The sequence below is a fragment of the Desmodus rotundus genome, chromosome 3 (assembly GCF_022682495.2).
Source record: "Desmodus rotundus isolate HL8 chromosome 3, HLdesRot8A.1, whole genome shotgun sequence".
NCBI lineage: Eukaryota > Metazoa > Chordata > Mammalia > Chiroptera > Phyllostomidae > Desmodus > Desmodus rotundus.
Window position 1 is genome coordinate 67709056 of NC_071389.1, and position 225239 is coordinate 67934294.

General features: G+C 38.6%; 4 protein-coding genes and 1 pseudogene across 13 annotated transcripts in view; 3 read left to right on the forward strand and 2 right to left on the reverse strand.

Moving 5' to 3' along the window:
* Positions 1-10758: 10758 nt before the first annotated feature.
* Positions 10759-35364, forward strand: C3H1orf146 (chromosome 3 C1orf146 homolog). Its single transcript, XM_024565596.3, has 6 exons — positions 10759-10893; positions 24235-24341; positions 31643-31736; positions 33356-33524; positions 33944-34022; positions 34826-35364. The coding sequence occupies exons 2-6, from the start codon at positions 24273-24275 to the stop codon at positions 34955-34957; spliced, it is 543 nt and encodes a 180-aa protein (XP_024421364.2). The 5' UTR covers positions 10759-10893; positions 24235-24272; the 3' UTR covers positions 34958-35364.
* Positions 35365-35396: 32 nt separating this feature from the next.
* On the reverse strand, positions 35397-77425 carry GLMN (glomulin, FKBP associated protein). 2 transcript variants are annotated; one of them, XM_053921012.1, is made up of 19 exons: positions 77341-77425; positions 76469-76542; positions 75930-76055; positions 71360-71476; positions 66426-66534; positions 65120-65360; positions 63604-63706; positions 55485-55672; positions 53773-53826; positions 52398-52428; positions 52204-52293; positions 51253-51294; positions 51075-51148; positions 49837-49921; positions 49172-49281; positions 48324-48387; positions 36611-36734; positions 35743-35825; positions 35397-35630 (listed from the first exon to the last, which is right to left on the reverse strand). In XM_053921012.1, the coding sequence occupies exons 2-19, from the start codon at positions 76505-76507 to the stop codon at positions 35514-35516; spliced, it is 1797 nt and encodes a 598-aa protein (XP_053776987.1). In that variant the 5' UTR covers positions 76508-76542; positions 77341-77425; the 3' UTR covers positions 35397-35513. The 2 variants fall into 2 exon arrangements, with proteins under 2 accessions (XP_053776987.1, XP_053776989.1); XM_053921014.2 differs by having other exon boundaries at positions 76469-76557; positions 77341-77400.
* LOC112309072 (ribosome biogenesis protein NSA2 homolog pseudogene) lies at positions 66702-67504 on the forward strand (annotated as a pseudogene).
* A 39-nt stretch (positions 77426-77464) lies between the features above and the next one.
* Positions 77465-194215, forward strand: RPAP2 (RNA polymerase II associated protein 2). 3 transcript variants are annotated; one of them, XM_053920313.1, is made up of 13 exons: positions 77465-77593; positions 78345-78390; positions 81717-81831; positions 83523-83621; positions 83795-83860; positions 86525-86613; positions 102529-102564; positions 104947-105859; positions 111207-111289; positions 113982-114062; positions 126711-126779; positions 155044-155191; positions 194146-194215. In XM_053920313.1, the coding sequence occupies exons 1-12, from the start codon at positions 77521-77523 to the stop codon at positions 155183-155185; spliced, it is 1812 nt and encodes a 603-aa protein (XP_053776288.1). In that variant the 5' UTR covers positions 77465-77520; the 3' UTR covers positions 155186-155191; positions 194146-194215. The 3 variants fall into 3 exon arrangements, with proteins under 3 accessions (XP_053776288.1, XP_053776287.1, XP_024421141.2); XM_053920312.2 differs by lacking the exon at positions 194146-194215 and adding an exon at positions 180539-180804; XM_024565373.3 differs by lacking the exon at positions 194146-194215 and adding an exon at positions 162867-163153.
* A 24280-nt stretch (positions 194216-218495) lies between these two features.
* Positions 218496-225239, reverse strand: part of GFI1 (growth factor independent 1 transcriptional repressor) — a 10612-nt gene continuing 3868 nt past the window's right edge. For 6 of the 7 annotated variants that reach the window (XM_071220964.1, XM_071220962.1, XM_053921703.1 and 3 more), the window contains 4 exons: positions 223637-224112; positions 223378-223515; positions 222207-222372; positions 218496-219898 (listed from right to left, as the gene is read on the reverse strand). In XM_071220964.1, coding sequence (XP_071077065.1) covers positions 219720-219898; positions 222207-222372; positions 223378-223515; positions 223637-224112 — 959 coding nt within the window. In that variant the 3' untranslated portion in view covers positions 218496-219719. The remainder of the gene's footprint in view (positions 219899-222206; positions 222373-223377; positions 223516-223636; positions 224113-225239) is intronic. The other variant, XM_053921704.2, reaches the window with a different exon arrangement.

The following is a 225239-nucleotide window of genomic DNA, read 5'->3' on the forward strand; positions in this document are numbered from 1 at the left end:
CACAAAACACTTTATTTGATTCTTATTATAAAACATGAGAACAAATACATTTATGATATTTTATAGTATAAAGAATTAACATATGATAATGTCAGAGACAGCATAAATTCCCAAGACATTGTATTTTCTTTTTCTCCAAATGTGAAATTGTTTTGTGTTTTCTTTTTTTTTAAGTATGTTTTACTGATTATGCTATTACAGTTGTCCCATTTTTTTCTCCCCTTTAGCCCCTCTGCTTGGTACCCCAACTCCCTCCCCCTTAGTGAAAGTCCATGGATTGTACATATAGGTTCTTTGGCTTCTCCAGTTCCTATACTGTTCTTAACCTCTCCCTGTCTATTTTGTGCCTACCTATTATGTTTCTCATTCCCTGTACCTTCTTCCCCTCACCACTCCCTCCTGATAACCCTACATGTGATCTCCATTTCTACGGTTCTCTTCCTTTTCTACTTGTTTGCTTAGTTTGTTTTTTTAGGTAGTTGTGAGTTTGCTGTCATTTTTACTGTTCATATTTTTTATCTTCTTTTTCTTAGATAAGTCCCTTTAACATTTCATATAATAAAGGCTTCGTGATGATGAATTCCTTTAACTTGACCTCATCTGAGAAGCACTTTATCTGCCTTTCCATTCTAAATGATAGCTTTGCTGGATACAGTAATCTTGGATGTAGGTCCTTGCCTTTCGTGACTTGGAATACTTTTTTCCAGCCCCTTCTTGCCTGCAAGGTTTCTTCTTTTGAGAAATCAGCTGACAGTCTTATGGGAACTCCTTTGTAGGTAACTGCCTTCTTTTCTCTTGCTGCTTCTAAGATTCTCTCCTTATCTTTAATCTTGGCTAATGTAATTATGATGTGCCTTGGTGTGTTCCTCCTTGGGTCCAACTTCTTTGGGACTCTCTGAGCTTCCTGGACTTCCTGGAAGTCTATTTCCTTTGTCAGATTGAGGAAGTTCTCTTTCATTATTTGTTCAATTTTCAATTTGAGAGATTTTCAATTTCTTGCTCTTCCTCTTCTCCTTCTGGCACCCCTATAATTTGGATGTTGGAATGTTTAAAGATGTCTTGGAGGTTCCTAAGCCTCTCAATTTTTTGAATTCTTGTTTCTTCATTCTTTTCTGGTTGAATATTTCTTTCTTCCTTCTGGTCCACACTGTTGATTTGAGTTCCAGTTTCCTTCTCATCACTATTGGTTCCCTGTACATTTTCCTTTATTTCACTTAGCATAGCCTCCATTTTTTCATCTAATTTGCGACCAAATTCAACCAATTCTGTGAGCATCCTGATTACCAGTGTTTTGAACTGTGCATCTGATAAGTTGGCTATCTCTTTGTCGCTTAGTTATATATTTTCTGGAGCTTTGATCTGTTCTTTCATTTGGGCCTTTTTTTTTTTTTTTTGTCTCAGCATGCCTGTTATGTAGTAAGGGGCGGAGCTTTAGGTGTTCACCAGGGTGGGGTAACCCACGTTGCCGCATTGTGACTCTGTATGTCGGGAAGGGGTCTGAGAGGGAACAGTGGCACTTGCTCCACTCTCTGCCAGATTTCAGTCACTTCCCCCGCGACCCACAAGCAAAGTGGACCCTTCTAGTGCTGATTCCTGGGTGGGTGGGTTTGTGTACATTCTAGGACCCTGTTGGTCTCTCCAATGAACTCTCCTGTGAGGCTGGGAGTTTCTCCCGCTGCTGCCTCAACCCCTACAGGTGTTTTCAATCAGAGGTTTGAGACTTTATTTCCCCTCACTGGAGCTCTGGGTTGTGAGGTTTGTCTCATTCCCCAGTTGTTCCTCCCGGTGTAGCCGCACATGAATGCCCCACAGGTTTTATAGCCAGAGGTTTCGATGTTTTCTTTTCCTGGTGCTGGAATCCTGGGTTGCTCGTTCTGTCTTGCTCCTGAGTTGTTCCTCCCAGTTTACCTGCACATGAATGTGAGACCATCCAGTCTGCCAGCTGCTGCCTTGCAGTGTATCCTCTCCACCCCTTCTACCAGTCTGGATGAAATTTTCTTCTTTAACACCTTGGTTATCAGATTTCCATACAGTTCTATTTTCTGGCAGTTCTGGTTGGTTTTTGTTTTTAAATTGGTTGTTATCCTTCCTTTGGTTGTGCAAGGAACGAAGTGTAGCTACCTACACCTCCATGTTGGCCAGAAGATTAAGTGTTATTTTCAATAAGCTACCTCAGGAGTTCAGAAATTTATAATTGAAACTTTATCTCTTTCCCAGTGTCAATGTCTTTAAAACTTTTTAAAAACTACTATACATTAAAAAGCTATTCAATTTCATCTTGCATTTGCAAATAGACTATAGGGAAGGCATTTTGTTTAAGTAATGATCTCTTCAGTAACTTCAGAACATGGGTGTTTTCTTACCCTGCTCTTTTGTAAATGGCACATCTACCAGTTTGTTGTGGGATTCTTCGAGCTAGTTCTTCATCATTCAACAAACATATTGAAAAATAATTGCTAACATTTATTTAGCATTTATATGTTAGACACTGTGCCAAGTGCTTTAAATATGCATAACATTTAATGCTCACAGCAGTTCTATGAGAATGTCTTCTTGTTATCTTTATTTTACACATGAGAAAATTGATGTAGTATTCTCACCCTGGATGAGCTACCCTAGTGAAAGCAACTAAAAGAAAAATAACACATTATACTATTATTTGGTAAGATAACAGCTATATATGGTAAGAATTGTGGGAGCTCAGACAGAGGAGCTATGAACAGCTTGTCAGAAAGTGATTACAAAAAGCTTCTTAGAGCAAGTAATAGTGACCGCTTCAGAATTTCTATAAAGAGGCTGAGTGGCTGCAATCTATTTGGAAGCATAGGCTAGGAGACTTGTCTTGAAGATGCACTCGTATAGAAAGTACTTTGCTTTTTACTTAGATTGTATGTTACAAGTCAATAAAAGTAGAAATGTTTTTAAAAGATGGTTTTATACTAGTTTAGATGTGATTGCAAAAATTCTATACCAAATCCATACCAAAAAATAATCTTATTAAATTTATTTTGATTTGGGTTGCTTGGGGAGGATTGATGAACATTATGGAGAGAGCCTAACATTCCTTTATACTATCTCTTGGAGCAACCAGGTAATATCTGATGCTAGCTTTCAAGGATGAATAAGAATTTGCTTGGTGATGGGGCACTCTAGCTACAACTGCACATTAAAGGATGGTGACCAGGATGTGTGTTGGATATCGAGCTAAAGAACTGAGCTGGAGTTGGACTCTGAATGTTATTAAATGCTGTGTTTAAATAGACAAGCCCTGATTTGAATGCAGATGTGGATGCCAACTGGGTGTGAAGACTTGGAAGAAGGTATAAGGATGATTCCTTCCCCAAATCTCAGAATTCTAACAGGTAAAAAATGGAAGGCTGATGCTTCCTGGCTGGAAAAAGGTAATTTTAAACTTGGACACATCACATTTGGATGCAACTGAGACAGTCCAGGTACACAACATAATGTCTTTCAAAATGTAGAAACCCAACCAACTATGATCTTTTTCACTCCCCACTCTGTTAGGGTTTTTTAATTTTATTTTATTTTATTTTTTTTTTGGAGAGAGGCTTATGGGGGAAGGTGAGGACTATGTTTGGCTCAGTTTAATAATCTACTGCAAAAGCTGTTTTGGAGTTGATATTATCTACATACTCCAGTGATTTTTATATTATTTTCATATTGTAAATTTTTATACCAAGACTACTTTGAATCCATCTTAGCTAGATATTGGCAGTGTACATTTCTATCATGTTAATATTGCATGAGTTATATTTTGAAAAATCCATAAAAGGGATTTTCAAAAATATGAATGCTTTGCCAACATTATGAATATTGGAGTTAATCTGACTCAACTAACCAGTTGAAATATATTAAAGTAGAAAAACAATTCAAAGTATTATTATACTATACAAATTTTAAGTTATTGGTCAAATTAGATAACTTGCTTGGAATTCAATTTCACTTCCAATTCTTAAAATCAAGCTAAAATTCTGGGAAGATTACATTAAACCTCAATTCAAAAGCAGTTTGTGAGATGATTGTACTTTTCATAGTCAATGAGATAAGAAAATCTGAAAAATTACTAAGGAGGAAATGAAAATGTGTTCGGCTGTCATGTGTGGCACAAATGCCTGAGCCAATTTATATTGCCACAGATTTATTTGCAACATGTCATTGTCGTGTACTGCCATCACGGATTTAACACCCTTATTTACTGCTTTTTAATTTTTTAATTTCTTTTAAACAGGATAGAAATCATCTGATAAGATTTAGTTCTTTCTCTCATGATCTTTTTCTTAAGAATTACTGATAATCTTAAAATTTACTTGAACATATAACATTGACTTGACAACTTAGAAACAACCATTTAGCCGGTAGATGCTGAAGTTAGTAATATTATTAAATGAAGAAAAATATTACATAGGCAAGAATTCAGAAGGGAAAAAAATTTGAGTTTTCTCAAGTATTGTTTTTGGAAAGATGTGACTGGTTACCTGAGTCACCTGTGGGAGTGATGATTGCTTGTGTATGAAAATAATTCCATTTTCATATTTTATTTTCCTTTTTTTAGTCACCAATAATATGTTTATATCTTTATTAATTTAAAAAAATCTTTTTTATTTTTATGAGTTTTGATTGTTTACCCTAAGTGAAAGTTGAAGTGTATATAGTTTCTTATGTTAAGTAATTTATATCCTAAAATCTTTTTCTTCACTATTTCTCTTACTTATTTGAACATTTTCAGAACGGTTCTTCCATCTGTAGTGTTTATGTTGTCTTACGATTGTATCCATTTAGGACTGGAATATAGCAACATTCTCCATGCCCATCTTGGGCTACATTTACTTAGTTAGCAGCAGGGAAATTTGCTATCTTCCTGTAAACTTCCTTTGCTCATTTGATCTTTAGCTTTCATTACTACCAAGAATGCAAATTAAAATAGCTAAACTATAGCTTCCATTCTACATAAATTTAATAATTTACTTTTCATGAAAAATAAGAAGTGAGGTTCATTGGTCATTTTGCAGCAATTAAGAGAAACTGTCAAAAAAAAAAAAAAAAGAGAGAGAGAGAAACTTGCCATAAGTCTGCATAATTATTTTTTAAGAGTAAGAGTTTTTACTCTGGTGTAAAATTTCCCAGGATTCTGATTAAGAAAACTTTAGTAATGGTTATGTTTCTCCTTGAAAATGGAGGAAGTTTTTAAAATGGTCTAAAGTTAATTGAATCTATCCAGTTAAATTTCATTGACCTCGTTTCAATATTACTGTTTCTGTAAAGAATTGCTTAAGTGGCTAACAAAGCAATTAATCTTATCATTTCTAAAATTTTCCTAGTTTGTTGCTGCACACTTTAACATATCTGCCAACGATGGAATTCTATGCTGCAGTGCCTTGAGTTTCAGAAACTCATTTCCTCTATTTCTATAGGTTAGTATATTAGTAAAAATTTTTACATTATAGAAAAAAATTAGGAAAAAATTAGAAAATAGGAACAAGCAAAAATTTTTTAAAAACACTCATAATTTCTATTTTCCAGTTTTTTCTCTGTATATGTGTACCCAGACAACCTGGATTTAAATTCCAACTTACTAAATGACCTTGGGAAAATTATCTTTTTTGTGCATTAGTTTCTTTTTTTAATTTAATTTTTATTGTGTCTTTTTCCATTACCATTTTCCATTACCTTATGCCCTTCCCCCCAGCAATCACCACACTGTTGTCCATGTCCATGAGTCTTTTTTCCTTTTTGCTCAAACCCTCCACCCCCAACCTCCCCGCCGCCTCCACTAGCTGTCATCCTGCTCTCCTATGAGTCTCTCCTCATTTTCCTTGTTAGTTCAGTTTGTTATAATAAGAAAAATGTAGGGAAGCAAATTAGGATCATATTTTCAAGAAATCTGACAAACATTCTTAATATATAAATACCTCTTCTAAATGAATCAGAAGAATGCTAACAACCCAGTAAAAACTTAGGCAAAAATTAAAAACAAAATTAACAAAAGTAGAAATAGGAATGGTCAAATATACAGAGAACAATAAAATGTTTAATATACTCATTAGTAAAGAGGTAAAACAAAACATGTATCTATTTAATAGCTAAACAAAATTATGAATGAAAGTTTCCTAGAGTACAGTGAGATGGGCATTGGATTCATGTGTGTTAGTTTAAGCATAAATTAGTACCAACTTTCTGGAAAGCACTTTGGCAGTAGGAATAAGGGCCTTAAAAACCTTCATAATCATCAGCTTGATAATCTCACCTGTAGAAATTTAATGAATAATCAGAAATAGTTAAAAATATACACGTGTATATAATATTTTTAAAGTCCCGAAATATAGGAATAGATAAATACGTTATTTTGACATGTTGGACTAGTAAGCCACTTCAATAAATACATCATGTCTGCTAGAATATGATTTGGGGAATGCTCACAATAAAGTGAAGGAGTTAGGTATCAATGCATATATGCAGTATAATCTATTTATGATAAAGACTGCTGTAATAGCCTTATGTATCAAATTGGCTAGGCCATAGTTCCTAGTGATTTAATCAAACACTAATCTAGGGTTGCTGTGAAGGCATTTTTGTAGAGGTATTTAGCCTCTAAAATCACTTGACTTTAAGTAAAGGAGATTATCCTTGATAAATTGAGTAGGCCTCATTCAATCAGTTGAAGGCCTTAAGAGTACAAACTGAGGCTTCCCAGAGAAGAAAATATTCTGCCTCAAGACTGAAGCATCAATGCCTGCCCAAGTTTCCAGGCTGCCCTACAAATTTTAGACTTTCCAGTCTTCACAATCCAGTATATATCTCCTATTGGAATTGTTTCTCTGGAAAACCCTGACTGGTACAACTACTAATAGCCTAGCCTAGTCATTATCCTCCTTTCTCTTCCAAATAGAACCCTGAATTGTATAGCCGGGCCATTGGCTACTTGGAGTAAAGACTATATTACGCTACCCTTCTTGCAGATAGTTGTAAGCATGTGACTAGGTTCTGACCAATGAGACACAAATAAAAGTGCTGAGTGGTATAGTAATCCACAGGGGATATGTTCCAAGACCCCCACCCCAGTGGGTGCCTGAAACCATGGGTAATACTGAACCCTCTGTGTACTATGGTTTTTCCCATACATACATAACTATGATAAAGCTTAATTTATAAATTAGGTACAGTAAGTGTGTCGCTTGTGGAGGTGGTTAGGTGGTGGTGTTCCAACACGGTCTGCAGCTGTCCACTGGGTGTGCAGGCTCTGGGGCCTCCCAGGAGGTGCAGGCCAAGGTCGGCCACCCTGCGTTCTGTCCAGGGCCACCCAAATAAGCTGCAAAGCAATCTGTAGTTGGCTGCAACTTGTGCTGGGTTTAGAAGTGCCCAAGTGGATCCAACCTGTAAATCAAGGCCAGCTGCTTTGCTGCTAGTGCTGGGCCTGGGGCCACTTAGCAACAAGCACAGGGAACACTGAGGCCAGATGCTGTTTGGTTGAGAGAATTTAGGAAAATGTGAAGCATGGGCCAAGCTAAGCCATTTGTTGGAACAGTCTGGGTAGGCCCAAAAATTGGGAGGGGCAGAGCTTCAGGAAATCACCAGGGTGGGGCAAACTGAGCCAGACTGATGGATTCTCAGATTTGGTACCCACCTACCAGCTCTGTGGTTCTGTGGTTTCAGGAACAATAGCCTCTGCCAGTACTTTTGTCTGGGAGAATGCTGCCACAGACAGCTCTCACCCTGATGCAGGACGGTTCAGTTCCTCCCTGTATGTTTCTGATGCCTTTCAATCTGCTGCCCCTACACTGGGAGTCAGAGTGACAGAGCTCAGATGGAGTGAGTCCAAGTAGGTCTGTGTGCATACCCTTTAAGAGGAACTGCCTGAGACTCTTAGCAGTTTCTGTCTTCCACAGCCTCAATCCCCACTGGTTTTTACAACCACAAGTAATGGAGACTTATCTTCGTGGCACTGGACCCCTAGGCTGGCAGGCCTGGTGTGGGGATGGGGCCCCTCACTCTTAAGATGTCCCTCCCAAATTTTTATCCACCACATGTGGGTGTGGGACCAGCCCATTCCATGTCTGGATGTAGTTTTCCCCTTAATTCCCTAGTTTTAGGACTTCCATTCAGCTCACTTTCTGATGGTTCTGAATGACAGTTGTTCTATAGTTTAGTTGTAATTCTTATGTGGTGGTAGGAGGCAAGCTGTGTTTACCTATGCCACCATCTTCTGTATTTCCTTTTGACAGGTTACATCATCAAACAGATAACAAAAAGAACATGCTGCAGAGCCTGTAAAGAAAATGTTTGTTCAACATTTTAACTGACTGAAAAGGGAAAATACTGAAGTACATTCATTACTGTAGCTCTATGAAAGCATTTAATCCACTGAATATATTAAGAGGTTGGTTGCTGTTTAAGACACCAAAGCATCTCACAAAAAACATTATTCTTTGCACAATCTTGTAACAGCTAGTCATTCTGGAAAAAAAATTGGAAATATGACATCGTGAGGTTTATAAAATATATATTTTTGTTGATTCTATGCTTTCAAGTTGAGGTTTACATTTTCAATTCAGGAATCAATAATTTATGGAATTAATTTTTCACTATAACTTTATCAACAGTTGCTGGATTAGGAATGTTCTGACGCTAAACAGGAAAGTAAATTGAACATATTTCTGTGTGGAAATTGTAAGGGGTAGAGTGAATCAGGAAGTAGGGCTGTTACAGAGTTGCCAGATATATGTGTATTCAGTTTCAATATATGAAAACTATAAAGGAAACAAGCACAAAATCAAGGGGGAGGGTAGAGGTGGGGAGGGAGGTGGGACTGGCTGGGGTGGGGTGGAGGGATGGGGAGAAAATGCAGACAATTGTAACTGAATAAAGAATAAATTTTTAAAAATTATTTTAAAAAAGTCAAAAAAAAAGTAAACAAGATCTTCAGCTGAAAATGAGGATAAGGAAGAAGTGATGCTGAAGATTTGAAGAGAAGAGAAAGTATGAAACAGTAATCTAGGAGAGTGGAAGAATGAATGAACTGGCCAGATAATAGTACAATTGACAGGTAGCATTAAAGAAACATTTGAATAACAATAGCAGGTAAACATATTGAGTGCTTTTGTTTTAGGCATTGTTTTAAAAGACTTACATATATTGACCTATGAACTGGCACAATTATCCTCCTTATTTTAGGATAAGAAAACTGAGTTACTTACCTATAGTCATATACCTAACTGGATGGTGGAGATATCATATAAAGTCTTTTGGCATTTATCATGGCTTTTATATCAGGCTTTTTGACTCCAGATACTAGGCTCTTTCTTCTACATAATTTAATATTTGTTTATTGAATGAAGGATAAATTTTTTAAAACGAAGGAGGAAACAATCAATGTTATTTCCATGATTTGTGGATTTCTGTTAAGTCATTTTTGCTACTCATGTGACCCTAAGTGGTGTGTTCCAAATCTTGTAACTGGATCCATGTGTGAAGGAGCAGCTGTACAGGTAGGGATGTGGCCTAGACATCTGATAGACTTAGGTTTGAATCCCAGTTCTTTTCTCACTAGCTATGTTATCTTGGCCAAGTAACTTAATCTCTCTGAATCCCAGTTTTCTCATCTTTAAAATGAGAATAACATGTACTTACAGCATTTATGGAGAAGATTAATAAAATTGTGTATGTTAAGTACCTGGTACAAAGTAGGTTCTCAATAAGTTAGTTTTGTTCTCCCTCCCTATTCTGGTGAGTTGCCCAAAACTTCATTACCCTCCCCAGAATGGATCCTCCTTTGCACTTGCCCGTTTCATTACCAGAACTGTAATGTCTGCTGTCAACACAGCTAAGTCTTCTTATAGTCACAGGTGGAGAGGGAATGCTGTCTTACACCCTACTTGTTGAGAACCTCTGCTGCCTAATCTTGGTTGCCTCCCCTACCCCTCTGCTATCAGCCTGCTCTGAAACAGTGAAAACTTCCAAGAAGGGTCCTCTGGCAACACCAGACTTCTGCCCTCAACAGTCATTGATTCAATTCCTTGAGGTGTGGCTGGAGCCAGGTCTCCTCTGACTGGCCTTAACAAACTATCGATCAGGGGCAGCAAAAGAGTGCACTTAATTTTAATAGTATCAGTTATACCAAACTCCAAGTTTACAAAATTATTATCCCAGGGAATAATTAATTAATCCGTATTACAAGTGTGCTGGAAAGGGTTTTTCCTGGAGCACTGTTTCTTTTTTGCCCCCCACCCAGGAATACATGTTTTATAAAGTAAGACACATAAACAGTTTTGTACCCTAACCGTTAGGCTCCAGGCAAGTGGTGGTTTTTCTTTTTCTTTTTCTTGTTAAATGTTTACAATGGCGAGCACCAGCGCCTAATAACTTGCTGAGCTTCAGTTAGGTCTGAAAACAATGGAGTCCCAAACTGCAAATACACGGGCCTCTACATGTTATACTAATAAGCAGTAATGAATATGTTAGTCTTTATTTTCTCATTATTTGGATAAACCAAAGGACACTTTGGTTTTATGTTGTTTATAATAATAGGCCAAGAATTTAGAAAACTGAAAAATCAATTCCAGGCAATTAAGTCTTACACACACACATACAAAAACTGCTTTTCCTAACCACTTAACAGCTCATGCAAATTTGCGACGTGAAGTGCAAAACACGCGGGGCAGGGCCGCGCGGCAGGAGCAGGGCCACGCGGCAGGAGCAGGGCCACGGCGGCCGCGTGTGCGGCTGCGCAGAAGCCCAGGGCGTGGAGAAGGTGCCCGGCCGACTGGAGCTGCCGGAGGGAACATCTGGGCCTCTGCTCCGCCAGCGAGTTTCCTGCTCTGAGGGAAGGTTCTGGAAGCTTGGAAGCAGTGTAGCTGGCCCCAAGGACCTGCTGATCAGGTATATTTGTAGCCTTGGACCCGAGTGAGGCTTCTGAGGGCCAGGCACGCGGCGTTCTTTATTCTTGGTTCTTCTGGCAACGAGTTTCCCCGCAGACTCGCCAAGATCCAATCTTCGCCTCAGGGCTCGGGCGGAGTGGGAGAGGCCCCCCTCCTTTTTCTTTCTTCTCGAGACCCGATTCTAGGCTTGTAGACCTACTTCCTTTCCAGAAGCCTGGTCTACCCGGGTAACTTATATTTTATTTAATATAGGGGTGGTTTGTAATCTCTGGCCTCCTCCAACCTCCAGAAAAAGAAATAATCTTTAAAAAGTAAAGAATGGAAGGGGCCATGAAAATCTTTGTAGGCCCACCTCTCACATTTGAGAAGTGAGGAGATTGTGGGGGGGGAGGAGGATTTACGGAGATTATTGTGCAGTATCGCATGTATTTAATTTTGAATACTTGGGACAAACAAAACCGTAACTACAGAAGCGCAGAATACTAGGGCTTTGGAACTGGTGAAAGCCGTCGGGTCCAAGCATTCTGTTTCCTGTTTCCGGACGGGAGCCGCGGAATGGAGCCGGGCGCGCCCAGAGTCACGTGGCTCCGGGGAGCTCGAGCTCCTCGCCTCTGGCGGCAGGTCACGTGAGCGGTTCCCCAGACTTAACCAGGGAGCCTTGCTGTGTCACCCCGTTTTTTCTGATTCGTGCGACGTCGGTGACAGTATACTCTTGGGGATCTACTGATCCCAATTCCTTTCTCAATTATTAATGCACAGAATCACTTAACCTCTCTTAGTTTAGTTATGTTAAAATTATTTATAAAACCTAAAGGTAAGAGTCTAAATATTTAAATCAGTATATATTAAGAAAGTGTATTTCAGGTGGATTGTGATCAGCTAGACAGTATATTAAATTTATTGGGGGGAATGAAAGTTACAGCCCTTCCCCCAGCCAGCCCACAAAATATTAAGAAACAAATATTTTTGAATGTCGACTGTGTGCCAGGTGTTGGAGATACAGTATTAGGTAAAACGGGTGTCCCTCCTCTCATAGAGCTAGTTACATTGTCTTCATTCATTCATTCAGTAAATGAGGAAATTATAGAGCAGCTGATTTCAACCCAGCAGGAAGAACTTTCTAATTATCAGAGTTGTTCCAAAGGAGCATGAATCCGCCTTAGGAAATACTAACTCACTATCACTGAAAGTGACTTTCATTTGGATGAGTTTGTTTCTAAATATTGCTTCAACCTAATTTTTTACTGAGTAACATGGAGACTACAAATTTGGTTGATATTAGAAGCTTATGAATTAGGAGAAATGAAGTATGTTTTAAAATAATTTTGTTAGCTGAAGTATGGGAAGTGCTCAACAGAGGTGCTGTAAGGCGGATGCTGAGAAGGACAGGTCTCATTTAGTTTGAGGGGACCAGGGATAGTTTCTTGCAGGAGGCAGGATTTCTAATGGGTTTTGAAGGAGGGGTGGGATTTCTTTTTAATAGACTTTATTTTTTAGAACAGTTTAGATTTATAGAAAAAATGGGGTAATAGTACAGTGTATTCTCACATACTCTGTAACTAGTTTTCCCTATTAAATAACATCTTACATTAGTATGGTACCTTTGTTACGATTAATAACTAATTACTACATCATTACTAACTAAAGTCCATCGTTTATTCAGATTTCCTTTTTTGTGTTTTGTTTTGTTTTGTTCCCCTAGGGTTCTTTTTTCTCTGTTCAGAATTCCAACTAGTATAGCAGTAGTTGCAATGTTTTCCTAGGTTCCTCTTGGCTGTGACAGTTTCTCAGACCTTATTTGTTTTTAATGACTTTTGACAGTTTTGAGGAGGGTTGGTTAGATATTTTGTAGGATGCCCCACTATTGGAATTTGGTGTTTTTCTCAAGGCAGGACTGGGGTTATGGGTTATTGAAAGGAATTCATCATATTAAGGGTACATACTATAAACATTTATGAATGGGGATGTCAACTTGGACCACCTGGCTGAGCTAATGTTTGTCCGGCTTCTCCAGTGTTTCGTTGAGTATGTCAGATTTATCTCTTGCTCCCATTTATTAATTTACTGCTTTTCATCAGTATGGACTTACGGATATTTATTTTATGCTTTGAGTTATAAAGTAATAGTATTTTATTTTGTTGCTCAGATTGTTCCAGCTTTGGCCGTTGGTATCTCTTTCAGTTGATTCCTTCCCCCTTTTTTTTTTAATCCTCATCTGAGAACATTTTTTTCATTGCCTTCAGGGAGAGAGGAAGGGTGGAGGAGAGAGAAAGAAACATCAATATGAGAGAGATGCATCAATCGGTTGCCTCCCATACTCACCCTTTCCAGGGACTGAATCTTCAGTCCTTGGTTAAGGACATAACGCTCCAAGCAACTGAGTCACACTGGCCAGGGCTCCTCTACTCTTTTGACATTCCACTCAGTGCAGGTTTTTTTCTTTGTTTGTTTTTGTTTTTAATCACTTCCTTACTTTCTGGCACTACAAAATGCTCTAGGCTCATCTTGTATATTTCCTGTCCCCATTCTAGAATCAACTATTTCTCTAAGGAGCCATCATTACTTTTATTGGGTAAAGGTATTAGAAGCCAAAGTCCAGCTAGAGTATCATTTCTTCTAGGCCCCTCTCAACTGACAAAGCAAAGAAATAAATTCACGTATACTAGTGCATAGTAATCCCTGTTTATACACATATCTATAAGTAGTTCTGTATGTATTTATCTGGAGCTATATCAGGCTAACAATGAGTTCATACCAATCTTGCCAGCTCTATTTCATTACCACGTGGATCATTCTAGCCTTGAAAAGTAGGATTAAAAAGAAAATTTAAACAAAAGTATGAAGAATCAAGTAAAAAAAATGTTGTCATAGACATTCTTGTACAAGTCTCCTAGTACACATTGCATGCATTTTTTCTGAGTATCAAGTTAGGAGTAGAATTGCTTGGTTATAGTTTATGTGTATCTTCAATTTAGTAGATAATATCTGTCAGGAACTATGAAAAGTCTGAAATTTTATCCAACTTGCAAGTTAGCAAACTAGCCTGTTAATGTTTTATTGATATTGGCAGAAGATACTGGATTAGAAACAAAGGATTTTTGAAAATTCAGGCAAAAGCATTAGCTACAGTTTCAGGTTCCTGTTGGCTCCCCTGCCTGGTCCTCAGGGGGGTTAGATGTATGGGAATAACACAAGTGGACCTAGATGGATGCACATGCAGTTGGTTGTGTTAATAGAGAGGAACACTAAGTGGAAGGCTAAACATAGAAAAGATACAATAAAAAAACAGAATAAAAGATTTAAAATGGTACCACCCATTCATGGTATAGGGCACTTACCATGAATAGAGCTTGTGGGACTGAAGGTTGGTCTGGTGAGTCAGTGATTGAGTGGTGAGTGAACGTCTAGGCCTGCAACCTTATTGCACACTACTGTATGCTTAGGTTACCCTAATTTATTTAAATTTTTTTTCTTTTTTTAATCACCTTAGCATACTGTAACTTTTTACTTTACCATAAAAACTTTTTAATTTTTTAAAACTTTGACCCTTTTTTTTTTAACCTGGAAATTATTGTTAAGTGAAATAAGCCAGTCAGTGAAAGATAAATTCCATACAATCTCACTTATATGTGGAATCTGATGAACAAAATAGGAGCCATGGATACATGGAACAGACTGACGGCTGTTAGAGAGGAGGTGAGGAGTGGATAAAAGAAGGTGAAGAGAACAGCCAGAGAACACGTGTGCATAACCCATGGACACAGACAACAGTGTGGGGATAGTCTGAGGGAAGGCAGGTGGGGCAGGAGGAGGTATGTGTAATAGTGTAAACAATAAAAACAAAGTTATAAAAACTTTTTGACTCATAATAACTTGGCTTAAAATACAAATACATTTTTCAGCTATATAAAAATATTTTCTTTATATCCTTCTATGAGCTTTTTATGTTTTTTAATTAATTTTTTTTAACTTTTTAAAACTTTTTTGTTAAAAAACAGACGAAAACACTCTGGGAGGGGTGTTTGGAGATCCAGTTTCCAACGTGTGTGTGTATGGTGGGGGAAGTTTCCCACATACCAAGCAGTTCTCTGCCCCAAAACCATCAGGGTGTCTGAGAATTCAACTCAATTCAGACACTGTCTACCTGGGGAGAAGTCCTGTAAGATTGGCCCCACCCTGCAAAGATGCCAGTAACAAGCCCAGGCAGGCTATTACCTATACTTCTGACTTACTGGCTATAAATCAGAGGTTCAATTAATTTGCTAGGGCAGAGAAACTCAGAGAAACATTTTACTTGTGAGACTACTGGTTTATTATAAAAGGATATAACTCAGAAACAGCCAGATGAAAGAGATGCATAGGGCAAGTTATGTGGGAAAGGGCGCAGAGTTTCCATTCCCTCTCCAGGTATACCATTCTCCCAGCACCTCCAAGTGTTTACCAACCACAAAGCTCTTCGAACCCTCTTTTTTAGGTTTTTATAGAGACTTTATTACACAGTCATGGTTGGTTAAAACATTGGTCACTGGTACTTGATTCAACCTTCAACCTTCTCCCTGAAGGTGGAGGCAAGGAAGGACTAAAAGTTCCAACCCTCTAATGACATGGTTGGGTCTGGTCACCAGTCCCCATCTTCAGGTGCTTTGTAAAGGTTACTTTATTAACATAACAAAAGATACCTTTATCATTCTCAACATGTAAAAAAATTCCAAGGACTTTGGGAGCTCCATGTCAGAAATGGAACCAAGATCAAATCTATATTTCTTATTGTAAGTCACAGTTTCACGAACACACATTAGCATCGGCCTACACAGAGTCAGGGTCTCCAATGTCACCGTCTTCCATCTCCTTATCTGGTTCCACTGCAAGATCTTCTAGGGCAATAACATGCATGGAGCTATTATCTCCTATGTTAACAGTGCCTTCTTCTAGAACACCTCCTAAAGCACCTGCCCGAGGTTCTTCTTGAGGAAATGACAGTCTTTTCAGAAATACATCCCTGGTGGTTTGCTTAGTTTTTCTCTTTTTTCATCATAGATTTGCTTATAAAGTGCATAACTGCACCATAAACATTCTTCTCTATTATTCAAAACCCATTGGTGTTAGGGTCCCTGTTTTTAAACTTTTTAGGGGGCTTGTTGAGGTCTGTAAATATTCTACTAAACATTTCACTGTGAATTTTCTGGAGATTCGTCTTTTTCTTCTGCAGTTTCCTTTCTTCTTGCATCTTTTTTAGCGACGTGTTTCTGTTCCTGTTTGGACAACGTCTCATTAGTCCCTCAGGAACCACCTCTAGGAGCTTCTCAGTGTGTCATCTTCATCCACACCTAGGTTGAAGTTGTTTGCCATCTCAACCACAGTCTTGTTGATTTTTACAACCTTTGTGCTATGGTTGAAAAATCAAAGTATGGTTACTAGGTGCTAAGAATTTTTCAGGTTCATTATAATCTTATGGGACCACTGTCATACATACAGTCTGTTGTTGACTGAAACATTGTTTTGTGGTACATGACTGTATAATAAAGGCAATATATTGTTACTGAACAGCAATTGGGGTCCTGCTGCCCGCTGCCACCCTCTAGGCAAAATTCCAGAGGCAAATTTTGGAATAACAGCTTTCCACATGAATTAGTCACTTAAGCCTGAGTTTAAGCCTTAAAAACTCTTTAAAAACCTGAGTTCTCCTATCATTCCCCCTGTTAATTTTCATTATCTTATTTCTATAGGTTGGATAAACAACATAAAATAAAAAAGCCACGTAATTTTGGAAGAATGGCAGGCTTCTGCCTCAGCCTATTCCCTCTAGAACACTCAGAGAATAAACCTGCCACCCTCTGCCAGGTCAGCTTGATCCCAGGCTGTACTGGAGTTCCTTCCCATTCAGAATACCGTCCGTTGGGAAATGCAGACAGCTGAGGCACGATCATCCAGGCATCCTTGAGAAAGAGAGCCAAGAGCCCTTCTTTTCAAATCTAACCCATAATTCCTTGTGTGCTGGAGGCATTCAGCTTCTCAGCCTATCCTGTCCTGTTTACCATTGCCTCTTCCTATGGTCCCTCCCTACTCCTCCCCAGTGATCTGATCGAATCCCTGTATCAATATGACAAGCCCATAGCTAATAACACACTCAAAGGGGAAAGACTGATGATCAGGAACAAGGCAAATACACCCACTTTTGCCATTTCCTTTTAACAGAGTATTAGAATACCTCCTAGCCAGATCAGTTAGGCAAGAAAAAAAAATTTTTAAAGGCATCCAAATTGTTAAGGAAAAAGTAAAATTGTCCCAGTTTGTAGAGAACATGAGCTTGTTACTGGCATTTGGGTTCCCCAAGATAGACATTAAGAGGAACTGCTAGAGAAAATTCTGGACAAATTTTATTAAAGCTTATGTTGAACATGAGGGAGGCAGCACAGAGGAAGGTCCTCCATACTGATTCCAGGCTGGCTCTGCGTGGCTGCTTTTATAAGCTGGGGACAGAGCACCCTTGTGTGAAACGGTGGGCTTTTTGAAAAAGGCAGGCTTGCCCTGGCTGGTGTGGTTCAGGGGATTGAGTGCCTGCCTGAGAACCGAAGGGTTGCTGGTTTGATTCCCAGTCAGGGCACATGCCTGGGTTGTGGGGCCAAGTCCCCAGTAGGGGGAACATGAGAGGCAACCAGACATTGATGTTTCTCTCCCTCCCTCCCTTCCTTTCTCTAAAAAAATAAATAAAAGGAAAAAGGCAGTCTTGTGGAATTTCTTGTCAGAGTGGAGCTACTTCTTCCTGTTGGGTTGCTTAGCAGCTATATTCCCATCTGCCCTGTGAGGACCAAGATGGAAGACTGTTCCTCCTGTCACCCCAAGAAGGTCATATAGCCATCAAACCTTGATCAGCTGTACATGCGGAACTGTGGTTTTAACATCTGCAAAGTAAGGGGTCAGAAGGAAAATAAGGAAGGTAACTTTGCTTTCTTGGGCACGGAGGAGCTGAGGTGTGACTTTTTTTTTTTTTTGCAGTTAGCTTATCTGGTGTGCCTTTTGGTCATCTGGTATTCCTCCAGCCCTGGACCCAAGTCCCTATGCTCTTTCAATCTCATATATAGAAAATCCTAAAGACTCTGTAAAACAAACAAAAAATAGAACTAACAAGTAAAGTTGCAGGATACAAACAATGTACAAAAATTAGTTGCATTTCTGTATACTAACAGTGAATTATATGAAAAGGAAATTAGGAGAATATCCCATTTACAACAGCACCAAAAAAATAAAATACTTAGGAAGAAAAGTAGGTGAAAGACTTGTATACTGAAAACTATAAAACACTGATGAAAGAAATAGAAGACAAATAAATGGGAATACATCTTGTGTCCATGAATTGGAAGACTTGTCCATACTACCCAAAGTGAACCCATTCATTTTCACTCTGTAGGTGTATATGACCTTTGGCACCTCTCTCTGTCATCCTGAATTTCCTAAAGTGTTAAATTATATAAATATTTTATTTTTCATATTTGTTGAAAATCTACCCTAAACTGAAGTTGTATTTTATTTCTTTGAGTATTTCTCATATTAGAAAATATATTTAAATATATGTATACACACATAGTCATTTCACTTCTAACTGATCTTTTGTGATAGTTATGTCTCCATTTGGAGCAGCCTTTAATTTTATTACCAAGTTTGATTCATTTTGGCTCCCTGTCTCTCCTCTTGCCTCCCCGAAAACTGGATGTGGATGCCTCAGTTACCCATTTAATTAACAAAATGGTTATTAAATATCTACTGTGAGGCTAGTAAGGCAGAAGATTAAAAATTGAAATATTATTAGTGAAAGCTTCATGGAAATGTTGAGGTATAATCTAAACTACAAAATAACCATATGATTTGAACATTCTAAGAAGATGTGAAATTATGTTACTTATAAAACAAGGGACAGCTCTCTTTATTTTTTTATCCTCACCTGAGGACATGCTTATGGACTTTAAAGAGAGAGCAAGAAATGTCAGTGTGAGAAACATCCCAACTTTGGAGCAAACCCACAACCTAGGCGTGTGCCCTTGCTGAGAATCAAACTTATGACCCTCAGTTTATGGGACGATGCTCCAACCAACTGAGCCACACTAGCCAGGGCAGGCCAGCTCTCCTTTTACTACTTTGAACACGCGAGGATTCTCTTTAAAAAATATATAACTATATTTAGAATTAACAATCTTGTGTGCATAGTACCTTTTGTTTAATAGTGATATTTAACATTTATTGACACTATTTGCAAAACACATCTTTTAAAGTTGATTTTAGAGAGAGAAACATTGATTTCATGTTTCCACTTATTCATGCACTCACTAGTTGACTCCTGTATGTGCCCTGACCAGGGATGGAAGCCACAACCTTAATGTATCAGGATGATGCTCCAACCAACTGAGCTACCGGCCAGGGACACAGGTACATTTCAAGAGACTATTGCTTCACTTACTATGTGCTCCATTGTTTTTTCAGTGCTTTATGTATAGTAACATGTTAATTGTAATAGCCCTATGGGGCAGGAAATATTATTATTCTCCTTTAACAGGTGAGGAATCTGAGGCATAGAAGTTAAGTGATTTGCCCAAGATCAAGTCTTTGACAACTAGTAGGTAGCCTAGCCAAGCATTCAAATCAGGCAACTTGGCTCCCAAGCCACGTTTTTAGCCATGTGCTCTCCTGCTACTTTACTGCTTGCTTTAATCCTCACACAGTGTTCGTGAAAGAAGGACTGAGACAGCTGAAGTTTAGAGAGGTTAGGCGACTTGCCCAGGTGAACACCACTAGTAAGTGCCAGAACTAGGATTTTAATCTAGGTACTCCAACCCCAGAATTTGTGTTCGTAACCATCATGTTATACCGCTCTGAAGAGGACAAGCCTTAGAAAAAATAATCTTAAGTACTGCCCTTTTAGCCTTTTAAAAACCTAAATAGTCTTGATCTTGTCTATGTTAGGTTTTGGTTTAATGTTTGAGATATCCCATTATCTGTATCTCTCAAAGCCATACTGGGTAAACCTCCTAGCCAGATAAACATTGTGCTTTTCTGAGTTTGTTTCAATTTCCAATCTTGAAAGGCATGCTTATTTGGGGATTCTTTAGTGCCACCTCTCCTTTCCTCCATGGACTAGGAAGTTAATCATCATTATATCCTCATCTTTGTGATTTACATGCTTTAAGAAAGTGGAAAATACCTTCTGCTTACAGAAATGTTGGAGTCCCCCATTTTGATAGTTAGAACCCTTCCATTTAATACTATGTTAAAAGATCTTACCACTGAAAGAAGATACTGTAACAGCAAAGTTGTTGTTGTTTTTCCTAGCCTTATAACCAGAGCAGGTTATTTTATCTAAAAATACGTTTTTCTTTGGGGAAAAATTGGGATGTGGTAACTTCTGAGGCCTTTTTTGGTGATAATCTAGTTCTTTCAAAAAGGTTATTTTTCGAGTTCCCGCCAAGATGGAGGTGTAGGTAGAAACCCCTTGCTTCCTCGCACAACCAAAAGGAGAAAAACAACCAATCTAAAATCAATAAACAACCAGAATTTCCAGAAAATCAGACTGCATGGAACTCCAACAACCAAGGAATTAAACAGTCAAAGAGAACAACCAGACCAGAAAGGCAGTGAACGGAGAGAAACCACGTGTGAGGCAGCGGACTGTGGCGGGGGGCTGGCTGCTTCGTGGTGGCAGGCTGCGCAGGAGGGGCTGACAAGGGGAAACTGAGACTCAGAGGTGGTCGTGGACTATGGCGGTTGAAAGCAACAATTTAAAGCAAAAGGAAGAAATAAACATCCAACCAGATCAGAATGAAGGAACAAGAATCCAAAAAATGAAGAGAGACTGAGGAACCTCTGGGACAACTTGAAACCTTCCAATATCTGAATTATAGGGGTGCCAGAAGGAGAAGAACAGCAAGAAATTGAAAACTTATTTGAACAAATAATGAAGGAAAACTTTCCCAATCTGGCGAAGGCAATAGACTTCCAGGAAGTCCAGGAAGCCCAGAGAGTCCCAAAGAAGTTGGACCCAAGGAGGAACACACCAAGGCACATCATCATTAAGTTACCCAAGATTAAAGACAAAGAGACAATCTTAAAAGCAGCAAGAGGGAAGGAAAGAGTTACCTACAAAGGAGTTCCCATAAGACTGTCAGCTGATTTCTCAAAAGAGACCTTACAGGCAAGAAGAGGCTGGAAAGAAGTATTCCAAATCATGAAAGGCAAGGACCTACATCCAAGATTGCTCTATCCAGCAAAGCTATCATTTAGAATGGAAGGGCAGATAAAGTGCTTCTCAGATAAGGTCAAGTTAAAGGAGTTCATCATCACCAAGCCCTTATTACATGAAATGTTAAAGGGACTTATCTAAGAAAAAGAAGATGATAAAAAACATGAAGAGTAAAATGGCAATAAATCCACAACTATCAACAAATGAACCTAAAAAAGTAAAAGAAAAACAACAAAAACTAAGCAAACAACTAGAACAGGAACAGAATCACAGAAATGGAGATCACATGGAGGGTTTTCAGTGGGGAGGGGGAAGGGGGAGATGGGGGGAAAAGGTACAGGGAAAAGCAGCATAACTGGTAGGCATTACATAGATGGGGAGAGGGCAAAAATGGTATAGGAAACAGAGAACTCAAAGAACTTATATGTACAACCCATGGACATGAACTGAGGGGGGATGCTCGAAGTTTGGGGGGGAGGGCGGAGGGGGTATAAAGGGAGAAAAATTGGGAAAACTGTAATAACATAATAAAATAATGTTTTAAAAAGTTATTTTTCACTTTTATAACAAAAATTAGTTTTGCTTTATTTGCCTGATTTTAGCTTCTAGGAATTAATTTTGGTTTCTGTAGCAGCAAGGTAAGAGAATAGCTAGAATTGCTGCAGATTTTAGGAGCTCACCACAGGAAATTTTTAAAATAGTTCCTATGTTGAACACCTGTGCTAATGTTTTGATACATTTATGAGGGGGCACACCCTCCAAAGTGGAATTATTTTATGAAGGGTGGACCCTTTGTAGTACAGGCTTCTCCTGCTAGGTGAGTGTTCTAGGAACCCATCTGTATCAGTGTACCAGCTGGCATTGTTGTGAGAGGCTGTGTTCAGCTTCATGCATTTTTTTTGAAGATCTTTTTAACACCTTTGTCAATTTCATGATGAGTAATTTACAAGCTCACCTTTCCACACCGCTCTGGGTATTCAGCAGTTTTTGATGAAAAACGACATGACTCCCATGCCCCGCCCTCCCTATCCACCTGATCTTGTCCTGAGTGACTTTTTTGTTGTTTTCTCTGGATGAAAAAGGTCCTCAAAGGGAAATGTTTTGCCGACGTGGAAGAAGTGAAACAAAAAATGGCAGAAGCACTAAAAGCCATCAAAATCAAGTTCAAAAACTGTCTTGAGCAGTGGAAAAAATGTGTTGATAGGTGTAGTGCATTAAATGGAGAGTACTCTGAAGTTGACTGAAATTTAAACGTGTAAGAATAAATACACAATTTTTAATAAATGTATTCTGTTCTTTTTTAGTTCCGCTCATATTTTGGGTTGCTGTTAAATGAGTATGCATTTATAATTGTTATATATTCCTGATATATTGGCCCTTTTATCATTGTAAAGCATGTATCTTTGTCTGTAGTGATATTTCTTAGAGTTTATTTTGCTTTTTATTAACTATAGCCACTCTATCTCTTCTTATGGTTACTATTTGCATGGTGTATCTTTTTTGTTTTATTACTTTCAATATACTTACATCCTTGACTATAAAGGTAGCATATGGTTGGATTTTTCTTGGATTGGAACATTTTATCAATTCACACTTAATGTAATTATTTAATAGCAATAATTAAACTGACCAAAGGAATGGAATAGAGAACCCAGAAACAGACCTACACATATATGGAAGTAATATAGGACTAAGGTGGCATTGCAAATGACCAGTGGGAGGAAGGAGTACTGAATAACTCATGTTGGGACAACTAGACAGCCATATTTTAAAAAATGAAATTTATTTTCTACTTCAGACTTTATACAAAAAATTGGATGGCTTAAAGACTTAAATTAAAAAGACCAAACTAAAACATTAGAAGACAGTGGAGGAGAATGAGAATATGTGTGACTTTGGGGTAGGGAAGGATTTCTTGAATAAGAAACAAAAAGTAATAAATTAAAGATCGATAAATTTGACAATATTGAAAATTTTAACTTGTATTTGTTAACTATCACCATAAAGATGGCAAAAAGACAAGTCCAAATTGGAAGGAAAAAAAACGTAGCTGCTACAGATTAATACCTAGAATATATAAAGAAATCCTACAAATGAATGCGAAAAAGAAAATCTAGTAGAAAAGTACACAAAAGACACACGCTTTTCACAGAAGTGGAAACATGGCTTAAGGTTGTTCAGTTTCAGTAAAGCTCAGGAAAGTGCCTAGTTTAGAGCACAGTGAAATTCTATATTATGCTACTAATTTTGCAGTAACTTTTACCTTTCCCCCCACTCACCACAGACATGCATACCTTAAACTTTAGTATACCAAACTTTTTGAAGTTCTCTTATTACTCTATTTTCTCTTATGTGATTGCCAATGTTGTCATTCTTGTTGCCTAAAATGTTCTTCCTCCCCTCAGTGCGGTGATTTGTGAAGTGTGGTCTCCAGATCAGCATCAGTAATATCACCGGTGTACATGTTAGAAGTGCAAACATCCTAGCCCCACCCCAGAACTATCTTTTGAAGGATGTTTGTGTAGTGAAAACTTTGTAAGTTAGAGATAGGATTTCTCTCTAAAGCAGAGAGCAGCTTTTCTTGCAGGCCATTATAAAAGGTTGGGGGTTCCTGTGCTCAGGGTTTTTTTTTTCCTGCAATACAGCCATTGTTTGTGCTGCGAAGTGGCCTTGTCCCATCACCCAGTGGGAATTGGACTTGGGGAACTGCAGCAAGAAAATCATGGCAGTGCTATTGCTGTGAGTGAAAAACTGGCCTTTCTCTCTAATCCAAGAGCCTTATGTCTTGTGCTGTGTCCATGAAACTCTGACTGTTAGCTTTCAAGTAGGTGGGCTAGCTAGTTTGTAAGCAGAAGTTGCACAGTTTTTGACACAGGTCTGTCTTTATAGTTCTCTGAAGTAGGAGCCATTGCTTTTAATAATTGTTAATAGGAAGCAAAGTATTCATGAGTAAGCCTAATGTGTGATAAGACTCATCCTTTTTCAGTGTCAGATTTTGACTTTCAGTTATTTTTTTAGAGTGTCTCCGTTACCCTAGTTTTATTTGTATCCTTAATTTACTCATTCATCAGGCAAAAAATTTTATGTATTCTTTTTGGCTCTTATTTTTCTCAGATTGTGTCACATTAGAAGCGGGGTTGATCCAAAGACAGATGGCCGAAAGTGCTGAGAAAGAGAAAGTGAAATGGACAACCACCATCATTATTAGCTCCTCTCTTAAGGTAAAGAGGCATTTGGGCCTTCGATCTTGAATTAAAAGCGATAGGACAGTATTTTAAAAGATCCTTGGCTTGATTATCTAAAGTTGTGAGGATCCGCAATTATGTAAGTTAAATGTACTTTAAAGATTAAATTATAAATTTTATTGCATCTGTTTTCAACACCCTACTTCTCTAAATATTTGAGGGTTGGAAATGTTCTGAAATTATTTTTTTTCTCTCTAAGCCTGTTCCAATAGAGATGGTAAGAAATTCCAGAAACAGTAACACATGGGCACATAAATGTTATTTAAGATTTTTTGAGAAATAAACACAAGCTGATATGCCTAGTCTTTGTGGCATTGGGAGGAGCAGCCAGTTTAATTGTCACTTTCCTGTTGATTACCTATCTTCCCTCTCTGATCGCTTTTCAGATTTTGACACTCTATAAAGTATGATTTTTTTTTTCTTTTGAAGTTTCATGAATCTGTGAATTGGTGTCATCAAGTTTTTATTCATCATTTTCAATATTGCCGCTGTCCTATTCCCCCACTCCTACCCCTCTTAAGAACTGTAGGTGTGTTAAGATTGTCTCACACTATTCTCCATGCATTTTGAGCTCTCTTTTACCTTTGTGTTTAGGCTACACTCTAGGTAATCTCATCAGTTCTGTCTTCTATGTCAGTATTTATCTCTTTAATCCTTTCCTTTTGAGATGTTTTAGGTAGCTCTTATTCTTATCAACAATTTTTATATCTAAAGCTTAGATAAATGTTATACATATGTGCACATGCTCAAATACAAATAACCATTATGTATTGTATTGTCTTGAGTCTGATTCTGTTCTGTTAGTTTGATTGTGTAGTAAATATTGAATCATTGCCACATTTTTCAATTCATTTTAGTTTTGTGACATATTTTAAAATCTAGTAAGGTATGTTCTTTCCATACTACGTGTTTTTTAAAACATTTACTCTTCCAGACCAGAGAATCAGCAAACTATGGGCTGTGGCCTGGCCTACAGCAAATTTTTGCCCAGCCAGTGAGTTAAGAATGGTTTTTACATTTTTAAAGGCTTGTAAAAAAGAAAGAAAGAAAGAGCCAGAGAGAGAGGAAGGGAGGGAGAGAGAAAGGAAAGGTGGGAGGGAGGGTTAGGGTGAGGGTTAGGGTTAGGGTTAAGGGGAAGGGGAGGCAGGTAGAGGGAAAGGAAGAAAAAATGTGACAGGTCATATGCATCCTGAAAAGCCTAAAATACTTATAATCTGTCCTTCTGAAAAAATTTGTCAAACTTTGTTCATTCTTTTTCTTTTTTAAATACCTTCTGTTTATATCCTTTATGTAGTTTATGTAGTGTGGAAAGTTCATAAACGTTCCATTACACTTGCTTTGAATTGAACTAACTTACTAAATTAGGGAAAATTTTATTTTTCCCATTCTGTGACCACACACGCTTTATCAGGGGTGTCAAACTCATTGTCACTGGGGCCACATCAGCCTTGCGGTTGCCTTCAAAGGCCTGAAATAATTTTAGGACTGTATAAATGTAACTATTCCTTAACTGTTAAGGAGTTGAAATTACATTCGACACTTTGAAGGCAACTGCGAGGCTGATGTGGCCCCTGGTGAAAATGAGTTTGACACCCCTGCCTATATCATTGTATTTATTTTTCAGGTCTTTATTTTTTCTTCATATCATTCCCATTTTTTTAAACATATTTTATTGAATATGCTATTACAGTTGTCACATTTTTTTCTCCCCTTTATTCCTCTCCACCCTGTATACCCCTACACACCATCATTCCTCCACCTTAGTGAATGTCCATGGGTTCTGCATGTAAGTTCTTTGGCTTCTCCATTTCCCATACTATTCTTAACCTCTCCCTGTCTATTTTGTACCTACCATTTATGCTTCTTATTCCCTGTACCTCTTCACCCATTCCTCCTCTCCCCCCTCCCCACTGATAACCTTCCATGTGATCTCTATTTCTTTAAATCTATTCCTATTCTAGTTGTTTGCTTAATTCGTTTTTGTTTTTGTTTTTTTAGGTTTGGCCGTTGATAGTGAGTTTGTTGTCATTTTACTGTTCCTATTTTTATCTTATTCTTTTTCTTAGATAAGTCCCTTTAACATTTCATGTAATAAGGGCTTGGTGATGATGAACTCCTTTAACTTGACCTTATCTGAGAAGCACTTTATCTGCCCTTCCATTCTAAATGATAGCTTTGCTGGGTAGAGTAATCTTGGATGTAGGTCCTTGCCTTTCATGACTTGGAATACTTCTTGCCAGCCCTTTCTTGCCTGCAAGGTTTCTTTTGAGAAATCAGCTGATAGTCTTATAGGAACTCCTTTGTAGGTAACTGTGTCCTTTTCTCTTGCTGCTTTTAAGATTCTCTCCTTCTCTTTAATCTTGGGTAATAGAATTATGATGTGCCTTGGTGTGTGCTTCCTTGGGTCCAACTTCTTTGGAACTCAGCTTCCTGGACTTCTTGGAAGTCTATTGCCTTTGCTAGATTGGAGAAGTTCTCCTTCATTATGTTTTCAAGTAGGTTTTCAATTTATTGCTCTTTTACTTGTCCTTCTGGCACCCCTATGATTCAGATGTTGGAACATTTAAAGTTGTCCCAAAGGTTTCTAAGCATCTCCTCATTTTTTTTTGAATTCTTGTTTCTTCATTCTGTTCTGGTTGAATGTTTATTTCTTCCTTCTGGTCCAAATTATTGATGTGAGTCCCGGTTTCCTTACCTTCACTGTTGGTTCCCTGTACATTTTCCTTTATTTCACTTTTCATAGCTTTCACTTCTTCCTCTATTTTGTGACCATCCTTAACCATTTCTGAGAGCATCCTGATTACCAGTGTTTTGAACTATGCATCACATAGGTTGTGTATCTCTTTGTCACTTAGTTATGTTTTTCTGGAGCTTTGACCTGTTCTTTCATTTGATCTGTTCTTTTTTTTTTTTTTTTTTTTTTTTCTAACTTGGCGTGCCTGTAGTAAGTATGTAGTAAGGGGTGGAGCCTTAGGTCTTCACCGGGGTGGGGCAACTCTTGCATTGTGGAGCTGTCAGTGGGGCCGGGGTCTGAGAGGGAACAATGCTGCTTGCTCTGTTCTCTGCCATCTTTCAGTCACTTCCTCTGCTACCCACAAGCAAATTGGGCCCTTCTGCTGCTGATTAGGGGGTGGTGGTGGTGGTTTTTTGTATGTTCTAGGACCCTGTGGGTCTCTCCAATGAACCCTCCTGTGAGGCTGGGAGTTTCTCCTGCTGCCTCAACCCCCACAGGTTTTTTCAGTCAGAGACTTTGAGGCTTTATTTCCCTACGCTGGAACCCTGGGTTGTGTGGTCTGTCTTGCTCTCCAGATCCTCCTGGTTTATCCGCACTCAAATGTGGGACCACCAGCTCTTGCTGGCCTGGGTTCTCCAGCTGCCAACCTGTAAGGAGTCCTATCCATCTTGGCTGCCCATCTCCGCCACTCCTACCGGTCTCGATGAATGTTTCTTCTTTAACTGCTTGGTTGTTGGACTGCCATACAGTTTGATTTTCTGGCAGTTCTGGTTATTTTTTGTTTTTAAATTTGTTGTTGTCCCTCTTTTGGTTGTGCAAGGAGGCAAAGTGTATTTACCTATGCCTCCATCTTGGCTGGAAGTCCTGTTCATATATTATTGTTTTAAGTACTTAGATAGTTGATGTTTTGTTGCTATTATGAAATATTGTTTTCCCTATGTTTTCCAATTTATGCATATAAGGAAACTTTTCAGTTCGTGGTAAGTTATTTTATATTTTGTTACTTCACTGAATTTTCATAGTATATTATCCGTTGATTCTACTGAATTTTCAAGGTAGGTAATTATAATTTGTAATTGATGAGAATTTCTGACAGCTGTATTTATTTTCATTTCATTGCCTTTTGCTGTGCACAGAGCATACAAACTGTTTCTCACTTTAATGGGAATACCTTCAGTGTTTTATTATTCATGATGTTACACGTTGCTATAAAATAATATGTTAATATTCATCTAAGCCTAATTTATGGCATTTTTTCTCTTAATCAGAAATAAGTGTGTAGTTTTCCAAATGCATTGTGTTTTATCCGTTAAGAAGAACCCAAGTGACTAATCTTTGCATTTTTCATTCAACTTGTTGGTCGTTGTTGACTTTACTTTTATACTCTCTTAGAATTTAGTTTGCTAAGATTTTATTTTTGAGTAATTTATTAAAGATTGGGCTGTGGTTTTCTTTTTATGCTATTTTTGTAGGGGGTAGGGAGGCTTCTTTTTTTAAAAAATGTTTTGTTTATATCTAGGCAGCTTATGTGGTATGAAAATTACTTGTTTTTTAAAGTATTAAAGGAGTTTTCCTGTAAATTTTCTGTGCTGGTAATATTTTAAGAAATGTAGAAAATAGTGGTTTTTAGGGATTTTGCTCTATTAGGTTTTGTACTATTTTGTGAGTCTGTTTTTATAAATTATATTTTTCAAAAATTTACCCATTTCATATAGGTGATTAAATTTATTAAGTTGAAACTGTCATTTTTGTGATACCCTGCATGTCTTTTTCCAAACAACTATAAACCTACTTTTTGGCCCACCACTGTATTTTGGTAAATCTAGTCTGAGCTCCTGGTTATTCTGAAAAATTAACTCTTCAGTTTACATATTTTCTCTTCTTTCTAATTTTATCTTTTTTTTAAAAAGATTTTATGTATTTTTTAGAGAGAGGGGACAGGAAGGAGAGAGGGACATAAACATCAATGTGTGGTTGCCTCTCATGTGTACCCTACTGGGGACCTGGCCCGCAACCCAGGCATGTGCCCTGGATTGGGAATTCAACCAGCCACCCTTTGGTTTGCAGGCCCGTGCTCAATCCACTGAGCTACACCAGCCAGGGCTAATTTTATCTGCATTATTTTCTTTTATGTTCTTTTAGTTGGCTCTATAATTCTTTTAGTTGGCCCTCCCAATAGGGTAGTATTGAAATTCATTAATATGGCATGCATGAGTCCTCAGAGTCTGCAGGCAGTTACTCTAACACTGTTCCCAAATTAAATATACACCTCATGGACACTTCATTATATACACCTTACATACTTACCACATAAGAATCATAGTTTCAGCTCTGAATGCCTTTGCCTATGTTACTCTTTCTGTCCAGGCTGTTCTCATATTTGTCTTCTTCCTTCATCTGCTTAGTAAAGTGCTTTCCACTTTTTAAAAAACATTTTAAGATTTTAACTTATTTTTAGAGAGAGGAAGGGAGGGAGAGAGGGAGAAAAACATTGATGTTTGACAGAAACATTGATTGGTTGCCTCTCGCACGCCCAACCCATTGAGCCACCCCAGTCAGGGCACAGTTTTCCACTTTAAAGATCTGACTCAAATTTTATGAAGCTTTCCTGACCTTTTCACATCTGTCACAACACCTTTATATATAGTTTCTGGTTCTTTGTCAAATTCTCAACCTTGTCTTTTATCTTGTGAACACAGTAAACAGCTATTTTAAGTTATATATCTGATAACTTCACTGTATGTATTCCCTGTGTCTGTTTATACTTCCCGATGTTCCTGATGGTTCTCTTTCATGTAATCTTGTCTCTCGGTATGTCTGATTCCTTTTTATTGTATTGGAATTTATGTTTGCAAAATTGTTTCTAGAAATAATCTGAGGCCTAAAATAGTGTTCTATTCCTCTAGAGAAGTCTTGACCCTGCAACAGCAGTAACCCTCTAATACCCTAAGAAGGTTGCCAGGTAAAATACAGGACCCTCAGTTAAATTTGAGTTTCAGATAAACAATGAGTGTAGCCTAAGTACCTCCCAAATATTGCATGGCACATACTTATGCTAAAAATTGTTATCTGAAATTCAAATTTAACTGGGTGTTCTGTACTTTTGTTAGTCTAGCAACCCAAGCCTTAAGGTGTCTATTGTGTGTAAAAATGAACTTATTTCCGAGGCATCTAGAATGGTACTAGTACAGAATTGAGAATATAGTCACCCAAATCATTGTGTTCTGTAGTTCAGGTGAGGAGACCTGATGGAGACAGCTTGCTCTAGGGAGCGCTTCTGCAAGGTGCTTGGGAGCACTAGTAATACAGTGTCAACTTAATACAATTTCAGGGATTGAAATGATTTGAAGCTAGGCTGCAGTCCCTGTGAGAGCTGTTCTACTTTTGTCAAAGGCTCTGTTCAGCCTCTCATCTCCTTTCCTGAATTGGCAGATAGATGCCCTCAGGGAAAAAATGGCCTAAATGCCGGTCTCATATCTTTAAATTTCTGTGTAGATCTTGATCCTATAATTTTTGTCCTGCTAGCTCTCTAACGCATTCAAGCAGATTTTAAAAATGGTCTAGCATTCCAGTTGCCTTCAGCAGGAGGGTTGGCCTAAAGTACTTAGTCTGCCATCGCTGGAAGCAATGTATAATTTTAAAACAACAGAAGACACTCATGGAAGTGTCATAGTTGAACTCTAGGTCAGGATCTGTTTGAATGTCACAAAATACTCCCTTTAGGAAAGAAAGGAAGCATGCATATATTTTATTCCTCGTTCCAGCTGGTGTTCTTAACATATACATGATCTGAGGAAAAAATAATACTTAAGGGATTTTTTATGTACTTGGAAAAAAACAAGCTTGAGTTTTGACCAATCAGGAAACACTATTAACCACTTATATTTTAGTATCTTGGGTATTACGATCTAATTACTTGGTGGAATCAGAAATGAGTTTTGAAATGGTTAGTACTTAAATCGAAAGTTTGGTTGCTGTTTTCATACATGTTTTCTAACTCACCTAAGGCTTAAGACATTTTAAAAGTATACTAAAAGTAATACTCTGGTTTCTCTTCAGATTGTTTAAATCTTTTGCCTTTTACTAAAAGTAACTGTAAAGCAAACAGATGAATGTGAGAATTGGTTGTCTCTTTGTGGCATTCTATGTCTGGTACTTCAGAGTTCTGTCAACCATCTGAAAAACACACCATCACCTACATTCCTGTTATACATTAATGCATGGCAGAATCCATCTCTAAGTTGTTTAAAAAAAAAGTTTGCATTTGCTCTAGTTTTTATAGTTTTCTTCAATTATGTCCTTGATTTCTGTCCCTAAGTAACATAACTATAGTACACAGCTCATTTCCAAAACTGCAATGAATGTGTCTGGGAAGAACTAAATATTTTTTTCCCTCCATAGAGAGAATATTTAGTGTCTCTTGATGATCAAATCTTTAAGAGGTATAGTTATAAAATAAGCTATTAAACTTATTTTAATGTATAGTTTTAATAAAAACTATTCTAAGCATGTCTTAAGTTTATATTTCTGAATTTTTTTTAAGAGTTCTGAAGTTGCAACTGCCCTAGAAAATCGAAGCCACAAGGTTCGGTATTCAAATGCAGTGGAAAGTGGATCAATTATATTTTCTTGTACTGGTATAGTATATTTGCTAACTGCTTGATTTAAGTTTCATATAAAATATATGCGTATAAGTTCTAATAATTTGGTGGTTTATTAACCAAGTAATAAGCTTAAGGTACTATCTTTTTGGAGAAACAGTTACATGTGTAAAACTTGGTATTGCTTGGGAACTAAGATGAAAATAGAACAAAGCTACCTCCCTAATAATTAATACTTGTATTAAAGTATTACCTATATTAAAAAAGAAGCTGACATTACAATATTGGTCAAAATCCATACACAAAAGAATGTGGGAGAGTGTTTTTTACGATTTTGTACAAGAGTTTGCTGAATATAATATAAACAAATACTAACCAAAAGAACCAAATGGGGACATACAAACGTTCCTTAAATTATAATACCATACAACTAACTGTAAGTCATGGGCAAAGTATGGGAAGGAATTAGATTAGGATATGAGAAGGGGGCAGTTCCACTTGTGCCTGGGAAACTATACAAATGATAGGAGGTGGAGATGAAGGATTTTATTAGGGGGGCTGATGCTAGCAGAGGTTTTGTAAGACAGACGCTTTCAAAAGCTCCTAGAAACAAACCTACAGGCTGAAAGTAGTCACTCCAACCTCAAACTCATCATTCCTGGTTGAACAGAGCCCTCTACGGAGAAGTAAAATATTTTTGGTGAATACCCACCCACTATGTGCCTTTACCACTTCATATATACTATCTAATCTTTAATCCTTTCAGCAAACCTATTTAAGAAGTATTCCCATCTTACAGATGAGGCGACCTAGGTTCAGAGAGGTTATATAAATTGCCCAAGTTCCTTAATTAGCATATAATCACAGCCAATTTCCTTAGATTATCTTTTTTTTTCTTTTTAAGATTTTATTTATTTACTTTTGAGAGGGGAAGGGAGGGAGAAAGGAGAGAAACATCAATGTGTAGTTGCCTCTCGTGCGCACCCCCCACTGGGATCCTGGCCTGCAACCCAGGCATGTGCCCTGACTGGGAATAGAACCAGCGACCGTCTGCTTCGCAGGCCAGTGCTCAATGGACTGAGCTACACCAGCCAGGGCTAGATTATATCTTTTAAAGAACTAGCTTTATCATCTTTTAAAGAGCTAATTAGATCAGGTTTCCCTTCTGGACAATTCTTACAGGCCTGATACTATTTCAGAGATTCTAGGTATCTGTTTACTGAGTGTATTAATTTATATAATAGATTGTGTTCTAGTACAAAGGTTTTTTCAAGAAATAAAGGCTTGCTTAAGACTACCTTTGTTTAGTTGATTTCCAGCTTTTAAAAATCATAACATGGAAAGTTAGCTTTTACGTAAAATTAGGCATTTACCTTCATTGTGCCTTAGTCTGAAAAAGAAAATGGATACTGACCAACAAAGTTTTTTTTCCCCTTAAGTATTTAGAATAAATCATCCTTTTATACAGAGCACTTCAGAGAACTACCTAAATTATTGTTGTGTAAGAATTTGTTAATTTCTACTCCTTATAGGTTTAGGGCCTGGACACCTAAAGCTATGCTATACTTACATCTACTTTTATTGATTTTAGTTAGTTTATAAAAAAATTTGATTTTTATGATGAAGTGGTTTTATATTACATTCATCTTTCCTAGGAGTTGCATTTTTATTGATGGATGCTAAAGAATGCTTTATGTCAGCTGAAGAAATATTTCTAGCCAAAATTGAGAAGTTTATTAACATTCACCAAAATAGTTTTTTAATTCTATCTGCTGCCTTCCATGGGCTTGAGGAATGGAAACTGATGTTCAGGATTCAGCAGAGGTAGGGAAGAGCACTAGCATTTATTTTTCTTAAATTATATTGTGTTTCTTTCCGTTCTTAATTCTTTTTAGGCAGATGAGTTACATTTTCCCAAAAGATAACCTTTATAATGTTAACCTGTCATATTTAATAAAGTGCAGGCCAAAAGGCTATTCTGTGAATCAGAGTGACAGTTTCAAAGTTCATGCTGATTTCTGGGATTCTCCTGCAAGACCAAACCAAAAGTGAACACTTTTATTCGTTTAAGTTCTGACTACAAAACCATATCAATTCCCCTGTGAAATAAGGCAGGGCATGAATGAATTTAAAAAAAAAAAAAAAAAACAAGCAATAAGAGGTTTGTCTCTTTATTCACTTACTTAAGATAGCAGATGTTAGTAAGTCATATGATCTGTTTAACTTATGAATTGTTTTTTCAGATTCCTGGGTAGTAAATTACGGATACTTCCAGTACACAACACAGTAAACGCTGTTAATCTTATGTGCACTATAGCTAAGGTGAGTTACCTATGGAAAATACATACACACACACTCCAAAATGCATACCTTCTTGTGCAGGACTGACAGATACTCTGCTTTAATTCTCCTGGGAGAAGTTGCTATTTCAGCATGTAACTCTTTCCCAACCCTGAACTCACCCTCTCAAGTCTTCTCAATTTATTTCTGGTAGCCTCTATCAGAATGACTCATTTTGGCTAAAAGAGCATTTGGCCATATATATATATACTATGTTGGCCCTATTGGTTACTTAAATCTTACTTCAAATTCTAAAGTATAAATATTGGTCAGGTTGTAGTCATCAACTGTCTACAGTGCAAACATACTATTTACGGAAGGTTCTCCACCAGTTGTCCACTCTTTTTTCATGTTTATCTTCCTGTGCCCCCAACTTCCTTAGGCTATTACACGTTCCTTATTCAGATTTGGAATAGGTCTCCATTAAAGCAGTTCTTATAGAATTCTACTTTTTGGCTTTCATGTTTGAAATTCTTGTAATTGAAAGTTAGGTATTTTTTAAATCCTTGCCCAAGGATATGTTTTTATTGATTTTAGAGAGAGGAAGGGGGAAAGAGGGAGGGAAACATCAATTGGTTGCCTCCTGTATGTGTGCTGACTGGGGCTTGAACCTGAAAACATAGGTATGTGCCCTGACTGGGAATCAAACCCACAACCTTTTGGTATAATGGATGATGCTCCAACCAAAGGAGCCACCTGGCCAGGGCAAAAGTTAGAATTTTTTTATTTGACCCTGTAAAAACCTTATTTCTATAAATAATGTTGCATGTTTTTATCTTTTTCAGATCACTTCCAAACCATACATAGATAGCATCTGCTACAGAATGATAGCGACTAAAGCTTACATCATTGAGCACAGTCCTGTTTGGAAAACTCTTCAAAAGATAAATCTCAGTGATTCATTTAACCCAAATTAGAGTATCAATTACAAAAGTTCTTTTGGAAGAATATTAAAATAATTAGATTGGTTGAATTATAATGTCTAAATATATAGTTTAAAGCTTTTTAAAATTTAAAATAATAAAATACATACAATTAAAAGTGATTTTATTTTCAGAAGTTTTGTTGAATAATTCCTTTAACAACATTTAGGAAAAAAAGGTGTGATACCTGATTTAACACTAGGAGTTCTAACTATAACATAGCATCTAACTGGCACAAAAAATGTATCAGTATTTTAATAAACTTATTAAACTATATGAATGAGTAAAAGTAATTTAACTACATTTTATGAAATTATAAAATTATTTGTATTGAATTTTAATGGTAATATTTATTATATATGGGCTTTATTCATCAGATTATCTTTTTAAAACCAAATACTACTCATACATAATGTGTCATTACAGAAACAGATGAGAAAAAGCTACATTTATTTTTATATCAGTGTTTTACAGAAAATTTTTTGTAAAGGTATTAAATCATATTGGAAAATACAGTATTTTACTAACTTTTATTTAGGAAATGGAGCTTTCACTTTATCCCAGTATTTTCTCCAGAGGCAGACTTTGTTTTTATTTCGATGAGTTCTTCTACTCGAGCCAGAACACTTTCAATCAAATCAAATGTGTAAAGTGCCGAATGTAGGACCTGCAAAGCCAAGAAAACCAGTGTTGTTATTAAAGCCTGCATTTCAAAATAAAACAAAGCAAAAAAATAAAATACTTCACATGTGTGTAGCTTAGGAAAAGTTCAGATCTACCTTAAGCTGCATTTCAGGAGGCATATTAGGGATCTCTTCTCCACCTACAGTTACAGAACAAAAGTCTCTAGACTTCTGGACTTCTGAAAGAGAAGAAAACAAAAAAGTCACATGTCAAGCTTAATCATTAAAACAACTCTCAGATTTCAAAAATAAATTTAAAAGTGACTTTCATCATTCCCTAAAAAAATATGTCCACTATTAGTGTAAACTGTCTTAGTGTTTAATAGCTAAGGGCATGCTTAAATCAAGCTATTAGCAAATAAAAATATCGAAATTCTGTAACATGTGAATTAATGTTTAAGTAGCTGGCATCGTTTTGGCATGTACAGGATGAATAAAAATTTATAAATTTTTCTTCAGTATGTAATCAGAATTATACACATTACACTAAAAAAGAATTTCTAGTAATGCCTATAGAAATATTACCATAGCTATATGGAAAAGATCACAAAATTATTGTAGAACTGCTGACTTTAAAAAGTAATTCTGGACCTAAGATTCTTTTTCATAATTTGTACAGATTTACTTGAGGGTGCGGTGGGAGGGTGGACCAAACAATACCATAGGAACACAATGATATCCAAACAAATACCTGTAATAGTTAGATTCCTAATTAGGACTTGAGATTTTTAAACCAGAATATGTTACAATTGCTTTAAATCTTTGTTAATCCAATTTCAGTGTTAACTGGCTTATAGACCTGCTAAGAATAATTTATATTATAAATAAAATGACTACTGTCATAGTTCCTTGTTTGCTGTTAGACAAGTACAAGATAAAAAAGTTCTTTATTCTGAATATAAATAGTTTTAAAATTTGACTGATTTTTTAGACCTAAGCAAAACTGAAATTGCACATTACCAACCTTGGCTATTTTCTTGGCTATTTTTAATTTCTGCTTCATAATGTGCTTTTGACATATTAAGTCCCATATGGAGTGGCTTTAAGTAATTTTTCTCAATTTTTCCAAGTTCTGTCCATAATCCAGTCTGTTCAGAAGAATTAATGAAAAAATTAGTTATTTGGTACAATTGATTGCCTATTATTATACATGTGTTTAAGAGTTGGAGAAACAAGAATTAAGACAGGATCCTTGCCTTGTAAGGTAGAATTTACTCTTTAATAATACATTCACTACTACATCTAGTTATTTTATGTGAATACCAATCAAAACAAAAATTTACTTCGGTCACTACACTCACTGCTGTGCCATTTTGGCAGCTCCTAGTTTTGAGATCAGTAACTTACAAGTTTTGGCCAGGAGAAAAGTATTTGAGAATAATATACATGGTCTAAGACATTTCTCTTTCCCTATAAACATTCCCACAATGACTCTACCTTATATATCCCTTCAACTCTCGATCTTTCCATGATACCCTGCTCACAGATCTAGTTCTAGAGGATTCTTTTCCTTCCCTTTTGATGGAAACTTTTCTAACACAAAGCTGATAAATGGACTTTCTTGGTGATAAATGTAAATGGAGATTTTAACTGCCTGGGACAGCTTAGGTTTATTTGGTCATACATATTAGACATTTTTATTCCAAGAGTACAAGGAGGGGAGTCACACAGTCTTAATTAAAAATAAATAAATAAAGTTCATTGATATTACTAAGTTTCCAGGTACTCTTTACAAAGGAAAACATCTTAGGTAAAAAAGAGGAAACTTAGGAAGTTCTGGTCAAGATGGTGGCATAGGTAAATGTGGTACTCGCTTCCTTCCACAACCACATCAAAATTACAACTAAACTATACAACCACCATTCAGAACTGACTGTAATCTAGCTAAACAGAAGTCCTACAACTAAGGTTATAAAGAAACCACATCGAGACTGGTAGAATAGGAATGCACTGGTCCCACACCCACCTCTGGTGGTTTAAAAGGAGGGATACCTTGGCTGCAGAGCTACCCCCTGAGTAGTGAGGTGTCCCATCCCCAAAGCAGGCCCTCAGCCCAGGCTTCCAGTGCCAGGAAGAGAAGTCCCCATAACATCCCGCTACAAAAATCAGCAGGGATTGTGGCTGAGATGGGAGGGCTGCTGGAGCTCCAGGTGTTCCTCTTAAAGGAATGAATTTGGACTCACTCTGAGCTCCAGTGCTGTGGCAGGAGCTCGAAAGGCACCAGGGACTTATGGGGAGGAACTGAGTGTCTGGCAGCACAGTGAGAGCGAGGGGGCAGCCTTCTCTCAAAAGTGCAGGCAGAGGCCACTGTTTTCTGAGTCCTTCCCCTAGACAGTGGACAGATAGGCACCTTATGAACCTGATTATTACTTTGCCCTGCCCTGGTGATTCAGAAACCCCACTCCACCCAATTTGTCGACCCACACAGTTTCCAGTAGCTTTTCCATACAAACTGCCTGTCTTGGCTCATGCTTCAGATTTGCCTAACATCTCTCAAACAAGCAGCATCTGGCCTCCGCATGCCCCACACCTCTTGCTAAGTGGCCCCAGTGACAGCAACTTGGGTTAGTAGCTTGACATCTCCTGGGCACCTCCAAGCCCAGCGCAAGCAGCAGCTATCAGTAAATTGTTTTATAGCTCATGTTGGGTGGCCCTGGGCAGAACACAGGTGGCCACTGGCCTTGGTCTGCATCTCCTGTGACTCCCCAGAGCCACCTCCACAAGTGACACAAAGGGCAGACTCAGTGGGCACCTGAGTCCTGCTGAAGTCCTGCTCTGTGGGGTAAGCCCCTGCACAGCTGATCCTCCATGGTGGTCACAGCCAGTCCTTGTAGCTGATCTTCCTGGGGTAAACTGTCGCCACTGACATGCCAACAGCAATCAAGGCTCAACTACAATAGAAGGGTGTATACAGCCCACAAAGAGGGCACATCTGGAGTGCCCAACTTGGGAGACTAGGTAGGCTGTGCCACTGGACCCTACATGACATCCACTACATAAGGTCCTTCTACCAAGCCCAGGAGATGTAGCTGCTTTACCTAATACATAGAAACAAACACAGGGAGGCGGCCAAAGTGAGGAGACAGACAAACGTGTCCCAAATGAAATAACAAACTACAGAAAAAGAACTACACAGAACGGAGCCACATAATCTTTCAGATGCAGAGTTGAAAACACTGTTTATAAGGATGCTCAGTGAACTTAGGGGAAGAGTAGATGAACTTGGTGAGATCAACAGAGAGATAGGAAACCTAGAAACCGTAAGAAAGCTCTAGTCAGAAATAGATACACTAACTGAAATGAATACATTACAGGGAATCAACAGTGGCGTAGATGAAGCAGAGTATCATATCAGCAATTTGGAAGATAAGGAAGCAGAACACACCCCATCAGAGCAGCAAAACTAATCCCTCCCCGCCCCCAAAGAAGATACTAAAAGGATCCCCTGGGACAACTTCAGGCATACCACCATTCATATCATGGGGTTACCAAAAGCAGAAGAGAGCACAAGGGATTGAAAACCTGTGTGAAAAATAATCATAGAAAACTTCTCTAACCCAGTGAAGGAAATACACATACAAGTCCAGGAAGTAGAGAGTCCCAAACAAGATGAACCCAAAGAGGCCCACACCAAGACACATTATAAATAAAATACAAAAGGTTGAAGACAAAGAGAAAACTTAAAAGCAGCAAGAGAAAAGAAGTTACCTACAAGGGAGCTCCCATAAGACTGTCAGCTGATTTCTCAAACAGGAACTTTGCAGGCCAGAAGGGAGTGGCAAGAAATAGTCAAAGTGATGAAAAGCAAAGATCTACAACCAAGATTACCCAGCAAAGCTATCATTTAAAATCAAAGGACAGATAAAGAGCTTCCTAGATAACAAAAAGCTGAAAGAGTTCATCACCACCAAACCAGTATTACAAGAAAGGTTAAAGGGTCTTCTTTAAAATGGAAGGGAGGTTTAGGGGATTGGGTGAAAAAGGTGATGGGATTAAGAAATATAAATTGGTAGTTACAGAATAGGGAATATGCTCAATAATATTGTAGTAACTATGTACGGCAGCGGTGTCACACTCATGGTCACTGGGGGCCACATGAGCCTTGCAGTTGCCTTCAAAGGGCCAAATGTAATTTCAACTCCTTAACAGTTAAGAAGTAGTTACATTTATACAGTCCTAAAATTATTTCGGCCCTTTGAAGCAACTGCGAGGCTGATGTGGCCCCCCCAGTTAAAATGAGTTTGACACCCCTGATATCTGGTATCAGATGGATACCAGATTTATCGGGGTGATGACTTAGTAAGTTATATAATGTCTTATCACTGGGTTGTACACCCAAAACTAATATTGTATGTCAACTTTAATTGAAAAATAAAAAATTATTTAAGGGAAAATAAAAAAAGAAAGGAAACCACTGATCCTTAACTAGAACTAGACTACTTGAAAACCTATTTTGCAATGAACTTTTAATCCAAGTATTGACATTTTCCATATAGTCCTCCAGATAAAACCTATCCATATCTATGTTGAATAATCAATAACTTTAGGGACTGTCACACATATTCTTTTAAATCTGTCCTTTCTCATTACTCTTACAATGCTAGGAAAAGTGAAGTTCTTGAGAGGAACTCTCAAGAACCTGTAAATTCAAAAATATGCATACATTTTCACTCAGCATCTATGAACTTACCCTTGAGAAGTAGTTTAAATTGTATGTTGTGCCCTGGCTAGTGTGGCTCAGTGGACTGAGTGCTGGCCTGTGGACAGAAAGGTCGCTGGTTCATTTCCCAGTCAAGGCACATGCCTGGGTTGCAGGCCAGGTCCCCAGTTGGGGGTTTGAGAGTGGCAACTGATTACTGTTTCTCCCGCACATCATATTCCCTCTCTACTCTCTCCTTTCCCCTCTCTCTAAAAATAAATAAGATTTTTAAAAATATATATGTTATAATGATTCCACAGCAGAGATGTTTACAAAAATGTTTAGTGAAAAATTGGAAGTAATGAAAATATTTCACAATAGATTGGTTAAGTAAATCTTGTGATATATCTACACAATGGAAAACTACATAGCCATTAAAATATTGTTCTTCAGTACATATTGGTGAGTGAAAAAAAGATTACACAGAGGACTCAGGCACGGACAATAGGGTGGGGATTGGCTGTAGGTCGGGGGAGAGCAATGGTGGAAAAAAGTGGGACAACTGTAACTGAACAATACAAAAATAAATTTTAGAAAAAGATTACAAACAGTATGATTCTTACAGTGTGATCTCATTGTTAAAAAACAGAACAGTATATACAGATGTACTGGCATACAGCCTAGGACATACACTGCAATATCAACAATGGATGGTGGGATTTTGATTGTGACTTTTCTTTTTGCTTTATTTAACTTGATTTTTAAATAAGGAACCTGTTTTAACTGTATACTTTTCAAAACATTTTAAATTTTGTTTTTAAACTCCCATCTCCATAATAGAAAGTTTTCTTGTCTTCTCATGGAAAACATGGGGTATGTGGTAGTGGGGCAGCACTTCTTCAACCAGTGCTGTCACAGAGGATACTGAGCACGTTACTCTGCCACACGCGCCCACTGCTCTCAGTTCTCGTTCATCCCTATCTCTGGTCTTTCACCTTTCTCTACCGCCCCCGCCCCCTTTAATCTTCTTCCCCTTTACCTCTAAGCTTACAGGTAGAATACACTATTACTAACCAGTATCACTGAAGGCTTTCAAGGCTACAAAGGTTACTGATGACCATCTACAAATCAAAACACATTCAAACAAAATAGAGTACAGAGAAAACACCCTTTTACTCACACCTAGTTTTGTCAAATGTAAACATTTACTGCGTTCACTTAAAAAAGGTGAAGAATTGAGCCCTGGATGCTGTGGTTCAGTGGATTGGGTGCCTGCAAACCAAAGGGTTACTGACTCAATTCCTAGTCAGGAAACATGCCTGGGTTGCAGACTGGGTGTCCAGTAGGGGGGATGGGGGAGTCAACCACACATTGATACTTCTCTCCCTCTCTACCTCCCTTCCCATCTCTCTAAAAAATAAACAAACATATAAATAAAATCTTCTAAAAATAATATTGTAATAACTATGTATACTGGAAATATCGGGGGAACACTTCATAAAGTATGGGATTGTGTAATCACTATGCTGTATACCTGAAAATAATACAAAATAATAGTGAATGTAAACCGTAATTGAAAAATAAAACTTAAAACAAAAAAAGGAAATAAAACACTGTTAAAAAATTTTTGTGACCTTGGGTTAAGCAAAGATTTCACAGAGCCTAAATAGTATAAACCATATAAAACAATAAATTGATATACTGAATTTCATCAAATTAAAAGTCTCTTCTCTTTGGAAGAAAATATTTACAAAACCATACCTATTAAGGACAGGAAAAGGTTTCCTTTTTAAAAAATTGCTTTAAGTTGTAATTCATTCTTTCACCTATTCACTTTTACTTAGTAACAGAAATTCTTTGAAATCTTATTCCCAAAATGATGATAAACTTAATGTTTTACATTCAATCTTTGGTGTAAATGAAGAAATAAACTTCATCAATTCTCTTCAGCCAAGTTTAACCTATTTACTCACTGATACAGGATTTTAAAAAGCAAACATATCGGTTATCAGACATTTTCCTTAAATGTTTTAAATTTCTCCCTTAGAAAGTAATGATTAAAAGTTTATGAGAAATGAGATGTAACAATATATCTAATTTTATTATATTCAGACAATATTTATTATTAATATTCTATTCTTTAATGCCAGGAACATATATTACTTAAAGCAAATACATTTAAGCCTAACCTCTATAATAAAGTCTTTTGCAACCCATAGATAAGTTTAACATATGGAAATATCATGTTTCCCCATAGTTTCAAATTTCATTTCTTATGCATGCCAGAAAATCAGACATATATGTCAACTTTGCTACTCAGTTTTTGAAAACACTTACTAAATGATAACTGTTTTTCTGTTAGAAAAATATATTATTCCTGAGTTCACATGTCCTACCTAGAACTTTCCAAAGGAACAATAAATGAACTTTGATATGATACAGTGGTCATGCTTAGCTCTGATCACTGAAAAAGTTTTAAGAGTGGCTACTCAGTGAACTTTTAAAATTAACAATTTTCACCACCTTTACAATATATAAGATCTAGAGGGAATTCCTTAGATACCAATGCTTTCCAAAATAAACTACACTGATTTCAAACAACTTTGTAGTGTTTCTGGCAAAAAGATAACTGCTAGCCTTCTGCTGTCACTTGTACTCCTGTCAAAAATTTCCACTTAAGTTTTAAAGACCCACAGTTTATTTCCAATTCAGTAAATACTGGCAAAACTTACAACATGTTAGTCTATCATTTTCATTGGACATTTAGTTTTGATGAAATTGTATTTTACGTAATTCTAACTTTAAAGTCTTACACTTATTTTCTTTCTAGAATGTGCCTCAAAGTCAAAGTTTACTAATTAGAGAGTTGATATATTTCTGAATATTGTCACTATTTAAAGTTTCAGATCACCAGTTCAACGTGACCATGGTTTTGTATTTTTATACCTTTTTATTATTTTTCTTCTAATAAAAAAGATTTTGATCTGGGAGTACATCTAAAGAAATCGAAACACTAATTTAAAAGAATAGATGCACCCTATGTTCAATGCTCTGTTATTTACAATCACCAAGACTTGGAAGCAGCCCAAGTGCCCATCAGTAGATGAGTGAGTGGGTAAAAGGCTGTGGTGCATTTACACACTGAAACACTGCTCAAAAAAAAAATCTTATGCTTTGCAACAGTATGGATGGACCTAGAGAGCACTATGCTAAGTGAAACGAGCCAGTCAGAAAAAAATGAGTACTACATGATTTCACTCATACGTGGAATCTAACCAACAAAATAAGCTAAGAAACATAATAGAAACAGACTCATAGGTAGAGAACAGACTGACAGCTGTCAGAGGGGAAGCAAGTTGTAGGGCTTGGTGAAAAAACCTGAAAGGATTAACAAACAAAACAAAACAAAACAAAACAAAACAAAAAACCCTCATAGATGCAGACAACAGTATAATGATTACCAGAGGGGGAGGGGAGGTAGAAGAGGGTACAGGGGGGATAAATGGTGATGGAAGGAGACTGGACTTGGCGGGGGGGGGGGGGGGGGGGGTGAGCACACAATATAGTATACAGATGATGTGTTATAAAATTATAGACCTGAAACCTACATAATTTTGACCAATGTCACCCCAATAAATTCAATAAAAAAAGATTTTGAAGGCAATTTTATACATGCTGGATTAAAGTTTTATAATTGCCATGAATCTGAGGAAAAAATATCTTCCTCAATAAAATTCATTTTGAAAATACAAAGGTCATCAATATAATTTGATTACAAAACTTGACAATTTTATAGACAGTGTTATATTAAGCTTCACAACTAACATTAAGGTTATTAGAGCTTTTTAAAAAACTACAAAGAAAGTAATTTTAAGATTTATCTTAAATATCTACAAAAAGGAACCTAATCTTTTAAAAAAGTTATAAGGATAAAAATTTGAAATGTTCACAAATGCTTGCTTTCAATACAAGTAGTCTCACTGATGGAACAGGTCTGAAATTTTTTCAGTTCTAAAGCTTAACTATACATTCCAAAATTCACTGGCATCATACTCATAAAAGGAAGACTAGGTAGTTCCACGCCACAATGAAATTTATTACCAGAACAAACAGGGACCTTGCAAAGGACATAATCAACCATATAATGAAAAAATAAAGAGAAAATGTATAACACTTTTATCCCTTTCTGCTAACTTGTATGACTTTTATTTATGAATATTGTAGAACTTCTATCACTTGAGTATTAAGTGATATTTATCACTAAGTCATCTGGTTCTGCAAATGACACATACGGGGCATGTTGTAATCTTGGAGAAAGAAACAGAACCCAAAATGGATTATACAAAATTACATGTGTATATATGCCAGATATTTATAGATTTTCCTAAATAAAAAGCATATATTCATACATTACATAATTCAGTTTTTAAAAATTCCTGACACTTGTGGCCTTTACAATCTCAAATTGCTTCCCTTGACTTTGCTTTCATTCTACATATTACAATCACGATGTAAGAAAAAGAATGGGTGTAACAGGCGGATGGGAAAGGATATAAATAGGAAGTACAGTGGTAAGAGATACAATTAGTATTAGAATATTATTATAATTCAAAACAGCTAACCCACATTTAAAGATATCTGCAAATGATAGAGAACATTAGGTATAAAAACCTAAGTTGGTTTTACTAGTAGAGATGCAGGTTCGAAGTTCAAGAAAAGTTATATGAAAATGAAGTGTGAGCGAAGATGCCTGTAACTTATGCAGAGAAATAAAGAGGCATGAAATAGTAGGATGAGAAAGGGAATGACTTATGAAAAAATAAGTCATCTGACAGAAACCCAAAATAGCAGGAAAAGAAATGGATTATTATTCAATTATGAATCACTTTATTTTGAAAGTGATTCAAAATTGAAAGACTGGTTCTTATTTAATTTTCCTATACAACTTTCTGAATTGCTTTTCAGCTTTTTAAAAAAATAAGATTATTGAAACACCAATCCAACAGAACCTATGCAGCCCAATGTTCATAGCAGCACAATTTACAATAGCCAAGTACTGGAAGCAACCTAAGTGCTCATCAGCAAATGAGTGGATCAAAAAATTATGGTACATTTACACAATGGAATTCTACCCAGCAGAGAGAAAGAAGGAGCTTATACCCTTTGCAACAGCATGGATGGAACTGGAGAGCATTATGCTAAGTGAAATAAGCCAGGTGGTGAGCGACAAATACCATATGATCTCACCTTTAACTGGAACATAATCAACAAAAGAAAAAAGCAAACAAAATATAACCAGAGACATTGAAATTAAGAACAATGTAACAATAAATAGCCAGAGGGGAGTGGGAGGGGATAGTGGGGAGAGGGGTCTATAGGAGCTACTATGAAGGACACAAGGACAAAATCAACGGGGAGGGTAGAGGTGGGGGAGGGAGGTGGGATTGGCTGGGGTGGGGTGGAGGGATGGGGAGAAAATACAATTGTAACTGAATAAAAATAAATTAATTTAAAAAATAAAAAAATAAAAAAGAAAGTACATATGGACTGATTAAAAAAAATAAATCAGATTCTTTATTTATGTATATTTAGAGAGGGGGAAGGGAAGAAGAAAGGGAGAGAAACGTCATGTGGTTACCTCCTGCACACCCCCTACTGGGGACCTGGCCTGCAACCCAGGCATGTGCCCTGACTGGGAATCCAATTGGCAACCCTTTGGTTCTCAGGCTGGAGCTACACCAGCCAGGACTGCTTTCCAGCTTTTCATCTGACTAGTTATCCTCTTAGCACACAGCACACTTAACTGCTCAAAAATAGGTACTGGTAGTTCTTTGAATAGAACTGCCTACAATTCAGAATTACTAGAGTATCTTACTTCTCCTTTAATAAAAATTTCTAAAAATTCAGAAGCTGTCATTTTTTGATTAACCACAGCAAACAGATTTGCCTCTCATTTATACACATGACCTACTGCACTTGGGAGAAATGCTTCCACGAAGAACAGGCTCTTAAGCTGCCTGAAAAGATGCCAGGTTGCCATCTCGGACTGGTTTTTTTGCTAATTTCCTTGGTACACAATTCTTATGGTAACTTGTATGGCAATACTTTGGAATATTTGATTCCTATAAAAAAAATTTTAAAACCTTTAAATAAGAAAACAATCTTATAAGCTGGTTTTATCCTTTTCTTCACCACATAATGTTCAAGCCAAATAAAAGTGAAGCACTAGCTGTGAATATCATAGCTGACATTGCATAATGCTAAACTGCTCTGTTTTCCCTCCCTCGGCAGAGGCCTATTGCTGCCCCTGTAGTACCCAGTGCTCCGTACCTGATAAATCTGTTACTCTTAATCAAGAATATTCTTTGTCTTCCTGTCAGGCAAATCAGATCATCTATAGGCAAGGCCTTTCTAGATTACTGAAAAAGTAAAAACTTGAACCTCACCCTAAGGACACCTTCCTGAAAAAGGGCCTTCACTGTTGTTCAATTTTACTTGTTATCTTTTCTACTTTTATCAAAAACTCCTTCAGGCATTAGGATTTACTAATTTGTACTTCAAAGGTTCTGGACACTAGGTGTGTCCTTGTGCAAATTAAAGATCCTTTCTGTACCTATGTTACCTATGAAAAGTAAAAAATAAAGAGTACTTAGAGCACTGTGAAGAATAAATGATAAAGCACCTGACCAGAATAGTGGTTGCCACTGGCGGGGGGAGAGAGAGGTTTGGAGTGATGAGGTCAGAATTAACTGGGTTGGGAAACAGGGAACTTCATGTGATGATAGTAATATTCTATATTTGATATGGATTTGGAAAATACAGATCTACGCATTTGTTAAAACTGTGAATATACACTTAAATTCTGTGCATTCCACTTTCTGTAAATTTTTATTCAAAGATAAACTACACACAGATATTTAACTCAATGCTGAAATATTTAGGGGGAAGTATGCTAATGTTTACCCTGAAATGTGTCAAAAAATTTAAGAGACTGATGGGTGGATACACGTAAGAGTAAATAGGTAGGTAATCAGTGGTCACTGTAACAGCCTTTCAACTTGGCTGTATGTTTGAAAAATTTCACAATACAATGTTAGAAAAGAACAAGGCATCCAGGCAGAGTAAGCACTATCAATGATAGCAAATAACTGTTTTTGGCAGAAGAGGGACTATGAATAGGTGAAATCACTGAGTGGACTAGATTTAATCAAGAGGGAAGCAAACTGCTACTTTTTTCATAAACTTTTTATTTCAAATCATGATACACTTAAAACAAAAAAACAAAAAACCAAAGCTCTTAGGCATCTGTCAACTATAAAAGTCAACTATTTTCGTTTCTTTTATTACTTTCTAAAACAAGAAACAGATTAACAGCACATGTGATTCAGGTAGTTAAAGTTAATAGATATGACACACAGGGAAAGCAACTATTAGAATAGAGTAGGTGGAAAGAGAGATGATAAAAAGCAAATGTAATTTTACTGTATGACAAAACTCCTTCAAATAGTTTTCTATTTATTGAATACCTCTAATGATGCACTATCAAAAATAAATCCAACTTCCCACACATTATCCAAAAGGTGCTATGAACAGAGTTTAGCGCTGAAAACACTTCAATTTGTCATGTTTGATGAGGGACATCCAATATCAGATGGTTTTATTTTATACAGCTCAGACTGAAATCATGACTCATAGGTGTGAGGCAACGGAGGAAGACATGAGGCAACTGAACAAGACATCCAGACGTATGTTGAGCTCCAAAAGGTTAGATGACTTAGGACTTCCAACCTACCCACCCACACCAGGTCTAAGCAATGCTTTCAGCAAGAGAGCAGAGGTACAACAGGAAAAGGAAAGGGAAGCTGGATGTGGGGTGGTAAGGGCTTCTGGGAATTAACTTCAGGTTTCGGAATAATTGTTGGCACTTCTTCCTGCCTTTGTAGCTAGGTAAGATATGAAATACTGGCTTAAGTAGATATTGACAGGAAAATCTGAAACACTCCTTATGCATTATGAATATACTCACAAAAAAACTTACCTGATTGTCATTTTCATTATCTTTGATAACCAAATATCTCAATAAATTTAGTGAAGCCATTATCCTGTTAATTAAAAATATATAATTTGTTACTTACAGTTTTATAAAACCAACAGCAACTTCAAGAATAAAGTAAGCTAAAACTTAGGCTATATTTTTATAATTATGATTGCCATTAAACGTACAAGTGACCCCTGAACAACGCAGGGGTTAGGGGTGCTGAACTATGCAGCTGAAAATCTGTGTGTGACTGTGTATTCCCTTTAACGTATCTTTTGTAGTAGTAACTTATCATTCTTGTTCTTCAAGTTCACAAAATACAACTGTGAAAAACAGTTGTTTTCCTCCCAAGGAAGCCTTGTTATCCCTAATATTTGAGTATATCACCTGTTGTTTCCTGAATATTAAAGTTCCTTTTATAAATACTTATGACCATTTCTCAATAACCATTCTACAACAGCATAATGAAAGTGAAATGACATGTTATATATGAAAAAAACATGATGTCCTAGAAAACAAAACAATAAAACCTAAACACAAACACTTTGCATGAGTTATACACGAGACCCTTGGTTTTTAGTCACCAATGCTGTAGGTCTCTACGAGGTACACGGGAATGCTGGGTATGTTAAAGGTACAAAATCATACTGTTGGTCGTACTTCTGGAAAGAAGGGCTTTTGATTATGTTTTTACATAGTACCTAACTACTTACATATGAAAATCTTTATGTACTCCTATGAATTAACCACAGATCATGTAAAATCAGGAAAATACATTTTATTACTTCAGGTTTCTTTCCCATGTTATTCTCAATTTACTTTGTGAACATTAGGAATGATCACCTCACCTATCTGAGTTTTGCAGTAGATCTGTTTCAGCACCCTCTGGGAGAAGGAGTACCAAATCTAGAAGAGAAATTAGCTGTGGTCCTCTGAACCATTTGTTGTTATGTGTTCTCTGTAAAGCAAAAGAAAAAGTGAGAAAGGCTTTAAATAATAGCTTGATAAATGTGTTTTCTAATACCTTGATACCATCCACGTAAACTATTACACATTAAATATATATTTTTTTATTATATAAAGATATATATATATATATATATATGTATCTTTAATTTCCATTCTGTCAGTCACTATCCCAGACACCTGGAACAAACTCTGCCAGTTTGTGAACACTGGGGCATTCTTCTTCTCTCTCTCTTTTCTAAATGCAATTTCTGAGTATTCACAAACAGATTAGATTTCAGTTTCCACTAATATTTCAGAAGTATACAGCAAAACAAAAAGAAGTCATGTTATCAGCACAAATAATACAATTTAAATCTATAATTAAGAACGTTTCAAAATTCAGGTTTTTAAAAAAGAAAGAGAAATGAGAAAAAATATATACCCTGAAGAGAGAAATAGAAAAAATAATCCATAGGTTAAAAATCAATATTAACGTATTCTACAAATAAATAAATCCTACAAAAATAAAATAAACTGATAACTGATACCTTAGCTATGCTCTTACCTTTAATGATATGTCAATTTGATTTTTGATATTTTGAATAACAAAGGCCTCCACACCCGAGTGATTACTTGTATTCAATAAGCACCTTGAAAGCAAAATAAAAATATATTTGAAATTATCCTGGACTGCATTATAATGATACAGGTTTTACAAATTCAAATTGGTCACGTGCTATTTCTAGGAATACAAAAACCAGTGAAGACAATTAGCAAGATGTTAACCAACTATCAAGTCACCTATTATGGTTATTGCTCTAACTAGCAAATTCTGTTTTACTGGATCAAATCAAATTTGAGTCTTTTTATGCATATAGTTGCAGTGATTTAATATGGCAAGAATGGGTACTAGTATAATCACCTAAAACCTCCCCAAATTCTTCCCTGTGAAAGTAGACTAGCCTGGTTAGACTAACTTAATTGCAAAGAAAGGAAAATCAATCTGAGGAATACAGGTAGAGCAGAGCAGGTGTAAGACCTAAGCATAAAATTGAGATTTCCTGTATCTGCTCTGACTCTATTAATAGAAATGAAGAAAAGATAGGATTAAGAGTAGTTCTGGCCAATCCCAAAGATGACTTCTTAACACTTTAATGACGCCCAAATCTGTTTTTAACTAACTTTTATTACCTAAATGTCAACAAAGTACAGTAAGATCTGCAGGCCAAATCCAGTCTGCGGTTTGTTTTATTGGAACACACCTACCCTTACTACAAAGACAAAACTGAGCATTTGCAACAGAGACTAGCCCATAAAGCCTGTAGTTACTATTTGGCCTTTTATAGAAACCTGGCTCTTCTTTAACTCAGTTACTTTTTCCCTCAAATAGCATTATTAATAGGCTCAACTATTAACTTAAAGTGAATAGCCTCTCATGACTCCAGAGCCATTAATTTCAACTGTGAATAATGGAAATTATTGACATATGTAAAGTTCTAGCAGGACCCTTAACAATCTGCTTAATCTTTTAAGTCTTTTTTAGTTTTACAGTATCTACACTAACTGAAGAAAATATGTACTATTATTCATGTAGTATATATGTGCATATATATGTATCCATAACATTTGATTAACACTTCTCTATCCATCACAGAGGAGAGAATTTATTATAATATGGCTTCCAAGTAGACCTGAATTGCATTTAAAACATACTGAAATTCTATAACCTGGAATAATTAAATGGCATTAATTTGGTTTTTAAATCAACCACACACTTTGCAATTAACCATTCTTGATACATACCTAAATAACGTATATTTGCCTTGAGAATCCAACTTGTTAATATACAGCTGAAGCATAGCTAAACCCTTTTTCCTCTAAAATGGAAGAAATAATACTGTTACATAAACTGAATAAAGATTAAATTGTTTATTAAAATTTCTCACTGTAACTCATTAATTTAGTCCAAATATTTACATACCAATGTCTCCACAGGGCAGAGCGTCATTACTTTGACTAAGCTCTGGAAATAAAAAGATTTTTAATTCAGATGTGAATAGCTCATACTGACTTCAAAGAAACAAGTATATCATCAATGGTAGATACTAAAAATTCAGAGAAGTGAGGGTAGAAGATTTAAAAATGAAGTAAATTTTCCCCAAACCTTTCATTCCACTATAGGTCTACAGAAGCTAAGCGCAGGCCTTTCTGTGATACTGAGTGGGGTGCTGCAAAGTTGTAAACTTAGGAGTGACTGCTAATTTTCAATTATGGGAAGAGTGGCCAAAAATGGTATCAAACATGCAGAAATATAATCCATCATTAAAAATATTTAGGCTTAATACACTAACAAAAGCCATGTTTTTCTATTGAAATAAGTGGAAGAACAAGTCTCTACGGAGACATCTAAGGACCTACTTGGCTATGTTAACAGACAGTACTAGGCAAAATCTATCGTTGGAGGGAAAAACAAAATGTCTTTCTAGAAAGGACAATGTATGCCTTGATGAAGCCTTCAGGACTTGAATTATAATAAAAGTAAAGGAGCTTCATTTTCCAAGGTCCCAGAGAAACAAAATGTTAAAGAAATAAGTTTTATTTTCCATTAGAAGCTAATGTTGTCAACTATGGTAGCCACCAACCACATACAGCTAATATAAGTTTAACTAATATAAATTACATGAAATTTAAAATTCAGTTCCTTAGTCACACTAGCCACATTTCAAGTGTTCAGTGTACGGCTTCCACACTGTACCGTACAGGTAACAGGACACTTTCACCACCACAGAAAGTCCTATTGGTCAGCATGGACTGAAGTTTTCAAAGGATATGGAGAACAAAGTGGGAGAGGGGTCTCAAAAGGCCATTCCTTTACTTAAATTCAGAATAGGAAAGGGGTTATTTTTAAGATTAGAATCCATATTTTACTTACCTGAGGTACAGTCAGAAAACTCTTAATTTCTAAGTACTGGTGAAGTAGACTATTGTCTTCTATTCTCAGCAAACCATTCTCCAACAGATCCTATGGATTAAAATATATGCAGAAAAAATATATAGTAAGGGCAACAGCTGAATTTGCTGGCATAACTATGAAATTAAATTATGATGGGTGAAAACAAGTCTTACCAGTCCTTTGGACAAAACAGATTCTTCTGTTCTGGAAGAGAATATTAAAATTTACTGACATGACTTTCTAAATTTCTTTAGATTGATTTTTTGTTTTAGGAAATAGAAAACAAAAACTGAAATGTAAAGACTTGAAACATGTGTATCATTAAGGGGAAATTCTGTTAAAGAACTTAGTCAAAAATTCTTACATTGGTGATCTTTTGATTTGGCTAATGACATCCAAATACGACCAAAATCAGCTCACTCAGGGCTTGTTTCATGGTATCAAACCAACAGATCTTCAAACAGCAAGTGCTAAGAGGTGACTATACATATAGTACTGCGTATGCCAGTTAGTTAATCTGAAAAATCTTTTCAAATCTTTTTATATAAAAAGATTGAATGGTTTCCATTTGTAATAATACTTTTTAAAGGTTTATAATCATTGTTAACTAAATATTTAAGATCGGCAAGAAAATATAATGTTAGGCTCTAGGTTCTTATTCTAACCATGCAAGGAGTTACAAGTGTTGTTTTTGGCTCAATGACTAAACCGTTTGGAAATCTGAGGAATACAGAACTTCAGATTCAAGTCAATACACACTCTCATTGTATGAATATACAGAAACTAAATAAAAAGAATGTAAAATCATTAAGACATACAAATACAGTAAATTCAAGAGTTAATAACTACTTGTGCCAGGAGACCCTTGGAAACTCCTGCCTTGTAGGCTGGACATTAAGCCTTTGGACATTTGCCCTGTTAAAAATTTTCCGTCACCTAGGAAGAGATGGGTTTGATAAATTGTCACTAGTGTTCCTAGAGACAGTACTGAAAGGCCCTGACTGATCTCAAGAGATAATTTATACATGTTATAGGAAAAGAAAACACAGCATATAGGTTTGCAAAATTCTTAAAGTTACTTTGTAATTTTTTAAAAGAGAAAGTCTTGCTTTTGAAAAAAGTTGTTGAATGATATCACTGTCGACCTAAGTTTTAACAGGTAGACTCAAGACACCTCCTTCCTTTTGATGCAAAGGTTGTATCCATGAAGGAAAAACATGTATTAATCGCTTTTACTGACCATGCCTCCTTAGACAGAGGTGCTACAGGAGCTATGGGGGAATTGAGGTGTTTTAATTTACCAACTTCTGAAATAAGGGAAGAAACCTCAGAAGTTGAAGACTGGAAATCCCCTTATATAAAAGAGATTTTGATGTGAAAAACTTTTGACTCATTTCTGTCTCTCTTGTATATATGTGCTTCATTGTTTTATAAAATAATGAATTAATTAATTAAGGCCTAGAAAATAGAAGGTAGTTGCTCCTGATCTTGACAAGGACTATTTTAGTACTACTACTTAATTCTGAGATGCCATGTGAATGATCTTACCTTTGCAAAAAGACTTCAATATGCCCCATATTAAATCGCAAAAGGTACGATGGGCTAAAATAGAAGAAAAATACATGTATTTTTAGAAATTTGACATACATAAAGTTATGAGTTGAACTGTCTCCCTCAAAAAAAGATATAGTGGAATCCTAACCTCCACCACCTCTACCTCAGCATATGACCTTATTTAGAGATAAGGCCTTTTTTTTAAATTGGGGTAGAAATGGGCAGGGGCAGAGCAGGAACCCCCTACACTGGTGGTAATCAAGTTAAACTGAGATAATTAGTGAGAGTCCTAATCCAATATGAATGGTGTGCTTACGGAAAAAAAGACAGAGACATGCATACAGGGAGAGCAACCTATGAACGCAAAAGCAGAGAAGACTGTTGCATCTACAAGCCAAGGAACATCAAGGATTGCTAGAAGTAAGGCCAAGAGGCATGTAACAGATTCTCCTTCACAGACCTCGAAGGAACCAATCCTGTTCTTGACCTCAAACTTCTAGCCTCCAGAACTGTGAAACAATAAATTGTTATTTCAAGCTACCCAGTTTGTGGTGCTTTGTTATGGTGGCCCCAGCAAACTAATATACGTACTGAAGTCATTTTGGTGGGACAGTGTGCTGAAGAGTATAGGCTCTGGGTCACATGGAACTGTTGAAATTACACCTATCCCACTAATTAGTTGTATGGTCTTAGGTGGTATCTTAACTTGTTTAAGTCTGTTATTCTCCTCTATGAAATGATATAATGCTCTACTTCATAGGGTTACTAGGATTAGGTAGTGCACACAAAACCGTCAGCATAGTGTTTAATACATGGTGAGCACGCAAGTGCTAGCCATTACTGTAATATTTACGTACAAACATATCCCAGGTACTTCTTACATAAACATACAAATGTGCACAAAGGGATACACTCCAGGCCTGCAGGACATATACATAATCCTTATTAAGGACCTTAACAGCCAAAAGGTATTATATTATAAAAATTACATATTTATTTTAAAAAATTTTGATAGACTTTGTGGGAAAAGGAAAAGGTCAAGTTAATATTAACAGGAAGATCCAACCTAAATAGGGTGGTGAAAGGTGGCTTTTTCCTCAGAAAGTGGCATTTAAGGATAAAGATGGTTCTGAGCATATACAAAGGTCCTACAGCAAGGAAAGTTCATGACATATGAGAAACCAAAAGAAGGTCTGTTACTGGAGCATAATAAACAAGAAAAAAGGTGGTAGGGGTGAATCAGAACCACCAACCATGAGGTTATACATAAGCTTGTCTCATGTCAAGGCACTGAGACTTCATTCGCAGAGCAACAAGAAGCCACTGAAGGGTTTTCATTAAGGGACTGATAAATAGGCACTCGGGATTACATCAGGAATCCAGTGAAAAGATGATGGTGATTCAGACTACCCCGTGGGTAACTGGCCAGGCCCTCCCTTACAATATGGGGTGGTCCCAACAGCTTTAACACTACGCCCAATTTAACGCTTTCTCTCTCTTGTCTCTGTCAACACCACCCCAATCCCTTTTCAATACTTGACTACTGGCTTTTGAATTACAGGCAGTATTACTTAAAATACAGAGAGCTTTTGTTTATACTTCATTTAAAATATTTTAGTACAGTAATGAACATATATTGGATTAGATAAATGAGCTTGATGATATTCCCTTTACAATACATGAATAAACCAAACACTACCTCTTACCTTAAGACCATTGGCAGCTGATCAATGCTGATGCCCTGTACAAATACTAGATATGCCAGAGAAGCCAGAGCGTCTGCTAATTGTTTGTCTTCTTCTTCCTCAAGTTCAAGATAATCCCAAGTCCTCTTTTTCCTTCCATGATTAAAAATCATTTTGGGGAAAGGATATCCAATTGCTGATAAAAAACCCTGTGAAATGGATAAAAAAAGGAAGCTATAGCAGACAGACTCTGGTGTGCTGCCCCATATTCACATCCTGTATAATCCCCTCCCCTTGAATGTGGGTGGGACTTGTGAGAGTTGCTTTTAACCAAAAAAACATGCAAGATGCTTCCCATGATTAGATTATGTTACAGGAGAGAAGTGAAGGAATTTTTGCAGATGTAATTAAGGTCCCAAGTCAGCTGAGTTTGAGTTACTGAAAAGCGAGACAATTTTTGGTGGGCCTGCCTTAATTGGGTAGGCTTTAAAAAGAGGGTCCAGGCCCTCCTTGAGAGTCAGAAACCCTTCACTGCTGGCTTTAAAGAACTAAGCTGCTATGTCAGGAGAGAGCCTATGGAGAAGGCTGTATAGCAAGGAACTACAGGCAGCCTGAAGAAGCTGAAAGTGGTCCCTGGCCAACAGTCAGCAAGAAAATGGGGACCTCAACTCTATAGCTTCAAGCAAATAAATTGTGCCCACAACCTGAAAGAACTGAGCAGGAAGATGAAAAAGTTCTGGGGATGGATGGTGGTAATGGTTGCAGAGCAATTGTGAATGTACTTACTGTCACTGAACTGTGTACCTAAAAACAGTTAAAACAGTAAATTTTGTCATGTATATTTTATCACAATTTTTTAAATCAAGGTGCTTCAGAGATTTGGGGGAGCAATCTACATATGTGAGACATACAAATACCATGAAATGACAGTTAATGACTCAGGTGAAGAATACTCTATGGCAGTGCTCCAATGACCGCTGTCCACCTAGATACAGAGTGGGCAGGAGGAACACTGCTCAGTGGCAGCAAAGGTCAAGGAAACACTGCTGGTATCTCAGAGTCTATGGGCTCCTGAGACATAAAAGAGAGACACGCATTCCTGCATGAGTGGATAAGACTACAGTTTTATCTTTTTTTTATTAAGGAAAGAAAAAGAGAAAAAAAAGAGACTCAAAGTCTAAGGTCACTCCCATGCCTCTTACTCTACTTCTACTCTTGGTATACCAGAAAGCGCCTGACCCTCAGAATCCAGTGCAGTTTATTTGAATTTTGGCTCCACCGCTCATTAGCTGTGAGACACAGGATGAGTTACCTAACTTCACTCAGTATCCATATGTAGAAAATGACATAATGCCTATGTCAAATATTTATTAAGAAGCTTCACAAAAAAAGTACAAGAAAGTTAAGGTCACAACAAACTACCACACAGAAATCAAAAAGGGATGACATAGTGAACACACAATACAACATGCAAATGATGTTATTATAGAACTGTACACTTGAAACCTATATAATTTTATTAACCAATGTCACCCTAATAAATTCAAAGTTAAAAACAAAAATAATAAAAGGGAATAATCAAAACAGCTAAATCGGAATGAATACCTTCTGATTTATTCACTTATTTATTCAATAAATGCTTGAGTACTACACACTGGGCCAGACATAGTTGGGAATTATAAAACCAAGTAAAACTTTAAAACCTGCTGATTCCAGATGGCTTCATAAGTCATTTCAGAACACAAAAAGGAAGAATGGAAAATCACTCTCAGTCACAAGAGACTGCTATTCATCAGCCAGATGCTAAATATATATACTGCTATACTGATTTTTAAAGCCACGCATTCTTGTTATAGCTGTAACACCAGCTATAACAAGTTTAAGCTATAACCAGCTGTAAAAGTTTCCTATGCTTAGATTCCAAACATCCTCTTAATCATGAAGCTCCATTTCTCCATTCAGCCAATGCTACATTTTTTTTTTCCCTAGAATAAGGCTGGCCTGTTCAAAAATCATCCTATTTAACCGGATTCTACAGTGCTGCTCTAAATCAGGGCCTTCGCTATCCATGCACCATTCGGCAGTCTTGCTCAGGTTCAGGATATACCTGCCACTCTACAATTTTCCATGGCAGCCTCTGCCCCTTCGGAAATGTTTCTAGGCTGCAGCTTGTCGGATATTCCAACAGTTCTCTATCAGAATAACTTGTGCCAAAGGAGGGATGGCTGAGGCCATAACGCTAGCATGCCACAATTACCTGAGCATAAAACAGAAGGCACCTCCTCACTTCATCTCCTACCCTGATTTCACCTCTAATTCTTGATTGCTCCACGCTTCCTCACTGCTGGCTCTTTCTACTTGTAATGCTCCTTCCTTCTACTCTGATCTTAGAAACTCACTCCCACACCTTCAACCTCTGCACAAGATGCTTGCTCTATCTCACTGACAGACTTATTCACTAAATCACCTGACTGATTTCTTGTGGGAGCTCCTCATACTCTCATACCTCTTACATCGCACAGCCAGGAAGGCAGCAGTGGGGAAAGGTGGTATGGGTAGAGGCTTAGTATTATTTTGGCTCTTCCAGCACTCTCAAAAGAAAAGCACATTTTTCCTTTGAGGCAGGTATCATACTGCCCTTCACCTGTCCTTATCTCTGTCATATGCTGACTTCCTGGTCACTTCTCAACATTCACTAGAGACTTTGGTACCTGCTCACAATCGTTATCTCTATCCACTTCCTGCTATAACTCTGCAAAAGTTGAATGTTCATGTAGATAACTCTTCTAACAGGCCAGCCTCATGATTCTTAATTTCCAAATTCTAGTGACCTTAACTTCTAATCCATTTTGGCACCTAATTCCATCATCTCATTTTCTGACCACTACCTCTAATCTCCTCTCCTACCAACCTGCTTTACTACCTGACTTCCCAGTCCTGCAATCCCTTCATTTTAATCTATCCTTATGTCCCCTCCTAACTCCCCTTCCTTCCCTATCCAACCAATACACTATTGGTCATTTGAACTGTCTGTACCCTTTATTTCCTTTAGCTGCATCTATCCAATAAAATGCTAGCCTTGAAAAAATAGCTGTCCTCTACCTTCTCCACTTTCACACCCAGGCAGCTAAATGTAGAAAATCACACATTATAGACTATTATTAGCACAGCTGGGGTCTCCAACCAGACGAGTTTACATCGTCTACCATCATCTCTCTCTTTTCCCCTCAGTATTCCAAACCTTTACCAGTTTCCTGAAGCTCCTTATTCAATCCCCATTTCTACCTCTTCATTCTTAAGAAATCTTCTTTACCTAGAAATCTAAGGCTAGGGGGTCTGATTCCCCTCAATTATAATATTATATCCCTACTACAAATTTCTCTACATGCATGCCCATTCTGACCTTCTCTCCAGGCGTCCTTGATCCTATGCCCAGCTGTCCGCTCTCCTCAAGCTGCATTATTTCTGTTATCCCCGAACAGTCTCTTCTTCCTTCTAATGGTTCTCATCCTTTCAGGCTATAAACATGCTCAATCCTCCCTACCTCCCCCATTATCTTCCCACCCTAAGCCCATGTCTTATAGCTACTCTTCTTCCTTACACTTCCAAACTCTTTGAAAGAATAGCTTATACTATCTATCTCCTTTTTCTCATTTTTCATGTACTCCTTTACCCACTCCAATGATATTTTTGTTTCTAGTACTCCACTCAAACTGTTCTTGCTGAGATTACCAATGCAACCTTACTTCCTACATCCAATGAAGACTCTTCAACTCTTATTTTACAGGCTCTCTCTACTGCACTTAACAATATCAATCACTTCCTTCTTCCTGAAACTCTGCTACCGCAGTTTCTGTCATATTTCTACTACTCTTCTTCCCTGGTCTCTGGTGGGCTCTTCTTAAGTGCTGTAGAGTTCAGTCCTGAGCCCTTTTATCTTCTCACATTGATCTCTTTAGGTGATCTCATCCCCTCTTAATCAAAATTTATTCCTTAAAAACCTGCTCTCCCTGGGTATTATATATTGAGAAATTATTGTTAATCTTGTTAGGTGTCATAATGACATTGTGGATATTTTTTTTTAAAGTCCTTACCAATTAGAGAAGCATACTTAAAAAACTTACGGATGTAATGATAAATCTAGGCCTTGCTATAAAATACTACAGCAGGCCCTGACTGGTGTAGCTCAGTTGGTTGGGCAGTGAGTGACCTGCACGGCGGAAAGGTCACCAGTTTGATTCCAGGTCAGGGCAAAATCCTGGGTTGCAGGTTCAGTCCCAGGTTGGGGTGCATGCAAGACGCAACTGATCAATGTTTCTCTCTCACATCGATGTTTCTCTCCCTCTCTTTCTACCTCCCTTTCCCTTGTTCTAAAAATAAATAAATAAAATCTTTAAAATAATACTACAGCAACAAAAATCAGGGACAAAACAAGACTGGCAAAATGTCAATGATTGCTAAAGCTGAGTAAAGGGTACATGAGGGTACATTACACTGTTCTTTCTACTTTTCTGGATGTTTTACAATGTCCATAATACAAAACATGTTTTTAGAGCACAAAATACCCTTGCTCCTTGCTGTGTATTCTCTATTTCAATTATTGACATCTTCATCTGCCCAGCTTCCCAAGCAAAAAACTTATCCATGACCCAATCTTTTTACTATGCTTCTAAATCAAATCAACCAAATTTTTTAAATTTCACATACAATAAAGTTCTCAAATCGTCCTGCTCCTCTTCATCTCCACCACTTTTTCCATACTCAGGCTTTCATCATTCCTACTTAACTCCAAAGACACCTCACTGGTCTCCCCACTTCCAATGTTATCTCCATTAAGTTCATCCTCCACTAAAGCGATGAATCCAAAACACAATTTGATTATGTCACTGCCAGGCTTAAAATTCTTTAACTTTTTCCAATTTTCATTCCATCTCTCAAAATAGGGTACATATATATGATGGTGTTTATACTATATCTAGGAGATTATACTGGACTCTAGCATTAGTAACAATGGAGAGGCCTATACTCTTTTGTTGTTTAAATTATATTTTATTGATTATGATATTACAGTTGTCCTGATTTTCCCCCCTGTGCCTGCCTCTCCCCAGCATCCCCCACTCCCTCAGGCAATCCCCACACCATTGTTCATGTCTATGGGTCTTGTATAAGTTCTCTGGCTACTCCATTTCTTTTTTTTAAACTTTATTTTATTTTATTTATTGTTTTAGAGAGAGGGGAAGGAAAGGAGAAAGAGAAGGAAAGAAACATCCATGTGTGGCTGCCTCCCACATGCCCCCCTACTGGGGACTTGGCCCACAACCAAGGCATGTGCCCTGACTGGGAATCAAACTGGCAACCCTTTGGTTTGCAGCCCACGCTCAATCCACTGAGCTACACCAGCCAGGTGGCTACTCCATTTCTTATACTGTACTTTACATCCCTGTGGCTATTCTGTAACTACCTATTTGTACCTCTTAATCCTCTTACCTCTTTGCCATTCCCCCACATCTCCCTCCCATCTGGCAACCATCAAAAGGCTCTCCGTATCCATGATTCTGCCTCTGTTCTTCTTGTTTACTTAGTTTGTTTTTTTAGATTCAATTGTTGATAGATACATATTCACTGCCATTTCATTGTTTATAGTTCTGACCTTCTTTTCTTAAATAAGTCACTGTAACATTTCATATAATAGTCGTTTGGTGATGAACTCCTTTAGTTTTTTCCTTGTCTGGGAAGCTCATTATCTGCCCTTCCATTCTAAATAATACCTTTTGTAGGTAGAGCAATTTTGGCTGTAGGTCCCTGCTTTTGATGACTTTGAATTTTTCTCACCAATCCTTTCTAGCATGTAAAGTTTCTTTTGAGAAATCAGCTGACAGTCTTATCAGCACTCTCCTAGGCAACGACTTTTCTATTGCTGCTTTTAAGATTCTCTCTTTACCTTTAACCTTTGGCATTTAATTATGATGTGTCTTAGAGTGGGCCTCTTTGCATCTATCTTGTTTCAGAAGTCTCAGTGTTTCCTGGACTTTCATGTCTATTTCCTTCACCAAATTAGGGAAGTTTTCTTTCATTGCTTTTTCAAGTAGACCCATTTGTTGCTCCTTCTCTTCTCTTTCTGGAACGCCTATCATGTGAAAGTTATAATGCTTGAAGTTGTCACAGAGGCTGCTTCTACTCTCATTTTTTGGATTCTTTTTTCTTGTTGTTCTAATTGGTTGTTTTTTGCTTCCTTATGACCCAAATCATTGCTGAGATTCTCAGCTTCATCCACTCTACTATTGTTTCCTTGTAAATTGTTCTTTATTTTAGTTAGTGTATCCTTCATTTCTGACTGGATTCTTTTTATGCTGTTGAGGTCCTCACTAAATTCCTTAAGCATCCTTATAACCAGTGTTTTGAACTCTGCATCTGATAGATTGCTTATCTCCATTTTGTTTAGTTCTTTTTCTGGAGTTCTGATCTGTTCTTTCTTGGGGGCCATGTTTCTTTGTCTCCTCATTTTGGCAGCCTCCCTGTGTTTGTTTCTACATATTAGGTAGAGCTCCTTTGACTCTGTGTCTTGTTAGTGTGGCCTAATGTAGCAGGTGTCCTGTAAGGTCCAGTGGCACAGCCTCCCATATCACCCAAGCTGGATACTTGAGGTGCGCCCTCCATGTGGTCTGAGTACATCCTCCTCTTGTAGTTTAGCCTTGATTGCTGTTGGCAGATCAGTGAGAGGGATATACCCAGGCCTATTTCCGTGGTGTAAAGGATACCCCAGGTGACTAAGACAAAGTTCTTGTGCTTGTGGAGCCCACAGAATGGTTTTCCTGCCATTTATGCATATCTCGTTCTTCAGAGGCCCCTAAAGAAAACCTTAGGTATCCTGTTTTTTAAATGCTGATGTTTTCGGCTCACTCCTTTAAGTAACCTAACTCCAACACCCTGTGACTCACACCAGGACCTACAATCTAGTGATCCTATCATCTTTTCACCATGTCTCACATTTAGTACATCCTAACTTCCCACCTTACTGAGCTTAAACCCTACAGTCCGTCGTTAGGCATTCCCCTGCATGGCACGCTCAATGCTCTTGACTCTCCCTTGATTTGCACTGTAGAACTCACACAGTTCTCAAAACTCCGACCTAATGAAATCCAACTTCCCACCTACAATATATCTGCATTTGGGCAGATGAATGTGGTAATGAAAACCAACAGCCACAATTACAGCTCTAACTTCATGACTATCAATCTCAAGTACCAATTTTTCTATATTTCAGATTAGTTCTCTAATATAAAATCCCAGCACATTTAAAAATACTTTTGATGCATAAAGACAAGTTGTTTTTAAAATAAAATTTACTGCTCTGACCAGGAAGCTCAGTTGGTTAGAGTGTTGTCCCAACAGGCCAATGTTGTGGGTTCGATCCCCAGTTAGGGCACATACAAGAATCAGCCAATGAATGCACATATAAGTGGAAAAACAAATCGATGTTTCTCTTTCTCAATCAATCAGTAAAATTAAATGTACTGATTTCCTTAGGTTTTTTGAAAATATTTATCATGATCCTTAAAAATAAGGATATTCTTTGGCATAGAAATCTCACTTGCAGTAATTTAACAATTAAAGAAGTAGGCAAAGAAGCCATGTCAAGTAAAAAAAGAAAAGAAAATATGCAAAGATTTGGTTAACAGGATTCTTATCACAGATTTAGTTAAAAAGTTGGTGTATTTTACAATAATGAAAAATTTTAAAAATCAACATGTTGAACTTACACGGCCCAGGTTAAATACATTATGCTAAATCCATACAATGAAATACTGTTTCACCAATGGAGAAACATTCATAATATGCTAAGAGAAACAAAATAGATTACAAAAAAGTACAAATATGACAGAGTTTTTGAAAAAAATTATATATTATGTAGTGTTTATTTATGACTATAAAAGCAAAAAATGTCTGGAAGGTGTTATTATTTTTATTTGGGTAATGAAAATATTGCTATTTATTTTATTTTTGTTTATCTATGTTCTACAAAAAAAATACATACATAAATGTTATCAACTTAAATGCTCACGTGCAGTACATGAGAATACAGCAGGACAACATTTTACATTTTAGAAGATTTTATACAGATTAAATTAGCTGTACTTACTATTATTTCAGATGCAAAACACCTTAAAGGATCATTTTCAGCTTCTTCAGACTGTTCAGGGAATTGTGCTGTCAGCAAAGGGCACTTCAAGCTTTTGAAACAACTAAGGTGCAAGAAATGGGTAACTATGAATATAGCACTTCCTAACTATAAAGCACTTAGGCTACAAACATATCTAAGTTAATTGTACATGGAAAATTACATAGCACCAATACCTCAATGGTGTATCAAATTGGTGATGTAAGAATCCTTCTTACTAGTAATGGGAAGAGCATGAGAACACCTTGCTAGACCCAATATGGTAAGCTTCAGTTCTGTTTCTGGACTATTCCAACGGATACGGAATGTCTGTCTGAAGACCAGTGCTAGTCCATGATGTAATTTTTGTTAACTCAAGGAAAAATCGGGACAATGTACCAATTTTTTCATAAAGCTGTATTTGTTTTATTTAGAAAACCAAACTCTTCTTTGATTAAGCCTTTCTCATTGCTTTACTTAAAATATCTTTTCTTTCATGAAATAATGGATTTTATAAATGATAAAAACTACATCTTAATGTCCTACCCTGACAGAGTAGAAAGTTAACAGTTTTAGTTTCTAAAATTTTAAAAATAAAATTATTGGCCCTGGCTGGTGTGGCTCAGTGGTTGAATGCCGGCCTGCGAATCAAAGTGTCACCAGTTCAATTCCCAGTCTAGAGCACATGCCTGGGTTGCAGGCCAGGTCCTCAGTAGGGTGTACACGAGAGGCAACCACATTTTGATGTTTCTCTCTTTCTCCCTCCCTTCCCCTCTCTAAAAAATAAGTAAATAAATAAAATTATTGGTCCATGTAATTCAATACTCTAGTTCAAGACTGTTCAATAGAAATATAATGCAAGCTCCATACATAAGTTAAAAATTTTTAGCAGTTACATTTAAAAAGTAGTAAGAAACAAAAAAAATTAATTTAAATAATTTATCTTATTAACCCAATATATCTAAAATATTATCATTTCAATAATTTATCAGTATAAAAATTGAGTTTTTTTTATAACAAGTCTTCAAAATCCAAGTATATGTTTCACTTAGAGCACATCTTAATGAAAGCCATACTGAACAGTGGAGTGAATGCTATCAGGCACTCCACTACTGTTTTTCGCACTCAAGGTAGATGTTTAGCTGTCTGGTGCTGCTTCTGCTTTCATTGGAAGAGTTAAAACACAATCCCCCCACAGCAAGACCAGATACTTTGAGCTACATCTATCTATTTTCTCAGCTTCTATTATTCATTTACTAATATGAGTAAAGGTAATTATATAAAGTAAATTAAACAAATGGATTTGGGCATTTAATTTTCAAAATAGCAGTATCTCATTAAATGCCCGTGTTACATCAACTGAACCCTATATTCCTTGAAAATTCAAAATTTGAAACTAGATTTGTATTTCCATTGCAAGCAAATAAACAAAAAACATAAGATAACTGAACTATCAATACTTTTGTCCATTGTGAATTGTTCTTAAAAATATACTTACAATTTCAGTAATTCATCCTTTAACTTTTCATTCTCCAGTGAGTTTTCTTTGTCATCAATGATTTCTTCCACAAAAGGCTTAGTGAACTCTATTAAGGCCTTGCAACATTGACAAAGGCCATAGTCATCTGTTTGTATTTGTTCTTTTGAGTATGGAACAGGAAGAAGAGAGAGCTGACTCCAAATGGTAGACAATGCTAATCCAACTGAATATGCCTTGTTGCTGTGAAGTTTCTGTATCACTAAAACAGACACCAAGTTGTTACTTGAGGTAGCCTCATTAAGCACACTAAACATGAGACAAGAAGTTCAGTTATTGTAGAATTGTAAGACACTCTTTTTCATATTTTAACAACTCTGGAATCAGGATGACATATAATAGCTTAATTGGCAGTGCAGTTTCCCCCCCTTTCTTAGTGGTGCATGAAATGATAGAGTATCTTACAATTATGGCACTTTACAATAGACACCATGAAATCTTGTTCAGGTATGTTTACAAGGTTACATACTTAAAACAGAAACACTTTTTTCCATATATTTTGATTGTTTTAAGTATAAAATAAGAACAAGTGTCTTGTAAACTATCAGGCACTATAAAAATAGAGGAGGCTGAATATTTCTAGAAGACTGAATACTTCAAGGTGTATAAAGTTGCTGGGCATTCACATTTAAAACAAATTTTCTCTAATTTGATTCTGGGCTCTTATATCAGACTCTAAAGATACATGTAGGTCATAAAATTAAAAAACAGTCTCTTTCCATAGATAAATACTGTCTGCCTTGGTCGCTAAGGTCTATTACTTAACAATACTGTTACATCACCTAATCATGAAGGCTTTTCTTCCCATACCTATTGTTTCATTCTTCAGCAGTACTTTTGCTGTTCTCAGTTCTAACCTCCCAAAGCTGAAGATGAGCAATGCCCTGCCCAATACTGTCCTTAACAAGATACAAGACTACCACAATGCTATCAGACTGAGTATTGCAGACATCTTTTAAATACATTATAGAATAAATTCTAGAATGTAAGGTGCAGATAGGTCAGGCAAAAAGCTATTGTTTACAACACATCACATGAAAAACAGCATGACATTCAACAAAACATTTACTAGGTACCCACTCTGAGCCAGGTATTGTTATCTTTCTATGAGCAGCAGGACTCAAACTGGCACTGCTGTTACCAGTTTAAGCAGACTACTCCATAATTAGTCATAAACTTTACTTTGGTATATTGTTGACATTTGGGGGTAATATCAAGGCAGTTACACAGAAAATAGAAAACACTTAGGTATCAAAATAATCATTACCTGTTTGTAATGGCTGAAGTAAAAGAAGAATAATTTGGGATATCTGTTTTCCAGAGGGTTCTTCAATCAGTTCAAGCAAACCCAACAATAATTCTTTTGGATTACATAACTATAAAAATATTCACAATTGAACCTGTTTAATACAAGTTGTATTTAAAGCCACATGATTATTATTTTTTTTAAAGGCATATATACTGAGAAAATATAATTATTTTTGCTTAACAGTAAAGTACCTCATACAATTGTTAAAAAATATGTAATAGTCTTTCCTGTTGCAAGTTGCATGGAGTTGGTTTGTGGGTCTGAGACCTGAAAGTCGAAAGCTTCTTCGTGCACGGAGGACTGCACCCCAGCCGTAACCATGCCCCAAAATGAGTATATTAAGTTACACCGTAAGAGCTATGGATATCGTTTGGATTACCATGAGAAAAAGAGAAAGTAGGTCGAGAGGCTCATGAATGGTCAAAGGCAGCAAAAAAGATGATTGGTCTGAAGGCTAAGCTCTACCATAAGCAGCACCATGCAGAGAAAATACAAATAAAGAAGACTATCAAGAGGCATGAAAAGAGAAACACCAAAACAAAAGAATAACGGAAAGACTCCACACAGAGCAGTACCTGTCTCTCTACTGGACAGAGAAGGACAGTCCCTAAAGTTCCTCTGTGCAAAGTTTGTGCCCAGGGAGAAACAGAGATATGAAAAGTTATTTGAACAGGAAAGAGAAGAAAGAATCATGAAAGAGGATGGTTACCAAAGTCTGCTTTTAGCAGACGGCTTTACTCAAAACCATATAACACGAGGTTCGTTAGGCCAATGGGCTTGTTTCAAGGCGGCTCATGTAATACATCCTGAACTGAAAGCCACCTTTTGCCTGCCAATACTTGGTGTAAAGAGGAATCCCTCATCCCTACTTTATACAAGTTTGGGTGTTACTACCAAAGGTACTGTCACTGAGGTGAATGTAAGCAAGTTGGGCCTTGTGATATAAGGAGACAAGGTTATTTGGGGGAAAATATGCCCAGGTTTTTACCAATAATCCTGAAAATGATGGATATATAAATGCAGTCTTACTGGTTTGATAGCAGTTTCATACGAGTAACTCCTGCTAATTATTGAAGTCTATGCCCCAATCGGGAAAACTTGACGGTGACGTTTCTGCATACTACAATATTAGAACAGTTGACATGTCTGTAGCCATCAAGGGAACTATTTATTTTATTGTAAAGAACATTAAAACGGCCCAGTTTTACAAGAAATATACATATATTTGTATCAAATAACAAAACAGAATCCATGATTGTCAGATCACTGTAAATCTAAAAAGAAGCACGCTGGCCAGTGCGGCTCAGTTGGTTGGAGCGTCACCCCATAAACCAAAAGGTTGCAGATTTGATTCCCAGTCAAGGCACAGGCCTATGTTGTGGGTTCCGTCTGTGGTCGGTGTATTGGAGAGGCAACCGACTGGTTTCTCTCCCTCTCTCTCCTTCCGTTTCCCTCTCCTAAAATCAATAAGCATATCCTTGGGAGAGGATAAAAGATATAAAAAGTTACAGAAATGGGAAGGGAGAGTCTGATCGCCAGAGCTGAGGTTTCCTTTGAGCTCTGTCTGTCTCCTCTGAAGGCCGCTTTGGGTTCTCAGAGTTCCCAGCAAGCGGATCTTTTTATTTCACATTGTCATGCTATTTAGATAAATGCAGTCCCTTTTGTCCTTCCTGAGCAGATAAAACTTTGCACTGCTTTCTAAATGCCCATGTGATCACCTCATGCCTTGTTTTTTAAAAAGTCTTCATAGTTATTAACTACTATGTAGACAGTGTTCTCTCTTTCCAACTATGTTTATTTTCATTGATCTCAACATTTATCATTTTATATACTTTATTGATTATGCTATTACAATTGTCCTGATTTTCCCCCCATTGTCCCCCTTCTACCTAGCACCCCCCACTCCCTCAGGCAATCCCTACACCATTGTTCACATCCATGGATTATGTATATAGGTTCTGTGGCTACCCCATTTCCTATATTGTACTTTCCATTCCCATGGCTATTCTGTAACTACCTATTGTACTTCTTAATCCCCTCACCTCTCCACCAATTTTTCCAACACTCCCCTCCCACCTGGCAACTATCAAAACGCTCTCTGTATACATGATACTGCCTCTGTTCTTATGTGCAATTGTTGATTGGTATGTATTTATTGCCATTTTATTGTTCATTGTTTTTATCTTCTTTTCTTAAATACATTCCTTTAACATTTCATATAATAATAATGGTTTATAATAATGGTCAATAATAATGATTTAGTGACGATGAACTCTTAGTTTTTTCTTGTCTGGGAACCTTGCTATCTGCCCTTTGATTTTAAATATCTTTGCTGGGTGGAGCAATCTTGGTTGTAGGTCCCTGCTTTTCATGACTTTATTTCTTGCCAGTACCTTCTAGCCTGCAAAGTTATGGGAACTCCCCTGGAGGTAACTTCTTTTCTCTTGCTTTAAAAATCTCTCTTTAACCTTTGGCATTTTAATTATGATGTGTCTTAGTGTGGTCCTCTTTGGGTCCATCTTGTTTGGGACTCTGTGCTTCCTGGACTTTCATGTCTATCTCCGCCACCAAATTAAAGAAGTTTTCATTATTTTTTCAAATAGATTTCCAATTTCTTGCTCTTTCTCTTCTCCTTCTGGCACCCCTATAATGTGAATGTTTGAATGTGTAAAGTCACAGAGGTTGCTTCTACTATCCTCATTTTGAGGGTTCTTTCTTCTTGTTGTTGTTCTGTTTGGCTGGTTTTTTTTCTTCTTTATGTTCCAAATCATTGATTTGATTCTCAGCTTTATTCACACTACTGTCGTTTCCCTGTAAATTGTTCTTTATTTCGATTAGTGTATCCTTTGTTTCTGACTTGAATCTTTATGCTGTTGAGGTCCTCACTAAATTCCTTAAGCATCCTTATAACCAGTGTTTTGAACTCTGCATCTGATAGATTGCTTATCTCCATTTTGTTTAGTTCTTTTTCTGGAGTTCTGATCTGTTCTTTCTTGGGGGCCATGTTTCTTTGTCTCCTCATTTTGGCATCCTCCCTGTGTTTGTTCCTATGTATTAGGTAGAGCTGCTTTGACTCTGAATCTTGGTAGTGTGGTCTAATGTAGTAGGTGTCCTATAGGGTCCAGTGGCACAGCCCCCCTTATCACCCAAGCTGGGTACTTGAGGTGTACCCTTTTTGTGGTCTGAGCACATCCTCCTCTTGTAGTTGAGTCTTGGCATCACGAGGTTGCTTTTGGCAGGTCAGTGGGAGGGATTTACACAGGCCAGTCAATATCAAGGATTGGCTGTGACCACTTACCACCAACCTCTGCCCTCTGGGGAGGATCAGCTGTGCATCAGCAGAGTGGTGGTGCTCCAATGTGGTCTGTAGCTGTCCACTAGGTGCACTGGACCTGGGGTTTCCTGGGTGGAAAAGGTCAAGGTCAGCCCCCACCTGTGTTTTGCCTGGGGCCACCCTGCCTGAGCTGGCTGCTATTTATGCTGCGCTTGGAGATTCCTAGGCGCAGCCTATCTGTGAATCTAGGCTGGCTGCTGCTAGTGCTGGGCCTAGGGCCCCTTGGCAAATGGTGCAGGGGATGGAGGCTCACTGAGGCCAGCTGTTGCTTGTTTGAAAAGATCTAGGAAGTTGTGAAGCTTGACCCAAGAGCAGCCATTCATATAGAAAAGCTACTGTTAACAGCTGGTAGTTGGGTGCCTCAGAGCCTCAGAAGATCTCCAGAGCAGAACAGTGCTAGCCAGGTTGATGGACTCTCACATATGGCACCGCTTGCCAGCTCTGTGGCTCTGCCCACCTTCCTGTCTGGGAGAAAGCTGTCCCCTAACTCCTGTCTTGATGCCAGCCACTTCAGTTCCTCCCTGTATTCCACTGGTGCCTTTCAAGCTGCTACCCTGGTGCTGGAGCCCAGGGGGAGTGAGTCTGAGTAAGTTCATATCGGGTTCTCTAAGGGAACTGCTTGGGACTCCAGATGTTTCTTCCACTGACTCAATCACTGCTGGTTTTTGCAGCCAGAAGTTAAGGGGACTTATATTCCTGGCACTGGTACCCTAGGCTGAGGGGGTCTGGGACTCCTCACTCCCGAGATATCCCTCCCAAAGTTTTATCCACGAGTGGATGTGGAACCAGCCTGTTTTGCATCTCTGCCCCTCCAAGCGGTCTGGATGGATGTGGTTTCTTTAATCCGTTGTTGTCAGACTTTCATTCAACTCAGTTTCTGCCAGTTCTGCGTGGTGGTTGTTCTATAATTTAGTTGTAGTTTTGATGTGTTTGAGGAGGCGAGCCGTGTTTACCGATGCCATCATCTTGACTAGAAGTCCTAAATAAATTCTTATGTCATTTTTCTCAGATCTATCTTTTTTGATCATCAGTTTTGACTTATAATACTGTTAACCTTTCACCAAGAGATGCTTTCTAAAGTTGCCAGTCACAACTAATTTACTCACTATGCCTATTTTCACTGTGATCACCTGCATTTTAGGTTTTTCATATTCTTTTAGGGAACATATCACAGAGTAAAGTGTACTGAGATTTGATTTTAGTTCCTTCGTTGCCAAAAGATCAGTGTGGCCTTGAACTACATCTGTAAACTTTGAATTCCACACTGATACAATAAGCTATTGTAAAATATTAAAAATGAAGCTTATTAGGTCTCTCCTCAGAGATTCTGAATTAGTGGGTCTATGATGAGGTTAGACAATTCTTATATCCAGAAAATTTGGGGAAACTGACATGGACTTGCCCATCTAATCACTTTGCACCTTTCTTCAGAGTCCCCTCCTTTATTTTCATGAACAAACCGCTCTCTCACCAAAAACAAAACAAGCATTAAACAGAAAAGGAAATTATAAAATACTGATGTGTATTGTGACAGAAAACTTCAGTTGTGTTAACTTACCTTTATCAATAAATCAAGCATCAGAAAATATTTTCTTTTATCCTCTTCCTTATCATTCCATAAAAGACATCGAACAACAGGACCAACAAGATTCCAGCCCATATTCTTGATGATGACCTGCAATAACATTTTCAGAATAAAGCAAATCCTGCCACCTATAGGACTCTCACAGTGAGGCTTCTCGGAGGAGCTTAGAATTTCCTCTAAACACAACAGATGCAGCAACAAGTCCTACAGCGTGTCACCATTGACTTCCTATGCTAACAGATACTAATATTTTAAGATGGTTTTTAATACTTTCACTGAGAAAAGGCAAACGAGACTTCACTTTTAATCAGGTAAATTGGTTTTCCCCAAGATTTAAATAAATGCTCTATTCCAACGAGAGACTTAATTTGCTAACCATGAGCAAGTATTTAAATTTTCATGGAGAATTTTACTCCCCTGATTCATAAAGAAATCCAGGAATGATCATAAACCTTTTAAGGTTCCTTGGACAATCTCTAAACATATTATAATCATGTAACTTAGGTAAAAAGAGAGGGTACCATGTCGTTAATTTTCTCCCCCCTCATATAAGTTGCTTCTATTTTCCAAGACATTTCAGAATGCTTACCACATAAGTACAAGTTTATCTTTATAATTAGTGATTCACATTCATTATCAAAAGCACTGATTTTCAAAACTATCGATAATATATTGCACTTCTCTGTCCTGCATTCTACTTTAACTTATCAATATTTATCAAGCATGTACTATGCCAGGTCCCTGGAATATTCTAGGTACCAAAAATAAAACAAGGAACATACCAGTTAATAACTCTCTTTAAAGAATTTACATTCTAGTTCATTTGTTTTTTAAAAAAACCACATATACAAAGAAGACAAATAGGTACAATACCCTCTCCGTGAACCTAATTATAAGGAAATAACAGTAGAGTATAATATATAGCAGACGAGTCACTTCCATCTGGGAAGGCAAGAGAGGTTTTCCAGAAGAGGCAATGGCTAAGCTAAGACTTGTTACAGAAACAGAAGTTTGTCAGAGCTAGAGTTAAGTGGGAAATACATTAAAGGCTCTGCAACGGCAATGTGTAAAGGTATCGGACCTAACGTCCTAGAGAACAAACAAGATATGTTAGAATACATGAACACAAAGTTCACAGGAGAGGAAACACTGTTTACATCTTTCCTCATTTATTAACTGGACATTCTAGTAAAAAATTGTTTTATCAATCTGCTTGAGCTCCTTACATGTTAATATTCACTTAGGTGTATTTATGATAAATAATTATTTGGGTTTTTGGTTGTCCTTATTTTTACACAGCAAAATACATTGCTTTTTTTTAATTTTAATTTTTGTTATTCAATTACAGTTGTGTGCCTTTTCTCCCCATCCCTCCACCCCACCCCAGCTGAACCCCCCTCTCTCTCCCACCTCCACCCTCCCCCTTGATTTTGTCCATGTGTCCTTTATAGTAGTTCCTGTAATCCCCTCTCCTCACTTGGTGGTCCCTTTTCTGCTTTTGTGTCTAAAATAAATTTTCACCTTTAGATTTATAAACATTCACTTAAGTATTTTTCTAAAAAAGATGTTTCACCTTTCTTTTTATTCGGCAAGAATTATGTTGGAAATACAGTATAAAATGAAGACTTAAATTGACTTTAAAAACTAATAACAAAATAACCTTTTTATCTAATGGGGTAAACAGTTCAATTGATCTCTCTCTCTCTCCTACTAGTTATTTCTTCTGCCTGGCACACTCTTCTCCCAGATAGTCCCACAGTTTATGAGTATACCCGTTTCCTTCCAATCTCTGTGCAATTTCACCCACCACAGTCCAACCCCCAACTGCGCTTTATTTTCCTCTATCGTATTTATCAGCTTCTAACATACTATATAATATATTTATCATGTATATATCCTGGATTCCTTAGCATTTAAGATCCAGAGGGGCAGTGACTTTTGCTCCCAGCATCTGGAGTAGGGCCTGTCACAAAATAGGTATTTCATAAATACAGATTGAAAGATGTCTGTTACTTTTAAGTGTATTTGATATTCACTGATTTGATATTTGTTCCATTTTTGTGTGACTTGAATTTTAATATTTAGGTCTTCACTTATCAGGCATTTCTGTTATGTAGTTAGTTTTTTTCAAAATTATTAAATCTTTATTCCACTATTACTTACTAAATAAGCCTATACTCACTTTTGAAAACTTAGCTAGTTCCTGTGAGACTACTTTTCCAACTAAGCACTTCTTTCCCCTTCTACCCTATAGGTGAGTCTCTAAAAATAATTAACTATAAGAGAAATCACAGATTTGAATATGATTTTGTATATCTGAGCTAAAAAAATAATTTCGATAAAATACAAATATATTATCACAGCTACAAGGTATCCAGTCATTAGGTAAATAGTGAATAGTTATGAGGAAGGGAAATAAGTACTGACTATCCATAAGCTACAACTTGTTTAGTTTAATACTAACAACCTCACAGAGTAAGATTATTATACCTAATCAACAGATGAGAATGCCAAAGTTTAGAGATTACTGACGTGCCCAATGTCCAACAACTAACACGTGCTAGGCCAGGACTTTCACGTGTCTATCTAGCTCCACTGCCCATGTTTTTCCCGCTATACTCATGGTTTTCAACGGGGGCAATTTTGTTCCGTTCCTATCAGGGAGTATGTGGCAATGTCTAGAGACATGTTTGATCATCATTAAGGCGGTCAGAATTGCTATAAAACATCAATAGGGCCAATGTTGAGAAACCTTGCACTATAGTGTCTTAGGACAAACTATTCATATGGCTTTATTTAAAAAAACACATTTACATAAAGCAGATTAATAGTAAATCTTGATCAATCTTGACTGTGTCACCTGAAAGAAACTTAAGTTGCAGTCAAACAGTCTTATCAATATGAACCTTTGAATTTAACAGACCATACATATCAAAGGCGATTCTCATGCTAGAAAGACTAAGTAAGCCTCACTATGCTTATATCTACCACAATCACCTAATCTTCAATAGTCAAGCACAAATCTACATCTTAATCTATTTTTCTCCTGCTCCTAACTACTTCTCAATTGCCTGCTGTATCATAGACCAACATTTCTAAAATAAACTTAATTGTTTCCCTTCAGGAAACTTTCTCTTCTTTTTAGGTTGCTTTTTTCTGTTTGGGATGTATTGTCCTCTCAGGGGCTTCTTAGAAACCCAGCCATCTTTTTCACTTCACTCTCTCTCACCCTCACAGTCAATGAGTCCCCTCTAGTCTACTTTAAAGCTTCTTTCTAAGAGCTACACGGTGCTAACCAGAGACAGAGCAGAGTCATTAAGAGCTCTGAAACCAGGCTGCACAGTTCTGAATCCTAGATTTCACATAAAAGCTGAGTTACTTTTGGGCAAGTCACTTACCTTTCAGTGACTGTTTCCTTAACTACAAAATGAATTTAATAGTAGTACATTATGGGATTCTGGAGAGGCTAAATGAGTTAACAGAAGTAAAGCACTTAAGACAGAATGTGGCACATAGTAGATAATAAATATTAGCTACTATTAATTTTATTATTATTAGCTAAAAGTAAAGTACTTTCAAAGGTTATCCTCTGAGAGTGCAATTGGGGAAAATCAAGGAGTTAAGGAAAACATTAAATTTACTTTATTTTGGGCTACGATGGTACTGTATGCACATCAAAAAGAAATGTTTTAAGTAAAATGTCCTAATTTTTCAAAAACATTTTTTTTTATAAAAAAAGGGATAGGTAAGCCCTTTAAACTACTAAGAGGCTCTATAACACCATGATTACAAGTTTTAGTTCTCTCTCAAATACAATCAAGGTGCCCTAGATATAATCAGAGGTCAGCAGCATGACTAGACTGTGATAGCAACAAAGAAAACTATATAAATAAACACCATTATGAATGAAAAAGAGCATTCTAATGGAAAAAATATGGTATTCCTTGTGCAAGAAGTCCAAAGACACAAAACTTGGCAATGTTGCCAACAATGTGTCCGAGGAAAAGTTGTTTCTGATCCCAAAAAGATCCTTTCCTCTTGTAGAGAATGAGTTCTTAGATAATTGTGGCTATATGATATTGGTCAGCTCTCCTCATCAGAATATCATCTTACTTGATATTTGGTTTTCTATATAAATCTGACTGGAGGAACAGAATGTGCTGATCACCAAAGATGAATATCTAGTCTGCCTGATATTTATGTTTCTCAGTTCAATTAATGATCCAAATGCCACTTTTGGTGCTTAACCAGACGTAATCCCTGCTCTTCTAAAGCACTTTAATTATACTTCAATTATAGCACTTATTTCAGTTATTCTGCCTCTTTATTGCTAGTTGTTTACATGTTTATCTCTTCCACCAGACTGTAAGTACCTTAAAGTATATGAGTAGTCCTAATTCCTTTTTTGTTTTCCAGTTTCCTACCGTGAAAATTTAACTTAACTCTGAAATGTTTGATGAGTAAATGAAAAGGTGGATAACAGTATCATGTGGCTATTCTCTTCCTAGTAAAGACTGAAAAGTACACACAAGATCACACTTACCTTATTCTTTTCATTTTGAATAATTTCTAATAACTGGTCTATGTACCCTTCATCTATGCACCTTTGGCCTGCTAACTGAAAGAGGCCAAAATCTTCTTCTTTGAAGTCTTGCTCTTCTAGGATTTGCTGGCAAAACAAAATGAACAAAAACAAACATGTTTAGGCAAATAAAAATTCAAGAACTACTTGATTTATTACATCTGTTTAAATTCTAGGTGAGTTGCACATTAGCATATGCATGAAAATTAGGATTAGCCTAATAAATACTTTAATGAATGACCTTGAAATCCACTGTGTCAATGAAATCTGTTAGGATCAGTATTAAAAATTTTAAAGGCTATTTAGATGTGTATGTCACGTGGAAAATAATCCAATTTGCTTTCCTGCCCTCATGCTATTTATTCATAGGTCAAAAAGAGAGCAAGGACTAAAGAAGATAAACAATTTGAGTGACCACAAATGTAATTAAAAATAACCTGTGCCCTCCCCATATTTTTAAAGGTATTTAACATTAACAAAAAAAGGAAAAAATTACTTACACATCTCTTTATTATGGATTGAAGTTCTTCTACAGCCATTCTTCGTTATTTTTAAGTTTTGAAGCTGAAATGTACTAATATAATGCACACTGTTATATATCAGAAATATTACAATGAAGTAGTTATATTTCATTCTGAAAAAAGTTTTAAAGGTGCAGTGTTTTTATTTAAACTTGGTGTGTTAGCCTAAGAAAAGAAAAATGTTTAAAAAAAACTCTTGTTGTGTCTTTTCGGTTTTCTTAAGCATAGTTTTGCTCAGCGTAGTTCTGAAAGATGTAAGTGAAAAAGAAAAATCCTCTAGAGCACTCCTAAGAAGATTGCAAACATGGACTAAAAGCACATTAAAAAGGCAAAGTATTTCATTTCTGAGAACATTTCCAAAAGGTGGGCCTCAAATCAGTTATAATCAATAGGGAGTTCTTATATTTTAATGTCCCACTTGACAAAATTGAAGTCAACACTACTAACCAGGGGTGGTGAAAGTTCAAATGCCCTCCACCCCAAGTGTGACCTGGGCATTTCCCTTAAGAGATGCAGTCCCCAAAATAATCCCGGCAGTGAACTCTACCAGGGGCCATCACAGGAACTGCTTCGCGTTCCCGCAGCCCACCCTTTCCGCGAGTAAGCCCGGGCCCAGCCCGCAGTCCGGGCGCGGGTCCGCGGGTTCCTCACGGCAGCGCGCTTCAGGGCGGATAAAACACAGCGTGCGGGCGGACGGCATCCCAGGGAAGCCATTTCTCCCGATTTTGGCTCGCCTAGGCGTTCGGGCCCCACCGCCTCGCCGGGCCTAATCCGCCCGCGGCGCCGCGTCTCCGCGGCTCAAGGTCCGCTGCGAGCCCGGCAGCCCGAGACCTCCCTCGGCGACTACTTACTAGCCGGCCTGTGGCCTGTTCAGCGTAGTCCTCCGCCTCCCGGGGCCGCGCAGGCCGCTCTCCGCGTCCCGCCCCCGTCGGCCCCGCCCCCTGCCGGCCCCGCCTCGCGCTACGCTAGGGGAGGCGGAGCCTCGGAGGGAGACACCAGGTTCAGTCCTGACCCTCTGACGACGGTTTCCCATGGCTGAATCTGCCAGGCTGCCCTCGGCCCGCCAGAAGTCCCGGATGCCCCGTGCTTCCCGAAAGGCTGCAGGTAGGCAAAAGCGCCTCTTCCCACGTTTGGACCCTGAGAACGAGCCCTTACAGAGTTCCAGACTGAAGCACGCGAGTCGCTCCCGAAAGGCTGCCGCAAGGGAGGAGATCAGGGCAGAGAAGGCCGAGAGGGCCCCACCGCCATCCTCGCGGGGTCTGGGAAAGACCTCCGACGGGACCCCCGGCTCTTTACACTAGCGTTCTAGGATTGTCCCCGAATGGGCTGTGCACCTGCCTCTGCGGGAAAGGGCAGTAGAGGCCTTGGGATCCTAGAGCTGGGGTCGCCAGAGTGGGCCAGTGACCAGGGCAGCGTCGGCAGGTTGTGTGCTCCTGCCCTTGAACCTAGCTAGCACAGGTCCTCCTTCCATTCGTACAGCTGCTTTGGTGCCCCGGTTCCCCGACGTATGGAAGAACGTCCTTCCCTCTTACCCGGGAGTGAATATTTGGGGGAGGGAGAGAGTCCCCTTAAAAGTAACCACATCTCAGATTTTTAGGAGTGCTTAACTTTGCAACTATGTTTCAAGAGAAAATTAACCCAGAAAGAGGAACATGTTCACCAGCAACACTTCGAGAATCATTAATTTACAAAAACAAATTGGATTCCCATTCCATTTCACTTGATTTGCACACAGGTTTGGAATATGTGGGAAAGAAGAAAAGGTGGTATAGTTTGGACAGAAATAATGGCTTGTAACCTAGTGTATTTGGGTAAAACTTGACCTACTGTTTTTTGGTTTTGTTTTTAATTTTAGGTACTAAACAGACAAGTACCTTGAAACAAGAAGATGCTTCTAAAAGGTATGAGAACTATTTGGACAGCTGCATTCACTTGGCTGTTTGTCCCCTATTAATTGAACCATATTTAAAAACAATGTGGGTGCTACCTTAAAACTATTATCAGAAGGGGAAGATGTGGGAAGCACTATAAGTTCTCACATACACTGTTACATGCCCCTACCCCATGCTCTAAGAAAACCAGAATCAGACCCTTTTAGATTGCTGACGAAGGTATGAGTATATGTAGAAACGTGTCTACGGGAATAAACATTCCTGAAATAACCACATATCCCTTTTCCACCTTTTTGGACACTTTCTTTCTTTCTTTCTTTCTTTCTTTTTTTTTGCTTTATATGCCAGAGACTACAAGAAACCTTTTCTGTTCTTTGTTTATATTATGTCTATATTTTCAGAAGAAAGTTGTCTTGTACTGCCTCTTGGCTTTTTCTAAAAGGGCAAGATGTATCGCCTGTCACAAAGGGTTTCTAGAATAGGGGTAGTCCATGAGTATGAGTAAAATAATATGTGTCTATGATATTTTATGAAGTATTGACTTTAGCCTTAAATTAGTCATTTTTTCAAAAATTATTTACTTAGTGTAAGATATGCCAGACCTGTTAGGCCCTGAGGATATAATTTTGAATAGAAATAGACACAATTCCTATCTAGTGGAACAGAAATACCAATTATATTATCACAAATAAATTCATAATTGCAAATTGTGTTAAGTGTTATAAATGAGGAGGAACTTATAACAGTCTAATTTAGCTGGAGGTTGGCAGGAAGGGTGGCAGGTTTTCAGGGAGGGGCTTCTCAGAAAGTAATTAAGCTGAGACCTAAAGGCTAAAGTAGGCATTAACCAGACAGAGTAGTGAGGAGAGAGAGAACTCCAGCCAGAGATGGCAGTATGTGCGACAAGGTTCGGTCATTTAAGAAAAGGAGAGATGCCCAAGGTGGTGTGCAGCATTCTGAGCAAGGGAAGAAGGTGCACAGGGCAAGGTTAGAAAGGCAGGATTCCATTTATACAGTACCTGGCTGTGGTGAGAAATGTGGATTTTCTACATGTGAATGGAAAAACTTTAATAAAGTAATAGAATTTAAGTTTTAAAAGTTTTAAGATGTTAAGGGTGGTGGTCACCTGGGATGGAGAAATTGGATGGATTTGAGAGCTGCTTTGGAGAATACAGGTATATCTAAGAGATATCACAGGTTCTGTTTCTGACAACCACAGTAAAGCGAGCTGTAATCGTTTTACTGATGGAGGGTCTTGACTTCAGTTTGTAAAAAACACGCAATATCTGTCAATGCAATAACGTGAAGTGCATTAAAACAAGGAATGCCTGTATTTCCCTGTGGAGCAGCATGATTATAGTGACTTCTCTTTAAGTAATAGTGCGACTCTCTTCAACACTGATCTGACCACAAACCTAAGGAGATTATATTTTATTTTGAGCACTACAATTTGCGGAATGTAGATAAGCTGAAATGTATTTGAGCAGATCATACAAGATGATGAAGTAATTAAAAATCCATGTGGGTAACCAAATAGTTGTTGAGGGGAGTGATCCTTTATAAATTTATTCCAACTGCAAAATACTTCTACAGTCAATCCAGGTGAATACTTTTAAGCCAGAAATTAAAGAACTCTGCAAAAGTATAAAAAACTCCACTCTTAATACTAAATTTTTTATTTAAAAATGTTAACATGTAATGGGTATATTATTAATAAATGAGTGCTTTAAAACTTTCTAACTTTTAATCTTAATGCAGTAAATATTGGCAGATGTAATTTACATAAACAAAAGCTCTAATTTTAAGAGTGTAAAGGAATGCTGAGACCCAAAAGTTTGAGAACCACTGCTGTATACCACACCACCTGTCATTATTTCTGACAGGGCAACTGTGAGACCTGGCTATCCATGGGTAGCAGCTGCACGTATCATTAGCTAAGAGGAGTGTGGCTGTTAATGCAGGTTGAGATAGTTAACGATTAAATCAGCAATTCGTAATGCAGGTTGTGTACTGATCTTAGCACATGGCATAGATCTTACTGGCAGCAAAAAAAGAAAAATAAAATCATGTTTTTCATAAAGCTAAATATAGTCAGTATAAAGAACTGCCTTTTAATCTGTGTTCATGTCTTTTATACTTCGTTGATCTAAGTATGGCCTTTATGAAATGATGGGAAAACAGGTGTTAGCTGTAAATTTATTCTTGTTTTAATGTCCTTATTTGTTACTGGTTGGCAATCCTGTGTCAGTGCTACAGATTGTTTTGTAAAACTCTTGCTCCAGGGAAGGAATTGGAGTCTAAAGTTTTGAAGGTAGGGAGAAAAGTGGAGTGCATTCTAGGTTCAGATTTGAGAGCCGTGTCAAGGTCCTGGAGGCCAGCGAGGGTGGTTCTAGTAGGCAAGTGCAGGAAGGGAGCAAATACATCACCAGGATAGTTGGTATCTTTGATCATACGGCAGTGATTCTCAACTCTGTTGCACACTAGTATTTAGAGCACTTTTAAGAAAACACCAACAACCAGGCCCCATCCTCAGAGATTCTGATTTAACGAGTTTGTAGTGGGACCTGGGCATAGTATCTTTTTGAAAAAAAAATCTCATCAAATGATTCTAACGTGCAGCTAGGATTGAGAACCACTGCCCTAGGGCAATTGTTGGGTCCAACAGCCTGTGCTTTTCTGTTCCATGATGTGTGGGGCAAGCAAAGGCTGCCAGAGTCCCATTGGTGCCAGGACAAGGGCCAGCCTTCCTAGGAAGATTTCTAATCCATATGTTTTCCTAAACCATAGTCATGGCAATATAGTTATTTAATAAGACTTTACAACAAAAAGAAAGTAAACCCTTCTTTGCAATTATGATTCTATCCTGTTGGTCTGGGCCATTTGTTAACTTTTGAGATGATACAAATAAATTTTTGCTTGTAAGAAACAGCCAAAATTACATTTTTCCTCTCTGATCTCTTCCCATTTATAGGGATTTTGGAGGAAAACCTCCCTTCTTAGGTACACACAAAAATAATAAACTCTAACTGAAAAAAGATTTCACCTTGTTTTTGTTTTTTTTCTGTGGGAATCTCAAGTTATTTATTTTTTTGTGTTCTGGGTTCTGGAAATCAAATAATCTATTTACTGTGGCTGACTTCCTGTGTGCACAGTACAAGAAGTAGCTTGTTTCCTTTTTGAAAAATGGTGGATCTAAAGTAGCATCATGAAAATATAAATTTAAGTAGCAAAAGAGTAAGTTGTTAATGTTATATCTAAAAACAGAAAATTGGCTATGATAAAACTTATAAGTATAATACCATGCATATTTTAAATAATTCTTTTTTTAATTTTAGGAAAGCAGAACTAGAAGAGATTGTGAGAAGGAAGATTAAGTTTGAGAGAAAAGCTCTACATATTGTTGAACAGCTTTTAGAAGAGAATATTACAGAAGAATTCTTAAAGGAGTGTGTATGTATTGACAAATTATTACTTTTGTAGTAGAAAATCTTTAAATCTGTGTAATATGAAACTTACTTGCATTATTGAAATCTTTGAATCTGTTCTCAGTCACCACATACAGGTAACGTGGTATAATTCATGCACTTTAAAATGATCACTTATGCATTTCTTGTACAATGACTTAAAATGCACTAATGAAAAATTACACACCTTAGTAGTTGTTTTAACCAGTCTGCTAATCTCACTTGATTTTCATCATTTGCACTAATGATCCCATTGTTATTTTCTGTATTCTGTATGTTGTCCTATTTTAGTAACAGAAGATTATTTTTGTTTAATTCCATTAATTTGGGTATATTTTTAAAGATTTTATTTATTTTTAGACAGAGGGGAAAGGAGAAAGAGATGGAGGGAAACATCAATGTGTGGTTGTCTCTTGTGCTCCCCCTACAGGGGATCTGGCCTGCAACCCAGGCATGTGCCCTGACTGGGAATTGATCCAGCAACCCTTTGGTTCGCAGGCTGGTGCTCAATCTACTAAGTCACACCAGCCAAGGCAAAAAACAATTTTTTAATTTATTGATTTTAGAGAGAGAGGGAAGGGAGGGGGGACAGAGAGAGAAACATTAATATGTTGTTCAACTTACTTATGTATTCATTACCTGATTCTCATGTGTACCCTGACCAGATATCAAATCTACAACCTTGGCATATCAGGACGATGTTCTAAGCAACTGAGCTACCTGACCATGGCTGCATATTTTAAAAACCTCAAATATAAATCCTTTATGACTTAACAAATATAACAAGAAAATTATAATCTGCATTTTTTTTCTTAATGGCTCTATTGCAGTGAATTTTTAAATGGAAATTTCTATTATATATTCATAATTGTTTAGAGAAAAAAATTAAAACTCAGGGCTTCTATTGCAAAAGTAATTCTTAGTGTGGCTCAGAGATTTTTCTAAACAAGAGGAATATAAATTTAGTATTTAAATTGATGTAGTTAACTGCATCAGAATCTGCATAATGACTCTAAAGACAAACACAAACCAGAAACGCTTCATTGGAAAAAAAATACCTTGTAGCACTCTGAATAAAAAGTTTTCAGTCCCTTCAAAAACAGAAGAACTTGAAAAATAATATCAGGAAGTGGGATTATTTGAACAGGAATATGTTGATAGAAAAAATTTGGTGTTAGTTTATAACTATCACTTCACCTTTCTCCTGTATAGGTTTTTCAGAAGCTGGAAGATTTTGCACAAAAATTTGTATAGGAGTTAAAGTGACCTTTGTTACACTTTGTTTTTTAAGATTGTGCTTTAAAAAGAGGTGAAATTATATCTTATTATTTTATGTGGTTTATTTTTTGAATAATACTTTTTAAAAATAAAATAATACCATCAGTATTGCACCATAGCTCCCTTCTGCCTCAGAATTATGAACTGTATAATCTACAAAGGTGCATAGTCTACTGTGGCAGAAGTCTTTTGTTTTTGTCCTCTTTAAATAATTGCTAACATTTTTGAGTACTTACTGTGTATCAAGAGCACTTTCCTAAGTTCTTTTTCTATATTTTTCTCCTCTGATTCTAACAGCAAAACTATGAGATAGGTACTATTATTGCTGTGTTTTCAGATGAGAGCTAAATGAACTCTTTCCAATAATCTGGGCGGGGTGTCCCTTTTATTCCATTACAGGGGAAGTTCATCACACCTGCTCACTACAGCGATGTTGTGGATGAACGTTCCATTATCAAGCTCTGTGGTTATCCCTTATGTCACAACAAGCTAGGAATTGTAAGTGATTTTTTTATATAGAGATTTTTAATTTTTATATATAACAAAATACTTTGTAGAAAGAACAAGAAGTAAAAGGTCATGAACTAATGATATGATATGTAGATAACTTGTAACATAAATTCAAATTTATTACTTGAATTGTTTTGTAAGCTGTACTTTCTTTTCTTTAGGTACCAAAACAGAAATATAAAATTTCTACCAAAACCAACAAAGTCTATGATATTACCGAAAGAAAGGTAAGTTTAAAGTTTATTTTCAATTTGGCAGTTAATTTTTAATATAATAAATGAAATTCTAAAAATAACTTTAAAATCTTGCCTTTTAGAAAATAGTCACATTAAAAACTTCTTTATTTGTAGATATTTTATTCAAGGTGTTTTACAACATTCTTTGTTTATGCTTTAATTAATTCTTGAACTTTTAAAAATTAAGTGTTTATGGGCACAAATTCAGGTAAGTAAATCATGGAACAAAATAGAGAAGAAGAAACAGAAGAAATAGAGAAGAAGAAACACTACATACGTGGACACTTGATATATGACAACAGGGCTATTATAAATCAATGAAGAAAGGATGTATTACTCCACAAATAGTACTGACACAATTAGTTATCCATATGTAAAAAAATGAAAATTTGTATGTACATTTCAATGTACATGCAAAGATCAATTTTAGATTAAGGAAGGACCTAAGTATAAAAGACAAACCGTTTCAAAGACGATATGGGAGAATATTTTTATAAACTTGGGCTAGAGAGGATTTCTTAAATAAGAAATTACAGACTGTAGAGGAAAAGCTGATAAATTTTTCTACATTAAAATTAATGTTTGCTGCTTACAGGTTTCCAAAAAAGAGTGAAAAGATAAGTTCCAAATCAGAAGGAGTTATATTACTACCATATCTGACCACAGATTCATAACCAAAAAATATAGTCTATAAGAAAAAGATAAATAACCTAACAAATATTTTATAGAAGAAACTTGAATGACTAATGAATGTATGAAAAGGGACTCAATCTTAATCAGGAAAATAGCAAATAACATATTTGAGTCGTTTTCACAGTCCCAAAATTAACCAAATTATAAAAATCTGACAGTATTAGTAACTGCATATACTGTTGGTCAAATAAAAATTGGTACAACTTCTTTGAGAAACTGTTTGGCATTATCTAGTAAAGCCAGATTTTCTTATTCTTTATGACCAAGCCTTTCTTTTCTTTGGTATGTATCTGAAGGAAATTCTTGGCTTGTGTGCACAAGTGCATATGTACATAAATGTTCTTAGATAAACAAAATATTGTATATACATAAAATGGGATGTTCTTTACCCCTAAAAACTTAAAAAGGAAGGAAATTCTGATGCTTGCAACAACATGGATGAAATTTAAAGACATTCTAAGTGAAACAAGCCAGCACAAAAGGACAAATACATGATTCCACTTCTCTGAGGTAACTAGAGTAGTCAAATTCATAGAGAAAGAAAGTAGAATAACAGTTATCAGAGGAGGCAGAAATGGAGAGTTATCGTTTAATGGATGTAGAGTTTCAGTTTTGCGAGATGAATAGAGTTCTGGTGATTGGTGGCAACGGTTGCACAATAGTGAGAAGACACCTAATGCCATTGAACCATACACTTAGAAATGATTAAGATGGTAAATTTTGCATATTTTACCACATTTAAAAAATTTTTTAATAATTGTAAAAAAAAGAGTTCATAGTAACACTGTAGTGATAGCAAAAAAATTAGAAACAACTCAATTGTCCATAAACATTAAATAAAGGGTAGAGTACTTACACAGTGGAATATAATGCACAGTGTAAATGAATAAGCTATAGCTTTGTGAATTAATCTCAAAAAATGTAACGTGGAACAAGAAACAACAAGAATATATAACAATATGATTCCATTCAGGCAAAGTTTAAAAGACAAAAATGATAGATTTTATAAGACTATGTGAGGCCTGTCCGGAAAAAGTCCAGCCATTATTAATAACGAGAATGGTCTGCATGACATCAATGTAATCTGCCAGCCAAGGAGAGTAGACTGGAATGTGCATGAGTGAACAATGACGACTTCACTGTACTAGTCAGTGAGGGCACTAGGTGCAGTTGAGTGAGCATGTGTACTGTGTGGCTGTCACATTCAAAATGACTGAGCGAGGAGAGCAATGAATCTGCATGAGATTTTGAGTTAAGCTTGGACATTCCTCTGTGGAAACTATTTGGATGATTCAGAAGACCACAGCTATGGGGAACTGGTGGTTGGCAGCTTCATCACAACGTGCCTGCTCATGCATCATGTCTCATGTAGAGTTTTTTGGTGAAACATCAGATCACCCAGGTCACTCAATCCCACTCCAGCCCAGATTTGGTACCCTGCGACTTCTGGCTTTTCCCAAAACTAAGATCACCTTTGAAAGGGAAGAGATTTCAAACTATCAGTGAGATTCAGGAAAATATGACAGGGCAGCTGATGGTGATTAGGAGAACTATGTGAGGTCCCAAACTGCCTACTTTGAGGCATCATTGTGTTACGGTAGAATGTTTCCTGTATCTTGTATCTCCTTCAGTAAATGTCTCTTTTTTATATTACATGGCTGCATACCTTCTGGACAGACCTCATATATGTAGGTAGCAAATCTAAAATAAAGCAAGGGAATGAGTGACAAAATGTATGATAGTGGTTACCTCTTGGGAATGTGGAGCATGATGCCATCCGGGAGGGTCACGTAGTAGCCTTCAACAGTGCCTACACCTTATTCCTTACATTGGGTGGTAGATTCATGGGTTTCATTGTTTTCTTTGAACTACATATTTATGTTGTATACTCTCTTCTGTATATATGTTGTGTTTTACAATTTTAAAAAAAACTTAACTAGTTTTAAATTTTGTTTTTTTCAGTGTTTCTGCAGCAATTTTTGTTACAAAGCATCTAAGTTCTTTGAAGCACAAATTCCTAAATCTCCAGTGTGGGTTCGAGAAGAAGAAAGGTAATTTAAATCATTATGTATACATTTGTTCACATATTCTAAAAATTTCTTTCTGCTTTTTGAGGTATGCAGAGAATAGGTCTAGCCGCCTTTGGAATGTTACCACTAGTATACATTTTAATTGTGTGGAAATGGTTATATTTTAAGCATAGCAATTAAGGATTTTATATTTAAAGTCAGGAAATTCATACAGATGTTAGTTGTTTGTTGTTCTAGTTTAATCACAAAACCTGAACTTTGCTTCCTATTAGAGCAGTTCTTTCTTTTTTTTTTTTTTAAGATTTAATTGATTTTATTCAGTGATTCATGAATCAGGTATCATCATATTTAGTGAACAGAAAAGTGCTCTCAGCCAGTTATTTCTTTTAATATTTCTATTATTATAGTAGTTCTGGAGTAAGAATGTTAAATTTTTTCAGAAAATACTGGATCTTGGGATCCAACTTAACTCACTTTTTTGTTAGGAAACTATGTACTAAGATTAAAAAATTTAGATTACTGATTTGTTCAATCCTTATTAAAAATCAGTGCAATGTTATATAATGTAAAGAATCCCAATTGAGAGTCACTTTTAGCAAAAAAGAAAAAGTTTATGGACATTCCTGGGAATTTGCCTTGGCAAAATAATTTGAACATTTACAACATTTTAGTAGTTGTCAAATTTGAGAGAAAATTTATTATTGCAGGGCAAATAAATGACATAATCTTGTAAAAATAGTAACAAAAACTATTGTTACATAATTAAACTATATTGTCTAGAAATTCCAAACGAAGGCTTAAATTAATGAGGTAATATACCAAATAATTCATGTTTGGTAGAGAATATAACAGCACAAGGCAATATAATTTGTAGTAAAATAGGATCTGTACTAAATGAAGTCAATGACATAAATGTACTGAGATGCAAGTTCATGCAAGATCTTTGTCTATAAAAACAAAACAACTGTTAGTCTCAGGCACAGTGTAATATGACACTACTGTATATTCACCTAACATCAGTTGTACTGATGGCAGTATCTTTGTTGGCAGACACCTTTGCCTGATGATTTATTCCTGTGTGGTTTAGAATATGTAAAACCTATATGGCCTTTGTTATTTGAATTAAATGTAAGAAAGACTAAATTGTTCATTTCTTCTATTTAACTTTCTTGTTTAGAGGATAAAAGACTATAGCATTGTCCAAGTTGACAATGAAGCTGGGAGCACCTTTTAAACTATTACTCTATTTCTCCTTTCTTAATATTTCTTTCACTAGAGCTGCCCATTGCCTCCTTAGCCCTACATCAGCAACATATTCCATTTCGCACTGTTAATGCCAGTGTCTCCTGACGTTATCCTTAACTTTGCTTCCAAACATCTTCTCTACTTCTTAAACTTAGCCCTTTCATTTAGCCAGTCATCATACCTGCTTCAACTGCTGCAAAACCATTTACCAAACCACCTTTCTCGTCATCTCCGTGTTCTTCAAATAGTTATTGTTACTTCCTTTAGCTAATTTAAAATAGATCTTCTCTCCAACCTTTTTCTAAATCTTACCATCTTATGTTCAGAATGACTACTTTTTCATAAAATATGAAGCCCTGCCACTTTACATTTGTGGTTCTTAAAATTCTGCCTTACTTATGTATGCCATTCCCTACCTCACTAAAAAAGAAAGATAAAAATGGCCTTGGTTTCCCTAACGTAAGCTAATCAATTGAGTTTACATTCTAAATGTGTAGTATGTGCTTAGTTCCTGCAAGGTTACACACACGAATGAAGCCCAGTCTGAGCTTAAATTTGAATCTCATTGGGATGGCAAAACAAATACACATAAGTGAAACAAATTTGTACCTATTTTAATGGGGACCTGTTATGTAAGTAGTAGAATAAAACATTGCACAATGAGAAACTGTAAGCGTTTAACTCGGGCCTGTGACTAGTACAGTAGTTCCTCCCTATCTGTAGTTTCAGTTACCATAGTCAACCGTGCTGCAAAAATATTAAATGGAAAACTCCGGAAATAAACAATTTATGTTTTAAATTGAAAAAAAAAGAGAAACTGTAAGCAGATATGAGAAAATAAACTTGTAGGAGTGAGTTGGGGTATTGGAAGTAGGTAGTGAGGACATTAGGTCACTTGAAATAAAAGGTATGTTTGGGGGGGGAAAATAGAAGATAATGATATATAACAAGGGACGAAACTAAGTTTGGTCCACCCTCAAGTACTGGGGAGCCATCAGGTGTTTTTAAACGAATTTAATCTGGCATTGGCATACATGAATTGAAGAAAGGACCATGATTAAAGAGCTGAAAGGGTCCTTGGAAATAATTTAATCCAACTTCTATCAAACAAGCTCAGAAAGAGTAAGAGTGTTTCTTAAGCTATTGATAGATTCTGAACAAGGCTAATATTCTTTCATCATATTCTACTTGATTGAAGTAACCACGAGTAATGTATAATATACAATTGTCACATTGTGCACTAGTATACGAGGAGTGACCCCCAAAAACCTGGAATTTATTTATTAAAAATTGTGTATTTATTCTTACATATTTAAACTTAAGGCACCTTCAAAGTACTCTCCATTTGATACAATACACCTACTGAGATTTTTTCCCACTGCTCAAAACAGTTTTTGAACTCATCGATTTTGATGCCTTTTAGAACCTCTCCAGTTTTTTATTTCACCTCTTCTACATTTGCAAAACATTTTTCTATGAGGACTTTTTTCATCCAGGGAAACAAAAGTCACTTGGGGTGAGATGGGGTGAACAGGGAGGGTGGGTCATGGAGATCATGCCATTTTTTGGTCAAAAACTGTTGAATGCTCAGCACTGGTGTGGGCAGATGCACTTGTAAATCACCCATCATGACATGGCAAACGTGTTGAAAGAGTCTTCAAAAAAATTCATTGAAGCCAAACACAGCGTGTCACCGCAGTGCCACCTGGTCCACTGATACTGATGGGTTCCTAGAACATTCACCTAGTGGGGAAGTGTGTACTACAAGGGGCCCGCCCTCCAGAAGATAATTCCAGGTTTCTTTTGGGTCCCCCCTTGTAACTGTAGCTCTTATTTATGTGTAATACTTGCCAGTATATCACCATACCAGTATCAGTGTTACCTTAATTTCTAAATTCTATGGGCAAGAATTATGTCAGTTTATTTAATGAATCCACTAGATGTCACTGTGTTTTCACAGAGAATGCTGGATAATTTTATGTTTGCTAATGACCAGAGTTCTAGAATTCAGTATTTTAAAAAGTTTGTCTAGTTATTGCACATACAACAAACTCAACAGAAATGTGATATTTTAAAGAAAGTTTGTTCAAATATGATATGGGGTATATAACATCCAGAACCTGTTTTCTTTTAAAGTGGGGGGAAAAAGGTTTCTTTCAAATGGTGGCACTTAGTATTTAATACAGAGATATTTTTATTAAAGTAAGTCATCATAATAAGTAAATCATATCACAATAATTTTAATGTTAGTTATGTTATTACTAATATTATTATTGAGCACTTATTTAATAGTCATAATTTTAAAATAAGAATACATTTTAAAATGTACTTGAAGAATTAATATTTTATTGCAGTGACTTCCAAAATCTTTGACTATAATAAATGCATGTTACATTATTATTCATCACATACATATAACAAAGTTTTTATGAAACAATACTTATCCTCACTATATGAAAAGCCTCTGATATTTTGTACTTTATTGTTGCTTTTTTAAAATGCTGGTAGCAGCCCACGGATTGGTTGTCTTGATCAGATCTGGATTAGGTTTTTTTGTTTTACTATAGAAAAGACTGTAACCAGCACTAAGCCTCAGTTTCCTCATTTGTAAAGTAGAAAGTTGCATTTAAGGTCATAGTTCCCTTTAGTTTTAATGTTTTACAGTTCTTAGTCAATCTGCTGCTATAGTGAAAGTTTACTAGATAAGGAAATGTCTTATTTATAAAAATGATAAAAATTAAAATTATTAGCATAAGACTAGGGAACCTTATCCTACTTTGTGGGGAAGTCTGTCACATTTAAGAATTTAGACTAAAAGTTACTGACTTAAGTAATTTTAACCGTTCAGTCTGTAAAAATGAATGCTGATAAAGGATTGGATCAAAGTTGTTAAATTATGAAGAAAACCCAGGAATGCTTTATACTATATGTCCAGAACAACTTGAAGTTGACTTCTGCAGAAACACATGATCTTACACACCATCTGGAAATAGAATACTGAATTTGACACGATTTGGTCCTTCTTACATTACTATGAAAGCAAATATAAACTTTTTCACCAGATTCTAAAATACTAAAATCTATATTTTCTCTTCCAATGCCTAAGATTGTTTTATACCATAATAAGCTCACTATCTCATTGATAAAAGTGTGTAAATATATTTAAGAAACATTTAGACAGACTTATGAATTCTGGCTCAATATTTCTATTGAGGCTTTGGAGTCGTAAGGGTCTTAGAGGTTTTCTAGGCCCTCGTTTTTATTATTAAGGTATGAAAAAAATATCTGCAATGTACCCTTAATGTCACAGAGAGCAGTAGTGCTTCTCACAAAATGTCTCCTGATGCCCTGTCAGAGGCAAAACATTGACCTAGATGGCCTGGGTCATGATGCAGTATGATGCTTCTCGTGTTGTGAGTTAGAAATTTTTTACCACTTGGTGGCCAGAAACAGACCACATACAGTTTTGTTCCTCTGAGACAGTGTGCTCATTTAGATAGTCTGTAGCTGCATTTATAAATTCTCTTTGGTTGACTGTAGTCTGACAAGTCTTTGAAGGAGGAAAGTTTCTTGAATTGTAACCTAAAATATCAGGAGTTAAAACTAAGAAGGATGAAGGTTGAGAATCAAATTACGATTTAAAATATCATAAATAAGAGTGAATGGTTAATGCTGACAGAGCTAAAAGCGCCATCATGTGGCTCAGAATAGGGGATTTTCACACACACTTCTTGGCAATAAACATAGTGTAATCTCAGAGGTGCGGAAGCCAAAAACCTCTGCAGAACAACTTCTATAACCTCTTCCTGAACAGCCAACTCTGTTGCTTGGTATACAGAATAAAAACTTTTGTCTAAACCAGGTTTCAACATGCCTCAAATTACATTTGAAAAATACCTACTCCAAGGGGCAATTGTAGCCTGCTGCTTCTGTTGGTTTATATATAGTGTACTTGTTCTCCGTGATTGACAGATGTACATACGTATTTCCAAAGGTTTTTTGATATGTTATTTCTAGTTTTAGAATTACTTTGCTAAGGTTACAATTATCTAATTTATACTTTAGTGAAAGTAACATGAAAACTTTTATGAAGAACAAGCCTGAGGGTATTCTTTAACATGATTAATTATTTTGGTTTTTGACTTGAGTGTATCTCAATTAAGTAGAGAATTATTTCAAGGGCAACAAATTTTGAAAAGAATAGATGATACTTAGAATAGAAGTGACACTTTTAATGAACAAATAGCTTTTGAATTTCGTCTAAGAAATGATAGTAAAGAAGAGCAACTTAACTTGGTGCCTCATTTTTAAAATGGCTCATGGCAAAAACAGACAAGTTTTATACTGACCGTTTTATCTAAGACCTAATTAAATTTAAGTTTATTTTAGTGTTAGGTGCCATTTCCATTTTATAGATTGGGAATCAGGGAGTGTATTAAGGTCACTCATAAAATATCTAGAAACAATGTCTAGTGTAGGTTTTTTTGTTTGTTTACCTATAGTTGGAAAAATGAAACAAAGGTGAAGAAAATAGATTGTAAACCGTATCGAGTTCTTTGAGAGGGGTTCAGCAAAGGTGGTATCCTCACAACTTTTTTGGGTATTTTCTGACTTTGATTAGAGGTGGCATGTTGTAGAAAGAGCTTAGACTTTGAAACACCTAAATTCAAATTCTAGATTTACCACTCGTCAGCTGTATTGACCTTAGGAAGTCAGTTAACCTCTGAAAGCTTCAATTTTCTCCCTTATAAAAAGTTATGTAGCTTATGTAAGGATTAAATGAAATGATATGCAAAACCACCCAGCAGGAAATGTAGGAAGACAAAAAAGTTCTGGAGATGGATGGTGGGTATAGTTGCAGAACAATATGAATGTACTTAATGCCACTGAACTGTACACTTAAAATGGGTTAAAATGGTAAATTTTGTTATGTATTTTATCACAGTTAAAAAAAATCCACCTATCATGTAGCGGACACTTAACTAGATTCTAATTTTCTTCTTGCCTCCTTTAGAGATTGAATTTTCTTTTAACTCAGTGTTTTTCTCAAAAAAAACCAAACAAACAAATTTTATAACTGGAGATTTCTCAACCTATCTTAAATTGTATGCATGATTTAGAATAATGTCCACATTTTCATTACCCTTTGATTCAGCCATACTTGAACCTCATTCTTACTTGGAACTATTGGCCTCCAGGATCTCAAAATGAGAGCTCTCCGTCTCTGACCACAACCTCTATCTCATCTACAGATATCACTCTCGAGTGTGCTTTGTGACCTCATTTTGACCTCCTGTCTCTGCTTAGCTCTATTCTTCTAGGTTGGCAGACCCTCATTAAGTTTGTTTCCTTGTGCTCTACTGTCATCAGTTACAGTCTTGTCCTCTAAAATAATCCCAGATTCTTTCTCCCTTAACCTTCTACCATGTCCACCTTCCCACGTCATCCTTTTCTTCTGTGCCTAGATTGCTGAATATTATTGGGTAATAAGACCTTAGCACTTTAGACAAGCCATCTTATTTAATTCAGTCCTTATAACATCCTTGGGGAACTATTCCTGTCCATTTTATTGATGGTGGAACTGAGGCTCAGAAAAATTTAGTGAGTCACCCTGAAAGTTTAGTCACTCACATCTATGTATCACTTACCTCATGAATAACAATTTCAGATTTAAACCTAGATTTGTCTGTCCAAAGCCTGCTCTTTTTGCGTTCCTTTGGCCCTGTTTCCAGTTCATCCTGTCTCCTCTCAACAGTGTGCTCATGTGTTTTTTTCCTTTGTTTTTTTACTGACTCTGATACATTCAGACCTTTTTTCTTCTCCTTAAACTTTGAACCTAACCCCCAACTCATAGTACATAATTTAACCTACCACTGAAACTGAAATGATTTAAAACAGTCTCCTTCAACATTTTTTTTAGATGGTCTCTCATTTCTCTGCCTCCTCATTGCTAATAGAGTATCCTCTGTGTTACTGACTCTGTTCTCTCCCCAAGGTTTGCTTTATGATTTACTCTTATTTTCTTCCTCTTTCATGCTCTTTTTATATTGATTCTTTTTACTCTACTTTAAAAAGGAAAAAAGTCCTGAAAAATAACCATTAATTTAGGAGTCCTATAGTAACTGGTGATGTTATCAAGAGTTATTTCAGTAGAGTAATGCCTACAGATTCAGGAGGCAGAGAGTTGATGGCTGAATAGGAGATAAGGAATTGAAAATGATGAGTGCAGACTTCTTTAAAGAAGGTTTACAATGAAAAGGGGTAGAGCTCTATGATTGAAGGACAGAGTCTAAGAGATAGGATACATTTACTAAAAGGAAAACCTACAAAAGGAAAGAGAAAAAGGGAGAGCTTTGTGGAGTAAAACATCAAAGTGAAACCATACGATTAGCCTCAAATGTCTTTATATAAAGATAGCCAACCTATATCTATCTTTATAGACCCAGCTGAATCTGAGCTTTTCTGAATTCATTGGCTCAGCAAGAAGTGTTTCAGAATTCTCTAATTTCCTGTGGCAGCTCATACATCTCTGCTGGTACTTACCAAATACTCTCTTAAGTTATATGATGCAACAATTTAGTTCTATGAGCCATGCTGTCAGGATTTGATTGTTGGCTCTACCACTTGTAAGCTGTGTGACTTTCAGCAAATACTTATCCTTTCAGTACTCAGTCATTTTATCTGTGTCATGGGGATGATAGTAGGAGGTACGTGATTCTTACAAGCATTAATATTTGTAAAGCTCTTAGAGCATGCATATTCCTTCTACAGAATTGTAAGGTCCTTAGGAATAGGAACCTATTCTTTGTATTACTTACCACACCTAGCATAGTCCTTACATATAGTAGTTCATAATTTTATTAGTGAAGGAATTTGCTGAATGATAGAATATACAATATTTGCAGGTTAGCCGTTTAGTGTCAGAATCCAGTTGAGAATCTCTATGTCTACACATACTTTCTTCCCTACAGTGATACTCAAACCCTAGTACAGGACCAAATGCCAGACAGCTGCATGGTACTGAAGCTTCATAATTTTAGGCAGGAAAACTTGGGCTAGGAAATGGGATAGGAAAAGTGAGAGAACTATAAGTGGGAGCAAGTAGTCAGTAGGTAATAAAACATTCTAGTGTAAACATTAGCATATTTTTTAGGCCAAAAAAACTCTTAATGGTAGTTATAAGTGTCCCTGGAGCATTCAAGGCTAATTACCACCCAAGCAGTGTCATTTGTTTTCTTTGAGCAACAGCAAACCATCGTAGCTTCTGTGACTACAGTTATAGTGAGTGGGAAGAAGTAAACAGAACAATTTGGATGGTTGGGAAATGATACACCTCAATTGGCTGAGGGACTAAGGAAGAAGAAAAAATAGATTAAATTTTTACTCTCAGGCAACTCACTGCCATTGCCTTATTTTGCCTTTCCCTCTAATTTTTTTTATCATCTGTCTTGGGAAATTCCTGAACTGCAAGGGAATCTCTAGAGCAGGGATGGCAAATATTGGTTTCATATAGTAGGCCTCCTGGTATGTGGTACTGAAAAGGAGTGTAGTGGGAAAGAATGCCTTGGTCAGTTAGCAGTGTCTTCAATAACTAAGAGGATCACTGAGAGAACTTGTTCTCTGCAGGGCCTCCTATGCTGGAGACTGAACAAAAGATGAATGGCTTATCTAGGTAATAGTAATATGATTGATGCTGTGATATTTACTTACGTAGAAAAATATTTGTAACTGACATTTTTCACTGGCAGGCTTTAAATGTCATAACTCAAGTGACTTTTGCTTCTATCTATCCATTTAGCTTGACTTTTTTTTTAATTGAAGGTTTTTTGTAATATGGCCTTTGTTGCAGCCCTATTTTGCCCTTTAAATGGGATTTATGCTCAGTGCCTTCTCTTTAATACACACCCACTACCTTATATTTCCTTTTTTTCCTATTAATTGACTTTTTGGAACAATTTTTGATTCACAGCAAAAATGGAGAAGGTACACAGATTTCCTATGTGCCCCCTGCCCCCACATAAATCATAGTCTCCCCTATTAGCAACATCTCTTACAAAGTGGTACATTTATTACATTTGATGAGCCTACATCAGCATGTTATTATCACCCAAAGTCCATGGTTTACATTAGGGTTCACTCTTGGTATTGTACATTCTGTAGGATTGGACAAATGAGTAATGACTTGTATCTACCATTTGGAATATCATGGCCTAAGAATCCTGTGTGCTCAACCTATTCCTCTCTCTCCACCCTGCCCTCCTCCCCCACAACTCCTGATATTTACCTTTTTCAGCATGTTATATAGTTGGAATTATTAACAGTATATAGCCTTTCAGACTAGCGTCTTCTACTTGGTAATACACATTTAAGTTTCCTCTGTGTCTTTTCATAGCTTGATGACTCCTTTCAGTGCTGAATAATATTCCATTGTCTGGATATACCACAGTTTATCCATTCACGTGCTGAAAGGCATCTCAGTTGCTTCCAAGTTTTGGCAGCTATGAATAGAGCTGCTATAAATATCCATGTGTAGGTTTTCGTGTGGACATAGGTTTTCAACTCCTTCGAATAAATACCAAGGTACGTGATTTGTGGATTGTATGTTAAGGGTATGTTTAGTTTTGTAGAAATCACCACCATATGAAGGTGAACTTCTGGTGGAGGCGTATCTACCTACGCCTCCATCTTTGGTTGCCTCCTCGCACAACTAAAAGAAGGACAACAACAAATTTAAAAACAGAAAACAACCAGAACTGCCAGAAAATCAAACTGTATAATAAAGTCTGACAACCAAGGAGTTAAAGAAGAAACATTCATCCAGACTGGTATGAGGGGCGGAGATGGACAGCCGGGCAGAGAGGACTTGCCGCGGCAGCTGAAGGACCATGGTGGGCAAGGCAGCGGCTTGCAGACCGGGCAAGGTGGCAGCCAGTGGACCAGACAGTCTCACATTTAGGTGCAGATAAACTGGGAGGAACAAAGCAGACCATGTAACCCAGGGTTCCAGTGCGGGAAAGTAAAGCCTCAAAACCTCTAAATGAAAAAACCTGTGGGGATTGAGGCGACAAGAGAAACTTCCAACCTCACAGGAGAGTTCCTTTGGAGAGACCCACAGACTCCTAGAACTACACAAAACTACTCACCCAGGAATCAGTACCAGAAGGGCCCAATTTGCTTGTGAGTAGGAAGGGAAGTGACTGAAAGTCCAATGAGAGCCGAGCAAGTGACATTGTTCCCTCTTAGACCCCTCCCCCACATACAAAGCCACAACCTAGCAAAGTGGGTTGCCCCACCCTGGTGTATACCTAAGGCTCTGCCTTTTACAATGTAACAGGTGTGCCAAGACAAAAAAATATGGCTCAAGTGAAAGAACAGATCAAAACTCCAGGGAAAAATACAACTGACAAAGAGATAGCCAATCTATCAGATGCACGGTTCAAAAGGATAATCAGGATGCTCACAGAAATGCTTGAGTATGGTCCCAAAATAGAGGAAAAAGTAAAAGCTATTAAGGTGAAATAAAGGAAAATGTACAGGGAACCAACAGTGACAGGAAGGAAACTGGTACTCACATCAATGATTTGGAGCAGAAGGAAGAAATAGACATTCAACCAAAACAGAATGAAGAAAGAATTCAAAAAAAGGAGAAGAGGCTTAGGAAACTCCGGAACAACTCTTTAAACATGCCAACATCCGAATCATAGGGGTACCAGAAGGAGAAAAGGAAGAGCAAGAAATTGAAAACTTAATGTGAAAATATAATAAAGGAGAACTTCCCCAATCTGGCGAACGAAATAGACTTCCAAGAAGTCCAGGAAGCTCAGAGAGTCCCAAAGAAGGTGGACCCAAGGAAACACACACCAAAGCACATCATAATTCCATTACCCAAGATTAAAGATAAAGAGAGAATCTTAAAAGCAGCAAGAGAAAAGGAGACAGTTAGCTACAAAGGAGTTCCCATAAGACTGTCAGCTGATTTCTCAAAAGAGACCTTAAAGGCAAGAAGGGGCTGGAAAGAAGTATTCAGTCATGAAAAGCAAGGACCTGCATCCAAGATTACTCTCTCCAGCAAAGCTGTCATTTAGAATGGAAGGGCAGATAAAGTGCTTCCCAGATAAGGTCAAGTTAAAGGAGTTCATCATCACCAAGCCCTCATTATATGAAATGTTAAAGGGACTTATCTAAGAAAAAGAAGATCAAAACTAAGAACAGTAAAATGACAGCAAACTCACAACTCTCAACAGCTGAACCTAAAAAAACAAAAACAAACTAAGCAAACAACTAGAATAGGAACAGAATCACAGAAATGGAGATCATATTCAGGGGTATCAGTAGGGAGGGGTATGGGGGAGAATGGGGGAAAAGGTACAGGGAATAACAAGCATAATGGTAGGTAAAAAATAGACAGGAGAAGGTTAAGAATGGTATAGGAAATGTAGAAGCCAAAGAACTTATATGTATGACCCATGGATGTGAACTAAGGTGGGGGAATGATTGTGGGAGGGTGTTGCAGGGTGGAGGGGAATAAAGAGAAAAAATGGGTCAACTGTAATAACATAATAAAATATGTTAAAAAAATTAATATATGTGAACATTAAAAAAAAATCACCAAACTGTCTTCCAAAGTGTCTACCATTTTGCATTTCCACCAGCAGTTCATCCTCGTGTCCTCATCAGCATTTGATGTTCTGGAGTTTGGCTATTCTAATAGGTGTGTAATGGTATCTCATTTTTATTATAATTTGCATTTCTCTGATAGCATTTGAAGTGGAGCATCTTTTCATATGCTTATTTGCCATATGTATATCTTCTTTGGTGAGATGCCTGTTAAGGTCTTTGGTGCATGTCTTAATCTCTTCAGACTGCTGTAACAAAATATTGCAGACTGGGTGACTTAGAAACAATAGGAATTTCTTCTCATTGTTATGTATACTGGAAGTCTGAGATTAAGATGTCAGTATGGTTGGTTAAGGACCTTCTTCTGGGTTGTAGACTTCTGGTTATGTCCTCTCATTGTGGAATGGGAAGGGATCTTTCTACTGTTTCTTATAAAGGCACTTATCCCATTGATGGGCTTTGCCAACATGACCTAATCACCTCCCAAAGTGCCCATCTCTTCACGCCATCACTTCGGGCATTAGGATTTAACATACCTTTTTGGGGGGGGGGGGACAAAAACATACAGACCCTTGGGTCAAATTCAGTGTACTGAATTTGAGGTATTCTAATAGGTATATAGTGGTTTCTTACTGTTTTATTTTGCATTTTCCTGATAACATATGTAACATGATGTAGAGCATTTTTACATATGCTTATTTACCATCTGTATATCTTTTTTTTTCTTTCTTTTTCTGTGTATCTTTTTTGGTGAGGTGTTTGTTAAGGTCTTCAGTCCTTTTTTTTTTTTAAATCCTCACACTTGGATATGTTTATTGATTTTAGAGAGAGAGGAAGGTGGGGAGGGTGGGAGGGAAGAAGCAGAGGGGGAGAGAGAGACAGACAGACATCAATCAGTTGCCTCCTATACCAATCCCAAGTGGATTGAACCTGCAACCTAGCTATGTTCTTTTTCAGGTCTGTCTTGTGCAATTATTTTTCTCCTAGTCTGTCACTTGTCTTAATTCTCTTGACAGTATCTTTTGCAGAGCAGAAATTTTTAATTTCAGTGGTTGGTCTGGCTTATCAATTCTTTCTTTCATGGATCATGCCTTTGGTGTCATATCTTAAAAGTCACGGAGGTTTACTCCTATGTTGTCTTCTAGTAGCTTTATACTTTTGCATTTTACGTTTAGGTCAGTGATCTATTTTGAGGTTGTTCATTTATTTGTTATTTTTGTGTGTGTGAAGGGTGTAAGGTCTGTGTACAGATTCATTTTTTTCGCATGTGGGATGTTCAGTTGTTCCAGCACCACTTGTTGAAAAGGCTATCTTTTTTTCTGTGGTATTGCCCTTGCTCCTTTGTCAGAGATAAGTTTACTGTGTTCATGTAGGTCTATTTCTAGGACTTTGTATTCTATTCTAATTATCTATTTGTCTATTCTTTTCAGTACCACACTGTCATGAGTACTGTTGCTTTGTATTAATAGTAAGTCTTCAGTTAAGGTAATGTCAGTTCTTCTCCCTCAGTAGTATGTTAGCTAATGTGGGTATTTACCTCTCCATAAAAATTTTAGAATCAATTTGTCAACATCCACAAAATAATTTACTGAGATTATGGTTGGATTGCATTGACACAGTGTATCAACTTGAGATGAACTAACATCTTGACAATATTGTCTTCCTATTGATGAACACAGAATATCACTCCATTTAGTTCTCTGTATACTTACTTTCATTTCATCCATTTTATAGTCTCTAAAAGGCATTTTTTCTGAGTCACTTCAGAAGTATTGTACAGAGTTTTCATATCCTTGTGGATTCATTTGCTATTATATTTTCTCCTTTTTATACCTATCTTTCTAAGACCTTTTCCTACTCCTTTTTTAATATCATAATGCCCAGCCAAATGTGATTTCTGGTATTGCATAGCAGAATTATCCCTAGAATTAAATTAAACCACCTCTCTACACAGTTCACATCCATACTACAATACAACTTCTTTCTCAAAAATTAGAGCAAAAAGCCTTGCTAACCATATAAGTAAAGGAAATACAAAAGTTTGTATAATCTCTGCTCTCAAAGTGCTTGTGTTCTATTTAAGAAATCAGAATTAAACATGGAAAGTAAGACATTTAGATAATTTAGTACTATCTAAATTTATTATTTAATAAATTAGAATACATGATTAATATGTACTAATATACATACTTTGGAATTTAGAGAAGGGAATGATTTACATTAACAGGTTAGACAGGGAAAACTTTATTTGCCTCATGGAATATGAACTTAGTTCTGAAATATGAGTAAATTTTGGATAGAAATATTAGTCTAGATTTCTTAGAGATGAATTTCATAATATTTAGTCCCATAATTTTTTTCTTAAAAAATCTTTATATGAACTATATCCCTTCAATTATGTCTTCTTTTTTTTATTGTTATTCTACTATAGTTGTCCTATTTTTTTCCCTTTGCCCTCCTCCGCCGAACCCACCTCCATTCCCACAGTCAATTCCCACACTGTTGTCCATGTACATGGGTCATTCATACATGTTCTTTAACTAGTACCTTCCCCATCTTTCCACCCTTATCCCCCTCCCCGCTTCCCTCTGGCTGCTGTCAGTTTCTTCCATGTTAGTATGCCTCTGGTTCTATTTTGCTCATTAGTTTCTTTTGTTCATTAGATTCCTGTTATAAGTGAGATCACATGGTATATTTGTCTTTCACCGACTGTCAGCTTATTTCATTTAGCATAATATTCCCAGTTCCATCCATGCTGCCTTGAAGAGTAGGAGTTCCTTCTTTCTTTTTGCTACATAGTATTCCATTGTGTAAATGTACCACAGTTTTTTGGTCCACTCATCTACTGATTGGCACTTAGGCTGTTTGCAGCACTTGGTTATTGTAAATAGTGCTGCTGTGAACATAGGGGTGCATTAGTTCCTCTGAATTGGTGTTTTGGGATTTTTAGGGTGTAATCCTAGCAGTGGAATCGCTGGGTCAAAAGGCAGTTCCATTTTTTATTTTTTGAAGAAATTCCATACTGTTTTCCACAGTGGCTGCGCCAGTCCGAGTTCCCACCAACAATGCAGTAGGGTTCCCTTTTCTCCACATCCTTGTCAGCACTTGTTGTTTGTTGATTTGTTAATGATAACGACTTTGACAGGTGTAAGGTGATATCTCATTGTGGTTTTAATTTGCATCTCTCTGATAGCTAGTGATGTTGAACATCTTTTCATATGTCTATGGGCCCTCTGTATGTCCTCCTTGGAGAAGTGTCTATTTAGGTCCTTTGCCCGTTTTTTAATTGGATTATTTGTCTTCCTGGTGTTGAGTCATATGAGTTCTTTATATATTTTGGAGATTAAACTCTTGTCTGAGGTATCATTGGCAAATATGTTTTCCCATAGGGTTGGTTCCCTTTTCATTTTAATGATGGTTTCTTTAGCCGTACAGCAGCTTTTTAATTTGATGTAGCCCTATTTGTTTATTTTTTTCCTTTTATTTCCCTTGCCCTAGAAGACATATTGGCAAAAATATTGCTATGTGGGATATCTGAAATTTTACTGCCCATGTTTGCTGCTAGGACTTTTATGGCATCACAGCTTATATTTAAGTTTTTTATCTATTTTGAGTTTATTCTGGTATATGGTGTAAGATGGTCATTTAGTTTCACTTTTTTGCATGTATCATCCACTTCTCCCAACACCACTTACTGAAGAGACTATTTTTACTCCATTGTATGCTCATGCTCCCTTTGTCAAATATTAATTGACCTGGGCTCTCTGTTGTGTTCCACTGATCTATGTGTCTGTTCTTACGCCAGTACCAGCCTGTTTTGATTACAGTGGCCTTGTAGTTTAGTTATGTATCAGGTATTGTGATCCCTCCAACTTTGTTCTTCTTTCTCAAGATTGCTGAGGCTATTCAGGGTCTTTTTAGGTTCCATGTAAATTTTTAGAGTATTTGTTCTAGATCAGTGAAATATACCATTGGTTTTTAAGTTATATTTTCTATCTACTTGATCTGTAAACACTTCAAAGTATTTGACATATCAGTTACCTTCAGTTTTTTATTTCTGTCTTTTTGTCACAGGCATCCTGATTTTCAGCTGCTACAGGAAGGACAGAGGTATGGTCGAATCAGTGTCACTTACCTTCTTTATATTTATGTTAATAGAAACATTAAGAGTAAACCAGGTGGTATGAGCTCTTGGACTTCCTGTGCTGATACATTATGTAAGTGCCCATTCTAGCCCACACAAAGAAATATTTGCCTTGTACAGCTTTTTCCTTTGTGATGGTAAGATGATGTGTTTGCTCTGTATGATTTATTGTGCAGCTGTTTCTACCAAGAAAGTCTAATTGAACCTGTTGAAATATGACACAAACACAGCTTCCATCTGAGATACTATGCTGCTTTGTCAGCTACATTGTGCCAATTACACGTGTTGAAAAGATTTTATAGTTGTATTTTATAGGATTTCAAAACATTAATGTATCAGTTATTTAATTATTTGAAAGAGTGTCTAAAGCATTAATAAAAATTCCAAGTTGTGATTTTTTTTTTCCTAAACTCCCCTCGTGGTGTTGCTTGCCTAACCATAATCATCTTTCAAAACATGTCCTTTTATCTCCCAGAATAAATTGTCCTGGTTATTAGTTATTACCTTAGTTACATGGACTTGAGCACAAGTGAGAGATATTTATTTGTTTATGTATGTCTTTAATTTATAGCTCAAAGTAGTATAGAAAAATATACCTTCAGCCCTGGCTAGGTGGCTTAGTTGGTTGGAGCATCGTCCCATACATCAAAAGGTTGTGGGTTCAATTCCCAGTCAGGGCATATACCTAGGTTGCAGGTTCAGGCTCCAGTCAGGGTGCCTATGGGAGGTGGCTGAAAACACTGATGTCTCTTTCTCTCTCTCTCTCTCTCTCTCTCTCTCTCTCTTTCTCTCTGTCCCCCTCCTACCCTCCCTTTCTTTTCCACTCCTTCTGTCTCTCTAAAAATCAATGAACATATCCTCACGTGTGGATTTTTAAAAATTTAGAAAAATATAATAGCATAAAATTTCAAGGGAAATTATGAAATACATGAAAGCTTTTTTGAAATTAGACTTAACAACAGACAAATCCCATGACTATATAGGCTAGGTTCTAACAAAAAAATGGTATCTAATACTAAATAAACTTTCTCCATTCCCATCCACAATTTTACTTTCAACTCTTAGTGTTTTTCTTTTACACACCCTATCAACCTCCCCACCCAGCATTTTTTTTAATTGTTCCATTATTTATTTAATTTTATTTTTAAAAATCATTTCTAAAAATGTAATAGCCTTTTTGCAGGGAGCAAATTTAGGTTTACAGAAAAATTGCATGAAAAGTAGAGTTCCCATACCCACTACGTACTTCTTGACCCCGAATCCTCTTCATCTGGATCCTTCATAGTTCTGATACATGCATTTGCTTAAGAGTAACTGCTCACCCATCCTTCTTTACCTCGTTTGTATAGACAGAGTTACTCTTTGCCTTCACTCTTTCAGAATTCTTAATCTTTTTCAAACCTGAAAATTGAAGGAATATAGTCAAAGGGAAAACTGTTGTCTTTTATTTTAGCATTATATTGTAATTCTGGAGTTTCAAATATAAATATCTTTCATTGATAAATGTTGATTGCCAACTTTATTTTCTGCTGCGACTGGTTTTCTTATATTTTTCATTCTTTGGAATTTTCTGTATAACTATCAACCAGAATTGGTAAATGTTTAAACATCTCTCTTTATCTTTCAAAGCCTAAACATAGTTTCTATAATATGTGTGCATGTATGTATACATATATGTATATATTTATTTGAGAAACCATTAATGAAGTTTTCAAAAGAAAACCTTTTCTTCTAAAAGGGATGTATGAAACAGTCATAGAAATGGAGCAGGCCAAAATCAAAAATAACTCAGTAGGTTGACATTATCAAATGTTTCTTTTTTCTTTTTCTTGTTCTGTTTTAACACTTTTAAAATAATTGGGTAGGCCCGGCGGGTATGGCTCTGTTGGTTGGAGCATTGTCCCATGTACCTCAAGGTTGAGAGTTCAATTCCTGCTCAGGGCACATACCTGGGTTTGATCCCCAGTCAGGGAATCTATGAGAGGCAACCAGTGGATGTTTCTCTCTGTTACTGATGTTCCTCTCTGTCTCTCTCTCCCACCCTCCCACCCCTACCTCTCTTTCTAAAAAAGCAATGGAAATATGTCCTTGGGTGAGGATAAAAAATTAAAGTAATTGAGGGAAAAGGACAAGGTAAGAAGAGAATTATGTCAAATAAGGTGTACAGAAATTACAGAATTGGAGCATTCTTCTGAAGTGTGAGTGTATGTATACAGGCTTGTATAAATATAAGCCTATGAATAAGGCTTTGCATAGGGAATACAAATTTCTGCCTTGAAAACAAAGTATGAATACTGTGGGACATTCTGTTTTTCTGTTACAATTATTTTGTTTCTTTTCTTCTACAGTGGCCATTCTGGAGAAGAAGTACAGTTATGCAATAAGCCCATTAAAACATCAGATATTGACAATCCCGGCCATTTTGAGAAGCAGTATGAATCTAGTTCTTCTAGCACTCATAGTGATAGTAGCAGTGATAATGAACAAGACTTTGTTTCCTCCATTCTACCAGGAAACAGACCAAGTGCAACGGGTATAAGGCCACAGCTGCACAAAAAAAGCATCATGAAAAAGAAAGCTGGTCAAAACGCTAACTTCAAGCAAGAACACAAAGAACAGACAGTAGTAGATGTCACTGAGCAGTTAGGCAATTGCAGATTAGATAATCAAGAAAAAGCTGCTGCTTGTGAACTTCCTTTACAGAAAGTAAATAGTCAGATTTCTTCAAATAGTCCTTTGCGACAAAAATTAGAAGCTTCAGAAATTTCTGAAAATAAATACAATAGTTCAGAAATAACTCTAGTAGGCATAAGTAAGAAAAGTGCTGAGCATTTTAAGAGGAAATTTGCCAAATCAAACCAAGTTTCTAGGTCAGCTCCTAGTGCAGTGCAGGTGTGTCCTGAAGTTGCAAAGGCAAACTTACTTAGAGTTCTGAAGGAGACTTTGATTGAGTGGAGGACCGAAGAAACTTTGAGGTTTTTGAATGGCCAGAATTATGCTTCCGCCCCTCTGGTTAAAGAAGAACTTGATGAAGATGACGTGAACTCTGACCCAGATAGTCATTCTCCTGCCTTACGAGAATCTCAGGACAGCTTGGATGAGTCTTTGCCTTTTAGGGCCTCAGGTACAGCCATTAAACCACTGCCAAGTTATGAGAGCTTGAAAAAAGAAACCGAAACACTAAACCTAAGGATCAGAGAGTTTTATAGAGGGCGATATGTTTTAAATGAAGAAACCACCAAATCACAAGACTCAGAAGAGGTATGTCCTAATGATAATGAGTTTTCCATGTTGCTAACATAAGGAAATCTTGGAGCAGGAAATAAAATACTGAGGAAATAATTTTTAAATTTTCAGAAGACTTCTTTAGTTGGTCAGTCTTTTGGTTTAAAATGCCATCTCCAGTATTGGCATTACTATTTTACAAATAAGTTGAAGTTTGCCCCTGAAAATTTTTATCCATGTGGAACATTTTTCTCTAATGTAGAAAGAGCCTAGAATTGTGGGACAGAGTTTTCTTTAAACCTAGCTCTTTATATAATAAGTAGAATCTCTGAAGAGACTTGTATTTTCTTCATTGGTATTATTCTTTCAGATTTCTTCATGGGGTATGTATCTTTGTGTTTGATTTCCATTGGGACAGTACACAGTGGAGTAGATTTGCTAGTTGAATGTTGAAATATTCGCTTGTATAATATTTGACAAACATACCCACTCAAAATATTATAAAAGAAAATAATATATTAGAGGAGACTTTTGGGAAATAATAGAGAGGAAGTGGAAAGAGCATATTCAGGTAAGACGTAGATTTGAATATTCGCTGTCATTTACTAGTTCTATGAGAAGATAGTTTCTTGATTTTGAGTGCATATCCGTAAATGGGACTATAAATAGCTTTCCTTGCGCAATTGTTATGAGTTTTAAAGATAATGTATGTAAATAATTTATCGCAGTGCTTTACATATAATTGGTACTCAGTAAATACAGTTATATGTAGAGACTGAGTTTATGCCACTGAGATTTAGGGAGATTTTTCAGTATTTCTAATACCCAGTTTTGGTTGATGTATAGTTTGGGAAATTAAGTCATTTGACATGAAGAGGAATAGGAATATCCTGGTTTTTACCACAAAACTTTGTTACTAAAGATTTCTGAGTAAATGTGGCTTTAAATTTAATAACACATTTGGAGATTTACAAAGAAGGTAAAAGTGGAAATAGTAAAAATTTAGGAGTTTCTTATATTTCTACAGTATATTGCCTAAATCAGTACTATATTTGAAATCACTTCAATTGTATTATTAGACAAACTTTTTTTTATTGTTGTTCAAGTACAGTTTTCTGCCTTTTCCCTCCACCCCAGCTGAACCCCCCAGTCCTCCCCACCTCCCTCCTGTTTTCACCCACCCTCCCCGTTATTGTCCATGTGTGCTTTATTAGACAAACTTTTATATTAAGCTTGAAGGAACGTTGATTTCTGTCAGCTGAATAAGCCTACCTTAGTACATAAATTGTTTTTATCATTTTTATGCTCATAACCCTTAAGAAGGAAAAATTAACCCCTGAAATTTGACTGCTCTTCTGTTGCACAGTGTTATATAACTTTTTCATTGAAGTATAGTACAAATAAGTGTACAGCTCATTGAATTATCACAGATGAACCCTATCCAGACTGAGAAATTTGAGTCAACCAGAGCCCCACTATGTCTCTAACTAGTCATTACCTCATTCCAAAATGAATGACTCTTATAAGCGCAGATAAGTTTTGCCAATTTTGAACTATATATAAATGGATTCACACAGTATATATTCTTTGGTGTCCAGTTTAGTTCATGCAACATTATGTTCATGAAGCATTTGTTGTTGCCTGTAACTCTAGTTTTATTCTTTTATTGCTGCATAGTATTCCATTATAGAAATGTACCACAATTTATGTATATTAATGAGCATTTAGGCTGTTTCAGTTTGGGGCTATTATGAACTGCTGTTAAGAACTTTCTTGTATACAGGGTCTGGCAGAAGTAGTGCCTGGGCGAGTGTGGTTGGTAGGGTAATAACATGGGTGTAATAATTTATAGTCTTAATTTGAACATTTCACCTAAAATGTCACATGGTGTGCTTGAGTGTGATATTGTTATGTTACAGAATTACATGCTTGTGATTTTGTAATAAAATAGGGCATTATTTGTGCCAGACCCTGAATTTCTTTCCTAATGTGCATGCATTTGTTTCTGTTGGGTATGTGTCTAGGACGGGAATTTCTGGGTCATAGTGTATGGGTATATGCACCTATAATACAGAATGACAGATGGTTTTCCAACATGGTTGCGGCAGTTTATATTCTACCACCACAGTCTGGGAAGGCCCGTTACTCCGCACTCTTACAATGCTTGATAGTGTTAGGTTTTAACCTTCTGGTGGTGTTGCTTTTTGGTTACATTTCTCTGATGATTAATGAGTTGAGCACTGTTCCTTTGCTTATTGACCATTTGGATAGTGTCTTTTGTGAAGTGCCTGAATCTTTTTTCCATTTACCTGTTGAATATATCTAGGCATTTTTTTTACTGATCTGTAGGGATTTTTTATTTATTGAGGATTCAAGCTCATTCTTAGTTATGTGTATTGTGAATACCGTCTTTCACTCTGAGACTGGCCATTTCACTCTCATTACTGGGTCTTCAGTCTAGTGACTTTAAGAATATTTGCTTAGCCCAGGTTATTTAATCTTCTAGAAGCTTTGTTGTTTTCCTTTCACATCTTGAGACCTGCAGTTCATTTGGGATTGATTTTTGTTTATTGTGAGGAGTATAGGTCAGATCCCATTGTTTTCCTTTTGGGAAATGGGTATACATCAGAATTGAGAAGCATTATTGATTTTTGTTTGTTTGCTCACTCCATCAGAGGTGGAAGAGGCAGGTCAAAATTTCTTACCAAATTATGGATTTGTTATCTCTCCTTTTAGTTTTATCAATTTTACTTTTAATATGTTGAGACCATGTTATTGGGTACAAATCTAAGATTGTAAGTCTTCCTTGAAAATTGAATCTTCAGCGTTACGGAGTAACCTTTCTCTACATTGGTTTTTCCCTTTTAAGAGTCTACTTCACTGACACTACCATTCTTTATTAGTATTTTCAAGGACAACCTTTTTTTTAAAGCTAGGCTGATAATCTTTATCTTTTATGTGGAGGATTTAGTCCATTTACATTTAATGTCATAATTGATATAACTGGGTTTAAATTTACCATCTCACTTGTTGGTTGTTGCTTTCTGCATTCTATCTGTTCTGTGTTCCCCTTTTATTCCTTTTTAGCTTTCTTTGTATTAAATACAATTATTCCATTTTTTACCCTGTGTTAGCTTCTTGTACATTTTTTACTAATTGTCAAGTGGTTACGCTAAAGATTAAAACATAAATCTTCGTCTTATTAATGTCTAATGTAACTTAATACTTTTATTGCTTCCTGAATGTTTACCTTCATTTACCCTCTCTTTACTTATTTGCTCTTGTGTGTGCTTTTGTTCTGTCTACATTTTAAATCCTACAAGATTATTTATTGTCAGTATTCAGTTGTATTTGTCTAGTTAATTACTCTTTCATGTTTTTCATTTCTTACTGCATCTCTATTCTTCCATCTGGGATCATTCGCCTTGGGCCTAAAGAATATCCTTTGTTTCTGGACACATGGACAAAGCCAAAGGGGGATGGGATCAAGGGTGGGAAGACAATGGAGACAACTGTACTCAAACAACAACAAAAAAAAAAGAAAGAAAGAAAATAATATCCTTTGTTTCTGGTAGTGCCAGTTCACTACTGATAAATTTTCTCAGCTTTTTTTAAAAAAGATTTTATTTATTTCTTTTTAGAGAGAGAGGAAAGGAGGGAGAAAGACAGGGAGAAAAACATCAATGTGTGGTTGCCTCTTACACGTCCCCAGCCGGGGACCCAGCCGAAACCCAGGCATGTGCCCTGACCAAGAACCGAACTGGCGACCCCTTGGTTCGCAGGCTGACATTCAATCCACTGACCCACACCAGTCAGGGCTCAGTTTTTATCTGTAGCAAAAATTTTTATTTTACTTTTACTTTTGAAAGATATTTTTTTGGATATTGAATTCTAGATTAGCAATTATTTTCTTTCAGCCCATCGAAAGTGTTTCCTTGTCTTTGACTTCCATGTATTATTCTTGTTGCTGTTTTTTTTTTTTTTTTTACAAATACTGTGTTTTCTTTAGCTACTTTTAGACTTTTTTTTCTTTAGTTACCCTCAGTTTTAAAATGCTTTGCTCAGTGATTATATTTGTTCTTTTGCTGTAGTAATACTTGAGTCTGTGACTTAATGGAATACTCTCAAATATTATCAGGTGCTCCAGCTACAGATATGTTAGACTTTTTCATTGTAATCCTCTTTGTCTCAGATTTCTTGTGCTTGGCGTTATGTGGAGGGGGAAAGGGGGTGATGGGTGTGACTGTGCTTCATTCTGCATATTTGTCAGCATTCTCTCTTCAGTTAAATCTGTCCATTGAGTTCTTTTAAATACTTTATTTTTCAGTTTTAGGATTTTCATTTGATTCTCTTATATAGTTTTGAGTTCTCTGCTGAAATTTTCTTGTCATTTTTTTAAACATTTAACGCAGTTGTTTTAAAGAAGCTGATAACTTCATTATCTGGATTTCTTGAGGGTGTATTTCTATAGGCTCGTGTTTCAGATTTTGATTATATTGTCTCATTTTTTCATTATGTGGCAAACATTGTATATTATACATTACTGAGATAACTTGAGACCCAGGCTGATGTTATCATTCTGTAGAATGGATTTATGTTTGCTTCTGGCAGATAATTTGTGGCTGTCCCAAATCACCTTAATCCAGTCAGGAATTAAGATGATTTGAGGCCGGGCTTCAGTCTCTATAAGATCCAGTCTGTTTCCTGTTCATTCTTACTCCTAGAGTGTGATCCTTCTAAGTTCTGGTCTCAAACATGGGGAGGGTCGCCAGTGCCTCTTCCTTCTTGGCATGCCCCAAACTCTGCTGTTCATTAAAAAAGCAGTGCTCAGGTTCTCAGTATCTAAATCACCTCTTCTGAAATTAGTCAGTGGCCTCTCTGGAATTACCTTCTCCTGAATCTCAGGCCATAATTCTTTACTTCCTAGTTAGCAGTCTGATTCTTTCAAACAAATGTGGGGTTTTTTTCCCAGCTTTTTTCAGTTCTCAGCAGGAGGGGTGGTTTGAATTATCTTGTCTGCCATTTCTAGAAGCGGAATTCCCCACAACATATTTATAGTATTTGCTCATTTCAATCTTTTAATCTCCTACATTTATGTAGCATTTAGCAGTTTACAAAGTCTTTTTGTATACACTTAGTATTCCTTTTATACAGATGTGCAAACAGTCTTAAAGGAGGGCAGATGACTTGAGCAAGTTCACATCAGCCTAATGAGTGAACTGATACTCAGATTTAAATCTTATAATTTCCAAGTTGAGTTTTTATTCTACCATACCACAAGTATTAACTTGTGTTTTAATGTTAATTGTTCTCATCAAATAAAGAATGTTAAATTCATGGTTTTGTTTTGTTTTGTTTTGTTTTGTTTAAAAATGTGATTCAGCACGATCCCACCTTTCCACTGATAGATTCACGTTCTCAGAACCAGATTAGAAAACGCATCGTACTTGAAAAGTTGAGTAAAGTGTAAGTATGGAATTTTCATTCCACTTTCACAGTGTTTTTAAATTAACTTTGTTATTGTGGGTTTATAATTTATAGATGTTATCAGTGAATTTTGAACAGTGAAGTATAATGTGAAAAGTTTGCGTGGATTTCTTCCCCTGAGGAATTGAGATTTTTAACATATCCTACCAAGGAAATGCTGAATTTAAGTTTTGTGTACAGGAGGCACATAGTAAAGAGGAAGGTTGAGATTATGGGAGTGGAAAACCGAACTACCTCACTCAATTTAATAATCCAGTGAAGTCAGGGAAAAAATATCAAAGTTAGACCCATTTAAATACTGATTTGTGGTAAATGTGTCACATCAGTTTCACATTTGAACAAGACATAAAAGTTTTAACGGTCTGTTAACTCACTCTGCATACATATTCATAAAATAATTTCACACTCAGCAACTTGAGTTTTTGTTCAACTCAACTTTGCACTTTAGTTTTAAGCTTCCCGTGGTGGAAATTACTGTTCTTGTAATTAACCCAGTTATAAATGACATTTAAAAATTACACTCTTAGTTTCTCTTTTAAAAGAAGCTTAAAAATCTTTTTTCCAGAGGTGTGAGAGCTGTTTTGAACTTTTCAACCTGCATTTTCTTTCAGCCATTGCTTATGGTGTTGTGCACGTGGAGAATCTTAATTTTGTAGTTGTTCAAAAATAACAAAAACTCATTTTTTGGAAACTATAATATTTTGAGCAGCTTACTCCTCTAAGATTTACATTTTAAATAAATCTTTAAAGTAATATTTATCAAGTGTCTTTTGTATGTTAGGTTCTTCATACATGATAAATCTGTTATTTTGCCTTTTATGTATTCCTAATACTTATACATTTGTTTCTGTTAAATATTAAGTTAGAAACAGTATAAGTCATCATCTCTCTGATTCCTAGAAGACGAGTTGACTTTAATTACATCGTTTTTGAAAGTTGGGATGGATTATCTATATTAGTATATAATGAATAGATAGAGAGTTATCTGAAAATAGTTTTCTAGAATTTTTAGCTAATGAAAGTACCCAAATTTAAATTTAAGACCACACAGACATGTCATTGAAGGAGTTTTGTTCCTTCTGGATTTTGGCTGTAACAGAAGATATCAAAAAGGATCCTGCTAGAAGACAAGTCATTGATATTAACACAAGGACTAAATTTGAGAAGACGTGGAAAACTTAAAAGCACAAAGGAGACTGACAACACAGTAATTATGGTGATGTAGGGGTTTTTTGGTTGGTTGGTTGCTTGTTTATAAAAGCAGTTGAGTTTTTCTCATTATAAAATTAAGACATTTTTGGTTTCTGATTGGAACAGACAGTTGCAAAAAGGGCAGTTTTTTAGATAATCAAAGAAAATGAAATAGGTACTGGGTATTAGATGATATTAAGGAATTATTAATTTGGAATAATGAATTATTATTAATTATGATAGTTTTATTGTGGTTGTATAAGAAAATGCCTCTGTACTTAGAGATACCTAAGGAAATACTTAGGGGTCTAGTGACATGAGGTCAGGGATTCACTTTAAAATATTACAGCAAAAACAAGGAAGGAAGAAAAAATGAGGTAAGTATATGTAACAAAATACTGGGAAGTTGAATCTGAGAACAGATATATGGGGTTATTATTGCTCTTCTCTGTATTTTGGAACATGTTTAAAACTTTCATAATAAGTTTTAAAAAGAAAAGCAATACATACTTACTGCAGAAGATTTAAGCATTTCAAAATGATATAAAGAAGGAACTTAAAATCGCCTGTTATCCCACAACTCAACAATAACCACAGTTAATATTCTGATTTTATACTTGACATATATGTGAATATATGTGTATTCATTGCTTTTGGTTCCTTCTATTGTAGTATAAACCTGGAAGAAATGAAACATTTGACATATACTACGTATTATATACAATAGCATTGTATAATATTTATGTTTTTATAAAAATGGGACAATACTCTGTGCATTTTTCACTTAACATTTACCATAAGTATCTTTCCACATTAAAAAAAATAGATTCACATTATCATTTTAAAGGTTTTATTATATTCCATTACATGGGTATCATAATTTATTTGACCAGTCACATATGATAAACACTTGTTTCAGTTTTTTCACTACTAAAAATATTTCTGCAACAAGCATCTTTTTAATGTTTACGTGATGACTTCTGTAGGATAATATTTTTTTTTTTAAAGAGCTAGTGAGTCAAAGAATATACACATTTAAAATGTTACCGTATATTGTCAACTTGCTCTCTGGAAATGTACCTATTTTTACTCCCACTATAAGGATTTAGTAATGAGAAGTACACCACACTCCCACATTTGACCATTTGGACGGCAATTCTTCTGGCCGTATGTGCTTTCTGTTTGGTCTAATATTTGAACGTAAAGATGTAAGAAAACTACAGACAATATAGATAGCAGCCAAAATAATATTTTTAAATTTCAGTGCCTCACACCATAGCAGAGACTACAAAGTGGACTGTGGGGTTATTATGAACTGTTTCTCATGACTTCTCACCAGTCATAACCTTGCTTCACTGCCCCCACCTAAGTGTCATTATTACCTGTGGAAAAATCCAGACTTAGGCAAGACCCTCTCCCCGCAAAAAATAATCTATGTAATTAAAGTATATATTTTTTTAATGTAATTTTTTATTTTCAGATTGCCTGGACTTTTGGGGCCTCTTCAGATTACATTAGGAGATATTTACACACAACTTAAAAATCTTGTCCGAACTTTCAGGTTGGTGTTAATATTATGATTTTTCTTCTCGGTTATTTTAACTTTAATGCGGTTGCCGTGCAGAATCAATAGGTAGACTAAGGCATGAAGAAGTGACTTAGCTGCAGGACCTGAGTTCTAAATACAGTGTCTATTTTCTCCACCACTAAACAATATTACTTGTCTTTTATTAAATGTAATCCCTTATTTGTTCAAACCTTGATATATTTAGCTTAGGGTAGTTTATTTATAGAATAACCTAAAACTGTGAAGGAAAATGATATTAAGACAGAAAGATGGTTAGCCAGCAACATCTTGGATGTTAGTGAGCTAGTAAATACCTATCAAATGACCAGCACTGTGCTAGGCACCGTGAACAATACAAAAGAAGCATTGTGCAATATTAAATTACATACCCTCAAGGAAGGACTTTCCTGTGAGAAGGTAAGGTGAACACAGTGAACAGTACAAAACAGTGGATAATTTAATATTGAATTGTGTGGAACACATTTGAAGTGATAAGAAGTACAAAGAAAGGAAGAATAGAGCATATTGTTGAACAAAGAAAAAAGAATATTAATTGTGAAGTAGAGCAGTTGGGATTTTTCTAAAACTATCAAGGTAAAAATATTCAACCAGCTAAAACAAGATTCTCTACCAAGAAAAATAGGGATACACCTCTAAATCTCTATTAGTAGAGTTGTACCCAATATACAGTTTGGCCAAATGCCAATGACCAAATATTAAAATCAATATTTGCTTGTGACTAAAGCAAGATACCACTAACATAGAATGGACTTCTAGGGTAGATGAATCATTTCACACAAAAATTATTATTACAGTTTATTGTTATCAACAGTGGTAGAAAGATTTTAAAAGTTTAAGATTATAGTACATGAGCAATTTCTTCACACTTCAGTTGTTGGATTTCTCTTGCTGTTACTGTACATATATCAGAAATACCAAATATACATTAACTTTCAACTACAACACTTAATAATATCACTAAGGTATTTTTCAATAAGGTATTTACTAGAAGGAACCGGGATTCATAACTTAGGCAAATCTTGACATTTTTTCTTTCAGGTACAGAAAAGGATCATGTATAATATTTTGCATTTTAAATGTTTAGCCGTCATAGACTCCAGACTGTAGGAGTTGTCTTAACAGGTTCTTGCAGAGTCTTTATTGTGAGGTTTAACTGAAGAAAATATGTTTGGGGTACCTCAATTTTCTCCAACAGTTTTGTCTTAACATTTTTTATTATTTTGATTAGAGATTATATTTGCATCATTGCATATCTGTTGTTTACATAATCTGTATATTTTTCTAACTCTTGATATTTTGAGGGGACTTGTTTTTAATTCATTATCACAAGATGTGAAGAATTACCCAGTAGCACTTTTTCCTGAAAGACTTATGACTTAAATGGAAATAACTAATTAAAATTTAAATACAACTCTTAAATGTTGTTTTCTATAATATAAATATTAGTACATAATATAGTTCTGCAAAGAATGAATTATGATAAAATCTAATCATTATTGTTCTCTTACATTATTTGAATTTTTACAAACATTTTTCTCTAAGATACAATGTTCTTAAGTAGTATTAATCATCAATCTATTTTGCTAAGTAATTGACTATTTTTACTATTTTATACATAAAATTAACAATTTTCACAGACAGTAATTACTGCAGCATTTTATCCTGCTATTGATTGATAAGCATATAAGGACATTTTCACTTCACTTCACATAATGTTTATATCTGAAAGTGAATGTTCAGGTAATAGTAAATCTGAATGACATGATTGTTCTAATTACTGAGATTGTTACACTCATTAGATATGATGGAAGCTATGCAATTACAAGATCATTGATCACATACAGGTTTAGGAGTGCCACAAATGATGCTCAAATTAACCTAGGCCTTTCGAAGACTTAACTAAAACCTTTGTCAGAAGGAGGATTTAGGCCAAGTACCAAGACCAAAGTAGAACTTCTCTGTATCCCTCTTAGTGATAGAGAGATGTCTGTTTTTTAGGTGCATTCTCATGCCTATCACAAAACCATGCATCCAAAAGGGGGAAAAAATAAGTTTTTCAACTATCTACACTGGCGATGAAATTCGAATAGATATATACAATGTGGAGGCACTGAAGTTTAGGATTTGTTCAGAATTTTTCAGGAAGTGAGTATCATATTAACAGAAAGGTTATTGAGGGAAGATGAAGACTAGGTGCCCTGTTTCCTTGATTTTTAAAGGACCTCCCATGCAGTTTCTTGCAGACAATGTTTATTTAATCATCATTCTGAGCAAGTTGGTAAAGGCACTGAAGACATCTCAGAAGAAATATTAAAATAGGACCTTTGATCTTGGACTACAAATGCAAATTTTGTACTTCATTTTTATTTCACCCATTTAGAATAGATTAACAAGCAATTTAATTTACTTTGACTATTTTCTAGATCTACCTTTATATAGATCTACTGGATAGCTGGTTTTTTCTTTAAAGATTTTATTTATTTGTTTTTAGAGAGAGGGAAAGGGAGGGAGAAAGAAAGGGAGAGAAACATCAGTGTGTGATTGCCTCTCACGTGCCCTCTACTGGGGACCTGGCCCATAACCCAGGGAGCTGGCGACCCTTTGCTTTGTAGTCCAGCACTCAATCCACTGAGCCACACCAGCCAGGGCAAGGTTAGCTTGTATTTTTAAACTACTTTGAAATTCTCAGAACTTAGTAGAAACCCATTAGAAAAACATGTTAGGCTACAACTGCAAGATTGCCCATTATTACTTTTATATGCTATGGGAATTTAGGTATTTCAGGCTAGAAACTACTGTCCAGGATGTTATTTTTGGCCTTTTGTTAATAATGTTTGATCATGTCAATACATGTAGTCATTACCATACTTGGTGTGTGCCAGGTTATTCTTGGCACATTACATATCTTATCTCATTTAATATCCAAAAAATAGTGGTATTAACCCATTATACAGATGATGGATGAGGAATTTCAGGAATCTCTCTCACATCACACAACTAGTAGTTAGGTTTAAACCCTAAGTCTTAAGTCAAGAGGATAGATCTTGAGTATTCTCACCAAAAAAAAAAGATAACTATCTGAGGTAATAGATACGTTACTTAGCTGGACTATAAAAATAATCTCACTATATATATACATATATCAACATCAAGTTGTATACCTTAAATATATATAATTACTATGCATCAATTAAAAGGTTTTACTATACCTCAGAAAAACTGGAAAAAAATTTTTAAAAAAATCTACCATTTGTTGTCTCACTAGTCATTAGAATCAAAGATTTTTTTAAGAGTGATTTCATTTATCACCTCTCTACACCCTCAATAAGAACTCTACTTAAGAAGGTTTTGTTATCTATGAAACTAAGCCTTCTGTGACACCTCAGCTAGCCCAGACCAGAGGCACAGTGTTTGTCAGTCCTTAAGAGGTAGCTAACAGGCTAGAGATATGAAGAGACTTTCAAATGTCATTTTCTTTTTATATCCATAAACTATTACTTTTCCTGTCACTTCTGTTGTTTAAGTTCTTTTTAGTTACTTTATGCATTATTTGCATTAAAATAAAGTCTTGCTGAAATGATATGATGTCTGAGATTTGCTTTAAAATTATCCATATTAGGGGATGTTGAATACAGGGCTGTATAGATAAAACGTTATTGGCCTGCCCTGGTCGGGAGGCAACTGATCAATGTTTCTCACAATGATGTTTCTCTCCCCCCCGCCCTCCCTCTCTCCCCTGCATTCATTCCTGTCTAAAATCAATAAAACATATCTTTGGGTAAAGATTTTTTTTTTAAAAAAAAAAAACATGATTGGCCAGGAGTTAATAATTCTCAAAGTAATAAATTAGTGATGCATATGTGGGAGTGTTGGGAACCGCCCTGCCTGGTTTCAGAAGCTGTAAGCCCCCATGGCTAAGGAAGGCTGAGTGAGAGACCTTGGGACCACAAGCCACTAAGGAGACAAAGCTTATCTTCCTTGTAGAGGCACTGCCTCTGCCCCCTTTCACTTCACCCTGCTTGGCCCCGAGCAGATGACTGGTTAGCCAGTGACAGGTAAGATTCCTCAAAGGAGGGACGACATAAAACAGGAACAGTCACGAAGGGGCCCTCAGGGAAGGACTTGGGGGGGCTATAGAAAAAGGGGGTGATGGACCCTCGCTCCTCAGTTTCAAAACAGCCTGAGTCCTCATTCTGTCTGTGAGAAGTCTCCTAATCTCTTGGCTGTCTTACTTCCCCTGCCTGATTTAAGCCTGAAACAATGCTGGAGGGTGGTACAGCCCTGGGCAGGAACAGGCAGTTCCCCAGGGCTATCAGGCCTAAGAAAGAATGCATAAAATCCTGTGAAACCTGCTGTGCTAAGAATGCCCTCAGTTTTCTGATAAGGGTCCAAGCATTAAATGAGTTTGTTTCCCAAAGTTTTACAGCCCTTTAGCTAACTGACCCTGACTCAGAATAAGCCCTCTTAGTTCCTTGTATGTTTATTGTTTGATCCTTACTGCCTGATAATGATTGATGAGCTTTACCTGGCCCTTCTCCTTTGAGAGTTCAGCCACCTCTCCTCCCCAAGCAGATCATGTCTTGGGACTTATTCTCAAATGCAGTGGACAGGGGACTCTGCAGGCAAAGCTCCCCCACATGGGAGTTTATAGTCTCTCTACTTTTATATATGTTTGTATTTAATAAAAAGCTTGGGGGAAAATAAGCCACCAAAACATTATTTTGGTGTAGGGGATATTATAAAACCCTTGATGTTAATTTATTGTTCAAATCTTTACTTTTTAGTACCCGCAGGTCAAAATCTGTAGCTTTAATAAAAATTGCTTAAATTGATTTTGCTGCTTTTTAGAAAAATGTTGATTAGTTAAAAGTACAGAATGACCTCTGGTAAGATTAACTCATTTGAGGTCTAAAGGTATCTGGCAAGACAACTTCAAGCCAGTATGTGACTATTTGTCGGCTAGGGCTTATAAGTGAAGTCTGAAAAAATGCCATATTGATTACAGTGGCTAGAGTTGAGAGATCTTTTCAGTCAATACTGGCAGTGGAAAAGAGTTGACAAAAATAACCATATCCTTCTCTTTGAAATGATAATCAATAATAAGAACTTGTAGGACAGTGATTCTCAAGCCAGTTGTGCATCACAGTTACCTGGGGATCTTTTAACAACTACAGATACGTGGCTGCAATCCTGCAGATTGCGTTTCATTTGATTATGGTTGGGCTGAGACATTAGTATTTTTTAAAAGCCCCCAAGGTGATTCTTATGTGCAGCCAAAGTTGAAAGCCTGTGAGAACTCACAACATCAAGCAGCTTTTTCAGCTCTTTGAAGAATCTTCCCCTGTGACTAGAGCTGTCCTTCCCACTGAATTGAATCACAGTCATCTGTCCGGAATGGAACATTGCCTTACCCGGCACAGTGGTTCCATCAGAAGTTCCTGGGTAATAATTCACTGCCCTCAGTGTTGACTCAAGATACTTCTCTAAATCTGATTTGAATTGAAATTATGTTTTGACACAAAAGTTCTTTTTAAATTTCCTCAGTTGTAAATCAAACCTTTTTCCTATATCTGTATTGAATTTCAAATTATATTGTGAAACTGTGCTTTTTAAATGCTTTCTATCAAATATTTCTATTTTCATTTATGTACTATCACTCAGACAATAGTAATTCATTTATTATCTGCACTTGAAATTATTTTGACTCAGCAAAGGGAAAATGTGAGAGCAAGTACAGTTTTGCAGGTCTGTCACTAGAAGTGCTTGAAGTGAAAGCAGAGGCCCTGCCATGTTTTCCTCAGTGCCTGAAACAGAGGTATATAGATAGAGCAGGCACGCAGTGCATTTTTGCTGAATAAGAAATTAATTAAATCTTAAATTCGTCTTAACTTTGGAGGATTTGAATACAGTAAAAAAGGAGATTTCTACTTAACTGTATCTGTCATTTTTCCTCATACATGTTTATTATTTGACCTTTTAGGGTCATGTGCTAGATTCTGTTTTGCTGCCGACAAAGCAGTGAACAAAACACAAAAGTTCCTTCTCTCATCAAACTTGTCTAATAAAACAATGCATGTACTATTATGTGGGGCTATGCCCTTTCCCACTTCATTCTCCTTTTCTCCCCAGAAGCAGGGGAAGGGGATGGTACTGAGGAGGAAAGTTGTTGTCATTTTAAATAGGCTGGTCAGGGAGTACCTCATTGAGAAGATTCCATTTGTATAAAGATTTAAAAGTTGGTGAGAGAGAAAGCCATGTTGTTATCTGTGAAAATGTGTCAGACCAGAAACAGCAGGTAAAAAGGCTGTGGAGCAGGAGCAGGCCTGGTATATTCACAAAACATTAAGGTGGTTGGTGAGGGTGGAGAAATGAGCAGAGCTAAAGGTACAAAGAGATATGGTCAGACAGGTATAGGGTAGGGCGTGTGTATGGTATAGATTATATAGGCCTTGTAGCTGTGGTCATTCTTTGACTTTTACTCTGAGATGAGCAGTTGGTGGATTTTGAACAAATGAATGACAGGACCTAACATAGATTCTTAACAGCATCGCTCTGGCTGGTGATTTGAGAATTATAATAGATTGGCAGAGGGAGGAAGAACTTTTAGGATGCTGTTTTGGTAATCTAGGCAAGAAATGATGTGGACCAAGGTGAAAGCAGTGGAGCTAACAAGTAATCAGGGGCGTTTTTTGAAGAAAGAACCATCAGGGACTTGACTTGTTAGCCATGGGACATAAGGAGAGCCAAGTTAACCACAGGACTTTAGGCTTGAGCAGCCGGATTCTGGAAGGACTGGGTAACCATTTACTGAGATGTAGCTATCTGTAGGAGGACTGGTTTGTGGAGGAAGAAGAGGAGCTCAGCTTTTGTTGTACTATGTTTTGAGAAGCCTATTTCACATTCAAGTGGAAATGTCAAGTAGACCATTATAGAACTCTGGAATTCAAGGAAGAGGTCCAGGCTAGAGATAATAAATTTGAGAATTGTCAGCACATAGTATCTAATATTTAAAGCTGTGAGATTGGATGAAATCATCGAAGCAATGATCATATATAGAGGAGATGAGAGACCCAAGGGCAAAGATCTGGGACAATCCAAAATTAAAAGATTTGGGCAGGAATGCCGGTGAGAGGGAGGCAAATGAGGCAAGTGGAAACCGGGTAAAGAACGTGTTCCACAGAGAAGGGAGTGATCAGCTGTGTCAAATGTTGCTGACTAAGATGAGGACTGAGAGATGTAGATTGAATTGGGCATGGATGTCTTTTGTAAGTTTAATCCTCACAAGAACCCTGTGACATAGGGTTTTACTAAATTTAAAAAAAAAAAAAGCTTTACAGCTGTTGAATGTGCCCAAGATGAAACACATGCAAAGTATCAGATCTGAGTACTGAATCCAGGTCTGTCAAACTTTTTAACCACTATACATACTTCCTTTATATATCTAGAATTTTTAAAATTTTGTAAAACAGTTTAACTATGGAAAAAATTCAGATTAACAAAGATACACACATGTTCTTTACTCAGAATTAATAGATTTTAATATTTTATAATATTTAGATATACATTTTAAATAAAAGAAATAAAATATTTTAGGTTAATTCATTTGCATAGAAAAAATCAGTTGAATACCTACTGACTGTGAGGCACTTGTTCTGGGCATTTGGAATAAGTAGGTGAATAACACAAATTCCTGCCCTCAGGGAAAACAGATAATAAACAGTAGTTGTATGTTAGAAGGTGAGAAGTGGTACAAGGAAAAAAGAAAAATATATAGCAGGGTAAGGAAGTCAGAAATTTGGGGCTGGGAGGTGGAGAGAAGTTTTTACTTTTTAATAGGGTGGTCCAGGTGAGCCGTAAGGCCGAGGAAACTTATCTGGGGAAAGGTTTCTGGCAGATGAAATAGCCAGCGCAAAAGTCCCCCCTTTCTCCCCTTTTCCCATCCGTTGTCCTTTCCTCCCCAGAAGCAACTGATATGTGAATTTGATGTGTATCTTTTCAGTCTTTGTTTTTATACTTTTACTACATATATGTGTACATAAATAATAGAGTATTGTCTGTTCTTGATTTATATAAATAATGTGCTACCGTACTTGATGCCTTTCATTAAAATTATGAACAAAATATGTAAGTCTACTTTATTCATCTCGACATCTATTTAGCATTCCATAAAAGTGCCACAATTTATTATTTTTTTCTTATTACAAGCAGTGTCACACTATCTTTGTATATATTAACTTATGCATAAGTGAGATAATTTGTTTAGGGTTTATATCTATGAATAACTGAGCTATTTATGTGCATTTTTAGCTTTATTAGATATTTCCAAATTGTATGATTGGTCACATCAACAGTGTGTTAGAAGTACTAATTTCCTCTTGTCCTCACCACCTCTTGGTATTATCAACATTTTATTTTCGCCAATATGATGGAGTGAGTTATTGTTTTTATATTAATTTCCCAGATTACTACTGTGATTGAGTTCCTTTTCAAGTGTTTACTCCATTCAGTTTTCCTCCTCTGTAAATTGCCTGCTCATATCCTTTGCCCATGTATTTATTGGCTGTTTTTATTAGGACTTTATTTTTTAGAACAGTTTTGGTTCATAGCAAAATTGAGATAAAGGCACAGAGATTTCCCATATTCCTACTGCCCCCACACATACGTCGCCTGCCTCATTGTCAGCATTCCCCACCAGAGTAATACATTTGCTACAGTCGATGACTATACATTGACAACATCATTATCAATTAGAGTCTGTAGTTTACATTAGAGTTTACTCTTATTTTTTTAACTTTTTTTTTAATTGTTGTTCAAGTATAGTTTTCTACCTTTTCCCCCCACCCCTCCCCACCACCCCAGCCATCCCCAACTCCTTCCCCTGTTTCCACCCCCCCCCTTGTTATTGTTCATGTGTCCTTTATAATTGTTCCTGTAAACCCTTCACCCTTTTCCCCCATTACCCCCTCCCTTTTCCCCTTTGGTCTAGAGTTTACTCTTGGTTTTGTATATTCTATAGGTTTGGACAAATGTATAATGACATATATTCATCACTATAGTATCATAGAGTATTTTCCCTTTCCTAAAAATTCTGTTTGGTATCTTGTTTTAAATTGCACGTCTCAGATGGCTTATGGACCATCTTTTCATTTACCTCTATGTCATTTGTTTATCTTTAGTGAGATGTCTATTAAGAGGTTCGGCCCATTTTTTAGTTGTGCTATTTGTTTTCCTACTGTTAAATTTTTAAGAGTTCTTTGTTTATTTTTGATAACAGCCCTTTATCAGATATAATTGACTGTTCTTTTCTTATTGATACTATTTTTTTATTTAGAGCAATCTTTCTAAATGCTTTCTGGGAAACTAAGTTGATAACAACATATTTTCCCAGAATAAGTGGTAGAATTCACTACTAATTTTTTAAGTGGTAGAATTTTCTACTGATTTTTTAAATTATATTTTATTGATTATGCTGTTACAGTTGTCCCAATTTTTACCCCTTTGCTCCCTTCACACAGCACCCCCCACGCCTTCCAGCAATCCCCACACCATTGGTCATGTCCACGGGTAAAGTGTTTAAGTTTTTTGGCTACTCCATTTCCTATACTGTACATTACATCCACATAGCTATTCTGTGACTACCTACTGGTGCTCCTTAATCCCCTCACCTCTTCACCCATTCCCCCAAACCACCTCCCATCTGGCAGCCATTAAAATACTGCCTGTATCCATGATTCTGCCTCTGTTCTTCTTGTTTGCTCAGTTTGTTTTTAGATTTAATTGTTGATATGTATTTATTGCCATTTTATTATATATAGTTTTGATCTTTTTCTTATATGAGTCCCTTTAACATTTCATATAATAATGGCTTGATGATGGTGAACTCCTTTAATTTTTTCTTCTCTGGGAAGCTCTTTATTTGCCCTTCAATTCTAAATTATAGCTTTTCTGGGTAAAGCAATCTTGACTCTAGGTCCCTGCTTTTGATGACTTTGAATATTTCTTGCCAAGCCCTTCTAGCGTGTAAAGTTTCTTTTGAGAAATCAGCTGACAGTTTTATGGGAACTCAATTGTAGGTAACTAGCTCCTTGTGCTGCTTTTAAGATTCTCTCTGTATCTTTAACCTTTGGCATTTTAATTATAATGTGTCTTAGAGAGGGTCTCTACATCTATCTTGTTTGGGACTGTGCTTCCTGGACTTTCATGTCTATTTCCTTCACCAAATTGGGGAAGTTTTCTTGCATTATTTTTTATAGATGTCCAGTTTCTTGCTCTTTCTCTTCTCCTTCTGGCACCCCTATGATGCAAATGTTGAAATGCTTGAAGTTGTCCCAGAGGTTCCTTACACTATCCTCAGGTTGGGCTTTTGTTTTATCTTTTTTTTTTTTTTTTTTTTTGGAGATTCTTCTTTCTTGTTGTTCTGATTGGTTGTTTTTTTTTGCTTTCTTACGTTTCAAATCATTGATTTGATTCTTGGCTTCATCCACTGTACTGTTGTTTCCCTGTAAATTGTTCTTTATTCAGTTAGTGTATCCTTCATCTCTGACTGTATCTGTTTTATGTTGTTGAGGTCCTCACTTAAGTCCTAGAGCATCCTTATAACCAGTGTTTTGAACTCTGCATCTGATAGATAGCTTATATGTATTTTGTTTAGCTCTTTTTCTGGGGTTCTGATCTGTTCTTTCATTTGGGCCATATTTCTTTCTCTGCTCATTTTGGCAGCCTCCCTATGTTTGTTTCTATGTATTAGGTAGAGCTGCTATGACTGCCTGTCTTGGTAGTGTGGCCTAATGTAGTATGAGTCTTATAAGTACAGTGGCACAGCCTCCCCTATCACCCAAGCTGGGTACTTGAAGTGTGCCCTTCATGTGGGCTGAGTATACCTCCTCTTGTTGAGACTTGATTGATGTTGTCATGTCAGTGGGAGGGATGTACCCAGGCCAGTCAGCTTCAAGGACTGGTTTTGACTCCTGACCAGCCACCTCCACCCTCTATGGTGGATCAGCTGTGCAGGGGCAGGGTGGTGGTACTCCAGTGTCATCTGTAGCTGTCTACTGGGTGTACAAGCCCTGGGGTTTCCCAGGAGGTGCAGGCAAGGTCAGCTCTCTCCTGTGTTCTTCCTGGGGCCACCCTGCATGACCTCCAAAAGCAATCTGCAGATGGCTACTACTTTTGCTGGGCTTCGAGGTTCCCAAGTGAAGCTAAACTATGAATCTAGGTTCTCTGCTGCTAGTGCCAGGCCTGGGACCACTTAGCAAGAGGTATGGGGGAGGGGGGGGCTGGTGAATCACTGAGGCCTGCTGTTGCTTGTCTGAGAGAATTTAGGAAGTTGTGGAGTGTGAGCCAAGACCAGCCTTTCATATGGAAAAGCCACTGTTAACTGCTTGGGTGGGCCCAAAAATTGGGTGGGGCAGAGCCCAGGGGATCTCCAAGGTGGGGCAAACAGTGTCAGCCAGGTTGTTGGAATCTCAAATATGTCCTGACTGTCACCTCTGTGGCTCTGTGGGGGGAAGGTTCAGAAAAGTAACAATGGCCTCTGTCCACCTTTCTGTCTGAGAGAAAGCTGTCCCCCAGTTCTTGCCTTGATACCAGAGACTTCAGTTCCACCCCGTGCACCAGTGGTGCCTTTCAAGCTGCTACCCTGGTGCTGGAGTGCAGGAGGAGTAAATCTGAGTAAGTCTGTGTGTAAGTTCGTTCAGAGGAACTCCTTGGGACTTAAGCAGTGTCTTCCACCGACACAATCTCTGCTGGTTTTTGCAGCCAGAATTATGGGGACTTATCTTCCTGGCAGTGGAACCCTGGGCTGGAGGGCCTGGTGTGGGGCCAGGACTCCTCGCTCCTGAGATATCCCTCCTGAGTTTTTATCCACCACATGTGGATGTGGGACCAGCCCATTCAGCATCTCCACATCTCTACATCTCCTATCTGGATTAATACGGTTTCTTTAAGTTATTGGACTTTCATGCAACTCGATTTCTGACGGTTCTGAGTGATGGCTGTTCTATAGTTCCGTTGTAATTTTGATGTGGTTGTGCAAGGAGGCGCAAGCCATGTTTACCTACACCTCTGTCTTGACTGGAAGACTCTCAATTTATTACTGATTTTTTTTAATTTAAATTTTCTTGATGAAGACCTAGTCTTAAAATGTATTAAGTGAATGCTCATTTCTGTAAATTGTGGGTTATGACATCCCTCACTTGCCTATTGCCAACCTGGCCCAATGTGGAAAGGTGCAAAAGATGAATTAAAATTAAAATCAGAAATTGCTTACCTTGTTAGCTTTAATAAAATGTTTGATTGAGGAAAACATACAGCATATGATCATAGGGAGGTGTTTACATGTGTATATTTTAATAAAATATGCAATTTACATTCTCATGTTTTCCATTTTGTCTAATAGTAGCATTGTTATAAATATATAAAATTGGGGCTGGAGCACTTACTTTTGAGAAAGTCCTTATCAGACACTGAGTATCAAGCCACATTATTATGCTATTGACTCTCCTTTCAAATATAACAAGAATAGAAAAAATAGTGCTTGACACTTGATGTCAATATTCTGACTTTTCTATAAATAGAAGAATATAACAATCCCTTGGTAAATTTTACTGTACTGTCTTTCAGATTAACAAATAGAAATATTATACACAAACCTGCAGAATGGACCTTAATTGCTGTGGCGTTGCTGTCATTGTAAGTACTCTTCCGGACTTGAACTCTACTACATATGAAGAATTTTGATTAGGGAAAAACAGAGTTGTTCATTGATTTCATGGACATCCTTAGAAAATGTACCTCTGTTTTGTGCTTTATTTTTCTTTCCCTTATAATAAATAGCTTATATAAAGTGATGTACTATATTTTGATAAGCTTTAATCATTCTCTATATTTTTTTACTATCTTTTTTCTGGAGGGCCTTTTTTATCACAAGTAGTATCCTTTTAAAACACAAGAACATCATCTCCATGTGGGATATATACAGAATAGTCCTTTAGTTTTATTTTTAAGAGTGTTTTATTAACATTAAATGGGCCTCATTATTTTAAATCTGTGTTTTTATCAACATACATAATGCTATTTCATTTTTCTTCAACATATTTTATCACTGATAGTATCAGAAAAGTTTCATTTTCCAAATTAATGTATATCTTTAAAATAGATTTAACGGAACTAAATACCACATAAGCATATATAAAACATTTAATACTCATTCACCTTTTAAGAAATCACTAGTGGTTTCTAAGGATGTCTTTCAATAGGGTTAAAACCATCTAGTAAGTGTAGTGCTTTTCAGCTTGAATTGAAAAGTATTTTTTGAGGACCATTCATTATTGCATTATCATTGCTACTTTGGTGCTTGTTAGGTCATTGAAGCCCATAGGACATTGAACACATACCAGACACTCACAAGTCAAGAAGTGTTATGAGTCAGCCTCACAGCATCTCCAGCCCTGCTTTCTCTTCCTTTGATATTACTTTAGTCTGACATCTTGCTCTGGCTTTACTGTCCCATGGAATGCTGTGCTGAGAGACATTAGAGTAGGCTTCACTGAGCCGGCGTTTGAGTCACCCAGTCAGATACTGCTCACATGATTCATTAAATCAGAACACAGAAAATAACTTTACTTGAATGCCCTGATATAAATTTTTTATCAACTAAAAGAACAAATCTTTTATCATTTCTTCTATTCAGTGTTCCAGTTCAATTGGTTATTTGTGAAACAAATCTTATTAATTTTTCAGAAAGTTCTTTCCACTTTATGAAATTTGTAAATATTTTGGTCATGGCAAAAAAAAAGAAAAAAATCAGTATCTCTGCTCACCCACCATATCCTATGCCTTTTAATAAACCCTCACAGATAACTGTTTAACTGTACTTCTGCAATTCATTATACTAAAGAGGAAGTAACTTTTTTGGTTGACAAGTCAGAAGCCTAAATCCAGCAGTAATCTCAGAATCTTGCTTTCTAAGCCAGTAACTGGAAGTATTATCTTAATGAGCAGCTGCTTACTAAGAACGCATGTTAGGTCCTACTTGTTTTTTTGTATCAAATTCTTTCCACATCTCCAGAATATATAGCAAGGATCAAATAAAATGTGTAAAATGAAATAATAAAGGCTACCATAAAATTTCATGTGATTTTTCCATATAAAAATAAACCTCTAGTGTTTGATTTTAGTAGAGGCACCCCTGTGGCAAAAAATACTGAAAGCTTTCCTAGTCCTTTTATGCACTATTTGACTTTCCTAATTTTGAATGTAGTGTAGGGAACCTCTTATTTAAAGACTCAGTGACCCATAAAAATAGTAAGTTCATTCAATTCCAGAAAGGAGCTGCACACATCCTATATGCCTTGCGTGTTTCACGTTGTGCAATCAGTCTTGAGGTTTTCGCAGTAGACACTGACTCTCCTATTGTCATTTGCCTTGAATCCTTTCATTACTCACTAACCCCTACATCTAGATCTACCCATCTTCTCCTAGTCCTTGGTCCTTTTGATACCTAGACAACTAAAATTCTTTCCAGTTAAGACCCTTTTTGCTTCCCCGCCTCATTGACCTGCCTTTGGCTTAAAAAAAAAAAAAAAATCTTCAGCCCTGGCTGGTGTTACTCAGTGGGTTGAATGTCAGCCTCTGAACTAAAGGATTGCCGGTTCAATTCCCAGTCAGGGCACATGCCTGGGTTGCGGACCAGGTCCCCAGTAGGGGTCAAGCTAGAGGCAACCACACATTGATGTTTCTCTCCCTCTCTTTCTCCCTCCCTTTTCCTCTCTAAAAATAAATAAATAAAATCTTTAAAAAAAAATCTTCAGTCACTATAGACACCAGGTCAGATGGCACTTTCTTAGTTTTTGTCTTTCAACTCTTGTTTTCTTACGATTCTGACTTTTACCATTGGCCCTTCTTATAAGGTGTCACTGATCGTTTCCATTCTGCATTTGCATTCTGTATCTTCACTAGCTGAATCTCCTCATTCTTTGGTCATCAGCTCCTAAGACTACTGTGTCCTGCCCCCCATATTATTTTATTTCTTATTTCCTCTTTTCTCAGAAAGTCCCCTTTGGCTTTTCATATTTCTGCCACAACACCCACCCCCCAACCCCCCCGGAATCTGTGGCTCAAGTGAAACCCCTTTCAATCTCAGCCTTGTCCTTTTATTACCCTTTTAATATAAATATCACTATATGAAATGGGGATAAAATTAAAATACAAGTGCATCATGTTAAAATTAATCCCATTGATTTCTGTAAAGTAGAATTATACTTTATATTTGCACCTCTTTCTTCCCACTTACAGTTCACCATTACTTAAGAAGGCCCTTTGTCATTGGGGAAAGAAAATTTAGGCATGAGGGCTAGCATTGCATAAAGAACTTTAAACAGTGAAAATATGGAGATTTTTTCTTTAATTTTTGTTCATTGATTTTAGAGAGAAAGAAAAGGCGGGTGGAAAGAGAGAGAGAAAAAACATTGATTTGTTGTGCCACTTATTTATGCATTCATTGGTTGCTTCTTGTATGTGTCCTAACTGGGGATTGAACCTGCAACCTTGGTGATTTGGGGTGATGCTCTAGCCAACTGAGCTACCCGGCCAGGGCCAATATGGAGATTTTAGCCACCCAAAGAGACATGCATATATAGAGAAAGGAGGTAACACACTCACATATACTTGTGTATGGATTGTCCATGCTTGGTTGGGAGTAGTAACCCAACCATTCAGCCTTTTAACTTATTGCCACTACAATTGAACATAGGCATACATGGGAGTATCTTCTTTTAAAATAATTATAATTCAGAAAACCTTCACATCTACTCTCACATTTTCAAAGGAATTTTTTTAGTCATTATTTGTAGACATTTGTGGAATTTATGTTTAAAAAATGAATTTCTTAGAAGTCTTTATAGCTAGGAAAAAGATTCTGAATGGCTTAAAAGTCTACATAACACTTTTAAAGGTCAGTTGTAGTCATTGAAATGAGTATAATAAGATAATATGTTCAGTATTACTATAACAATGCTACTATTCTTTGTATATGAATATTGCAAAGTTTTTGTATTACTAGCATTTGTTTAATGCATGAAAGCTGTTTTCAAAATTCCTCATGAGAACTTAGAAAAGGGTACATACAGGGTAAGGTAAAAGTAGGTTTACAGTTGAGTATGCAAAACACAGTATTATTATTTATTAATTATTGTATTATTTTCCATACAGACAACCATAAACCTACTTTTGCCCCACATTGTATATACTTACATAATTTTATTAGTATGTTGCTATACTGGCTCATGTCTAACTCTTGTTAGAGGAAAAAAGTCAACATTTTGAGCAAAACATGATAGTTTAGTAAATGTAAACTGGGTCTTGAATTTTCACATCTGTATTCTTAAAAGTAAATAAGGTGTTTCTATAGCAAATTGTCTTTTCCTGGTAACTTCCCTTATACTTTCACAGATGTTTTAACCTTGAAATATTGGAACTACAATGTGTAATTTATAGTGTATACTGATAAGAATGTTATACCCATAAAATCTAAGAAGGAAATTGATCAAATCAGATTGCTGCATTTGAGCTTTTCACAGTCAGTGAAGCGCATCTGTATGTAAGAACACACCATGATCCATTCCCACTTCATTTCGATTTCTCACTACTTTCATAGGACTTGACTGGCCAGTGGGGCTGCAACATTTTTGACATTTATATTATGTATTCAGATCCTAAATAGTTACCAAAAGCATAGGGAAAGACCTTTATTAAAAAAAAATTAATCTTTATTGTATTTTTTTTACATTACTTTTTAGTCCCCTTATACCTCCCACCCCCAGCAATCACCACACTGTTGTCCATGTCCATGAGTTCTTTTTCCTTTTTGTTCAATCCCTCCACCCCCTAACCTCCCGCCACTAGCTGTCATCCTGCACTCCATCTATGATTCTGTCCCCATTTTCCTTGTTAATTCAATCTATTCATTAGTTTCTTCCACATATGAGTAAAATTATATGGTATTTGTCTTTCTCTGACTGGCTTATTTCACTTAGCATAATGTTCTCCAGGTCCATCTCCAATGTTGCAAAGGGTAAAATTTTCTTCTTTTTTATAGTTGAGTTGAAGTCCATTGTGTAAATGTCCCATCGTTGTTTTATCCACTCATCTATTGAGGGATACTTGGCCTGCTTCCATATTTGGTGATTGTAAATAACACTGCAATGAACATAGGGGTGCTTATGTTCTTTCAAATTAATGTGTTGGATTCCTGTGGACGTATTCCCAGAAGTGGGATCACTGGGTCAAAATGCAGATCTATTTTTAATTTTTTGAAGTATCTCCATACTGGGGAAAGACCTTTTAAAAGCAGAGCTTAAGTAGGATACATTTACTTAATAGTGAAGGAATTAATGTCCCTTTAGTTTTCTAATTTTTATTTAATGTTATAATTAACAAAGACTCTTAAGAACTTACCCATAGAACATCTATAATAATGATAATTGACCCAGTTTTTTTTTAAATAATTGATTACAAATGCAATAAACTAACCTGGTAATTGGTATTATTGCTCAAGCACGTGGTTATAGCAATTTTATATCATAATTGAACTTTATCAGACTTTATTTCTTAAACTATATGTTGAAATAATACAAAGCTGAATCTGATTTTCCCACATAAGTATGCTCTAGTAAGATATTAGTCTATTTTCACAGTCTTGATGCATGATTTTTCATGAAAATGTAAGTGTAGATAGTCTGCTATAAGTACTTTAGTACCTATATACTCTATTGTGTAAAGCTAGTTAATGTCTTTATATATTTTGACATGTTGTGTATTGAATTAGGAAGTTTATTAATTACACTAAAGTGAATTTTATGATGCCTCTTAATATTATATCATATATTTGGTTTTATATTCCTCATAATTTTCATCTTACCCTTAATATAGGAAAACAAAAATTGAAGAATCAGTTGTCATAATGGTCACTGTATTCAGAATAGTTTTTTCTCAAAAGATTTTGACTGGTATTTTGAGAAGATTTTATATATAGCCATAGGACACCTCCCTCAGCTCAATACCTTTTCTTCCTACTCTTCCCTTTGCTCTTAATGTTTTTAGTCGTCTTTGAACTTTGTCGTTATAGTTGAGCCTATAACACAAGAGGGGACTGTGCGGGTGGTGATCTAAAGCTGAGAATTCTAGGGAACAATCTAGACCAGGGGTGTCAAACTCATTTTCACCAGGGGCCACATCAGGCTTGTGGTTACCTTCAAAGGGCTGAATGTAATTTTAGGACTGTATAAATGTAACTACTCCTTAACTAGAGGCAAAGAGCTCTACAGTCAGCCTTTTGAAGGCAACTGCGAGGCTGATGTGGCCCCCAGTGAAAATGAGTTTGACACCCCTGATCTCTAGACCAAGGCTGGCAACCCAAGAGAGGCCACTAGAGGCAGCTGTGGAGAAACAAGTTGACCAGGCCTGTCTGTCTTCATGTGCAGCCCACATATCAGAAATGGGAATCTGTTTCCTCAAAGACTTCTTATATTTAAAATGTAACTTTTCCACCCACGTTTAATATGGAATCTTTGTAAATAGGCCACCACTTTGTATTATGATGATCCCTATGGTTAATTGTAGACAGGAGTCAAATGTCTCTTAGTGAGTAGCCAGGGAGAGAGGTATGTGTTGTGATCCATGGAAGTGATTTGGTTATCTGATGAAGGAGATGAATACTTTGTATTAGTTAGAATAGCGGGTAAGGAGTGACTTGTGATAGTCTAACATGGATACATGCTATTCCTAGTCTTATGCCCTTGATGTTTTTAAATGGAAAGCTTTTAAGATCATCTCCAAAAATGTCTGCTTTCATTTTATTTATCTGAACTGTCTGTCTGCAGTGAACTGTGGCCCACTTCCTAGGCAAAGACCATGCAATAGTTTATTCCCCCTAAAAGCTTTGAGTATTCCCGTCGTTCAGGGAGTAGCATGTAAGTCCTGGGAAATGGTATATAAACAAGCTCAACTTAAGCATGATCACTCAACAAAAGCCTTCACTGGACATGGGCAGCCACTTTAAGTAACCATCATAGAGAGATAGATGCTCGGGTGAGTCACTTCCCTCGGGTACCAGGCATGGATGGAAAGATGTGACTAAGGCTTTTTGCCTCAGCTTATTGTTTTTTATAGCCCACCCATTGCTAATTTCCTTAGAGAAATGCGTGAGCACGCAATGAAAAATGAAGAGCTGGTTCCTTTGAAATGTATTAGTTCTCAGAAGCATTCCAAAGCCTTTCTCTTAACATTCTTAATTTTGTCGAGTATTTGGGACAATAATAGATCATTGGGAAAAAATGTTCCCTTATAATTATGGAATTGTTGTAGATAAGTGAATTTTTATTGAGATATAATTCATATAAAAGTCACCATTTTAAAGTATACAATTTAGTGGTTTTTAGTGTATTCACTATATTATACAACTATGACCCTAATCTAATTTCAAAACATTTTGTCACTCCAAAAAGAAACCTCAGATCTGTTAGCTTATCCTCAATTTCCCCTTCCTGAATCCCCCGACAACCACTAATCTGTGTCTGTGGATTTACCTCTTCTGAACAGCTCATACAGATGGAATCATATAATTTGTGGTGTTTTGTGTTTGGCTTCTTTCACTTGACGTATTTTCAAGGTTCATTCGTATTGTTGCATGCAACAGTACTTTATTCCTTTTTATGGTTGAGTAATATTCCATTTTGTGGGTAATACAGAATATGATTTATTGATTGCTCAGTTGTTTCTACTTTGGCTATTATGAATATTAGGTATAAGTTTTCGTATGAACATATGTTTTCAGTTCTCTGGGATATGTACCTAGGAACGGAATTACTGGGTCATACGGTAACTATGTTTAACCTTTTGAGGAAATGCTACACTGTTTTCTACAGTGGCTACACTGTTTGTAATTTCCACTGGCAATATATAGGGCTCCATAGATTGAACTTTAAAGGTCATCTCTTTTTGCCTCACACCCAGTAGTCATTTTAGAGGCTTATATTTGCAACTTTTTAAAACTTAAATATGCCTATTCTGATTAATTTTAGACTTTCATGGACTTGTAATATCAAATTCTTATGTTCTTGGAATTTCTACTACATATGCCAAATGAGTACCCCCACACACTGAAAAAAAAGATAATAGTGTTGAATATGAGACCATATAAATTAAATGTCTGAACCACAACTGGTGGTATTTATTTTGGATTCTTCCACATCCATAACATTCCTTTTGTTTGTTTTTCTTGCTTGTGTAAATCTTGGATTTATCTTACAGTGTTTACTATCACAGCACCTTGTCATTGTGAAGTTTATGTATTTACCTATTTACTGAGGATTAAACAGTACTGAAATTATTTTCAACCTCCCCATATTCATTGCTGAGAGCTTATATTTTAAAAAATACAATATTTTTAAATTTAAGTAACTTTACCCCCACCCAGCAGGACTATGTGAGAATCCAGAGATTTTCTAAAGAAAACATAATAGTTGTTCAAAATGTTCCCCTCAGTGCCCTGATTGGTATGGCCCAGTTGGTTGCGCCTTGTCCCACAAAATTAAAACTTGCTGGTTCAATTCTTGGTTAGGGCACAAACCTGGGTTGCAGGTTCCGTCCCCAGTGAGGGGTGTATGAGAGGCAACAAATCGATGTTTCTTTCCCTTTCTCCCTCCCACCCCTCTCTCTAAAAATAAATGAGTAAAATCTTTTTTAAAAAGTTTCCCTCAGAAATCCCCATATTTTTGGCAATTTTATAAGGTTAGTTTTGTTTTTTGTTGTTTTATTTTTTAATCCATAAGTCGCTGAGAGTCCTCAACCTCTGGCCACAATAAATACTAAAGTTACCAAGGCTTCTCAGCAAAAAAAAAAAAAAAGAGAGAGAGAGAGAGAAGTACATCCCAAGCGGCAGCAGTGGCAATGATGACACTAAGTACAATAGCAAGTAGCACTTGCTCTTGCAAGTCACAGCCTTGATTTAAGGAGTCAGTCTCCATATCTACCTATGACATCTTCACATCCTGACTGAGCTCACTGAGGGGACAGAGCTGGGGAGGTTGGAAGCATGAGGCTTAAGGGCATCATTCTCTCCAGCCTCAGGGTTCTGCACTGTAAGAGTATGAGCATTTTTTCAATCTTAAAGCATTGAAAAAAGCTGGAGCCCCTATTCTGAGAGAATTGTTACATAGCAACAGTTATGACAAAAAGCTTTCCAACACTCATCTACAAAGCTCCTCTATAGATCTGTCACAAACAGGATTTAGATATAAAGTTTTAAAGTCACTACAGCCCAGCCCTTTAAACAAACCTTTGTGTAATATATCACTACAAAGTGAATTACAAAGAACTCATTTCTTTTGAATTAGAAATATCAATGGAAAGCATCCCTGCTTCCTTATTAATAGGTAATCCTAAAGTATCAAATGCAAATATTATCAGGGTATAAACCATCTGTTATAAGAAAAACTTTTTATTTTACTTGGCTATCATAGTCTTTTATAATCAAAGTTTTTATCTGAAGTTTCTAGATAGTAGTTCTGAAGTAGAAAGCCCATGACATATTCCTTCATGGTATGATGTTCTTGTCTGCTTTCTTTATTTTTCTTAGAATTTCTTAACAGTAATATCCTCACATGCCTCCTGGTTTTCAAATTTGGGACTATTGAAAGAGACGATGGAGATGAGTATATTTAGCGTCGGAACCAACTGAAGTGTGCTGAGAGAGCTGTGGTGACACTGCCGAGTATTACTACTTTGTTAGATATCTCAGGCATTAAGCTTAACAGAGACCCGCATGGAATGATGTGGCCAGTCACTCTGTGGAAGGGTTACAGAGTACGCACGCAGGCAAATGGGAGGAATGCCCCCAAGGCTCCTTTACTCTCTTTCTACTACAGACTTAGCTGACATTTTATTGCTTTACACATCAAAGATGCGGAATCTTCTTTGGATGCAGAAGGAGACAGTGGTGTGGTTTAGTACCCCAGCATTATACTAAAGGTGGTGAAGAACAAAATGAAATGTTTAAGTTTGTTTTTTAATGTAAAAATATACTTTAAAATATTTTGCTTACAGAATTCTCATCAGAATTGTGAGCCTCTTTTTTCTCCCTTCCACATCATTTTTTACGTTTGATTCTGGGAATAAGTCTTATCAATGAATAGGGATGTCTAAAAAGTTGTTACTTTATGTGAGAGTTTCTGATTCTGTGTTCAGATCACGTTTAATGAAATTTTGAAAATAGTTCTAGAATAACATTTTCCCTTTTTTGCTTCCTCCTTTTTTTTTTTTTCTCATTGATGAAAAGATTCATTAGTACATCTTCTTTGAACTAAGTATGGAAGAGTAACTTGAGTTTCTTCTCTGGGATAGTACTGTCTAATTGTTAATTAACAGATTAGTAAGTACCTTACTTGCAGCCCTGATTTTTTTTTTCTGAAGAGTTTGTTTGGATGTTTGGGGGGGGGGGGGTTTGTCTTCAATATCATGCCTGAAAACCATCGTAAGTAGTGCCCACATATACCAGAAAAGCTGAGACTCCTAGTTTACTGTAACATCATAACTAGAAATCAGTATAGGAGCTGTTGTCTACACAATAATTTCAAATACTTAGAAATCTGACTCAAAATACACCCACAAATATTTATTGAGCAACTGCTGTGGGTAAGACTGTGTCTTAGACCCGGTGGGGGATGCAGAAGTTAAACAAAGCCCCTGCCCTCGAACACTTCACAGCCTGCTGGAGCTTGAGAAAAGAGAGACCCACATGTGCACATGTAACTACAATAAAAAGTTTAATGTATTAAATGGCAACAAAAAGTACAAACTGTTGTGGAGGTTCAAAGAAGCAAAGATCTCAACTAGGAATATCAAAAAAAGGTTGCATAGAAGTAGGATTTGTGATGGGCCCAAAAGATAGAAGGGGATTTAAAAAATAGAAATGAAAGGATGGGGCAATTCTAGGAATTATAGTATGAAAAAAGAAGAGCTGTAGTTAAAAGTACAAGATAACTGAAAAGAGTGATTGGGAAGTTGGGTTTGTTGTAGAGATTGATCCTTTGATGGCAAGTAAACTTATTTCAGTGGACAGTGAAAGTCATTTAAGTTTTGAACACACAGTACCATCCTGAAGCCTGTGCTTTAGGAGGCTCAGTCTTTTGCAAAGTCAGATCTGATCCTGCCTTCCGCCTTGTACCAGTTCCTTCAAAGGCTTCATGGCTCTTTAAGAAACAACTCTATGGTAGCCTACGGACATGGCCCTGCGTGGTGCAGCCACTTCTCCTGCCTCCTCATCTCACATCACCCTGTCTTGTTCTCCCCGTTCCTGCCACTCTTACTTCTTTCAGCCCTTCTCAGTCATGCTCTCTCTAACCATGACACAGGTTGTTCCCTCTGTCCAGAATGTTCTTCCCTCCTCATTTTCTTTGGTTAATTTACCTTCATCTTTCCCTGACTAGATTGAATATCCTTATAAATAGAACTTCATAACACCAGGCACTTGCCTTTTCTAGCACTTGTCCTGTTTTCAGTTTCATATTTAATTGTATGATTACTTGATTAATACCTGTCTCATTGAACTTGATGATTTTAGGGGTTCTATATCTGATTTTATTCAACATTATATACTCAGCACTTAGCATTGTGCCTAGAATATCATGGATTTACAATAAATACCTGGCAGAGAATGAATAAATGAATGAAATTAAGTAGGAAGCAACCATTTCTTGCTCTTTGTTGACACATTTTCTACTGCCTGCAAGTGCTTATTCGTCTTTAAAGTAAAAAAAAAAAAAAAAAAAAAAAAAAAAAAACTACCCTTTATTCTTAACCTCACTGACTCAAACTACCATCCATTCACTTAACCAAACTTCTTGAAGAGCTAGTCTATTGTCCATGGTTGTAGTGCTTTTCATTAAATCCCTTACATTCTGGCTGTTGTCCACACAATTTATGACATGAATTTTCTCAAAGCCTCTTCCAGTAACAGCCTAGTTAACCAAAGAGCACTGAGGCAGTGAATTAAAATGATTGCAATGGAAGTGAAATGTTAGAGACCCATGTTGAGAGATATTACAGCTCCGGAATCTACACAGTTTAGCAGTGTGGTAGGCGGAGAGTCAAACAGGATTTCACACTATTAAGACAGATTATCCAGTTGGGTGGTTCCCTAGTAGGTAGTTAAGAATGTAGAATTGGAGCTGAAGTATGGTAAGGAAAATCAGAGGCCTAGATTTGGGGGTCAGCATCGTGTTAGGTGAGATGGCCTAGGTAAAGGGTGTCCAGTGCAGAGTCATCCACACCCATGCCAAGGATGCCTGAGGATACAGAGAAAGGGGGAAAATGGTCATTTTCTGAACATCAACTGTGGGCAAATACTGTGTTAGACTCTTTGTATTTGCTGTTTCATTTGACCCTCATATCAGTGAGGTCAGCGGTCATGTCCCACTTGCAGAGGAAGGAAACAGACTGGGAAGATAAGCACCTTCTCCAAGGTCAAAATTCATGCACTTACCGCTGCACAGTGTACCTCAGGAAGGTGTGTATGCAACCAGAACACTATCGAGGAATCTGAAGTCCAAGAAAGGTGGCAACTGCCTTTCTGAGCAGCAGTAGTTATTCTCTGCTGAGCAAGGACTGAAAACAGGCTGTGGTTTTGGCAATTAGGTGGTTGTAGGTGACCTTTGTGAAAGCAGTTCCCTATAGAAGGACAGGAGTAGAGACCATCTGGTCTCCTGTAGTAAACAGTTGTAAAGATACTACATGTAGCAAATGTTGACCACTCTTTATGTTCATTGGTTGGCAGAAAAGAGGAGAAAGATCTAACATGGCAGATCTTCAGAAGACTCGTCAGGATAGCGGAGGCTCGAGCGTCTTGGACGCAGAGGGAAAGGCGATGTTAGGTAGGGCTGGGGTTGCTAACAAGACCGAGGGTGACTGACGGACTGTGGCCCATGAAGAAACTTTGTCACAGGCACATTTGGGTTTCCTTTTTCTTCCCTAATTCCCATCACCCACCGCCTTTCCCACTGTTTTCCTCCTAGAAAGTGGGTGTTATTTCATAACATTTTGCCTCCTGTTAATTTCAGAAGTGAATGAGCCAAATCTTTTATGTTTCTCCTTCTTAAAGTCCATATTAGTATTACCGTTTCATTACTTGCTGATTGTCTCTTCACCCCTCCACCACAGGTCAGCGGTCTGCTCTAGGACAGTTACTTCAGGGCAGCATTTGACTTATGCAGCCACTATGTTTCATTCTGGTGACTAACTTTTTTTCTTGGTATGTATGGGTTTTACCTTCTCTGCCCTCTCATCTTTTATAACCTACACATCAGCATTAGGGACGACTACATGTACTTCACAAAATACACACACATTTTTATGGGAGGATAAGAGACTTCCATTCATGAAAAAGTTTTGTTTGGACACCGTGAGAACAGTACTAAACCGGGAAAGATGTCTTTAGTAAGTGAAGTGAATTTGAAACTGACTTCTTACCAAAACATCATCCCCACACAGCCAAGGACATTGTCTAGATTACTTTTGCCTCCCTAGTGCCCAGCACTCAATCTGACATTTCATGAGTACCCAGTTAATACTTGTAGAATAAATCAAATGAATGAACTGACAGGAAAATGTAGATAAATTTTTGTTGATATTATGGACCTAAATACAAAATTGGTAGCACTGGTAAAATTTCATTGTACAACGGCCCTCACTGGTGTGGCTCAGTTGGTTGGACGTTGTCCACAAACCAAAAGGTTCAGTTCCCATTCAAGGCACATGCCTAGGTTGTGGGTTCAGTCCCCGATCGGGGCACCTACGAGAGTCAATTGATGTTTCTCCCTCTCTCTTTCTCCCTCCCTTTCCCTCTCTCTAAAAAATAAATAAAATCTTTTCTAAAAAAATTCATTATGCAGGGAAAAACAAAACTAGTTGCTTACTATTATGAATGAAAGGAGGGATGGTGACCCTGTGTCTCTCTAATGATTCATGTTTTCCAGGGTGTGGGTATAGTCTACAGAATAGGACTGGGCTAAAAAGAATTGCCACCTTTAACCAAATGTAGCATTGGTTTTCTGCAAATATATTTTGTAAAATCTCTAATAAAAGTAACAAAAAACAAAGCTAGATGTAAATGTGAAATTGTTTTAACTCATAAATTTAGTGAACAATTAATTTTTAAAACATTTCTTTGATTTAAAAACTTTATTCCAAATACTACTTTTCTCTTGTCTTCCATGGACTTACTCTTCTATCTTCTGTAAATTGATAAACAGTTAATCACTAAGTATGTAGATACGGTACCAAATCTTTTATCTGATGCATCACAGATACAGTTCTGGAGAATTCTTTAAATGTTTTACTTGTTGGTATTTGTTCATTGAATTGGAAGCATTTATCAAATATTAATGGATCCTAATGGAAAATTTCACTCTAGAGGCCAGTTCTTCTTTTAACTAGTTTTTACTGATTGTATTATATTAACTAGTCTTGCAAACTTGAAAGTTATAAAGAGAAAAAAGTGATTATTTCCAGATGTATTGACTACTTATTAAATTCAAGCTCCTAGTGTGTCTTTTCCCTGTTGTCTTTAAATACTTCCATTTAAATTGTGTATTGTAGACACTTAACACCTTTTTTAATACTCTTCCTGCATGTGACTCTTCTCATTCTGGTAGTCCTGGTTAACAATAAAGTCATACGATTCTTACAAGCAAAATTCAAATGCTTCCGTGTTACTCAATGTTTCAGTATTTCTACAGAGGTTTAGAACAAATGATGAAGGCCAGAGGGTAAAATGAGGCTTGGTGTTACCTAGTTCTCACTGCTGGTGGTTGTGTTGTCCCGCTCTTCACTTTGAATGAGGAGTTTGAGAGTTGGCTGTTTATGTCAGTGCAGCTCAGGTACACTCTGCCTTAAAAGACAGGACTTGTCATAACACACCAGACTAATGTCAGTACTCCAGCGGAACAGAAGGACTCGGCAAACTACTGCAGACTGCTTGGTGAATACCTGCAGCGTCTGTGGAGGTGAAATCCCATTACAGTAACCCAATTGCCTGTGCTGTTTCACAGTTTTGTTATTTACTGATTTTTTTTTTCTGTTGAGTTTTTCAGCCCCCACATTATGATGATGTTCGTTACATAGAAGTTTTTAAGTGCAGTGAGTGACAAATGAGCTGCACTGCAAAAAATGTTTTGAAAGAATAAAGCGACTGCCAGGTTGTAACTAGTATTCCGATGATTTCAGTGTACAGAAAAACATTGCTTACCAGAAACACTAAGACTTACGCATTCTCTGAAATTCCCCAAACTATAAAATTAAATGCCAGTAACAAGATCTCTTCAGCTAAGGTCATACATTGAGATATATAGTTACATATTGAAGATAGGAATAAAGATATGTATTCTTTCCTCAAGGGGGAAAAAGTACACATTTGGGGAAAATATTTATGTAATTTGAAGGTATACGTGAACCCTAATATCCCAGATTAGGATGAGGAAGTAGAGTCAGTGAATATAGATTTCTCTTTTTAGAAACTTGAGAAGGGTAGGGGAGAGATTGAACAGTAACATTTCGTTTCGGATGAGAGAGGATTAATAAGCATGCTGATAGGGTATGGAGAGGGAGCCAGTAAAGAAATAATGTGAAGCTGGGGCGAGGGCCGGGGGGTGCAGCACTATGGTATACATAGTAAAACAGAGTCCCAGAGGAGGCACAAAGAAATGGAATCCTGGTCACAGGCAGATGGAATAGCTTGAACAGGAGAAAAATACTACATCTTCCGAGACAGGAAGAAAAAAAATGAATAATATGTGGTATTAGGTAAATATGTAAGTTAAAGGAAGAGATTTTAAAATGCCTGACCTCACGCTTCAAGGAAGTAGCTAGGGTATGAGGTTGTGCTCTAAGAATGAAGAGATGGTGGTTGGGTAGAGAGTGTAGTAGTGGTAACAGAGTAGTCAGTGAGAGGATCTGGACAAGTAGCTAACCAAAGGCCAGAGAAAATTAACAGGTGACACCAAGTGCCCAGATGAGGCCCAAGATCGTGGATTTGTAGTGGTACCAATCTTCAGAGTTCCATTTTTCGTCCCACTCCCCGCCCCTCAGGAGTTTTCCTCTGTCCTGTTGTAGGTGTGAAGAAAGCAGGTCCTAGCATTGATCTCTGGTTGTCGTTTTGATGAATAGGAAAGCTAAGAGAAGGATGCAAGAGATTCAGAAGAGTGGTGGTGAAAGAAATTAGTTCAAAAAATCAGTGCAGACACACTTGGTGACAGAATGATGGAGTTGTCTTAGAGAAAAAAATTGGTCTTCCTAGTCAAATATATCTTGTGTCCTCCCCCCAGAGTTGTACAATATATTCAGCTCTGACATCTCTCCTAAGTTTGAAGGCCTTTTTCCCCCGCCCTGGGCATCTCCATTTGGATGTCTTTTAGTCAATTCAAACACAAATTGGAAAGTGACCTCATCTTCTCTTTCAAATGTCCCTTCTTCTCTGGTGACATTTCCACCTTCCCAATTATCCAGAATTAAAATCTGGATAAAAGCACCAAAAGCACCAAAATTTTGTCTTTGGTGCTTTTGTTGCCCTTATCTTCCATATCTGTTCAGTTGCTGAGTCCTGCCTTTTTAACTTCTCTTACCCAGTTGTTTTTCACCTTTCCAATGCTACTAAGCTCCCATGAGGCTTTCCTTACTTGCTTAGACTGCTGCAGTACAGCCGTTTAAAACAAGGCTCCTTTCTGCCCTCAACTAGTCCATCCTTCCTCCAGCCATAAGAATAAGCTCACTGAAGCTTCATTCTAATCAGAATTGGCCTTTGTTCAGAAACCTAGTGATAGCCCAGTTCCTATCACATCATTTTGCTTGCAATTCAAGACCCTCCTAAAGTGGCCTCATCCTGCCTATCCAAATTATTTTGCTACTGTGTCCACTGTTTCCCCTACGAGTGTCTTTGTCAGCATTGTGTACTGTGCTTAAAATTCCTTTCTTCTTTGTATCTGCCTCTCCTAGTCTTCAAATGTCAAATGTTCAAATATTACCATCTGCTTAGAAGCCTTTCTTAACCCCCTAGCACCTGAAATATTATGTTCCTTGTATAAATTCCTATAGAGGAGACCTTTCTTTTGGACTGTATTACCTTCTGCTTTGTTACATAGGCATTTATGTAAAGATCTCATTTCCTTTGCTATTCATTTTCTTCCAACAGTGTAATTAACAAGTATAATAAATGATCAGAACTGCACATATTTATCCACTTCAAAAAATTTTAATATATTTTATTGATTATGCCTTTAGAGTTGTCCCAATTTTTTCCCTCTTTCCCCCCTCTACCCAGTCCCCTCCTTTCCCTCCAGCAGTCCCCCTCCTAGTTCATGTCCATGGGTCATGCATATAAGTTCTTTGGTTTCTCCATTTCCTGTACTGGTCATAATATCCCCCTGTCTATTCTGTACCTACTAATTTGTACTTCTTAATCCCTGAAGCTTTTCCGCCCAACTGATAACCCTCCAAATGATCTCCATATCTATGATTCTGTTTCTGTTCTGCCTGTTTGCTTAGATTGTTTTTTTAGATTCAACTAAATCTAAATTCACAATTTAGATTTCACAATTGATTATTGTGAATTTATTGTCATTTTAATGTTCATAGTTTTGATCTTCTTTTTCTTAAATAAGTCCCTTTAACATTTCATATAATAAGGACTTGGTGATGATGAACTCCTTTAGTGTTACCTTGTCTGAAAGCATTTATCTGCCCTTCCATTCTAAATGATAGCTTTTCTGGATAGAGTAATCTAGGTTGTAGGTCCTTGCTTTTCATCACTTTGAATACTTCTTGCCAGTCCCCTTCTAACCTACAAAGTTTCTTTTGAGAAATCACCTGACAGTCTTATGGGAACTCCTTTGTAGGTAAGTATCTGCTTCTGTCTTGCTATTTTTAAGATTCTCTCTTTATTTTTAACTGTTGGCGTTTTAATTATGATGTGTCTTGGTGTGATCCTCTTTGTGTCCATTTAGTTTGGGACTGTCTTTGCTTCTTGTACATGTATGTCTGTTTCCTTCACCAAATTTGGGAAGTTTTCTTTCATTACTTTTTCAAATAAGTCTTCAATTTTTTGCTCTTTCTCTTCTCCTTCTGGCACCCCAGTGATTCAAATGTTAGTACATTTCAGTTTCTCCCAGATGCTCCGTAGCCTATCCTTTTTTGGATTCTTTTTTTTCTTGCTGTTTTGATTGAATATTTTTTTTCTTCCTAATGTTCCAAATCATTGATCTGATTTTTGGCTTCACCCACTCCACTGTTGGTTCCCTGTAGATTTTTCTTTATTTCACTTAATGTAACCTTCATTTCTGAGTTGTTCTTTTTTATGCTGTTGAAGTATCCAGTGAGTTCCTTGAGCATCCTAATAACCAATGTTTTGAACTCTGCATCTGATAAGTTGCTTTTCTTCATTTTGATCTTTTTCTGGAGTTTTGTTGTGTTCTTTCATTTGAGCCATACTGCTTTGTCTCCTCATTTTGTCAGCCTCCCTATGTTTGTTTCTACATATTAAATAGAGCCGTTTTGACTCCGTCTTAGTAATATGGCCTGTTGTAGAAAACTGCACCCCTAATTTGGATAGGGCCAAGCTTTAGGTAAGTGCTGGGGCGATGCAACCCGTGTAAACCAGGTTGATAGAGTCTCCAATATGGTGTCACCACTCTGTGGCTTTGCATGGGGGAGGGCTCAGAAAGGAGACAGTGCCACTGCCTGGCCTCTGGAGTTTTGTCCGGGAGGAAGCTGTCCCCTGGCACTTGTATGCCACTTGTGCCCTTCTAACTGCTGCCCTGGTGCTGAAGCCCAAAGGGAGTGAGTCTGCATAAGTCCTAAGTCTGTTATGGGCCCTTTAAGAGGAGACTCCTGAGAACCCCCCCCGTTTCTTCTGCCATCCTAACTCCCACAGGTTTTTACAGACAGAAGTTATGGGGACTTATCTTCCTGTCACTGGAACCCTGGGCTGGGTGGTCTGGTGTGGGGCTGGGATCCCTCACTCCTGAGGTATTCTCCCTGATTTTTATCTACCACACATGGGTATGGGCCTGCCCATTCCACATCTCCACATCTCCACCCCTGCTACCCATCTGGAAAAATGTGACTTCTTTAATTCCTTGGTTATCGGACTTCCATATAGCTCAATCAATATTCTGATGATTCTGGGTGATAATTTGTTTTGTAGTCTAGTTGCAGTTTTTGCTGTGGTTGTGTGAGGAGGCAAGCCATTTTTACCTACTCTTCCATCTGGACTAGAAGTCCACTTCAAAAATTTAATAGTGGTTATACATTAGAACACATAAGGAGCTTTTTTTTTTTAGATTTTATTTATTTATTTATTTTAAAGAGGGGAAGGGAGAGAGAAAGAGGGAGAGAATGTGTGGTTGCCTCTCACTAGCACCCTACTGAGGACCTGGCCTGCAACCCAGGCATGTGCCCTGACCGGGAATCGAACCAGTGACCCTTTGGTTCACAGGCCGGCACTCAATCCACTGAGCAACACCAGCTAGGGCCACATAGGGAGCTTTTAAAAAAGACTGATACCTGATCCAAAGATTTTGATGTGTTGGTCTGAGGTAGAGCCTGGACTAGGTATTTTTAAGTTCCCCAGGTGATTGTAATTTGTGCAGACACGGTTGAGAACCACCATCCTTAATTGTAATGCAAGTATTAGTGTGCCAGGTAGAGGTGTGCTAAATCAGTTCATTTAGCTATGTCTGCCAGAACTTGCTTGCTTAGAGGCAATTCTTGCAGGGGTGTCCAACCTACAGCCTGTGGGCCTCATGTGGCTTATGATGGCTATGCATACAGCCCAACACAAAATTGTAAATTTACTTAAAACATTATGAGATTTTTTTGTTTGTTTTCATTAGTGTTTGTGTATTTAATATGTGGCCCAAAACAACTCTTCTTCCAGTGTGGCCCAGAGATACCAAAAGATTGGACACCCCTAAGTCTTCATTTAGTTAATGGTATTGGAAGGTGCTTGCTTCTTGGATGTCAGGAGAAAGGATGAATTAGAAACAATAGAATTGTCAGTTTTCATCAGCACATTTTATTTTGTAGTGCTAGATTTCAAAAATTATTTGAAGAGCATATACAAGTTAGCATTTGAAATCATAAAGTATACTCATTTCTCGAAATGAATCAGACGTGAGCTTGTGTGGTATAGTGGTTAGAAGTGTAGACTGGTGAAGAGTACTTCTGGGCTTATTTGCTCATCTCTTGCTGACTACGTGACCTTAAGAACGTCACTTGAACCTCACTTTAGAGTTAACACTTGCTGCAACTTCACATAAAGGTTGAAGACCAACAAGTTAGTTTCATAAAGAAAAAAATCTTTGTGCAAACTTGGAAATCACTGATGTTTCTTACACTTGACTTAGTGGTTGAGATCTTGCCACAAAGGGACCTAGGAAAAAGAATAGCATTCTTCAAAGGAAACAAAGTCATTTCCTTTAATTTGGAAATCCACCCACCATGCATTTTGAAGTATCTGACTTTTAAACTCAGATCTAGCCACTTGGCATTTGTTTCCTTGTCAATTGTAAAGCCATGTTTACTGTTTACTTAAAAACAACATTCATGGCAGCTTAGGAAAGTGTCATGAAGTAGTTAACCAGTGCACATGGCCCAGTCCATGTTATTTTATGGAAAAGAAAAGCTCTTCCACCGTGGAAGGTAACTTTTTTTGTATCTTTCCCTGTGCCTCTCTGTTACCTCAGAGAGGAAGCCAGGGGCCACAGATTAGACAAATGTTTTCACAGGGTCACTGACAGAGTTGAATCTTCTGCCTTCTCCCTAGTAAGAACAAAAAGATAGAGAAAAAAGTTATGTTCAATATGAAATCCTAACTACTTATGTGATGAAAAGCCCTGAATATGCAGATAAAATTTCTTTTGAAAGTTTGTACTAGAATTTGTTTAATATATGAGAGAGGTATTTTGCAAAATGTCTTAGATTTGTGTGGGCCCTCAAATTTCTGAAAATAGATGACATTTTGACCCACTGTGTTACTTACTGGTCACAGCTCTTTGTTTCAGTTTTGAGTGTATGTTTGTGCAGAGGTGTTCTGGTTTGATCCTGTAACATTTAGCGCTTGTCCCTGTAGAGAAGGAAGGAAAGTCTCATTTTTAACAAGAAGACAAAATATGGCTAAAGTAACCATTGTTACTGCCATGCAGGAAGAAATGAATGGTGAGACTTGATAGGTAAGCAGGATGACTTGTGATACACATGTCCATTTTAGCACTGCTCTTAACCATTGTGACCCTGGATAAATCCCGTACACTGTCCAAAGCCTCCGTTACTTCAGCTGTCAAAGGGAAACTAGCTAGGTTGAAACTGAGTCACCCTTGAGGAAATTAAGTGGTAGTATAGCCTCGTGAAAAAAAGGTTATACAGTTAAACCTCATCTTTTAGATTCTTCATTTACCCAGGTTATTTTTAACAAAGGTACCTCATCTGTCCCAGAAGACATGTTTGATTCTAAGCCCCCAAAGGGTCAGGTATTGTATTATCTGTTTTGTTTTAATTGGTAAGTGACAAGCACAGTGCCTGTGCATGTAAACATTGAAAGCATTTTTATTTAACAGAAATACTCCTCTTACCTTCTTCCCAGCCCTAACTTCTAAGGGACGAGAGTGTTAACAATGTTTTAAGCCCAGCATTGTCTTTTAGCAGCCTCTGCATGTTCATCACCTTTATGCATGGTAATCAGCAGAACAGGTTTTCCTACTGCAACAGAACTCTGTGTGAACCCAGTAATTTCTCAAATCTGATAGGTACAGAAAGTGTGTGGCTTTTCGCTTCCTGTCCCTTCCTCCAACCCCAAACCATAGAGAAGCATGCTTTCTGGTGACATTTATTCCCCTAAACATTCTCACAGCTTTTTCTTCCCTTAAGACTGAGTATGAGGAGTGTTGTTCGTTATCATTTTACAACAGCCTACCAGTTTGATTCTGCAAGCTTGAAAATTAATAATAACTTTCAAGAAACTCAAGAGTTTTTGCTTCTCTTAGTTTTGAGAGTCAGGGGAGAGGATGTCTGTGCTCTATCATTTCAGGGAAGTGTGATCACCACACACTTCACACAGATTATTCAGGAAAGGCTAATTCATACTGTGCTGTGATTTCCAGTGTTCCTGGAGCCGCCTTGTGTATTCCCCAGTGGGAATGAGGGCAGTGTGCAAAGCAATAAGGACAATTATTGGGACGGCCATTTAAAAATCCAAGTTCATTACCGACTTGCATTTGGGAGATGGCTAACAGAATTCCACCAGTTGTTCAGCTCTACTTGCTCAATACACCACAACTTTAACTCTTTATAGTGCTTTCTGTGTTGATAAGACTCAAACCAGTGACTCACAAAATTACAGGTAACTTACTCTGAGGCTTAATCAGAGTTTGAATAGCTCTAAATCCTTGGATGTAAAGATTTTTTTTTTAAACGCCACTTGTAAATTAAAAACCTCTCGTTTCAGTTGTCAAACTTTGAAACTCTTACTGTGTGTAATAGTTCCTGTTAACCAGATGTTGTTTGATAGCTCAGTAATAACAAGTGGAGGGTACTGGTCCTGACCTGACTTGCATTCTCTCTTTTTGATGTGCAGCATATGTGGAGCAGTCAGCTAAATAAAGGTCTTATCATTGAGATACAGTTGGACACTTGGCTTTTTGCTTTTGTTGTCGTGCCATTTACCATATGGTAAAGAACTGGTTATAGAAGGCTGCCTGTCTTGTCAGATTGGAGATGTGAATCAGTGGGGGTTTTGTGAGAAGTTGCCTCTCTCGTTTGTGATTTATACATTGCAAGTTATGTCATTTTGTTTTTCAAATTCTGTTCTCCAGCACACAGACTGTTGGTGGTGAGCCATCTTTTCAGTGTCACCCTTAGAGACTTTGTTCATTCTTAAAAGAACTTGAAATAAATTGAAACATAAAAATCTTTTGTTTTTACTCCCTGCCAATCACATTTTCTGCTGTTTTAAAGGTATTTCCTACATAAAACACACTGCTAAATACCAACTGTGGTATGTTATTTTTAAGTAGAAGTAGTTATTTGGCCCAGTTTATACTGGTTTCTTTGATACACACTATTAGAAGATGCAGGACTGGAATAGAAGGTAGAGTCATTTTCAGTATATAATAGGGTGGGAGTTGTTGTTTAATGAAAAGGTTAAACAGTTAAGTGATTAACATATCATAATTAATAGTGTACAGATAGACATTTAAGGGGAAAGGAGGAGCCTGTAGAGTCAATTTAACAAAAGGCAGGGGCATGTTGGATAAGGTCCTGAGATTCTACTTCAAAAATCACTTAGACATGCCAGGTTTTATTTCATATTTCTCTGTGGGATGGGAGGTACGTTTTATGTTTTCAAATAATGATTTTGGATATTTATATTCTGGGGTACTACATTTTAGGAAAATTCTACAATTTCCTGCAATTCAGGAAATTGTAGAAGGAGGTATAAGGAAGAATACCAATCAAAATAAGGAGTAGTCAGATGGCATCTATGAGGAAAGATTAAAAGGACTTAGAATTAATTCAGAACCATTTTCAAGACTATGAAGGGGTAACTATCACGAACTTGACCCTGAAAAAAATTCTCTGAAGGAGAAAATAAAATTCTGCAAAAGATATTTAGATTATATATAAGGAACAATGTCTAGAATTTAAAGTTTATTAATCATTGCAACATGCTACACCTAAGGGGAAGTAGTGTATTTGCATTCTGTGTAAAGGAACCAAATCACTATATTAAGAAAGGATCTAGAATCTCTTTTCTTAGATCATTTAACTGTTAATGGGAGGAAACTGAAAGGAAGTATAGATTCCAAAAACATCTGAGTTCTTGTTTTGTGGCTACATTCTGCTACTTTCATTGACCTAAAAAAGAGTAAGAATACACCCCACTCAGGAACAGTAGAAACAGCCAGAAATACACAGAAATAAAGACCTATATCAGTTGGGTTATAGATATCCTAAATTGCTCTTTCTTTTAGCCAAGTAAATATCTCATTTAGAGAGAAAAGAATTTCCTTTCCTTTTATGTTTCACGTGTGAGGCTACAGTACTTTTGTTCGCGAGGAACATACCGAGCACCCACTCCGGGGCCAACCCCTTGCTCCACAGTTCCTCTGCGGGACTGGAAGTGAATTAAAGCTGTCAACCAAGTCAGTGCAGAGACACGTAGCACAGCATTACTCACTCCTGACCAATCTCAGCACTTCCCTGACAACACTGAGTTCCAGGACAAGTGGAAGTGAGGAGGGGAAATGCGGGAACAAGTGGTAGGTTTTGATTTAATGCTTGGTCTACCTGGTGAATTTGAGGTTCATCTCACCTCACTGACAGATGTTCTGAAACATTTTGGCAGGAAGGTGCCACTGTGTGCAAGCAGGAGGAGGAGTCAAGAAAATGTCTTCCCTTCCTATCTCTAAAAAGGAAAGGAGGAAAATTTTGTGAAGGAGAAACATTTTAGCAAGTACAATAAATAAGTGGCCTCTTAAGTTTTTTTAAATCCTCACTCAAGGATATGTTTATTGATTTAAGAGAGAGAGAGACATCAATGTAAGAAACATCCATCAGTTTTCTTCCTTATGTACCCCCAACAAAGATCGAACCCACAACCTCTTGGTGTACAGAATGATGCTCCAGCCACCTGAGCCACCTGGCCAGGGCTTAAGCTGTTTCTTTGTTCAACAAGTAAATATTGATCATCTGCAGTGTTCCAGGCATGAGTGATACAGTGAACAAGTCACGGCCCTCATGAAAATTCACCTTTTAGATCAGAGATAGACAGTAAACCAGCCAACTAGTAACAGAATTAGACAAGAGTAAGGACTATGTAGACAAAGAAAGCAAAATAAGTAGAGGGTAAGAGTGAGGATCAATTTCAGGTGGTGACATTTAAACAAAACTGAGTCCCATGAAGGAGCCCACCATACAGAGGTCTGGGGGAAGAGCATCCTCGGGAAAGAAAACAGCCCGTCCCCAAAGTGGCATAACGGAGGCAAGGCTGGGCAGTTTGACTAGAGTGGAGTGAGCCAGGGAGAGTTCTCTTTCCAGCTGGAAGATTTCATGAAATGTTTTTGGTTTCTTTAAGCATCTTCCATACTTTCTCAGACCAGACCCAGAATATTCTAGAGCCAGAGGGTTCCTTTGGATTTCTCATCCGTTTTATTTGCTCTCATCATCCAAATAATAATATATAAAGCATTATAGTAGTGTTTGTTTTAAATTAAAATTGGGGCATAATAGTCTTCTAGTACAAGGATTGGCAAACTCATACAGGCCCAGATTGTCAGTATTTTCAGCTTTGCTGACCCTATAGTCCCAACTACTCAACTGTGCTATAGTAGTGCAAAAGCAGCCAGGGAATATATACGTACGTGAGTATGGCTTCTTTTCCACAAAACTTCATTTACAAAAATAAGCGGCAAGCTTGATTTGGCCCACAAACCTGGAAGAGCTTTGTGCATCTTTGAAATCTGGCTCCAGATGCCTCAGGCGTGCTGTTTATCCACTTGCTGACTTGCTGCAGAAGTCTCCCTCCCCCAGGCGGACATTCCTCTCTGCCAACAGACACCAAACCTGTGGGGTTTCTCTGTTAGTACTTCCTACCACTTACTTGTCATTTTCATATTTGTTGTCCTTAGTTCTTTAAAGCAGATTGAAAACATTCTGTTCCTTCTGCATATTCATTGAGAGCTCAGCCTGGTAAAGTAAAGATTTAACTTAGAGAGTGCTCTGCAGCCTACAAAGAATGAAAGCTGGCATATTAGCCAGGAGCTTGGGCTTTTTGAGGAAAACTGCCTAGATGCAAAGCCAACATTCCACTTACTTACTATCTTTGTGACCTGGAGGAAGGTACTTCAACTTTTTGTGCCTTCATTTCCTCATCCAAAAAATGGGAGCAAAAACTACATTCCCTCAGTATCACTGCACAGTTAAAGGTGATAATTCATGCTTAGAACATGTACATAATAATTATTTATAGGTAGCATATGGTAAATGTTAGTTGATGTTTATTACCATAACTGATTTTTTTTACTCCAAAATGTGTTTATCGGGATGGTTCCCCACTCATCTGGGGTTCAGGGTGCTTTTAGTGCTGCTTCTGTCAGCCTTGCTTGTCCTGCTATAGGCTGACAGAGGACAGTGGAGCGGCCAGCAAAACTACCGTCTGTGCACAGCTAAAGACAGTGGTGATTTTATAGCGTCCTGGGCGCTTCACACCCATGGAGTAGGAATTGGGGCTCTGCACCAGGCATTTCTTCTTGTGTCTCCTCTTCTCTTCTGGAGAGGGATGAAGGAGATCCTTAACGAGAGGTGTGTTGTCATGGGGAGGTTATCAGCACCGGAAAGGCTATCATACTAATTTTTTGAATCTACAGTATCCTACATCAATTTTGCAGTAATAACTGTTTTTTTTATTCTCACCCAAGGACATGCTCACCGATTCTAGAGAGGGGGGAAGGGAGGGAGAGAAAGAGGGGGAGAAACAACAACTTGATGGAGAAACAATAATAGGTTGCCTCCTGGACACTCCCAACTGGGGACCAAACCCACAACCTAGGGATGTGCCTGACCAGAATCGACCTGTGACCTTCTGGTTTACGGGATACACTCCAACTAACTGAGCCACTGGCCAGGGCTACAATAATAACTTTTATAGTGCCGTGTTATATATAGACCCTAAGGCTTTGATGTTCAGCTTACCCAAAATCGTAACAAGTGTTTGTGCAAATCATGGATCAGAACTGTGTAGAGACAGTTCTCCTGGTGCTTGCAGTTAGACTGACAAGTGAACAGGTTTCATCTCAGGAGTCAGCTCTGAAATAGTCGAAGTGGTTGCTCAGAGGATTCTCAAAGCAGGTCTGAGCTCATCAAGAAAAGAACGCCTGATTGATTCACGTTATTTGCCGTGGGCTCAGGAGCATGGAGAAGGATTGCATTGTTGCTTTTTTTTTTTTTTTAACTCCTAGCTAAAGTTTCCTATTTGCCCTAGTTTTACTTTATAAGCAAAAGTGTGAGGTAAATTTGAGCACATCTTACAATGAACTCACTAATCTATAGAGTAAATATATCCTTGTAAGTTTGCTAGAGAAGTATTACTATTTCTGAGAGTCTCCCACCAGGGCAGTGGATGGAACAGCTCTCTCATAAGCTGTTTCTCTGTAACTCTTCTCAGTCTTCCACTCTTGTGAGCACGCAGGTTGAAAAGTCTAGTAGTCGCCATTTCTAATTTGAGGGTTTTAAAACATCGTAATGGCATTTTGAGAATTAATTGAGAAAACTTTGTTTTCATATGTGAACCAAATATTAATATCCATGAAACTGAGATTGCCTCAGATGTGTTCCATAAATTCATTTTAAGTGCACACAAAAGTTAGGTTCTGTGGAGTTGATATATCTGATCTGCCTCTTCTGACTTTTTGGTTTTATTTTAGCCAATGTTATCCCATCCCCAGTATCTCTGGTCTTATTGTGGGGAAGCAGCAACTTGGTGTTTTAAATGTCAACACTGCCTAAGTGTGGGAAAAGCCAGAGCTGACTTCTGGATTCCACCTTCTCTGCAGGAAGATGCCTCAGGAGAAAGCTGGCCACAGCTGCCTACATTCAGCCAAGAGCCCAGGTTGAGCTTGGCTTTGGAAGGCTTGGGTAGCCCCCTATTTCCCAGTATGAACTACCTTTGAGAAGTAACCACAGGCAAAGCTCATGAAGTGTGAGCACCTGGTATTCCATCCTCTAGCTCTAAAGAAATGCAGATGTGGGAAAAGAATACATTACAGTGGTTTTTCATTTAGAACTCTTTGGATTTCACTATACTATAATGGGAGGATTTACTGCCTCCTCAAAGTCCTGGCCATTTCTAGACAATTCTGACAAATTTTTACTTTTGCTTTCTGTGTGAAATGGCTAAGCCTAGATGAAACCTGTCTCTCTCAGAGAACATTTCCCATTCCATACACACTACTGCAGAATCGCTGTGCTCTGATTTCTTGACCTTTATTGATTTAAATCAGAGAGTTATTTTGTTTATATTTGATGTATCCAGTGGCAATGACCAAGTTTAAATAAGCATCTGGAAGAGCTTTGTGTAAGGTTTAAGACTATTTGGGGAAAAAAGAATTTCCTCCCCAAAAATTTCCAGAAATGTAACATGCAGAGATTCTATAAAGCATGATCTCTGGAGATAAAAATATTTATGAAAAGTAATGGTCTTTAATCTTAGTGATTGGATTAGTCACTTGCTAAAAAGTCATGCCTACTAATCACATCTCAATGTAAATTACTTTTAAGAATCTGTTACATGCCATCAGTCTTTAAATATGTACTGGAAATGGTTACAGAGAAAAAAGCAAGAGTGTTCCTTATAAGGTTTATTTATATTAAGTATCTTATAAGGTGTAATTTACCTCTTTAGTGTTTTAATAATAAAAATGTTAAGGTTTCATCTAAAAAGTAATCTTGGGGGAGGGGGGTTATTGTTTTTTTCTGGGTGATATAATCCAAACATTCAATATAAATTGTGTTTTTAAAGCAATTCTCAGCTCTAAGCTTCTTTCCACAACCTCCTTCCCCCAAGTGAAAGACTTCATTAATTTTCTGAGCGAAATTTTGGTAATTTTTGCTGGCATGGTAAGATCATGTTACAGATTCAGGGTTTTAGGCTTCTCTCTGCACTTAACAATATGTTTGATCTTTCCATTTTTTTCCTGAGGTTTCTCTTCTGCTTTTAGTAAAGCCTCTCTCTGGGAATGTTGTTAAATCAGAGAGACTTCATCTCTCTGCCATGACAAAAACCCCTGTGCCTGTTGAAGACAGAAGCCCCTTAGTCCTTCCCATTTCGTGGATATGCATTTAATATTTTTGGTTGTTTCAGACTGACCCCGATGCTTGGCATTCAGAAACATTCTCAGGAAAATATGGTGTTTACACAGTTTATAGCCACCCTGCTTGAAGAATTGCATTTAAAGAATGAAGACCTTGAAAATCTAACCATCATATTTAAAACCAGCTGTTAACCAGAGGTGAGTTGGATTGTGTTTTTCTTTGTTTCTCATTTGCTGCCTGTTTTAATTTTTTTTTTTTTATTTTGGAAATTTAAAAAAACAAGTACAGACCTCAAAATGCCCTCAACTAGCTGAGAGAGAACATGGCATCCCTTAGTTCTCAGCTGCGCCACTCACCTCCTGTCCACTCTTGTTACGCCGTGCCCCATACTTGTTGTTATTCCTCCTGTGTAGGTTTACCACAGTTAGTTAATTCTGTTTCTTGCAATCCAGGAAACTGCCACTATTACCTTCATAATTCAAAGTTAGACCGTCCCCCATGTCCCATCTGGTAAGTTTCTTCCCAGGAAGTAGCAACTAACTTCTACCCAACTACTGCAGTGATCTATTGAGAACATCTTCATCCTTCTTCCCTCCTCAAGGAAATCACCCCCAACCCAGCCAACACCCTGGTAATCTCAGTACAGATAAGCAGGTTGAACTTACAAGTCTGGCCCTGTTGAATCCTGCCCCTGCTCCCAGATGCACAGCTATCCCCTACCATCCCAAGTTCTTAACTCTTTCAGAACTGCCCCTCGGAATGTAACCCCCCATCCTGTTTTAATCCTAACTCTTCATCTCTTCCTCTGTTTGCTTCTTATTTCACATACTCTGAAGTGCTCAGATAATTTTTAAAATTTTTTAATCAAAGTGGAGTTGATATACAATAGTGTATTAGTTTCAGGTGTACAATTGAACATCTATACCCCTTCAGATGTGATCACTGCACTATGTCTAGTAGCCATCTGTCCCCATGCCAAGTGCCAATATCATGACTATATTCCCTGTGCTGTATACTACATCTCCGTAGCTTGCTTATTTTAATAATTTTTTTAAGATTTTATGTATTTATTTTTAGAGAGAGGGAGAAATGGAGAGAAACATCCATCAGTTGCCTCTCACATGCCCCCAGCCTGCAACCTAGACGTGTGCCCTGACGGGGAATCAAACTGGCGACCTTTCAGTTTGCAGGACAGTGCTCAACCCACCGAGCCACGCCAGCCAGGGCTGAAGCTTATTTATTTTATGACTGGAAGTCTGTATCTCTTACTTCCCTTCCCAGTTTTTACAAATCCCCCTATCTTCTCCCCTCTGGCACCATCAGTTTATTCTCCATTTCTATGAGTCTGTTTTTTGTTTTGTTCCTTTATTTTGCTTTTTAGATTTCACATATAAGGGAAATCATATAGTATTTGTCTTGTTCTATGACTTATTTCACTTAGTGTAATATTCTGTAAGTCCATCCATGTTGTTGCAAATGGCAAGATTTCATTCTTTTTAATGGCTGAGTAATACTACATTGTGTATCTGTGCCACACCGCCTTTATCCATATCCATTCATCTATCGATTGACGCCTAGGTTGCTTCCTCGGTGATTGTAAAAACTGCTGTAATGATCATAAGGGTAATTCTATCTTTTCAAATTAGTTTTTTTTGGTTTTTTGGATAAATACCTAAAAGTGAAATTGTTGGCTTATATGGCAGTTCTATTTCTAATTTTTTGAGGAATTTCCATACCGTGTTTCACAGTGCCTGCACCAGTTTACAATCCCACTGATAGTGCATGAGGGTTCCCTTTTCTCCTCATCCTCTACAACACTTGCTGTTTGTTGACGTTTTGATGACAGTCATTCTGATGGGTGCGAGGTGGAATCTCATTGTGGTTTTGATTTGTATTTCCCTGATAATTCTTGATGTCGAGCACGTTTTATATTTCTGCTGGTAATTAGTATGTCCTCTTTGGAGAAATATCTGTTCAGGTATTTTGTTCATTTTTTAAATCAACTTGGTTGTTTTTGGGGGTTTTTTGCTGTTGAGTTATATGAGTTCCTTATATATTTTGGATATTAATTTTATTGTACATATCATTTGTGAATATCTTCTCCCATTCAGTGAGTTATCTTTTCATTTTGTTGGTTTCCTTCACTGCTCAGAAGTTTTTAGTTTGATGAGGTAGTATTTGTTTATTTTTGTTTTGTTTCCCTTGACTGAGGAGACATAGCCAAAAAGATACTACTAAGACTATTGTCAAACAGCTTACTACCTATGTTTTCTTCTGGGAGCTTTCTGGATTTGCACCTTACAGTTAAGTCTATATTTTAAGTTTATTTTTGTATATGGTGTAGGGGAGTGGTCCAGTTTTATTTTTGCATGTATCTGTCAAGTTTTCACAACAGCATTTATTAAAGAAACTGTCATTTCTCCATTTTATATTTTTGCCTTCTTTGTCATAAATTAATTAATCATATAAGTGAGGGTTTATTTCTGGGCTCTCTATTCTGTTCCATTGATCTATGTGTCTGTTTTTGTGCCAGTGTTATAATGTTTTGGTAACCATAGCTTTGTAATATAGTCTGAAATCAGGGAGTAGGTAGGATATTTCACCTTTGTTGTTCTTTCTCAAAATTGCTGTGGATATTCGGGGTCTTTTATGGTTCCATTTAAATTTTAGAATTATTGTTCTAGTCCTGAAAAAATGCCATTGGTATTTTGATAGAGACTGCATTGAGTCTGTAGATTCCTTTGGGCAGTATGGACATTTTAATGATGTTAATCCTTCCAATCCCTGAGCATGGTATATCCTTCCATTTTGTGTGTGTGTCCTCTTCAATTTCTTCGGTATTTTATAGTTTTCAGTGTACAGGTCTTTCACCTCCTTGGTTAATTTATTCTTTGGTATCTTAGTATTTCTGATGCAGTTGTAAATGAGATTGTTTTCTTAATTTCTCCTGATTGTTATTAGTCTATGAAATGTAATAGATTTATGTGTATTAATTTTGTACCCTGCTACTTTACTCAATTTATTAGTTCCAATAGATTTTTGGTGGAATCTTTAGGGTATTGTGTCATCTGTAAATAATGACAGTTTACTTCTTCCTTTTCAAATGGATGCCTTTTCTTTCTTTTTCTTGCCTGGTTGCTGTGGCTAGGACTTCCAATACTATATTGAATAAAGGTGGTGAGAGTGGGCATCCTTGTCTTGTTCCTGATCTTAGAGAAAAAGTTTTCAGCTTTTTACCATTGAATATGATGTTAGCTATGGGTTTGTCACATGTAACTTTTATTATGTTGAGGTATGTTCCCTCTATACCCACTTTGTTGAGAGTTTTTATCATAAATGGATGTCGAGGTTTGTCAAGTGCTTTTTTTGCATCTTTGAAATGATCATATGATTTTTGGCTTTGGTTTTGTTGATGTGGTGTATCGTGTTGATTGACTTGGAGATGTTGAACCAGCCTTGCACCCCTAGAATAAATCCCACTTTGTGGTGTATGATGTGTTTAATGTATTGCTGAGTTCAGTTTGCTAACATTTTGTTGAGACTTTTTGCGTCTATGTTCATCAGGTATGTTTTGGCCTGTACTTTTTTTTGCGATAGTGTCTTTTCCTGATTTTGGTATTAGGGTAATGCCGGCTTCATACAATGAGTTTGGAAGTATTCCTTCCTCTTTGATTTTTTTAGAATGGTTGGAGAAGGATAGGTATTAATTCTTCTTGAAATTTTTTATAGAATTCACCTGTGACACCATCTGGCCTGGACTTGGTTCATTGGAAGTTAGTAATCAGTCTAGTCAGATTTTGTTTCTTCCTGGTTCAGAAGACTATATGTTTCTAAAAATTTATCCATTTCTCCTAGGTTTTCCAATATGTTAGCATATATTGTTCATAGTATTCTTTAATGATCGCCTTTGTATTTCTGTAATATCAGTTGTCACTTCTCCATTTATTTATTTGGACCCTCTTTTTGTTTTTTTCTCGAGTCTGGATAAAGGTTTGCCAATTTTGTTTATCCTTTCAAATAACAACCACTTAGCTTTTTTGGTCTTTTCTATTCATTCTTATTTTTCTGGTTCTTTCAGGTGTAGTGTTAGGTTGTTTATTTGGGATTCTTAATGTTTCTTGAGATAGGTCTGTGTAGCTGTGAGCTTCCCTCTTAGAAGTTCTTTTGCTACATCTCATTGATTTGGGAAAGTTGTGTTTTCATTTTCATCTGGCTCAAGTTATTTTTTGATTTCCTGGTTGATTTTTATTTTGATCACTGGTTATTTAATAGCATGTTGTTTAGTCTCCCCATGTTTGTGTTTTTTCCAGTTTTACTTTTGTAGTTGATTTCTACTTTCATACTGTTGTGGTAGGATAACGGGCTTACATTGGTCTGTCTGCTTGAATTTCTCAAGACTTGCTTTGTGGCCTAGTATGTGATCAGTCTTGGAGATGTTCTGTGCTCATTTGAAAAGCATGTATATTGTGCGTTTTGGGGGTGAAATGTTCTAGAAATATCTATTACATAACTCTGGTGTAATGTGGTGTTTAAGGCCACTGTTTCCTTATCTAATTTCTGACTGAATGACATACCATTGATATAAGTGGGATGTTCAAGTCCCCGCCTACTATTGTATCACTGTCCATTTCTCCCTTTATATCTGTTATATTTGCTTTATATATTTAGGTGCTCCTATGTTGGGTGCATAGATGTCTACAGTTTTTACTATCCTGTTGTCAGAATGGCCCTTCATATAATGCCCTTGTTTGTCTCTTTTTACAGTCTTTGTTTTAAACTGTATTTTGTCTGATATGAGTATTGCTACCCCAGCTTGCTTTTCATTTCTATTTGCATGGAATGTCTTTTTCCATCCATTCACTTTCAATCTCTACATGTCTTTCAATTTGAAGTAAGTCTCTTATAGCAGGATATAGTTAGGTTTTGGTTTTTTGTCCTTTTAGCCACCCTAGTTATACTGATAACATTCTTCTCAAAACTAATCCAGTCTTTTGAGTGGAGCATTTAGTCCACTTATATGTTTAAAGTAATTATAGATTGGTATATACTTGTTGCTGTTTTATTGTTTGTGATTGTTTCTGTAGTTCTCCTGTTTCTTCTTTTCTTGATCTCTTCTCTTGTAGCTTGCTGTCTTTTTAGCATTTTGTTTGTACACAAAAAAAAATGAAGAATAAGAAACCTACTCTTTCTAGTTTTTTGGTTTGTGGTTACTATGAGGTTCATATATGTCCACTTATATAACTCTATTTTAAACTGATAAGCATTTATGTTCAAATGCATTCTAAAAACATTATTTTTTAAAATTTATTTTTGTTGTTGTTTTTCAGTTACAGTTGTCCCCATTTTTCCCCCCATTGCTCTCTCATGCCCCGTCTAACCCCTGCTCCTGAAGACAATCTCCACCCCACTGTCTTTGTCCCTGGGTCCTTTGTACATGTTCCCCTGTTATCCCCCTCTCACCTCCCCTCTGGTCCCTGCCAGTTTGTTCTTTAGTTCCATGTCTCTGGTTCTTTTTGCTTATTTGTTTGTGTTGTTGATTATGTTCCACTTACAGGTGAGATTATATGGTATTTGTCTTTCACCGTCTGGCTTATTTCACTTAGCATAATACTCTTCAGTTCCATCCATGCTGCTGTGAAGGGTAGGAGTTCTCTCTTTCTACTGCATAGTATTCCATTGTGTAAATGTACCACAGTTTTTTAATCCACTCATTTACTAATGGACACTTAGGCTGCTTCTAGCACTTAGCTATTATAAATAATGCTGCTATGAACATAGAGGTATATAGAGGTTCTTTTGAATTGGTGATTCAGGATTCTTAGGGTATAATCCCAACAGTGGAATTGCTAGATCAAAAGGCAGTTCTATCTTTAGTTTTTTGAGGGAATTCCATACTGTTTTCCACAGTGGTTGCACCAGTCTGCATTCCCACCAACAATGCACTAGGGTTCCCTTCTCTCTACAACCTTGCCAGCATTTGTTGTTTGTTGATTTGTTAATGATGGCCATTCTGACTGGTGTGAAGTGGTATCTCATTGTGGTTTTAATTTGCATCTCTCTGATGGCTAGTGATGCTGAGCATCCTTTCATATGTCTCTGGGCCTTCTGTATGTCCTCCTTGGAGAAGTGTCTGTTCAAGTCCTATGCCCATTTTTTTAATTAGATTGTTTGTCTTCCTGATATGGAGTTGTATGAAAGCACAACATTTTTATTCTCCCCTCCATGCTCTATATTTTTGATGCCATATTTCAGATCTTTCTGTTTTGTGTATTCTCTATTTATCACAGTTAATTTTGCTATTTTTGTCTTCCTACTAGCTTTTTAAATGGCTGATTTGGTGTGTCTATTATATTTTTATTTTTGCCTGTGAAATTTTTTTTCATGAATTTTTTCTTGTCATTGCCTTTGTTTTTTGCTTAAAGAAGATCCTTTAACATTTCTTACAAAGCTGGGTTAGTAGTGATGAATTCCATTCATTTTTTCTTGTCTGGGAAACTATCCTTCAATTCTAAATGAGCACCTTCCTGGGAATAGTGTTCTAGGTTATAGGTCACTTTCTTTCAACACTTTAAATACATCATGCCACTCTCTTTTGGCCTGTAAAATTTCTGCTGAGACGGGAATTCTGAGTGAATTAGGTCTTATTACCTTATTTTTCATATGAGATATAGAGATGGTTGTGAGTAGGTGGATGGATTTTTTCTGTTTGCATGACCTTTTTAAGCTGTAAGTTCATTTGAATATAAAGATTTTAATGTTTAATAACCTTTTCAAGATTAAATTACTACTAGCTAGTATATGAATATGCTTTCAGTTGCTAATAGCAGGGAAAAATCCAGTTCAAACAATTTTTTCTTGTGGTGATATGTTATCATCTTTTGTTACTTAGCAAGTTACTCTAAAACTTAGTGGCTCTAAAACAATGGGCGTTTTTTTATCTCATTTTTTTCTGAGTCAAGAATCTGGACATGGTTACCTTAGGTCCTCTGCTCAGGGTCCCTCTTGAGGTTGCAGTTAAGCTATCTGCCAGGGGTATGATGTCATCTAAAGGCCCAACTGGCAGAAGATCCCATTCTCCAAGCTCCTTCATGTGGTTGTTGATGGATTTAGTTTCTACAGGTTGTTGAACTCAGGGCTTCAGTTTCTCACTGACCATTTTCTAAAGACCTCTTACAGCTCCTTGCTGTGGGTCTCTCCATAGTGCACCTCACAACTTGGCATGTGGCTTCCCTCAGAATGAGCAAGTGAGACAGTACCCAAGATGGAAACACACTCCTTTTGTAACTAATCTCAGAAGTGACATCCATCACTTTTACTGTGTTCCATGACTAGTTACAAATCAATCACTAGGTCTAGCCCACTTACAGTGAGAGGACTGTATAAGGGCATGAATACTGAGAGCCAAAGATCATTAGGTACCATCTTAGAGCTGTCTACTATAGGTGGCAAATTGCTCAGTAGTTCCCAGCTTTATACGGGATGGGGCAAAAGTAGGTTTACAGTTCATATGGAAAATAATGCAGTAATTAATAAGTAATAATACAAGAATAAACTGTTTTGTATAATCACAACTATAAACCTACTTTTGCCCCACTCTGTATAATATAGCATATGACACTGTCCAAGTGAGAGTCTTGAACTTCACACTAATTCAAGGCACCCCTCAACCCATCCACATGGCTACAGGAATGCTGTGAGCTGACGCATCAAAGCCTACCCCTCAAGCTGTATATGAACTTGGGTCTATTCCATCCAAACCATTATTGCTACATAGTGAGGAAAAATGGACTGTACATTGGGAAAAATCAGTATTTTCAAAAGCTGGTAAAATACTTTAGGTGTTCATTCAGACTGTCCTTTTTCACTTCACAGGTGTAATCCATGAAGAATGAATAGAAAATGAATTTCTATACACCATTTCTGGAACTCTAGCCACAATAGTGGTCTGTTGGTGACTGACAACTAGCTTTATTCTGAGAAAAACCTCTACCTTCTCAGATGTCAACCACCTGCCTCCCATTCCCTAACTGTACAGAGTGACTTCCCAGGTAGAGGAGAATCATTATTCCAACAAGGATAACCAAGTCCTTGTATCCCTGGCTGTTAGACATAGTATTTTTATTTGAAAATAAAAATTGAAGTCTTAAAACTTAAATGAATATTCAAGAAAATATGACCTTTTGTTTTTTTCTACATGATTCCAGCTTGACAAAAAATTTTAAAAAGTCATATTTTGACCTCATAGTCTGAGCTCTAGATTCTAAAGAATAGTAAAGAGGTCAGTAAAGGCAACCAAAGATGAAGCCCTTCGGAAGTCTAGTCATTCTTTTAAAGAAGCTGACTGTGGTGTGTTGTGTTTAACCTCGCAAGTCCAAAACAGGAGTTTCCCAGAACTTTCTGGACTCAAGGAAATTTTTTTTTAAAAGAAGAATCTCTAGAATTTACACTGCTTTTTCAACATGTATGTTGAAGCGTGCAAGTTAGCAGGGCCTCCAGGATGGCTAAGGGGGCCTCAGACAATTTGGGCAGCCTTATTGCAGGGACAAAAACAAAACATTCAGATCTATACTCTTGGACACTGGAAGAAATGACAGCTACTAAAAGCCCAGCCACAGAAAGAGGCCAGAAAGCAGCCTGGTACAATGAGAAGCTCAACAAACAGGAATCCAAAAGCTCTGTAAGGTCACAGGCTACAACATCAATATAAAAAATCAGTTGTGGTTTTGTATATTAGCAAGGAAAAATCCAAAAATGAAATGAAGAAAACAGTTTCACCCACAGTACCACCAAAAGAATTAAATACTTAAGAATAAATTTAACAAAGGAAGTACAAAACTTATACAATGAAAACTGTAAAACATTTAGAGAAATTAAAGGCATAAGTAGAGATATTCCATGTTCATGAATTAGAAGGTCAATATTGTTAAGATGGCAGTTGTCCCCAAGTTGATCTATAGATCGATGCAAACCCTGTCCTAACCCCAGCAAACTTTGAAAAAATGGCAAGCTGATTCTAAAATTTCTAGGGAATTGCAAAGGATCCAGAATAGCTATAACAGTTCTAAAAATTAACAGTTCCTGATTTCAAAGCGTACTACACAGCTACAGTAATCAAGACAATGTCATATCGATATAAATACAGACATAAAGGTCAGTGGAACAAAATCTGGGAGTCTAGAAGTAAGCCTTCATATTTATGGTCAACCAATTTTTTCACTGAGGTGCTGGGACTTTGGATATCAGATGCAAAAAAAATGAATGTAGACCCTTACCACCTACTATGTGCAAAAATAAATTCAAAGTGGATCAGAGACTTAAGTATAAGAGCTGAAACTGTAAGACTTTTAGAACAGAAGAAAACCTACATGCCCTTAGTTTAGGAAAAGAGTTCTAGATAAGATCCCAAAAGCACAATCCATAAAGTATTAATAAGTTGGACTTTATCAAAATTTAAAACTTGTACACTTAAATCATTAAGAAAATAAATTGATAAACCACAGACTGAGAAAATATTTTCAAATCATATTTTATGAAGGACAAATCCAGAATGTGCATATATTAAGAATTCTTAAGAGACAACTCGATTTTAAAATGTGCCAAAATTTGAATACACATTTCAGCAAAGAATATGTACGAATGTCTTAGCATATATAAAGATCCTCACCATCACTAGTCATTAGGGAATGCAAGTTAAAACCAAAATTAGATACCTCTTCACACCCACTAGGATGAATATAATAAAGGACAAATAGTGTTGGTGAGATGTGGAGAAACTGGAGCCCTAGTGCATTGCTGGTGGGAATGTAAAATGGTGCAGCCACTTTGGAAAATAGTGGAGGTTTCCTAAGTTAAATGTAAGTTTACCACATGATCTAGAGTTTCCACTTGACTCAACCTAATAAGTGAATTCAGCAAAGTAGTGGGATGTAATGTCAACATTCAGAGATTGATGGCATTCTTGTACACCAACAATGAATTATCAGAAACTTAAAAAAAATCCCATTTACTATAGCAACAAGAAAATGAAGTACCTAGGAATAAAAGTAAGGAGGTAAATGACCTGTACTTGGAAAACTATAGAACACTGAAAAGAGAAATTGAGGAAGATACAAATAAATGGGAGCATATACCTTGTTCATGGATTGGAAGAATTAACATCATTAAAATGCCCATACTACCCAAAGCAATCTATAGATTTAATGTGGTTCCTATTAAAATACCAATGGCAGATTTCATAGATCTAGAACAAATACTCCAAAAGTTTATATGGAACCAAAAATGACCCCAAATAGCCTCAGCAATCCTGAGAAAGAAGAATGAAGTTGGAGGGATCACAATGCCTGATATTAAACTGCACTACAAGGCCACTGTAATCGAAACAGTGTGATAGTGGCATAGGAACAGACACATCAGTGGAACAGAGAGCCCAGAAATAAAGCCGTGTCTCTATGGTCAATTAATATTCAACAAAGGGCATGAGCATGCAGTGGAGTAAAACCAGTCTCTGATAAATGATACTGGGAGACCTGAACTGGTACATGCAAAAAAATGAAACTAGACCACCAACTTTCATCATACACCAGAATAAACAAAATGGATAAAAGACATAAATATGTCGTGATACCATAAAAGTCCTAGCAGAAAACATAGGCAGTAAAATTTCAGATATCCCATGTAGCAATACTTTTGCCAATATATATCCTAGCAAGGGTATGCAATCTTTTGGTGTCTCTGGGCCACACATTAAATACATTGCGACATGTAATCTCAAAAAAATCTCAGTGTTTGAAGTAAATTTGCAATTTTGTGTTGGGCTGCATTCATACTCATCCTGAGCCACATGTGGCGGGTGGGCCACAGGTTGGACACCCCTGTCTAGGGCAAGGGAAATAAAGGAAAAAAATTAACAAATGGAACTATATCAAATTAAGAAGTTCCTGCACACATAAAGAAACCATCATCAAAATGAAAAGGGAGCCAACTATACGGAAGGGCATTTGCCAGTGATACATGGGACATGGGTTGAATCTCCAAAGTATACAAATAACTCATATGACTCAACACCAGGAAGACAAATAACCCAATTAAAAAATGGGCAAAGGACCTGGATACATACTTCTCCAAGGGGGACATACAGAGGGCCCATAGGCATATGAAAGGATGCTCAACATCACTAACCATCAGAGAGATGCAAATTAAAACCATAATGAGATGTCACCTCACCTGTCAGAATGGCTATTATTGATAAAAACAAACAGCAAGCACTAGGAAGGCTATGGAGAAAAGGGAACCCTAGTGCACTGTTGGTCAGAATGCAGATTGATGCAGCCACTGTGAAAAACTGGAATTTCCTCAAAAAACTAAAAATGGAAATGAACTGCCTTTTGATCCAGCAATTCCACTGCTGGGAATATACTCTAAGAATCCTGAAATACCAATTCAAAAGAACCTGTGCACCCCAATGTTCACAGCAGTGCTATTTACGATAGCTAAGAGCTGTAAACAGCCCAAGTGCCCACCAGTAAATGAGTGGGTAAAAAACTGTGGTACATTTACACAATGGATTACTATGCAGCAGAAAGAAGGAACTACCTTTTGTGACACCAAGGGTAGAACTGGAGACTATTATCCTAAGTGAAATAAGCCAGGCAGTGAAATACAAATACCACATGACCTCACTTGTAACTGAAATCTAAGGAACATAAATTTCACGAGAAAAATAGGACCGGAGACAGAGTGACATGGAACAGACTGACAGCTGTAGGTGGGGGTGGGGGGGAATTAGGGGAAGGGACTAGTCAAAGAATGTGTATGAATGACTCATGGACAAGGGAGAGGCTCTTGAGTGTGAGTGAGAGGAGTAGGCTGGGTAGAGAGGGGGCAAAAGGAAAAAATTGGGACAACTGTAATAGAATAAACAAACAAAAAATTCCACTTGGTGTTCCATCTCAAAAGAAATGAAAACATGTTCACAAATACAGGCAAATGTTCACAGCATCGTCATCCATATTAGGGAAACAACCCAAATGACCATCGACTGGTAGATGGACAAACAAAAATCCATACCGTGGAGTATTGATACAGGCTACCATGAGCAAATACCATATGCTCACGCTTATATGTGGATTCTAGAAATAAGTTAATTAACAAAAAGTCCTAAGTTCGTAGATACAGAGAACAGATTGGTGGTTGCCCAGGTGGGGAGTGGGCAGATTGGGTGAAGGGGGTCAAAAGGTACAAACTTCCAGTTATAAAATAAATACTCATGGAGATGTAACGTATAACATGGTGACTGTAGTTAATACCGTATTGCATATGTGAAAGGTGCTAAGAGAGTAAATCTTAAACGTTCCCATCAAAACATTTTGAGGCTATGTATAGTGACATGTTAACTAGACTTACTGATGACCATTTCACAATAGACACAAATATTAAACCATTATATTGTACACCTGAAACATGTTAGATGTCAATTACACCTGAATGAAAAACAAAATTTTAAAAATCATAAATGATGACAAGGCCCCTCCCTCTGACCTACTAGTCACAATTCTCCCGGGTAAAGAACAGAAGAAGCTGCTGTATCCCATTCTCCCCTCGGTGCCCAGAGACACCTCTTTAGGAATTTCCCACACCCTGCAGATCTGGGGCCCTCAGGTGAGCAGCTAGTAGCTCATTATAGAAACATTAGGAAGCCACACAGACCACTACCACCTCTGCCACCAGGTCACTGCTGGGCCAGCAGCTTTTTGGAGGGGCTGCATCTGCCTCCCACACACTCCTGCCAGGTTTATGTTAGCTTGTGAGGCCTAGAGCAGAATTCAGTCCAGCTCAAAGAGCTGTGCTAGATCTTGGTTTCTAAATGTCATTTTCCAATAAAAGGAACCAAGGTTCCTTGGGAAAACAGCTAGTTCTAAGGCTGGGGCATCTTGTAGTACCAGAAAGGAAGCAAGTGCTTGCTGCTGAAGACTCGTCTGCAGCTCCCACCGCTCAGACCACTGAATGAATAGGAACAACTACGGGGCGGTCTTAAGTTTCCATAGGCTCTTAAACAGAAAATGGAAATAAAGTTGTCAAAAAATAAATATCAGTTTTGACGTAAGTAAATGTATAACTACTATATATAGATGCTATCCCTTCCAGGAGGTGGAGAGCTTAGTCCAGGAGGGTTAAATTTGGTGACTTGCTCCCAAAGAATGGGGAAGGGAAAAACCCCACCTTCAAGTGACAAAGGTTCACAGGCCCAGTGGTGTCATGTGCCTGTCATGCGCCCCCTGATGTGTGATGAGAAGGGCACTTCACCTCTGTGGTGTTCTTCCGCGAACCATAACCTCAGTCTAATCATGAGAAAACAGACGAATCCAGTTGGCATATTTCTGCTGGAAACCCAGCCAGCACCTCTCAAGACTGTCAAAGCTATGAAAAACAGACAGGCTGAAAAACTGTCACAGGCCAGGGGAGACATGTACCTAATGCAGTATGGTGTCCTGGTCTGGATCATACAGGAAAGAGGACGTTAATGGAGAAGCTGGGGCAACGCAGTGAAGTCTGGAGTTTAGTCAGTCGTCATAAGCTAGTGCAGTGTCCTAGTTTTAAAAAGTGTACTGTGGAAATACAAAATTAAACAATGGGGGAAATTGGGTGAGGGGTGTACGGGAACTATGGACTATCTTTGCAACTTTCTGTAAATCTAAAGGTTTCTTTTTTCAAAATAAAAAGTTTATTTTAAAAAATTACTGACTGGACACGGGCAGGGGCGCAAAGACAGACAGTCGCCAGTCTCACGCTTCAGCCCGCCCATGGGGAGGAGGCACAGCTGAGGACAGACACCCTGAAAAGTCACATCCATCCTGGTTTGCCCGGTACAGTCCCTAGTTTACACCTGCTAGCAAAGCATTGTTACTAACTGCAAGCTTTTACTTTCAAAAGTATTCTGATTTGAACATTAAATTATGTGGTCACATCACCTAAAAGGCATAGGGTATGTGCTGTGCTGGTCAGAGATGGGAGGTGCCAACCTGGAAAGAGTCGGGGGGTAGGAGAGGGAGGTTTGGGCCCGGCCAGGGCAGCCGCATGAGGAAAGGCCCAGAGGCAGGTAAGACCCAGGGTGTGTTCTTTTCAGACAAGCCTGAAGTTGCAGAAAACTCTGAGAAAAGTGACAAACATGAGTACGAAGATGGAGTCAACTAGGGTTTGTGACAGGCTAAAAGGTCTAGAACTCTACTGCAGCAGTAATGTATTTTCAAGCAGAAAATAGAGAAAGTGCGTACACTACCATACAGATGAAAAACCTATGAATTCAATTATTTTGTTAATTTTTTATTTTGATTTTAGAGAAGGAGAGAGAAAAACATCAATTTGTTGTTCCACTTATTTATGCATTCATTGGTTGCTTCTTCTATGTGCCCTGACTGGGGGTCGAACCTGGAATCTTGGCATATCGGGAGGACACTCTAACCAGTGGAGCTACCCAGCCAGGGCTGAATTCAATTTTCTTGAGAAAGATCCTTGCTTCCCTAGGTCTTGGGTGTCTGATCCAATCTGTGGTTCAGTCATGCGCTCTGCTGACTCAGCCTACACTGTCTCCTCTCCAGAACCCACTCCCTGACCCCCGTGTGGCACTCTTCATTATTAAAGTAAATGTCACCTTCAATAAGGCATAGCCCCCAGGTTTTCTTGTGAACTCCAAATTTCAAAGAATGGGAGGCAATGTTGAACGAAAACCCTGTTGCTCTTTCAGGGAAGAAGACTTGAATTCTAAGTAGCTTTTACTATGAAAAGTAAACAGTGTGATTCAGTTTCACTTTCTATTTAAATACTTCAGAAACAACTAGTTTATATGCTGTTATATTCAGAGAATGACTTAAAAAAAAAAAAAAAAAAACCTTGCCCTTTAAATAATTCCACAGAAGATTTTCAAACACTTAAAAACCCAACCTGACTTAATACACTCATACTTAGTGGAGTCTCTCTAAGGTGTTATTTAGCAACTTCTGCAAATACAGTCATATCCAAAAACCAGGTGATCCTACTCATTACAGAACATGATCAATTCTCTAAAGATTTACTTCCACCCAAGGAAAGTGATGCCATTCTGAAATTTGAAAATGTCTAATAGCCTCACATCATAAGCCCTGGTAGAAAAAGAAGAGCAAAGGGCTTTAGAAGCCCGCCTCTGCCTGGCTGAGGGAGGCCTGAGCGGGGTTGGGGCTGGCCGTCCAGACCCTCCGCCCCAGCAGCGCAGCCTGGAGGCTAAGAGGTACGAGGCAGTGACTGTGCCCAGATGCCCTATGTGGTTGCTGACGAAATACCCTGATGAAAGTTTTTCTTTCTCAACAAAACTTCTTTTCTGTGGGAATTCCTGTGTCCTTTGCCAAATTAAACTAGCAAAATAGGAACTTCTATAAAACTTGGTCCATCCTGCCACCTACTCTATCAATTTCCAGGCCTTTCACGTGTCCTTTCCTCAGCAAAAGCACCCATTTTTGAAAATGGGTTCCCAGTGAACGAGTGGAGGTGGCCTTGGATCAAAGTCCCTTTAGGTGCACATGCCTCAGCACCTGGCCCACTTCTGGCCCACTTCTGGCCCACTTCTGGGGCCGACCGAGAAGCCCACTCCAAGGTGCTAGTTTTCAGTTTGCTTCCTCGCACCTCTGCAGTCATAACCAAACCGAAGGAGAGTATTCTATGACTTCAGAAGAAGGCCAGCCACCTTGCAACATCTTCAGGAAATTCTGCACTCCCCTGGGGCTGACAAAACTCCCTATGTCTTGCAGGCTAAAGGCAAGATCTCAGTCACCTAGCTCTAGTTTGCATAATTAAAGAAAGTGGAAGCTGGTTATTTTCTGGGTAACCCTTGACCCAGCCGAGCTCACCGGGCCTGTGACAGAAATAAAAGTAATAAGATGAAGTTACAGAATGAAAGCTTTTATTATTCAGATGAGTAGGGAAAGCCAGAGCCCTCAGTGCCCAGCTGACCCCTTACCTGCGAGGGCCATACAGCCAAGACGGTGTCCATTTAAGGTACTAAAATGTTATTCTTTTGAAGTTAGTGCACATACAACTTAATATAATTTCATGTCATAGTTTCTAAGACAGTTCAGAGAAAATTTACTCCTAATATCTTACATGTCTACATTTTTGATATGGGGAAGCATAGCCTATGATCTGTGAACTTGCTCCTTCGCACATCCTTTTTCTTGTCGTTTTCCCACTGTCCTAGTACCATATTATCCATCTTGGGAAGGGGCACTAAACCAGAATTTTAGAGCCACATTCAGTCTGGCCACACATGAGGAGCCCCCTTTGAAGTCCAGCAGAGCAGAGTGGCTCCACCTCTTTTCCCTGCTGGCCATCCTGACAGTCCCTTTGTACAGAGTCTTGCTACTTGGGGAAAAGAGTTGGAAGATCACCGAGCTGCTCTAAATCTCTCACTTTGAAACATCATTGAGACCCAGAGAGGCTTACCTGACACAAGGTCCACCACTTCTTAGCAGAGCCATTGCTCGAGACCAAGTAGAAAACTCTTTAACCTATGGCAACAAAAAAGCCCAATGAGCTTTGATGAGAGAGAAGGAGCTTAAAACGGGACTCTTTCAATCAAAACCCACCTGGGATTGGGGCAGCCACCCTGTCTGGGTGAGCGAAACTGAGATTCCCCACCTCCACCCCCACTTCCGTTGCAGGACAGGCTCATTGCCACAGGGAGAGCTGCACTTGTGGATGGGGTTCTGGTTTCAGTCAGAGTAAAATTTGGTTTTAAGGTGCACAAACTTTTTGTATGGAGCCTCCAGGTTTGGTCAGAGATAGAGGAACTATGGAGCCACTGAGCAGCCCTGGCTTTTCAGTTTGGGAAAACAACTCAGTCTCATTAGGAGTTTCTCAGGAAAAGCCTCTGGGAATATTTACTAAGGGTGAGGAAGCAATTGCTGAAGACCTTTCTCACCCACTTCCGTGAGGTTCAGTTCCATAACACCAGCAAACACACGTATCACAACTTTGTTCTCTCTGTGAGGAAAGCCTTGAGCTTGAAGAACATGACACGCACACCGAGAAAGCTGGCTTGCTCATGAGAGAGTAATGTGTCGATAGAAGTAGGGTTCTGAGGCAGCGGGAGTGACAAAATTAGCATTAATATGAGGGTCTATGAAGGTTTCTAGATTGCTTTTTCAGGAATATATGGAATTTACTGGCTGTATAAAGGCAGTCACACTCAGTCTTCATCTTGGTCACCTCCAAGTCCTGGGACATGGGCTGCACTGGGGACAGCTGGGGGTTGGCAGGCCTGACAGGGCAGCCTGAGTTTTTATAGAGTCTAAGCAGCATGCATGGAGGTTGTAGCATCGTCCCTCCCCCGTACACAGCCTGCGTTCCTGAGGAGCATCCTACATCTGCCCAGAGCTTCGGAACCAAGCACCCGCATTCGTTCATTCATTCGACAAATACTTATTGAGCACTTACCATGGGCCAGGCTTTCCCATCCAGGACAATTCCCTGAGTGCCTTCCATGGTGCCCCGTGCAGTCTCTCTATGAGGCACGCAGGGAGAAGGAGAGACACCCTGCACACTCCCTCACTCCCCACAGGAGCTTATGGTTTAGCTTGGGCTTATAAAACATTCAGTAAGACATTGCACAGGAGGCAAAATGGGAAACAACTGGGATTTGTGACCAGATTCACCCCATTGAAATGCTAGCATTGGGGCAATTGGCAGAAACTAGCTGCTTGATCGTGCCCAGGTGGCTAACTCCTCTGAGGCTCAGCTGCTTTATTTGAAAATGGAGAATGATAAAGTATACTCTTTACCAGATTATTTATTTAATGGGCTATAAAGACATAGAGACCACCAATAGTAGGTTAAAATTTTTTCAAGATTCAGCACAATTTTATTTTTATTTTAATATGTTTCAAAGTAATGCTTGTGTGTATAATTATAACAGTAACACATATCGCTTGCTTTGTATGAGGCACTATTCCAAGTATTTTACATAGATGAAATTACCTCACCCTACCAACATCCCTCTTAGGAAAGTAAATTATTACACCAATTTTCACGAATGATGTAACTGAGGCACAGAGAGGCTGTGACTTCCCAGAGATCACACTGTAGTCAGCTCAATGAGGATTAGCTTGAGCTGTAAATCAGATTCCACATCTAGTTGCTTCCTTTACTTGCTTTCAGCAGGAGCATTTGATTAAAAAATTGTAACACAACTTCCAGCCAAGATGGAGGCGTAAGTAGATACACTTTGCCTCCTCGCACAACCAAAAGAAGAACAACAACAAATTTAAAAGCAAAAAATGACCAGAACTGCCAGAAAATTGAACTGTATGGAAGCCCAACAACCAAGGAGTTAAAGAAGAAACATTTATCCAGACTGGTAGGAGGGGCAGAGACGGGCAGCTGGGATGGAGAGGACTTGTGGCAAGGCGGCAGCTGGCTGACCAGGGCAGGAGAGGCAGTGGCTGGCAGAGCAGGTAGTCCCACATTTGCATACGGATAACCCAGGAGGAACAAATGGGGAGTAAGACACACTGCACAACCCAGGGCTCCAGTGCGGGGAAATAAAGCCTCAAAACCTCTGACTGAAAAAACCTATGGGGTTGCAGCAGTGGGAGAAACTCCCAGCCTCACAGGAGAGCTTGTTGGAGAGACCCGCAGGGTCCTAGAATGTACACAAACCCACTCACCCAGGAATCAGCACCAGAAGGGCCCAATTTGCTTGTGGGTAGCAGGGGAAGTGACTGAAAGCTGACTGAGGGCTGATTAACTGGCATTGTTCCCTCTCTGACCCCTCCCCCACATACAGTACCACAAGGCAGGAGCAAAGTGTGTGGCCCTGCCCTGGCCAAAACCTAAGGCTCCGCCCCTTACTACGTAACAAGTGTGGAAACAAAAAAATATGACCCAAATGAAAGAACAGATCAAAGCTTCAGAGAAAATACAATTAAATGATGAAGCAATAGCCAACCTATCAGATACAGAGTTCAAAACACTGGTAATCAGGATGCTCACAGAAATGGTTGAGTACAGTCCCAAAATAGAGGAAAAAGTGAAGGCTATTCAAAGTGAAATAAACAAAAATATACAGGAAACCAGCAGTGAAGGGAAGGAAACAAGGACTCAAATCAACAATCTGGAGCAGGCGGAAGAAATAAACATTCAACCAGAACAGAATGAAGAAACAAGAATTCAAAAAAATGAGGAGAGGCTTAAGGAACTTCCAGGACAACTTTAAGCATTCCAACATCCAAATCATAGGGGTGCCAGAAGGAGGAGAAGAAGAGCGAGAAACTGAAAACTTATTTGAAAACATAATGAAGGAGAACTTCCCTAATGTGGCAAAGGAAATAGACTTCCAGGAAGTCCAGGAAGCTCAGAGAGTCCCAAAGAAGGTGGACCCAAGGAAACACACACTAAGGCACATCATAATTCCATTACCCAAGATAAAGAGAAGGAGAGAATCCTAAAAGCAGCATGAGGAAAGGAGGCAGTTACCTACAAGGGAGTTCCCATTAGACTATCAGCTGATTTCTCAAAAAAAACCTTACAGGCAAGAAAGGGCTGGAAAGAAGTATTCCAAAGCATAAAAGGGAAGAACCTACCTCCAAGATTACTCTATCCAGCAAAGCTATCATTTAGAATGGAAGGGCGGACAAAGTGCTTCCCAGATAAGGTCAAGTTGAAGGAGTTCATCATCACCAAGCCCTTATTACATGAAATTATAAAGGGACTTATCTTAGAAAAAGGAGATCAAAAATACAAATAGTAAAATGACAACAAACTCGTAACTGTCAACAACCATACCTAAAAATACAAAAACAAAAACAAACTAAGCAAACAACTAGAACAGGAACAGAATCACATAATGGAGATCACATGGAGGGTTATCAATGGGGAGAGGGACGGGGGAGAGTAGGGGTAAAGGTACAGGGAATAAGAAGCCTAAATGGTAGGTACAAAATAGACAGAGGGAGGTTAAGAATAGTATGGGAAATGGAGAAGTCAAAGAACTTACATCTATGAACCATGGACATGAACTAATGTGGGGAATGCTGGTGGGGGTGTGTGCATACAGGGCAGAGGGGAATAAAAGGGAGAAAAACATGGGACAACTGTAATAGCATAATCAATAAAATATATTTTTAAAAATTGTGACAAAAGCTTATTCTGCTTTCTCTCCAAGCCCTATACTTATGATTAACTTTGCTTAAGCTGATAATTGAAGCATCTTCACAGTAACGTGACTTGCATGTGACTTTGCTCTAAGAGATACGACTTTGAACAATACCTCTGTTGTGTTGGTCTCTTTTCTACTTTTACTGACAAAATTAACCAGTTTCCTACACTTACTCTGGAAATTATCACTTGATTTACCAGAGAGGTAACCATACTTTGATAATTGTGTCAAAATGTCATGGCTTCGTGCCACTATAGGACAAGAAACCAGGTCCTTGTGGATGATTACGACCCAATAAACTCCAATTTTCAAACGTCCAGCACGGTATTTCCCACTTAAACTGCAGCTGCTCTTTTTCAGCTACCGTGTTAAATCAGCACTTGTATAGACTTTTTGTCCTAGCTCATACAGACTCTGGTATGTGTCGTATTGTAACCCTATTCAATATTTATACTTACAGAATTACTCTGAATTGCATGATTGAAAATATTAATTTTACTCATCAGTAAACCACTTTTGAGTCATGAGAGATTTAATGCAACATAACAGTAATGACAAAAATGTATATTTTTATAATTAAGAATTTTAGCACTATCATGATGTGAATCCCGTCATCCAAAATAATCCATAGTTGATCACCGAAATTAGCTATGAAGAACTGACCAATATGTCCTTGAGTGAATTTTATAAAATAATTATTAAGAAGGTAACAGAATTTCTACAGAAATCTTCATTAATCTTATATTTTAAATTAGTTAAAAACCATTTCATCAATTTTTCCCCCCGGAACCATCAAACCACTTGCAAAGCCTTTGCTGGGCCACCAGAGCTTCAGGGGCCACCTCTGAGAAAGCCTATCCCAAAGAAGAGCACTTGTATCTCTAATCGATGGTAGTAATTACTGATTTTTGATGCTTCATACATAGAAGATATTTAATACCCACCTAATAAATTATTCAGCAATATTTTTTGGTTTCATATATGTTAAGCGCTATTCTAAACTCTAAGGGTAATAGCAGTGAACAAGACAGTTACTGTTTCTACTCTGGAGGCAGTTCTCTAACGGAAAGCAGCAGCCAATACAAAGAAAACATCCAGAAAATGTTAACGATATAAAGGAACTAGTGTAATGATGTAACATGTGACTTTTGATCAGGCGCTCAGGAAAGATACCACTGAGAAGGCTGCAGTTGAACAGAACGCTGAATGATGAGGAGGAGGTAAGCACTGAGGCCATTCGAGGCAGAAGGCCCAACAAGGGCAAAGGACTAGAGACACAGGTAATGGTTTGGCCTTTTGGATGAATAGAAAGAAGGTTGAGGTGCCTGAAGTAAAATGGGCAAGAGGAATGATTGGATGAAAAGAGACTGAGAAGGCACCCAAGTGCCAGATTAGCAGAGCCGCAGTGAGTTTTGGACGCTACTAGAAGATTGTAAGCAGGGAAGTGACCGGAGCCAATTTACCTCTATCAGAGATCACTGGATGCTCCGAAGGTAATGGAGGGGCTGGAGAGTTAGAGCAAGACCAGTTACAAGGATACTTAATCATCCAAGCAAGAGGTAACTAGGGTGGAAGCAGTAGAAATGGAGAGAGATGGATGGACTTGCAAATTAGTTTTCATACAGAATGGGTATGACCTGCCAGAGCATTGAATGAATTAATGAATGAGATAATTAATGCATAATCACTGAAATAGGGAGATGTGAGAGGAGAAAGCTCAGCATGTGCTACAGAAGTTAAGAAAATCTTTCTGAAGGAGGCAGAATGAGGGCTGGGCTTGAGAGATGAGCTATTAGGGCTAAAAAGTGAAATATACTGCAACCAACTGCAAACAAAATCAGTAATGGGAAGGAGCTTCCATGTGTTTGGAGCCTGATGAAGAATTGCCTGTGGGCTTGGTGTAGGTGTCGGTCGTTGAGAAACAAGGAGGACAATGGGGTAGAGTGGGGCGGGAATGGGCTGGATCATGGGAGATCTGGAAAATCCAGAAGGGCGAACTCTGTGCCTACCCACTACCCAATCATCAGGACACCTATACCTTGGGCTTCCTACCAAGAAGACCGCAGTGAGCCTTTCCTCCAGATTCCATGCCTGGATGCAAGCACCCATCCACTGCCTCCCAGGAGGGCTCACTGGTGTGTCCGACATCAAGGCGACCTGTGAGTCAGTGGGCTGGAGTAAGAACAGGTCCCTGAAATATTAACCACCCATGGTAGACATGGCAACACCTACGACTCCATAAATGCCTCAGATAACAAGTAAATTGTCTCATAAACTCTGAGCTAGAGGCATCTGTCTCTGGCAAAGGTGGTGGGTTTATGTCAGCACCAGATGGGAAGCACCCCCAGGACTGCCCCGAAGACCACACACCCCCAGAGCTCCACCTCCTCCTTTTCTCAGCAGTCTGTCAGCCCAGCCTTTCCCGTCTCCACTAAGGAAGGGATGTGCCCAACAGCTGCATAGGAAGACCCCCGTTAACACGTAAAGAGGAGGCCGGGATTTGAAAATGCCAGACTATCTAACAGACCGCATCGGGTGGTCAGGCTTAGCTCCCCAGCCCCTGCTCCCTTTGACTGTGCCAGGTACCCCCACCTCCTGCTTCCAGCTCAGCTGTGAGCTCCACAAGGGCAAGGACACCTCCGGCCTCATAGCTGATTTTTCCCAGAAGCTGACACACTGAGCGCTTTGAACACATTTTCTGAACAAATGGCTACGATCAACTCTGATGCGGGTTTAGAGGATGGGACACAAAAACTACCCACTGCCTAAAACGCTGCCCTGGAGGTGCCTCCATGGAAACAACGGCTGCCTTTTCCTTGGTTGTGTATAATGTATGCATGACACAGGATGCTAGGGACATTTCCCACATGATCTCATTTAATATTTACAACAACTCAGGTGAGCATTCTTCTCTATATTTTACTGAAGACAAGTGGAAGTCACGTGCTAGCGAGAGGCAGACCCAGGACGCCCACCCAGGGCTGACAGACCACAAAGGCCTCATCCTTTCAGATCATATAGTCCTACCACGATCCCATGGGTGAAGGCACTGGAGTCTCCCACCTGCCACTCTGAAGCGCAATTCAACAGCTCTTTAGCTTGCCCTCCCACCTTAGCAGGAAGCCGTTTATCAGATTAACAACCCACCTGCTCCCACAGCAGAGAGCAAGGCTCTGAGGAAATAGAACTGGGCTTGGCTGGACTTTCTGTGGGGACCAAGGACACAGAGACACCTCAGGCCTTGGAGCAGGGGAACCACCCTGTGCTTTTCCCCTCCTGAGGGGGAGACTGGAATGTGTCTGTTGACCTCCTATCAGCCTGAAGTAATGGGACACACATAGGACTTGGAGCCAGACAGACGTGGGTTTGAGTCCTGATAAGTTTTGTGACCTTGGACAAGCCATTTAGCCTCTCCATGTCTCAGTTCCTTTGGCTGAAGAATGGTTTGATGCCACTTCCCTCCTGGGGTGTCTTGGGCATTAAATGGCATTTTAAGCTCACCCCACAGCTGGCACACAAGAGTGCTCTCAAGCTGGATCTCCGCTTTCCTCTTTCAGCTGTGTGAGGCAGCCGTTTCCGGTCCTACTGCTCGGATGGGCAAACTGAGGTGCCAAGAGACTCAGGGCCTACAGCAAGTAGTAGAGGCCTTCTGCTAAGTCACAAAATGAGGATCTTCCCTTTTTTTTTTTTTTTTTTTGCGCTGACTTCTCAAAAGCAAAAACAGGTCATTCTCTCTAAAACTGGTGGGTTTGCCTTGAATACATAGCTGCCTGGGTCTTTCTCCTCTTCTTGCTTCCCTTCCCCAAATTCTGACCTCATCAGTCTCTTTACATACAAATCAGACTGATCATCATAAAGCAATAGAGAGGGTCACAGGCACCATGGGAAGTAAACATAATTCTCTGCACAAGCAAGACAAACCCTCTCTGTCGGTGCAAAATCATGACTCACCCACGGTCTTTTATGAGGGCCAGATGCTGAGCACGTCTAAATTGCTTCCAATTGCTTCCACTGTGTATGTTGGTGGTGGGGAGGGCAACAACCAACATCCATATATATCTATACATTTCCCAGGAAATGTGTTTATATCGTTTTCCAATCAGGATTTACCACAAGTCGGGAGCACCACACCTAATGAACAGGCCAAACCCAGTCCATTGTCAACAGAGAAAAGTCCATCTCAAACATAAAAGATTTGAAATCAAAATGGGTGTTAGGACAGCATGATTCCTGCCACTGCTGGGCAGCCGGGATTGTCTCCAGCAGCTGACAGGGCAGGCGATGGTTGATTTCGGTTCAGGCTTTATCCTGGGAGCCAGAGCAGCTAGGCAAGGAGGCCTCCAAGGGAGGAAAGGATCTCTGTTTTTGGCCTGTGCTGTTCTACATTTAAGTCTTTGGGAATTCATGGTGGGGGCCCACAACCAGCAGCCCTGCACCAGCCCCACTCTCTCTGGAGTCACAGCTTGGGTCCCCCAAGACAACCTTACCTCAGTGACCCGTGTGGCCCCTCCATGCCCAGATGCTACATATTGTAGACTCAAGTCGCTGTCCAAAATGTAAGCCTTCCCATTCACTCTCTGTCATTGTCCACCCCATAGAGACTGTTCCATGTCTCTCCTCCCAAGTCTCAGCTGCTCCTCTTCCTTCTAAGCCTTTCCTCATTCCACGGAAAGGCAATCCCCTTCATCCCTCACCTCCCCCCGGAAGGCTCTCCTCTTCTTGGGTCCCGCGGAGATGTGGTCATTCCTGATCACAGCCAACTCCTGTAGCCGTCCTCAGTGATGACTCTGTTCTCTCACTCCTGTGTCTACTTGGGTCAGCAGATGAAGCCGGAAGATGGCATCAGTGCCCTCACACTCCCACGTGCCTCAAGGCCATGACTTTCCTCCTGCCGTGTAACGCCCTTGGCGTTCACACTATGTGGCTCACTGGCTTCCCAGTCTTCTCTGCCCTTACGCTGGCCTCCGCGGCTCCGCTGGAGCAGTTCGGTGTGCAGGGGGAGAGCCCTCCCACGCCTGCCTTGCCTTCCTTACACTGAGCGACCCTGACCTCCCCTCCACACCCACCAGCCACTGCCACAGCCACACTCCCCAAGCCCCCACTGCCTAATAGGCCATTCTTTAACACAGCCTCCCCGCCCTCTAGCTGTGTACCTGTTTTCTTGGTCTCTCTGAGCCCACTAATCCCTTGATCCCCCCTCTTTCTCTTGGTCCTTCATTCCCCAACCTTCAACCCTTCAACCTTCTCTCCCTTCCAATCAAGCTTGCCCTGCTCACCTACCCTCACCCTCCAAGCCTGGCACCCTATTTTTCCGCCTCCCTCAACTTCTGCACACATGCTGTTCACCTTCTCCCTCTCCTTTCAGGCCTGGTAGCTGAGAGCTACAGAAGACAATCACATACCCCCAGCGGCCCGCAAGTGCGCCTGCACCAGAGACGGCTCATTGCTAATCCCCCCGTGTCCATTATCACCATCTCGGACTCTTGATTTGGAATAAAAATTTTTATACTCGAGAATTTTGATCTTGAATAAAAATATTTCCCAGCATCTCCTGGAGCTAGACATGGCGACATAACTCAGTCTTGGCGGAGGGGAAAAGGAGTATTATTGCGTGGCAGACTCTGGGAAATTTCTGCAAGCTACACCAGGCCCGTGCCCTTTGTCTCACCTTCACCTCCTTCCAGCCTCCGGCTTGGAACATGGATGTGATGCCTGGAGTTGACCTTGGGCCATAATGATGAGGGGCACGTCTGAAGGGTAACAGAAATTAAGCTAAAAGCGGCCTGCATTCCTGACTAGAGCATCTACATTGCCTGCAATAGGCTTCCTTTAGGTAAAGAGAAATGTCGTTCTGTTTGACCCTCTGGTTTTTCTGTCTCTGTGGCAGCTGCTCACAGTGAGACTGACCCCTGTTAACACAGTGCCCCGAACACATAATTCCAAGTGGATACACTTCCAAATGAATAAAAAATACACAAAAGTAAAAGAGTAAAACAGTGAAAAAAATATTGCAGGAAAACTTTGGAGGCTATAATGCAAACTGAGACTGGGGGAGACCTTCCTAACAAAGACTGGAAACTTGGAGGCTCTAGAAAAGATGAAAGATGCAATATTCGACTATATAAAAATGTTTACAACTTTTGTTTTATAAGCATATTTTATTTCCCTATAGCCTAGAAGCTCTAGGCTATAGGGAAATAAAATATGTGGGAAAATGTTTGTAATAGAGATTTTAAGAGGTAATTTTTATTTAAAAGGTAAGTGAGTATGATCCAGTGTATATTATATTATATTATATTATATTAAATGTCCCAAGACCATGTGTGTGTGTGTCTGCAAAGATTATTTTGGGTTTCCAAGGGGTCTCCATGAATAGCACCCCTCTTCTTCTCCAAGGTTCTGAAAATTGAAAGTAACAAAGAATAAATATGGGGGACAAAACAGTTTGTTTTGCACGATAGAGGCTGAGTGCCCACAGTCCTGCCAGACCGCCCGCCCTAACCCTCTCCTCTCTAAAGTTCTAGGCTGCTCATGGCCAGGCTGTGTACCGCACCCTTCCCGCACTCATCCAATGTCATAAAGAAGGAGGTGACTCTTCTGGTAACTCTTAAAATCTCTAGATTCTCCTTGGTTTATTGTTTCTGAGTATACCCCCATCCCTGAACTGATCACAGTGACAAGCAGAATGAGACATGCTGATTGGCTTAACCAACCAGACCCATGCCTGGAGCTCAGGGGCGGGAAGTGTCAGTCACATCAACTAGGAGGCTAACTATGGGGGAGTTAATTTCCCAAACTGGGGAGTCCAAGAACTTCCTGCAAGAGGAGAAGGGAAATGGAGGTGCAGAGCTAGCCAGCAAATGCCCCTTATGGAAGGGAAGCGCGAGGCCCCCAGCCTTGGAGGGCCAGGTGACAAGCAAACTGAGAAGAGATGAATCAAAAGAGCAGAGGAAAGGAGGGGTAGAGGGTGTTCTGGGCAGAGCAAACGTGTAAAGCTCTGGAGATAAGAGATAATGTGATGCGTGCTTGAGCTGCCAGTGTTTCAGCGCGCCTGGAGCACATTGGATGGACAGTGACAAGAGACCAAGTTGAATGGCTGGGGAGAGAGCAGACAAGGACTGTGAGCTCTTTAAGGGTGGGAATGGAATTTGTGTTGCCTGGGCAGTTTAGCAGGCTTGTGATAAACAGATCTGGGATTGGATTCAAATCACAGCTCCCTTAGTGGTTATGGGCAATCTCTCTGAATTCATGGTTTTTGGTTTGTTTGTTTGTTTGTTTGTTTGTTTTTTACTGTCTAACCTATAAAATGCAGCTATTTAATAGCTCTTTCAGAGTTATTGGAGGATTAAGTGACAGTGTGTTCGTACGGGTTCTGACATAAAGATGACCTGGTTAAAAAGTAGCTGTTATTATTGTCATTGCCTCTCTCTAAAATTCTAGGTTGCTCATAGTCAGGATGTGTACCTACATCCATCCTCGTTCAATGCCACAAAGGAGGAGGTGACTCTTCTGGTAACTTTTAAAATCTCTAGATTCTCCTTGGTTTATTGTTTCTGAGTATACCCCCATCCCTGAACTGATCACAAAGACCAAGGACCAAATAATACCTAGGTAGCATCAGTAGACATCTGTGCACTGAAGGACAAGCAACCCCTGTGAGTCGGTCTCACCCTGGACATCGCTCCTTATTCTAACAGTCCCTGAGCCCCCAGCCCTGTTCCATGGTGCCGTCCCCCATTTCAAGGTAATCAAAACTGCCAAGAAGTGCCCAAAGCTCAGCAGAGGGCTGGTGCCCCAGACTGCTGGGCCTCCAGAGATGATTCTGCCCCATAGCTGTGCACGGGCCAGCAGGTCCTGAAATGACGCAGCAACCAGGGCTGATCTGGGCTGGGGACGGGCCAGGAGGAGACTCAAGAGAGTCACGGCTCCCTAAGGGAGATTTGGGGAAGGCTGGGCTGGTCGAGACTTCCCAAAGCCTTTGATGGCTGCTGCCAGAAGCCTGGGAGACACTCCCTTCAGCATAAACCCGAGCCTTAGCTCTCTTTTCAGGGCTCACCGTGTCTGAAGATCCAGATGTCGTGTCTATCACAGTGTCCCCAGAGGCTGAAGGCCTTTAGGTGTCTCTGTACAGAAGCTGCTGGGTACAAACTTTTTCCAGGTACCCCTGAAGGGTCGAGTGAAATAGCAGGTGTCAACCACACCATCCCTATCTGATCACCAATGTGCACGGTGAGGAAGAGCTTGGACACAGAACTGGGTTTGACCTCAGCTCTGCTGCTCACTGTGTGATCTTGAGCAAAGTATCCTGATCCTCAGTATTCTCACCTGTCAAATGGAGCTGATACTGTTGAGAGGATTAAATGAGATGATGCATGCATGGTGGTAAATGTGGAAATCCTTTATAAATACTAGTTCCTTTCCTTCCTTTGATGCCACCAGGCGCTTTTCCCCACTCCTGGATCCTCCCTTTTGTTCTTTAGCCCCTTTCTTGTTGTGTCTCCTATTCTTGCTGTGAACTGCAGGAAGCTTCACAGTCCCGTCCGCTTGGAACATCTCCCTCCCCAAACCATGCACTTGCACTTCAGGGCACTCAGGCACTAATAAGAGTTACAGTCACTCAGTCATGTGAATTAAACACTGTGCCAGGTCTTATGCTAATTGTGGGGGATGCCATGGAAGATAAGGGACAGTTTCTTCCTCGAGAAGTTCAGAGAACAGCACAGAATGATGCAGCATGAAAATGCAGTGCCCGTGGTGAAGGGGGACCCAGCCCCCCCACTAAGTCCAGGGCTGGCAGGGAGGCGATGACGCATGAGAACCGTCTTAAAGGATGGCTGGAGGAAGGATGGTGAGGGAGGAGCAGAGGAAAAAGAGCAAAATCAAGGAGTGAAACTAGATCCTGGCATGTGCAAAGAAAGGGCAGTTCTGGATTGTTAGAAAATGCAGTGGCAATAGGCTATAGGGGACGCCTGGTAAGTACCTGCCTGGCAAGCACAGGGAAGAGTCTGACAGAAAATACACCAAACCGTTCACTTACAGTGAGGCTGGAAATATGGGGTAGAGGAGACTTTCAATTTTTACTTTATATTCTACTATATTGCTTGAAACTTTTTACCAGTGCATAATAATTTTGCAATTAAAAAAATACACTTTTTTGAAAGTGTGTTTAAAAGTTAATTTTGGTTACATTGAGTAGAACAAGGTGGTACACGGCGAGTCTAAAGCAAGGAGGCCAGTTACAAGGCTACTGCAGGTGACAGAGTCCTGAGCCAGGTACGTGGCTATGGGGACGCGGAGAAGGAAAAGTCGAGTGTCAGGACTGCAGAGCTGAAAGAGAAGGAAATCTTACCTTCGGCGACAGCATGTATGAACCTGGAGAGCATTGTGCTAAGTGACATTAGCCAGTCAGAGAAAGACAAATACCATATGATTTCACTTATATGTGGAATCTGATGAACAAAATAAACAAACGAAATAGAAACAGACTCACAGATACAGAGAACAGGCTGACAGCTGTCAGAGCAGAGGGGGTTTGGAAGGCTGAGTGTAAAAGATGAAGGGATTAAGCAAAAAAAAAAAGAAAGAAAGAAAGAAAGAAAAACCCCAAACTCACAGACACAGACAACAGTATGGTAATTCCATACTGTTTACTGTTTACATAAACATACCGTAGTACAGGGGGAGAGGGAGTAGAAGAGGGTAAAGGGGGATAAATGGTGACGGAAGGAGACTTGACTTGGGGGGTTGTGCACACAATACAACATACGGATGATGTGTTATAGATTGTACACTGGAAACCTATATAATTTTGTTAACTAATGTCATCGCAATAAGTTCAATACGAATGAAAAAAACAAAAAAAGGAAGACCGTAGAGCTGTGTGGGTGGTGGCAACTTTACTGAGACAGAGACCATGAGGGCAGAAGAGGGAGAGAGACGATGGGAGCTGTGTTGTCTGTGTGGGTGCTGAGGCGCCCAGGGGACACCCAGGTGGAGCTGCCCAGCTGGTCACGTGCGTATGTGGTATGGACATTTGGGGGAACAGTTAGGAGATAGGAATTTGAGAAGTACCAGCATGTAAGTCATTAAAACCACGTGGACAGGTGACATCTTCCTGTCCTCAGGAAGAATACAGCAAGGGAGAAGGCGAGAGGGTCTGGAATGGACCTAAGCCGGCGGGTGGAGAACAGAGAATGCACAAAGGTGTCAGAGAGGGAGTGGCCAGAGGAACGGGAAGAAAACTGGGAGATCACGGTGCCAAGGAGGAAAGCAGTTTGGAAGAGGATGAATAACAGTGTCAAGTTTGGGTTGGCCAAAAAGTCTGCTTAGCTTTTTCCATAAAATAAGACACGTTTTTCATTTTCACCCATAGCTTTATTGATTTGGATATTTTAAGTATATCGTCTATCTCCCACAAGGTATAATGTTGATTGTTCTCAAATAATGTCTGGATTTGATGATTATCAACTGCAACTGGTCTACCCGACCATGGAGCATCATCAGGGAGAAATCTCCAGCACGAAACTTCCCAAACCACTTTTGACACGTTCAATCAGTCATAGCTCCTTCTCCATACACTGAACAAATCATTTTTGTGTTTAGTTGCATTTCCACCTTTCTTGAAATGATAAAGCATAATATGCCAAAAATGTTGCATATTTTCTTCCATCTTCAATATTAAAATGGCTACACAAAAATTCACCAATTTTGATAACTTTTTTTAAATGCACACTGATATGCCAGCTGTCACAATACAATCTAACAAAATTGTTTCGAATGAAGTTAAAGACAGCTAAGCTCTACTAGAGCCATCTTATGGGGACACCGAATGAACTTTTCGGCCAACCAGATATTTCTGTGATGTCAAGGAAGATGAAGAGTGAAATGTGACCATAATACCCTCATCAAGCTCTCTGAGTTTCCTGGGAGGTGTCACTGAGGATGACGCTAGGTAGGAGGGTCAGACAATGGAGGCTGCGCCCTGCTGATGGCTACCTCTGAGCTGAGCTGCGCCCCTTCCTGGGCCCAGTGGTGCGGGACCGAAACTTTGTCACTATATTCTCTCAGCCTGGCCTGGGACGTGCTGAGTTTTAGAAAGTCTCCTCAAAGGGAAAGGGCTACAAACCACCAGTCCAGCAAAAACGCACTACACCAAGGCATCCTGGGAAAGGCGCCAGTCCTGGCACACCTCTCATTCTCTCTTTGACCCCGAGCAAACCACAGTTCCTCAGTGGGCCTCAGTTTTCCCATCAGTAACTTACAGGGTCAGAGGGGGTCATCCCTAAGGGCCTCCTTCAACCCTCATCATGCCCCATGACCCCATAAACCACAGGAGAGGCAGACTCCTGCCTAGCTAGGTTTTTCTAACGGTGTGTGGGGGGGGTGATTTATAAATCTGGCTTTCAGGTGTGAAAGAAACACAAAGCTCTCTCAGAGATCACAGGCTTGCGTTAATTAGCCATGGGCTAGAAAGCTTAAGGCCTGCCCGTGACTCCCACACCCCGCATCCAGGCACAGGACCTGTGGTCACCCAGATCCCGAACACAGTGGGAGAGGGTAGCACCCTGAGTCGATGTGTGGCTTCAGAGAAAGCCCTGCTCTTTAAGCCCTTTTTATGCCACGGTACAATGACAGACAGCATAAGATCGGTGACTAAGCCCAGCTTCAAATCCCCACACGTGAGCGGTGTGACCTCGAGTAAGTTATTTAGCCTTTTCTGTGGATTGCTTTTCTCTGCCATAAAATAGGGACGATAATAGTATCTACTTCGTAGCACTGATATAATGATTAAATGAGTTAATGTTTATAAAGCACACAACAGCACCTGGCACATGAGAAACATAACACACGTGATTGTTAATCACATAATAATACACGCACACAGGCATACGCTGATTCGCTCGGTGTCTCTGCTCTGTCTTCCAGGACACTAACTGCGTCTTCCACACAGCTCCCAGGCAGTTCCAGGCAGGCACCCCTTCATGCCAGCAAAATGGATAAACAATTCTACCTTAAATCTCTATGTTGCATCATGTAGGGAAAGAGAAACATGTCTCCTCTTATAGCTATCACAGAACAGCAAGAATGCTTTTCTTAAAAAAAAAAAAAAAAAAGTTTTCCTGTCATTTTTTGTAGTTGGGTAACATGGCCACTAAGGACGTACCCCTGCAGGATTAGGGTGGGTTTAAGTCAGTCTCACTGAAACCTATGACTCAAGAGTAAGGCAGAGGACAAGTCAGAATATGATTTGACCAAGAGATGAAAGACATGCACTACAAGTTTCTACTAGATGACAAGTACCACGCAAACTCTGGGGACGTAACCCTCAAAGTCACAATTACTGCCCTCCAGGAGCTCACAGCCTGGAGAAGGAGACAAATGCAGCACAAGACGAGAAACGTGAACGTGGGAGCACGGAGGAGGGTCGCCCTACTCAGCCAGGCCAAGGGGCAAGGAGGCATAGAAGTGGGAGTGGAGGATTGTCACGGAGCTTCCCAGAAGAGGTGAATCTTGAAGGCTAAGTAAATCTTTATCAAGGGAAGAAGGGGAGAAGGGATTTCCCAGCACAGAGCACTGCATAATCAAAGGCATAGGAAACGAGTAGTTCAGAATGACTGAAGCACGAAGTACAGAGATGGGGAGAAGGGCGGCTGTCAGAGCCGAGAGGTGAGATGTGAGGCTGGAGAGGCCAGCAGACCCCAAACCAGGTCAGATTTATGCTGAGATCTATGTGGCACTGGCATTAATTCAATAGCTGAAAATCTGGAGTCAGAGTAGAAAATAAGGGAGAGATCAGGCAGAAGACAAGAAACCAGCAAGAGCCTGAAAGTGTGTTACCAGAGAGGTAGCAGGAAGCAGGTAAACAGAAGGAAAAGGTATTTTTAAAGCAAGAAGACAAAGTGGCTTTAGATGCAAAGAGACTGTACAGGATAAGGCCTCAGAGACATGTGATTAGTCATTGATGTTGACCTTGACCTCTTGACAGAGTGGCTTCAGATGGTGGAAGGGCCAGGGTTGCCTGGAATTTAGTGAATGAGAGTTAAAGTTGAAGTGATGACAGTAGGCTACTCTTCCAAAATGATTATATTTTGCAATAAAACATGTATCCAAATACTTAAAATATGCACTCAGGAAGTTCTTTATGTTCAGTAATTTGTACTAAAGAAATAATGAGGAATATGTACAAAGATTTATTGACAAAGATTGTGCTGTAATGTGAATTATAGCAAATAATTAGAACTAACCTTATGATTATGGCTTAAAATGGCTAAAAAAAATTACAATGCATCCATACACTGAAAACTTTAATGCAATGATTAAAAACCATGTTGTAAAAGAATACTCACCACTGACACAGAAAGTGTCAGGTTACAAACTGGAATGTTCTCCACGTCGAATTAATCTTGTATGTGGTTAGAAATAAGATCGAAGGAGATAGACCAAAATGTTAACATTGCTGGTTACCTCTAGAAGTGTGATTATGGGTGTTTGAAACATGTTGGATTATTTGTACTTCCCAGTTTTTCTACCACAATATTACAAAGTTATAAGGAAAAAAGTTAAAAATTTGCCAGTCATGAAAGAAGAAAGGAATTAACTTCAAGGGAAATATGGTCGGGCTTCTATAGGTTGAGGGAGATTTGAGCTCTTTCCTGGGTGAAGGGAAAAGAAGACAAGAGATTGAGAGAAAGGGAGTAAATGACAGAAAGGCCCTGAGGGGTTCCTGAGGATGGAGGCCCCAGAGAGACAGGGGGAGGGTGGCAGGGGACCGAGGGGCAGTGGGAAGAGAGCCGGGCAAGGACTCACGATCGCCTGCCACTCAGTGTGTGGAGAGCAGGGAGGAGATTAAGGGGGTGGAGGAAAATGGAGAGGGCTGACAGCAGCTGCCCTGGGGACTTAGGAAGTCAATTAGCAATAAATGAAGGGATTGTAGAGAGGCTCCAAGGGAGGGCCCAGCTGCCACCGCAGATGAGGACTTGATCCCACTGCCAGTTAATTTATTAGCTGTGGCCAAAGAGGAAATGTGTGACCTGAATGCATGCAATGAGCGTTTAAATAATACCCAGAAAATGTGCCCCAGAATGACTACAATCACTAAGAACTGTACTAATGTATTAACCAGTTTAAACCCTGCTTGCCTTTTCTAGTTTCCTCTCGGGCAGTTGTACATCCTCACTGTATCACTACTTTTTTAAAAAATCAGTGAAGGAGATGAGCAAAGGTAGTAAAATGAAAAGGGGATTAGGGAAATGACATTTTATCAGCCAAAATGATGGAGTGTTAAAATATCCCTAACATATTGGACCAAAATACATAGCCAGCTGTTTCCTGAGCTTCTGGTACTGTTTTTTCCTAAATGAGTGACTATAGAAGTCTCCTAGTGTCTGATAATAAACAATCTCTGCTTTGGCCTTGCAAGTACATGATTACAACGTATTCCTGTCTCATAAACAAATAGTATTAGACTTTCCTATGTGACTAGTATGATCATTATAATTCACCTTGAAGGGTTAGTTAAAAAGAATTAACATTGACTGGGATGATCATTTCATAAGTTACATAAATGCTTAATCACTATGTTATACACCTGAAACTAATACAATATTGTATGTCAACTGAAACTGAAGAAATTAGTTTAAAAAAAGAATTAACATTTTAAAAATATCCATACTATCCAAAGCAATCTACAAATTCAATGCAATCCCTATCAAAATTCCAATGGCATTCTCCACAGAAATAGAACAAACAATTCTAAAATATGTATAGGACCACAAAAGACCCCAAATTGCCAAAGCAATCCTGAGAAAGAAAAGCAAAGGTATAACACTCCCTGATTTCAAACTCTATTAAAGCTCTAGTAATCAAAATAGTATGACATTCACATAGAAAGAAACATAGGTAGTGGAAAAGAATAGAGAGCCCAGAAATAAATCCACACACATGTATGGTCACTTAATTTATGACAAAGGAGCCAAGAATATATATAAATGAGGGGGAAAAGTCTCTTCAATAAATGGTGTCGGAAGGAGACTTGACTAAGGGTGGTGAACACACAATACAATATACAGATGATGTGTTATGGAATTATACACCTTCAACCTATATAATTTTATTAACCAATGTCACATCAATAAATTCAATAAAAATTAAAATAAGTGAATGGTGTTGGGAAAACTGGACAGCCACATGCAAAAGAATAAAACTAGATCACTATCTTATACCATACACATACACAAAAATTAACACGAAATGACTTTAAGGCTTTAATGTAAGACCTAAAACTATAAAACTCCTAGAAGAAAACATAGGCAGTAAGTTCTTTAATATCAGTCTTGGTGTTGAATTTTTAAAAGTGACTCCAAAGCAAAGGTAACAAAAGCAAACATAAACAAGAGGAACTACATCAAACTAAAAGGCTTTGCACAGCAAAAGAAACTATTGACAAAATGAAAAGGCAACATACTGAATGGGAGACAGTACTTGCAAATCATATATCTAATAAGAAGTTAATATCCAAAATCTATGAAGAACTCAAACAACCCAATAGCAAAAAAAAAAAAAAAAAAATCTGATTAAAAATAGGAAGAATATCTAAATAGACATTTTCCCAAAGAAGACATATGAATGGCCAACAGGTACATGAAACAACTTTCAACATCACTAATTATCAGGGAAATACAAATCAAAACCACAATGAGATGCCACTTCACACATGTTAGAAGGGCTATTATCAAAAAGACAAAAAATAACAAGTGTGGGAGAGGATGTGGAAAAAGGGAACCCTCGTGCACTGTTGGTGGGAATGGAAGTTGGTGCAGCCACTACGGAAAACAGTATGGAGGTTCCTCAAAAAACTAAAGCTAGAACTACCATATGATCCAACTATTCAACTTGTGGGTACTTATCTGAATAAAACAAAAACACTAATTTGAAAAGATATATATGCACATCTATGGTACTGCAGCATAATTTACCATAGCCAAGACCTAAAAACAACCTAAATGTCCATCAGTGGATGGAGAGAGAAGATTATATGTACTCGCACTGAGGTCTGTCCAGAAATTATCCATCCATGTAGTATGAAAAATAGAGGCATTTATTGAAGAAGATACAAGAAGCATTGTACATAGGACAATAACACCAGTTCCCTTCAAAGTAGGCAACTTGGGACCTCACAAAGTTCTCCCGGCATCTCTTCCACTGTTCAAAACATGGTCTTGATCTTGCCACACCTTCTTTGGTCATGGAGAACCAGGAGACTTCCATTGGGATGACTGGGACTTCATTTCCAGATCACAGCCGTAGGCTCACAATTCATCTCCAGTTATGACCTTCTTGAGGAAATCTGGTTCATTGGTAGAGGTTTGAATCAAGTCATTAGCAACTATAGCACAATGTTCCTTCTGCTCTGGTAGCAGAAGCCATAGAACAAATTTTGGTGTGAAACGTGCCATGACGCATTTCACACCAAGATCCTGCGTCAAAATCTCAGACACAGTAGTTTCTGGAATCCCCAGATTAGCTTCTAGTTCTCGCACTGTCAGTGGCCGATCTTTGTTTATTGCAGCCTGTACACGTTCAACATTCTCAGGTGTTCTGCTTGTTTCAGCCCTTCCAGTACGTGGACAACTTTCAACAGATTCTCAACCATCTTTGAAGCATTTGTGCTACACTTTTATTTGCATTGCATTCTTTGCATTGTCCCCGAAAGCCCTCTGAATCATCTGAATAGTTTCCATAGAGGAACGTTCAAGCTTAACACAAAATTTGATGCTGATTCATTGTTCTACTCAGGCAATGGCCACTCAGTACACATGCTCACTCGATGGTGTCTACCACCCTCACTGACTAGTTCAGTGAAGTTGCCATTGTTCACACATGCACATTCCAGTCCACTCTCCTTGAATGCCAGGTTACCGTGATGCTACACAAACTGTTCTTGTTATATTAACAATGGCTGGACACTTTCCGGACAGACTTTGTACACACATATACACACAGAATGGAATACTACTCAGCCACAAAAAAGGAAATCTTGCCATTTGCAACAACATGGATGAACTGTAAGAGTATTATGCTAAGTGAAATAAGTCAGAGAAAGACAAATTTTATATAATTTTATTTATATGTGGAATCTAAAAAACAAAAGAATAAACAAAACAAAACTCATAGATACAGAGAACAGATCGGTGGTTATTGGACTGTAAGGGGGCCGGGGGTGAACGACGTGAGTGAAGGGGCCAACTGCATGGTACCAGATGGTAACCAGGCATGTCGCGATGCCTTTGTAGTGCGTGCAAGGATTGAACTGTGGTGCCGTACCCCTGAAGCTAATACAATGTTACATACATTTTACCTCACTTTTTAAAAGTTAAAAATGGTTAAAAGGGTAAATTTTATGTTGTGTATATTCATCACAATTTAAAATCTACTAAAAAAAGTGCTGCACATAGAAAGAAAAGATGGGAGAAAAGACACATAAAGATTCTTTACAGTGTGAAATTACAGGGTTTTTTGTTTTCTTCTTTACACTTTTATTTTCCACATTTTCTTCAATGAAGTTTTAAAAATTTTTTTAAAGTGTTTTTTTAGATTGTTCTATCTCCAGTTGGAATGACAATGGAAGTGACATAATAATAGGTCATTGAACACCAATTTTTAAAATGTTAATAATGATTTTCTCCAGAGTAAGTATGGACTTTATGTTAATACTATGCATTGAAAATAGTTAAAAGTAGTCTAAATAGCAGAGAAGCAACATTGACACTTTTTAGGGGGAGCTGGTTTGGAAGAGTTTTTTTAAACATGACTCTTTACGGTACCAGTAATAAACTTTAAGTTACCAATGCATGCTGAAGATACGACCCAGCTTCCCAATCAATTCAACAAACACTAGTTGAACATTCAGGAGGTGTAGGAGCTGAGCCGTGGTGCTCGGGAAATCCATGCATTTGAGCCTAAAATATAATGGGGTGACCTTGACTTCCTAGAAGTTCTCTGACCCTTTTCTATCATCACTTCCACCCCGGGGATAGCCATTGTTAGTAATGTGGAGTATATGCTTCCAAACCTTTTTCAATGCACACCATATAGAAGTATTCTTTTTACAAATATAGTTACAAAAATTACTTTTTAAATTCTACTGTGTTATTGACATCTTTTCCATGTTACTGCATTAAAAGCTACCTTTTGTTTTAACACTTATAGAGTATTTCAAAGTAAAGTTTCTCTATTATTTATTTAGCCATTTCCTTATTGATGTACGTTTAAGTTGTCTACAATTGTTTGTACAATTACAAAAATACAATAAAAACCTTTAAACATTTATCCTCATAAGCTCATGTAACTACCATATTTTGCCATGTATAATTTTTTTGCCCAAATTTTTGCAGGAAAAATAAGGATGCACATTACATGGGTAGTAGTAATTCTGTATCTATATGAATGTTTTTTTAACTCTTTTATTTAGGCTTATGCATTAGAAGTGCAACTGTAGGAAGCAATAGCTATATCCATATGCAAAATAATACCCTGGAATATGATCATTGGTTTTGTTTCTAAATATAAATAAATAAATAAATAAATTGATTAAAAAATTAAAATGAAAGAATTTTTTACCTGAAAGTTTGGGCCAAAAACAGGGGTGCACATTGTACACAGCAAAATGAGTTATTTCAGAAGGACAAATACCTAAAGTAAAATTGCTGGATCATGGCCACATACTTTCAATTTACGCTACTTCATCAATTTTATAATCCATTTGGGCCACCTTAAATCTCTCCCGGAACAAGAAATAAACACATAGGGTGGTGATTTTACTTTCAAAAGACACAACTGGAAGAGGGAACTTTGTGTCTTTTCAGGAACCCACAGAACTGGAAGTTGGTCAGGAATGTTTGATGGGGGCAGGGTAGGCAGAGGGATTTTATTTTTGTGTTTTTCACTCTCCTTTTCTTTTTATTTAAATAATAGGAAACCATTTTTGGACAACTGTCTGTGACTCGTACCAACAAATGAAAGGAAAGCATTCTAACTGATAAAGCTGCCCACCGACCGAAGAAGGATCTCCTGAGACAGCCTCCCACCACTGGAATTGTTGGAGCTGAGGCAAACGGCCAGCAGAGGCTAAAACCTCGGATCCTGGGGTCAGAATGCCTGCATTTGAATCCTAGTTCTGATACTTAGCTGAGAGACCTGGGGCAAGTTACTACTTAGCCTTTTTGTTCCTCAGTTTCTTCATCAGTAAAATAATAATGATAACAGTACCTACCTCAGAGAGTTGTTATGCATCACTTGTTCTCTCCATGTTTAAAAATATCTTTCAAAAGAAACGAGGGGGAAATGAGCTTTCTAAGATTATACACCTTGTCGCTGTTGCAGACAAGAGTTCACTGCCACTCATCTAATGTCAACAAAAGCCCCAAATCAGAGGTGCGGAAAGAGGAGAAACTTTATTCAAGAGGACAGTTTGCAAACTAGGGAAACTCAGGCCTTGGTGGAAGCCAAAAGTATACTCCGCCACGACACAGGGAAGGCCGCTTTTTACACAGATATCCTAGCCCTGGTTCCAGGCTGGTCCATTTTTGTGCAAATAAGGGGCCCTGGTTCCAGGCTGGTCCATTTTTGTGCAAATAATGGATCCAAATTTGCACATCTGATTGATTAGTCAAAATATCACTGTCCTAATTGGTTCACCTGCTCTGATTGTGTGTTATGGAGTCACTCTGATTGGTCCATATGGCTGCAAAGGAGGATATAGCTACCCACATTGGATGGGGCAGGTGTTACCTATTGGTCAATAGGTGGTATCAGGACCTCACTCATAAGGGTTGACTCGGACACAGGAACACAGCGCAGGAGTCTGGCAGCTCTGTGGTTTTTCCCTGAAATGCAGAGTGTGGGAGAGGCTTCTGTTGGCAATGGTTGCTTGATTCCAGTTACAAATTTGTGCCCAGTTAACCATGAGAAATTCTTCTTGGCAGAGATATCCTTCTCAAAGTCCACACAATTTAAAAATAAATCCCCATAGAAATGTAATAATCCAAGATGAGGTTGGGAGAGAGAAGGTTTTGAAGATAAGACTGATCAAGAATACTGGCTCCCAATCCCTCAGAACTAGGTAAACTCCGGAGCTGTTCACAGGAAGCATCATAATGAGGAAACTAGCAAAACACAGGAGCTGGGGAGACCATTAAGAGAGAGAATGCAAAGCACTTTTGGGAAATTCTCTGGAAGGAAGTGGGAAGGCAAGCATCATCCCGCCTCGTGGTGAGGTGGAAAGAGAACTGGATGGCGGTCAGAGACTGGGGTTTCAGTTCTTACGCTGACACTGTGCCGCTTTGGCCAACTCTCATCACCTGTCTGAGCCTCATTGTCCTTACAGCAAAGTTGTCTCTATGCATTTGACTCTTATCACCTATCGAAATCTTTGATTCGAGCAGTCAGTACTCAAGTTCAGGAGATACTTGATGGTCAGGACCCTCACTCTAAGACAAAAGAAAGGCAGTTATGCAAAGCCTCCCCATCAAGGAAGCAATTCCAGGAAATCTTTAGACAGCTGGGGTGTGGACCTGGGTGCTCACTGAGGGCTCTGTTCTGTGAGGGACAATTTGGCCTAGTTGCATCTTTCAAAGTCACAGAACCATAGATTGGCGGCACTGGAAAGTACGCAGGGAAGAAGAGGCTCAGAAAAGTTCAATAACCTAGCAGAGGTCATCCAGCAGGACTTGACAGAGTCTAGACTTCCATGCTCCGTACCAGCCAGAGTTTTTCCCACTACCCTTGCTGTCTTGAAACAGGGGTGAGGGGCTGCTTAGGGCCTAGCACACAGAAGTGATCACTTCCATTTGGTTTTTAGTTGACCAGAATCCTGGACACAAGCTTGGGTGAGGGTAAGGCAAAGAGGGTATTAGTGTCCATTGCAAAATTAAGGGTGGGGCGGGGCACAAAAAAATCAGTATTCAAAACATAATATCTTAATGCACTATTTTACAAATTTTAAAAAATCATGATAAAACATCTACATTTTAAATAAAGACAGAATCTGACCCTGCACTTGAGCAACCCTCCCTCACCCATGTCGTCCTCATCCTGACCCTGGTTAGAATGAAGTTTTGTTTACAACAAGAGGTGACAAACCACAGCAGCAGTTTCCAGGTCTGATTGATTAGAATGGTGCATCGGCACATTACCTATCTTGACTTCGGAACTTTTGGATGCCCCCTACAGTTTGTGCCCAGGGCAACCGTGCACTTGCTCACATTAGTCCTGCCCTGACTGAGACCAGGAACGAGGAACGTGGTCACCCTGCACCAGAGCGTCCTGTGCCTAAATTCCTAAGCTGGGGGCCGTGGCTCCCCCAAGGGAGTCTGAATATGGGTTCCCGGGATCGATGAATCTCCTCAGATTATGGGCAAAATACCGTGCTCATAAATCTTTCCCCAGGGAAATAAACGATCCTTAGTTTTCGCAGGATCTCAAAAGGACACCAAAAAAGTGAAGAAACCCTGCCACAGAACGAGACTGGACGTTTGCTTCCAATACATGCTCACCTAACCCCCGATTTTCCTAGTCCTCATCCCCCTTTATTATTCTTCCTACATAAAACGTGCCCTCTCGAAGAGAAAGGCTCATACATTCTTTCTCACTGAAGTGCAAATGACTTAGGACACAAAGCCCAAGGCCCTGTTGATTCATTGTAGCTCAAAACCTTGGGCCAATGTCAAGAGATTCTTAAGGCGGCAATTTATGTGATTGGACAGGCTTTAGGGGGCATCTCCCTGGTCCCTCCACCTCAAAACACGCCTGCCACCTCCAGTCCTCCTGGGGGACTTCCTAACCCCCGGCTAGCCGCAACCCTTAGGCAAGTGGCAGAGCCTAAGGAAAGGCGACACCTGTTGAAACGATCTCCTGAAAGGGAGCAACTCGGCAAACCAGCGCGCGGCCTTTCTTCCCCCGGGCTTTGCCTTGATGGGCTCAGATACGCTCAGACCCCAAACCCTGGGAAACCGGGACCAAAGCGCAGCGGCGGTCGGCGCGGGCGCTGGGCGGGGGTCTCACGGGACGTGGGCGGGGCCGAGACACCAAAGGAGGGGGCGTGCCCGCCCGGAATGAAATGTGATAAATGGGTCCTTGATTCACGCTACCTATGTTACTGCCATCAAATTGGCAAATATTTACTCTGGGATCCGAGTGACTGAAAATATTTGGTTGGAGCCAGATGCGTCGCGTGTCTGTCGCTGAAATATTAGCTAAAGGAGTGATTTAGGAAAATAAAACGGTGGGTGGGGTGCCTGGCTGGTCGAGCTGTTTACTTTCCTCTGGCTGCTGCGCAGCGAGTGGAGCTTCTAACAACCCCTGAGGGCAAGTGAACAGCTGGGAGGCAGGCCAGACTGGGAGAGAGAGAGGGTCTGTTTTGGTTTCGGGCGGATGGTTTTACATAAATCAGAAATGTGGAAATACACGTCTTCCTTAAAGGCTCTTAGTACTCTCTCAAAACAATTGACTCTTGAGAAATACACTGTGAAGTGGCTTTGTTACATCTTTAGTTCTATAACTCATCTAAAATAAGGGCGCTCATTTCTTAGGAACCGACAACTCTCAAAAATGCTGCCGTTCTCTGAGCTGTCAGTCAGTCCTGAGCTATGGGTTAGCCAAGTCATAAATTAGCATTGAACAAGGTTCTTTCTGTAGATTTGATTTTGTGTTAACAGAAGCCATGTAATATGAAATTAGGGTTACCAAAATATAGCTTCCAGTTCCCAAGCCACTTAGCCTAGAAACCTTCAAATTACCTTAGTCCCGCCTCACCTTTGCTACTCACGTCCTGCTCAAAAATTTCAGGGGCTCCCCTGTGCTTTGAGGTGACCATCTGGCTCTAGCCTAGCCTTCTAGGCCCTCCTTGCTCTGTCCCAGCCTAACTGGAAGCTCAAGAGTGGCAGCCTGGAGGGCTTGAGCTCTAATTATATCCCCGCCTCTGTAGGCCCTAGTGCCTTCATCCATAAAATGATAAATGATTCACTGGCCCTTATAACTGGAACACTCTTGCCTTTTTTCATGTCTTCCCTCCATGTACCACATGCTCCAGCCCCAGTACCTCCAGGATTTTGCACATGCCCTGCACATTCCTATCTGTGCCTTAATCAGAAATGCCCCTCCTCCTTCTCCAGATGATCAAAATCTTTGCCTAAATGCTCAAATATAATACCAACCCCCTCATGAAGCTTCCTCAGTTTCCTTGGTGGGAAGTCATTTATTTAGTCTAGGAACTACATAACCTATTATCTCAGCCTCCTTTTGAGCACAGAGCCATATTTGGGTTATTTTTATACCTTCCAGGCCCAAGTCATCTTTGCATCCTTCTCAATGCCAGCCCCCCCCCCAAAAAAAGACAAAGTATTCAATTAAAGAGCAACAAGCAGGACATAAGTGGAAATAAAATGTTAGATGATATTAACTATCAGCAAGTAGTAAATGCCTATTAAATGTGAGTTACTTTTAATACTAATGATAATAATAGAGGTTTGTTAAATGAGTGGATTAATGAAATAAATTAAAACCCAAACAACCTATTAAAATATGCCAAGTTTTATAAGGCTGGGTTTCTAGATATAAAATAAAAGGAAAGCCCTGGCCATGTGGCTCAGTTGGTTGGAGCACTGCCTCTAACACCAAAAAGTGTGTGGGTTACCTTCCCTGTCAGGGCACATACCTGGGTTGTGGGTTTGATCCCCGTTTGGGGCACATATTGGAGGCAACTGATTGATGTTTCTCTCTCTCTCCCCCTTTCTCCCCTCCTCTATCTCTAGAATCAATAAACATATACCCTGGTGAGGATTAAAAATAATAATAATAAATAAAATTAAAAACATACCCTCTCTGGAAACATCCAGAAAACTGAGGCAATATTTGATGTCAAAATGTGGTGTCAAAATTTCCAGTTGTATGTGTGTAGACATGTTTAAAATTTAAAGAGCCATAGGGATCTTTAATTTTTAGATAAGTAGTCTACAGCAGATTTTAATCTCAGCACCTTAAAGTTCTCCATTCTTTCTGTTGCAATAGATACCTTCACACATTGAGTACTTAAAAAAATTGAACTTGAAAATATAAAAATAGGACCTTTTATTAATTTAACTAAAATGATAAATACATTTCAAATTCAATGGCCAAATACCACAGTGAGCTATCTCAAATATTTTAACATATACATGCCTCCAGGCACCACATGGCCCGATGAGAACAGAGCCATCACAAATAAAAGGCAGCAATCAACTGCTGTGGCGTGTTGTGGGGTATGGTCTGCAGCTCTGGAAAGTGTCTCTGTCTTGAGAAAAAAGGATTTGACCGTGAATGCAACTCAGCACCAAATCCCCATCTTGGCCAATGAGAAGTTACAACATCAAGACCAGGGGGCCAAAGAATGAAGAAATGCTTCTAACACTGCCTTTCTCTTCTTCCTCCCCTCTTCCTTTCCTTCTCATCCAAAAGCAACACAAAGTCCTATGAGGGGAGACCGAAAAATGGAATTTATTTATTAAAAGATTGTGTATTTATTTCTGACATGTGTGAACTTCAGTCACCTTTGAAGTACTTTCCATTTGATGCAATACACCTATCGAGACTTTTTCCCACTGCTCAAATAGTTTTTGAGCTCATCGATTTTGGTGTCTTCTAGTGCTTCTATTGTTTTTTGTTTCACCTTTTTCACATTGGCAAAACGTTTCCCTTTGAAGACTTTTTTCATCTGGGGAAACAACAAAAAAAGATCAGGTGAATAGGGAGGGTGGGGCACGGGGGTCATGCTGTTTTTTGGTCAAAAACTGCTGAACACTCAGCACTGTGTGGGCAGGTGCACTCATAAGTCACCCATCACGAAATGGGCAAAAGCAAAGCCAAAAGCAGCCTCTCGCAGCACCAGCCGGTACACTGATACAGGTAGACTCCTGGAACATCCTCCAAGGGGGGGGGAACCCTGTGCTACAAGGGGCCCACCCTCCAGAAGATAATTCTGGGGTTTTTTTGGGGGGGTCCTCCCTCATACAAAATTTAAACATTGTGGATACAACCCATACAAGTGAAGTCTCCCAAATTCCACCCCACTTCACCCCATCCCCAGGTAATCATTGTTAACACTTTGGTGCATGTTCCTCCAATTTTTCTCCCTCCACATACCAATATTATTATTATTACCACCGATCTTTACCAGAATGGGATCATACTCTATATACCACTCAGTGACTTGCTTTGCTACATGTCAAGGTCCTTGTATCGTGATATATGGATGTGCCCATGACTTTTCTGCTGAAAACCTTTCTGCTGAAGGGTCTTTACTGATATTCCAGCTTCAGACAAGGCTCTGGTGAACACCCTTGTCCATGCAGCCTCTAGCTTACCACACTGCTTCCAGACCCCGCAGACTCCATCTTCAAAAGCTGCAGAGGAGGAACTTTAGCTCAGCAGATTTTTTTTTTAGTGATAAAACAGTCAGTCAACAGAGCAGTTTCGAGGCAGATTAGATAAAACCACACTTGGGAACAGAAGGAAATCACATCACCCCCAAATTCAAGGGAACTTCCCAAGGGGCTCTCTGCCCTGCTCCTCAGCAGCCATCGCAGACCAGGTTTCTCTCTGGAGGCTGAGCCAGTCCCCTTCCCTACCCGACCTCCTTCTGCAACACCTGGATCCGGAAGACATTATCATGTCGCCCTGGGACGACAGGTAGGGAGGGGGGTTCAAGAAATTCAACATTTAAAACGTTCAGCGGAGGGAGGTGCATTTAAAAAGTCTTTGTGTAAGTAGAGGAAAGGAGAGCGGGATCGACTGCGATCTTCCCATTGCCGGGCCGCCCAGCTCCAGTGCTGCTGAGCCTGCCAGCTCCCCCACGAGCCTCTGAGACTCCTCCCATCCTGCGTAGAGAGGTGCCTCCGACAAGTCTCTTCGGAGTGGGGGCTTTGCTTCGTCCCTGCTCAGTGGCCTCCAAGCTTCTCAGGCTCCCATCCGAGCGCGCAGAGCCGCGGCTTCCTGCTGGGCGGGAAGAGAACTTGCGAGTGCTGCGCGGAGAGGGCCGTGCACCCAGACAAAAGGTTTCTGACCTGGGTTTTTTGTGGCCTGAGTCAGCACATTTCCTCTTTTATTTGGTTAATGAGGATCTAGAAATACAGAACCTTCCAGTTTGAACTTCTCCTACAAACCCCTTCAACTCCCTCATTTTACAGACGAGGAAACAAAGGCCAGATTGTTTCCTCCAGATTACCGCCTGCCTTTTAATTAGCATTATCAACTTGTTCTTGTCAAGGAACTATCAGCACTAGTAGAACTGACTGATAAGGGTCCTTGTCATGAATGCTACAGAGAGATTTCAAAAGAGAAGCGACAGTTGTAATAATACATTCTTATATTATAAATACGTTTATAACATAATGATAATATATCAGGCACTGTTTTAAATGCTCCAGATCCTGTTCCTGTTACTTTTTCTTTCCAGTTTTGCCTTCTCTTGAATTGATTTTTTCTTCTTTTTCTAATTTCATGTCCCTCTAATTGTATAGAAAGTATACGAACTTCAGGGATTAAACTAAGTAGTTTAGCATACTGACTTAACATAAAGTCAGGAGTTCATATCTTTACCTTGTTCCTAAATAATCAAGAGCCTTGGACAATTATAATTCCAGGATAAGCACAGTATTCATTCCAGTCTGCTTCCCTCCGGAGTCGGAGAGCTGTGGTATGCGGCTCCCTGTCAGTGTTCGCTGAGATACACCCTCATGCTGCCCAGCGTGTTTGCTCAGCATTCCTTCTTGCATCACAGGCTTTTCATTTTTTATTCTGCTGAAGGACATCCTTTCGGACTTCCTTTAGTGAACGTCCTTGGGTGATACATTCTCTGGGGTTATTGATGGGGAGGGGTTGTTTTTATTGATTTTCTCTGTTTTGTTTGCCTGGAAATAGTCCTCATACAATCCCTTTTCTTTGACATGCAGCCTCATTGGGTGGGGGATTTTAGATTTAGATAGCTGTATTCTCTTTGTTAGTTGCTCTTACAAATTGTCAGTGTAATTGCCCAGTTTTTAGTTACTGTTTTCTTTTCTCTCTGGCTAATTTAAATTCCTCTCCCTCTCCTTCTCTCTCATATTTGTATTCTGCTGTTTCACTATAATATGTGTAGGGGAAAATTTCTTTTCATGTATAATGTTTGAGATTCACTGGGTTTCCTGGATCCAAGAAATATTGGCTCTTTTAGTTTTCATTATATCCTTCGGAATATGTTTGTTGGATTGTCACACTCTAGTCTCTTCATAACATGCTCCTCTTTTTATCTCATTCTAATATATATGAATAATATCTTCAAATCCAGTTTTCTAATTCTTTCTTCAGCTATGTCTAGTTTCTTCTAATGCACTGAGGTTTTGTATACAGCTTTATGGAGGCATAGTCAACAACATACAGTAAATTGCACATATTCAAAGTGTACACTTTGATAAATTTTGACATATGCACACACCCATGAAACCATCACCACAACCAAGATAATAAACAAATCCTTCATCCCCAAAAGTTTCCTTATGCCCCTTCGTAATGCTTTCCCTACTGCTACCTCTCATCAAGCAATCGTTGATTTGTTTCTGTTATTATAGATTAATTTGCATTTTCTAGAATTTTATACATAAGGAATTATACGGTATGATTTTTGATCTGATTTCTTTCACTGAATAAAATTATTCTGAAGTTCATCCATGTTGTTAGATCTATCAATTGTCCACTCATTTTATTGCTGAGTAGTACTCCATTGTGTGGATATACCATAGCTTGTTTATGTTCTCATTTGTTGCACATTTCCAGTTCTTAGCTATTACAAATAAATTGCTATACACGTTCATGTACATCCTGTTACAGACATATGCTTTATTTTTCTTGGGTAAATATTTAGGAATGGAATAGCTGAATTATATGGTAGGTATATGTTTAACTTTTTTAATATGGAATATTTAACTATTTTAAAGATACTGCCAAAAAGTTTTCCGAAGTAGTTGTACCATTTTACATTCCTGCCAGCAGTGACTGAGAGTACCAGTTGCTCTGTATCCTTCTCAGCATGTAGCAGCATAAGGCTTTTTACTTGTAGCCATTCTAGTGGATATGTAGTTGTATTACATTGTGGATTTAATTTGCATTTCTCTAATGACTAATGACACTGAGAGTCTCTTCATGTGTTGCCCATTTTCCCTGGAATTCAACCTGTATGGATTCTTTGAAATCTGAATTAAAGTTAAATTCCTCCAGTGAAATTTGCATTTCTTTCTTTCAATTGCCTGGAGTGCTAGACAATAGGTTACAATTTTAGCTTAGACTTCCATCCAAGATGGAGACGTCAGTACATACACTTTGCCTCTTTGTACAACCAAAAGAAGGACAACAACAAATTTAAAAACAAAAGTCAACCAGAACTGACAGAAAATCGAACTGTATGAAAGTCCAACAACCATGGAGTTAAAGAAGAAACATTCATCCAGACTGGTAGGAGGGGCGGAGATGGGCAGCCAGGGTGGAGCGGACATACAGCAAGGCGGTGGCTAGAGGTCCCACATTTCCCTGTGGATAAACAAGGAGGAAAAACTGGGGATCGAGACACACCGCACAACCCAGGGTTCCAGTGCAGGGAAGTACAGCTCAGAACCTCTGGCTGTAATAATCTGTGGGGGTTGAGGCAGCAGCAGAAGAAACTCCCAGCCTCATAGGAGAGTCCATTGGAGAGACCCACAGCGTGCTAGAATGTACACAAACCCATCCACCTGGGAATCAGCATCAGAAGGGCCCATTTTGTTTGTGGGTACTGGGGGAAGTGAATGAAAGCTGGCTGAGAGCTGAACAAGTGGTATTGTTACCTCTCTGATCCCTCCCGCACATATAGCGCCACAACCCAGCAAAGTGCGTTGTCCCACCCTGACAAATACCTAAGGCTCCACCCCTTACAACATGACAGGTGCGGTGAAACACAGAAATATGGCCCAAATGAAAGAAGAGATCATGTTCCAGAAAAACAACTAAGCAATGAGGAGATAGCCAACCTATCAGAGGCAAAACACTGGTAATCAGGATGCTCACAGAAATGGTTGAGTATGGTCACAAAATAGAGGAAAGAGTGAAGGCTATGAAAAGTGAAATAAAGGAAAATGTACAGGGAACCAGCAGTGAAGGGAAGGAAAGTGGGATGCAAATCAACAATTTGGAACTGAAGGAAGAAATAAACATTTAACCAGAACAGACTGAGGAAACAAGAATTCAAAAATATGAGAAGAGGCTTAGGAGCCTTTGGGACAACTTCAAATGTTCCAACATCCAAATCATAAGGGTGCCAGCAGGAGAACAGGAAGAGCAAGAAATTTAAAACTTATTTGAACATATATGAAGGAGAACTTCCCGAATCTGGTGAAGAAAATAGACTTCCAGGAAGTCCAGGAAGCCCAGAGAGTACCAAAGAAATTGGACCCAAAGAGGAACACACCAAGGCACATCATAATCACATTACCCAAGATTAAAGAGAAGGAGAGAATCTTAAAAGCAACGAGAGGAAAGGAGACAGTTACCTACAAAGGAGTTTCCATAAGACTATCAGCTGATTTCTCCAAAGAGACCTTACAGGCAAGAAGGGGCTGGAAAGAAGTATTCCAAGTCATGAAAGGCAAGGACCTACATCCAAGATGACTCTATCCAGCAAAGCTAGCATTTAGAATGGAAGGACAAATAAAGTACTTCCCAGATAAATTCAATTTAAAGGAGTTCTTCATCACCAAGCCCTTATTATATGAAATGTTAAAGGGATTTATCTAAGAATAGAAGAAGATCAAAAACTATGAACACTAAAATGACAATAAACTCACAACTATCAACAACTGAGCCTAAAAAAATGAAAACAAAAACTAAGCAAACAACTAGCAACAACAGGAACAGAATCCCAGAAATGGAGATCACATGGAGGGTTTTCAGTGGGGAGGGGGAGAGGAAGAATGGGAGGGAAAGGTACAGGGAATAAGAAGCATAATTGGTAGGCATAAAATAGACAGGGGGAGGTTAAGAATGGTACAGGAAACAGAAGTCAAAGAACTTATATTACAATCCATGAACATGAACAAAGGGGAGGAATGCTGGAGGGTTGGGGAGGTGCAGGGCAGAGAGTGGATAAGGGGGAGGGGGATTGGGAAAACTGTAACAGCATAATCAACAAAATATACTTAAAAAAAAGAAATATAAGTTTCAGCCCTGTTAAGTTTCAAATTGGGTGCTGGTTGATAAATTTCAGAGCCACCGATTATTAGTAATGTAACTATTCTATATCAAATTCCTCCTCTGTTTCAGGCATTTTGCATATACAATCTCTGATCCTCACAATAACCCTACAAGTAGGTGTTACTCTTTTCATTAAACAGATAAAGCAACTAGGATTAAATTGTTCAAAGTCATACAAGTAGTCAGCAAAGGAATATGAGCTCTGCTCTTTGCAAACAATCCTGATCTTTCTTTTCAAACTGAAGAGTCTTTTTTCTTAATATTGAGAGTACACAACGGCTTTTATATTTACCAGCAGGCACTGGAAGTGGCAAAGGGGTAAGGTTTTCCACCTTAGTGTCCCAACATATAGGCTCCCATCACCTCAACCCACATCCCTGACATGGTTCTTGATCAGATTTAAAATGCTCTGCAGTGAGGCAGTCAGGCAGAAACTGACTTCATAACATCAGTAGTCAGAACTCCAGGATCTCCCTATTTCCCTACTGTGTCCAAAGCTGCAGATGATCTTTATGTGCATGAGACACAAAACCAATGAATTCCTTCACCTGAATTCTCTTTTAGACTCTGATGTACCTAATGACACTTTCTTGCAACTGCAGCCTTGCGATGTCGTTTTTTCTTCATTTTGGGGGTTGGTGGCTTTTGTCCTTAGCAGCTGAGGCCTCTGACTTTATCTGGGTTTGCAATCAGGAAGCTGTGATACTTCCTGAGACAGTTCGGGGGTGCAATTTACACAATACAAATTGAGTTCACTTTCTTGACTCTGGAGCTGCTCTGGGCTCCTGAAAGGGCTGGCTGTGCTTTGTTCAGCTTTCTACAGGTTGAATCCAGCGGTTGGTAAGAACAAACCTCTGTGGTTTACAACTACTTGTGCTTCCTGAGCAACATACATGGAGAATTTGGAAAGAAGGCGATGATTAGGATTGACATCTAGAAAACCGTTAAGAAGGAGGAAGTTCATCAACTCCGTGGGAGTAAATCTCCAAACCACCTTCAGAATGCTAACACGCACACACTGTTTCTCCTTGCCATGACCAATCAGCAGGTTGTTGAAGAAAACCAACTAATAACAGAGGCAGAGAGAAGGTGAAGAATCATTTTTAGATAGTCAGATCCTTTGACCAAAAAAAGAAAAAAAAAAAAGAGTCAGGAATGGTATTGAGTGTGTGTGAGGCTCAGGGTCCTGTCTTTGTATCATTTTGGTGGAGGACTTCGGCGGGTAAGAGAGGGACAAACGCACAAGTCACAGTCTGTGTGGGCAGATTTGGTCAATGGAAATGGGCTAGCATGGGGGTGGCCTGAGCCTTGGGATCAAGTCTGAATTAGTTCAGCTTTGCTGGTCTCCATACAAAAGAATGATCCGGAATAAAATGTTCACTCACTGCCTGCCTGACCACCAGAGAATAACATAAACAATGCTCTTGATGGCTATAGCATGTCCTCTGCCAGTACTACCAAGCCCCACAAAGGCCCTGTGAAGTGCATGAAGAGGATTGGCAGTACCATTTCCACAGAAAAGGGGGTGGGGTCAGATATCTAGGAATGAGACCGCCTGACTCATTCGGCTGAACTGTCTCCCCACCCATCATACCTACAGAAGATCCAAATTCAAATCTTGGCTCCAACACTTAGTACCTGTGTGACCCTGGGCAATTCCTAATAGGAATTGTGAATTGGGAAAATACGGGCAAAAAAACTTGACACATTATAGGAGTTAAAGAGATGAATGTTCCCTTTCCTTCTCCTGCAGTTCACAGAGCCTAGATTATCATTATGTTTTCTATACTTGGAAAGGAACAAAAGTGTCTGAATATCCCTGAGGCTGGCAGACATGCAGTCAAACCACACGCCATTGAGGATGTGCTAGACAAGGTATTTAAGAAAGTGACCACATGGGGGAATAAAAGAGACATTTATAATGGCAGCCAAAACAGAAAAACCCACAAGGACACAATGAAGACTGAAACCACAATAATCTCTAAATAGAGAAGTAATAATTGTAGCCTGTATTTAAGGGTACGGGAAGCAAGGGTTTGGGGAGGGGAGTGCCTGCCATGGAGATCATGCTTATTATTTCCAAGTTTGTGGAGAGAACTACAACTGATTTTTTTCTTATTCTTAGTCAACAACTATTTTAGGCCTTTGTAGTCTTATCAAAAAAGTATGCAAATAAAAGAAGTAATTAAGAATGATGCTGAGGGAAATGGGCTAGGGTGGTATATGGTAATATCAATGATATTAATAAAATTCTAGTTTTTAAGTTTGGGCTGAGGTCATGGTTATTCATTATTATCAATAACCTACAGTTTTCATTACATATATTCTTCTTTATATGACAAATGGTACATAGTACAAATGTTTTAAGTGAAGTGGAAATTGCTCCATGAGTTCCACAGCAATAAAAATGAGACTACTGGAGATCTGCAGTGAGATTCTGTCTACAAAAACGGCATACATGATCTCACTTCCCAGTGCTGCCGGAAAACATATTTGCACTTCCGATTTTCAGATCAGTAAGTTGGTGAACAGAGAGTATAGCTTTGCCTCTGGACATCAGTGAATTCCTAGATCAGGTACAACTGCACTTAATTGGGGACCCAGAGAAGCCTGGTCTCCGCCAGGCAGACACGACAACTCGGCGTCCCAGGGCACCGACAATGGAACAGTTTTGGTCTCCAGAGAGGTGGACTGTAAGCTGTAGCCCTCAGCAATGAATGGCTAGTTTCTTAAATATGCTTGTGACTGTTTTAGAAAAGAAATGAACTTCTCTTAATTCAATGAATGTGATTTAATAGTAAGATTATCTCGTTTCCAGAATAAAAATTTGTCATAATCTAATTGAGAAATAAAATCAACCAATGTCATGAGCTGCCCCCAAAGAAGGGTGCAACTAATCTGAGATCAGACTTGAGAGCCAGCCTGCCTGGTTCTTCCTCTGGAAAGAGAAATTCAACACTTCACAGGAATACTGTTAGGAGTAGATGAGAAAACGTACGCAGAGCACTTAGCACAGTTCTTAGCACAAGGTAAAATCTTAATAAGTAGCAGTTGCTAATATAAGAGAGAACAATAATAAAAATATTAACAATGGTAGCGCTATTGAGTGCCTACTCTGCACCAGGCTTTTGACATATGTGGTATGTGTTTGCTTCCTTTTTTTTGCTGCAGATTTATGCAGCAAAAAAATTGTTTTTTTGTAAGAAATTATGTTTAAACAAATTATGTTTAATTTGTAAGATGGGGTGGTGAGTAAAGGAAATCAGACTTTTTAAAGAGACAAGATCACAGTGAAACTGAAAGCAGAAACTAAAGAGAGATCAATCACACCTTTTTTCAGGGAAAAGAAGTGCTTCAGGGCATTCAGATTTTATCTGATATACAAACAAGGAGGAAAGCCAATTCCAATACTCCAAAGAGACAGCTACTCTAGTCTAGAAATGCCTGGTCGCACTCTGAAACTGACCATTGTCCATGTAAGTACAGTTTGGCACATACTCTACTGTGATAATGTGGAGAAAGTACAGCTCAACTGAACATTGATGGCAGATGCTTCCTGGCCTGGACAAACAATACTTGCATTCTCAGTTTTAACCTTCCTGGGCCCCAGCTTAGGTTAAACCATGAGGTCTGTCAATGGCTTCTGGCTTGTTATTCTGAAATTCCTAGTGTCAACAGTAGACTGAATGAAAACATTACCAAATAGGTAAATATATGGATGCATTTATTAACATACTTCCCCCAGGAAACCCTAATGCCCTGAACTTAGGCTGAATTAAACAATTTTAAGTCATATTCATTAGAAAAATAATTACTTTATGCCAGACACTGTTATAGACACTGAAGATGCAGCAGTGAATAAAGCAGACATGATTGCTCACCATAGAGTCTAATAACCAATGGGGAGTCCTATAATAACCAAGAAAGTAAGTAAGTAAATTACAAATTATCAGAAAATACTAAAAAGAAGGTAACTTGTGAACACAACCACTCTGACACAGCCCAGCCTTTTGGGAAGTCCTCTTCGAGGCTACCTGGGTCTGAGGTGTACATAGCCTTGCCCCCTCTCTGTTGGTAGCCTAGAATCTTAGTGAAGGAGCCCAAGGGACGTCACTTTTCACAGCATGAGAATTGGAAGAGGAGATAGGAGGAAGTTTCATGGCCACGTGAGCATTCGCACCCCCCCGTAAGTGGTTTGGGTTGCTGGCACCGTGACCTAGGGTAAGACTACACCCTGGGAGAGGCGGTCATCTTGATTCTTGGTAACTTCAGGAAATAAATAAACTTCCCAGAGGGATAAACCTCATCTTGCAGGTGTAAACAAGTGTGGGCTACAAAATCCTTGAGGGAACCCTGATTACATGTCCAAGCTGGGTGTTTTCGGGGCCCAGCCAGGGTTTTGACAATTATAGACTTTAGATAGTCAGAGCTGGAAAATCCCTTAGAGACAATTTAGTCCATCCTCCCCTCTTTATAAAGAAAGAAACAAGCTCAGAGAAGGAATAAGCCCAATTTTAAAAGCTAGTTAGGGTTCTGAAAAGACTGGCTAAATGCTCACCAGTCCCATTTTTTTCTTGCTTGACACAAAGGAAAATTACATTTCCCAGCCTCCTTTACAGTTAGATTGGGACCATCTGTTGGTGTTCTGTCCAATGAAATGTAAAGAAAAGTCATCTGTCCATTGCCCAGTCTCTCTTTATAAATGTCCCATATGATTCTCTAACCACCAACTATCGTCCTTCAGTAGCCAGCTTAGTTCAGATCATCCAGCAGGGGACTCCAAGAAATCTCTGGAAGATGGCAACACCACAACCGACCAACCACAAGATGGAAGGTGCTGAGATCTCTCAATCACCTATGAAAGCAGCAACCTGACCACACTCAAACCAATTGTGACATGTATAACAAATAAACTGTATTTTGTAAGCCACTGAAACTTTGGAGTTATTTGTTACAGCAACTAGTGCTTTTTATTTACTCGGACACATACACTGACAGTTTAGAGACTGCGATGATTAATTTTATATGTGTCAACTTAACTAGGTCATGAAGTAGTCAGACATTTGGTCAAACATAATTCTAGGTTGTCTGTGAGGCTCTTTATGGATGAGACTAACATTTGAATCCGTACACTGAGTAAATCAGGTTTTCCTTCCTAATGTACGTGGGTCTCACCTAACCAATTAAAGACCAAACCAATGGAATAGAAGCAAAAGGCTATAAGAAAACTTTGTCTGCCTGACTAATGAGGTGGGTCACTTATTTTTTGGGCTCTTAGACTAGGACTTCTACAATTAGCTTTCCTGGTTCTCAGGCCTTTGGAATCAGACTGGAACTACATACACCGCAGGCTCTCCTTCCTGGGCTTCCAGCTTACTGACTGCTGGTCTTAGAACTTCTCAGCCTCCATGAATCACATGAGTCAAGTTCTTATAAACAAACAAACAAATAGATGTCATAGTGGTTGTTTCTCTGGAGAACCCTAACATGAAGACTATGTGTCAGAACTCCTGACTCCCAATTCAATGATCTTTTTCACTAAAGTATTCTATTTCTCCAAGCTAATAGAAGATTATTTAGGAAACTTCATACCTACTTTCCATACCCGGAACTTCCCAGTCGTGGACCAACAGTGGGCACTGAAGGAGAAATCTCCATGTGGACACCAGGGGATCCTTCCTGATGCACGAAGTGTACGTTTGAGGGTGCTTGGGGAATCGGCTAACCCTCTGGCTCTGCTGCTAGGACTGCAATGTGTCTCCCAGTCTGACTACCCATAGTCCTCATGCCTGGTAACAGCATATATGTGTCCCACTGTCTGTCAGCCAGAGCACTCTATCTCGCTCAGTGCTTCTACATACCTACTAATGACCTCAGGCTTGAGTTGTAAATCATTAAATAAAAGTTAAGTTTTAGTGTTCTGTGACTTTGCTACGATCTGATTTTTTAAAATGTTGTAGTCTATATGTGATATAAACAGAAAACCACAGTCCACTGACACAAACTTATAAGCATCTATTGACTACAGTTGATTATTCCTGTCCTCTGAATCATCAGATAGAGATAGAGATTTCTAGATGGAAGAGCTAGTCACAAAGCTTCCGCCTTGGGCAGTAGGTGAAATGGAATAATCTGGATTTCCCCCCATAACTTCCTAATGTTAATTCTCTTCTGAGTGAGGACATACTTGCAACATGTCTCTAGAGCTGTCAGTTCAGATTGTAAACGCTTCGAAAAAAAAAGGAAGGACTTAAAATGAGAGAACATTTAGATTGAAAAAAATTAGAGTTCATCTGATTTTATTTTCATTTAAAATTTTTTATTTTACATGTTTTTTATACGGTGCCTAAGCACATGATGTAACCAATAACTATGCACAGATAAGTCAGAGACAGGACATGCCCAAATATGATACCGTGGTGGGACTCCCTCAGTTCAGTTAAGAACTTGTTACTCTTGATTGTTAGAGACCCTTGAACTGTAGCTGCAGCACAAGGAAAGAGGACGTTGAGTTTGTGTGAAATCTCTGGGTAGGTATGTTCAAGAGGTGATGTATGGACAAGTCTATGAACAAGTAATGAAAGGATGGTTCCTGGCTCTTCCAAAGAGGCCTAGGTGATACCCAGTCGGCCTTCCTTACCCTAAGAACAAGTAATGAACTGCCAGTGCAGCAGAGTCTTACAGAGGCATGCCAATCAGTTCTACTTCTCAGAAAGGGTGACCTAGGAAACCATCTAATTCATGTTAAAAGGCAGAATTGAAACTATGCTTCCTAATTTACCCAAAATAAAAAATCCTCAATTAAGTTTATAAAACTAACATCAAGAAGCCAATCTAACTTCCTGCTTTTGGTTCTCCTCCACAGTTACAACAAATTCAAGCCTAACCAACCTTGGAAATTAGGGTCCTTCCTCGAATACCAGAAAATGAGAGTAAAGCAGTATCTTACTCTTTTGGCCAGAGTAATTGAATACTTTTCTCTCCCGTGTGTGTGATCAAAAGGCCAGGGGCTTTAATACACACACACACACACACTCACACTCAAATGGTTATCAGAAATTAAAGTTTCAATTGGAAATTATATTTTACTTATGTCTGAAAGACTTCAACAAGGTAAACAGTATTCAGGTGATGCTGTTTACAAAGACACCTGAAACATAAGGATACAGAAAGATTTGAGATGAAAGGATAGGAAAAAATACTATGTAAAAAACAACCAAAGAAAAGCGGGAATTGCTGTTATCATCAGCAATTAGAACACATACATTCTTTTCAAGCACACATTTTCCATGAAAATTGACCATGGACAAAGCTACGAAATAAATCTCAACAAATATCACAGAATTAATCTCATGAAGTTCATATTCTCCAATCAAAATTTAATTAAATTATTTCATTAATAAAAATGACTGGAAAACGATTAAAAATGTTAAATGCACTCTTAAATAATACATCTGAAAAGTAAGACATCTTATTAAATAAGACACAGAAATAAATGTAATATAAACATACTGCAAAAACTAATAAATAGAGACCTCTGGAAAAATTAATCAATAAGAAAGATAAAAGTATAAATAAACAATATTACAATATTGAACATAATTTTAGAAACATATTTTTAAATCAGCAAATACTATGATTTTTCATTCTACTTCATACTATTTTCACTAATTTTTAAATACTATAGCAATTGATTTGAAAACTTAGAAGAAACAGAACATTTCCTAAAATATATAATCTATTATAGCTGGTTTTATAAAGAAAGTGAAAACCTATATAGATCTATAGTCACTAAAGTTTAAGATGTACCCTGCCCCTTGTCTTCTTTTTACCAAAAAAAGAGGCCCAGATGAGCTCTACCAAACACTCAAAGAACACATAATCCCAAGAGTTCACAAACTGTTCCAGAAAACGGAAAAAAAGAAAGTGCTGCCCTATTCATTTTGAAATGAGTTCAACCTCGACATCAAAGCACTTGTGGACAGTATACGAAAGATTCTAAGGCAAGTTCACTAATAAGCATGAACACAAAAACCTCAAGTAAAGTTCAGCAGACCAAATCAGCAATGTAGTTTTTTGAAATGACCAAGTTGGGGCTTGTTCCCCCCAGAATGCAAGGATAATCTAATATTAGAAAATCTATCAATGTCATTTGCCATATTCATAAGTTAAAGAATTGAAGCGATAAGATTTAGAAACTAAATAACACACTTCCTCAACAGATGCTCAAAAATCATACAATAAAAATAAAAACCCATGCACACAAATTCATACCAAATAGAAACAAAAATTCTTAACCTTTATTTTTAAAGGTCATCTACCAAAATGTACCCAAAAAAATCACACTAAACTGTGAACAATTAAAAGCATTTCCCTAGAAGTTAGGAATAAGACAAGGATGCCTGCTTTTACCTCCTATTCACTATAGTCATGGCTACTGCAGTAGGTCCAGAAGAGTACATTGGAAACAGCAAAACAAAGTTGTAGTTTTTTGCATATTAGATGATTATCTTACATAGAAGATCTAAAATAATTTGCAACCAATTAAAAAGAAGTTTTGATAAAGTTGCAGGATATAAAATCAACATACAAAAAAATGATAATTTTGTTTCCACACTACAGCAGCAGATAGAACTATGAGAGCAGTAAACAAAAAAAAAGAAAAAAGAAAAGCAAAAAATTATGCCAAAGTTATAAAATGTCATTGAAAGAGAAGACCTAAAAAATTTAACAATATACCATATTTATAGATGAGAAGAATCAATATCAAAATGATTTCAATTCTCCCTAATTAAATAGTAAATGTAGCACAAATGAAAATTCCAATAGAGTTTTTCTCCAGCCAGAGCAAAGGGCCTGAAGTAGCCAAGATATTGCTGAAGAGGTTGGAACAAGTCAGAAGGAAGCCTTCCCTACTCTCAAGTAAGATTTTATTATAATTTTAATTAAGACACTACAACATTTGCACAGAGATGGACAAAAGGACTTGTGGACTAGATCAGGAAGCTCAGAGACAGGATGGTACAGAAACAGAAACTTGACCTATGACAGAGGTACCATTACAAACCGAGGGGGAAAAAACATAATTTGCAATAGACAATGTTGGAGTAATTGTTACCTATGTGGGAAATTAAAAAAAATTAGATCCTATTTCAAACCATATAGACAAAAGTAGATTAAAAAGCTAATATTGTAAGCAAGTATTTTAACTCTTTTAGAAGAAAATACAGGGAGTGAGCTTATGACCACCAATAAAGGAAGGTTTTCTTCAGATACAAAAAGCATAGAACATAAAGGAAAAGACTGATACATTTGACTACAATAACACAAAAACAAAACAAACAAATTCTCTCTTCAACCAAAGTGAAAAGGCAAGTAACAGACTAGGAGATATGTCAACACATTTAACCAACAAAACAGTAAGTACTTAAAATACATTTTAAAAAATAAATTAATAAAAAGCAAGCAACCCAACCAAAAAGTGGACAAAGTACATAAACAGGTGTCTCACAGAAAAGAAAACCTATTAGACCAATAAACTTATAAAAAATCAACCTCACTAGCAATGAGAAAATGCAAATTGCACTAACATTTCACATCCATCCGATTGGCAAACATTTTAAAATCTGACAATACCAAGTGTTGGTAAGATGTGGAGCAACAGAAATATTCCTATTCTATTGGTAGAAATGTGAACTGATAGAATCACTTTGGAGAACACTTGGGCAATAACCAGCATTTCCAGGAATACACCCTAAAAGAAGCTCTTCACAAGGAGATATGCAAAAGGTCGCTCACTTTGGAACTGTTTGTGACAGGGAAAATTGGAAATAATCGCACTCTTCCAAGAAAATACATAAATAATCACCAAGTATTCATGCGATGGAATTCTATATACAGCAGTTAAAATAAATGTACATATACCAACACGGATACATCTCAGAAGCAAAGTGTTCAGCAAAGAAAAATCAAAATGCAAGGTGTATAAAGATATATACACTGTGATAACACTTGCATTAAGTTAAACTATGCTGAACAGTATTATATGTTGTTTATACGGGTATGTATAAAGTAAAGGTATAAAAATATTCATGGCGATGATATGTACCAGTTCTGGTAGAGAGAATGCCTCTATGGAGACAGGAAGGGAATGGGGTTAGGGAAAAACATTTTCCAGAAAATATTGAACTATGCCTATAATATTTTGTTTCAAAAATAAAATCAGAAGTAAATATGGCATACTAATTTTAGTGTATTATGCTCTATAACTTTCCATACAATTGACATGTTTTATTTCAAAAGTGAATAACTTCAAGGTAAAACTTCAGAAAAGACTATTTTAATGATGGATAAAATTCCTAAGAAATACTCAGATTCCATTAAAATTAAACCATAAAAATTGTCAAAACTCTCACTGTGAAATACAAATACAAAGGTTGGCAAAAGTAAGTTTACAGTTCTGAGTACACAAAACATTTATCCTTATATTATTACTTATTAATTACTGTATTATTTTCCATACGAACAACTGTAAAGCTACTTTTGCCCACCGTGGATTTCAATTTGAGGTGTGTGTCCATAATATAAATAAGAAAGCTATCTAGAAATAAACTGTAAATACCTTGACGACAGGGGAAAAATATAAAATGTGCCTGTACACGTGTGGGTAAAAATCGGAAAGGAACACACACACACACACACAAACTACTTTATTTTTAAAATTTGACTCAATGAATGAAATACTATTAAAATAAATGTATGGTGTATTTCCTGAAAAGTGCTTACTGTAGAAATAATATAGCAGCAGAGATTTAAACAAATAGAGCTCTAGAAATGCAGAGCAAAGAGTAGACAAGTCCTTTTGGGCCTCCACTGAATTTGTCTTTCTGTTAAACGATCCAGTTAAACCAACAGGCACACAACAAAATGACTTGGGTCAAATCACTATTGCCACCCAATTTTCAAGGGTAATTGCAGTCAAGAACTCGTCCAGGAGAGATACTTTGCTGTGCCTTTAATTAAGGCGGGGCTTTTAAGACTCAATTGTTCCATTCCAGTCTCAAATCAATCAGATGAAATTCACCTTTTACGTGGCCTGAATCCTGATAGCTCAGCACACTCGATAGGTAATTTAATCATCTCTGGTATAGATGAACGCAAACTCAAATTAGCTACTGAAAGAGTTGGTCTTCTCTGAGATAGCTGTGCTTTTCCACTTTTATGCAAGAGCTGAGCTTCACCAACTGGCTAGCTGGAGGTGTTATTAAAAATTTAGTGAAAGAAACAAAGGTGTGCTCCGGTGTCTCCTGTTACCCTTTCTACTGTTACTCCAGCAGACAAAAGGCATAGGGCCTGCCTCATGAATAATGTGACATGGAATATTCACAATCTATTTTTAATGGAGTCGAGTAATAAGAGAGATATTTGCAATCTTCAAATTTCACACGGTAACAGGCACAGTAATTTGTTTTGATTCTGCACTGGGGATATCAAGAGTTTTTGTTTGTTCGTTTGTCTTCCAAAAAAGGCATACTGTGGACTTAAAAATTAAAATTCTGCATGCACAGCATAAACAGGGATTATGAAAATGGACCAAAAGTTCTCAATGTCGTAAGGGGAGAACAGGACAGGACCGACAAGCAGATTTCAATCAGTTCTACTTACCCCTCCGTGCAACTTCACTTTTCAAACCAGGGAGGAAATAATCAACCAGTGTAGGTGGTGAATGCTGGGGGAAGGAACTTTGCTCCCCGGAACACTAGAAAGAGGTTCCTGGATCCTGTAACTGTTCGCCCACCAGTTCTGGAAAATTATCTTAAAATTGCATTACAGAGCATATACGTTTAAATTTCGGGTGAGAATAAATTGAACCAGAAAGACATGGTGTTGAGAACCAAGTGCGGGCAGCCAAGGACTGCGATTTTTGGAGAACCTGGAAAGAAGCGGTGCCAAAGCCCCCGTGACCCCCAGCTCAGTGTCCTCTATGTTCTGTTTGTTTCCTGGGCCTTCAAGCAATTTCCCTCCCCTTTGTGCTGTGGAGAGCAGAGCCAGCGAAGATCAAGCAGGAGTTTGTTTTGTCTGTTTAGTCACTTAAGACCTCACCAAATATTTATTGATCTCCTACTGTGTGCCAGGCACTGTTCTAGAAGGTTCAGCAGTTACCAAATAAATCGAACTCCACAGGTCATTGTGGTCACTGCTGTATCCCAGAACTGAGAACAGTGCCAGGCACACACTAGGTGTTCAATCAATATGTGTGAGGTTGACTTGAATAGAAATAGACAGTCTGCTGGTGGTCGTCATGGGCCATTCATTCCCTGTCTGGGAAATGTTAGAAAAGGCACAGGTAGTTGGGATTTAGGCCAGGACCTTACTCTAGTTTAAGAGATTGATTTGTGCAATAAATTCCTACAGGTGGGATACAGCCAGAAATAACCCAGATCCCAATTTTACTGCCCCTCATGTATCCTCAGATCTCTGACTTACCTCAGGTGAGGCAGCTAACCAATCTCAGACACTATCTTTCCTCGCTACTCTCTACAGAATCAAAATAATCAGGGTTGTAGTGGGATGATACAACAGTGTCTAAAGCTTAAAGTCAAGGAAACCAGTATCAGGGAGGTCAAAGGATTTGACCAAATCACATGATGTACCGTTGATAGAGCTGTGACTAAGATTCAATCTCTGGACCTAAGGCTTGTGATTTCTTTACTCATCTCAGAGCCTTCTGGCCTATTAAAAAAACAGCCCTGAAACACTCAGAAGAGCCTGTGCACCTGTGGGACCATCAGGGAGTCTACTAGGCTGGAGCTTAGTGTGGAGCACCTACATTTCCTATTAAGAAATAAGGATCTCTGAGGAGTAGAAGAGAAAAGCATAGGGAAACCAGAGCAATTGGATTTTACTCTCTTCTGGATGTTGGCTCCTCTGCACTACTTCTGTAGCTTCCTTCAGTGCCAACTCCCCCTGCAGACTAAAACAAGGGTCTTTCACAAATTCCCTGCATAAATGAAAAAGCAATATGTAAGAGACTTAATACTTTATTAACTTAAAACATCACTCTAATAAATATGTATTAACAAACATAATGCATTCCAGAAGACCTAAAAAACATTTATAAACCTCATCAAAGGAAATGACCACTTTTCTTCTCCGTGGTACACATGGAAGGCAAAAGAGTTGAAGACAGAGCCTTCACTCCCACATGCCTGCTAGCTTAGACATCTTTTAAAAATCAGCCTAACAATAAAAAACCTGAATATACACACAAATCTTTGAAGTATCTCTTCAGCTATTTTTTCTTATGCTTGACAAAAGCCAAATGGGTCAGAAGGGAAGGTTCAAGACTCTCTTTTGTCTTCTCAGAATTCCTTTGGAGGGAAAGAACAGATCCAGCCACTTGGAGGTACGAATGTTAGGTTTTGAAGTGTGGAGGCAGAGGCTGTGACCTTAATCTCTGGCTCCACAGTACCTAGCATAGGGCCGGGTACCATGGCAACCAGTGGTCAACAAATATTTGCTGTGAATGGATGATACTGTGTCCAAAGGCGCTGCTCTGCACTTCCACCTCCTCTGATGAAGCCTTCAGAGGCCTCTAATCTCTTCTCAACACCAAGCCCACTTTTCTTCAACTCCTTCTTGGGACAGGCCGTACAGTGTATCTTATAATTTCAGAATTATGAAACTACTTCCCCAAGTCAGTTTCTGAGCCAGTCTTCCAGTGGCAGAAATGATTCCTCCAAGAGTTATAGGCAGCACCCAACAGAAAGGGGTCAACTGACTCCCCAGAAGGAAAAAAGAAAAATAACACTCATTCTTCATTCTATATTTTTAAAAATTAGCGTCTGTCTACCTTGTAAAGGTAATTCTTCCTCTTCCACACCAGTATCTGGGGTGGATCAGGAGGAGGAGGGAAGAAACCAGAATGACCCTCCTGGATTTTGGAGTAAAGCTGGGAATAGGAAGGACTGAGGGGCCCAAGATTTTATCTGAGCCCCTCTTGACTTCGAGTCTTCATGTGTTGAGAAGCCCATTCCTTGTGTCCAAAGTACAGTGAGTCATTTGGTTCCGACTCCAGGACGAACTTTGAAAAGGTAATGTATTCCCTCCGGCAGCTCCAGGAAGTAAGGTGAATGAGGATCACCCTGCAGGGATCTGCAGCCTGGACTGGGGGGCCTGAGAAATCAGAAGTGGGAGGTTGCAAGTGGGGAGGCTGCGCTCCCTAGTGTTGGGTTACAGCTGCTTGTGGCCAGCCAGGGCACTCATTTGAGCCCATGCTGCGTCTCCCGGTGCCGCCTGAGGTCCACCTTCCTCTGGAAGCCCTTCCCACACAAGTCGCAGCCAAAGGGCTTGAAGCCTGTGTGCTTGCGGCTGTGGGTGATGAGGTTGGAGCTCTGGCTGAATGCCTTGCCACACACCTGGCACTTGTGGGGCTTCTCACCTGCAGGAACGGAGGGGGTGAGGGGAGGAAGTATGAGTCTGTGATGAAGCTACAGGGGACTCACTGTGACCCACATGCTCTTGGCGGCAGCTGGCTGCACCACAGTCTAAGTCCTTCAAGTAACTTGGAGGGTGATGCGTTGCAACACAAGTCCTGAGAAGCCATGGGTGCACCAGGTGAAAGGGAGACTTTCTGAGTGGGGGTTCCCAGCCAAAGGCCTCAAACCGTTTCCTGTTAACAGGAAACACAGCAAAGACCACGTGCCCTCCCCAGGCTCGCAGCTGAATCCACCCTGGGAGGACTCCCCTGACTTTAGAAGCAGAGAGCTCCCACAGCAGATGTTCAACAGGAGGGGTGGGGGTGCGGGTGGGGGTTGTCCTTCAAACCATGTGACTGTTCTAATTCAGAGGAAGTTTTCAAATATGACTTTCCAAGCTGGGGGGGGTGGTGGTATGTATGGAACAGTGACCCTGTCTTCTTCCTTGCTCTCAAAGGACAACAGAATGCATCTGAAGTATGGACATTTCTCAAAGTCTTATTTTTAAAAATCCACATTGGAGCCATGAATTATTTCTTAAGTTAGCTGATCCCTTTCTATCTTGATTTTACTTTCTTTTTATGAGGTTAATCAGAAGTTAACTCTTCACCATAGATGAATAAATAACAGATTGAACAATGTTTTGTCTTTTCCACCAGTTCATGAGCTGTTTTAACATTTGGGGAAAAGGCATGGATTTCCAAATAGCCTCAGCACGGCATTATAGTGAGAGCCTGACCTTGGAAAAAATGCAAAATAGATGAAGTTTTTTTTTTGAGGAATCCTCCGCCCCTCATACTGCACCCTTTTCTGTCTTCAGGCTTCAGATTTCCTTGATAAGGAACCACCCATCAAAACTTATCCTATCTCTTTAGGGTCAAACAAATCTGAGAAACAAATTCTAGCTATAATGTAAATGTTTGATAAGGGCTTAATGTTTCATTCAGTCAAGATCCTAGTTGCATTTTGATAAGCGTCTTGAATACCTCTACTAAAAGGAGTGAGTTACGTGGAAATTTCAGGCACCAGGGCATGATTAAAGTAGGATATTCTTCTGGGTTTTCTGATGGGGGCATCTACACAATCAAGGCATATTTATGAACATTAAGGGTATGTTTGCAGTGTTAATTGGAACACTGCAATTTATTTCAAATCAGTATTCACATTCTGAAAGAAAACAGTCAGATTTCTGGTTCTAATGTCTTGTTGACTATTAAAGACAGTGCTCCTAGCATTAAAACTGCCTCCTACACACAATCAAAACATTAGGGAACGAGTGCAGAATTGGAAGCCGGAGCAGTCCACGGCCCCGTGACCGTTGGTAAATCATTCCATCTCTCTGAGTTTCAGGATGGTAATGTCAGCTCCTTCTCCTGGGATGGGAGGGCAGTAAGAAGCAAATAAGTGATGGGCTTGAAAGCACTTTATAAATTATAAAGCATTATGATAAGTAAAGAATTACCATTATTATGAACTTGTTGATATTTTTAAGAGGGCAGTAAGTGAATAGAAGGTTTTTATATCTACCAGCCCCCATGACTCTGAGAATAGAATACAATAAACAGTGGTCAAGGGCATAAACACTTGAGGTCAGACAGACCTGAAGTGAAGTCCTGGCAAGGTGACCCTGGGCAGGTTACCTAACCCCTCTGGGCCTCGCTTTCTCATCTCTAAAATGGGAATTAGGAATAGTCTATCTCCCAGAACTGTTGTGAGCATTAAGTGAGATAATGCATTTACAAAGTACTTAGCAGAGAACTTAGCAACGTTTACCAGTGTTTCACCCCTCCCTCTGAATAACCTCTCAGATTCCTAAAACTGCAGCCAAGAGACCACACATAAGTCACTCCCCCAAAAGGCTGGGTGGGAGCCCAAGAGAAAGTCCTCAACCTCTAGGTAAACATTTACAGCAAAAGCTCTGAGAGGACCCTGGGGCCTCATATTTCACCCAGAGCAGGCAGCATTTGGAGCAGCTGCTAAAATAGAATGAAATATTCTTGCTAGGATAGGGAACCTGCAGCTGACCTGTTCTTCATATAAAACAATCCCAAATCAAGTCCCCTCTGTGGAGAACCATGTATGTAAACGAACCTAAGAGACTCGACCTCACTTTCTTTTACACACTGCAGTGATTAGGCCTCATTTGCCACTCATTTCGGGGCCGGAATATCACAGATAAGGTGGATTATATTGGCATCAGAGGAAAGAGCATGCCCCCTGCCCCCCATCCCTCACTGGCTGTTTCCTACAAGCCAAGGGCCTTCTGCTCACCAGTGTGAATAAAGGTGTGTTTTTTCATGTCTGACTTCTGATGGAACCTCTTGCCACAGTACTGACAGGGGTAGGGCCGGGTGTCTGAGTGAATGAGGAGGTGTGTGGACAACGTCGATGACCTCTTGAAACTCTTGCCACAGATCTTACAGTCAAAGCTCCGTTCCTGTGGAGAGAAAAATGTGGCATTCCTATTGCAGTCATGCAGGCTCCCATTCTCCTTGCCACGAACCCGGCAAAGCCAGGGCTTTCCTTTCTTTCAGACTCCCTTTCCAGACAGACTGCCCCATTATCTTCTCCCCACCCTTATCCTCTTCCCCTTTAACATTTTTTCTACCCAAACACTTTTCACCCACAACCCTCCACACCCCATGGCAAAAACTGCATCCCCACCCTGCTTTTTTGACACCCATTTACAATAACTTCTCCACCCTCCTCAACAGCAGGCTTAGACCTCAGTCACTTGAGACGCCCCCTCCCTCCAGCCAGTGTGGGTGTTGAGAGAGATGAGAGAATGCTCTTTTTAGTAAATAAGTATCTGTAAGCAATTATTGTCCTGTCATAATTACTTGTGTACTAATTTGTTTATCTACCTTCTGTCAGCTAAACTGTAATCTCGGTGGGGGCACCCTGGCAGGGACCTGGTGTTACATTATTCGCACGGGTCGACCGCCTGGAAGCTGGGCAACACATACTTTAAACGAATGAACGAAAGCATAGCAGGACAGCTATGCTACTGGATGCTCAAAGGACCTAGGATCTCTCCTTTACAGTCGGGAGTGGTCAGTGCAAATTAAATGGCAGCCATTTGGTAAAAAAAAGAAGCTGAGGGAAGGAAACAAAACTAGAAAATATGATATATCAGCAGCAAGAGTGCATACAAACTTTCCTCAAACCCCAAGTAATGACCAGAATCACACTCTGAAGGCTCACAGTGACGCGACGCCCAACTCAAGCACTGAGCCGGCCACCACCCACCTTTTCCTACACACGTGCATCTAGGCAAGGGGACACGGCGGAGGACAGTGGGGGGCAGTCCGGGCAAGTGCAAGGGGAAAGCCACCAGGCGGAGAGCGGCTGGCCCTGCTCAGAGAAGCAGGCCACCCGGGAGGGCGAAAGCCTGAGCCGTGCGGCGCGGGCCGTGCGCACCCCTCCCCGCAGCCCCGCTTACCTGCGAGTGCACGGCTTTGTGCTGCTCCAGGCTCACCGCGTGCCCGAAGGTCTTGCCGCATATCTCACACGCAAAGGGTCTCGTGCCGCTGTGAGACCTGCGCACGTGCACCTCGAGCCCGTGCGGCGTGGAGAACACCTGAGGCGGGTGGGGCCGGGGAGAAGGCCGCTGAGAGGGGCCAAGGGGCGCGGACGCGGGCTGGGCGCGGACTGGGGGCGCGGGCGCTGGGTAGGCCAAGCCGGGCGCGCGGGAGCCTCACCTTGCTGCATTTGATGCACTTGTAGGAGCCGCCGCCCAGCAGCAGGCGGGTGCACAGCAGCTCCGACTCCACCTTGACGCCGGCGCCCTTGTCCGCGTGCAGCCCGTGGCCGCGCTCCGGGTACAGCCGGCCCGCCGCCGCCACTGGCCGCTCGTACAGCCCTGCCGCCGCCGGCCCGAAATCGCCGTACAGCCCCAGGCCCGCGCCGCCTCCTGCGCTGCCTCCCCCGGGCGCCCCGGCCCCCGCGCCGCCCGCCGTCCGCTCTGGGCCGTACAGCGCCGCGGGGTGGCCCGGCTCCGGGGTGCGCTCGCAGAAGAGGCCCAGGCCAGCACCGCGCTCCAGGGCCGTGCAGGGCCGGTAGCTCTGCACCAAATTCCGCAGGTCAGAACCCGCCAGGCCGCTCCACGAGTATGGCTTGAAGGGCAGGGGAAAGGGCTGAGTTTCGTCCAGTGATGGGCACACAGACTTCTCTGAGGCTGCGGAGACACAAGAGGGCATCGGGTCAGGCTTCGAACGGACTGCCACGCACCCAGCACTTGTGGAGCGCTCCGTGCGCCCGAGGCCGCGCTCGGTGCCAGGAACGCCCCCAGGATAACACGCAAGCCGGGTCCCTGGGGCCTCGAGGACCGCTGGAGGCAGCAAGAGAGCGAATAGATAATTTAAATGACATCGGGTGAGGAGGTAGGTAAATCCTACAACAGGACAGCGGAAGCTCACGACGTTTAGAGGGTCCTTCCTGACTCAACCAGCATACCTAGCGGTCCCACAGAGACAGGCGCGCCACGCTGTCTGTGCTTAATAAATACTCTGAGCTGAGCTGCGAGGGAGGAGAAGGCGGCCACTATTCGGGCCCTGGACAGCGATCGTGGGCAGAGTGCCCAGCGCCGGAGCTCTCCGACCCCTAGCGTTCCCACCTCGTCCCTTCACTTTCCGGGATCGATAAGGCGGGAAGGAGAGGACCAATAAAATGCGGTCCAGCCTACCCAAGACGCATCTGCCCGGAAAACAAACAGGGGAAGGAAAGGAAAAAAAAAAAAAAACCCACCGGGAAGGCGTTATCATTCCTTAAGTTATTAAGTGCTCACTCAGTGCAGGTAACAAAGTAACAGTGGGAAGGGGTGTTGGGGCTTGAACTGCCTGCCAATTACTACCCACTCCCATCCAGTTTGACAGAAATAAAACCATCCAAATTTCTTAGAAAATAATTTACAATTAAGGTTTGGCCCCAACTGTAAGGGGAATAGCTTTCCGAATTCGCAGCTTTCTGCAATCCCCAACCAACGTGAATTTTGCTAAAACCAGATTCCCAATATATACGTTCTCTAAGTGCATACGGATTTACAAATCTGTTCACACACTGCAGACTGCAATCCAAGCTAGCCGCTTCAGAGAGACGCTGCACCCCGAGTTTCGGTCGGAGAGGTGCCGGCGGCGCCCAGTCCTTATGGGGTGGTGTCTTGCACAGTCAGAAGGAATCCTCGGTCACCATCTCCCAGACACACTCGCCGGAGCTCCGCCTTTACCCAAGTCAACCCACTGCGTGCGGGAAGGGGTTGGGGGTGTATTTTAAAACTAGGAAACGCAGTCTGTAAATAACCAGCCC

Coding starts and splice junctions, on each gene's coding strand:
- C3H1orf146 (XM_024565596.3), top strand. CDS start 24,273: ATGGCCGAAAGTGCTGAGAAAGAGAAAGTGAAATGGACAACCACCATC. Junction 31,737..33,355: donor AATTATATTTTCTTGTACTG/GTATAGTATATT, acceptor CATCTTTCCTAG/GAGTTGCATTTTTATTGATG. Junction 34,023..34,825: donor TTATGTGCACTATAGCTAAG/GTGAGTTACCTA, acceptor TATCTTTTTCAG/ATCACTTCCAAACCATACAT.
- GLMN (XM_053921012.1), bottom strand. CDS start 76,507: ATGGCTGTAGAAGAACTTCAATCCATAATAAAGAGATGT. Junction 71,477..75,929: donor TTCAAAATGAAAAGAATAAG/GTAAGTGTGATC, acceptor ATGTTATTGCAG/GTCATCATCAAGAATATGGG. Junction 53,827..55,484: donor CAGCTGCCAATGGTCTTAAG/GTAAGAGGTAGT, acceptor CTTCTATTTTAG/CCCATCGTACCTTTTGCGAT.
- RPAP2 (XM_053920313.1), top strand. CDS start 77,521: ATGGCTGAATCTGCCAGGCTGCCCTCGGCCCGCCAGAAGTCCCGGATG. Junction 78,391..81,716: donor CAAGAAGATGCTTCTAAAAG/GTATGAGAACTA, acceptor TTTTAATTTTAG/GAAAGCAGAACTAGAAGAGA. Junction 81,832..83,522: donor AAGAATTCTTAAAGGAGTGT/GTATGTATTGAC, acceptor ATTCCATTACAG/GGGAAGTTCATCACACCTGC.